We start from the raw sequence: 288,358 nt of genomic DNA, 5'->3' as shown, positions 1-288,358 counted from the left end.
GAAGAAAGGGAAAAATGAAGAGCGGGGGGGAGAAATTGGAGGGGGAGATGAACCATGAGAGACTATGGACTCTGGAAACAAACTGAGGGTTTTGTGGGGGGGAGGGGGGATCAGTTAGCCCAGTGATGGGTATTAAGGAGGGCACGTATTGCATGGAGCACTGGGTGTTATACACAAACAATGAATCATGGAACACTACATCAAAAACTAATGATGTATTATGATGTACTATATGGTGACTAACATAATAAAAAATAAATAAAACATAAAATCCAAAAGATTTTTTAAAGCATCTTTAAAACATCCAGAGAGAAAAAAGACAACCTACAAAGAAGGAATTAAACTGAAAGGAGATTTTTTTTTAAATTTTTTTATTGTTGTGTTCATCACCATACATTCCATCATTAGTTTTGGATGTAGTGTTCCATGATTCATTGTTTGTGCATAACACCCAGTGCTCCACGCAGAATGTGCCCTCTTTAATACCCATCACCAGACTAACCCATCCCCCCACCCTCCTCCCCGCTAGAACCCTCAGTTTGTTTTTCAGAGTCCATCGTCTCTCATGGTTTGTCTCCCCCTCCGATTCCCCCCCCCTTCATTCTTCCCTTCCTGCTATCTTCTTTTTTTTTTTTTAACATATATTGCATTATTTGTTTCAGAGGTACAGATCTGTGATTCAACAGTCTTGCACAATTCACAGCACTCGCCATAGCACATACCCTCCCCAATGTCTATCACCCAGCCACCCCCTCCCTCCCACCCCCCCACCACTCCAGCAACCCTCAGTTTGTTTCCTGAGATTAAGAATTCCTCATATCAGGGAGGTCATATGATACATGTCTTTCTCTGATTGACTTATTTCACTCAGTATAACACCCTCCAGTTCCATCCATGTCATTGCAAATGGCAAGATCTCATTCCTTTTGATGGCTGCATAATATTCCATTGTGTATATATACCACTTCTTCTTTATCCATTCATCTGTTGATGGACATCTTGGCTCTTTCCACAGTTTGGCTATTGTGGACATTGCTGCTATAAACATCGGGGTGCACGTACCCCTTCAGATCCCTACATTTGTATCTTTGTGGTAAATACCCAGTAGTGCAATTGCTAGATCGTATGGTAGCTCTATTTTCAACTGTTTGAGGAACCTCCATACTGTTTTCCAGAATGGTTGCACCAACTTGCATTCCCACCAACAGTGTAGGAGGGTTCCCCTTTCTCTGCATCCCCGCCAACATCTGTCGTTTCCTGACTTGTTAATTTTAGCCATTCTGACGGGTGTGAGGTGGTATCTCATTGAGGTTTTGATTTGGATTTCCCTGATGCCGAGCGATGTTGAGCACTTTTTCATGTGCCTGTTGGCCATTTGGATGTCTTCTTTGGAAAAATGTCTGTTCATGTCTTCTGCCCATTTCTTGATTGGATTATTTGTTCTTTGGGTGTTGAGTTGGATAAGTTCTTTATAGATTTTTGGATACTAGCCCTTTATCTGATATGTCATTTGCAAATATTTTCTCCCATTCTGTTGGTTGTCTTTTGGTTTTCTGGACTGTTTCTTTTGCTATGCAAAAACTTTTTATCTTGATGAGATCCCAATAGTTCATTTTTGCCCTTGCTTCCCTTGCCTTTGGCAATGTTTCTAGGAAGAAGTTGCTGCGGCTGAGGTCGAAGAGGTTGCTGCCTGTGTTCTCCTTTAGGATTTTGATGGACTCCTGTCTCACGTTTAGGTCTTTCAACCATTTGGAGTCTATTTCTGTGTGTGCTGTAAGGAAATGGTCCAGTTTCATTCTTCTGCATGTGGCTGTCCAATTTTCCCAACACCATTTGTTGAAGAGACTGTCTTTTTTTCCATTGGACATTCTTTCCTGCTTTGTCAAAGATGAGTTGACCATAGAGTGGAGGGTCCATTTCTGGGCTTTCTATTCTGTTCCATTGATCTATGTGTCTGTTGTGCCAGTACCATACTGTCTTGATGATGACAGCTTTGTAATAGAGCTGGAAGTCTGGAATTGGGATGCCGCCAGCTTTGCTTTTCTTTTTCAACATTCCTCTGGCTATTCAGGGTCTCTTCTGGTTCCATACAAATTTTAGGATTATTTGTTCCATTTCTTTGAAAAAAGTGGGTGGTATTTTGATGGGGATTGCATTGAATGTGTAGATTGCTCTAGGTAGCATTGACATCTTCACAATGTTTGTTCTTCCAATCCATGAGCATGGAACGTTTTTCCATTTCTTTGTGTCTTCATCAATTTTGAAAGCAGATGTTTTAAGAGGCAATGGTGGAAGCCAGAAGACAGTAAATTAATGAGTGAAATCCCAGAATAGTAAGCCCCTTTATAAAGAGAATTTGGATTGAGTATTGATGGATGACTACTCACCAATTAATCATTAATGATTGGCTGCCTTCTCTCTAGCCCCCATTTTCAAACAAGGTGGGATAAACTTTTATCTTCTGAGTGGACGAGATAGAGGATGCGGAAGGATAAAGAAAGAGGCTGTAAAGGCCTATGAGAAAAAATACGCATGTTATGTCAGGACACAAAGAAGTGGAGGGTGAGTCCTTCATTGCCAGTATTCTTCTAGTCCATTCTCCTTTAATTAGACTGACTAAATGGTCCCCAGCTATATAGGAGATTACTATAAATTACTATAAGTGCTGTCACTACCCTGGAAGTCCTAACCAGTGAGACAGGATCCAGAATTGGCACCACTGGTGTTTATTTTGAACCAGACAGCCACCTCCAAGTAGTGCGGAACCACAATCAGGATGAGCAAAGATTTAGGGGCACATGGGTGGCTCAGTTGGTTAAGCATCTGTCTTCCACTCAGGTCATGATCCCAGAGTCCTGGAATCCAGCCCAGCATAGGACTTCCTGCTCAGCAGGGAGCCTGCTTCTCCCTCTCCCTCTGCCTGCCGCTCTCCCTGCTTGTGCTCGCTCTCTCTATCTCTCAAATAAATAAATAAATAAATAAATAAATAAATAAAATCTTAAGAAAAAAGATTAAAAAAAAAAAGGATGAGCAAAGATTTTAATTATAGAGTCAGACCACTAAAACTTCTAGCCAACCAGCTAGATGGACTCAGGTGACTCATTTCTTTAATTTCCACAATAAGCCCACTCTTCTTTTTACACAAAGAAATTTTCATCTTCATTAATCATATTCTGAGGGGATTTTACTGTATCTTCAAAGTGATAAAAAAGATTTTCAGTCTAGAACTGTGCACTCACTACTACTACACTGCAAGAGTGAGGGTGAAATCAAGACATTTTCAGATAAATAACACCTAAGAGATTCACTGCCCACATACACATACTAAAGGAACTCCTAAAAGATGTGCTTCAGGAAGATAGAAAATCATACCAGAAGAACACTTTGAGATGCCAGAAGAATCATAAGCATATAAAATGGTAAACATGTATGTAGGTCTAAATAAAAAATGTCTCTAAAATTCCTACTAATACTGCCTAATTTGTGAAGTTTTTTTTTTTTTTAAAGGAAGACTAAACATTGCATTCTCATCAAACTGGGAGGGGAAAGGAACTTCTTCACCTTGATAAAGAGCATCTCAAAACAATCTATATCTAACCTCATATTTAATGATAAAAAACCAAATGCTTTCCCCCTAATATGAGGAATAAGACAAGAATTTCCATTCTTACCACTCATTCATAATCATATTGGAGAACTGAAGTTCCCATCCTGTGCAATAAGGTAAACTAATCAACCAGTCTCAGAAAGGGGAAAATAAAACTGTCTTTATTCACAGATGACATGATTATCTATTTGAAAAACTCCAAATAAACTACCCCCAAAAAGTTCATGGAAATATTTAGAGATTTTAGCAAAGTTGTAAGATATACACAAACTAATTGTAGTTCTAAATACTAACAATGAAGAGTTGGAAATTGAATTTTGAAATGCAGTACTTATTTACAATAGCACCGAAAGAACATGAAATACTTAAGTATAAATCTACCAAAAATGTGCAAAATCTATATGCTGGAAACTGCAAAACACTGGTGAAAGATACCAGAGAAGACCAAATAAATATAAAGATATTCCAAATTCATTGATTAGGAGACTCAATTTTAGGAAAATATCAATTCTCTCCAATCAACACCCCAGCAGGATTTTTATAGAAATTAACAAACTGATTATAAAATTTATATGAAATGACAAAGAAACCACACTAGCCAAAACAGTTTTGAGAAAGAACAGCAATGTTGGAGGAGTCACAATACCTGATATTAAGACCACAGTGATCATGACAATGTAGTACTGAAAAAAAAGTAGACATATAGATCAATGGAAAAGGAAAGAGAGCCCAAAAGTAGACCCATACATTTTAATAAAAGCACAAAGGCACTCAATGGAGAAATGATAGTTCTAAAAAAAATATTCCTGGAATAGTTATAAATCCATTTAAAAAAGTTAACTTTGATTCCTACTTCACACCATATAAGAACCAATCTGAATGTGACTTCTAAATTTCAACCAATAGTTACCATATAACATGACAATCTAGATAATTTAACCAAGACAAATGAAAACATGTCAAACACAAAAGACTATATACTATATGATTCCATTAATATTAAATTCTGGAAGAGGCAAACCATAGTGACTGAAAGCAAATCAATGGTTGCCTGGAATTGGAGTTGGGAAGAAGGCATTGACTGGAATGGGCCACAAGGTACTTTTAATTGTTGGAAATGTTCTATAATCTTAACTGTGGTGGTGGATACATGGCTATAGATAATGCTAAAACTCACTAAACTACACAATTAAAATTGGTGAATTTTATTTTGTGTAAGCTATTTCTCAATAAAACTATGGGAAAAAAAGACGGTTAAGATATTCCTAAAAATTCCTCCAATATGGTTTGACTTGTTGGAATCACTTTTCAACTAAGAGTCATCAATGTCCATCCTTCTCCATATAGTATTATCTCCATATAATATCATCAAATGTGGGTTATGCAGCATTTTTTAAGAGTGCTCCATTACTTTGTCCAGAATTTTCTTCCATGCCTCTGACACCCATTCTACAAGTTTTAATGTGAATTATAATTATAAGCAAACCGTTTTCTATTTCTGATGCTTGTCTGACTTTAACTGCAAGATGCCTTCTGACCTCAGATACATTAAACGTGAGAAAAGGAGGACATTTTGGAATTGAAATGTGGGCGAGGCAAACAAAGTTTAAGTCCTGGTGAAACAAAACTTTTATTATTATGTAATAATCTATCTCCAATAATGCTTTTTGGTCCATTTTATCTAATATTAGTATAACTAACTTGGCTATTTTTTGATTAGTCATTTTCCTGGTTTATCTCTTCCTCTTCATTTTTACTTCTGGAGCTCAGCCCACCTTTGACAATTCAAGGGCTCTAGGGAGCCAAAGTTGGTGTTCTGCAGAGTCCAGGATGCTGGATGGGAGGGAGGCATATACCCCACAGAACAGTAGCAGTACCCTTAAAATAAGACATGTTATAAATACAGGAGAGACACCCCCTGGGCACACCGAGGAATACTTGAAGGACATTGCAGAAGTGGATATTATCTTCTGTAAGCAGGTGCAGCCAAAGGCAGAGACATCTGATTACTAATGAAGGAATGACTCCTATATCTGACCCCAACAAACCTAACTCAAGATACAAATATGCCAAGTATATAAATGTGTTTAAAGCCAGGAAAAAGGGATGCCCGAGTGGCTCAGTTGTTAAGCTCCTGCCTTCTGCTTGGTTCATGATCCCAAGGTCCTGGGATCGAGTCCCGCATCGGGCTCCCTGCTCAGCGGGAGGCCTGCTTCTCCCTCTCTCACTCCCCCTGCTTGTGTTCCCTCTCTCACTGTGTCTCTCTCTGTCAAATAAATAAATAAAATCTTTTAAAAAAATAAAGCCAGGAAAGACTCCACTAAAACAAAAACAAAAACAAAACCCAACAACAACAACAAAAGATTCCACTAAAATGTTCATGGAAATTGAATATCTTAAAAAAAAAAAAAACTGTATTTTCTAATTCACTACAAAGAACACATATTACTTTTACAATATTTAGAATTCTAAAAGTAAAATGAAACAAATATGAGGTTACTTATCTAAAATGCCATGGAAAAATTGAGCAATAGGCAGACTGAGAAAAGGCCTCTGGATTTGGCAAGTGAGAAGCTACTGGCCTCAGGAAGGATATTTATAGTAAAGTGGAAGAATTAGAAACCATGTTAGAAGGGAATGAGTGGAAGGCAATTACTGTCAACAGTATGTTGGAGGAATCTGGTGCCAAAGGATGGTTGTATACTTCTCTTGAATCAGTCCATATTCAAAAACCCAAAGATTAGGCCTGACCAACTGAATTGATTCATCCTGCTTTCTACATATATGCCACTTTAAATTTGTACCACATCATCTCTTTCTGTTAGATTTTTTCCCCACTTTTTATTAGATTTTATTTTAAATAAGTAATTTTAATCACCATTTCAATCGTGGTCAAAGACTTCTTTTAATAATTATTTGATTCCTTTTCTATTAAGATGAATTTTAAAGACGCTGTTATTCATGATTTTTAAGTCATAGATTATATCTTTCAAAAGTGTCTTCTATTAATTTAGAGCACTGATGTGATTTTATGTTTTTCCCAGTAGTGCTATAGAGATATCAGGAATTGAGCAATAACTGTTAGTTTCATTTTTTGCATAAAAAATATCCAGAGCTAAACATTATTTTTGGCATCCTTGGGACGTGACTGTTCATTTTTCAACAGATTTTCTTTAAGGTAAATAACCAAAATGAAAAACAACAGCATAAACATTAATTTCATTAAAACAAACTTATATATTCTGAGTCCTTCTCAACAAACAATAAAATTTTATTGCAAACAATAAAATAAATCAAATATACAATAAGATATATAAAGTAGTTCTAAGTAGATAAAAAGAAAACAAGGTCAGTCTAGTCAGGAGAAAAAAACCAGCTTAGTCTTAATTTATTTCTTCTTGGTTATAAGTTTAGTAGAAAGACTTTAAATGTGCTTTCCAGCTTCAGTTGTCAAAGAACTTTGTAACATAAATTCAAATAGGGAAAGTTTTCACTTTTTCTTCACCATAGAAAAAGCTACTATTATTAAAATATGTATTATCTCTTCAATATTTTCTGATAAATATAGATGCCTAAGTAAAAGCTGTTTGTTGAAATGATTTCCTTTAAAATTATTACCAGAAAAAATATTTTTTTAATTTAAGCTTTAAGAAACAGACTAATGCCATACAATAATATACTGCTGAACAGTCAACTTCTTGTAAGAGTCATGCTTAACACATAAAATGAATAGTCAAAAAAAATTCTTTCCCTCTCACTAGGGTCCCTAAACATATTATATAATCTATTCTGGGAGAGAGATATCATTTCTGAATGTTCTTCCTCAACAGACTGACAACTGGCAGCAAGCAACAAGACACATTCACACCCCTTACTCTTTGTTATGTATTTCTCAGCAGCTGTTCCTTAACCTTCAAATATTGTGTAATTAAGGTCAGATTAAGTCAGACAAGAGTGTGTTAAATCCATAACCTTTCCTGAGCAAAAGCAGAGCATCAGCTGTAATTAATCAAAATCTTCTTTATCTCAATATGTATGTGCAATAATTATTAGATCTTGTTGCAAAGCTGCACCATACTTTGATCCGTTGTCCCTCACGTAACAGAGATCTCCTCAAGTCCTGCCCTGATAAAACCAATCTTCTGGTGTTTTTCAATAATACTTGCTACCTACTAAGTGATTAAAAGGGTCAGCTTTAAGTCAAGTCATCGATGGCACACATCGTCTCTCACCATGTCACTTTTAAATAGGATGTACTTTGTGATAAACTTTTCAAACAAACAGTGCTTTTGATTTCTTCTACTTTGAATGGAACTTGAAAATTCACAACTAGTCTTCCATAATTCAATTCTGCAGATATTTGAAAAAAAATTAGAAATGTTTAGATAGTCAATGTAGCCACCACATCTGCTTTGAAATACTGTTTCACTGTAATGAAAATGTATAAAACATAGCATTTTGCTATGGAAACATTGTGAAAACAGGAATTTAAAGGGTGTTGTGAGGGGCACCTGGGTGGCTCAGTTGTTAAGCGTCTGCCTTTGGCTCAGGTCATGATCCCAGGGTCCTGCATCGGGCTCCCTGCTCAGCGGGAAGCCTGCTTCTCCCTCTCCCACTCCCCCTGCTTGTGTTCCTTCTCTGCTGTCTCTCTTTCTGTCAAATAAATAAATAAAATCTTTTTAAAAATAAAATAAAATAAAGCGTGTTGTGAATTCTGGATCTTTATACAATAAAGTTCATCACTTTGAGTGTGACCTGAATAAATATTTGCAGTTGATTCAACAGTATGGAGCTAATAAATATATAGGGATACATATAAATCTTATGGGGATGGGTAGGGGGAAGCTAATGGGAATTTAATTAAATGTATGCATGAAGCAAACACAACTTGGAGATTGTGTCTAAGATATCATTAATGTTAGCTAGAACAGAATGCCAATCTACTTAAAGTATTTTTAAAGTTCAGATGAAATGATACTACAGAATCATATAATTTTAGAGCAGTGCATAACCTGGCACAGGCCCCTCATTTTACATTAAATTGATTTAATAAGGAAATCAATTTCTAGAGAGATTTAAAAATTCACTCAAGGTTACGTGGTTCATTAACAGTAGATTTGGGATTAAAGCTAGGCTTTATGACCCAACCCCATGCTTTTTTTTTTTACTACAAAAATTTTTTAATTAGAGTAGTATTTTAATTTTGTAACCAGGATAATCATTTATTTTCTCTAATGTACTTCACAATCAAAATTTAACCCTTAGAAATGCTAAAAATACAAAGCTTAAGGGGAAAAAAAGCCTATTCTGATGTTATGTATATAGCCAAATATAAAAAGTGTACAGATAAAATACCTGCTATTTCAGGGGTGAAAACCAGGCTGGATAGGAAAATCCATTACATATAAAGCTGTATGTCAGCAGTTCATAAAATGTTTTTAAAATGATGTTGGAGGAAATGAGACTGAAAAATTGCGGAAGTTAAGACAACAATATGATCGAATTTGTGATTAAGGAAAGGCTAAAGCATATAATCGACACTGTAGGAATTCCAGAAGGGAATACTGGAATTCCTGAGAAATAAGACAAACTTCCTGGGGAAGGAGAGATTTGGTCTGGTCCATAAGGGACCTGTAACATTTAGCAAGCACTGAGAAACAAGAGAATCATGTGGATGTGGAGTGAAGGGAAGAAGAGACTGGTGTGTCCAGAATGGAGGTCTATGGTGGGGTAAGCATATAAGTGCAATATAAATGGGCAATGAGGTGCAAATAATAATCAGAAAACACTGAGGGCTCTGGAACTGGGAACAGTATGACAATTTAAAAAAAAAATTTTAAGGAAAATTCACCTAACAGCAGTGAATAAAATGAATAGGAGGAGAGAAACTGTGTGCAGGGGTCCTAGCTAATAAACTATTTTGGTAATCCAGACATTTAAAGTGTTTGAAAGAAAGAAAATTATATTTTGAAAGACAATATGGTATTGTGCAAAGAACATCCTCTTTAGACTCAGACAGATCTGAGCTTTCCTGGATCTGCCACCTAATAGCCATGCAACCTTTGGTAAATAACTCACCTACCCTGAGCCTCAATTTCTTTATTTGTAAAATGGAAAAACCCGTATCATCGTGTTGTTATGACAATCAATAGGTAGTAGATATGATTATTTTTAAATACTCTATGATTCATAGTTTTGTACATTTAGTTAGGTCTTCCCTCTCTGAGGCCTCATAACCATAGTGGTTAAAATGGGCTATCTTATAGGGTAGTAAATTCTTCATCACTTATAAGCATTCACACAGAGGTCAAGTGAAGCCAGACATCAGGAATATTATAGAAAAGATTGTGGCATTTGTTGATATATTTATCATGGACTGTTTGTGTCCTTCCAGAATTCATATATTGAAACTGTACCCCTCAATGTGTTGGTATTTAGGAGGTAAACTCTTTGGGAGGTAACTAGGATTACATGAAGTCCTGAGAATGGAGCCCTCATGAATGGGATTAGGGCCCTTAAAAGAGCCCTGGGATGGAGTCCCGCACTGCGCCCCCTGCCAGCGGAGAACCTGCTTCTCCCTCTCCCTCTGTCCCACACCCCACTCCCACTTGTCTGCAAGCTCTCACTCTCTCTCAAACGAATAAATAACATTTTTAAAAACATTTCCGGTTTCATAAAATCATTTTAAATGTCACAAAGTTTGGATTAATAATATCCTACACGTGAAAGAGAGAACTGCTATGTTATTTGGCATCATGTATTTCTTTAATTCAAAATGTTTTTTTTTTTTCAGCTAAAGTACCAAGTGGAGATATATAAAATGCTTCCTTTTGCTTTCTCTAAGTCCTAGTATGTTACTTTTTGACAAGCCACTTTAGACACTATTGTTTTTTGTTTTTTGTTTTGGGGATCTTGGCACATATTTATTTATTTATTTATATTTTTTTTCTTAAATTTTTTTTATTGTAATGTTCATCACCATACATTCCATCATCAGTTTGGGATGTAGGGTTCCATGATTCATTGTTTGTGTATAACACCCAGTGTTCCATGCAGAACGTGCCCTCTTTAATACCCATCACCAGGCTAACCCATCCCCCACCGCCTCCCCTCTAGAACCCTCAGTTTTTTTTCTCAAGTCCGTCGTCTCTCATGGTTCGTCTCCCCCTCCGCTTGTTATCCTCCTTAGTACTTGAGACAAGTAGGAGAGGGTGTATTCTAAGTACATAAAGAAGCTCTTGGTCTGAATGTATCCCTATTAAGAGAGCATAAAGCTATTCTAACATGAACAAGATTGAAAAGAAGCAACTTCAATACTTTGGGGAATGAACTTCATTCCCAAGAAGTTAACATGTACGGGTTTAAAAAGAATCTGACAGGAGTGAGTTGGAAAATGTTGAATGATTGGGTATTAAAGGCATACCCAGATGTTGATTGCTGCATTTCTATTTCAAGTTTTGCCATGTGTCTTCCATTAATATAAACTTTTAAAAATAATTTACTCTTCCTTTGGCAAAGCAGTGGCTGATGGCACTTCTATTCTTGTTTATTATTCCTGTTTTTAGTATTATTACCATATGACACTTTATATCAGGTTACCAGAAAGCAGTAAACATATTTGTTGTCACATCAGAAAAATATTACTTCAAAATTAAATCTTCTTATAATTATTTTTTGGGTTGAAATGTTCAACAGTGCCGGTGTGCTATCATAACTCCATTACCTCATTTGAGACAATTATTCAGCAGGTCTTTCTCTGTCCTTTACTGGAGACAATAAACTGCAACCTGGCATAAATTTCAAAGTTAATTTGCACTGATGATGTCCTGTTTATTGCTATTATATGAATGTATTTCTCTAAGAAAGGTGTACAAAAGCTCAATAAGACTTACTCATGAATTGTGGCCTATGGCCACAAATTATTTTCATCTTTTTATCAAAGAGAGGGAAAAAATTCATCATATCCTAAGTGTCTGGGGTTTGGAAGCCTATGAAGGGAAAACTGACTAATGATCTTCTCAAATAGTGACCCTCCACAAAACTATGGAAATGTTTTATAGTTTCTATTCTTCCATCATACCCACTCCACTGCCATACATGCTATACTTATAATTTTTTTTTATTCAAGAATAATTAACATGCAGTGTTATATTAGTTTTGGGTGTACAATATAATGATTCAACAATTCCATACATTTCTCCTGTGTCCCATTCTTGCCTGGTCTTGGCCTCAGCTAGCTATCAGTTAATTAACTATCTTTTAAACTATTACCCTTTCCACAGGTATTTGCACTGTATTTAGGGACATTTTAAGGACCAATACAAGTTCAAGGCCTAATGAAATGAATAAAAATTATGACATTTCTGGGACCAGGATTGATGTGTCCCCTAGCAGAAATAAACTTTAATCATTAAAGATCACTAGACTAAAGGTCAGACTCATCCAGTTTTAAGGCTATTCCAGGCTAAGTGAATAGAATTTTAAATTGGTTGGGTGAATGGAATGAGAACCCTCCAGGCACCTATAGACCCACTATGTGGCTGCCTTCTTCTCTGACCCCTGCCATTAATGACTGCTCAACAGGATAGCTTCTGCCTCAGTTCCTAGTTTTAATTGTCATTCCCACTGCTGGGTCTGGAACATTTCCAAGGACCCCAATCTCCTTGCTTGTCTCCATAACCTTCCTAAGCTTACTAAGCTTAACAGTTATAAATTACACACACACACACACACACACACACACACACACACACACACACACACAGTTGACCATTGAGCAATGTGGGGGTTAGAGGCGCCAATCTCCCACAAAGTTGAAAATCTATGTATAACTTTTGACTCCCCCAAAACTTAACTACTAATGCCCTACTATTGACTGGAAGTCTTATTAATAACATAAACAGTCAATTAACGCACATTTTGTATGCTATATGTACTATATAATGTATTCTTACAATAAAGTAAGCTAGAGAAAAGAACATTTTATTAAATCATAAGGAAAAAACATTTACAGTACTGTACTGTAGTTATCAATACCATAAGTTTACATTGTCTGTTTATAAAATTACTTTTATTCGTTTCTTTCAGTACCTACATTGATATTGTCTTATTTGATATTAAACACTGTTGATGTTACATATGTTACTAGCACTAGACTTGAATATTAAAAAAGATAATATCAAAAAAAGGAATTTGTATTTATTTACAGGGATAACGAAGAAGCAGCAGTATGACTGCTTCATGGTAGCCTAACCTATACACTAATGAATAAATTGTTATAAAATTTTTATGGCATACAAGTATTACAGTCACATTCATAATAGGGTATTAGAAACATTGCTACATTTTTTTAAAAAAACCACTTACCTGTGATGATTGGCTGGTAACGCAGTTTCTCCAACTATGAGAGAGAGGCATAGTATATGGTAATGTAAACTTTTGAAAGTAAAGTTATAAAACAGTAGGAAAACTAACACATTGTTAATTTTATATTAACTATCACTCATCTTATACCTATATGAGGATGGGCTGTCCACTTCCATATTGGTCTCACATGCAATGTTCTACGTGATGAATACTTGGGCAACGGGGTAATGGTGACACAACAACATCTCACACAGTTCTTGTCCTATAGTTATTAGGTTTTCATATGAAGACACATATAGAACAGAAAAGTTTATTGACTGTACAGCATAATGATTATTACTATTCATTAAGTGGAAGTGAATCATCATAAAGGTCTTCACCCTCATCATCTTCACGGTGAGTGGGCTAAGGAGGAGGAAGAAGAGTAAGGGTTGGTCTTGCTGTCTCAGGGGTGGCAGAGGGGAAAGAAGTGGAGGAGGTGGGAGGGGACACACTCACTGTGACTTTATAGAAATACATCATAATTTCTGTCTGACTTTTTTTTCATTTCTCTAAAATATTTCTATATGGTACCAATTCTTCTTCCACCATTTGCTTTAGTTTCAGTGCCTGTATCATAGAAGGGTCCGTGTTGTAGAAGAAGTCAAAGCAGTCTTGTATAATCTGAACCCTTCTGCCAGGTTCTCTAATGTCAGTTTGTTTTCTGACACCACTTCTCCTACATCTTCCTCATCATCTGGCACTGGCTTGGAAGCACTTGTCTCCATCAAGTTGTCTTCTGTTAATTCCTCTGGTGTGGTGTCTATTAGCTCTTGAATTTCTCCAAGGTTTGTATCTTGAAACCCATCAAAACCCACACCTTCCCCCCCATATCCACAATCTCCATAATTTCCTTGATTGGCTCTGTTGTAAATCCCGTGAAGTCATGTACCATATCTGGACAGTTTCTACAACAGGGATTTGTTGTTTAAGGCTTGATGATTTTCACAGCTTTTCTATAAATGATGGCATTTTTCAATGGTGTGATCCTTGAGGCTTTCATAATATTCTATCAGTCTCTTCCATGACGTTGACAACCCTTTCTATAGAGGACCATATGTAATACCCTTAAACGACCTTATGACCCCCTAATTTAAAGACTGAATTAGAGATATTGTGTTTGGGGGCAAGTAGACCATTTGATGCCTTCAGTGTTGAACTCTTGAGGTTCGCAGGGGGCCAGGGGCATTGTCCACTATCAAAAGAACTTTAAAAGGGTGTCCCTTACTGGTAAGGTACTTCCTGACTTCAGGGACAAAGCATTGATGTACCAATCAAGAAAAAGTATTCTCACTGTCTAGGCCCTCTTGTTATACAACCAAAAGACTCGCAGCTGGTGTTTATCCTTTCCCTTCAAGATTTGGGGTTAGCAGCTTTATAGATGAGGGTAGTCCTGATCATAAAACTGACTGCATTTGCACAAAATAGTAGAGTTATCCTATCCCTTCCTGCCATAAATCTCAGTGCTCACTTCTCTTCTTTACTAATAAATGTCTTTCGTGGCACTTTTTTCTAGGATAGGGCACTTTTGTCTGCATTAAAAATCTGTTCAGGAAGATATCCTTTCTTCTCAATTATTTTCTTAATGGTATCTGTGAACTCGTCTTCTGCCTCTTGGCTGGCAGAAGTTGCTCCTCCTGTTATCTTGACATTTTTAAAATTGAACCTCTTTCTAGAATTATCAAACCATCTTTTGCTGGCATTAAATTCTCCAGATTTAAATCTTTCACCTTCCTTTTGCTTCAAGTTGTCACATAATGATTTTGTTTTTTCCTGAATCATATTAGAGTCCATAGGTATGCCTTTCTTACGCCAATGTTGCATCTTCAATACGAGATTAAAAAGTATTTTGCAAAAATTGCAAGGTTTTTGCACCTGCTGGTGTAGCTTCAGTGATGGTTTCATCTATTTCCTTTTCTTTCTTTACAATGTCCTTAACGCTGGATTAATTTATCTTGAAATGGTGAGCAACCACAGCTGCAGACCTCAATCTATGGTACATATCAAGGAGCACAAATTTTTCTTGTAATGTCATGACTTTTCTCTGCTTCTTAGGAGGACTTCCAGCACCACTAGTGGCACATTGTCTGGGTCCCATGGTATTATTTAAGGTTTATGGTATTGCACTAAACACAATGAAAAATATGTGGGAACCACAGGAGATCATTTTTTGCTGTGATATGCAATTTACTGGAGAGATGAACTGCTCATGCAGAGATGATTAGCATCACATGGCATTTTAAGCAAATACTCTCAACACCTGAGCTCACTGCAATAGGAACAGGAGGTGGCTATGAAATTATTACAGTAGTACAGTATGTACTAGTTAATTTTATGCAGTTATGATTTAATACCACATCTTGTTTGTCAACTATAAATGGTGCCATGTGCACTCTGTAAATGTATGCACAAATTCTGATAAACTTTAACTTCTTATAATAGATTTGTGTATATTTTATGGTAGTAAATGATAAAATGAACTAGCATCTACATATATTTGATGCATTCATGACAGGCCTAACTTTTTCTTAATTTTTTCAATATTTCTAAACCTATGTGGTTTGTCTGAAAGTTTTCAACTTGTCACAAATCTCTAAACATTTTTCCAATATATTGATTGAAAATAATCCATGTAAAACTACACCCATGCATTCAAACCCATGTTGTTCAAGGGCCAACTGTATAGATACATAGAGAGATAGATAGAACAGTTGATAAGAAAAACAGAATATTCTGTACCGATAAGCCATTTTATATGTACACACACACACACACACACACAGTACAGTATTGTAAATGTATTTTCACTTCCTTATGATTTTCTTAATAACATTTTCTTTTCTCTAGCTTACTTTATTGTAAAATACAATATATAATACATATAATATACAAAATATGTTTTAATGACTACTCGTGTTAGTAAGGCAACCAGTCAATAGTAGGCTATTAGTAGTTAAGTTTGCGGCGGGGGGGAGTCAGAAGTTACATGCAGATTTTAGACTGTGTGGGGAGTTGACATCCCTAGTCCCCATGTTGTTCAAGAGTCAACTGTATATGTGTATACATCTCTATTTCTATCTATTTATGTAGTATCCCACAGTGCTATAAGATGCATAATATATCTTATTAATGCAGAATTTTTGAAAAGTAGTTAGCCTATGCACCAGATCTTGTACAACACACAGGAATATAAAGATAAATAAATTAGGGTCCTGAGCTCAAATTCTTATAGTCAGTTGAAAAAGAAATATACACCTAAGTAACTTCATTATAAGTATTGTAAACAAATTTGACACAAGTTCCTATGAAAGCCCAGAGGAGAGACACCTAATCAACTCTTATGTAGCTAACTAACTCTCACCCTGAAGGAGAGGAAAGCAAGAGAGGCGTTCTGTGAGGAGCTAATGTCTTAACTATTCTTAACTGATGAACAGATGTTCTTTTGGTAAAAAAGAGAAGAAAGGAGTTCAAATTCTGGTATGGCTGAGTAATCTATTGGACTAACACTTCTGCAGATAACAATAAACTCTGAATACAATAAATAAAATCACCTGTAGGAACTGGATGTTGACCAACACCAGAAAATTTACGGAAAAAAAATTATACTTGAGTATAGGGAGTGGCATAGAGTGAGCTTTCCATTATTATAGCTTTTAGCATAAGAGCAAGCTGCAGTTGGCACAGCACAAAGTGGCTAAAACTCTGATAGAAAACCCACAGTCTTTCTGGTCTAAAGAACCAGACAACAGTTTGGAACAACTTGAAAGAGCATCAGAGAAGAGCGCAAAATTCTGTGTATAAATTATACCCAAAGCTCTAGCTGACCAGTGATTTGCACATGCATGGGAAGATTTCAAGCAACTCAGCTAATAATGGTTGTGAAATCTGAGGTGTTTCTCAAGAGACAAAGTTTTCAGCTTGAGTCTGACCAACTTAATTTCATTCTAAAGCAACTCTTTGGGGGGAATATAATAATATCCAGAATCTCTACAACATTAGTATTAACATTGTTCAAGGTACAAACCAGAATTACTTGACATATGCAGAAACAGGAACATGTGACCTATTCTCAAAATAAAAGCCATCAATGGTAACTGACCTTGAGATGACCCAAATGTAGGAATTAGCAAACAAGGAATTTAAAGTTGCTATCCTAACTATTGTCACTGAAATTTTGAAAGATTCATTAGATGGGCTGAATAGCAAAATAAAGATGACAAAGGAACATCAGTGAACTTGAAGATTAATCATTAGAAATGATTCAACATGAACAATTTAGAGAAAAATATTAAAAATATAAACAGAGATTCAAGGGCCCTGTAGGATAATATCAGTCATTCTAATATATGTGATATATAAGTTATTGAAGTCACAGAAGAAGAGGAGATTTAGAATGGGACCAGTGTTGGCATCTGGATCGTGTGAGGTTCCCTGGTGGTCCGGGCCATCTGCAAGGTAGAGGCAGTACGTGCATGTCGTAGGTAACTAGTAGGAAGATAGGCACTGCCAGCCACCCGCAGTCTGTCCCATGTCTGGCAAGATGTGTCCTAACTTGAGTGCTAGCCATGGTGACAAGAAAACATGTGGGGAATAAATAGACATCACGAAAAAGAAAAAAAAAGAATGGGACGGAAGAAATATGTAAAGAAGTAATGGTTAAAAATTCCCTAAATTTGATGAAAGAAGTAAATTTACAGCTTCAAGAAGCTCAGTGAACACAAGGCAGTATAAATATAAAGAAAATAATTCCTAAACATTAGTCAAAGAAAATTAACACAATGGATGTCACCAAAATGTGACACAGGTTATTCCTGACTTCCCCCCTCACAAAAAGAGCAACTAACAACTACTCAAGGACAAGACATCACTGAGAGAATCCTAGAACACAGGATGAGGCTGAAGCACCCCATTGTACAGACTGCCCTAGGAGAGTAAGAGAAGTACCAATACACTGACCACATGCCCCTCCCCCAGGCCAGTGCAGCACCATGCAGAGAGGTCTCCCCTGACCCTCTGGTTCCTCCAGTGGGAAAAGAGAACCCAGGAGAGACAAACAGTGTCCCAACATTGCAGGAGCCCCTACTCTAATCCCACTCCATGTGGACTGCAGGAGAATTTGTGGGGGTAGCCAAACGGAATCTGTTTGTGACAGAGAAGAAGGGAGGGGCTTGCAATAGCTAGCGTACTGATCCTGCCAGACTGAGTTCATACCTGCAGTGGCCAAGTAGTAATTCCAATCAGTACCCTTGTTAACCTGCAAAACCAATTTGGGGGTGTACTCTGACCAGGGAACTCAGTGGAGTGCAGATCTTGATTTAAATCCTCAGATGAGGTATTTTGCTGGTTTTAGAGCCCCCTTTGGTGACATACAGGCAAGATACAGAGTCACAGCCCCACCCACCGTGCAGAGTACTTTCTAGCCCCATCTAAGCAGAAGGGCTAGTGACAATTCATGGAAACTGTCTAGCCCAATAGCACTTAAGCCAAGAATTGGGTAGGAAAAGCTGATTACCCCTAGGACAGAGCCAGCCAGGCATGGAAAGTTCAAATGCTGGGCACAGGCAGAGGCATTAATTCATAACCAATGTTCAGGGTGGCTGACCAGGAAATAAAGTACACACTCTGGCCTGATTTAGACCCCAAACAATGAGTTATACAGGCCCTGGGTCCTGGGCCCTGGCCTGCTGTCATGCCAGGGTGGGAAAGCTAATTCATATCCCCACCTATCACTTAATAGAGTACACAGCCCTAATCATCTACTTGGCCTGACCGGATTATTCAGACAACAGCAGAACCCATATTACAGACACACTTGGGCAGGGAACCAACACAGCAGTTTTATACAACAGTTCTTACCAGTGGCACAGCCCCCCATCCCTGTTCTCAGAGCTCAAATAGTTGCCTCACCCAAAATTAGACCATAAAAATTATACCATAATATCAGACAACCTACCCAAACACATTACCAGCAGCTATACCCAGAAGCCCAAACTGAGCTGACTGGTGAAGAACTGTTTCTGCCAAAGCAAACCTGTAAAGTCTGGAAGAGCAACCCCATTTTTTAAAAGCACAGATGCCAAAATAAGGAATCAAGGATCATGAAAAATCAAGTAAATAGGAAAACACCAAAGGAAACTATTAAAGCTCCATATACTGACCTAAAGAAATGGAAATATATCAACTATCAGGCAAATAATTCAGAATCATCCTCTAAAGGATGTTTAGTGAAATACAAGAAAACAAACAACTAAACAAAGTTAGAAAAACAATGCATAAACAAAATAGGCAGTTTGACAAAGAAATAGCAACTATCAAACATAAAAACAACAACAAACCAAAATTCTAAATTTGAAAAATGAAACAAATGAATTGAGGAATTCACTGGAGGTACAAAGGTAGACTGGGCCATGCAAAGAAAGAATCAGCAACATAGAGGATGGGAAATTGGAAACTATCCAGAGCAGAAAAGGAAGGAAGGAAAGAAGGAAAGAAGGAAGGAAGGAAGGAAGGAAGGAAGGAAGGAAGGAAGGAAGGAAGGAAGGAAGGAAGGATGGAAGAAGAAGAAGAAGAAGAAGAAGAAGAAGAAGAAGAAGAAGGAGAAGAAGGAGAAGAAGGAGAAGAAGAAGGAGAAGAAGGAGAAGAAGGAGAAGAAGAAGAAAAGAAAGAAAGGAAAGAAAGAAAGAAAGAAAGAAAGAAAGAAAGAAAGAAAGAAAGAAAGAAAGAAAGAGAAAGAAAGAAAGAAAGAAAGAAAGAAAGAAAGAAAGAAAGAAAGAAAGAAAGAAAGAAAGAAAGAAAGAAAAGGAAAGAAAAAGAAAAAGAATGATGAAAGCTTATAGGAATTATGAGGCACAATGAAAAGAAACAGTATTCACATTATGGGAATTCCAGAAAGGGAAGAGAAAGAGAAAGGGACAGAAGGTATATTTACAGCAATAATGGCTGAGAACTTACCAAATCTAGGGAAAGAGACATCCAGATCCATGAAGCCCAAAAAAATCCCAAATAGGTTGAACCCCAGTAGGACTACACCAAGACACTTTAAAATTAAAATATAAAAAGTAAAAGACAAAGAAAAAAAATTTAAGAGCAGGGAGAGAAGAAAGAGAAGTCACATTCAAGGGAACCCCCATAAGATTATTGGCACATTTCTCAATAGAAATTTTTCAGACCAGAAGAGAATCAGATGACATATTCAAAATATTGAAAGACAATAACTGTTGGGACACCTGGGTGGCTCAGATGGCTAAGCGCCTGCCTTTGGCTCAAGTCATGATCTCAGTGTCCTGGGATTGAGTCCCACATTGGACTCCCTGCTCAGTGGGGAGCCTGCTTCTCCCTCTCCCTCTGCCTGCTGCTCCCCCTGCTTGTGCTCTCTCTCTCTCTCTCCCTATCTCTCTGACAAATAAATCAAATCTTAAAAAAAAAAGAAAGAAAATAACTGTCAACCAAGAATTCTATATCCAGAGAAACTTTCCTTCAGAAACAAAGGAGGGATTAGACTTTCCCAAACAAACAAAAGCTGATGATGTACATTACCACCAAACCTGCCATATAAGAAACACTAAAGGGAGTTCTTTGAGTAAGTAAAAGAATGCTAATTAACATTATAAAAACACAAAAAGGTAGCAAAATTCTCACTGGTAATGATAAATATATAGTCATAATTAGATTTTGCAATATGGTAAGAGTGGTGCATAATTTATTTACAACTCTAGTTTAAAATTTTTCTAAGTTAATGTAGTAAAAACACCCACAATAAATAAATAATCTGTTATTTACACAATATAAAAAAATGTAAATTTTGGGACACCTGGAGGGCTCAGTTGGTTAAGTATCCAACTCTTGGTTTTGGCTCAGGTCATGATCTCATGGGTTGCGGGATCAAACCCCACATCAGGCTCCATGCTCAGTGGGGAGTCTGCTTGAAGATTCTCTCCCTCTGCCCCTCCCCCCACTTGCATACTCTCTCTCTCAAATAAATAAGTAAATCTTTTAAAAAATATGTAAATTGTAACAACAATAACCTAAAATGAGAGGGGTAGAAGTAAAAGTGTACAGTTTACAAATACTATTGAAGTTAAATTTGTATTAGTTGAAAATAGGGTGTTAAAAGTTTAAGATATTTTATGGAAGCCTCACAGTAACCACAATGAAAATCATAGTAATTATATAAAAGAACATGAAAAAGAAGTCAAAGCATACCCATACTGAATGACATCAAAACACATGAAAAGACAGCAGGATAAGAAAAAAGAACAATTAATCTATAAAATAACCAGAAGACAATTAACAAAATGCCATTAGAAATCAACAGTTATTTTAAACATAAACAGATTGAATTATCCAATTGAAAGACACAGAACAGTTGAATGGATTAAAAAAAAAAAACAATATCCAAAATATGCAGCCTGTAAGAGGCTTATTGTAGCCTTAGAAACACACATAGACTAAGAGTGAAGGGATGGAAAAAGACAATAAATGGTAGCCAAGAAAAGAAGAAGAAGGAGAAGGAAAGAGGGAGGAAGAGAGGGAGGAGGAGGAAGAGGAGCGGAAGGAGAACGGGGTGGGGGGGGCAGGAAGGAAGAGGAAGAGAAGAGGAAGAAGAGAAGAAACAAAAAATGGCAGAGGTAGCTATACTTATATCAGACAAAATAGACTTTAAACTAAAATGGTAAAGATACAAAGAAGGTCATTATATAATGATTAAAGGGTCAATACATCAAGAAGGCGTAACAATTGTAAATATGTATGTGCCCAACATTTGAATATCTAAATATATAAAGCAAAAACTAACAGAACAAAAAGAGAAATAAACAGTAATACAATAATAGTTGGGGTCTTCAAAGAACAAATAATCCAATCAAGAAATGGGTAGAAGACATGAACAGACATTTCTGCAAAGAAGACATGGAAATGGCCAACAGACACATGAAAAAGTGCTCAACATCACTTGGCATCAGGGAAGTACAAATCAAAACCTCAATGAGATACCACCTCACACTAGTCAGAATGGCTAAAATTAACAAGTCAGGAAACGACAGATGTTGGTGAGGATGTGGAGAAAGGGAAACCCTCCTACACTGTTGGTGGGTATGCAAGCTGGTGTAGCTACTCTGGAAAACAGTATGGAGGTTCCTCAAAAAGTTGAAAATAGAGCTACCCTACAACCCAGCAATTGCACTACTGGGTATTTACCCCAAAGATACAAATGTAGTGATCCAAAGGGGCACACGCACCCCAATGTTTAGAGCAACAATGTCCACAATAGCCAAACTATGGAAAGAGCCTAGATGTCCATCAACAGATGAATGGATAAAGAAGATGTGGTATATATATATACAATGGAATATTATGCAGCCATCAAAAAAATGAAATCTTCCATCTGCAACGATGTGGATGGAACTAGAGGGTATTAGGCTAAGCGAAATAAGTCAATCAGAGAAAGACAAGTATCATATGATTTCACTGATATGAGGAATTTGAGAAGCAACAGAGGATCATAGGGGAAAGGAGGGAAAAATGAAATAAGACGAAACCAGAGAGGGAGACAAACCATAAAAGACTCTTAATCTCAGGAAACAAACTGAGGGTTGCTGGAGTAGAGGGGCATAGGAGGGTGGCTGGGTGATAGACACTGGGGAGAGTGTGTACTATGGTGAGTGCTGTGAATTGTGTAAGACTGATGAATCACAGACCAGAGCCCTGAAACAGATAATACATGATATGTTAACAAAAAAAAAAAATAGTTGGGGTCTTAAACACCCCACTCTCAACAGCAGATAGATCATCCAGACACAGAAACAATAAGAAAATACTATAGACCAAATTGACCTAAGAGACATACAGTTTGTACAGCACAATACACATTCATCTCAGGCACGGATGGAATGTTTCCTAGGATAGACCATCTGTTAGGTCACATAACAAGCTTTAGCAAATTGAAGATGACTGAAATCATCCAAGTATCTTCTCTGACAACAGTGGCATAAAACTAGAAATCAGTAATGAGGAAAACTAGAAAATTCACAAAAACATGGAAATTAAAAAACTCTCTTTTAAAAAAAAGATTTTATTTATTTATTTGAAACACAGAGAGAGAGCACAAGTGCAGGGGGTGGGGAGTGGTGGGCAGAGGGAGAAGCAGACTCCCTGCTGAATAGGGAGCCTGACATGGGGCTCAATCCCAGGACACTTGGATCATGACCTGAGCCAAAGGCAGATGTTTAACTGACTGAGCCACCCAGCTGCGTCTTAACACTCTCTTGAACAACCAATAGATGAAAGAAGAAATCAAGGGCAAAATAAATTTTCTTGAGACAAAGGACAATTGAAACACAACAAACCAGAACTTGTGGGATACAGCAAAAGTAGTTCCATGAGGGAATTTTATAGCAATAAACATCTACATTAAGAAGGAAAGAAAATACCAAACAACCTAATTCTATGCCTTAAGGAACTAGAAAAAGAAGAACAAACTGAGCCCAAAGTTAGTAGAGGAAATAATATAATAAAGAATAATAAAGACTCCACCCCAAAACTGCTAGAACTCATACAGGAATTCAGTCAAGTAGCAGGATATAAAATCAATGCACAGAAATCAGTGGCATTCCTATACACCAACAACAAGACAGAAGAGAGACAAATCAAGGAGTCGATCCCATTTACAATTGCACCCAAAACCATAAGATACCTAGGAATAAATTTAACCAAAGAGGCAAAGGATCTGTACTCAGAAAACTATAAAATACTCATGAAAGAAATTGAAGAAGACACAAAGAAATGGAAAAACGTTCCATGCTCATGGATTGGAAGAACCAACATTGTGAAGATGTCAATGCTACCTAGAGCAATCTACACATTCAATGCAATCCCCATCAAAATACCATCCACTTTTTTCAAATAAATGGAACAAATAATCCTAAAATTTGTATGGAACCAGAAGAGACCCAGAATAGCCAGAGGAATATTGAAAAAGAAAAGCAAAGCTGGCGGCATCCCAATTCCGGACTTCCAGCTCTATTACAAAGCTGTCATCATCAAGACAGTATGGTACTGGCACAAAAACAGACACATAGATCAATGGAACAGAATCGAGAGCCCAGAAATGGACCCTCAACTCTATGGTCAACTTATCTTTGACAAAGCAGGAAAGAATGTCCAATGGAAAAAAGACAGTCTCTTCAACAAATGGTGTTGGGAAAATTGGACAGCCACATGCAGAAGAAGGAAACTGGACCATTTCCTTACACCACACACAAAAATAGACTCCAAATGGTTGAAAGACCTAAACGTGAGACAGGAGTCCATCCAAATCCTAAAGGAGAACACAGGTAGCAACCTCTTCGACCTCAGCCACAGCAACTTCTTCCTAGAAACATCACCAAAGGCACAGGAAGCCAGCGCAAAAATGAACTATTGGGATTTCATCAAGATAAAAAGCTTTTGCATAGCAAAAGAAACAGTCCACAAAACCAAAAGACAACCGACAGAATGGGAGAAAATATTTGCAAATGACATATCAGATAAAGGGCTAGTATCCAAAATCTATAAAGAACTTATCCAACTCAACACCCAAAGAACAAATAATCCAATCAAGAAATGGGCAGAAGACATGAACAGACATTTTTCCAAAGAAGACATCCAAATGGCCAACAGGCACATGAAAAAGTGCTCAACATCGCTCGGCATCAGGGAAATCCAAATCAAAACCTCAATGAGATACCACCTCACACCCGTCAGAATGGCTAAAATTAACAAGTCAGGGAACGACAGACGTTGGCGGGGATGTGGAGAAAGGGGAACCCTCCTACACTGTTGGTGGGAATGCAAGCTGGTGCAAACCCTCGGGAAAACAGTATGGAGGTTCCTCAAACAGTTGAAATTAGAGCTACCGTTCGATCCATCAATTGCACTACTGGGTATTTACCCCAAAGATACAAATGTAGGGACCCGAAGGGGTACGTGCACCCCAATGTTTATAGCAGCAATGTCCACCATAGCCAAACTGTGGAAAGAGCCAAGATGTCCATCAACAGATGAATGGATAAAGAAGAAGTGGTATATATACACAATGGAATATTATACAGCCATCAAAAGGAATGAGATCTTGCCATTTGCAACGACGTGGATGGAACTGGAGGGTGTTATGCTGAGTGAAATAAGTCAATCAGAGAAAGACATGTATCATATGACCTCACTGATATGAGGAATTCTTAATCTCAGGAACAAACTGAGGGTTGCTGGAGTGGTGGGGGGTGGGAGGGATGGGGTGGCTGGGTGATAGACATTGGGGAAGATATGTGCTATGGTGAGCGCTGTGAATTGTGAAAGACTGTTGAATCACAGATCTGTACTTCTGAAACAAATAACGCAACATATTTTAAGAAAAAAGAAAAAGAAGAAGATAGCAGGAGAGGAAGAATGAAGGGGAGTAAATCAGAGGGGGAGACGAACCAGGAGAGATGATGGACTCTGAAAAACAAACTGAGGGTTCTAGAGGGGAGGAGGGTGGGGGGATGGGTTAGCCTGGTGATGGGTATTAAAGCCATGCACATTCTGCATGGAGCACTGGGTGTTATGAACAAACAATGAATCATGGAACACTACACCAAAACAAATTATGTAATATATGGTGATTAACATAACAATAAAAAATAAAAAAAAACCCATAGGAAAAAAAAAAGAATAAACCAAAAATAAATGAAGTAGAGAACAGAAAAACAACAGGAAACATTAAACCAAACTAGGAATTGGTTCTTTAAAAAGATAAATAAAATTGACCAACCCTTATATAAACTAACCAAGGAAAAAAGGGAACCAAATTAGTAAAATTGTAAATGAAAAAGGAGACTTTACAACTGATACCACAGTAATACAAAGGATCATAAGAGGTTACTATAAAGAACTACATACCAACAAACCAGATAACCTAGAAAAAAATGGAAAGATTATTTGAAACATACAACTTACCAAGATTGAACCAGGAAGAAATTTTAAAAAATGAAAAGACCAATTAATAGTAAAAATATTAAATCAGTAATCAAAATATCAGAACAAAGAAAAGCTGAGGATCAGATGGCTTCACTGGTGAATTTACCAAACACTTGAAAAAGAACTAACACCAATCCTTCTCAAACTCTTTGAAAAAATCAAAAAGAACACTTCCAAACTCATTTTAGGAGGCCAGCATTGGCTTGATACCAAAACCAGAAAAGGACACTACTAGAAAAGAAAACTACAAGCCAATATACCTCATGAATATAGATGTAAAACTTCTCAATAAAATACTAGCAAACTGAATTCAGCAGCACATGATCAAGAGAAATTTATCCCTGGGATATAAGGATGGTTCGGCATATGCAAATCAATCAATGTGATACATCACATAAAGAAAACAAAAGAATCACATGACCACCTTGATAGATGCAGAAAAAGCATTTGACAAAATTCAACATCTGTTCATGTATAAAAACTCAACAAATCAGGCACAGAGGAACATATCTCAACATAATGAAGGCCATCTATGACCCCTTGGCCCACAGCTAACATCATACTCACTGGTGAGAGGATGAAAGCTTTTACTCTACAAACAGGAACCCACTCTCACCACTCCTATTCAACACAGTGATATAAATCCTAGCCAGAGCAATAAGGCAAGAAAATAAATAAAAGGCATCAGAATTGGAAAGGTAAAATTATCTCTATTTGCACATGATATGATTTTATATTTAGAAAATCCTAGACTCCACCAAAAACCTGTTAGATCTAATCAATGAGTTAAGTAAAGTGAATTCAGTAGGATATTAACATTCAAAAATCATTAATGATTCTATACATTAACAGTTTTTGGAAAAAGAAATAATCAATTCCATTTACTATGATATCATCAAAAACAATAAAATACTCAGGAATAAATTGAATTGAGAAGATTAAAGATCTCTACTCAGGAAACTATAAGGCATGGATGAAAGAAATCAAAGAAGACACAAATAAATGAAAAAAAATATTGTGTGTTCAAGTATTAGAAGTAATATTGTTAAAATGTAAATACTACCAAAATCTATCTACAAATTGAATTCAATCCCTATCAAGATTCTAATGGCATTTTTTACAGACATGGGAAAAACACTTCTAAAATTTATATGAAACCACAAAAAGACCCTGAATAACCCAATAAATCTTGAGAAAGAAGAGCAAAGTAGGAGGCATCACATTTCCTGATTTCAAATTTGATAGCTATAGTATAAAACTGTGGTTATTGAAACAGTATGATACAAGTATAAAAACAGACATATAGACAAATGGAACAGAATCAAGAGACCAGTGATAAATCCAAGCATATACAGTCAACTAATAGTTGACAAGGGAGCCAAGAATACTCGAAGTAGAAAAGACAGTTTTTTCAATAAATGGTGCTAGAGTAATTAGATATTCATATATTAAAGAAAGAAACTGGACCCATATCTTAAACCACTCACAAAAATTAACTCAAAGTGGATTAAAGACTTAAAACTTGAAATCATGAAACTCCTGGAAGAAAACATAAGAATAAAGCTCTTTGACATAGGTCTTAGTAATGATTATTTTGACATGACACCTAAAGCATGAGCAACAAAATCTCTTGAAAAGAGCTGGAGGGGAGGTGGATGGGAGATGGGCTAAATGGGTGATAGACATTAAGGAGGGCACTTGTTGGAATGAGCACTGGGGGTTATATGTACGTGATGAATCACTAAATTCTACTCCTGAAACCAATACTACACTATATATCAACTAACTTGAATTTAAGTTTAAAAAAAAAAAAACTCTCTAGTTCCATCCATGTCATTGCCAATGGCAGGATTTCATTCTTTTGTATAGCTGAGTAATATTGTATATATATATATTATTACCAGGAGACATATTTAGAAAGATGTTGCTATGGCCAATGTCAGAGAAATTATTGCCTGTGCTCTCTTCTAGGATTTCCATGGTTTCATTTAGGTCCTTAATCCACTCTGAGTTTATTTTTGTGTATGGTGTGAGAAAGTGGTCCAGTTTCATTTTGCATTTACCTGTCCAGTTTTTCCAGCACCATTTGTTGAAGGCACTGTCATATATATATATATACACACCATATCTTCTTTATCCATTCATCGGTCGATGGACACTTGGGTTGTTTCCATAATTTGGCTAATGTAGATATTGTACATAAACCTGCTGTAGACATCAGGGTGGTTGTATCCCTTTGAATTAGCACTTTTGTATTCTTTGGGTAAATACCTAGTAATGCAATTGCTGGATTACAGGATAGTTCTATTTTTATCCTTTGGAGGAAACTCCATAGTGTTTTTCAGAGTGCCTGTACTTGTTTGCATTCCCACCAACACTGCAAGAGGGTTCCCCTTTTTCCACATCCTCTCCAACACCTGTTGTTTACTATGTTGTCAATTTTAGCCATTCTGACAGGTGTGAGGTGGTATCTCACTGTAGTTTTGATTTGCATTTCCCTGATGATGAGTGATGTTGAACATCTTTTCATGTGTCTGTTGGCCATCTGTATGTCTTCTTTGGAGAAATATCTGCACATGTCTTCTGCCCATTTATAGATTGTTTTTTTGTGTGTTGAGTTTTATAAGTTCTTTATATATTTTGGACACTAGCCCTTTATCCAATATGTCATTTGCAAGTGTGTCCTCCCATTCCATAGGCTGCCTTTTAGTTTTGTTGATTGTTCCCCTCACTGTGCAGAAGCTTTTTATTTTGATGAAGTCCCAATAGTTTATTTTTGTTATTGTTTCCCTTACCTCAGGAGACATATTTAGAAAGATGTTGCTATGGCCAATGTCAGAGAAATTATTGCCTGTGCTCTCTTCTAGGATTTCCATGGTTTCAGGTCTCACATTTAGGTCCTTAATCCACTCTGAGTTTATTTTTGTGTATGGTGTGAGAAAGTGGTCCAGTTTCATTTTGCATTTAGCTGTCCAGTTTTTCCAGCACCATTTGTTGAAGACACTGTCTTTTTCCCATTGTATATTCTTTCCTCCTTTGTTGAAGATTAAATGACCATATAATTGAGGGTTTATTTCTGGGCTCTCTATTCTGTTCCATTGATTTGTATGTCTATGTTTGTGCCAGTACCATACTGTTTTGATTTACTACAGCTTGTTAGAATATGTTGAAATCTGGGGTTGTGATACCTCCAGTTCTGTTCTTTTTCAAGATTGCTTTGGCTATTCATGGTCTTTTGTGATTCCATACAAATTTTAGGATTATATGTTCTAATTCTGTGAAAAATGCTGTTGCTATATTGATGGAAATTACATTAAATCTGTTGATTGCTTTGGGTACTATGGACATTTTAGCAATATTTATCCTTCCAACCCATGAACATGGAATATTTTTCCATTTGTTTGTGTCATCTTTTCTTTCATCAATATTTTATAGTTTTCAGAGTACAGTGCTTTCACCTCTTTGGTTAAGTTTATTCCTGGGTACCTTATTGTTTTGGGCACAATTGTAAATGGGACTGTCTTCTTAATATCTGTTTCTGCTACTTCATTATTAGTGTATAGAAATGCAACAGATGTCTGTATATTCATTTTGTATACTGCCACATTACTGAATTCATTTATCAGTTCCAGTAGTGTTTTGGTGGAGTTTTTAGGGTTTTCTACATATAGTATCTTGTCATCTGCAAATACTGCAAGTTTTACTTCTTCCTTACCAGTTTGGATGCCTTTTCTTTTTCTTGTGTGATTGCTGTGGCTAGAATTTCCAGTACAATGTTAAATAAAAGTGATAAGAGTGGACATCCTTGTCTTGTTCCTGACCTTAGGGGAAAAGCTCTCGGTTTTTTACCACCAAGCATGATGTTTGCCGTGTGTTTTTCATATAAGGCCTTTATTATATTGAGGCATGTTCCCTCTAAACCTACTTTGTTGAGGGTTTTTATCATGAATGGATGTTGTGCTTTGTCAAATGCTTTTTATGCATCTATTGAAAGGATTTTGTGGTTTTTATCCTTTCTCTTATTGATGTGATGTATCACGTTGATTGAGTTGCAAATATTGAACCACACTTGTACTCCCAGAATAAATCTCATTTGATTATGGTGAATGATTTTTTAAATGTATTGTTGTATTCAGTTTGCTAGTATTTTGGTGAGGATTTTTCTATGTACGTTCATCAGTGATATTGGTATATAATTCTCTTTTTTGTAATGTCTTTATCTGGATTTGGTATCAGAGTAATGCTGGCCTCATAGAATGGAATTGGAAGCTTGCCTTACTCTTTCCTTATTTTTCAGAATAGTTTGGGAAGAACAGATATTAACTCTTCTTTAAATGTTTAAATGCTTTAAATGTTTAAAAGCTGTAGGTAGAATTCACCTGTGAAGACCTCTGGTCCTGTTTGTTGGGAGTTGTTGTTATTGTTGTTGTTTTTTCCTGATTAAATTTCATTGCTGGAAATCGGTCTGCTCAAATTTTCTATTTCTTCCTGATTCCATTTTGGGAGGTTATATGGTTTTAGAAATTTATCCATTTCTTCAGGTTGTCCAGCTTGTTGGCATATAATTTTTCATAATGATCTTTTATAATCCTTTGTATTTCGGTTGTTTCAGTTGTTATTTCAGCTCTTCCTTTTCTGATTTTATTTGAGTCCTCTTTCCCCTTTTTTGGATGAGTCTGACTACAGGCTTATGGATTTTGTTGATCTTTTCAAAAAACCATCTCCTAGTTTTACTGAACTGAGCCATTGGTTTTTTATTTTCTATTTTGTTATTTCTGCTCTAATTTTTATTATTTCCTTCCTTCTGTTGATTTTTGATTTTGTTTGTTTTCTAGCTCTTTTAAGTGTAAGATTAGCTTATATATTTGAGATTTTTCTTGCTTCCTGAGGTATTCTGTATTGCTATAAACTTCCCTCTTAGAACCACTTTTGCTGCATCCCAAAGATTTTGGATCATTGTGTTTTCACTTTCATTTGTCTCTGTGTATTTTTTTTATTTCCTCTTTGATTTCTTGTTTGACCCATTTCTTGTTTGATCCATTCTTAGTAGCATGTTGTTTAACCTCCATGTGTTTGTGCTCTTTTCAGATTTTTTTCTTGTAGTTGATTTCTAGTTCATAGCACTGTGGTTGGAAAAGATGCATGCATGACTTCACTCTTTGTGAATTTGTTGAGACTTGTTTTGTAGCCTAATATGTAATCTATTCTGGAGAATGTTCCATGTGCCCTTGAAAAGAATGTGTATTCTGGTGACTTAGGATGGAATGTTCTGAATATACCTGTTAGATCCATCTGGTCCAATGTGTCATTCAAAGCCACTATTTCCTTCTTGATTTTCAGTTTGGATGATGTATCCATTGATGTAAGTGGGGTGTTAAAGTCCTCTACTATTACTGTATTACTATCAATTACTTCTCTGTGCTTGTTAAAAACTGCTTTATGTATAAAGGTGCACCCCTGTTTGATGCATAAGTATTTACAATTGCTATATCTTCTTGTTGGGTTATCCCCTTTATGATTATATAGTACCTTTCTTTGTCTCCTGTTACAGTCTTTGTTTTAAAGTCTATTTTATTGGATATAAATATTGCTACCCTGGCTTTCTTTTCACTTCCATTTGCATCATAAATGCTTTTCCATCCCTTCACTTTCAATATGCAGGTGTCTTTAGTTCCAAAATGAGTCTCTAGGCAGCATATAGATGGAATTTGCTTTCTTATCTATTCTGTCACCCTATGTCTTTGGATTGGAGCATTTAGTCCATTTACATTCAAAGTAATTATTTATTCGTATGTACTTATTGCCTTTTTGTTTCTTGTTTTGTCGTGGTCTTCATAGTTACTCCCTATTCCTTTCTTCTCTTGCTCTTTTCTCTCATGGTTTGCTGGCTTTCTTTAATGATATACCTGCATTCCTTTCTCTTTATTTTTGGGAAATATATTACCAGTTTTTGATTTGTGGTTACCATTAGGTTTGTATATAATATTTTCTGCATACAGCAGTCTATAGTTGGTGATTGTTTAAATTTGAACTCATTCTTCACTCCTCTCCCTTCCATGTTTTAGGTATATGGTGTCGTACTTTACATCCTTTTATTTTGTGAATCCCTTGATTGACTTGTATAAATACAGTTACTTTTTCTGCTTTTGTGCTTCCTACCTTTCTTACTCCAACTTATGATCTTATCTTGCAGTTCGGAATCCCCTTTAACATTTCTTGTAGGCTTGGTTTAGTGGTCATGAATTCCTTTAACTTTGTTTGTCGGAGAAACTCTATTTCTCCTTCTATTCTGAATGATAGCCTTGCTGGATAGAGTGTTGGTTGCAGATTTTTTCCTTTCACCACTTTGAATATATCATGCCACTGTCTTCTGTCCTGCAAAGATTCTGCTGAAAAATCCGCTGATTGCCTTATGGGGTTTCCCTTGTATCTGTTTTCTCCTCTTGCTGTTCTTCAAATTCTCTCTTTGTTACTGCTTTTTGCCATTTTATTTTATTTTTATTATTTATTTATTTTTGTTTTGTTTTGTTTTGGTGTAGAATTCCTGGGTTGATTTTTTGGGGGGAGCTCTCTGGGCCTCCTTAATCTGGGTTTCTGTTTCCTTCTCCAGATTTGGGAAGTTTTCAGCTATTATTTCTTCAAATACATTTTCTGCCCCCCTTTCTCTCTCCTCTCCTTCTTGGATCCCTATAATATAGATGTTATTGTACCTACTAGTATAGCTAAATTCACTAAGTCTATTTCCATTTTTTACTATTTTTCTTCTCTCTCCTTCTCAGCTTGATTGTTTTCCATTACTCTGTCCTTTAGGTCACTGATCCATTCTTCTGTTTCCTCTAATCTACTATTTATTCCCTCTAGTGTATTTTTAATTTCAATTATTGAGTTTTTCATCTCATTGCTTCTTTTTTATGTTTTCTATCTTTTTGTTAGGAGTCTCACAGAGGCCCTCCACTTTTCTCAAGTCCAGTGAGTATCTTTATGACCATTGCTTTAAATTCTTTTTCAGGTATATTATTTATCTCTCTTTCATTTAGCTCTTGCTGTGATTTTTGTCCTGTTCTTTCATTTGGGACATATTCCTCTGTCTTTCGTTTTGCCTCTCTGTGTCTGTTTCTATGTGTTAGGAAAGTCAGCTATGTATGTCTCTTGCTCTTGACAGTAGTGGTATGTAGTAGTTTGAGGTAGTAGTAATATGAAGAAGAGGTCCTAAAGAGCGTGCCATGCAAGGTCCACTGTTTACCAGAACCTGGCACTTCAGGTGTGTCTCCTATGTGTGTTATGTGCACCCTTCTGTTGTTGTTGAGCTGCTTCTGCCTTCAGTCCAGTCATCTGCAATGACTCTCTTTGTCTATTGTGGGCAGGGTTTGGTCCCTGTGTTGTTACTGGGCCAGTCCTGGGCTGCCTTGGGCTTGAGGTGAGTCATATCAGGCATTTACCTGAAATGCAGTAGCCCCAAATGGCAGGACTCTTTCCCTTTGTTTTCCCCTGGGAAGTTTTGTTGGTGAGCAGGGCCTGGAGTCAGACCAGATATCTGCCCCCAGCTCGCTGCTGGTGCTGCAGACTGGTGTATGTGGTTATCTTCTCCTGTCTCCAAGGCAGGAGTGATTTTTGAGTGTTGCTGTCTCCTGCTGGGGCTGTTTGCACACTGCCAGACTTCTGGCTCCTCTTTCAATGGGCTCCGACCAAGGGCTTATTGGACAAGGCAGGTCTGCAGGAGAATGTGGGAGTGGGGCATTCGGTGTTAGCAATGTTTTTGCAGGTTGGTTGTGGGAGGGGACCTGGACCTGCTTTAGAAAATTTGCCACAGGCCTGGTGAGGGTGTGTCCACAGGAGGACATGCAGGTGGGGCATTGGGTGCCAGCAAGGCCCATGCAGGTCCACTTCAGGAGGGGAATGGCAGTGGCCCAAAATTCCTGCCCAAGTGGTCTGGATTGGAAGAAGCAGATCCACAGTGGCATGCAGGGGTGGGGTACACGATTAGCAAGTTACGTGGAGAATGCTGTGCTGCACTGGTTCCCGTCGGTGTCCATGTATCTAGGCTGAGGGTAGGGGAAGGAAATGATGTGCACTAACCCTCTTGCTCTTGGAGAAGTTTCCCAGGGATCCCTGTTCCTTCAGCATATGCTCTGAGATTAGTAAACAAATCTCTCTCCTGTATACCCCTGGAATTTTTCAAACTGTAGCTTCTATGCTCTATCTCCCTGGCATGTTTGTTGTGCTGTCTCTTTAAGGGCAAGGACTCCCTTGTCTTCCAGGCTCTCCTAGAGCAGAGTCTGCTGATTTTTAAAGTTCTAGGTGTTAAGCCTCACTGATAAGAACTCACGAAATTATGCCCCTCTGGTTTTCATGGGGGTTCCTCACACCTGAGGTACTTTGCATCAGGGTCTGGTCTGGTCATCTGCATCTACTGCATCCCTCTCTCCCATGGATAGTCCCATGGGTCCGTTTAGCTCCCCATCACATCTCTGTCTTCCCTACTCAAAATGGCCTCTTCTCTACAGTCAGCTGTGGAGAGCCTGTTCCGCCCGTCTTCTATTCATTTTCTGAGTTATTTACACTGGTGTGGGTGTCATCTAGTTGTATCCATGGGATGAGGTGAGCGGAGGATCTTCCTATTCCACCATCTTCCCTGAAAGTCCCTGGAACAACAACTTTAAAGTGCTGAAAAGAAAAACCATTTGCTCAGAATCCTTTTCCAGCAATGTCAATAATGAAGTGAAACAAAGACATTTTCAAATAAAAGAAAACCATGCAAAGTTGTCAACAGGAGACCTGTGCAATTTTATCATCAGGAGGCCTGAACTACAAAAAATACTATAGTTCTTCACACGAAGTGAAATGACACCAGATGGATCTTCAAGAAGGAATAAAGAGAATCAGAAGTGGTAAATATGGAGTAAATAATAATAAACTATTATTTTTCTCTCTCTAACAGCTTTTTATAAAAGAAGGTAAGGTACATTGCAGGCAAAGGAAACAACATAAATAAAGGCATGAAAATGGGAAGCAACATGGTGTATTAAGGAATTACAAGCAACTTATTACTTGTAATGTTAAGTGTGATGGGAAGACTGGAGGTCATGCCTGTCGTGCGAAGGATCCTGTTCTTAATTGTTATGGGAAAGTTTTCAAACCAGAAAATGACATAGTAAGATCTGTATTTTAGGTAGATCACTCAGGCTACAGGGGAAAGAACAAATTTGAAGGGACAAAACTGGAGACAGAAAACTCAAGCCATTTCTGTGACCCAAGAGAGCTACTGAAGAAAGAGCATTTAAGAGAAACTGATCTAGAGAAGTAAGTACAGAAGTTTGAGGAACATAGTTGAAAATATTTTGGAAGTAAAATCTTCTATGAATTGGAGATTGTGAATAAAGTAGAAAAATATCACTTGTAGCATTAAAAAAGATTGAGGGAGTTCTCCCTCAATATAGAAAAATTTACTACCTAATTTTCTGGTAACATTGTATTGGGCACTAATCCATGTTTCCTGTCTCATTCATAGCACTTAAGGCTCAAACCTCTTATTCATTATCTTTATTTTTTTTATTTTAATTCCAGCATAGTTAACATACAGTACTATATTAATTTCAGGTGTACAATATAGTGCATCAACAATTCCATATATTACTCAGTGCTCATCAAGATAAGTGTACTCTTAATCCCCTTCACCTATTTTACCCATCCCACCACCCACTTTCACTCTGGTAATGCAAATCAAAACCACGATGAGATATCAAACCTCCTATTTAATACTAGGTGAATAATATCCCTCATCCTCTTGGCAACAGCTATTTTGATGAGGCTACCTGGTAGAAAGAGGGACTGAACAGTCAATGCATAAACCTAACAAAGTCGGATAATACAGGCAGCACCAAAGGATGAAGTGAGTCAGTAAGATTTTCTCTCTCAGAGAGAGAGTACAAAGAAATCCCAAAGACTAGGTCATTTAACAGTGGAAGCCAAGGCTGAAACTTCATGTCAAAGAGAGAAAGACAAGTCCAAGAACTGAAAAAGAAATATGGAAAGAAGCAGACAGAAACACACACACCCCATGAGAAAGTGACATTAGTTCCAGAAAGAAACAAAAAGAATATGCTGATATGCCAGAGATACCTTGGTTTCCTTGTCTGGTATATAATAGGGATTTAAAAAACATTTCTGTTGTTGTTGTTGGCTGGAAGAATAAATAAATGAACAAGCAAATTAACAAATGAATGTGGCTGATTTTCCAGTGCCATTTTCTGTAAAGAATTTCTTGCATCCTTATTTTCTAGGTCCTCAGAAATCTCTATCCCCATCCTCCCCATTGTCCCATTTCTATTCCTTTATTATACTCATCTCCATTGTGTCACATTTCACAAAGTCCTTTGATCATCTGTATTCTTTTCAGATTAAAAAGTTGAACAGAAATGACTACCAATTTTGTTGCAAATTTTTTTCCACATCTCTAGTCTCTAGTCAGAAATTCTCTGTATGTACCCTTACCAGTGACAGGTACATTTTTGGACAATAGAAATCAAACAGCCTCTATACATACTAACATCATCAGACCTTAAGGATTTATACAGGTTTGATTACTCAAATTCTGTATGCTACACATTTCTGGAATCACTCTTTTCCTGCTGAAAAACATTTGTGTTCTCTGCCTTTGAAGTCTTCTTTGGTTGGCTCCCTGGGCTGCTTCATACCTTTCCTAGACCAGGTGTTCTGTTTTGATCACAGCCCAGGTGGAGTGAGGAATGATGACAGTAGCTGATCATCATTGAAAGTATTCCTGAACTCCAGATCTGAAATTTTGCCACACTCATTTCAGAATAACACAGCAAAGGGACTGAGCCTGTAGTAGAGACCTCTAGCACAGAGACCACAAACTACAATAGAAAAGTATTCCCCTTTTGCACTCTTTTTTTTTTAAGATTTTATTTATTTATTTGAGAGAGAGAATGAGAGATAGAGAGCACGAGAGGGAAGAGGGTCAGAGGGAGAAGCAGACTCCCTGATGAGCAGGGAGCCCAATGCGGGACTCGATCCCGGGACTCCAGGATCATGACCTGAGCCGAAGGCAGTCGCTTAACCAACTGAGCCACCCAGGCACCCTCCCCTTTTGCACTCTTAAGGTTGAATGGAGGAATAAAAAAAAAAAAAAGTTTTCTTTAAAAAATTTTTTAAAAAACAAGGGAGATGTTTTCTCATTTCTCCTGCTTAGAATTGCATAATGCTACACATTCTACATGGAGGAGGAAATTAGATAAATGAAGAAGGGAACAGAGGTGATTAGCTCCTCACTGGAAACAAATATTTAAGGATGGAAGAACATAGAACAAATTTGTCAGTTCCTTAAATAACTAATGAAATAATTATAGCTAATTGTGTCTGAATTATCTAGCTAAGACATAAGGTCAAATCCTTTATTTCTAAAATTTTCTTCCTTCTTTTCAATTTTATCTAAGGTGTAGCATCTGAATTCATATCCCTCTTTAACAAGTATGACCTCCCCCACCACACATCTAGCAATGTTGAACATACCCTAAACAAATTACATAATTAGCATTTGCTTAAGAGCATGAGAATGGAAGTAAATATAGCCACAGACTAAACACTCATCTGAAGAAATTCTACTACATTCTAGGTTTTCTAATTTGTTAACATGGCATTTTTCATAGTATCAACTTATAATTCTTTGTGTTTCCTTGGTGTCAGTTGTTACTTCTCTTTTGTTTTTTATTTTATTTGAGTACTTTCCTTTCTTGATGAGTCTGGCTAAGAGTTTATCAATTTTGTTTATCTTTTCAAAGAACCAGATTTTGGTTTAGTTGATATTTTCTATTTTTTAAAATTCTTTATGTCATATATTTCTGCTCTGATCTTTATTATTTCCTTTCTCCTACTCACACTGGATTTTGTTAGTTCTTTTTCTAGTTTCTTTAGGCGTAAGGTTAGATTGCATATTAGAGCTTTTTCTTATTTCTTGAGGTAGGTCTATATCACTATATATTTCCTCTTAGAACTGCTTTCACTGTGTCCCAAAGATTTTCTACCATTGTGTTTTCATTTTCATTTGTCTTCGTGTATTTTTAAATTTCTTCTTTGATTTCTTCATTGACCCATTGATTGTTTAGTAGCATGTTCAACATAGCCTCCAGTACTATGTTGAACAACAGTGGTGAGAGTGGACATCCTGTTGTGTTCTTGACCTTAGGGGAAAAGCTTTCAGTTATTCCCTGTTGAGGCTGATATTTGCTGTGGGTCTTTTGTATATGGCTTTTACGATATTGAGTTATGTTTCCTCTCTCCCTACACTGCAGAGTTTTTACCAAGAAAAGATGCTGTATTTTCTCAAATTTTTTTCTGCATCTATTGAGAGATCATATGGTTCTTGTCCTTCTTTTTATTAATGTGGTGTGTCACATTGATTGATTTGCAGATGCTGAACCACCCTGCAGCCCAGGAATAAATCCCACTTGGTAATGGTGAATAATCCTTTTAATGTACTGTTGGATCCTATTAGCTAGTATCTTGTTGAGAATTTTCACATCCATGTTCATCAGGGATATTGGTCTGTAATTCTCTTTTTTAGTGGGGTCTTTGTCTGGTTTGGGGGTCAAGGTAATGCTGTCCTCACAAAATGCGTTTGGAAGTTTTCCTTCCGTCTCTATTTTGTGGAACAGTTTCAGAAGAATAGGTATTAATTCTTCTTTAAATGTTTGATAGAATTCCCCTGGGAAGCTACCTGAACTGGAGTCTTGGTTGTTGGGAGATTTTTGATTACTGATTCAATTTTTTTGCTTGTTATGGGTTCAAGTTTTCTATTTCTTCCTGTTTCAGTTTTGGTAGTTTATATGTTTCTAGGAATTTATCCATTTCTTCCAAATTTATAAGGAACTTATCAAAAACTGAACACCCAAAAAACCAGAAACTCCAGCCAAGAAATAGGCAGAAGACCTGAATAGACAATTTTCCAAAGAAGACATACAAATGGCTAACAGACACATGAAAAAATGCTCAACATCACTCCACATCAGGGAATTACAAATCAAAGCCACAATGAGATACCACCTCACACCAGTCATAATGACTAAAATTAACAACTCAGGAAACAACAGATGATGGCAAGGATGTGGAGAAAGGGGAATCCTTTTACACTGTTGGTGGGCGTGCAAACTGGTGCAGCCACTCGGGAAAAGAGTATTCTCAAAGAAAACAGGTTTCTCAAAAAGCTAAAAACACAACTACCTTATGACTGAGCAATTGCACTACTAGGTATTTATCCAAAAGATACAAACATAGTGGTTTAAAGCAGTACATTCACCCCAAAGTTTATAGCAGCAATGTCCATAATAGCCAAACTATGGAAAGAGCCCAGATGTCCACTGACAGATGAATGGATAAAGAAGATGTGGTGTGTATATATATATATATATATATATATATATATATATATATATATATACAGTATTACTCAGCCATTAAAAAGAATGAAATTTTGCCATTTGCAGCAATGTGGGTGGAACTAGAGGGTATAATGCTAAGTACCATATAATTTCATTCATATATGGAATTTATGAAACAAAACAGATGAACATAGGGGAACGGAAGGAAAAATAAAATAAGATAAAAACAAAGAGGGAAGCAAACTGTAAAAACAAACTGAGGGTTGCTGGAGGGGAGGTGGGTGGGGAGATAGGTAATTGGGTGATGGGTATTAAGGAGGGCACTTGATGTAATGAGCACTGGGTCTTATATGCAACTGACGAATCACTAAATTCTACCCCTGAAACTAATAATACAGTATATGATAACTACATTGAATTTAAATTAAAAATTTTTAGAAAGAGAAATTTTAAAAATACCATTTATAATTGTACCAAAAAAAAAACAACAACAAAAAAACCTAGGAATAAACTTAACCAAGGAAATGAAAGACCTGTACTCTGAAAACTATGAAACACTGATGAAAGAAATTGAAGACAACACAAACAAGTGGAAAGATATTGTGTGCTCATGGTTTGGAAGAATCAATATTGTTAAGTATCCATACTGCCCAAAATAATCTACAGATTCAATGAAATCTCTATCAAAATACCAACAGTGTTTTTCATAGAATAGAAAAAATAATCCTAAATTTTTTACAGAAACATAAAAGACCCCAAAGAGCCAAAGCAATCTTGAGAAAGAAAAACAAAGCTGTAATAATCAAAACAGTGTGGTACGGGCACAAATATAGACACATAAGTTGATGGAAAAGAATGGACAGCCCAGAACTAAACCCATGATTATATGGTCAATTAATCTATGACAAAGGAAGCAAGAATATACAATGGGGGAAAGACAGTCTCTTCAATAAATGGTGATGGGAAAATTGGACAGTTCCACGAGAAAGAATGAAACTGGAGCACTTTCTCACACAATACCCAAAAATAAACTCAAGATGGATTAAAGGCCTAAATGTAAGATCTGAAACTATAAAAATCCTAGAAGAGAACATAGGCAGTAATTTCTTTGACATCAACTCTTGCAACATTTTTCTAGATATATCCCCTAAGGCAAGGGGGGAAAAAGCAAGAATAAACTATTGGCATTACCCCAAAATAAAAAGAGTAGGTGCCCAGCTCTTGATTTAGGCTTAGGTCATGATCTCAGTGTTGTGGGATCAAGCCCCATGTAGGGCTCTGAGCTGGGCATGGAACCTGCTTGAGATCCTCTCTCTCTCTCTCTCTCTCTCTCTCTCTCTCTCTCTCTCCCCCCCCGCCCCTCCCCCTTCCTCCTACTCTCAAAAAAAAAAAAGAAAGAAAGAAAGAAAAGAAAAGAAAAAACAACCCTCAATGGTAATAAAATCAACTGTTTTTCTCCCTAAGTCCCTAACTGGAATCTCATTTCCCCTAGTTCCTAATGCCCAGTAATTTTTGTCCCTAACAGACCATTTGCAAGAGTGGGAGTACCTCACAAACTCTCCATGACACAACAGGTGCCAGCCCAAACTATCTTAATCCCTCCATCATTTTTAAAATTAAATTCTTTTATTTTAAGACAATTAGATCATATGCAGTTGTAAGAAATCATACAGAGTGTACAGTTTACCCAATTTCCCAATGGCAGTATCTTGCAAAACTATAATACAAAATCACAACCAGGATATTGACAATCATACAGTCAAGATAGAGAATATTTTCATCACCACAAGGATCCTTCATGTTAACCTTTTACAGACACACCCACTTTCCTAGCACCCCCAGTCCCTCCTAAACCCCTGGCAACAACTAATCTCTTCTTTATTTCTATGATTTTGTCATTCTAAGAATGTTATATAAATGGAATAATAGGATATGTAAACTTTGGAGATTGGCACTTTTTTTCATTCATAATTCTCAGGAGATTCATCCAGGTTTTTGTATGTATCAACAGTTTGTTTCTATTTATACTGAGTAGTATTCCTGGTATGGATGTATCACCATTTCTTTAACCAATTCACTGATAGAATGATATCAAGGTTGTTTTCAGCTGGGGACTATTACCAGAAAAAGCTGCCATAAACATTCATATTAGGTTTTTATGTGAACATAAACTTCATTCCTCTGGGATAAATGTTGTGTTGAGTGACAGTTACATGTTTGGTTATTAAGAAAGTGTCAGACTGTTTTTCATTGACTGTATTACTTACATTGCCACCAGCAATGTATGACTGATCCAGATTCTCCAACATTGTCATCAACATTTGATGTTGTCACTAGTTTAATTTTAGCCATTCTAATAGCTTCATAGTGATATCTCATTATGGTATTAATTTACATTTCCCTAATGGCTAATGATGTTGAACATCTTTTCATGTGTTTATTTGCCATCTGTATATGATCTTTGGTGAAATGTCTCTTCAAGTCTTGCCTATTTTATAATTGGCTGTTTGATCTTTTTTTTCTGTTGAGGTTTAGGAATTCATTACATAGTCCAGACACTAGATATATCAAATATGTGGTTTGCAAATATTTTCTACCTCTCTGTAGCTTGTAACAGGGCCTTTCCAGGAGCAAAAGTTTTTAATTTTGATGAAGTCCAGTTAATTTTTCCTTTTAGATCATGTTTCTGCTGTCAAATCTAAAAGTCCTAGATCCTGAAGACTTTTCTATGTTTTCTTCTAAAAGTTTTATACTTTTACATTTAAATTCATGATCTATTTTGTAAAAAATTTTATTCATTTATTTTAGAGAGAGAGAGAAAGTATGAGTGGGAGGGAAAGGGGCTGAGCAGGAGCTTGACATGGGGCTCCATCCCAGGACTCTGAGATCATGACCTGAGCCAAAGTCAGACACTTAACTGACTGGGCCACCAGGTGCCCCAAAGTTCATGATCCATTTTAAATTAATTTTTGTATATGATGTGAAGCTTAGGTCAAGGTTCATTTTTTTAAACCTATGGATGTCCAGTTGCTCCAACACCATTTGTTAAAAAAGATATCTTTCCCCCATTAAATTGCTTTTACACTTTTGTAAAAAATCAGTTGGACATAGTTTTGTGTTTTTTTTTTTTTCTGGGTCCTCTGTTGTGCTTCAGTGATTTATATGTCTATCCCACTAGACCACACAGTTGGATTGTAATAGCTATATAATGTCTTGAAACCAAGCAGAATGATTCCTTCCATTCTGTTCTTCTAAAAATTGTTTTAGCTATTTAGTTCTTTTGCTTTTCCATGAAAATTTTTAGAATAATATAACCTATATCTACAAAAACTATTGCCGGGATTGTGATAGGAATTGTGTTTAACCTGTATGCAATTTGGGAAAAATTGATTATTTTTACTATATTGACTCTCCCAAACCATAAATAAATTATGTCTTTATACTTATTTAGATCTTCTTTGATGTCTTTCCTCAGTTTTGTGTAGTTGCAGCATACAAATTCTATACAATATGGTTAAATTTATAACTAAGCATATTTTTATAGATTGTAAATGATATTGTATTTTTATTTTGGAGCTCACCTGTACATTGCTAGTATACAGAGATACAATTTCCTTTGTCTTTTTATCTTATATTGTAAGATCTTGATAATCTCACTTACCAGTTCTAGATTTTTTTTGTGTGTGGAATCCTTAGGACTTTCTATATAGGCAAATATCTTATCTGCATATTGGGACAGTTTTATTTCTTCTTTTAAGGTTTCCATGCTTTGTATTTCCTTTTCTTACCTTATTGAACTGTCTAGAACTTCTATTACTATGCTGAATAAGATCCTTGAGAGTGGACATTCTCAACTTGTTCCTGATCTCAGGGGTGAAACATTCAATCTTCTACCATCAAGCCATAGAGTATTTGTAATACTATTAATCAACTTGAGAAAGTTCTACTCTTCTTATTTTTCTGAGAGCTTCATCATGAATGTGTGTTAAATTCTGTCAAATGTTTTTTCTGTATCAGTGTTATTATGATCATGTGTTTTTTTTTTCTTCTTTAGCCTGTTAATATGGTAGATTACATTGACTGATTTTCAAATCTCGAACTAGTTTCGCATCTCTGGAATAATTCCACTTGTTCACATTGTATCATTCCTTTAATATATTGCTGAGTTCTATTTGCTAATATTTTAAGATTTTGCATCTATATTCATGAGGGACTTTGGTCTGTAATTTTCTTTTTTTGTACTGTCTTTGTCTGCTTTTGGTGTCAGGGTAATACTGGCTTCAAAAAATGAACTGGAAAGCATTGCCTCCTCTTCTATTTTCGGAAAGACATCCAGTAGAATTGGTATTAATTCTTCTTTAAACATTTGTTAGATTTCTCTAATAAAACCATCTTGTCCTGGGAAACTTCTTTGGAGGTTTTAAAATTATAAATTCATTTTCTTTAATAGTTATAGGAGTATTCAAAACATTAATTTAGTTTGGTTTTTGGGGGGAAGAAGTCCATTTCACCAAAGTAGTCAAATTTTCCTGTATAGAGTTGTTCATATTGTTCCCTTATTATCTTGATATCTGCAGGATCTGTAGTGATCTCCCCTCTTTCATTTCTGATAATGGTAATTTGTCTCTTTCCCTCCTTTTTTCTTTTCAGTCTTCCTTGAGGTTTCTCAATTTTATTGATATTTTTCAAAGAATTAGCTTTTATTTTATTGATTTTTTTCTATTGTTTTTCTGTGTTCATTGATTTATGCTCTTATCTTTATTATTTCCTCCCTCTGCTTGCTTTGGTTTTAATTTGCTCTTCCTTTTCTAGGTTCTTGAGGTAGGAGATTAGATAACTATTTGAGAATTCTCCTCTCTTTATAATATATGCATTCAGTTGCTATAAAGTTCCCTCTCAGCCCTGCTTTATTTGCATCCTATATACTTTGACAAGTTATATATTCATTTTTTAAGATTTTAATTATTATTTGACAGACAGAAAGACAGAAAGAGTACAAGCAGAGGGAGTCACATGTAGAGGGAGAGGGAGAAGCAGGCTTCCCGCTGAGCAGGGAACCCAACGCAGGGCTGGATCCCAGGACCCTGAGATCATGACCTGAGCCAAAGAAGGATGCTTAACCAACTAAACCACCCAGGCGTCCCTATATGTTCATTTTTATTCAGTTTAGTGCATTTTTTCCCCTCTTTTACCCATGTATTGGTTTAATTTCCAAGTGTACGGGTATTTTCCTGTAATCTTTTTCTGTTATTGATTTCTGTTTGATTTCACTGTGGTGAAACACTCTGTATGATTTCATTTTTTTGAGTTTCATTTTGTGGTTCAAGTTATGATCAATCTTGGTGAATAATCCATGCACACTTGAAAACAATGTGTATTCCATTGTTGGATGGAGTGTTCTAAACATGTCTGTTAGATGCTATTTGTTGATGGTATTTTTGAGTTCTTCCATATCTTTGCTGATTTTCTGTCATTTTATCAATTGTTGATAAAGGGGTGCTTATTATTTAATAAATCCAACTACAATTGTAGATTTGTCTATTTCTCCTTTCTATCAGTTTTTGCTTCACATGTTTTGTAGCTCTGTTGCTTTGTGCATACACATTTGGGATTGGTATATCTTCCTGGTAGATTGACCCTTTTGCCAACATGCCTATATCATTATATTTGAAGTGAGTTTCTTGTAAACATCTTTTTAATGCAGTCTACTAATATCTGTTATTTTCTTATTTTTTTAAATTTAATTTTATCATGTTATGTTAGTCACCATACAATACATCATTAGTTTTTGATGTAGTGATCCATGATTCATTGTTTTCGTATAACACCCGGTGCTCCATGCCCTCCTTAATACCCATCACGGGGCTAGCCCATCCCCCATCCCCCTCCCCTCTAAAACCCTCAATTTGTTTCTTGGAGTCCATAGTCTCTCATGGTTCATCTCCCCCTCCGATCCCTCCCCCTTCATTGTTCCCTTCCTTCTCCTAATGTCCTCCATGCTATTCCTTATGTTCTACAAATAAGTGAAACCATATGATAATTGACTTTCTCTGCTTGACTTATTTCACTTAGCATCATCTCCTCCAGTTCCATCCATGTTGATGCAAAAGTTGGGTATTCATCCTTTCTGATGGCTGAGTAATATTCCATTGTATATATGGACCACATCTTCTTTATCTGTTCATTTATTGAAGGGCATCTTGGCTCTTTCCACAGTTTGACTATTGTGGACATTGCTGCTATGAACATTGGGGTGCACATGGCCCTTCTTTTCCTTACATCTGTGTCTTTGGGGTAAATACCCAGTAGTGCAATTGCTGGATCATAGGGTAGTTCTGTTTTTAATTTTCTGAGGCATCTCCACACTGTTTTCCAAAGTGGCTGTATCAACTTGCATTCCCACCAACAGTGTAAGAGGGTTCCCCTTTCTCCACAACCTCTCCAACATTTGTTGTTTCTTTCCCTGTCAATTTTTGCCATTCTAACTGGTGTAAGGTGGTATCTCAATGCGGTTTTGATTTGAAAGATCTGTCTTTTAACTGACATATTTATATTATTTTCATTTACTCTCATAAAAAATGTATTGTTAGTTGGAATTCCATTTTGATGATTCTATAGTGATTTTGAGTATATCCCCTTAGCACTTTTTTAGTGGTTGCTCTAGGTATTACATTAAATATACATAATCACACTTTAGTGGTATCATCATTTACCAGTTTAAGTAAAGTACAGAAACTTGGCTATCTTTACATCCCTCTCCACTCTCCTGTTTAGAATATAATTGTCTTTTTTAAAGATTTATTTATTTATTTGAGAGAGAGGGAGAGCAGGGGGAGCACTAGAGGGAGAGGGAGAAGGAGAGAGAATCCCAAGATACTCCCTGCTGAGCATGGAGCCCAACCAGGGCTCCATCTCATGACCCTGAGATCATGACCTGAGCTGAAATCAAGAGCCGGATGCTTAACCATCTGAGCCACCCAGGCACCCCTAAAATCTCCTTTCAAAGTCAACATTTTTGTTCTTAGGATTACCTTTTTATATACTTTATGATTGTTTTCCTCCTTTGCATATTCTTATCCACTCATGACCTTTCACAGACACCTTTTTCTTCAATTCTTAAAAAAATATGATTATTAATATTGTTATTTTGCCGCTCGTATTATCAGACTGTGGCCAGTGGGAATATTTAAGAGACTCCAGATTTTTGTTTTTGGCACATAAAATTAATCAGGAAATCTTGGAGGAAAGGAAACATCAGAAAGAGTCTGAACCCACTTATTAAAAAGAAAGTTTTCCAACTGGCTAGTCATTGCTTAAAATAAGAAAAAGATGTTCCAGGTTTGTGTGGGAGTGGTGGGGGTGCTAATAAATGACTGATACAGGAGTCTAAAGGTCTGGCCCCCTGGCCTCAAATTGAGAAAACTCTCAGTATAATTTGTACCCCAGAAGGCTCACTTTCGTTCAGGCAAAAGTCAGATTTAACCTGAGATCACATCACTGCACAGTCTTTCCCCTTCCCTATCCTGCTTCCTTCCATCTCTTTTAGGCTTTTCCTGAAGAGCACTCCTTCATTAATCACCTGCACCTGAATTTCTGTCTCAGATTCTGCTTCTAAAAAACACCACCCATGACACATTGGTATTAGAAATGGGCTAGGAAGCAGTCTATAAGGATGGTATTCAGTATTTGGGCCACCTGCTGCCAGTGAGGACCTCACTGCTGCTGGCAAGCGGAGTGTGGATAGCTCTTATTATGCTGAAGCAGTAAAATCATCACGGCTTTTCAATTGTGGCTAACTGGGATGGGATCTGAAAGGGGATTCATTGACTTGTACAGTTTCTGGCATTTGAGAAGTATGGGGGAAGTAGTAATTAAAAAGATTGTGGAAATGCATAGCTGTTGCTGAACAACATCAGAACTTTAAAGTGAAAAAAAATGATAGGCTAAAGATGATCACTCATCAATTTAAAGCAAAGTGTGAATACTAAAGACCATACTAGGCATTTAAAGAAGTCCTCATTAGCTTAGGACCTAATCTTAAGAGTAGCAGAATTTTTAAAAATATTGCATTTTCAATCCTAGAAAATTTCCTGTGCCAAAGTCAGGGCCCTGAGATGGAAGGAATGAGACCCTGAGACCTAGGTTAAGGATTCTGGGTGGATCCAGATCAGAACTTTGAACCCCTGGTATGTCTAAACTCTTTGAGCCTGCAGAAATGTCCCACTCACTCTTGTCAGAAGATGAGTGCTGCTTTGCTTGAATAATATGCAGATGTTTCAAACATGCAGGTGGCTTACAAGACAATGCTTGCCCTTCTCAGGATCTGCCCACCTGGCAACCAGACCAATAACTAAAGTCAAATCTCAGCATAACTGGGGATTGTCAGGTCTGCCAAGGCAACAGAGAGGTGAGCTACAATGAGCACCTTAATAACATGCAGCAGCAAGAATCAGGATTGTTTGCAAGGAAGTTGGTCCTAAAGATGCTGAATCAAGGGGAGCAAAATATAAAGCAGAATAAGGCAAAGTTTGTTGATATAGAAACACTCTTCCATGACATTTGGTTTAACACTCTGGCAAAGATCTTGACATCCAGTTCTTATAAGTTGCTGGCATGGCTCTTAGAAGCTTGGAAAAAGCAGTGGCCTGTGTTAAATGAAGTGGAAAAAATTCAACAGCTAATTATGTTCCTTTATGGCCCTGAGGACATTCCATTTACCAAGATAATAAGAAATGCATTGGTGAGGGTGGCCAGCGGCAGTAGGGAGAAGCCCTATTAGAAGGGGCTGACAGTAAAAGAATCTGTAACAGAATAGGCTCTTTAATAGCAATGATATGATCTTGGAATAGTAGAGGCCAGGTAGAAGTACTTAACTGTCAGAAGCAAGGTAGGCGTAATTCTCTTGGGCAGTGAGGATAGAAAGGCAGCCAGAAGAGTCTGACCCATGGTGATCTATGGAGATGATTAACAGAACATGTGTCCAGGAGTAAGACAGATAGGGATTCAACAAGGGTGTTGCTTAATATATACAACAATCAATGATATATATCACTGGATGAGCAAAAGATTGAGGTCACCTGCCCCAGTGGGACGATATAATCCTTTGTCTAATTTCCAGACCTGAGGCAATTGTCAGACTTAGAACACATCATTTAAAAGAGAGGCCAGGTCCCTTGAGGAAGAAGACCGTAATATGATAGCGAATGTATGCAATAGTGATTTCCCCAGTCCTTCCCCAAAAAGACTTTCCTTGGGTAATTATAAACTGAGGAAAAGGACAGCATAGGAGTTTTTGAGGGATGTTGGATGCAAGGTCTGAATGAACACAGAGTTGAATACGCAATGACCCAAAGTGTTATCATGACACTTCTGTTAAAATAAGGAAGGAGATTAGGTAATAAGTGGAGTCTTGACCCAATTCCATCTCACAGTGAGTCTATTAGTTCCAAAATTAAAAGTAAGTATAGAATGACCTAATGGTCATTTCTCTGGTACCTAAACACATAACTGGAATGGATATACTCAGCAATTGGCTCTGCCAATTGACAGTTCTACTCTCACATTGGTTTCCTGACCCATGAAAAAAGACCCATTATAATAGAAAAGGCCAAATGGAAACCTTGGGAACTGCCTTTCCTACCCTTGAAAGATTGTAAAATCAAAAACAACACTGCTTCAAGGAGGAATGGCAGCAATTATTAACATCTTCAAAGACGAATTATACAAACTTGGCGGTATCCATCACAATCCTATGTAATTGTCCAGTCTGGCCTCTAAACCACAAAGTGGATAATATCTCAAACTTAACTAGTAGTAACCCTCCATTGTAGCTACTGTGATGGATGTGATATCTTTGTTAGCAGATTAACACAGCCCCTGATAAGAAGTATGAAGCTATTAATGTGGCAAATGTTGTTTTCAATATCTAACAGGCAGGAAGAGCATAAGCAGTTTGCCTTCACACTGGAAAGACAACAGTACATTAATAGTCTTGCCCCAGAGCTAAGTTAACTCTCCTACACTCTGTTATTACATAGTGGAAAATACCTGGACTATCTGGACATTCCACAGATTATACTGTTCTATGACATTAGCAATATCAAGTTAGCTACACTTAATGACTAAGAAATGGGCAAGTACTACAAACACCTTGATAAGACACATGCACATCCAACTACAAGAGACAAATCCTATGAAAATTCAAGCCTATCCATGCCAGTAAAGTTTTTAGGGATCCAGTGGTCTGGGGTTTGCTGAGACATGCCATCCAAATTAAATATTGATGTCTATCTCAGGTATGGGTTTAATTTCTCTGCCCAAAGTGCCTCGGCCACTACCATTATATAAGAGTTCACTTTCTCAGACCAAGCGAGCTATTTTACAAATGAGATGTGGAGGCAGACCCATGACCATAGGATTCCCTGTTGTTGCTTTTTTTAATCACATGCTGTACCACCCAAACCCTGCAGGCCTGATGGGTGGAACAGACTTTTGAAAGCACAGCATCATGTGAGGATAGGGGATTATCCTTCAGGATGAGCTTGACACCCTGAATCAATGACCATTTTATGGTGATATTTTTCAAACAGGAGAATCCAAGGTTATGGAAGTAGGAGTAGCTTTTCTCAGTAGCACTCCAAGTGCTTCCTGTCACTGCAACTACATGCTCTGCAGGCCTAGAGTTTCCAGTGTGCATAAAAGGATATGCTTCCAGAAAGGGACAGAGTAATAAGAATCTCATTAAACTTTAAGATACCACCTGGTCATTTCAGATTCCTTTTGCCAAGAGGCTAGCAGACAAGAAAAAGACTCCCCATATTAGCTGGGTAATTGGCTTGGATGAGGTAGAACTAACTGTTACACAATGCAGGAAAGGAAGACTATTTAGCTGATCCACTGGAATGTCTCTTGATAACTTGCCTAACCAATTTTGAGGGCAAAAGGACAAATGCAACATTCATAGCCTAAAACAGACATGGCAGCCAGAGGCTCAGATCCCTCAAGGATGAGAGTCTGGATAGCCCCACCACATAAGCCACCACACCCAACAGAAGGGCTAGCTGAACGTCAAGGGGATACAGAATGTGTGCAAGAGGAGCTAAATGATGAAAGTCAGGTTGAAATGTAATGTCAGGATTTGGAATTTTTCCCACTAACCTTCTTATAAATTTCTCCAGGAAAAAAAGAGTAAACAGAATCTAGATGAGGTGAGGTTATGTTTCTTAGAGTGTTTCTGAGACTACTCCCTATTAAACCTCCTGCATACAAATCTTTATCTCTGTATGTTTCCCAGGAATCTTCACCTAAGAAAATATCACACCCACTGAACAAGTTGAGATCACGGGGGTATGATGCATAATTTGGTACTGCTGTAAACCAACAAGTAACAAGTACTCTAAGGAAAAAAGAAAGTGCTTCAACTATATAACTGCATCTGGGAAGCCATGATGGCTCTGGGCTGGAAGTACTCAGCTAAAATCCAAATCAATATTCATAAACATAACACAATGGGTCCTAAGTTGTGATAGTGGTGTTAAATGACATACATAAAACTGAATCTCTGTAACCTGTGTGGATGTATCTTGTGATATAATCAGATATCTTGTGTATAATAAGATACATTACAGTATTTTGAATTCAAACTGACCTGTATTAAGTAATATTTCTGAACTGCAAAGCAAGCATGAATCATTGGCACTTGAATACACAACACTTTTTCCCACACTGTTTATATCTCGTAAGCATTATCATAATAAACATATAGTCAAGCGGCAACTGGACCAAAAATAAATTCATTGTTCAATGAAACTGAAATAAAGCATTTCCCTTAAGAGTGGCAAAAACCTGGAACCAATCTAAATGTCCAACCAGGGAATTAATTAAATAAATTATGGTATAGTATATCATCATTAGTGATGACATGAGTAGATTTATACTTATTGACATAGAGAGATGTGATATATGGTATTACTAAGTGTCAAAGCAGTCTGCAAATTAATATCACAGAGTGACATTTTTATGATAATTTATATTCAGGTAAATATACATACAGGAAAAATTCCAAATGGAAGTACATCAAAATGTTAATCATTAATAATTATAATTTTCATTATTTTGTTTATTATCCCAGATGCTGTCGGTGTCTAATGCAGTACTCCAGCCAATTTCTTCTAATGGCTTCCTCTGTGCCTGAAAGCTTTTTATTCCAGACCCGCAGAAAACAGTTTGCTTGTAAGCAGGCTAAAAATGCTGAGGTAGTACCTCATCCCTGAGGTAGCATAATTTTGAGGCATTTATTTTGCAGTGTTTTCCGGGGGTTCTCCATGAAATTTCTCTCTAGTTTCCTACTGTGATAGCTGGCTTAAAACACACCCTTCCTTGGCCAGATTCTCTTCCTTGTATTACTTCCCCGTTACCCTAAGATAGTCTGCATTTCCCAAATAATCTGCTTGCATTCAAATCCTTTTCTGTTTCTGGGCACACTCAAACTGTGATATTTGTAATTTTCAAATAGTTCTATTTAAAACTGATTACTTATGTAATAAGTTAATAAAAGCTTAAAAAACATTTAACATCAGATTTTTTTTGTTTTTTTTGTTTTGTTTTTTTTAAATACTGTATTTATTTATTTTAGAGAGAGAAACCGAGTGGGGAGAGTGGCAGAGTTGGGGGCGGGGTAGGGAGAGAACCCTAAACAGACTCCATGCTGAATGTGGAGCCAACCCAGGGCTTGGGGCTCCATCTCACAACCCTGAGATCATGATCTTAAGGATAGGACGCTTAACCGACTGAGCCACCCAGGTGCCCCAACATCAGATGTTTTATAAATCAGATGTCTAATAACATAATCAGAAGAAAAGATAAGAGTTCATTCTGTGTTCTTCAATAAAGATATTTGTCTTTAAGTTTTTGTTTTAATGCTGTGATTGGGGAGCATGGAAACTACTTTGAAATATCAAAAGGGCTAATAAGTAAAAGAAAAAATTCATGTATTCATCACAACACCAAAGAAGCCATAGAAAAAGAGGCTAGTGGGTGGAAGTCACAAGGAGAAGGATTTCTTTCAAAAAGAACTTTCTAGGGGCGCCTGGGTGGCTCAGTTGTTAAGTGTCTGCCTTCAGCTCAGGTCATGATCCCGGAGTCCTGGGATTGAGTCCCACGTCGGGCTCCCGGCTCGGCAGGAAGCCTGCTTCTCCCTCTCCCACACCTCCTGCTTGTGTTCTCTCTCTCGCTGTGTCTCTCTCTGTCAAATAAATAAAATCTTAAAAAAAAAAAGAACTTTCTAGCAGTTCAAGTTACCCAAAATTGGAATAAATGTTCTCTGGGAAAAGAGCATTTTATCAGTGACAAGTGACATTGCATAAGCAAAGGCTGGATGACCCCTTGGCTTCAAGGATTTTTTTTTAATATTTTATTTATTTATTTGACACAGGGAGAGAAAGCACAAGCAGGGGAAGTGGCAGACAGAGGGAGAAGCAGGCTTCCCGCTGAGCAGGGAGCCCGATGCGGGGCTCGATCCCAGGACCCTGGGATCATGACCTGAGCTGAAGGCAGCTGCTTAACTGACTGAGCCACCCAGGGGCCCCTGGCTTCAAGGATTTTTAACACCCCTTTTAACTTGGAGAGTCTCTATTTTTTTAATCTAATTCATTAAATTATGTGGCTATCAGGGAACCATTTATAGTTTCTCAGTAATGATACCTGGTGTGTTGGATTATTTGGGACTCTATGTTCATTCCTAGACCTTCAGATATGAGTGAAGGGATCATGGTGGCACCTCGTACCAATGGGCAGTGCACACTCACAAAACACAGAGGTGGAGAAAGTTTAGGGTTCTAGATAAATCACTAAATTTGGGTCCAAAAAATGTTGATTTAAAAACTGCCCTTATTCACTGGGGAGGGTATGTGCTATGGTGAGCACTGTGAATTGTGTAAGAGTGTTGAATCACAGACCTGTACCTCTGAAACAAATAATACATTATATGTTAAAAGAAAAAAAGAAGAAGAAGATAGCAGGAAGGGAAAAATGAAGGGGGGAAATCGGAGGGGAAGACGAACCATGAGAGACTGTGGACTCTGAGAAACAAACTGAGGGTTCTAGAGGGGAGAGGGTGGAGGGATGGGTTAGCCTGGTGATGGGTATTAAAGAGGGCACGTACTGCATGGAGCACTGGGTGTTATACGCAAACAATGAATCATGGAACACTACATCAAAAACTAATGATGTAATGTATGGTGATTAACATAACATAATAAAAAAACAAAAGCTGCCATTATTAACACTGGCTGTAGTCAGACCATGAAATGGTCTTGTTTTATATATTTTTCCAACATTTGAAATATCTTACATGTAAGCCAGAGATATCAATAGTGGTCAGTTTGGTGAAATAGGAAAATACATTATGCATCCTTAAAACAAAAGGAAATACAGTTCTTCCGTGACCTATATTTTGAGAGAGTGCTGACATGGGAAGAAAGCCAATGTGTAATACTGTTGGATCCCCCAATTTTGCTAGTGAGCAACTTCCTAGTATGGTTAAAGGAGATTAGAAAATACAGAATCAGGGGCGCCTGGGTGGCTCAGGTCATGATTCCAGGGTCCTGGGATCGAGCCCTGCATCGGGCTCCCTGCTCGGCGGGAAGCCTGCTTCTCCCTCCTCCACTCCCCCTGCGTGTGTTCCCTCTCTCGCTGTCTGTCAAATAAATAAATAAAATCTTAAAAAAAAAAAAAAGAAAATACAGAATCACAGAAGTGGGAAAATCCATAAGAAGAGAGAGGTAGGATAGCTAAAAGCAATGCGGGTGTTTCGCTAAAAACTTTGGAATCCCGTCTTCTGTCCCATCATCCCCATAAGTCACGTCAAACCTTTTAGATCACATACCTCATGTGTTTTGGTTTGGAATTTACTCTACTAATGTGGCAATGAGACTTCTGGGTCATAAGACCCAAAACAGTTCTGTCTTCACCACCAACTAGCTTTGAGCATTAACCGTGAGAATGTACAATCTTTCTGAGTCTTAATTTCTCCATGTGTAACATGAAGAAGCAGACTACAGGATTTTAAGTTTCCTTTCAGGATTAGCATTTTGTTAGAAGGAGAGATCACATACTCTTCTACCAAAGAACCAAAGACCTTATAAAATAAACTGTTTTACCTAGTGTATTTCCAAAATGACTTAAGCCAGTATGATTATTCCTGATTTTAGGCTCTACTGCAACCTTCTGATGGTTAGAGGTTGGTGGGGGTTATCAGTCTCTTCCTCTACAATTTATCATGTGGTTTTAATATTGCAATTAAGTTCTAGGTCAAATTCTGCCACACTTACACGTTTTTATTAGCAAGCAGCAGTAAAAATATTCACACAACCTGAGTTGTAAGCTTTCTAAAGCCCCAGCTTTCTGTCCTTTTAAGCACTTGAGCAAGTAACTTGCATGAAAGATTTGCTCAAGGCAAATGCAACATGACTGAGCTAATCTAGTCAAAGCCAAGCCACAAAATCCTTAAGTGGCTTGTATACAGAACGAATTGGAATTCTAAGCCTAGAGTACCATTCCAAGAGGTGGAAACTAATGGGTTCACCAGGTTTATATATCCTGTCCCTGTAACTGCGGAAGGGCTAGTACGGTATTCCTAGCCAATCCATATGTCTTGAATTCTACTTATTTTACCAATGAAAAATCATCTCTAACATGCCTATGCTAACAAACCCTCTGCGCTGATTAAAGATATTAGGAATGCCGCCTGTGAAATGAGTTTGCTTTGTTTGTTTGGTATTTGTTTTTTGTGTACACTATTGATGTGCATCTACCCAACTCAATGTTAATTAGCTTGCCTGGGGTGTAAATTAAAATTAAAAATCATACTGTCCATAATGAACTATTCTAAGGTAAATTATAGATGTGTAACACTATAATGTGAGGACTACTGGGAAGGACTACTCTCCTAAAACCCCTGAAGCTGCACCATTCATTATTTTTGTTAGATAGTACTCTGACATTCTTCATGTGCTCCTTCTCTCCACCCTCTCTTTATCATCCCTCATCCCATTTTTCTTTACCATTCTTATTTACTGTCCTCTTATCTTCTTCACATCCTCCTCTCTTTATCATGTGGTATTCTTTTGTAATAGGATTATGTACTGGACTAAGATATTAATAGTTTAGTGTAAATTATGGTAATATTATTTTGGCCCCTTTGTTTATGTCTTACACATATCTGGCAAAACCTTGACTCTTGATTAATTAAATCATCTCCCTTCTTCATTCATACACCTGAGCTTCTGAACCTTGCTAGAGAAAATCATAGAATTATGTGCTTTGAAGTCACAAAAAATGCCTACGGTCCAACTCCAGCTAGGTTTCAAGTTGTCTAGAAGCATTTCTGTATGTACTACAATGTCTATTTAAGGCCCAGGAGAATAAGGAATCCTAAGATAATATCAAGTGTATCATTGCAATGATGAGCCAGAGATGGAGTTCTGGCCAGGCAAAAGGGCAAAGCTCTCCCTCTCATCTACTCCTTCCATACTAAAGCATTCCTAAGCTTTATCTATGCAGTTGCAATGGCTTTTTTGTTTCCATACTTACCCCCAAATGTCTATTCTCCGTATAGTAACCACAGTCATCTTTTAACAATACACATCAGACCCGATGATTCCTCTACTTAGGCTCAATGGCTTCTAGCCATACTTAAACTAAAACCACTTCGTATTAACGCCTATCAGACTCCACACGATCTGGATGTTCCCCACTCCTCTCTGCCCACACTGGTGTTCCTGCCAATTTTCAAGCCTAAAGCATGCGCCCACTGCTTTTGCACCTGCTGCACCCTTCCTTAGAGTTTGACATGGTTCACTTCCACACATCTTTCAGCACTTTGTTCATACGTCACTTTCCTTACTTCCATACCTGTCCTCCTATGCCCTTAGTGCAAACATCGAGAAATATCAGTACTAGGAGGCTCTGTAAGGGAATTCTTGATGCTTCAAGTTACATGTTCCATCTGACTATTCCATGTTCTGTTCCTACTGTGTCATTTGGGCCTACAAACAGGTCAGCGTATGGAAAGACAAATATATCTTTGTATCCATCAGAAAGATAGAAACTTGTTAAAGCAACAATTTAGGGTGGCAAGAAGGGAACTGGAGGGGAGGCTGTTTATCTGGTTTTACCTACAAAGTCCTGGATTCCTTTATTTTTAAATCTCTTATATATTTTAAAATCTACATACAGTATAATTCATTCTTTGTGATGTACTCTTCTATGAATTTTGCTATGCTTAGAGTTACATATCCACCTGCTATGCCTAGAGTTCACATCCACCCCAACAATCAAGATATAAAGCAGTTCTATCATTCCCCAAATTATGTATGACTGCTTAGTAGTCAACCTCTTCTCCCATCCTCCCCCAGCCCCTGCAATCACTTAGCTGTTTTCTATCCCTATATACTAGGGATATACTAGGGATCCCTATCCCTAGTTTTTAGGCTCTGAGAATTCTGAGTTTAACCATTATTCAAAGTCCAGCTAGTCCTGATGATCTGCAGGCAGTATTCAAATCCGTACTTGCTATCAAAATTATTGGTTGAGCATGACTGAAAGAGTGTTAACTATGGATATACTTAATAAATTATATACAAGCTTTTGTGGAAATGTGATATAGATTCTCAGGGCAATACCTTAGCTGGGGTGGTTAGAGGAATCATTTCTGTCCTCATCTGGCTTAGCCCAGATTCCTCCTCTCCTATTTTGTCAGGATTCTGCCATTCCCTTCATCATATCTGGTTTTGTCCCTCATACAGTTACTTCTTCATGTAATGTTCTTAATACTGGTTACAGTATTTTTCTCCTTGAATTTACAAATGCCCAAACTTTCTTTTAAGCAGAGAATCATTGTCACTGAATTGCTGAAGGTGACTCTCTGATGATGTCTACCAATATTTTCTTCAGTTCCCTGCCTCTCTCTCTGTTTTTAAAGATTTTATTTATTTATTTGACAGAGAGAGAGAGAGAAAGCACAAGCAGGGGGAGTGGCAGGCAGAAGCAGAGGCAGATGCAGACTCCCGGCAGAGCAGGGGGAGCCTGGTGTGGGACTCAATCCCAGGACGCCAGGATTATGACCTGAGCCGAAGGCAGTCACTTAACCAATTGAGCCACCCAGGTGCCCCAGCTCCAACTCTCTTTCCATCTGAGTCCTGCACTGAGTCTATGCTCCCTGGCTCAAGCAGTAGTTGCTTCTTGAGTGCTCTGTGCTCTGCTGTCAGCTCTCTGGTTTGCCCTATGTTTGTTTTGGATAGTTTAAGTGCTAATGTCCAATGTAGAGCCTAGTTACTGCAGCCCTGGTGTATTCTTGTTTGACCATTTCATACCCACTAATCATTCACATCCATTGAGATCTCTGGCCCATGAATTACATAGTAGAACTGAATTTCCCAGGAATAGGAAATAAGAAATAGGAACAACAACAAAAATTCACAGGTTAGTTCCTATGCCTGCTGCACCTGTAGCATCAACACCAGGGGTTAACATATCAGGCAGGCTAATGGCAAAGTAGCTTCAATAACCACTGATGAGTCACAAAGTCACAAATCTTTGTCCTGCGTATATTAGAAGGACTACACTGGGTTCTAGCTCTATGGAGCCTATATTCACCTTGGAGCCTTCTTTACTTTCTAGTTCCAGCCATTCCTCGCAAGATCCTTGAAGGAGATATATGCCCCATCAAGAGCAGTGGAAAACCAAGCAGCACTTCAGTTTCAGACTAGTGGCGCCAGATGGCCTGGTTTGCCAGGACAGTTCTGGGAGTCCAGGAGGTTACTGATAGCACTTTTTTTCCTCTCAAAGTATACCAATTTTGATTATAAATTACATGAGCACCTTAATTATATACAGCATACATGCACAACATATAACTCCCCTCTTCCCCAACAGGAGGGAATATGGAGCCATTAAAAATTAGACAGACAAAGAGAAGAGAACAGGGTCAAAGAAAGAACCAAAATCATTCTTAGTATTGACAAGTAAAATTGGCGGACAGAATTTTGTAATACTTCTCAGAGCGGAAGCAACACACCCATAATGGTAGTTCTTAAGAGGAAGTTTGAGTTTTTACAAATATGGAGAGTAATGAGAAATATGAAGGCCCCTGGAACTAGAGAGTGACATCACAAAAAAAGAATGTGGTCATGCAGGAAGGAGATGCAAGAAGCTCTGCAGACTGGACCTTAACCAACATGGCTGAAGGAGGCCCTGAAAGATTATATCAGAAGTAATTATATGGCATGGTCCTTATCTTGGGTTCATTGATAGACTTTGGGGTCTATGTTACTTCTGTGAACTATAACTAAAATTTCTTGTATATATAACATTTTCTGGAAGGCCTACCAATAATGTTCATCAGGTTCTCAAAAAGGTCCAAAAAGTTAACCATTGCTTTATGGTGTTTTCAGTTCTGCTATGTATTTTAAAATATATTAAAAGGAAGCTGGTTCTCATTCCAGTGTTATAGTAGTAGTCATTTTCAACACATTTCCCACAGTTTCATAAAATCCTGAGTTAACTAGCCTTCACTGGGCTAGGTGGGCCTGACCTGGGTTTTATAATAATGATTCCAATATCCAGACTGGAAGAAAGAAACAGATAAACAGCATTGTTAACAAAATCCTCTCTTAAAATAGCTTCTTTCTTTCTTTCTTTTTCTTTTTTTTAAGGGGGCAGGGCAGAGGGAGAGAGAGAATCCCAAGCAGGCTCCACACCCAGCATAGAGCTCGACATGGGGCTTGACCCCACAACCCTGAGATAATTAGCTGAGCTGAAATCAAGAGTCAGATACTTAACCGACTGAGCCACCCAGGCACCCCTAGCTTACTTCTGTCTAGGCATGCTGCACATTACAGAAGCCCTTGGGAATTTTACCCTTCTTAGGATAACATAGAGACAGTTTTGCAAGTTAAATACCAATTCAGATAAAGATGAGAGAGCTATGTCATGAAAATAGACTGGTTCTGCAATGCCATTTGAGGACACTTTCGTTCCTTTTGACTTTTAGTTTAGTTTATTCCTTCTTGGTATTGTATTTATGAGCCAGCTGAGCTAGGGTGTGAGTGGTTTATACAGTTCTTACTTGTAATAAAATACTGAATGGTAGGCAGCTCTACTTCTGCTACAGTAAACCGTACCCTTGTTCCTACCATTAAGTATCTGGATGCCCTTGTGGAAATAATGTAACTTCTCTGGGCCTGAGGCTCCTTATCTCCAGACCTGATGAGACCATTGGTTTTCATTAGAAGCTATCAGAGGTTTCTTCCAGCTGTGTGATTGTATGGCTTTGTATTTCTAGGAAGGCATCTATGTTTACCATTCCCAAGTTTATACAACAAAGTCCTGGGGAGGAGAGGCACTTTATGTTCATTCAAGACAATATCTAAGGCAAAAAGTGTATAAAAGATAAAACATTGATTGAGCAGCTGGGGAGAAGGCCTCTCAGGAAAGCCATGCTTCACTAGTTTCCCTATGCCATGAAAAGACTGATTGGCCAAATTCTAGGAGTCTTTTAGGACCACCTGCCATAGTGCTCATCATATGATGATATGATGCAGTAAGGTCACACACACACACACACACACACGCGTGCGCAGCATGAATTCTCTCTTTTTATACTTACAAAGCTTGTCTTAGTTGGCTCTTCTGTATCATCTTTCCCCCCATGCAGAAACAAATGAAAAACTAAGCCAGTTTCCATTTCTCAGTGGCAGGAGTCCTGGCTTTCTTGCCCTCTCCCCTCTCCTTGGCACAGAAGTTCTTCTTGCAGAATTCCTGTCCTTCTGGCCTGCTTTCTGAAACATGAGAAGGTTCTGGTGTTCAGAAGTGGGTCCCATCACCTACTGAGAGTACCAGAACATGGTATGTGGCAGGAAGAGGAGCATGTGAGTTTGGAGGGTTATAGTATTATATCAGGCAACCCTACCCTAGTTATACACAACATGTTATAGACGACATTCCCCTGGATCAAAAGTATCACTTCCTGGTTACAGTCAGAATTGAAAATGGGTCCCCCGGGGAACCTGGGTGGCTTAGTTGGTTAAGCAACAGCCTTCAGCTCAGGTCATGATCCTGGAGTCCTAGGATCGAGTCCCGCATCGGGCTCCTTGCTCAGTGGGGAGTCTGCTTCTCCCTCTGACCCTCCCCCCTCTCATGCTCTCTCACTGTCTCTCTCTTAATAAATAAAATCTTAAAAAAAGAAAAATAAAAAGAAAATGAGTTCCCCAATCAGACAAAATTATAAGGCTTTCATATCATCCTCAATCTTAGCCAAGCACTGACCACTTGTAAGCATTATTATTTAATCATATGCAAGTTGTTTACATTCTGACAGTTGTGATGGATCTGAAGAATATTACCCCCTTTACTCATACCTCTAATATCATCTTAGATGATGTTTCTGGAGGTTCAAAATCCAGTATATTTCACTCTAGAAATAAATCTCAGGTATTTCACTCCAGAAAAGCAATTTTTGGTATGTGCCATGCCATACAACATCCAGATCCAAATTAAACCACTGTTCCTCCTTCACATCTATAACCTTTGTCTTCATGAGTTAGTATAGAATTCTTCTTTCTACTGACTTTGGCTGGACTGTAGCAGTTTTCTGTTCTTACACAAACTAGTGATTATTTAAATACTTGGATATGTTGCTTGCAATCTGAATTCTTATTGCTAAGAACCAAGAGCTTTGTTATCTGCCCTTATCTTTCTTCTATAACACACACACACACACACACACACACACACACACACACACACACTGATGTTAACTATAAGGGAAAAAAAAGAGAGTGCACATTCTTCTAAAGTGCACAGGAAACATTCTCAAGGAAAGATTGTATGTTAGGCCATAAAACAAACCTTAAATTTAAGAGGATTGGAATCATACAAAGTGTGTTCTCCAACAACAATGGAATAAAATTAGAAATCAGTAGCAGAAGGAAATTTGGAAAATATAAAACTTGTATATTTGTACACAATCTTGTACATAGAAAATGCTAAGGAATTCACACAATGTGCTATTAGAACTAAGAAAAGAATTCAGCAAATTTGCAGACCACAAGATCAACATAGAAAAATCAATTATATTTCTATATACTAGCAATGAACAATCTGAAATGGAAATTAAGAAAATAATTCCATTTACAATAGCATTAAAAGGGATTTAATACTTAGGAATAAATTTAACAAAAGAGCAAGACTTGTACAATGGAAATTATAAAGCATTATTGAAAGAAATTAAATAAAATCTAAATAAATGGAGAGACATCTCACATTAATGAATTGGAAGACTTAACATTATCAAAATGGCAATACTCTTCCCCAGAGTGATCTACAGATTCAACACAGTCACTATCAAAATCCCAGCTAGTTTTTTTTTAAAGATTTTATTTATTTATTCGAGAGAGAGAGAATGAGAGATAGAGAGCATGAGAGGGAAGAGGGTCAGAGGGAGAAGCAGACTCCCTGCTGAGCAGGGAGCCCGATGTAGGACTCGATCCCGGGACTCCAGGATCATGACCCAAGCTGAAGGCAGTCACTCAACCAACTGAGCCACCCAGGCGCCCCAGCTAGTTTTTTTTACAGAAATTGACAAGCTGAGCTTAAAATTCATATGGAAATACAAGGAATCCCGAGTAGCCAAAATAATCTTGAAAAAAAGCACAAAGTTGAAGGATTCACACTTTCCATTTTCAGAACTTATTACACAGCTACACAAGTGAAGACAATGTATTTGTGGTATAAAGACAGGCACACAGATCAATGATATAGAATTAAGGTCCAGAAAAAAAAAACCACACATCTATTTATGGTCAATTGATTTTCAACAAGGGTCCAAATAATTCAATGGGAAAGGATCATCATTTTAAGAAATGATGCTGGGACGAATGGATATCCATGTTCAACAGAATAAAGTTAGACCCCTCCCTCACAAATATATAAAAATTAATTCAAAATGGATCATAGACCTAAATGTAAGAACTAAAACTATAAAACTATTAGGAAAAAAGCATAGAAGTAAATCTTCATGACCTTGGATTAGGCAATGGTTTCTCAGATATGATACCAAAAGCACAAGCAAGAAAAGAACAAATAGATAAACTTGACATCAAAATGAAAAACTTTTGTGCTTCAAATAACACCATCAAGAAAGTGGGAAGACAACCTAAAGAATGGGAGAAAGTATTTACAAATATGTGACTTACAAATCACATATCTGATAAAGGCCTAGTATCCAAAAATATATAAAGAACATTTACAACTCAACAACAAAAAGACAAATAACACAATTAAGGAATTGGCAAAGGACTTGAATGGAAATTTCTCCGAAAAAGACAAATAAATGGTCAACAAGCACAACAAGCACATGTTGATGTTTAACATCATTCGTCATCAGCAGAGGCAAATCAAGACCACAAGATACCATTTCACACTCACTAGGAAGGCTATAATAAAAAAGATGGACAATAACAACTATTGGCAAGGATATGAGGAAATTGGAAGGTTCATACCATGCTGGTAAATTATAAAATGGTGTAGCCACTTTAGAAAACAGTTTGGCAATTCCTCAAAAGTTAAATATAGTTACTATACCAATCAGTATTTTCATTCCTAGATATACACTGAAGAGAAGTGAAAACTTATGTCCACAGAAAAATCTGTACACAAATGTTCAGTGTAGCAGTAATCATAATAGCTAAAAAGTGGAAGCAACCCAATTGTCCATTAACTAATGAATCCATATACAAATGTGATCTATCCACACAATGGAATATTACTATGCTATAAAAAGAAATGAATTACTGATACACACAACACAGATGAACATTAGAAATATCAGGCTAAGTTAAAGAAGCCAGACACAAAAGGCTATATATTACTCCATTTACATGAAATGTCCAGAATAGGCAAATTCATATAAACAGAAAATGGAGGAGTGGTTTCCAGGGAAGGGAGAATGGTAAGTGTATGCTAATGAGTATGAGGTTTCTTTTTGGGGTGATGAAATATGCTAAAATTAGATCATGGTGATGATCGTACAACTCTAGGAATATACTAAACCGTACCAAATTTTACACTTTAGAAGGGTAAATTTGCGGTGGCAGCTGGTGCGCTCTCCACATGCAAAGCAATGTTGGTGAGTTTGTGGACCTATACCTGCAGCAGAAATGCTCGGCCAGCTACTGCAACATTGGTGCCAGGGACCACGTGTCCATTCAGATGAAGGTGGCGTGGTTGACAAGGTGACAGACAGGTTCAACAGCCAGTTTAAAACCTAAGCTATCTGTGGGGCCATTACCAGGATGGGTGAATCAGACAACTCCATCCTCCTACTAGCCAAGGCCAATAACATCATTTCAAAGAACTTCTGACTGGAGAGGATCACGGATGTGGAATATTTGTCATAAATAAATAGCAAAAACCCAAATAAATAAAATAAAATGAAATGAAAAGTGTGAATTTTATGGCATGTGACATATCTCAATAAAGCTGTTATTTTTCAAATGTCTGGCACAAAGTAGGCATTTAATAAATATTGGTTGGTTTCATTCCCATAAGCCTAAATTCAGATAACAGAGCTGAGGCTATTTCCTGCCCAGGGTTTAACAAGTTTTACCTCCTCTTGCAGCATCAGGTAGGAGTGCCCAAGGGCTGCCAGTGCAGGAAATTGGAAACAGTGATCCAGGTTGTTGGGTTGGGGGGAAGAGCTGGTAAAGAATGGGGCATTCAAAATTAGGGAATAGATGCAGATTCTCTCACCAGAGGCCATTCCAGGCAATAAACTTGGGGGAAGGATAAAGAATAAAAACTGAGACAAGAGACCAGTGGCTTGTGATCTGGAGACAACTTAATTCAATGAACAGCTTCTTATATTCCCCTCTCTAAGTTTCATTTGGCTGCTAGCTTGATTTCTCATAGAGCAAGGACAGGGGGATGTGAGGGCGATCTGGCTGCGACATCTGTCACCCCATTGATCGCCAGGGTTGATTCGGCTGATCTGGCTGGCTAGGCGGGTGTCTCCTTCCTCCCTCACCGCTCCATGTGCGTCCCTCCCGAAGCTGCGCGCTCGGTCGAAGAGGACGACCTTCCCCGATAGAGGAGAGGACCGTTCTTCGGTCAAGGGTATACGAGTAGCTGCGCTCCCCTGCTAGAACCTCCAAACAAGCTCTCATAGAGCAAGGACAGGGATCCCACCGCTTATTCCCAAGCTGATCTAGTCATTTTCCTGCCAGGAAACTATATCTTTTCCAGCTTCATTGAGGTGTAATTGACATATAACTATTCCTTTTAGGTGTACAACATAAAGATTTGATATATGTATATATTGTGAAATGATCACCACAGTTAAATTTAGTTAACATGTATCAACTCACATAGTTACAACCTTTTTTCTTGTGATGAGAAATTTTAAGATCTGCTCTCTTGGAAACTTTTAAAGTACAATATCATATTGTTAGATAGTCACCAAGATGTACATTACATCCCCAGAACTTATTTATCTTATATTTTAGATAAATAATTATATTACTAAGCATAGCAATGAACAACAACAAAGGAGAGTTGAATTTCTAAAATATTTGGTTCCCTACCCTGGGTATGAGTGAAAAAGACTTTGGTAATTCATTGTGTTGTATTAGCAGTAGGTAAACCAGATGCAACTGGACTGCTTAAGTTTTCATTCAATGCAGTCTTTTATGCAGATAAAGAATACTATGTATTCATTAATTTAATCAGTACCATTGAACAAATCCTTGTGGGAATAGAACTAAAATGCATTCAGAACTGATTGTTTACTAAGCACTGTCACAAATGTGATCCATAAAGATAAAACCTAAGAAAGAGCCTTTGAGGCTTAAGACTGGACAACAGTGGCCTTTGAAGAGCAGTTTCATTAGAGAGGTGAACTAGAATTGGAAGGATTACAGTGAGTGGGCAGTGAAAAAGTGAAAGTAATGGGTGTGGGCTCCTTTTCCAAGTCTAGCAGCAAAAGAAAGAATAGATGACATAGCTTGAGGAAGAGGCAGGGTAAAAAAAATTATAGTACCTTATTTTTCTGATGATTTAATATGGGCCCCATGTAGATAGCTTGGAAGAACAGAGAAGCACAACAAAAAAAATAAAATGGTTTATGATCTTTAAATAAAAATAAACTACAAATCTACATTTTCTGCCTAAATTCATATAATAGAAAACAGCATACTAAATTATTTAAAAGCTAGTATACAGTTTAGATTTCTAACTTAACAAAGTACATTTCTATTAAGGGAAGAAGGAAAGGACAAAAAGTGACTTTTCTTTTATGGCAGATGTTGAGTTTGAAGGAAAAATAGGGAAATGACGGAAGCCACTTGGTACTGCTTAGAGATTATTTTCCTTGTTGAGAGCAATAAACTTTTGTTAACAGAAGTAGATCTCACCACAAGAAAAAAAGTTTGTAACTATGGTGGTGATAGATGTTAACTAGACTTACTGCGGTGATCATTTTGCAATGTATACATATATTGGATCATTATGTTGTATACCGGAAACTAGCACAATGTTACGTCAATTATGTCTCAATTTAAAAAATAAATTAAAAAAATGTATGGGAGCAGACCAAAAAAAAAATTCCATTTCCATGTAATAATCAAAATTATGGACTTCAAGGGTGCCTGGGTGGTGCGGTCGGTTAAGCCACCAGCTTTTGGTTTCAGCTCAGATCGTGATCTCAGGGTCGAGAGATCCAGCCCAGGTTGGGGATGGGAATCCGTGCTCAGCTGGGAGTCTGCTTAAGACTTTCTCTCCCTCTCCCTCTGCCCCTCCCCGCCATGCTCCCTCTCTCTCTCTAAATAAATAAATAAAATATTTTTAAAAAAATTATGGACTTCATTTATATTTTAGGCTTCTTTCTCCTCCCCACATCTGGCTCAGATCTGCAGCACCCAGGGCAGCCTGCAGTCAGGGAAGGCAGAAGTCAGGGAAGAGAGTATGAATCGCTTCTCTTCCCTTCCGTTACCCTTCTGCGGCTCCTCCCACCATTTTAGAGCTCGCCAAAACTGGACAGCAGAGAGGAAGGAGAGGAAAGCGGGTAGAAAAATTCTTACTTAACTGATGCTGGATGCTACGGGCTCCTTTTAGACTTGGCAGATGTGTAAACCTGGTTTTTCCTCTCCTAGAAGGTGTTGGGGTGATTTTGCAAACCCTGTCACCAGCACTACCACTACTGCTACTGGGTATCGCAAACTCTAGTCCAGCTAGTCTTTTGTGATTTCTTCCATACCCCGAGGTATCCACTTTTGGCCTTCTGCTTCTGAGGCTTCCCCTCGGACGGGAACTAAGACCCCGCCAGGATGACTTTCTCCCAACGTTATCCACCTAGATCTGGTCCTTGGGAAACATCACAGCTCTTGGCACTGTGACACACTCTAAAAGGGCAGCTACTTCCCAAACGACAACCATTGACCACTTCCTCTAAGTTCTCATCCCTTAGATTTTTCAGGGATAATTCTGACACCAGCCTTCTGGGTCCCCCAAACTGCAGGAGACACATACTACACTCTTTAAGTGGTTTCCTAACTTCCTCTCTCTTGCCTTCAGCTGAAGGGGAAGCTCCCCTACCCTCACACTCTTCCCACCACCTATGGGATCAGCACACCTACAAATTTATACAAAATTATATGTGCATATAGTTAAATTTTTAAATAAAAAAATAAATAAGACAAAAGCAGTTAAAGAGCCAAGCATAGTGCCAGGAAGATAGTAAGCATGAATGAATGTTAGCTTTTATAGCTAAATATTAGCTTCTCTGAACGGTCATCTATATGATTGTTAAGAAATGGAAAAAAGATAGAGTCATCTTTTAAAGACCTGGCTAGCTACATGCCAGGAAACCAATTCCCTTTGTTAAAATATAGTTAGAGGCATGCCTGGGTGGCTCAGTCAGTTAAGCATTTGCCTTTGGTCATGATCTCAGGGTCCTGGGATCGAGCCCCGCATCGGGCTCCCTGCTCAGTGGGGAGCCTGCTTCTCCCTCTGCCTCTGCCCCTCCCTCTGCTTGTGCTCTCTCTCAAATAAATAAAATCTTTAAAAAATAAAATAAAATATAGTTAGAAATATTAAGGACTATGCCTTGTGACATATTTTTACAACAAAGATGGTATGACATAGTTAAGTGAGATCAATACACTTACAGAAGCAAAGAAAGTTTTACCAAAACATGACACTATGAAAGAAAAACTAGACATACGTGGCACAGCACGTTGAAAATGGTTAGGATTAGGGGTGCCAGTTTAGCTCAGTCAGTTAGGCGTCTGTCTGCCTTCGGCTCAGGTCATGATCCCAGGGTCCCAGAATCGAGGCTTGGATCTGGCTCCCTGCTCGGTGGGGAGTCTGCTTCTCCCTCTGACCCTCCCCTTTGCTCATGCTCTCTCTCTCTTTCTCAAATGAATAAATAAAAAAAAATCTTAAAAAAAAAAAGAAAAGAAAATGGTTAGAATTAAAAAAAAAAAAAAAAAACCCAGGGTGCTACAGTGAACAGAGCAATTTTGGTGCCTTTTCTATAAACAAGGTGGAATATAAATGAAATAAATTACAATAGCTCTAATTGTGCCTTGCAGATCACACAATCAACATGGCAGAGGTAATTTGATGAGGCATTAAAATGGCCGAAGTGATAAGATTGCCATGTTCTTGTTATTTGAGGCATCCAGACCGAACTAGAGATGTTCGCACACTCTGTATTCATGCCTTCATTAAAAAAAATATGCACCTATTTCGTATAAAGTATTTTCTTTACAGCCTGTGATGGATATAAACAACTATGACACAGTAATTGGCCTTGAGGCATGTACAGTCTAGTTGGAGAAGATAAACAAAGCAAGCTGTATTTCAATTTAGAAATTTTGTGGAAAACTAAGCTAGCTAAGTAAAGTGTTAGGTACTTATCATTAGAAGAAACATTTGCTGTTACTGTCAAATTCTATATATTTTCAAATTCAAAGTGTCAATTTTCAAGTTTGTGGCTGTTGGGTAGTAGATAAAAGATGCATATGGTAAAAAAATATTCTAATGATGTTTTTAAATATCATATTCATATGCATTTCTTACATACCACGGAACAAGAAATGTCCTCATTTCCTTCCTTCCTTCCTTCCTTCCTTCATTCCTTCCTTTCCTTCTTTCTTTTAAAGATTTATTTATTTGAGGGGGGGGCAGAGGGAGAGGGAGGGAGAATCCCAAGCAGACTCTGCACTCAGCGCTGAGCCTGATGTAGGTCTCAATCTCACAATCCCAAGACATGACCCCTAGATCACAACCCAAGCTGAAACCAAGAGTTGGACACTTAACTGACTGCACAACCCAAGCATTCCAGAATGCCCTAATTTTCAAAAACACTAGTTTTTACTTCACTAGCCTATTATTGCATTTCCTTCGTTTTACTTCAATCCCTATGGCTTGCAATCCGCAGAACTTGATAGGTATATTTCAGGCCAGCATAACACTTGGCCAGATGTCATTCTCTGTTCTCTTTATAGAATTTCTGCAGTGTTTCCTCTAAATGTTTTTTTCTATAATATAATCTATCTTCCTTTTTTTGTTTCCCCCATTTCTTTTTTTTTTTAACTCTAATCACATAACCCAATAGAGATCTAAAAGTCCTTATTTCAGCATCTTCTAATCTGCTACTGAATTCTTCCCAGACCCGTGATTTAACATCTGTGTTCAATATTCTAATCTACCAAAGAAAACTGGAGCTCAGCTTTATTTGCTTCTTTCAACCTGGGGGGAAAAAAGGCAGAATAATTGAACTCATCAGCTTCCTGATTTGAGATCTTTATAATATAGCTTCATTATTTTGACATGAATTCCCTAGACATTGGGCTCACCCATAGCCAAATTTAAGGGCAAAAGCATCCAAAAGACAAATATAAATTACTTTTGGATTACTCAACCTCTGCTTCTCCTGATACAGACAACTGAGTTGACATTATATTTTACACAGTGAAAAGGGATACCTCTGGCTAGCAATTAGCCTTTTATATGACTTCGTGATATTGTATCCAAAGAGATAGAATACAGATTTGTTAATAACCCTTTTAAATGTTATATTTAAAATAACTTTAAAATTGGGTCATAATGAGTGATTCTTGAAAAATCCCCAGCTAATTTTAATGCCTTAGCTTTAAATAATGCTGAAACACAATGGCTTCATCTTGGAAAATTTGACAACCAAATTGATACTAATTAAAGCAATGTGTGCAATTTTCCTAGGGCTCTAAAACAAAATGGAATTTGAAACAGTAACAAACTAGAATGACTGTCAGAAAATTAGATAATTAAAAGATTTTAAAAGAAGCACACATGTAATACAGTAGAGAATAGGTAGTTCTACAAGGTATAAGATGGAATGCAATTTATGTGATTCTTTTAAAAAGATAATACCTGAATGCATTTAGCAGGGCTGACCCTTGGATAACCTTAACCCTGAGGTAGAACTGGGGCCTGAATCCAGGATGGGACAGGAAGAAAATCAGAGCCAGTCATAGAGTTGGGTCATGGGGCAGCAAGCTAGTGTTCAAATGACAAATTCACCACTGACCCAACTGGCATTGAAATTTGGTCCATTCCAGTGGGTAAGGGTATAGAAAATAGAAAAAAATGAAGTCAGGGAGGCAGTGATTTTGGAATTTCAGGAGCAGAAATCTAACAAAGCCTTGGGTTTATGGAGCACAGGATTCAGCTCTCAAGAATAGGCTGTTAGGATCCCATCCACATGGATTTGGTTCAGTGTTCCTGTTTCAAAGGGGATCTTGAATTCTGAAGAGCTAACTGAGGCAGAAATCCAGTCAGATGGTCTGGAATAACACAGAGGGATGAGGAGAGGCTGTGGTTTTGGGGCATATGAGAAGCCAGGGTTCTCCCCAGGCACACAAAACCCAGGTTCGAAACAGTAAGACTAATCCCACACTCGCATGGCTCTGGTCTGAATCTGATAAAATATTGCCTCTTAGGTACTAAGATAAAAGCAATCAATGGTTGCAAGGTAGTTAGGAAGGTGGTGAGGCTACATGTTGGATTGAGAATACCAATGCCTTAAAAGAACAGGACAAGCAAAAGTAAAAACCAGTAAGAACCCAGTTCTCAAGAAGTTATTTGTGATATAGAAAGAATAGAATACTCAAAAAGGAATGCTTTGTACTTAGATAGATTCAAAAGAAGGTTCTGCTTAACTGTTATATCCAGTTATGACACAAGAGTGGTTCCTGCTTCAGGGTACTTGGTAGTTAATTTTTTAAACCCAAAATGTTATGAAAGCTAATAGTAATAGATATATTTACTGAGCACCTCTGTTGGGCCAAGCATTCTATAATGCTCTCAACAACCTACAACCTACAAGGTAGTTAGACTATTATCACTATTTTACACACAGGGAAACTAAGAGTTAAAGAAGTACAGTAAATGGTCCCCAGCCACTCAGCTTATAACATGCTGAACTGGGTCTGGTTCCAGTAAAACAGTTGAAAAGAAATAGACTTATATTTTGGAATAAAATATATACTGTTTATTGCCAGGTAACTTAAGCAAAAAAAAAAATGGATATATAGTTAAGCTTACTTTAGTATACATGTACATATATAGCAAAATAAAAATAAAATACAAGCTTTACTACTGTGATACTCTAATGCTAACTGGTCCTTTCTCATTCAGATATTAGGGAAATGTGTATAATGTCTATTCTTCTCAATCTCTGTCTTGGTTTTCTTAGTGCCTGCCTTTTTACTCCCCCAGATACATTACCCCAGTTTCTTTGCTAATCCTAAGTGAAATGGAACTTGTGTTTAAAATCTGCTGGTACGGGGCACCTGGGTGGCTCAGTTGTTAAGCATCTGCCTTTGGCTCAGGTCATGATCCCATAGTCCTGCGATCTATCCCACATTGGGCTCCCTGCTTGGCAGGAAGCCTGCTTCCCCCTCTCCCACTCCCCCATCTTGTGTTCCCTCTCTTGCTGTGTCTCTTTCTGTCAAATAAATAAATAAAATAAAATAAAATAAAATCTGTTGGTATTTAAATTCCAACTTACATTTCCTTCAAGACTTTGGGTGATACTAAAACATTACTATGGAGTCTCCTCCCAGCTACTCTCTATCAACTGATATCAACTAATACCTGATGACAGAAAAGCTAAGGAATAAGGTAATATTGTTAGCAAGGATAATAAAAATTTTAACAAAAATTACCAAAAACTCTAAAAATTATAAAGAAGATGCTATGGATGCCATGTTACATCTATTCACAAAGATTTGTTTCATTATAAAGGAACATTTATAATTAACATCTAGTATTGATTAGAAAATCAATTTCCAGGGATAAAAATAGTATAGTTGTAGTATGTAAATATGTGCATCACATAAAGAAGGCTGCAATACTAAGATTTCACTGATTTCCAAGCAAAATAATATCAGATGTGTCAAATAAAGGCATACATTGAGTATCTGAGGGGAGAATGAAGGTCAAGTTTAGGGATAGGAGGGGAATGTCTCCCTGATGCAGGGAGGGGAAGAAAAGAAAAACAGCAGCATTCACAATAATTGGAATGGAGAAGCAGACTTTCATCAAGGCAGGGCAGATTTGAGGTCCTAGAAAATGCTGGTGACAATTAAATATCTTCTTTTTGTCAGTCCACCCTACCAGATCCCATCTCTCACATCTCCAATCAAATGTACTAATGGAATGTGTTCCACATACATGACCTTAATGATGGCTCCAGAGGTGGAGATGAGACCCAAGCCAGATGTGAGAGTTTAGCCAACCATACAGTCAGAAGAAGCAGTGTCCACACAAGTCTTCCCTCACTTACAATGTCAACTACAAATTGGGGGGGTTTCCCAAAACACCCTCAGTTTTGATACTTTGCTAGGACTCAGAATGCACTAAAACCTGCTGTATCCACAGAGTTATGGGCTATTAAAGGGGCTAAAACCAGCCAAGAGAAAAGATGCATAGAGCAGAGTCCGGGAGGGGTCTGAGCTTCTTGTCCCCTCAACATGGAGTCATGGAGAGTGTTAACTTCTTCTAGCCACAACATGTGAAGATATGTATGGCCAGCAAAGGAAGCTTGCCCCAATCTTTGGTGTTTAGAGTTTTTTTGGGACCCCATCACATACCACCTGTGTGGCTGACCTTTAGTCCCCAGCTCCACTTGGAGGTTAGGCTGATATCTTTATTCTCCAGGCCCTCTGGAGGTAAAACTGATACCAAGTGGCCCCAAACCCCCATAATAAATCACATTTTTAGACTGATACTGCATGGGTCAAAGCCCCCAGGCAAAGATACATCTACCAGCAGGACATTCCAGGGGACTAGAAATCACCTCCTGGTAGTTTGGGGGCAAAGGCAGACCTCTCTTTGGGTAAGGTTAATTCTTGACTACCTATCAGGCAAATCAAAATTCTTTCCCAGGAATTTTCATTTTGGAAATAGAAGAGAAGGAACTGTCTTAGGATCCTCAGCAGCAGAGCTTGAGACAAGATTCTCATGTAAGTGATTTGCTGAAGGACTGTTCTTAGGAGAAAACAATCAGGATGTGAGTGAAGCACAATAGTACAGGGGAAGATACTAAGCAGAAGAAATAGTTTCAGCTGAAGTCTAGTCATAGCCAACTTCCACCAGAAACTCTTGAGCGTGATTGATCGTACCTCAAAATTGACATACCTTGAGAAGGTGTTTTTGTACCCTCATATCAGTCAGCCATTGGCTGTAGGCCACCAAAGTGGTGGGGCATTATTTCACAGGCATTTCCAGATGATGCAGCAACTAGTGGCCCAAGACTGTTCTCCAAAATTGGATGCAGCTGCACTAGCACCAGCTCAAAGGTAGATGCACTGACCTGGAAAAGGGGGTAGGATGGGTGGGCCATCAGTAACATTTATTACAGTCCACACCTTCCACTGCTCAGATCAGCTTGTCTGTCACAGTGAGTTCACTACACCCAGTCACAGTTTCTCTAGGATTCTGGTTGATCACAATTTCTGGGGAAAGTTACAAAAGGAGGATCAATGGAACAGATTTCTGCCCCCAGCTGCTATATGTGATCACAAGTCCAGATACTCATGATGTCCCTCCTCTACTGCTTCATTCTTAATTATTCTCCCCATTGACAAGCATTTCCACTGGTCTAAGTTTGCATGGTAGAATAACCCAGACACCCAGTGGGATTAGCACTAGGGCCCTTCTCAAGCTGTGGTTGCTATTTTTGCCTATTTATAGTTAGAATCAGGGTGAGAATACCAAGAGATGCCACAGTGCATCACCTGAATTTCTTCCTGTTCCTTTATGTATCAACAGCTCTACCTCCTCAAATGATGAAAGTCAGTTACCCCTGCCAGTGTAGTCATTACTTTCTTTGCTTACCAGCTGCTGTAGAGGGACAAGAAGTGCAAAGTGACCAGAATGCAGCTATAGCTTTAAGTTTAGAGGTACTCTATGTTGCTTAGTGCAAAGACCCCACTACTATGGAAATTTAGACCTCTCAACCCACAGATCTCAAAGCTGCAAGGAAAAGAAGACAAATCCTCCAAGTGGGTCAGTGGGAGTGATGTTGAGTGGGGATACTACTATTTCTATACCTTAGTTTCTGAACCTATGTATTCTAACTACTGGGGACATAGCACCATATAATACTCATCACTTTAAGATGTATACACCATTCCGAATAATAATGCCCTTTTCTCACATAACAGTCATCTCTAAGCTACCACCTCAGCAGAAGCTTTGAAAAGCCATTCCAATCGATAATGACACAAACAAATGGAAAGATATTCCATGGTCGTAGGTTGGAAGAATTAATATTATTAAAATGTCCATATTATCCAAAGTAATCTACAGATTCAATGAAATCCCTATCAAAACATCAACAGCATTCTTCACAGAACTAGGACAAATAATCCTAAAAGTTGTATAGAACCACAAAAGACAAAGAAATAGACAAATAGCCAAAGAAATCTTGAGAATGAACAACAAAGCTAGAGGTATCACAATTCCAGATTTCAAGATATGCTACAAAGCTATAGTAATCAAAACAGTATTAACACATAAACCAATGGAACAGAATAGAGAGCTCAGAAATAAACTCACAATTATATAATCAATTAATCTATGACAAAGGAGACAAGAATATACCGTAGGGAAAAGAAAGTCTCTTCAATAAATGGTGCTGGGAAAACTGAACAATTACATGCAAAAGAATGAAACTGGACCACTTCCTAACACCATACATAAAAACAAACTCAAAATGGATTAAGACCTATCTCAGTGTGAGACCTGAAACCATAAAAATCCTAGAAGAGAACACAGGTGGTAATTTCTCTGACATGGCTGTAGTAATACTTTTCTAGATATGTCCCCTAAGGCAAGGAAAACAAAGGCAAAAATAAACTATTAGAACTCCATCCAAATAAAAAGCTTTTGCACAGCAAAGAAAACCACCAATAAAACAAAAATTCAATCTGCTGAATGGAAGAAGATATTTGCAAATGAAATATCCAATAAGGGGTTAATATCCAAAATATATAAAGAACTCATACAACTCCACACCAAAAACCCCCCAAACAATCCAGTTAAAAAATAGGCAGAGGACCTGAATGGAGATTTTTCCAAAGAAGACATACAGATAGCCAAAAGACACATGAAAAAATTCTCAGCATTACTAATCATCAGGGAAATGAAATCAAAACCCCAATGAGATATCATCTTACACCTTTCAGAATAGCTAAAATCTAAAACACAAGAAATAACAAGTGTTGGTGAGGATGTGGAGAAAAAGGAACCCTCATACAATGTGGGTGGGAATGTAAATTGAAACAGCCACTGTAGAAAACAGTATGAAGGTTCCTCAAAAATTAAAAATACAAACACTATATAATCCAGTAATTCCACTGTTGGGAATCGCCAAAGAAAATGAAAACACTAATTAAAAAAGATATATGCACCCTATGTTGACTGCAGCATTATTTACAATAGCCAAGATATGGAAGCAACCTAAGTGTGTCCACTGATAGATGAATGGATAAGGAAAATGTGAGATATATATGTCTTACATGGAATATTATACAGCCATAAAAAGGTTGAGACAACATGGATGGACCTAGAAGGTGTTATGCTTAGTGAAATAAGTCAGACTGAGAAAGGTAAATACCATATTATTTCACTCACATGTGAAATCTAAAAAAAATTAATAAACAAAAAGCAGAGTTGGACCTATAAATACAGAGGACAAACTGACAGTTGCTAGAGGGGAGGGAGATGAGGTGATGGACAAAATGGGTGAGGGGGAGTGGGAGATACAAGCTTCCAGTTATGGAATGACTAAGTCACAGGGATAAAAGGTATAAAAATATAGTTAATGGTACTGTAATAGCATTGTATGGCAACAGATGGTAGCTATACTTGTAGTGAACATAGCATAATGTATAAACTTGTCAAATCACTATGTTGTACACCTAAAACTAATGCAACATTGTGTGTTAACTATCCCCAAAAACAAACAAACAAACCCCCCAGCCATTCCACCATATTATCAGGCTGATAGCTCCTGGGTTGTGCTATATGTGGTAGAACGAGTGGATTCCATAGTCACATGCATGTTGCCTCATCTCCTTTGCCATAAGGTGGATCCTTTGTTCTAAGGAGATATTATGTGGGATCTCCCATCAGTAAATCAAATAGTCTGTGAAACCTCAAAGAGTAGAGTTAGAGCAGACCCTGTGAAGAAGAAAAACACACCCATACCCAGAAGCACCACAGTACAAATGAATCTTTGCTCTTTCAAAGGTGGACATTATCTCATATAAGCAAGGAAACCAAAAGGTCTTCTCAATGGAGTATAAATGCTCCTCTCAACTATCCCAAGCAAAAACGAGCATTTTGGCCCTTTAGTTCCATACCGTATCCTATGGTCATGGCCAAGGTCAACAGTATCCCTCTTCTCCTGCTCAGATTGCAACATCTCTGACCCAGAAGATCTTTCACATAAGTATTTAAGAAAAGTATCCTAATCTACACCACAATCTATATAAATGAAGAATTCTAAATTTATCTAAAGCCTCTAGGTACATTAAGACCAGTTCCTCATTTATCAGAGGCTTCTATTCTCTTTCCACTTTAAAGTTAATTTTACCTCTAGATGCTATTTGCTGGATAAAATGGAAGGAAAATAGGAGTTACAATCCTGCCTTCTTTAGTAAGCACTGCTTATCTTGCCTAAAACAGCTAAAGGGTGCCTTTTCAATTATTTTAATCCAATAATCTAAACATCTTAAAAGAAAGTAGAATACACCTGAAAATAATGTAACATTGTGTGTCAACTTCACTTCAATTAAAAAAAGAAGTAGAGGGGGCACTTGTCTTATTTTTTGCATTTCTTATCCATTGGAATTCCAACCTTCCAGTTTCAAAGATTCATGCCACATTGTGCTGTTTGTCTTTTAATCATGTGCCATTCCGTCTGTTTTTTAAAGATCATTTCAAAATCTGAGTTTATCACAAAGTTCCTTATATAGCTAATTTTATTTCCTTATGTGCCAGTTACCTCATTTTCCCAATGAAATAATTAATGATTGAATAGTGATAATTTCATATTTGTAAGAAACTCATATTTTAAACCATATTCCTCTACAGATATTCTAGCCTTAGTACCATAATTCATTTTTCTGTATTTAAAGTAAAATAAATTTCTGACTTGGACAATCCCATTTTTCAGGTCCAAAGCCAAAGGGACAGAAAGGACATAGTCTCCTCTTCAGAGATTCCAATCTCAGATTATCTTCAGCTCTTTGTTAGTAAAATTTAAATTCATAGTTATATTTCCCATTACTGCATTATCTACCTTATCAGAGAAGAATTGTTCCTCAGGGTTGGCATGTATCTTTAGAAATCTTTCTCTTCACTAGATTCAACAAAAAAAAATCCAAACTCAAGTTATTTTAACCACTATCATTAATTTGATTTTGTTGTTGTCTTTACACTTTTTACATCATTTCCCCCCCAGAAATCTTGTCCTCTTTAAAATTGCATAATATTTTCTGAAAAATAGATTCTTTGTTCCAGGAGTTTGCAACACTCTCTAATCAAAGAGACAAAATAAAATTCCAACCTGATCTACAAGCTTTGGAAGTTCAGAGGTGGGACAAACTGGAAAGAGAAATGGCTTTGTAATTAAATCATGGATAAGTTGCAACCTATCCATGAATGAGATGGAATGAGGAAATGGATTTCAAGAAAACAAGAAGAACTGGAAAAACTCAAGATGTACTCAGAGGACAAGTGAACTAGTTTATCTGGAGGGTTTGGAGAATGAGATGTGAGACTTAAATCTGGAATGTAAATGTGGAGGATTTACATGCCAAGCTAAGAATTAGTATCCTAAGAATTAAGATATTATCTTAAGCAGAAGTTCTAGATGGGGCTTAGGAAGTGAATTGATGTTATCAAAATTTTATTTTAGGAAGATGTGTGATGGCATTAAATAGAACTGTTGGAGGACTAATACCAGTAATTTTGAAGTAATTCAAGCATAAAAGAATAAACCCTCATATTGATGGTAGCAAAAATGGAAATAATGGGTACATGGGAAACCCATTTCAAAACATGGGGCTTATTTAGCTGTTCCTAAACAATTAAAGAGAGAATTACCATATGACCCAGCAATTCCCCACTAGGTATATTCTCAAAAAAATTGAAAACGGGTATTCATACAAAAATTTGTACATGCATGTTCATAGTAGCATTATTCCTAATAACTGAAAATCTAATCAACTCTTCAAATAATGAAAGAAGAAATAAAATGTGGTATATTCATATGATGGAATATTATTTGGCAAATAAAAGGAATGAAGAAATGATATATGCTACAACATGGATAAACCTTGTAGGCGTTATAAAATAAGCCATACACAAAACTACCAATATTGTATGATTCCATTTATTTGAAATATCCAGAATAGGCAAATCCATAGAGATAAAAAGCAAATTAATGGTTTCCACGACTAGGGAAAGGAGATGATGGGGACTGACTAATGAGTACAGGGTTTCTTTTCATGATGATGGAAATGTTCTGGAGCTAGATAGTGATAATGGCTACATACCAATGTGAATGTCACTGAATTGTATATTTTAAATGGTTAAAATGGTAAATTTTATGTTACATGTATTTTACCACACACAAAACACACACAAAAAACAACAAAAGACAAAAAACAAAAAACACAGGTCTTGCTAATTGATTGGAAATGTTAGAGAGAAGGGGTAAGCCATGATATTATCATTTAAAGTATGGTTGATTAGGATACTGATGTCACCATTAATTGAAATAAGAAAATTAATTAGGGAGCTTATTTAGGAAGAAACTATGTGGCAGTCACATCCTTTTATGGCAGGGAGGTTATGGGGTCAACATTAGGTTTTCTTCCTTTTTTTTTTAAGGTATCATTGACTCAGGTGTACAACTTAGTGATTTGACAAGTTTATACATTATGCTATGTTCACCAGAAGTAGAGCTACCTCTGTCCCATTTTATTGCAATTACAATATGATTGACTATATTCCTTATGTTCTGCTTTTTATTCCTGTGACTTATTCATTCCTAACTGGAGGGCTGGATCTCCCTCTCCCCTTCACCCATTTTATCCATCCCTCACTCCCTCCCCTCCGTCAACCATCAGTTAGTTCTCTGTATTTATAGTTCTGATTCCAATTTTTGTTTGTTTATTCACTTTTTAAGATTCCATTATGAGTGGAATCATATGGTATTTGTCTTTCTCCATCTAACTTATTTCCCTTAGCATAATACCCTCTAGGTCATTCATGTTGTCTCAAATGGCACCATCTCATCCTTTTTATGGCTGTGTAATATTTCATTGTGTATATACCATATTTTCCTTATCCACTTGTCTGTTGATGGACACTTAGGTTACTTCCATGTCTTAGCTGTTGTAAATAATGTTGCAATAAATACAGGGGTGCATATATCTTTTCGAATTAGTGTTTTCATTTTTTTCTGGGTAAATACCCAATAGTGGAATTATTGGATCATATAGTATTTCTATTTTTAATTTTTGAGGAACAACCATACTATTTTCCACAGTGGCTATTTGAGTTTACATTCCCACCAACAGTGCATGAGGGTTCCTTTTTCTCTACATTCTCACCAACAATTGTTATTTCTAACATTAGGTTAGAGTGACTCATTAGCAGGGTGGTATAAAGTCCCTGCCATTTGGGTCCAACGCAGGGAAAACTCTGATGGGCCAAGCTTCTCCACGGGTTCCATCAAAGCTGTCATTTGGGCCTGCATCACAGCTCAACTTCTCCATCTGCCAAACCCTTGCTTCTTTCTCCTTTCTTCCACAGTATTGATCCCAACAGCATTTCCTAATAAGCATCCTGAACCCTAAACTCCAATCCACTGTACTTCCTAGAAAATCCAACCTGCAAGAATTGGTGCCAGAAGTGGTCTGAGAAAACAGGCAAGATGGGGATTTAGAGCTAGTTCATTCACTACCTGCTTGGCAAAGAGGATGCCATCACTGATGGTAAATGAAGCAACAACAGCGTCTGGCTACAGGGAGCTATGCAATTGTTCAAATTTCCACTAGTAGTGAGATGGAATGGCATAGTAGTGGAAAGTTATACTCTAGCTGGTTTGATGTATCAGACATTTGAAAAATATGGATACAGTGGTAATTACAAGGACAATGGAATTCCGTAGCTAATGCCAAACTGGATTGATGCTCTAGAAAAAGGTAAAAGGCTGAGAGCAATTAATAGGCAATTGAAAGTCAAGTGGAAAACCAGGGGGCCCCTTAGCAACATATAAAGTGGCTATCTGTAGCAAGAAGGCAGAAAAAACTTAGGATCAGGCCCAGAACTTAATTGTCAGGATAGGTACTTTCCAAAAAAGTTCAACTTTCAAACAAGACAGCTCTGCTATAGTTAAGTTCTAGACTCTGTTTGAGAAAAAATTGGGCCTTAACTCTTGGAGTGGGGACATTTGGGTTGATATCCCTGGAAATCTTGAACTCTTAGATTTCCCTGAGTTATGAGCCTGTGTAAGTAGCCCAGACCTCCCTATTCAGAGCTACCACTTCCTCTTGCTTGAAGAAAATGCAGATTTCTACTCCCTGCAAGACAATATGCGCCCATCTCAGAATCTGTGAGGTAGGTAGTTGGGGAAAGATTTTGATGAGGGTCATAACAAAACCCAGCTCGGGACATGTTGGGACATGAAAGAGGACAGAAGGGAGATCAGGACCCAGATGGTATGCGCTGGAAAGAGCTGGAAGTATGCCTGAGGCTGTATTCTTGAGTACTTGATCAAGGGGATTAGAACAAAAGATTGGAAAAAGTGTTTTTTATTAAGCCCTGCGATACAGGATTTAACAAGGATCCCAAAAGAGGGGGTATCTGTGAACTCTCTGTGATCTCTGTGAACTCACCAACTGGGTAACACCTAACAGCATGGAAAAAATGATGGCCCACAATAAGGCAGGCCAAAATGCCAGAATTCCTGTGACAGATGGAAAAGGAAATTGAAAGGCACAAGGAAATGAACATGCTGGAGTAGAAATACTGTATCACAAAAATATCTCCATAAATGATTATGTTCCATGCAAAGACGGACGTGAAGGATACCCAATTTAGCAAGACAATCAGTAAAAAATTCAGTGTTAGTTCTCTTTTGTATGCTAGGTTTGACGACAAAAGAGATGGTTACAGTACCAGGCTCACTTAGGGTAACAGTGATGATAAGACCCCAAAAAGATAGAGACCACATGGTAGCACTTAATTAGATGCTAGGTAGATGCAATTATTGTAATGAGTGGCAAGTTCAGACTGGTAGCCAAGAGAACTGATCCACAGAGAGTTATGGAGATGGTTAGTAGAAAACTGCACACTGAGGTCTAAAACAGATGGACAAAATTAATTGTATTACTCAACTTGTACCCTTAGAAGAAATCAAGGATGGCTAAATAGGAGGCTGAGGGTAATTTTTCCAGTAAAACTTCATGATCTTCTAATCAAGTTTCAGAATTGAATACTTTATTTGGGGGGGGGGTGCAGTCCAGAGGATGCCAGTTTCTCAGAAGGAAGAGCTAGCTGCACAACAGCAGAACAAATCTGCTGGTAAAATCATTCCCCAGTAGGACCTATGGCCATTTATGCAGATACATACATACTGGGAAAGGGGGACTGTTGGATATCGCTTTAAGATGAATACAGTATCCTGAAGAATAGTGTCTCTTTCTCACATGGGAATTATGTCCAAAAACAGCAGAGGTGCCAGCTGAGGGTGAGAGACATCTAGAGAAGCTGCAATTACAGAAGCTGTAGTTCATCTCATTAACATTCCTCTTCCAAGTTTTCCCCAGTAGGGTAGGCCAACCAGAATCCTAGAGGAACTTCTCTCTGAACATATTTTAAGAAGTAGATTTGAGCAATGCAGAGTGGAGAGTGGTGGCCATGAAACTGTGCTATCCAGAGCCTCATTCAAAGAAGGGCTTGCTAAATACAAAGCATTCTGATATTAAGTAACAATAAAGGACACTCAAACTGCTCAAATTGCTTTTCCCTAGCCTTTGGTTCCTCCCCTGATTACAAGAAGGATAGTATAGAGGTAACTGTCTCAGTTGGCTCTGCCTCAGCAGAAATATTAGTGGTACAGTTACAAATCTGCCAAATTTGAGGTGATGGCGGAATACCCAGCACAAAATTTTCAGGAAGCATTTGCATGGAGCTTGAGAAAAATGTCAGAACTAGATAAAGATGAAGTAATTTGAACATCAGTCATAAGCTTGGCTAAGATAAACCAGTTATTTCTCTTTCTGCATTTCAACTTACTTTCTGATACTGACTTACCCTCTGACTCTGTTCCACCGGACTGACAGGAAAATTGTCCTCAGCCATTCTGGGGTGTGCTCTTCTCCTTGAGTTGTACTGTAATTTTAGGGTCAAATACAGTGCCAGGGCAAGGAGAACTTATATAGTTACCACTAGGAGTCCACTGTCCTATCTCCATGGTCCCTCCAATTTCAGAAGCTCTCTGCTGCTTTTGTGTCAATTTAGTGCCTGGGATCATTTTTAGACTGCCCATGTTCCATCTCCCTGGATGGTCCCAGAGCCATTTCTCTCTATCTACTTTCTTTCTCTCTACTATCCACCTGGTGGCACTACTTGAAAGCAGTACCCCTGTGTCTAAACTCTGGACCCCATGAGTCTCCTTTTCATCTACTATCCTCAATCCAAGAGAATATCATTTTAGTCTGAGGTAGACCTTTGTTCTTTCATGTTTCTTCTTTTTTTTTTTAAGATTTTATTTATTTATTTGACAGAGAGACACAACAAGAGAGGGAACACAAGCACCGACTGAGCCACCTAGGCGCCCCTCATGTTTCTTCTGAGACATGCCATTTATGCCTGGAATTTTTATTCTCCCTTTCCTCTAACTTCCCCTTTTAGTTTTTCTAAAGTCTTACACTTCTGGAATGCAAAAGCCAAGGAGACTTGTGGGTTATTTCTGCTTTCCATTCTGCTGCATACCTCCTTGGAGGCAATAATCAGAGTTAACATGCTTGAATGGGAGGTAAGGAGAGGAGAAATACAGAGATGAAAAACTCCATAGATTCACATCTCAAACTTGCTTCCAGCCACACAGATTTGATCATGAGCTAAGTAAAGGTGAAGCCACAAAAATTAATGAGATATTTTTATTACATCAAAATCCATTGGTCTACCTTACACGCGCGCGTGTGCACACACACACACACACACACACACACACATATTCTTCCCCCCTCTTAGGAATCTAATAAGTTCATTCAAGAGTGACAGATGTTTAGTGCTGGATTTTTTCGGCAGGTTACATAGAGTGGAACCAAATACTATATGAATATTCAGTTGTAATTTTTCTTTTAATTTTTGAGTAGCCAATAAAATTGCATGGTTTCTTTTTTTATTTGAATATAGTTGACACATGATGTTACATTAGTTTCAGGTATTCAACAAGTTTACATATCATGCTATGCTCACCACAAGTATAGCTACCATCTGTCACCACACAAAGCCTTTCCAATACCATTGATTATATTCTCTATACTGTACCTTTTATTCCCTTTATTCCTTTTATTCGTTCCATAACTGGAAGCCTGTATCTCTCACTCCCCTTTACCCATTTTGTTCATTGTCCCACCTCTTTCCTCTCTGGCAACCATCAGTTTGTTCTCTGTATTTATAGGTCTGATTCTGCTTTTTATTTATTTATTCATTTGCTTTGGTTTTTAGGGAAATCATACAGTATTTGTTTTTCTCTCACTTATTTCATTTAGTATAATACCTTCTAGGTCCATCCATATTGTTGTAAATGACAAGATCTCTTCCTTTTTTAATGGCTAAGTAAATTGGTACAGGCCTTGTGGAAAACAGTATGGAGGTTCCTCAAAAAATTAAAAATGAAACACCATATGATCCAATAATTCTGCTATTGGGTATTTACCTAAAGAAAACAAAAACACTAATTCAAAAATATATATGCATCCCTATGTTGATTTCCGCATTATTTACAATAGCCAAGATATGGAAGAAACCTAAGTGTCCATCAATAGATGCATGGATAAAGAAGATGTGGTATGTACCTACAATGGAATATTATCTTGCACTTTAAATCACATTTTTTTTTAAAAAAGATTTTATTTATTTATTTGACAGAGAGAGACACAGCGAGAGAGGGAACACAAGCAGGGGGAGTGGGAGAGGGAGAAGCAGGCTTCCCGTGGAGCAGGGAGCCCAATGCAGGGCTCAATCCCAGAACCCTGGGATCATGACCTGAGCCGAAGGCAGATGCCTAACAACAGAGCCACCCAGGGGCCCCTAAATCACACTTCTGCCATTAAACTTGTCAAACTGTTTCAGACTATGATGAATTCATTTTCGTCTGAAGTCATAGAAAATAGTTATCACTATTTTCATTTTTGGGGGATAATAATCATGACTTATCTTCCTCTTCAAATAACTTGAGGTTTCTGCCCATATCTTTTTTTAATTGCAAAACTAATATGTGTTCACTATAAAGAATTTGCTTGGGGACTTAAATTTTGTGGCATGGCAGGTAAGTATTTGAACTAATGCTCTTACTAAAAACACCAAAAATGCTGAATAAAATGCATATTTTAAAGTTAAAAGCACTGAAGAACTGACAAGATCAAAAGGAACTGCCAGGCCAAATCCAAAGGAAAGCTGAAACCCAGAGGGAGAAGTCACAACACCAAAGCCACTTTTGGCCTGAGGGTTTTTGTTACTCCTGAAAAACTTGAATTTGGTTTTGGTGAACTTGTAGCATAGTGGGGACAGATGTCAAACCCCAAGTGGGAGGCAGGGACACTCATCAGAATGGCTAAAATCAACAACACAAGAAACAACAGGTGTTGGTGAGGATGTAGAGAAAGGGGAACCCTCTTGCACTGTTGGGAATGCAAACTGGTACAGCCACTCTGGAAACAGTATGGAGTTTCCTCAAAAAGTTAAAAATAGAACTATCCTACAATCCAGCAATCACATTACTAGGTATTTACCCAAAGAATACAAAAATACTAATTTGAAGGGATATATGCACCCTTATGTTTACAGTAGTATTATCTACAATAGCCAAATTACGGAAACGGCCCAAATGTCCAGCAGCTGATGAATGGATAAAGATGTGGTATATATATACAATGCAGTGTCACTCAGCCATAAAAAAAAAAATGAAATCTTGCTATTTGCAACAATGTGGATGGAGCTAGAGAGTATTATAGTAAGTGAAATAGTCAGAGAAAAACAAATACTATGTGAGTTCATTCATATGTGGAATTTACAAAACAAACGATCATAGGGGTAGAAAAGAGAGAGGCAAATCAGGAAACAGACTCTTAACTATAGAGAACAAACTGATGGTTACCAGAGGGGAGGTGGGTGGAGGGATGGGTGAAATAGTTGATGGGGATTAAAGAGTGCACTTGTAGTGATGAGCACTGGGTGTTGTAAGTGTTGAATTACTAAACTGTACACTTGAAACTAATATTACACTGTGTTAACTAGAATTAAATAAAAACTTAAAAAGAAAAGAAAACATAAATCTGTGCTAATTCCCACTTCCAGTGGATGACAAAGAACACTGCTTTGGTGCTGAAAAGAAAAAAAAGAAGGGATTAAACCTTCCATGAGAATTTGTGACGACCCAGTGTATCCTCCCATAGATGTATAGCCTGGATTTTTATCACCTGGTGGTCCAGAAAACCTCAAGCCATGAACTTGTTTTGAGATGGTCCTGGATTAGATCCTGGCAGAAGAAACACAAATACTCCCTGAAGAAGGTACTGTGGTGGACTGAATAATGCCCCCTTCTCTCAAAACAAAAGGTGTTCATGTTCTAATCCCTAGCACCTGGGAATATGTTTACTTGGCAAAAAGGACATTGCAGATATGATTAAATTAAGAATCTTGAGGTAGATTAGCCTGGATTATCCAGGTGAGCCCAATGTAATCACAAGGATTCTTACAGAAGGAGTCAGGTGGGTCAGAGTCAGAACTAAGAGATACGATAATGGAAGCAGAGGTTGAAGTAAGGCAAAGGGCTATGAGCCAAAGAATGTAAGTAGCCTGTAGTAGCTAAAAAAGGCAAGGAAGCAGATTCTTCCCTAGAGTGTCCAGAAGGAATAAAGCCCTGTTAACACCTTGATTTTAGATTTCAGAACTGTAAGAGAATGATATGTGTTGTCTTACACCATCAAGTTTGTGGTTTTTTTGTTTTTTGTTTTTTTTAGATTTTATTTTATTTATTTGACAGAGAGAGACACAGCAAGAGAGGGAACACAAGCAGGGGGAGTGGGAAAGGGAGAAGCAGGCCTCCTACGGAGCAGGGAGCCCAATGCGGGGCTCAATCCCAGAACCCTGGGATCATGACCTGAGCCAAAGGCAGACACCTAATGACTGAGCCACCCAGGCGCCCCAAGTTTGTGGTTATTTATTATAGCAGCAATAGGAAATTTATACAGGTACCTTCATTATAAGTCTTAAAGAATCCCCACCAATAATTTTCAAGAACAAAATGAGGTACACACAGTCAAAATACCTAGCACAGAAAAATGCAAGATACAACGAATAAAAACTAGCAGAAACAACAGAATAAACAGATGCACAAAGTATTCAGGTATAAGAATTATCAGACATAAATTTAAAAACCATCTCTATGTACTATGTTTGAAGACATGAAAGATAACTTGAAATTTTCTGTAAATAATAGATATAAAACAGACCAAAATGACCAATTAGAAACTTCTAGAAAGAAAAAGTAAACTACATAACAACCACAGTTAAAAATGTAATGGATGTGTTTATCATCAGATTATAGCCAATTGAAGAAAGAATAAATGAACCAAAAAATAAGTTAGAAGACATACAGCATGTAACACAGAAAGACTTAAAACTATGAAAGGAACATTAAAAACATTGGGATAGAGTGACAAGGTCTAATACACATTTATCAGAATTCCAGAAGGAAAGGAAAGAGAGTATGAATGCAGGCAATTTTTAAAAGATCATGGCTAGGGGCGGAGCAAGATGGCGGAGGAGTAGGAGACCTAGATTTCGTCTGGTCTCAGGAATTCAGCTGAATAGGGATCAAAACCATTCTGAACACCTACGAACTCAACAGGAGATCGAACAGGAGAGTAGGAACAACTCTCTGAACAGAGAAGCGACCACTTACTGGAAGGTAGGGCGTGCGGAGAAGTGAATCCGAGGCGATATTCGGGACGATAGACGGCGGGGAGGGGGCCTCCGTCGGCCCCTGCTGGCAAGTGATAGAGCCGCGGAGCACAAAATCGGACCTTTTAGAAGTTGGCTCGGCGGAGGGACGTCGCTGCAGTGGCTAAGCGGGGGGTGGAATCCTCCCAGGACAGTGTGGTCTCAGGACCCTTGGGGTCACAGAGAGACCAGGGGTGCCTGAGTGCGCCAGAGCTCCCAGGTATCAGAGCGGGGAAGCCGGCTGCAGAGACGGAGCAGAGTCGCGGGCTCTCAGCTCGGGGTTGCCATAAACTGTGATCTGCAGCCCAGTCGGGGCACGGCTCCTCCAGCAGGGACCCAACAAGCAGCAGATCCGGGGAGACTCCCCTTCCTTCCCGGGGAGGAGCGGTGCGGGAACGCACTGCAGGGATCTGCTGGGTTTGGAGACTCCACACGGGGTCAGGTGCCAGAGATAGAAACGCTCGATCACAGGCCGGGTGAGCACAGAGTGCGGCCGGAGACCAGGGACACGGAAGTGACTGCTTTTCTCTGGGGGCGCACTGAGGAGCGGGGCCCCGAGTTCTCAGCTCCACCGGGTGGAGATTGGGAGGCCACCATTTCTGCCCTGGTCCTCCAAAGCTGTACCAAGAGCTTGCAGGGAACAAAAGCTCCTAAGAGCAAACCGGAGCAGCTTCCTTAGCCCAGACCGACAAGGGCGGGGCAATTCTGCCTCCCGCAAAGACATTTGGAAACCACAGCAACAGGCCCCTCCCCCAGAAGATCAGCAAAAACAGCCAGCAAGCCAAGACCAAGTTGATCGATCAAGGAGAATGGGAGAACTCCAGCGCTAGGGGAATACTGTACATAGATTCATGGCTTTTTTTTTTTTTTTTACCATGAATCATTATTTCATCAAAGTTAATTTTTGTTGACTATTTTTTTTTTATTTTTCTTTTTCCCCTTTTCAACCAACATCTTATCAATCCCCTTTAAAAAAAAAAAACATTTTTTATTTTTCATTTTTAGAGTCATATTTTATCCCTTCATAGTAGTTACCCTTATTTTTGGCATATATATATAAGTTGATCTCTCTTTAAAATTTTGAGGTACAGTTTCTTCTAACAGATCAAAATATACCCTAAATCACTAGTGTATGGCTTTGTTCTAGTCTCCTGCCTGATCACATTCTCTCCCTTTTTCTTTCTTTTTTTTTCTTAAATCTTCTTTCCTTTTTCAAACAACTTATCTTACCAAGTCCTTTTATAAAATCTTTTATAATTTTCATCTTTACAGTCATCTTCCATCCCTTCATTGTATCAACCCTTATTTTGTACATATATGTCTTTCTTCCTTTAAAATTTTAGGAGGCACTTTTTTCTAACAGACCAAAATACGCCCAAAATCTAGTGTGTGGCACTGATCTATGCACTAGCCTGATCATATTTGATCATATTCTGCCTTTTTTGTATTGTTTGGTTTTTGTTTTTATCTTTTTTTTTCTTTTTCTCTTTCTTTTTTCTTTCTTTCCCTTTCTTTTCCCCTGGTTTCGGGTCTTTTCTGATTTGTATACAGTATATTTGCTGGGGACGTTGTAAACCTGTTAGCATTTTGTTCTCTCATTCATCTATTCTCCTCTGGACAGAATGACAAGACGAAAGAAATCACCTCAGCAAAAAGAACAAGAGGTAGTACCGTCAGCCAGGGACCTACTCAATACGGACATTAGTACGATGTCAGACCTAGAGTTCAGAATCATGACTTTAAAGATACTAGCTGGGCTTGAAAAAAGCGTGGAAGTTATTAGAGAAACCCTTTCTGGAGAAACAAAAGAACTAAAATCTAACCAAATCGAAATCAAAAAGGCTATTGATGAGGTGCAATCAAAAATGGGGGCACTAACTGCTAGGATAAATGAGGCAGAAGAGAGAATCAGCGATATAGAAGACCAAATGATGGAAAATAAAGAGGCTGAGAAAAAGAGAGAGAAACAACTACAGGATCACGAGGGCAGAATTCGAGAGATAAGTGATACGATAAGACGAAACAACATTAGAATAATTGGGATCCCAGAAGAAGAAGAGAGAGAGAGGGGCAGAAGGTATATTGGAGCAAATAATAGCAGAGAACTTCCCTAATGTGAGGAAGGAAACAGGCATTAAAATCCAGGAGGCACAGAGAACCCCTCTCAAAATCAATAATAATAGGTCAACACCCCGACATCTAATAGTAAAACTTACGAGTCTCAGAGACAAAGAGAAAATCCTGAAAGCAGCTCGGGAGAAGAGATATGTAACCTACAATGGTAGAAACATTAGACTGGCAACAGACCTATCCACAGAGACCTGGCAGGCCAGAAAGGACTGGCAAGATATCCTCAGAGCACAAAACGAGAAAAATATGCAGCCAAGAATACTATATCCAGCTAGGCTATCATTGAAAATAGGAGAGATAAAAAGCTTCCAGAACAAACAAAAACTAAAGGAATTTGCAAACACGAAACCAGCCCTCCAAGAAATATTGAGAGGGGTCCTCTAAGCAAAGAGAGAACCTAAAAGCAGCAAAGAGCAGAAACGAACACAGACAACAGACAGTTAACAGTCACCTTACAGGTAATACAATGGCACTAAATTCATACCTTTCAATAGTTACCCTGAATGTAAATGGGCTAAATGCCCCAATCAAAAGACACAGGCTATCAGATTGGATTAAAAAACAAGACCCATCAATATGCTGTCTGCAAGAGACTCATTTTAGAACCAAAGACACCCCCAGATTGAAAGTGAGGGGGTGGAAAACCATTTACCATGCTAATGGACACCAAAAGAAAGCTGGGGTGGCAATCCTTATATCAGACAAACTAGATTTTAAAACAAAGACTGTAATAAGAGATGAGGAAGGACACTATATCCTACTTAAAGGGTCTATCCAACAAGAAGATCTAACAATTGTAAATATCTATGCCCCGAACATGGGAGCAGCCAATTATATAAGGCAATTAATAACAAAAGCAAAGAAACACATTGACAACAATACAATAATAGTGGGGGACTTTAACACCCCCCTGACTGAAATGGACAGATCATCTAAGCAAAAGATCAACAAGGAAATAAAGACTTTAAATGACACACTGGACCAAATGGACTTCACAGACATATTCAGAACATTCCATCCCAAAGCAACGGAATACACATTCTTCTCTAGTGCCCATGGAACATTCTCCAGAATTGATCACATCCTAGGTCACAAATCAGGTCTCAATCGGTACCAAAAGATTGGGATCATTCCCTGCATATTTTCAGACCACAATGCTTTGAAACTAGAACTCAACCACAAGAGGAAAGTCGGAAAGAACTCAAATACATGGAGGCTAAAGAGCATCCTACTAAAGAATGAATGGGTCAACCAAGAAATTAAAGAAGAATTAAAAAAATTCATGGAAACCAATGAAAATGAAAACACAACTGTTCAAAATCTTTGGGATACAGCAAAGGCAGTCCTGAGAGGAAAGTATATAGCAATACAAGCCTTTCTCAAGAAACAAGAAAGGTCTGAAATACACAACCTAACCCTACACCTAAAGGAGCTGGAGAAAGAACAGCAAATAAAGCCTAAACCTAGTAGGAGAAGAGAAATCATTAAGATCAGAGCAGAAATCAATGAACTAGAAACCAAAAGAACAGTAGAACAGATCCACGAAACTAGGAGCTGGTTCTTTGAAAGAATTAACAAGATTGATAAACCCCTGGCCAGACTGATCAAAAAGAAAAGAGAAATGACCCAAATCAACAAAATCATGAATGAAAGAGGAGAGATCACAACCAACACCAAAGAAATACAAACAACTATAAGAACATATTATGAGCAACTCTATGCCAGCAAATTAGATAACCTGGAAGAAATGGGTGCATTCCTAGAGATGTATCAACTACCAAAATTGAACCAGGAAGAAATAGAAAACCTGAACAGACCTATAACCACTAAGGAAATTGAAACAGTCATCAAAAATCTCCCAAGAAACAAAAGCCCAGGGCCAGATGGCTTCCCAGGGGAATTCTATCAGACATTTCAAGAAGAATTAATACCTATTCTCCTGAAACTGTTCCAAAAAATAGAAATGGAAGGGAAACTTCCAAACTCATTTTATGAGGCCAGCATTATCTTGATCCCAAAACCAGACAAAGACCCCATCAAAAAAGAGAATTACAGACCAATATCCTTGATGAACATGGATGCAAAAATTCTCACCAAAATACTAGCCAATAGGATCCAACAGTACATTAAAAGGATTATTCACCATGACCAAGTGGGATTTATTCCTGGGCTGCAAGGCTGGTTCAACATCCGCAAATCAATCAACGTGATACAATACATTAACAAAAGAAAGAACAAGAATCATATGATCCTCTCAATAGATGCAGAAAAAGCATTTGACAAAGTACAACATCCTTTCTTGATCAAAACTCTTCAGAGTATAGGGATAGAGGGTACATACCTCAATATCATAAAAGCCATCTATGAAAAACCTACAGCGAATATCATTCTCAATGGGGAAAGGCTGAGAGCTTTTCCCCTAAGGTCAGGAACGCGGCAGGGATGTCCACTCTCACCACTGCTATTCAACATAGTATTAGAAGTCCTAGCCACAGCAATCAGACAACAAAAAGAAATCCAAGGCATCCAAATCAGCAAAGAGGAAGTCAAACTCTCACTCTTTGCAGATGATATGATACTGTATGTGGAAAACCCAAAAGACTCCACCCCAAAACTGCTAGAACTCATACAGGAATTCAGTCAGGTAGCAGGATATAAAATCAATGCACAGAAATCAGTGGCATTCCTATACACCAACAACAAGACAGAAGAGAGACAAATCAAGGAGTCGATCCCATTTACAATTGCACCCAAAACCATTAGATACCTAGGAATAAATCTAACCAAAGAGGCAAAGGATCTGTACTCAGAAAACTATAAAATACTCATGAAAGAAATTGAAGAAGACACAAAGAAATGGAAAAACGTTCCATGCTCATGGATTGGGAGAATCAACATTGTGAAGATGTCAATGCTACCTAGAGCAATCTACACATTCAATGCAATCCCCATCAAAATACCATCCACTTTTTTCAAAGAAATGGAACAAATAATCCTAAAATTTGTATGGAACCAGAAGAGACCCCGAATAGCCAGAGGAATACTGAAAAAGAAAAGCAAAGCTGGCGGCATCCCAATTCCGGACTTCCAGCTCTATTACAAAGCTGTCATCATCAAGACAGTATGGTACTGGCACAAAAACAGACACATAGATCAATGGAACAGAATCGAGAGCCCAGAAATGGACCCTCAACTCTATGGTCAACTTATTTTTGACAGAGCAGGAAAGAATGTCCAATGGCAAAAAGACAGTCTCTTCAACAAATGGTGTTGGGAAAATTGGACAGCCACATGCAGAAGAATGAAACTGGACCATTTCCTTACACCACACACAAAAATAGACTCCAAATGGTTGAAAGACCTAAACGTGAGACAGGAGTCCATCCAAATCCTAAAGGAGAACACAGGTAGCAACCTTTTCGACCTTAGCCGCAGCAACTTCTTCCTAGAAACATCGCCAAAGGCATGGGAAGCCAGGGCAAAAATGAACTATTGGGATTTCATCAAGATAAAAAGCTTTTGCACAGCAAAAGAAACAGTCCACAAAACCAAAAGACAACCGACGGAATGGGAGAAAATATTTGCAAATGACATATCAGATAAAGGGCTAGTATCCAAAATCTATAAAGAACTTATCAAACTCAACACCCAAAGAACAAATAATCCAATCAAGAAATGGGCAGAAGACATGAACAGACATTTCTCCAAAGAAGACATCCAAATGGCCAACAGGCACATGAAAAAGTGCTCAACATCGCTCGGCATCAGGGAAATCCAAATCAAAACCTCAATGAGATACCACCTCACACCCGTCAGAATGGCTAAAATTAACAAGTCAGGGAACAACAGATGTTGGCGGGGATGTGGAGAAAGGGGAACCCTCCTACACTGTTGGTGGGAATGCAAGCTGGTGCAACCACTCTGGAAAACAGTATGGAGGTTCCTCAAACAGTTGAAATTAGAGCTACCATACGATCCAGCAATTGCACTACTGGGTATTTACCACAAAGATACAAATGTAGGGACCCGAAGGGGTACGTGTACCCCAATGTTTATAGCAGCAATGTCCACCATAGCCAAACTGTGGAAAGAGCCAAGATGCCCATCGACAGATGAATGGATAAAGAAGAAGTGGTATATATACACAATGGAATATTATGCAGCCATCAAAAGGAATGAGATCTTGCCATTTGCAACGACGTGGATGGAACTGGAGGGTGTTATGCTGAGTGAAATAAGTCAATCAGAGAAAGACATGTATCACATGACCTCACTGATATGAGGAATTCTTAATCTCAGGAAACAAACTGAGTGTTACTGGAGTGGTTGGGGGTGGGAGGGATGGGGTGGCTGGGTGATAGACATTGGGGAGGGTATGTGCTACGGTGAGCGCTGTGAATTGTGCAAGACTGTTGAATCACAGATCTGTACTTCTGAAACAAATAATGCAACATATGTTAAGAAAAAAGAAAAAGAAGAAAATAACAGGAGAGGAAGAAAAGGGGAGTATGTCAGAGGGGGAGACGAACCATGAAAGATGATGGACTCTGAAAAACAAACTGAGGGTTCTAGAGGGGAGGGGGGGAGGGGGATGGGTTAGCCTGGTGATGGGTATTGAGGAGGGCACGTTCTGCATGGAGCACTGGGTGTTATGAACAAACAATGAATCATGGAACACTGCATCAAAAACTAATGATGTAATATATGGTGATTAACATAACAATAAAAAAATTAAAAAAAAAAAAGATCATGGCTAAGAACTTTCCAGAACTGATGAAAGACAATAATCACGATTCAAATACAGAAAGAGAAATAAAAAGAAATCACGATTAGGTACTTCATGGTGAAATGCAGAATACCAATGACAGTCTTTTTTTTTCTTTTTAATTTTATTATGTTATGTTAGTCACCATACAATACGCCATTAGTTTTTGATGTGGTGATCCACGATCCAATGACAGTCTTTAAGGAAGCCAGATGTAAAAGATCACCTTCAAAAGAGTAACTTTTGTAATCATGACTTATTTTTCAATAGTTCAATGAAAGCCAGAAGACAATAGAATATCTTGAACTGTTCTTAATTAAGTAATAAAGAATTGAAGAATTAATTGTCAACCTAGAATTCCATGTATTAAGAGAAGACATTTTTGAGACTGACATACTTCAGGTCATACTTCAGGCAAGAGGAAAGTAATCTCAAATGGAAGGTCTGAGACAAAGAAGGAATAAAGAACATACATGGGTAAAACTAAATGAACAAGGACTTAATAAAAGAGAGACAACATCTTGTGAGAGAAAAGAAAATTATAACATGGAATTTTAATATTCAAAGCATACAAACAGAGATGGGAAAATAAAGTTAATGTATTCCAAGAAACTGGAGGAGAGTAAAGGTATTGATTACATTTTGATGTTAGGTATGAATTTTAAAGATTCTAGTGTCACCATTAAAAGAAGAGAAGTCTGATGTGTAATTTCCATTCTAGAAAAGGCATAATATGAAAAGATTAAGCAGTTCAAAAGAAGTCAAGAAAGGAGAGAAAAAGAAACAGAAAAGGTGAGACAAGTAGAAATCACAGGATGAGATGATAGATTTAGAAGCAAATATATCAGGAATTGACATAGATTCAAGCTGGGTAAAATACACAAGATAACTATATGATGTTTACAAGAAACACATCTAAAACATTAAGATTTAAATAAAAGCGTGGGAAAAGAGATATGATTGCAAATACTAAACTCCTCCTAAAAAGCTAGCGTAGCTGTTGCCATATTAATATCAAACAAATAAACCCAAATACAGAAAGCATTACTAGATTTAAAGGTAATTTCATAATGAAAAGGTGTAGTTGGACAGGAAGATATAAGTATTTTAAATTTGTATAATCCTAATAATATAGTCTCAAAATGTTTAAATCAAATTTTTTCCAAATTCACATACTGAGACATTTCTAATGCACCTCTCAACAATTTATAAAATAAGCAGACAAAAATAAATATAAATCTATATGACTGGAATAAAATTAATAAAATTGATCTAAAGAATTACTATAAAATACTTTGTATGAAGCACACATGAAACATTATAAAATATTGGGCTGTAAAAAAATTGGGCTATAGAGCAAGTCTCAATGACTCTAACGTGATTGAAATTATATAAAGTTTTTTTAGTTAATAGATTTCTTTTAGCAGTTTTAGGTTTACAGAAAACTGAGGTAGAAAGTACAGAGACTTCCCATATAATCCCTCAATCTTCTCTCTCCCCACCTGGTTTCTGTTATTATTAACATTTAAAAAAATTTTTTTAGTTAACACATCCATCACTTCACACAGTTGCCTTTCGGTGTGTGTATGTGTGTGTGGTGAGAACATTTAAGATCTACCCTCTTAGCGACTTCCAAAATACAACACAGAATTTTGTGTGTGTGTGTTTGTGTGTGTGTGTGTATGTGTTTATAACAACACAGCATTTTGAACTGTAGTCATCATGCTGTATATTAGATCCACAAAACTTATTCATCTTATAACTTAAAGTCTGTTTTGACTAACATTTCCCCTTTCTCCCCATCTCTCAGCCCCTGGTAACCACCAATCCACTCTGTTTCTGTGAGTTCACATTTTTAGATTCCACATCTAAGTGACAACATACAGCATTTGTCATTCTCTGATTTATTTCACTTAACATAATGCCCATGTTGTTGCAAATGGCAGGATTTCCTACTTTTTTATGGCTGAATAATAATAATATATAAATATATATCCATCTATATCTGTTTGTCATTTATCATATATTCTTTATCCATTTATCCATTGATACACACTTAGGTTGTTTCCATGTTTTGGCTATTGTGAGTAATGCTCCGCTGAACATGGGAGTGAAAATATCTGTAAGACAGTGATTTCATTTCCTTGGGATATACACCCAAAAGCTAGATTGCTAAATTTTATGGTGCTTCTATTTTTAATTTTTTGAGGAATCTCCATATTATTTTCCATAATGGCTGTACCAATTTACATTCCCACCAACAGTGCAAAAATTTCCCTTTCTTCCACATCTTTGCCCACACTTCTTTTTGTTTTTGTTTTTGTTTTTATTTATTTATTTTTATTTTTATTGTTATGTTAATCACCACACATTACATCATTAGTTCTTGATGTAGTGTTCCATGATTCATTGTTTGTGCATAACACCCAGTGCTCCACGCAGAATGTGCCCTCTTTAATACCCATCACCGGGCTAACCCATCCCCCCACCCTCCTCCCCTCTAGAACCCTCCGTTTGTTTCTCAGAGTCCATAGTCTCTCATGGTTCATCTCCCCCTCCAACTTACTCCCCTTCATTCTTCCCCTCCTGCTATCCTCTTCTTTCTCTTTTTTCTTAACATATATTGCTTTATTTGTTTCAGAGGTACAGATCTGTGATTCAACAGTCTTGCACAATTCACAGCGCTCATCATAGCACATATCCTCCCCAATGTCTATCACCCAGCCACCCCATCCCTCCACTCCCCATCACTCCAGCAACACTCAGTTTGTTTCCTGAGATTAAGAATTCCTCATATCAGTGAGGTCATATGACACATGTCTTTCTCTGATTGACTTATTTCACTCAGCATAACACCCTCCACTTCCATCCATGTCGTTGCAAATGGCAAGATCTCATTCCTTTTGATTTTGCCCACACTTCTTATCGCCTTTTTCATAGTAGTCATACTAAAAGGTGTGAAGGCATATCTTATTGTAGTTTTGATTTACGTTTCCCTATTGACTACTGATGTTGAGAACCTTTTAATGTACCTATTGTTCATTTGTGTGTCTATTCAGGTCCTTTGGTCATTTTTAAATTTGATTAATTAGATTTTTACTATTCAGTTATATGGGTTCCTTATATATTTTGGAGATATATATATATATATATATATATATATATATATATATGTATATGTTTGCAAATATTTTCTCCTATTCTGTAGGTTGCCTTTCCTTTTCATTGTTTCTTTTGCTGTGCAGATGATTTTTAGTTTTATGTAATCCTACTTGTTTTTTATTTTGTTGCCTATGTTTTGGTGTCATATCCAAAAAATCATTGCCAAGATCAATGTCAAGGATTTTTTCCTCTATATTTTCTTTTTTTAATTAAAAAAATTTTTTTTAATTTCATTTAGTTTTTTCTTCCATGTTTTTATTTAAATTCCAGTCAGTTAACATACAGTGTGATATTAATTTCAGGTGTAGGATTTAGTGATTCATCACTTACAATGCCCAGTGCTCATTATAACATGTGTGCTCCTTAATACTCATTACCCATTTAACCCATCTGCCTGCCCACCTCCCCTCCAGCAACTCTCAGTGTGTTCTCTATAGTTAAGAGTCTGTTTTATGGTTTGCCTCTCTCTTTTTTTTCTCCCTATGTTCATCTGTTATGTTTCTTAAATGCCATATATGAGTGATCTCGTATGGTTTTTGTCTTTCTCTAACAGACTAATTTTGCTTAGCATAATACCCTCTACCTCCACCCATGTCTTTGCAAATGGCAAGATTTCATTCTTTTTTAATTAAAAAAAAAAACACTCAGCTTTACTGAGGTATAAGTGACATATAAAATTGTGATATTCCATATTCATCATAGTGATTTTTTAATTTAAATTCAATTAATTAACATAAAGTGTATTATTAGTTTCGGAGGTAGAGCTCAGTGATTCATCAGTCTTATATAATACCCGGTGTTCATTACATCATGTGCCCTCCTTAATGTCCATCACTCATTTCCCCCACCCCCATACCACCTCCCCTCCAGCAACCTACAGTTTGTTTCCTAAGATTAAGAGTCTCTTCTGGTTTGTCTCCCTCTCTGATTCCATCTTGTTTTATTTTCCCCTCCCTTCCCCTATGATTCTCTGTTTTGTTTCTTAAATTCCACATATGAGTGAGATCATACGATAATTGTCTTTCTCTGATTGATTTATTTTGCTTTGCATAATACCCTCTAGTTCCATCCATGATGCTGCAAATGGCAAGATTTCATTCTTTTGGATGGCTGAGTACTATTCCATTGTGTATATATGCTACATCTTCTTTGTCCATTCATCAATTGATGGACATTTGGGCTGTTTCCATAATTTGGCTATTGTTGATAATGCTGCTATAAATATCGGGATGCATGTATCCCTTTGAATCAGTATTTTTGTATCCTCTGGATAAACACCTAGTAGTGCAATTGCTGGATCCTAGGGTAGTTCTATTTTTAACTTTCTGAGAAACCTCCATACTGTTTTCCAGAGTGACTGCACCAGTTTGCATTCCCACCAACAGTATAAGAAGGTTCCCCTTTCTCCATATCCTTGACAACATCTTTTGTTTCCTGTGTTGTTTATTTTAGCCATTCTGACAGGTGTGAGTTGATAAATCATGGTAGTTTTGATTTGTATTTCCCTGATGCAGAGTGATGTTGAGCATCTTTTATTGTATCTGTTGGCCATTTGGCATGTCTTCTTTGGAAAAATGTCTATTCATGTCTTTTGCCCATTTTTGAAACGAATTACTTGGTTTTTGGGTGTTGACTTTTATAAGTTTTTAATATATTTTAGACACTAACCCTTTATCAGATATGTCATTTGCAAATATCTTCTCCCATTCCGAAGTTTGCCTTTTAACTTAGTTGATTGTTTCCTTCCCTGTGCAGAAGATTTTTACCTTAATGAAGTCCCAATAGTTTATTTTTGCTTTTGTTTACCTTGCCTCAAGAGATGTATCTAATAAGAAGTTGCTATGGCCGATGTGAAAGAGGTTACTGCCTGTGTTCTCCTCTACGATTTTTATGGTTGCCTGCCTCACATTTAGGTCTCTCATCCATTTTGAATTTATCTTTGTGTATGGTGTAAGAGTGGTCCAGTTTCATTCTTTTGCATATTGCTGTCCAGTTTTCCGAACACCCTTTGTTGAAGAGACTGTCTTTTTTCCATTGGATATTCTTTCCTGCTTTGTTCAAGATTAATTGACCATATAGTTGTGGGTCCATTTCTGGGTTTTCTATTCTGTTCCATTGATCTGTGTCTCTTTTTGTGCCAGTACCGTACTGTCTTGATCACTATAGCTTTGTAACATATCTTGAGGTCTGGAATTGTGATGCCTCCAGCTTTGCTTTTCTTTTCCAAGATAGCTTGGGCTATTCAGGGACTTTTGTGGTTCCATACAAATTTTAAAATTGTTGGAGTGCCTCGGTGGCTCAGTCAGTTAAGTGTCTGCCTTCAGCTCAGGTCATGATCCCAGGGTCCTGGGATTGAGCCCCACATCAGGCTCCCTGCTCAGCAGGGGAGTCTCTTTTCCCACTCCCTCTCCCTCTGCCCCTGCTCCTGTGCTCTCTCTCTCACCCTCACTCTCTCAAATAAATACATATTTTTTTAAAATATTAGGATTGTTTGTTCTAGCTCTGTGAAAAATGCTGGCATTATTTTTGCTAGGGATTGCATTAAATGTATAGATTGCTTTGAGTAAGTATAGACATTTTAACAATATTTGTTCTTCCCATCTAGGAGCATGGAATGCTTTTTCCATTTCCTTATGACATCTTCAATTTCTTTCATAAGGGTCCTATAGTTTTCAGCATACAGATCTTTTACCTATTTGGTTAGGTTTATTTCTAGGTATCTCATGGTTTTTTGTGTAATTGTAAATGGGATCAATTCCTTGATTTCTCTTTCCGCTGCTTCACTGTTGGTGTATAAGAATGCAACAGATTTCTGTATGCTGATTTTATATCCTGCAACTTTGCTGAATTCATGTATTAGTTCTAGAAATTTTTTTGGTGTAGTCTTTTGAGTTTTCTACATAGAGTATCATGTTGTCTGCAAAGAGTGAAAGTTTGACTTCTTCCTTGCTGACTTGGATACCTTTTATACATTTTGTTGTCTGACTGCTGAGGCTAGGACTTCCAGTACTATGTTAAATAAGTGGTGACAGCGGACATGCCTGTCTTGTTCCTGACCATACAGGAAAAGCTCTCAGTTGTTCCCATTGGGAGTGATATCAGCTGTGGGTTTTTTGTATATGGCCTTATGATGTTGAGGTGTGCTCCCTCTATCCCTACATTGTTGAGGGTTTTTATCAAGAATGGATGCTGTACTTTGTCGCTTGCTTTTTCTGGATCCATCGAGAGAATCATATGGTTCTTATCCTTTATTTTATTAATGTGGTATATCACATTAATTGATTTGTGAATATCAAACCACCCTTGCAGCCCAGGAATAAATCCCACTTGATCATGGTGAATGATTTTCTTTTAATATACCACTGGATTAAATTTGCTAGTATCTCTTTGAGAATTTTTGCATCAATGTTCATCAGGGATATTGGATTATAGTTCTCTTTTTTAGAAAGAGAACTTTTCTGGTTTTGGAATCAAGGTAATGCTGCCCCCATAGAAAGAGTTCGGAAGTTTTCTTTCCATTTCTATTTTTTTTTTTTTTTGAAAAGTTTCAGAAGAACAGATAATAACTCTTCTTTAAATGTTTGGTAGAATTCCTGTATGAAGCCATCTGACCTTGGACTTTTGTTTGTTGGGAGGCTTTTTGTTTTTAAGTTTTATTTACTTGAGAGAGTGAGCGTGCGAGCAGGGGTGGGGAAGGGCAGAAGAAGAGGGGAAGCAGACTTCCTGCTGAGCATGGAGGCCGACATAGGGCTCGATCTCCTGACCAGGAGATCATGATCTGAGCTGAAACCAAAGGTCAGATGCTTAACCAACTGAACCACCCAGGTGCCCTGTTGGGAGACTTTTGATTACTGATTCAATTTCTTTGCTCTTTATCAGTCTGTTCACGTGTTCTATTTTTTCCCTGATTCAGTTTTGGTAATTTATGTTTCTAGGAATTTATCCATTTCTTCCAGATTGCCCAATTTGTTGGCATATAATTTTTCATATATTCTCTTATAATTGTTTGTATTTCTGTGGTGTTAGTTGTGATCTCTCCTCTCATTTGTGATTTATTTACTTGGGTCCTTTCTCATTTTTGAAAAGTCTGGTTATGGGTTTATCAATTTTATTAATTTTTTCAAAGAACCAGCTCCTGGTTTCACTGATCAGTTCTACTATTTTTTGTTTGCTTGTTTCTGTACCATTTATTTCTGCTCTACTCTGTATTATTTCCCTTCTGCTGGCTTTAGCTTTCATTTGTTGTTCTTTTTCTAGCTCCTTTAGGTGTAAGGTTAAGTTGTGCATTTGAGATTTTTCTTGCTTCTTGAGGTAGACCTGTATTGCTAAACATACTTCTCTCTTAGGACTGCTTTTGATGCATCCCAGAGGTTTTCGACTGTCATGTTTTTATTTTATTTCCATGTATTTTTTATTTATTCTTTAATTTTCTGGTTGACCCATTCATTCTTTAGTAGGATGTTCCTTAACATCCATGTATTTTTTATCTTTCCAAGTTTTTTCTTGTAGTTGACTTCAAGTTTCATAGCATTGTGTTTAGAAAATATGCATGGTATGATCTCAATCTTTTTGTATTTGTTGAGGCCTGATTTGTGACCCAGTATGTGATCTATTCTGGAGAATGTCCCATGTGCACTTGAAAAGAATGTGTATTCTGTTATTTTAGGATGGAGTGCTCTGAATATGTCTGTTAAGTCCATCTGGTCCAGTGTTTCATTCAAAGCCATTGTTTCCTTGTTGATTTTCTGCTTAGATGATCTGTTCATTGCTCTAAGTGGGGTGTTAATGTTCCCTAGTATTACTGTATTATTATCATGAGTTCATTTATATTTGTTATTAATTGATTTATATATTTGGCTTTTCCCAAGTTGGGGTCATAAATATTTATAATTTTAGGTCTTCTTGTTGGATAGACCCCTTTATAATGATATAGTGCCCTTCTTCATCTCTTATTACAATCTTTGGTTTAAAATCTAGTTTGTCTGATGTAAGTATGGCTACTCTGGCTTTGTTTTGACTTCCATTTGCATGATAAATGTTTCTCCATCCCCTCACTTTCAATCTGTAGGCGTCTTTGGTCTAAAATGAATCTCTTGTAGGTAGCATATAGATGGGCTTTTTAAAATTATTATTACTCATTCTTACACCTATGTCTTTTGATTGAAGCATTTAGTCCATTTTCATTCAGAATAATTATTGATGGATATGAATTTAATGCCACTTTATTACCTGTTTTGTCATTGTTTCTGGAGATTTTCTCTGTTTCTAATCTTTGTCACTTTTCATCTTTCTTTCCTACTCATTGAGTCTCCTTAATATTTCTTGCAGGGCTGGTTTAATGGTCATGAACCTCTAGTTTTTGTGTGTCTGGGAAACTCCTTATCTCTCCTTTTATTCTGAGTGATAGCCTTGCTAGATAGAGTATTCCTGGCTGTGGATTTTTCCTATTCACCATGTTGAATATATCATGCTTCTTTCTTTGGGCCTGCCAAGTTTCTGTGATTTACTGCTAACCTTACTTGTTTTCCCTTGTAAGTTAGAGACTTCTTTTGTCTTGCTGCTTTTAGGATTTTTTCTTTATCTCTGTATTTTGTAAATTTAACTACAATATTTCTTGGTGTTGGCCTGCTTTTGTTGATATTGATGGGAGTTCTCTGTGCCTCCTGGATTTGGCAGTGTCTTTCCTTCTCCACATTAGGGAGGTTCTCAGCTATAATGTCCTCAAATAAACCTTCTAACCTTTGTTTTCTCTCTTCTTCTTCTGGGACTCGTATGATATGAGTGTTATTATGTTTCATGGAGTCACTGAGTTGCCTAAGTCTACTTTCATGATGCAAGATTTTTCTTTCCCTTTTTTGATCAGCTTACTTATTTTCCATAATTCTATCTTCTATATCACTTATTCATTCTTTTGCTTCTTCCATCCTTGTGGCCATTACATCCAGTCAATTTTGAATCTCAGTTATTGCATTTTTCATTTCAGCTAGACTGGTTTTAAGCTCTTATCTCTGTGGTAAGGGACTCACAGTGTCTTCTATGTTTTCCTCAAGCTGAGCTAGTATCCTTATGATTGTTGCTTTAAATTCTGGATCAGGCATCCTCCTTATATCTGTTTTGATTAGATCCCTGGCCATGACCTTCTATTTTTCTTTCTTTTGGGATGAATTCCTCTGTCTTGGCATTTTGTCTAGGTCTCTGTCTTCGTCTCTGTGTTAGAAAAGCCTGTTATGTTTCCTGTTCTTGAGAGTAATGGCTCTATGAAGAGGTCATACAATATCCACAGCCTGGTGCTTCAGGAATTGTCTCTGGTGTGTGCTGCATTTATTATGGCTGCTCTGTCCCTCAGGTTGGTCCTCTGCAGTTTCTCCTTGCCTGCAGTGGGGAGTGTTTGGACCTTGGCCAGAGTGTGGTGAATTTTAACTAGGTGTTAATATGGTGCATGTAGGAGTTTGTGCTGGTCTTCTGAGGGAGGGGTCTGTTGCACTGGTTCTTAGGCACACTTGCCCAAGAAAAGCATTACCAGCAGAGCAGAGGGGGGTGGGGGAGGGGGCTCGGTGCAAGCAATTTAGGCAGCCAGTGTTGGCACGTTGCTAGTTACTGAAGTTAGTTTATGCTGAGGAGTAGGGGAGGGAAATTGTATAAGCCAGCTCCTTTGTCAGGAGAGGGAGAGGGGAGTTCATGCTTGCTGCTGTCAGGGAACTGCTCCCATAAGAGCTAACAGATTTCCCTCATGTGTCCCAGGTGTTCCTCAGATTGCTACTTACACACTGTGTCTGGGTTGCTTACCTCCCTGGAGAAATCAGTGCACCTTTGGCTCTATCTCAGCCAGGTAGGCTGACTTTTAAAGCTCCAAACTTTAGGGACCTGGTGTGGTAGGGACTTGGGGGAAGGTCTTGCTGCACTGGGATTGATTCTGGTTTGACCCAGAGGGGCAGTTGCACTAGAGCTCAGGAGTGTGGAATTTGGAGCAAAGCACACTAAGCAGCAAGGATCTGCATTAGCCACCCTCAGCAGGTGTCTCTGTGCCTATGATGAGGGGTGGGGGAGAGTAATGTCACCCGCAGTTTCCTTTGTCCCTGGAGAGGCCATGCCACCTCTCTCAGATGTGCTCCAAGAAGGGGGGACCATCTTCCCCAGTGCATTCCAGGAGATCCTCAGATCATGCTGTTTGCCCCCCCAGGTTACCTGCCTGCCTTCTCTTCAGAAGCAATGCAGTGTCCTCATGGCTCTATACCAGCCACACAACAGACCTCTAAAACTCGTCTTTGAGCCCTGCTGATTGAAAAAACTCATGAAAATCAGCCCCTCTCATTTTCCCAGTCAGTGGCTTTGGGGAAGTGTTTTCCTTGTGCAATTCCCTGTGTGCTCTTCTGTCACCTCTCTCTGCTACCTGGGCTCTCCTCTGCAGCACCTGTGATACATTTCTCCCCCATACCACATCTCCACACCTCTGTCTGTGGTCTCTCTCCCTCTAGTTGTGTAGTTTTTCTAAGTCCTCAGATCAATTTGTTGGGTATTCAGAATGATTTAATATTTATCTAGCTGTGCTTGAGGGATGAGGCAAGCCTAGGGTTCTCCTATTACTCTCCATCTTAGCTCCTCAAGCTCCCCTATATTTTCTTCAAAGAGTTTTATGGTTTCAGGTCTTATACTTAAGTCTTTAATCCATTTTGAATTAATTTTTGTGAGTGGTGTGCAATCAAGGTCCAATTTCATTCATTTGCATGTGCATTTCCAGTTTTCCAACATTATTTATTGAAAAGATTATCCATTCCCCATTGAACATTCTTGACTCTTTCATCAAATAGTTGACTATATATGCATGATTTATTTCTGAGCTCTTGATTCTGTTCCTTAGTCTATGTGTCTATTTTTATGCCAGTGCTATATTGTTTTAATTACTATAGCTTTGTAATATAGTTTGAAATCAGGAAGTTGATGCCTCCAAGTTTGTGCTTTCTCAAGATTGATTTGGTTATTAGAATCTTTTGTGATTCCGTATGTATTTTAGAATTTTTTTCTATTACTATGGAAAAAATGCCATTGGAATTTTGAAAGAGATTTTTGATAGGGATTGCATTGAATCTGTAGATTGCTCTGGGTAATATGCACATTTTAACATAATTTTTCTAATCCATGAACACTGAACATCTTTCCATTTATATATGTCTCCTTCAATTTTTTATCTATGTCTCATAACTTTCAGTGTACAGACTCTTGGTTAAATTTATTTAATCTTTCTTTGTTAAATGCATTACTAAGTATTTTATTGTTTTTGATGTGATTATAAGTGAGATTGTTGTCTTTATTTCTTTTTCAGTTAATTGTTAGTGTATAGTAACACAACTGATGTTTGGATGTTGATTTTGTATATGCAATTTTCCTGAATTTATTGATTAAATCTGTTTTTTGGTTGCATCTTTAGGGTTTTCTATATGTAAGATCATCCAATCTGAAAACAGAGACAATTTTACTTAATTCCTTTCTGACTTGGATGCCTTTTATTTCTTTTTCTTAATCGCTCTTGCTGGACCTTCGGTACTATGTTGAATAGGAGTGGTGATGGTATTCTTGTCTTATTCTCAATCTTTGAGGAAAAGTTTTTAAATTCTCACCACTGAGTATGATGTGGACTTGTCATAATGGCCTTTATTATGTTGAGGTGTATTCCTTCCATACATAATTTGTTATGAGTTTTTATCATAAAAGGATGTTGAATTCTATCAATACTTTTTCTGCATCTATTGAGGTGATCATGATTTTTATCCTTCATTTTACTGATGTGATGTATCACATTTATTGATTTGTATATGTTGAACCATATTTGCATCCCGGGATAAATCCCACTTGATCATGGTGTATGATCTTTCCAATGTGTAGATGAATTCATTTTGCTAGTATTTTATTGAGAATTTTTGCATCTATATTCATCAGAGATATTGGCCTATAATGTTCTTTTTTTGTAGTGACTTTACCTGGCTTTGGTGTCAGCATAATGCTGGCCTTGTAAAATGAGTGTGGGAATGTTCATTCCTCTTCAATATTTTAGAAGAGTGAGAAGGATTGGCATAAATTCTTCTTTAAGTGTTTGGTAAAACTCACCAGTGAAGCAATCTGGTCCTGGGCTTTTCTTTGTTGAGAGGCTTTTGATTATTGATTCAGTCTCCTTAGTCATTATTGATCTGTTCAGATTTTCTATTTCTTCATGATTCAGTCTTGTATGTCACTAGGAATTTATCCATTTTTTTTCTTGGTTGTCTAATTTGTTGGCTTTTCCTTGTTTGTAGTAATCTCTTATGAGCCTTTGTACAGCAGTTCTCCCCTTATCCGCAGTCTCACTTTCCCTGGTTTCAGGTTCCCCCAGTCAACTGTGGTCTGGAAGCAGATGATCCACCTCCTGACGTATCATAAGAAGATCAATAGTAGCCTACTGTTACATTACAATGCCTACATCTTTCATCTCACTTCATTTCACCATGTAGGTATTTTATCATCTCATATCGTCACAAGAAGGGGAAGTACAGTACAATAAGATATACTAAGAGAAAAAAAAGAGACTACATTCCCATAACTTTTATTACAATATATTGTTACAGTTTTTCTACTTTATTATTAGTTATTGTTAATCTCTGACTATGCCTAATTTGCACATTTAAACTTATCATAGGTTTATATGTATAGGAAAAAAACATAGCATATATAGGTTCAATTGAATGTCACTATCAATTTAAGTCTTGGTATTTTACCAAATTTATAACATTGCTATCAAATTAATTGTGATTTTCCCCCCTCCAGGTTTATGTTTGTCTTTTAATTGTAATTGTGGTTTTGCTTTGGGGAGGGATAGAAATCTTAAATATTCACATAATTAAATATTACTATTTTTTCCATTGCTTTTCAGTTGTCTCCTTCCAAAAGTTTGATAAATATTCACTGCTTTTTTTTCCTGTTTTGATTTGTTTTTATATATTTAACTCAAACCGTCTGGGATTTATTTTGATGTTTGATGTGAGGCGAGAATCTACATGATTTTTTTTTCCAAACTGCTGAACTATTGCTCCAGATTGAATAACTCCTTATTTGTCCATTGATTAGTGATATATCCTTTGTATTGACTTCATATTATATTCAAATTTATTTCTGGGATATTTTTTGCCACCGACAGTGTCTTCTTTCCCTACTCTTTAAAGGTGTTTATAATTGTATGTTATAATATGCTTTAATACTCTATGACTTATTTACATAACATACCACAGAAAAAGTTTCCTAATGTTGAATCTGGATTGCTTTTCTGGGATAAAATTCCTTTGGTTCTGGTAGATTAAAACACATATTATTGCCTTCTCTTTCTCACACTTTTGTTTAGCTTTTTTTGTAAATAAAGTTAGTAATATCTTTTTTATGACTTTAGAAAAGTCTCTCAGAATAAAAGAACATCAACATTTAGAAAGTAGGTAGTCTCTACTTATGCCAGAAATGCTTTATATTATAAATTAACAACAACTGATATTCTGATAGATAAAAACAGCATCCTGTGAATTTGATTAGCAGGACCCATATAATCTCATTTTCCCTAGGTAAATCAAATCCCTCAACCCGTAGTTCTTCGGAGTGGGTCCTGTATTGGGGCAGAAATATTAAGTAATAGCCATGAGAACTGACTGGAAGAAGTCAGCACACCAATTCTCACTAAAAGTTCCTAGGTCAAAGGCCTTATTTTCAAAGTGCAAAAACATTACAAAATAGATACCAGAGATTTATTTTGCTTTTAAGTTATTTCGATTATCTGAGGGTTTGAACCTATATGTCAACCTACTAACCAAGAGCTTTTTGGGGATTTTCTTTTCATTTGCCTTAAAAGGGTTCTATTTTTCCCATTCCATTTTGTGAGACACGTCTTTTAAGGCATATCAAGAATTAGTAGCCCTTATATTCAGAAATAACAGCACTTCTATAATGCTGAAGGCAATATGCCAGTAACTTTAATGTCATTCACTCTCTTCAATACAAGGTTTCTATCACACACAGTAACTTTCTTACCAATTATTGAAAAAAAATCGCTACACTACTTCTGAACTCATTAAGTCCCTCTGAAGCTATAAAGGCCAACTTTGCTTTAACTTCTGGTTCACTTAATGATACCCCAATACAAATCTTAGGTTGAAATTACCTAAGCAGATCTATGCCAGGCATTAGTTATTCATCTGGCTTTATAATAACACTGTTTTTTAGAATTAATGCTCACTTTTAGGCATAAAACCTGGGTTGAGAATTTAAATGATTCAGCCAGGGACTGCAAAATGTGGAAATCATTCCCAGCTACACTGATTCAATTATGCTCCTCTTCAGATGACCTTCTTCAGGATGTCAATTCTCTGAAATTAAAGGTATCCTAATTCAGTTATGTTATTTTGTACCTTTCTTGTGGATGTGGTTTTATTTTCTTGCCAATCTGTTTGAAAATGGCCAGAATAGGCATAACCTTGCCTTTAATGATAGCAACCACATTCATACATACATTATATAACTTGGCTCATATAATTTATTTCTTATGCAATAGAAATTACAACATAATTGCCCTTCCAAAATTTACCTTTGGGTAGGGTGTTCAGAAAATAGAAGGAGTGCTATTTCTCTGGAAAAATTATTCCTAAATAAGAATATATATTTTTTTCGGACTTTCCAAGATGGCAGAGGAGTGGGAGACCTTAGTTTTGTCTGGTCCCAGGAATTCAGCTAGATAGCTATCAAATCATTCTGAACACCTGGGTACTCAGAGATCTAAGAAAAGAATTTCTGGAATTCTACAGCTAGAAGAGCGACCACTCTCTGCAAGGTAGGAGGTGCGGAGAAGTGAATCTGAGGCAATATATTGGAAGATAAACCGTGGGGGGGTGCGGTGGAGCCTCTGTCAGCCGGCTATCAGAAAGTGATATAGCAGTGGAGGGCAAAATTGGAACTTTTAGAAGTCTGCTCTGATGAGGGATGTCCCTGCCTGAAAGGCACTCAGATGGCAGAGCCATCTGAGCCCAGGATTCCAGATGGGTGGAATCCTAGGTGGGACAGTGTGGTCTCAGGATCCCCGGGGTCACAGAAAGAACAGGGGTGCAGCATAGTTCCCAGGCATTGGAGCAGGAAAGCCAGCTGTAATCAGGGAGCCCAGGAGTGGGATCTCAGCTTGCAGTTGCTATTAACCATGAACCCTGGCACGGTCCGGTAACTGTTCTCTGAGCAGGGACCCAGCAAGTGGCAGAACCACAGCAAGAACCTCCTTCCTCCGGGAGGAGCAGAACCAGTGTGTGCAGGAATCTGCAAGGTTTGGAGACTTGAAGCTGGGTTGCGTGCCTGAGATAGAAACGCTTGGTCACAGGCTGGGTGAGCATGGAGTGTGGATGGAGACCAGGGAGACAGGAGGCATTGACTGCTCTTCTCTGAGAGCACACTGAGGAGTGGGGCTCTGAGCTTTTGGCTCCAGGGCTGGAGATTGGGAGGCTGGGAGGCCACCATTTTCATTCTCATCCTCCAAAGCTGTGCAGAAAGTCTTCAAGGAATCCAAAAGCCATGTAGAGCAATCCAGAGCTCTGGATTAATTAGCCTGGCCCCCTGGCAAAGGTGGTGCAATTCCACCCAGGGCAAAGACACCTGAGAATCAGTGGAACAGGCCCCTCCCCCAGAAGATCAGCAAGAATATCCAGCTAAGATCAAGTTTACCAATTATAGAGAACTGCAAAACTCCAGCACTAGGGGAAAATAGTATACAGAATTCATGGGTTGATTTTTTTCCCCCCACAACTCTTTAGTCTTTCAGTTTTAATTTTTTTCCTCTTTCTTTTTTCAATTAATTTCTTATTTTATCAACTCTTTTTTAAAAATCTTTTTTAATTTTCATTTTTACAGTTACATTCTATACATTCATTGTATTTAATGTTACTTTTCTGTTTTTCTTTCTTTACAATTTTGGGATGCAGTTTATTCAAAAAAACAGACGAAAATATGTCAGGATATAGTGTATTGCTCTGTTCTCTTCACCTGTCTGTTTATATTCTTTCTCTTTTTTTGTCTCATAATTTTCATTTTTACAGTTACATTCTATCCTTCCATTGTATTTAATTTTATTTCTGTACATATATAAGTTTTCCTTTCTTTACAATTTTGGGATCTAGTTTTTTCACAAACAGACCAAAATACATACAGCATGCAGTGTATTGATCTGTTCTGTTCACCTGTTTGATTATATTCTCTCGCTTTTAAAAATTTTGTTTTCCGTTTTGGGTCTTTTCTGATTTGTTTAGTGTATATATCTCTGGGGTCATTGTTGCCACTTTAGTATTTTGTTTTCTCATTCATCTATTCTCTGGATAGAATGAGAAGATGGAAAAACTCACCTCAAAAAAAGAGAGCAAGAGGCAGTACTGACTGCCAGGGGCCTAATCGGTATGTACCTAAGTAAGATGTTGGAACTAGAGTTCAGAATAACGGTTATAAGATACTAACTTGGCTTGAAAAAAAACATAGAAGAGACTAGAGAATCCCTTACTGAAGAAATAAAAGAACTAAAATCTAATCAAATCGAAATAAAAAAGGCTATTAATGAGATGCAATAAAAAATAGAGGCTCTAACTGCTAGGATAAATGAGGCAGAAGAGAGAATTAACGACATAGAAAACTAAATGAAGGAGAATAAAGAAGCTGAGAAAAAGAGATAAACAACTACTGGATCACAAGGGGAGAATCTGAGAGATAAGTGATACCATAAAGTGAAATAATATTAGAATAATTGGGATCCCAGAAGGGGCGGGGGGGGGGGCAGAAGGAATATTGGAGCAAATTATAGTGAAGAACTTCCCTAGTCTGGAGAAGGAAATAGGCATCAAAATCCAGGAGGCACAGAAAACCCCTCTCAAAATCAATAAACATAGGTCAAAAACCTAGACATAAAATAGTGAAGCTTGCAAATCTCAGAGACAAAGAGAAAATCAGGAAAGCAGCGCAGGACAAGAGGTTTGTAACCTACAAGGGTAAAAACATTAGACTGGCAGCAGACCTATCCACCGAGACCTGGCAGGCCAGAAAGGACAGGCATGATATATTCAGGGTACTAAATTAGAAAAATATGCAGCCAAGAATACTTTATCTAGCAAGGCTGTCATTCAAAATAGAAGGAGAGATAAAAAGCTTCCAGGACAAACAGAAACTAAAAGAATTTGTGATCACTCAATCAGCCCTGCAAGAAATATTAAAGCAGATCCTTTAAGCAAAGAGAGACCCCAAAAGTAACATAGACCAGAAAGGAACAGAGACAATATACAGAGACAGTGACTTTACTGGTAATACAGTAGCACTAAATTCATATTTCAATAGTTACTCTGAATGTAAATGGGCTAAATGCCCCAATCAAAAGACACAGGGTATCAGATTGGATAAAAAACCAAGACCCATTGATATGCTGTCTGCAAGAAACTCATTTTAGATCCAAAGACACCACCAGATTGAAAGTGAGGGGGTGGAAAACCATTTGTCATGCTAATGGACATCAAAAGAAAACTGGGGTAGCAATCCTTATATCAGACAAATTCGATTTTAAACCAAAGACTGTAATAAGAGATGAGGAAGGACACTATATCATAATTAAAGGGTCCATCCAACAAGATCTAAAAACTGGAAATACTTATGCCCCTAACATGGGAGCAGCCAATTATATAAACCAATTAATAACAAAACTAAAGAAACATGTTGATAATAATACAATAATAGTAGGGACTTTAACACCCCACTCACTGCAATGGACAGATCATCTAAGCAGAAGATCAACAAGGAAACAAGGGGGGCGCCTGGGTGGCTCAGTCATTAAGCAGCTGCCTTCGGCTCGGGTCATGATCCCAGGGTCCTGGGATCGAGCCCCACATCGGGCTCCCTGCTCTGCGGGAGGCCTGCTCTCCCTCTCCCACTCCCACTGCTTGTGTTCCTGCTCTCGCTTTGTCTCTCTCTGTCAAATAAATAAATAAAATCTTTAAAAAACAACAACAAGGAAACAAGGGCTTTGAATGACACAGTGGACCAGATGGACTTCACAGATACATTCAGAGCATTCCTTCTTAAGACAACAGAATACACATTCTTCTCAAGGGCACATGGAACATTCTGCAGAATAGATCACATACTGGGTCACAAATCAGGTCTCAACCGGTACCAAAAGATTGGGATCATTCCCTGAATATTTTCAGACCACAATGTTTTGAAACATGAACTCAAATCACAGGAGGAAAGTTGGAAAAAATTCAAATACATAGAGGCTAAAGAGCATCCTACTAAAGAATGAATGCATCAACCAGGAAATTAGAGAAGAATTTAAAAGAATTCATGGAAACAAATGAAAATGAAAACACAACTGTTCAAAACCTTTGGGATGCAGCAAAGGCAGTCCTAAGAGGGAAGTATATAGCACTACAAGCCTTTCTCAAGAAACAAGAAAGGTCTCAAATACACAAGCTAACCTTACACCTAACCTTATACCTAAGGGAGCTGGAGAAAGAACAGCAAATAAAGCCTAAACACAGCAGGAGAATAGAATTAATATAAAAGATTAGAGCAGAAATCAATGAAATAGAAACCAAAAGAACAGTAGAACAGATCAATGAAACTAGGAGCTGGTTCTTTGAAAGAATTAATAAGATGGATAAATCCCTGGCCAGGTTTATCAAAAAGAAGAGATAAAGGACCCAAATAATAAAATTATGAATGAAAGAGGAGAGATCACAACCAACACTGCAACACTGAAGAAATACAAACAGTTATAAGAACATATTATGAGCAACTATATGCCAACAAATTGGGCAATCTGGAAGAAATGAATGTATTCCTAGAGATGTATGAACTACCAAAACTGAAACAGGAAGAAATAGAAAACCTGAACTGACCCATAACCAGCAAGGAAAATGAAGCAGTAATAAAAAAATCTCCCAACAAACAAGAGTCCAGGGCTGGATAACATCCCAGGAGAATTCTATCAAACATTTAAAGAAGAATTAATACCTATTTTTCTGAAGCTCTTTCAAAAAATAGAAATGGAAGGAAAACTTTCAAACTCTTTCTATGAGGCCAGCATTACCTTGATCCCCAAACCAGACAAAGACCCCACCAAAAAGGAGAATTCCAGACCAATATCCCTGATGAACATGGATGTAAAAATTCTCACCAAGAAACTAGCCAATAAGATCTAACATACATTAAAAGGATTATTCATCATGACCAAGTGGAATTTATTCCTGGGCTGCAAGTGTGGTTCAACATCTGCAAATCAATCAATGTGATACCCTACATTAATAAAAGGACAAGAACCATATGATCCTCTCAATAGATGCAGAGAAAGCATTTGATGAAGTACAGCATCCTTTCTTGATTAAAACTCTTCAGAGTGTAGGGATTGAGGGAGCATAACTCAATGTTATAAAAGCCATACACAAAAAGCCCACAGAGAATATCATTCTCAATGGGAAAAAACTGAGAGCTTTTCCCCTAAGGTCAAGAACACGACAGGGATGTCCACTCTCACCACTGTTGTTCAACATAGTACTAGAAGTCCTAGCCTCAGCAATCAGACAACAAAAAGAACGGCATCTGAGTTGGCAAATAAGAAGTCAAACTCTCACTCTTTACAGATGTCATGATACTTTATATGGAAAACGCAAAATATTCTACCCCAAAATTGTTAGAACACATACAGGAATTCAGCAATGTGGTGGGTTATAAAATCAATGCACAGAAATCACTTGTATTTTTATACATTAACAATGAGACCGAAGAAAGAGAAATTAAGGAGTCGATCCCATGTACAGTTGCACCCAAAACCATAAGATTCCTAGGAATAAACCTAACCAAAGAGGCAGAGGATCTGTACTCAGAAAACTATAAAACACTCATGAAAGAAATTGAGGAAGACACAAAGAAATGGAAAAATGTTCCATTCTCATGGATTGGAAGAAGAAATATTGTTAAAATGTCTATGCTACCTAGAGCAATCTATATATTCAATGCAATCCCTATCAAAATACCATCGATATTTTTCACAGAACTGGAACAAATAATCCTAAAATTTGTATGGAACCAGAAAAGACCACAAATACCCAAAGGAATGTTGAAAAAGAAAACCAAAGCTGGTGGCATTACAATTTTGGACTTCAAGTTCTATCACAAAGGTGTAATCATCAAGACAGTATAGTACGTGCACAAAAACAGAAACATAAGTCAATGGAACAGAATAGAGAATCCAGAAATGGGCCCTCAACTCTATGGTCAACTAATTTTTGACAAAGCAGGAAAGAATATCCAATGAAAAAAAGACAGCCACATGTAGAAGAATGTAACTGGACCGTTTTTCTTACACCACACACAAAAATAGACTCAAAATGGATGAAAGACCTAAATGTGAGACAGGAATCCCATCAAAATCCTAGAGAGGAATGCAGGCAGTAACCTCTGTGACCTCGGCTACAGCAACTTCTTGCTAGACATGTCTCCAGAGGCAAGGGAAACAAAAGCAAAAATGAACTATTGGGACTTCATCAAGATAAAAAGCTTTTGCACAGCAAAGGAAACAGTCGACAAAACCAAAAGACAACCGACAGAATGCGAGAAGATATTTGTAAATGACATATCAGATAAAGGGGTAGTAACCAAAATCTAGAAAGAACTTAATCAAACTCAACACCCAGAGAACAAATAATCCAATCAGGAAATGGGTGGAAGACATGAACAGACATTTCTCCAAAGAAGACATACAAATGGCCAAAAGACACATGAAAAAATGTTCAACATCACTCTGCATTAGGGAAATACAAATCAAAACCACAATGAGATACCACCTCACACCAGTCAGAATGGTTAAAATTAACAAGTCACGAAATGACAGATGTTGACGGGGATGCAGAGAAAGGGGAACCCTCTTACACTGTTGGTGGGAATGCAAGCTGGTGCAGCCACTCTGGAAAACAGTATGGAGGTTCCTCAAAAAGTTGAAAATAGAGCTACCCTATGACCCATCAATTGTACTACTGGGTATTTACCCCAAAGATATAAACGCAGTGATCTGTAGGGGCACCTGCACCCCAATGTTTATAGCAGTAATGTCCACAGTAGCCAAACTATGGAAAGAACCCAGATGTCCACTGTCAGATGAATGGATAAAGAAGATGTGGTACACACACACACACACACACACACACACACAATGGAATATTACTCAGCCATCAAAAAAATGAAATCTTGCCATTTGCAATGACATGGATGGAACTAGAGGGTATTATGCTAAGCAAAATAAGTCAATCAGAGAAAGACAATTATATGATTTTACTCATAAGTGGAATTTGAGAAACAAAACAGAGAATCATAAGGGAAGGGAGAGAAAAATAAAAGAACATGAAATCAGAGAAGGAGACAAACCATAAGAGACTCTTAATCTTAGGAAACAAAGTAAGGGTTGCTGGAGGGGCGGGAGCTGGGGGGATGGGGTAACTGAGTGATGGACATTAAGGAGGGCACATGATGTAATGAACATGAGTATTATATAAGACTGATGAATCACTGAATAAGATAATAAAAATTTAAAAATCCAACTATCAACAATAGGAATAGGATGGAATTTCCTCCAGTAAATGGCATTTTTTTAAATAATTTTTTTAATTTTTATTTTTTATTGTTATGTTAATCACCATATATTACATCATTAGTTTTTGATGAAGTGTTGTAAATGGCATTTTTTAACGATTTTGTTCATTTATTTGAGAGAGCAAGAGAGAGAGCAAGAGCAGGGTAAAGGGCAAAGGGAGAAGCAGACTCCTTGCTGAGCAGGGAGCCCAATGCGGGGCTCGATCCTGGGACCCTGGGATCATGACCTGAGCCAAATGCAGACGCTTAACTGACTGAGCCACCCAGGTGCCCCCCAGTAAATGGCATCTCAAAAATAGCTAATATCATACATTATAATGAGAGACAGTGTTTCCCTTTAAGTTCAGAGACAAGGCAAGGGTGTCTTCTCTAAGCAGTTCTTTTGTTGGATTACAGATCTACATGTAAAATCTAAAGCTTTGAAACTTCCAGGAAAAAAATCATTGGAGAATATCTTCACAATAAGTAAGCTAAAATTTCATAAAGAGAAAAGTGAAAACACTAAGAATTTTAAGATAAATTATAATTTGAACTTTTGCAAAAGTAAAACATTGCTCAGGAAGACCTACTATTAAGAAAATAAACAGCGAAGCCATAGTGAAAGAAAACATTCACAAACATACATTTAAGAACGGACTTGTCTGCTCCCCAATAATAAGATAAAAATGAGAAACAAATTTGAACTGACATTTCAGAAAGAAGATGTATAAATGTCCAGTAAGCATAAAATTTCATGCTCAACATCATTAGTCATCGGGGAAATGCAAAGTTTTAAAAATCACATCTACCCACATAACTAAAATGAAAAATATCGGTGACACCAAATGTTGGAGATGATACAGAGCAAAAGTGGAAAAATATGACCCAAGGGTTAAATCCATTTGTTGCCTTTTTTTTTATAATGTTCTATTAGAACACAGCCATGCCCATTTATGTATGTATTTTCTGTGCATGCTTCCACACTGCAATAGCAGAAGCGAGTAATTACAACAGAGACTGTATGGCCCACAAAGCTAGGATATTTACTTGATATCCCTTATAGAAAAACATTGCTGACCGATGACAATACTATCAGAACCCTCATAATAATCTCGTTGTTTGGCAGATAAAATGTTACAAACGATTTGGAAAACTAGTTTATAATTTCTTAAAAAGCTATCTACCCTACAACTCAGCAATGTACCACCTAGCATTTATTCAAGATGGAAACATATATCCACATCAAGCTTTGTGCAAGAATGATCGTTAAAATGTTATTTTAGCCAAAACTTACTTTTAAACTTAATTTTCGCCAAAACTATAAAAAGTCCGGGTATCCATCAATAGGAGATTGGAAAAATACTGTGGTATATTCATACAATAGAACACTTCTCAGCAATATAAAAGAACAAACTACCGAAATACATAGCCATCTCAAAAACCTAATGCGGTGTGAAAAAAGACACAAAATATAATGCATATTTATATGAATTCTAGAAAAAGCACATTCACATATGGTGATAGAATTCACTGTTTGCTTTGATATGGGGACGCATTACCTTGCAAAGGGCACAGGGTAACTCTTTGGAGTGATGGAAATACTGTGTCTTGTTAGTAGTGAAGATTACACAGGTCTAAGCATTTGTGGAAATGGTTTAAATTCCATGTTTAAAATTGAAAAAAAAGAACATATACATTTTTCAAGGCTTACATGATATGAGAGTTTAACAAAAAGTCAATAATATCTTCTATTTCTCTAATCCAAAGGCACTTCCAACAAGGCAGCTGAAGTTGTTAATAAGGATCATAGGGGAAAAAATGTCTCAAAATTATCTCTCAATCTTTATAGTCATACTACATCTGCTCTTTTGTATATAAACTTAATATTTCTGAGAAGTTTGCTTTGCATTAATAAAATTCTGTTAAGAAAGATGTTCTGATGTTTAGAAATAAGGCAAAAGCATGACTACATACCATTTTTATGTCACTTGAAAGCATTAATGGCTCTAATGATTTAACTAAATGAGGGGATTTTACTTTTGTTTGAATTACTATTTACTCTTGATTAGGGACTATATTCTGTAAAACTAGGCTTTAACTTTAGATTTCTCTCTGGAATTAAGGTAACTCTGATGGTTAAGTGTCCCTTACCCCTGTAGGACATTAACTAGTTTGTATCTGTTAGCAAATTCATTTCAGCTTTCCTTTCACTGGATAACTATCTATTAGGTACTTTGAATTCTCCCATGAGCCAGCTTTACCTCTTCATGGTTCTCTCAATAATGAGTTAAGAAATCCTTGACATATGCTCACTATAATATTTGTATAAAATCAAGTCTTAATTTTTAAACAATTGTACTTTGACAATTCTCACGTTTAACACATAGTTCACTTTCAAGACCAAAGGCCCTTAGATGTTCTTCTTCCCTTAGCTCTTCTCAACAAAATAAGAAGGCAGGTGGCTTCAAATATGGTGAAACATGAGAAAACTATTAAACCCCTGAAGCATATTTCCAAATGCAAACATCAATTAAAGCATTTTTTAAAATTCCTGTCATTGGTAAGCATGTGTGCAACTTTTTTTCCCCTTAAATATATATATTTACACACACACACATACACAAACTTATGGGTAGAATTTAATAGTTTGCATCAGGCCAATGTTCCAAATGCAACAATTAGGGGAAAAAATGGATAAATGACAAGATTTTTGAAGACATGAGAGTGATATGGATGCTGAAAGGACTTGATAATATTCCAGAATTGGGAAAAATATTTGTAATAAGCTTATGCTGGCAAGCAATTTCTTCTTTGGGGGAACTGGCTAATTCTGGGTTTGGATTAAAGATTGGACTCGGTGCCAGTACAGGGACTAACATGGGTGAAAGAAAAACCAGTTGATCTTTTGGTGGTCGTGGAGGTTGGCACGACAGGTTGGAAATTTGAGGAGCCCAAACAAATACTAATCAAAAGAAATATGGATCACATGGTAATTCTATTTTTAATTTTTAAGGACTGTCCATGACTGTTTTCTACAATGGCTGCACTAGCTTGCATTGCCACCAACAGTGCACAAGGGTTCCTTTTGCTCCACATCCTCATCAACACTTGTTATTTCTTATGTTTTTAATTTTAGTCACTCTGACAGGTGTGACGTGATATCTCACCGTGGTTTTGATTTGCATTTCCCCAGTGATGAGTGATGTTGAGCATCTTTTCATGTGCCTGTTGGCCATCTGTACATCTTCTTTGGAAAAATGTCTATTCATGTCTTCCAATCACTTTTTTTTTCTTCTTTTTAATTTTTTATTGTTATGTTAATCACCATATATTACATCATTAGTTTTTGATGCAGTGTTCCATGATTCATTGTTTGTTCATAACACCCAGTACTCCATGCAGAACGTGCCCTCCTCAATACCCATCACCAGGCTAACCCATCCCCCTACCCCCCTCCCCTCTAGAACCCTTTTAATTAGATTTGGTTTTTTTGGTGTTGAGTTGTATAAGTTCTTTATATATTTTGGATATTAACCCCTTATTGGATATTTCATTTGCAAATACCTTCTCCCATTGTAGATTGTCTTTTTGTTTTGTTGATGGTTTCTTTTGCTGTGCTTTTTATTTTGGTGCAGCATTATTTACAATAGCCAAGATATGCAAGCAACCCAAGTGTACATCCATAGGTGAATGGATAAAGAAGATGTACACACACACACACACACACACACACACACACACACACACACTGGAATATTACTGAGACATAAAAAAGAAAGAAATCTTACCATTTGTAACAACATGGATGGATCTAGAGGGTATAATGCTAAGTTAAATAAGTCCATTAGAGAAGGACAAATAACATGATTTCACTCATATGTGGAATTTAAGAAACAAAACAAACAAAGAAAAAAGAGATGGACAAGAAAAACAGACTTTTCAATAGAGAGGACAAACTGGAAGTTGCTAGAGGAGAGGTTGGTGAGGGAATAGGTGAAGTAAGTGAAGGAAATTAAGAGTACACTTGTGATAAGCCCTGAGTGGCATATAGAATTGTTGAATCATTATATTGTACACCTGAAACTCATATAACACTGTATGTTAATTATATTTGAATTTTTTAAAAATAAATAACATTTCTAAAAAAGAATGTTGGAGTGGCAATTTTAATATCAGAAAATTGGACTTCAGAACAGGAATATTTCCTGGGAAAAGGGGAAAAATTATATAGTGACAAAGGCCTCAGTTCACCAAGAATATGCAAAAATGATAAATGTACATGTACAAAAGAATCTTCAGAATACAGGAAGCAAAATCTGATAGAATTGAAAAAATACAGACATCCAAAATTGTGGTTGGCAATTTCAATATTTTCCTCTGTAATCTATAAAAACATTAGACCAAAAATTAATAAAAAGTTAGAAGACTTGAATGTTATCAACCAATTTGACCTAATTAATATTCATAGAACACTCCATCCACCATAGCAGATTAGTCATCCTTTTCAAGAAAATATGAAACATCTGCCCAGAGAAATGATATTCTGGGCCACAAAACAAACAAAACACACTTAAAATATTTAAAATAATACAAAATGTGTTTTCTCATCATAACAGAATAAAAGTACAAAAAAAGATTTTGGAAAACATCTTCTATTTGGAAATTGATAAAAACTCTTGTAAATAACCAATGGGTTGAGGAAGATATTGCAAGAAAATCAGAAAACATTTGCAATTGAATGAAAGTGAAAATACAATATATCAAAACCTTTGGGATGCAGATAAAGCTGTCCTTACAGGGGAAATTTTTAACAATGCTTATATTAGAAAATAAGAAAGATCTCAAATCAATGACCTAAGCTTTTAAGAAAGTAGAAAATTTACATGGAAAGGCATAGGAGCTAGTACAACAAAAACATAATTGTAAAGAACAAAGTTGGAGGACTCTTCCTACATGGTTTCAAGATTTACTGTAAATAATCAAGTAGTCAAGATCGTATAATATTGGTGAAAGGATAAACACATAAATCAATGAAGCCAAGCAGTATAAAAATAGACCCTCACATATGTAACCAATTGATTTTCAACAAAATTGCAAAGGCAATTCAATAAGGAATCAATCATCTTTTCCACAAATAGGGTGGAAAAGTTGGATCTCCATTTGATAAACAAGACAAGACAAAACAAAACTTCAATCCATGACACAGACCATACACAAAAAACTAAGTCAAATGACTTATAGATATATGGAAAATCTAAAACTATAAAACTATTACAGTAAAATGTGGGATAAAGTCTTTCCGTCCTTAGATCATGCAAATGTCTCATAGATTTCTCAGTCAATATTTCAAGAACCATAAAAGAAAAAATTGATGTATTTTCCCATCAAAATTAAAAATGTCAGCTCTCCCAAAGACCATGATAATAAAATGAAAAGATAAATGACAAACTAGGAGAAAAATATTTGAAAAACACATATCAGCTAAAGGTCTCATGTCCTAAATGTATAAAGAATTCTTAAAACTCAATAAGAAGAAAACAATCAACCCAGGAAAAAAACTTAGTGAAAGATTTGAGCAGATACTTTATCAAAACAGACATGGAAAGCACATCAAAAGATATTCTACATCAGCAATCCTTAAGAAAATGTGAATTAAAACCACAATGAAATTCCATTACACATCTATTGGAATGGCAAACAAAAAACTTGACAATACCAAAGGCTAATGAAGATGTGAAATCATTCAGTAATACATTATTGGTGGTAATCAAAAAATAGGATGACTACTTTGGAAATGAGTGTTCAGTTTCTTACTTATCACTTTAAATATATACTTATAACTTGGCACAGTAATCTGATTCCTAGGTATTTACCAAGTAAAAAGGAAAACATGTTCACACAAAAAACCTGCACATGAATGTTCATGGTAACATTATTCATAGTCACCAGAAATTGGTAACAACAAGTCAAATACATTATTCATAACAGCTTAAAAGTAGAAACAACCTGGGCACCTGGGTGGTTCACACAGTTAGGCGTCTGCCTTCGGCTTGGGTCGTAGTCCCAGGGTCCTGGGATTGAGCACCATGTCGGGCTCCCTGCTTGGCAGGGAGGCTGTTTCTTCTCCTTCTGCTCTCCTGCTCCTGCTCTCCCTCTCTATCTTAAATAGATAAATAGAATCTTAAAAAAAAAAGTAGAAACAACTCAAATAACTTCCACCTGGTAAATGGATAAACAAACTGGTATGTTCATGCAATGAAATACTACATTGCAATAAAAAAGAACAAATGACTTATACAACAACATAAATGAATCGGAAATGCATAATGCTAAACAACAGAAGCCAAACTCAAAATAACATATACTATATGATTCCACTTATATGACCTACTATAAAAGGCAAAACTAGAGGGATAGAAAAGAAGCCAGTGGTTGCCAGAGTGTGGGGGTAAAGGAAAGTGGTGGCTGCAAAGAAGCACAAGCAAATTTGGAGGGATGGAATTGCAATGTAATTTGATTGTGATGGTGGTTTCACAACTTGGTGCATTTGTCAAAACTCATAAGACTATATAGTAAAAATTATGAATTTTACTATATGGAAATTACTCCTCAATAAGCCTGAATTTGAGAAAAGCTGATAAAGGAATATAAAATAGTGACATAATCAAAAAAAAATAGAAAAGAAGGAAAAGAGAAAGGATAGGAAAAATATATAAGCAAGATGGTAAACTTAAAGTTATTTATATGAGTAATTACATGAAGTGCAAATGGACTAAACACTCCCAAATCAAAGGCAAAGATTTTCAGACTGGATTTAAAAAAACAACTCAAGTATATGTTGTTATGTTTTAAATATAAGTACACAGATTGAAAGCAAAAGAATGGAAATGATAGAGCATGCAAACAGTAACCTAAAAAAAAAGTTGTGTGGTTATATTACTATCAAAGTTACCTTTAAGGCAAGAAGAGTACCACTGATAAAGGGAGGCATTTCCTAAAGATAAAAGGGGCAATTCAACAGGAAGACACAACAACCCTAAATTTTTATGTCTGTTTTAACACAGCTTCAAACAATGTACATAAACATTAATAGAAGAGTAGAGGAGAAGTAGAACCCTAATCATAGTTTAATATACCTACTTCTGGTGTATTAGACCCCATAGAATGACTAGATAACAAAAATCATAATTATATAGAAATCTGAACAAAATTATTAACAAACTTGATCTATTTTATATATATAAAAATGTATTATTAAATATACATTCAATATATATTTATATATATCACTACACCGAGCAACTGCAGAAAGCACATTCTAGTAGAGATGAAATATTTACCAAAATACACTATCTGCTATGCATAAAAGAAGTCTGAACAAACTTCAAAAGATTAAAATCATATAGACGACTTCTTGGACCATGGTGAAATGAAGCTAGAAATCAATTAATAGGTAACTAAAAAATCTGAAAATATTTGGAAATTAAGCAATGCCCTTCTAAATAACCCAGTAGTCAAGAAAGCACTATGACAATTAGATAATAAAAATTCAGCACATTAAAATTCATGGAATATGGCAAAAGCAGGTGTGCTATTTATTATTTTTTGCCTCTCAGCTCCAAATTCCACCTATCTGCCAGCTTTGTGTAAACAGGTTTGGGGCCTTTAAATATTTTTCCGTGCTGGCTGGAACTTTGTCATTAGAGGGCACTGGAAATACATTGCAGGGGGAAACCATTTTTTCTTCCTCATCCTGGTATACTTGCTGGGCAAGCTTCTCCAGGACACATTACTTTCCCCTTCTGCAGTTCATAGTGGCCAGTAGCTTCCCTTGACCTCCCTTGGGCAGCTTTGTAGCAAAGTGCTGGCTGTGAAGTTTCCCTGGGACTTCAGAGGGTGGATTTCCAGCACACTTTACCAATATGGTACCATAAGAACTTCTCAGCCATTCTGTGAGCCACAGCAGCCTTCCACAGCAAGGTCTGGATCTGAGGCCCTGAGGGGGCCTCTTTCTTGGGTGTGCGATCTCAGCTCCAGGGGCAGTAGCTGTAGAATCTTCTTTACTTTTTGCTGACCAACCCATCATTACTCCAATCCACTGGTAGGGTTAATAATTATTTATGTTACACTTTTTCAAATTACTGTGTGTTTTATCTCTCCTGATTGGACCTACTGATTCACAGTGCTTACCATAAAAATTACTTTAAATACATATATTAGAAAAGAAAAAGATCAATTTCTAAGTTACCATCTTAAGAAATAGAAAAAGAATAGAAAATAGAAGGAAACGAATAAAAATGAAGACAAAAATTGATAAAATAGAAAGCTGACATAAAATGGAGAAAAATCAACAAAGTGAAAAGCCTTTTCCTTTTAAGAATATCAATAAATTTGATAAATTCTTTGCAAGATCATTATGAACAGTTTTATACAAATAAATGTGACGACCTAAATAAAATGGAGGATTTCCTTTAAAGATTTATTTGTTTATTTTAAAGAGTGTGAGCAGGGGGAGGGACGGTGGGAGAGGGGGAGAATCCTCAAGCAGACTCCCCATTGAGCAGAGCCACATGCAGGGCTTGACCTCAGGATCCTGAGATCATGATCTGAGCTGAAATCAAGAGTCAGAGGCTTAACTGACTGAGCCACCCAGGCACCCAGAAATGCTTCTTTTATATTTTTATCTCATCATTGGCAATGGAGCCACTAGAACTGGAATGTTCATATATTCCAATGAGAGTATAAATTGTTACAACCACTGTGAATCACTGGGGTCTACTAAAGCCTCCCTTATCACCTGGCAGTTCCAACACTTAGTATTTAAAAGAAAATGCATGAATATGTCACACAAAAGGCATGTACAAGACTATCATAGCAGTTTTCTTCATAATTGTCCTAAACTGGAAATAACTCAAATGTCTATCAACAGTAGAATGAATAAATTGTGGTGGAATAGAATAATACAAGCAGTTAAAAAGAACTGATAACATGGATGAGTATAACAGACATAATACTAAACAAAACAAAACAAAACAAAAAATCCAGGCACAAAACTGGAACAAACTGTACAATTCTATTTCTATGAATTTCAGACAGACAAAATAATCTATGGAGGAACACAATGGAGGAGCACAATGGGGCATTCTGGGGACCAATATTCTACATCTTGATCTAGATAGTGGTTACATGAGTAATACATATGTAAAAATCCATTGGGCTATATACTTAACAATTTGTGCACTTTAGTTTCAGTGTGTGAAAACTCAAATTTTTCAAATCACAGAAATTTCATGAATATATTTTTACTGAGAGATTCAAACAACACTGAAAGACATAGAGTAAAATGTTAATCCTACCTTCATTTCTTGCTCCCCCATTCCTGCTCCCCCATTCCTGCTAAAGAAAATAATCAAGTGAGCTTACTTCCAAATCAATTTCTATGCATTTATATGCATAAATATATGCCAATGTATACTGACATTAAAAAATACATTCATGCTTCACAATAATTCTATAATTTTATTTTTACCCTAAAAATACATCTCAAGCTCTTTCTATGTCTCATGCAGATCAGCCTTATTTTTTATTTTTATTTTTTAATTTTTTTTAAAGATTTTATTTATTTATTTGACAGAGAGAGACACAGCGAGAGAGGGAACACAAGCAGGGGGAGTGGGAAAGGGAGAAGCAGGTTTCCCGCGGAGCAGGAAGATTTTATTTATATATTTATATATATGTGGGGCTCGATCCCAGGACCCTGGGATCAAGACCTGAGCCGAAGGCAGACGCTTAACGACTGAGCCACCCAGGCGCCCCAGCCTTATTTTTTTAAAAGGCACACAATGTTCGTAGTATCAAGGCAACATAATTAATTCTCTAACTTTCCAACTAGTGGAAATTGAGATTATTCCTATTTTTTCACTATTCAAAACCATGCTGCATCAAACATCCTTAAGTTTTCCTTGTGCACACAAACAAGTATTTTGTGGTACACTATGAACAATTAATTTATTTTGGCTAAAACGGTAGAAACAAAATTGCTGAGCAAAAGTTTTGGTAAATTCTACCAAATTGCTTTCTCAGAAAGCCTTACAAATTAGATTCTAAGTGTACATAAAAATACCTGATTCCTCACATCTTTATAAACACTAAACATTATCAACCTTTTGTTAAGTTTTTATTTAAATTCTAGTTAGTTAACATACAGCATAGTATTAATTTCAGGTGTACATAAATATTATCAATCTTTTAAAATTCTGCCAGTTCTAAGGATAAAAGAAAAAAGGCAATTCACTGTTACTTTAAATCATATGTCTTAAGTCAGACAAAGAAAATATCAAATGATCTCACTTGCATGTCAAACCTAAGAAACAAAACAAACAAAAAGCAAAAACAGAACCATAAATACAGAGAGAATTGATGGTTGCCAGAGGGGGCGGGGGAGGGAGGATGGGCAAAATGGGTGAAGGGGACGGGGAGATACAGGTCTTCAGTTATGAAATGAATAAGGCATGGGGATGAAAGGTACAGCAACAGGGAATATAATCAATGGTATGGTAATAACATTGTATGGTGACAGGTGGTAGTTACACTTGTGGTGAGCAGAGCATAAGGTATAGAGTTGTTGAATCACTATGTTGTACACCTGAAACTAATGTAACATGTGTGTCAACTATACTTCAATTAAAAAAATTATATTTCTATTCATTATTTATATTTCTTCCTACTGAAGTGATTATTTATATCCTTCGTACATGTTTCTATTAGGTTGTTTATATTTTTATTGATTTTTTGGTATTTAGTACATATCATAAAATGTACTCAAAAACATGTTGAAAGTATTGTCTCCTGGCTTGTCACCTTCAACTGTTCTTTTTCTTATCACATAGCATTGACAAGGACTCTCAAAATAGCATGGAAGAACTTTAGTGGGAAAATCTCTAATATTTTATGATTAGGCATGATGTTTGTATATGCAGATATCTTTCATTAAAATAGAGAAGTTTTCCTACTTCTGGTTTACTAAAGTGGTTTTCTTTTTAATAAAAAATAGATGTCAAATTGTATCAAATGCTTTTTGGCATCTCTGAAAATAATTATATCACTTTTTCTTTGAGTATAATGATTTGCATTAATATAGTCTGAATTTTGAATCAGCTTTGACTACCTTGGATAAATCCTACTTAGTTATGATTTTTCTACATTTCTACATAAATGTATTCATTTAAAAAACATATTTCTGGATTCATTTTGCTAATACTTAGGATTTCTGTATTTGTGTTCATAAATGACTATATGCTTTCTTTGTGTAGTTTTAATATGCAGGCCACATCAGCCCCAGTGTAAATGAATTAAAAAACTTTCTATTTTTCCCAAACTTTTGGTTAATTAATACAGCATAGGGGTTATTTGTTCTACACTTATAGAACTATCTGTGTTTGGTGATTTTTTATAAGAGAGTTTTTTCAATGTTTTTGCTGTTTGTTATTTGTTCTTTTAAGGTATGAATCTCCTCTTGGATCAATTTTGGTTTTATATTTTCTAGAAATTATTTTCATCTAGATTTTTCTAATTTATTATCTTTTTTTAAGGTTTTATTTATTTGAGAGAGCGAGCATGAGAGGGGGGTGAGGGACAGAGGGAGAAGCAGACTCCCTGCTGAGCAGAGAGCACAGGGGCTTGATGCCAGGACTCCAGGATCATCATCTGAGCTGAAGGCAGCCACTTAACTGACTCAGCCACCCAGGCACCCTCTAATTTATTATCTTAAGTTCAGTATTTATCTCAGATTTTTTAGAATGTATTCCATACCCATAGTTATGCTCCTCATTTCTTTTGTTGATAATCCTCTCTTATTTACCTTGAGATATTCTAGATTTTTGACATTTTTGGTTCTTTTCAAAAAATCATATTATTATTTATTCATATTTACTTCACTATGCATTTCATTAATTTCTGTTTTTTTCTTTAGTAATACTTTCCTTATATAGTTTAATTTTTCTCCCACTAGCCTCTTGAGCTGTATGCAAGACTTCTATTCAATCTTTTCTTATTTTCTAATGTACGCATTCAAGGCCATATCTTTTCTCTGAATATATATAGATTTTGAATTGTATTGGTCTTATTATCCTTCTTGTGGTAGTGGTTAATATACCGGCTCCAGACCACAGTATCTAGGTTCCAATCCCAACTCTGTCGTGTATGGACTCTGTGCCCTTGAGCAGGTTATTTAACAGAGCTTTGTGTTTCAGTTCCTCATCTGTGAAATGGAATCAACCTCTCAGGATTATTGTGATAATAAAATGAGACAATCCATGTAGATCATGTGACACAATGCTGGTTGTATAGATATGTTTAATAAATCTTAGGCATTGCTATTTCTAAACAATTGATAACTTCCTTTTAAATTCTTTTTTATTGAAGTTATTTAAAGTTACTTGACGGAGTGACTTTTAATTTCCAAGTTTATAAAACTGTACCTCTTTATTAATTCCAAATTTTATTGCAGTGTGATCAAAGAATGTGATCTGAATGATTTCTTATCTGGGAATTTATTAACATTGCCTTTGTATTTTATCAGCTAGTTAATGTTGCATGTGTGTTTGAAGAGTTTGTGCATTCACCATTTATTGTGTACAAAGCCCTTTAAAGTTATTCAATCAAGCTTCTTTATTGTGTTATTCAAATACTTTCTATCTTTTTTCCTACTTTATCTGTCAATTTCTGAGATATGTGTGGAAGTCTTTCAAAATGGCTATGCATTTTCATTCCTACTTGTATTTCTACCAAGTTTTACTTTATAAGCTACAAGCATAACTTTTGATTTTATATTGGTAGGATCATTAAAGTTCATTATTAATAAAGCTTCTTATGGAATTGTTTCTTTCATCAATATGTATGTTCTTTATCTCGTTAAATTCTCTTTGCATTAATTTTTTTATCTAACACTGTGAACCACACTTATCTATTTTTTAATACTTGCCTGATATATCTTTGCATGTGCTTTTATTTTCAGCCTTCTTTTTAGATGTAGTTCTTTCAAATAGCTTATAGCTAGATGTGTTGTTTTACCAATTTGAGATTCTATGTCTTTATTGAAGAAATTGATTCCATTTGTCATGTAAAATGACATCCACTGTCATATGATTATTGATGGCTTGACTTTTTTCCTGCCATCTGGTTGTACCTGTGCATATATTTTTTTATCATGCTTTTAGAACTTCCCTTGTATCTCTTCATCATGCCATGTCTTTATGTTGTAATCATCTAGAATAGGGTTTGGCCTGCAGGCCAAATCTGTCCTGCTGCCTGTTTTGTAAATAAAGTTTTATTGGAATACAAGCATGACCATTCAATTACATATTCTCTGTGGCTGCTTTCAGTCTACTGTAGAGTTGAGTAGTTGTAACAGAGACTGAATGAACCACAAGCAGAGAATATTTACTCTCTGGTATTTTACAGAAAAAGTTTGCCAACATCTAATCTAGATTTTAACTTTATGTTACTGATTTTTAAACATATACCATATTTAGATAACAAGTTAAATAAATTCTTTTCTCTCCACTCTTTCTTGAACATATTCATCTTTCTTGGATTCCTTATTTATTTTGTTAAAGTTCATACTATAGTCATGCTTTCAAGGAGAGTCTGTGATACATAACTGCTAAGGTTTTTTATTTCAAAAATCCTGTTTTTATTTTTTTAAAGATTTTATTCATTTATTTGACAGAGAGAGACACAGCAAGAGAGGGAACACAAGCAGGGAGAGTGGGAGAGAGGGGAAGCAGGCTTCCCGCCGAGCAGGAAGCCTGAAGTGGGGCTGGATTACAGGACCCTGGGACCATGACCTGAGCTGAAGGCAGAGGCTTAATGACTGAGCCATCCAGGCACCCCCTCAAAAATCTTGTTTTTAAAGTCTAAGATCACCGTTTGCTTCATTTTTATGGATGTAATAACATCCTCAATCTCTTTGAGGATAACTGTTACATTTGTAATAAATTGTAACTATACATTTTCCTTATAATTTTATTTTTCTTAAAATTCTAAGATAACATTTATATAAGATAAATTTATACTTATCTTTTTATTTTATTTTTTAGCTCTCTTTCCTCAGGTATTATTTCAGAATTTACTGTTTTGCACCTCTACAAATGCAGATTACTCTTGTACTTTGTTAATGAGAATCCCTGTTAGCAGGCTATTTCTGTGTAATGTAGATTGACTTTGGTGATTACAGGGAAAGGGAAAGACATATTGCTGGGCAGGATATTTTCAGAGTGAGGAGTCTCCCTCTCCCTCCTGGGATCCATTCTCCTATTCTGTTCTTTGGCTCCCATGACCCCACAGGCTCCCTGCTTTAATATGTGGACCAATATAAGCAGGAAAAGGGAAGGGGATCAACAGTCTAGCTGCTCCACATGCAGTGTCTCAATCCTTCTAGTCACTACCTTAGCACCCCCAATTCACTGAATCTGCTCTCTCTGAGCTTGGAGCTTCCGTGAAATTGCTTTCATCTCCTTAGCTGCCTTAACCTTAGGAGTATTTGAGGTTCAGTTGCTCTAGTATGTTCATCCAAGGTCTGACACCATCATCTCCTAAAAATTTCTGATACATTGATGACACTTTTTATCCCCCATCCTGTTACCAATTATTTCCCTCTCCCTTCCCCAACTCCCATCTCTCAATCTTTTCTGTCATTTCATAAGATTTGGTAAAGATTAAGTTTCCTTCAGTCTGACATCTTGATTTAATCTTCATATATAGGATTCTTTAATTAACTCTTTCAAAGCACCATTAAATACAATTTACTTCTGGGTAGTAACTTAAGATCTTATCATTTTTATCTCAAAACATTTTAAAAGATACTCAGAGAGTATCTTTGACACAGAAAGGAAACTGAAGCCCTACTTCAACAACATCTTTGAGGGTATTCATAATGATAAAATGACTTTCACCAGCTATAGTGGAAAGGGGTATTTAGTCTTACGTCACTTGTCTTTAAAAATTGGTTGGATAGTGGGCGCCTGGGTGGCTCAGTTGGTTAAGCGACTGCCTTCGGCTCAGGTCATGATCCTGGAGTCCCGGGATCGAGTCCCACATCGGGCTCCCTGCTCAGCAGGGAGTCTGCTTCTCCCTCTGACCCTCCCCCCTCTCATGTGCTCTCTCTCTCTCATTCTCGCTCTCTCAAATAAATAAAATCTTTAAAAAAAAAATTGGTTGGATAGTCTACTTATTTAAAAAGTGTTCTTTCATAGGGAAGGGAGATACTGGTGGCAGAAGAGCTGTAATCATTTAGCCATTTTTTCCAGCTAATAACAAATTTGACATATTAGGCAGCAGCAATCAGTGACATTTATAGTCAGAAAAATTTGGCTATCAAGCTCATCCTGTTTTGGAACTCTACCATACGCAATCCCTTGACTGCTGAGTAGCCTGTTCCGAATACCTCACAAATTAACTTTAACAGTTTTAATGCTGATTTAAGGGAACTCTTCCTAGAGTAGCTAGAAAGCATAGACTCTGACCCCCCCCACCCCGCCACACACATTACCTGGTTTTTGAAGTCCCTGAAAATAAGAGTAGTTGGTCTCATTTGGCTTTCTTTCGGGACCTTAAAAGGGATGAATATATGTTTGAAATTCCTATGAATACTCTGAGATTTCCTAACCGATTATTAACACCCTCCTCTCCTTCTCCTTTTTCAGTCCTGGAGTTGTAATTTGCTGGAGTTTGCCATCAGACACCTCTGTACATTCCCAGAGCTTTCTGAGATAGCATTTGATGAATTTTCCAATTTTCTTTGCTTGTTGTGGGTAAAAATTTTTTCCTTGACATGACTGGTGCCTATCTCACTATTTGCTGTGCCCTGATTTCAGCCTGGAAGGTTGTGAATGTTCTTTCATGCTCTGATCAAGTTATCTCCTGCAGCAGCTGCCTCAGGGGCAGGATGGGTTTTGCTAACCACAACCTGTACTTTCTCAGATTTTAAAGTGGTGGTACATGGTCACCAGGCTGCTGGAACTTTTGGCTTTCAGGGTTCCTATCATTGTTGGGGCCCTTGCCCTCTACCATCACTTCTTGTCTTTCCTTCTCCTTGCCAACCTCCCCAGGAAGAGGGAAATAAGGGAAATTCACACTCATTTGGCTCTTACTGTGTGCTCACTGTCTGTATTATGCTAGGTATTTTCACAAATATTTTCCATCAAACCCTCAGGTATAACTGCACAAGGGAGCTGTCCTTATCCCTTTTACCAATTAGGAAACTGAGGCTCAGAGAGGTAAGGAACTTGCTGACGACTACAAAAGCAGTAGGTCTGGAATGGGGATCCTAGACTCTAAGCTCCAAAGCCCAGAAGATCTCCCAGAGAAGAAGCCTCAAGCCTGGCTCACCCAAGAGCATGTATCTGAATTCAGATGAGAAACTGGAAGCTGAAAGGAGAACACAACTCTTCTCCTTAAAAGGTCAGAGCTGGCCAAAGTACCTTTAAAACTGGAGAATTGGGGGCGCCTGGGTGGCTCAGTTGGTTAAGTATCCGATTCTTGATTTTAGCTCAGGTTATGATCTCAGGGTTGTGAGATTGAGCCCTGCGTCAGGCTCCGCACTGGGCATGGAGTCTGCTTAAGACTCTCTCTCCCTCTCTCTTTTTCCTTCCCCATCCCTCTCTGTCTCCTTTTCTAAAAAACAAAAACAAAAACAAACAAGCAAAAAAAACCTGGAGAATTGTAGGACCAGATGTCAGACTGAACAGACAAAATTGGCTGGTTTGGAAATTTTTGTAGAGTCACGGAGACATAAATTTTAAGTAAGGATTAATTAAGTTCTCAGTTCCTGCACTATTATGGATAAGCCAATCAGTTCTCTTATTGGCCCATTCTGCTTTTTTCTTCTCCTTGGCCTAAATAAAAGGAGCTCTCTCTAATTCAATAACTCAATTCAATAAACATATATTGTTTGGCTACTTTATGGTAGGGACTATGGTGAATATACAGAGAAGAATGAAAACATACTTCCTGACTTCATACAGTTCACGGTACTGAGAGCCAGGTTTGGGGAGGGCAGACACAAGCAATTGACAAGTAAACCTACGATTAACATATAATGTGATCATATCTCTGACCTAAGGCTATGCTAGGTACTATAGGGCTACAGAGAAAAGAGCTAACTTTTGGGGTGGGCTGAGGAATGGATAAGGGAAGACTTCCAAGAGGATGCAATTCTTGACATATGATTGAGCCCTTCAGATGATCAGGACCACACTGTATGTATAAAACTGTTTTGGAGAAAGAGAGATTCACACCAAAGTAAGGGGGGACCTTTTCCTGGGGGTCTGAGAAAATAAATCAGTTGCTAGCACTATCTTGGAACCTAAAAGAACTTTTAGTTCCCTAGCTGTCTTTAAGTTTCTATGAGGTCACTTGTATGTGTGTTCCTAGGTTTCTGGGTGGTTATTCTGGATTTCTCCAAGGCTGGACAATAATCTGTTCTTCCTCATTTGTGTCTTCTTACCCTGGAGCTTGATGAGGAAATCTACTCAGTTCCTCTCAACCCCGAGGCCTATTGCTCCTACCATTACTAAGCAACTATCTTATCTTCTGGAAGACTTTTCAGCCTGTCTACTCACAATTTCGGCTTACTTACTGCCTCTGCTGGTTGCTGTGGTCTAATGGTTTTTGAGGTCTGCCTTCTCATGTGTGCCTTTTAGCTACTGTTTTTATTGCCACTGCCTAACCCTCTATCATTTTCGTATTCTCCAAGAAAGGAACCAGTTTGTTAATAATTACTAACCTCTTTCTTGGGCAAAGCTCTCATATTCGGTTAACTCATAGGTCACTGTCTAGCCAGGGGATTGGTTGCCCTCCTGTTGGAGCCGAGCCCTGTTCCAACCAGGGGCCCAGGGTTACAAGTGACAAAGACGGAGCCTACAACAATAGAGCCATTTATAAGGCAGCCAAGGATATGGAAGACAACCTAAAGCTAGGCTAGCTGAGGAGAATGACGCTACAGATACACTAGAGCCACTGTAAATGGAAAAGCAAAAAACATACTAACATCAACCATAATAGTCCCTTGGCTAACTTCAGGTAACAGTAAGGGAGGGGAAGGGAATAAGTATTTACAAGAAAGAACACAGAAAATAAGTACATCCAAGGAAAGGAGACAAGTTGGCCTACTTGACAGGAAATGATCTTTCCTGAGGTCCTTAAGAAGAATGTCCAAAAGACTTCTTTTTCTCCTCAAATACACGAGGTGGGAAGTGACGTCACAAAGATGGCAAGAGAGATTGTTCCTGACTTTTGCTCCCCCTCCAGGAATAACAAGAATAGTACACCACTGAGAAAATCCCAGAACAAAGGATGAGACTGAAGCACCCTCCTGTACCTCAGAGACCAAGACAGATTGCATTAGAAGGCTAAGAGAAGTACCTCCACACTGACCACATGCCCCTCCCAGAGGCCAGTGCAGTACCATGCAGAGAGGTCTCCCCTCTGGTTCCTTTAATGAGGAAGGAGAACCCAGGGGGGACAACTACTGCCCCCAGTACTGTGGGTAACTTTTCAGGAGCCCTTACTCTGATCTCACCTCATGGGAACTGCAGAACAATCTGCAGGGAATAAACACTGGGAATCCAACTGTGATAGAGAAGGGGAAAATGTCCAGCAACAACCAGCACAGGGATCTTGGCCGACCAAATTCATACATACATTTCCAAGTAGTAATCTCAGTGAGTGACTCTGCTTATCTGCAGAACCAAGTCAGAGGCACACTCTGACCAGGGAACTCAGCAGGGTGCAGATCTGCCTGATTTGGATCCTCAAAAGAAGTTTTTTCAATGCTAAGCCCAATTTGCCCACACCCAGACAAGGTGGTGAGTCACAACTCCACCCACTGTAGAGAGTGCCTTTCAGCCCCATCTGACCAGAGGGGCTGGCAACAACTCCTGGAACTGTGTGGCCCAGCAGCACTCAAGCCAAGGGGCAGGTAAGCACAGCTGATCATCCACAGAGCAAAGCCAACACCCAGCGTGGAGAGTTCTGGTGCTGTGAAGAGATAGGGGGATCAATTCATAGCCAAGGCTGAGGGGAGCTCCCAGCCCCTCCCAAATGGAGAGACTTTGGGAAATTGAGCAGCCCCTCCCCCTCTAGCCCAGGCAAGGATCTGAATCACAGCATCACCTGCTATGATGAGTGTCTTTTGGCGTCATCTGACCAGAAGGGCTGGCAAAAACAACTGGAAGCTATGTGGCCCAATAGCACTTGTGCTGAGAGGCGGGTGAGCAGAGCTGATAGTTTACATAACAAACAGTGGCCCTGCTCAGTCAGGGAACTTGGGGTGCCGGTTGGCTTAAGGTAAGACAACAAAGAGCTTTACTGGCATTAGAGCTGCTTCTCCTGCTATGCCCAGGCAGGGAATCTAATTCATAGCCCTGCTCATCACTGAATATAGCCTTCGGCCTGTCTGAGCAGGGAACCTAAACAGAGTACATGGAATGTTGCATAGCCCATTCAACAACCTTACACATAGTAGCACCAGAATAGAAAGCACAACCATGGCTTCCCAATATGTAGAGCAAAAGCAGTGGCCTCACCCAACCAGGGAATTCAGTGAACACTTTGGCCTGATTTGGGTCCCCAAACAATGAGCTGTACGAACCCTGAGTTCTATCCTGCTGTCCTGACAGAGCAAGGAAGGTAATTCATAACTCTATCTATTACTGAATATAGCACCCAGTCCTGACCATTTAGTAAGCCTGACTGGAAAGTCCAGGCAAATGCAGAGCTCATCCTACAGGCTTACTTGGATAGGGAATCAAGCCAGTAGTCCTATCTAACAGTTCTCAACCAGTGATGCACCCCCTCATCCCTGTCCTCGGAGTTAGAATAGTTGCCTTGCCCCCAAATAGACCATAATAGCAGACCCCACCTGTCAAAGGATATTACCAGCAGACACACCTAGACACCCAAACTGAACTGACTGGTGAAGAACTATCTCTGCCAAAGCAAACCTGTAAAGTCTGGAAGAGGAGTAGGATTACTCAAATGCACAGATGCCAATATAAGGAATCAAGGATTATGAAAAGTCAGGTAAATATGACACCACCAAAGGAAACTAATAAAGCTCCATAACTGACCCTAAAGAAATGGAGATCCATGCACTGTCACACAAAAAATTCAGAATAATTCTCTTAGGGAAGTTTAGTGACCTCCAAGAAAACAGAGACAGACAAATGAAATTAGGAAAACAATGTATGAACAAAATGAGAAGTTTGACAAGGAAACAGCAACCATCATCAAAAAAATAAAGAGAAATCCTAGAGTTAAAAAATACAATAACTGAACTGAAGAACTCAGTAAAGAGTTTCAAAAGTAAACTCGACCATGTAGAAGAAAGAATAAATGATTTGGAAGTAATAAAACACTGTAAATTACCCAGTTAAGGGAGGGGAAAAAAAAAAAAAGAATGAAAGATAGTGAAGATAGCCAATGGGCATTACAGGGCACAATAAAAAGAATATTTGCATTATGGGAATTCCAGAAGGAAAAGAAAAAGAAAAAAGGGACAGAAAGCATATTTAAAGCAATGATTTAAATGATTCAAAATGATTCAAAACTTCCCAAACCTGGGGAGAGAAATGGATATCCAGATCCATTAAGCCCAAAACCCCAAATTGGTTGAACCTGAATAGGGCTACACTGAGACACATTAAAATTAAATTGTCAAAAGTCAAAGACAAAGAAAGACTTTAGGAACAGTAAAGGAAAAGAGAAGTTACATAGAAGAGGATTCCATAAGTCTTTGAGTGGATTTTTCAACAGAAACTTTTCAGGCCAGGAGAGACCAGGATGATGACATATTCAAAATAGTGAAAAGACACCCCGGTCAACCAAGATTCTATACCCAGCAAAGTGGTCTTTCAGACACGAAGGAAGGATAAAGACTTTCCCAAACAAATGAAAATTGAGGGAGTTCATTGCCACCAGACTTGTCTTATAAGAAATGCTAAATGGGAGTTCTTTGAGCGGGGGCAAAAGAACACTAACATCATACTAATACTAAAAAACATCAAAACAAACATAATAAGACAGCAGGATAAGAAACAAGGAACAACAGATCTACAAAACAACCAGAAAACAACAAAATGGCAATAGTAAGTCCTTACCTATCAACAATTACTTTAAACATAAATGAACTAAATTCTAAAATTTAAATAGAGAATGGCTGATGGATTAAAAAAACAAGATCCAAAAATACACTGTCTACAAGAGACTCACCAGAGCCTTACAGACACACATAAACAGAAAGAAGTGATGGAAAAAGACTGTTCAAGCAAATGGTAATTAAAAAAAAAGCAGGGTAGCTATACTTATATCAGACCAAATAGAGTTTAAACTAAAACAGTAAAAAGAGACAAAGAAGGTCAATACATCAAGAATGTATAACAGTTATAAATATTTATGTGCCTAACATTGGAGGATTTAAATACATAAAGCAAAAACTAACCGAGCTAAAAAAAAAAAGTAAAACAGTATATACATATATATACATATATGTATATACTGTTTTATATATATAAATATTTATAAATAATATATATAAAGATATAAATATTTAAATATAATATATATTTATATATAAATATATAAATAAATATATTTTATATATACATATATAAAATAATTGGGGCCTTTACCATCCCACTCTCAACAATGGTTAGATCATACAGACAGAGAATCAATAAGGAAATAGCAGATTTGAACAACACTATAGACCAAATGGACCTAACGGATATATATAGAACATTCTAACAGCAGCAGAATTTGCATGCTTCTCAAACACATAGGAACATCTTAGAATGGACCATATGTTAGGTCACAAAACAAGTTTTAGCAAATTCAACAAGATTAAAACTACCACATATCTTCTCTGATCACGATGGCACAAAACTAGAAATCAATAACAAAAGAAAAACTGGAAAATTCACCAACATGTGGAAATTAAACACCATTCTTCTGAAGAACCAATGAATCAAAAAAGAAATTAAAGGGGAAATTTAAAAATTTCCATTAACCCACCTAAAAAATCAATGAGTGCAGGGCATCTGGCTGGCTCAGTAGTAGAGCATAGGATTCTTGATCTCGGGTTGTGAGTTCAAGACCCACCTTGGGTGCAGAGATTACTTAAAAATAAAATCTTAAAAAAAATAAAAATAAAAATTTTCTTGAAACAAGCAAAAATGGAAACACAACATACGAGAACCTATGGGATGCAGCAAAAGGAGTCCTACAAGAGAAGTTCATAGCAATTCATGTCTACATTAAGAAGCAAGAAAGATCCCACATAACCAACCTAACTCAATGCCTCAAGGAACTAGAAAAAGAAGAACAAACTGAGCCCAAAGTTAGTAGAAGAAAGGAACTAGTAAAGATTTGAGCAGAAATGAATACAATGGAGAAAAGAAAAACAACAGAAAAGATTAAAGCAAACTAAGACTTGGTTCTTTGAAAAGATAAACAAAACTGACAAACCCTTAAATTAACCAAGGAAAAAAGAGAAAGGACCCAAATCAACAAAATTATAAATGAAAAAGGAAACATTACAACTGACATCATAGGAATTCAAAGACTCCTAAGAGGCTATTATGAACAACTATATGCCAACAAACAAAATAACCTAGAAGATATGGAAATATTATTAACTTACCAAGACTGAATCAAGAAGAAATAGAAAATGTAAGCAGACCAAGAGTAAGGAGATTGAATCAGTAGTCAAAAACTTCTCAATGAGGAAAAGCCCAGGACTAGATGGCTTCACTGAACTTTACCAAACATTTAAAGAATTAATACCAATCCTTCTCAAATTCTTCCAAAAAGTCAAAATGGAGGGAATACTCCCAAATTCATTTTACAAGGCCAGCATTATTCTGATACTCAAACCAGAAAAGGACACTACCAGAAAAGAAAACTATAGGCTAATATCCCCCCATGAATACAGATACAAAAATTCTCAATAAAATACTAGCAAATGGAATTCAGCAACACAGCAAAAGGACCATTCACCATGATCAAAAGAGATTTATCCCCGGGAGGCAAGGATGGTTCAACATACACAAATCAACCAATGTGATACTCACATTAACAGAATGAATCATATGATCATGTCAATAGATACCAAAAAAGCATTTGACAAATTCAACATTCATTCATGATAAAAACTCAGGCACAGAAGGAACATATCTTAACATAATGAAGGATGTATATATGACAAGCCCATAGCTAACATCATACTCAGTGGAGAAATGATGAAAACTTTTCCTCTAAAATCAGGAACAATCAGGGTGCCCACTCTCAGCATCACATTCAACATAGTACTAGATGTCCTAGCTAGAGCTATGAGGCAAGAAATAGAAATAAAAGGTATCAGAATTGGAAAAGAAGTAAAATTATCTCTATTTGCAGATGACATGATTTCTTATAGATAAAATCCTAAACACTCATCCTAAAAACTGTTAGATCTAACCAATGAATTCAGTCAAGTTACAGGATATAAGTTCAACCTTCAAAAATCAGTAATGGGGCCCCTGGGTGTCTCAGTAAGTTAAGCGTCTGACTCTTGATTTTAGCTCAGGTCATGATCTCAGGTTTTGAGATGGAGCCCTGTATTGGGCTCTGTGCTCAGCGGGGAGTCTATTTGAGATTCTCTCTCCCTCTCCCTCTGCCCTCTCCCCTACTCCCTTTCTCTCTCTCTCAAATAAATAAATAAATCTTTAAAAACAAAACAAAAAACAGTAACATTTCTATACACTAACAATAAATCTTCGGAAAAAGAAATAAATGATCCCATTTACAATAGCATCAAAAAAAATAATATACTTAGAAATAAATTTAAGAGGTGAAAGATCTCTACTCAAAAACTACAAGGCATTGATGAAAGAAATCAAAGAAGACACTAAATGGAAAGGTATCCCATATTCAAAGATTGGAAAAAGTAATATTGGTAAAATGTCAAGACTAACAAAAACCATCTATAGGTTGAATGCGATCCCTATCAAAATTCCAATGGCATTTTTGGCAGAAGTGGGAAAAATACTTCTAAAATTTATATGGAACCACAAAAGACTCTGAATATCTAATAAATCCTGAGAAAGAAGAACAAAACAGGAGACATCACACTTATTTATTTATTTATTTATTTATTTATCAGAGAGAGTAAGAGAGAGAGCACAAGCAGGAGGAGTGGCAGGCAGAAGGAGAAGCAGGCTCCCTGCTGAGCAAGAAGCCCGATGTGGGACTTGATCCCAGGACCCTGGGATCATGACCTGAGCCAAAGGCAGATGCTTAACTGACTGTGCCACCTAAGCGTCCCTGACATGACACTTCCTGGTTTCAAGCTATTTTATAAAGCGATAGTCATCAAAAAAGTATGATATTGGCATGAAAACAGATTTATAAATCAATGGAACAGAATCAAGAACTCAGTAATAAACCCAACATATACAGTCAACTAGTAGTTGACAAGGGAGCCAAGAAGAAAAGACAGTCTTTTCAATAAATGGTACTAGGATAATTAGATACACACATGTAAAAGAATGAAACTGAATCCATATCTTAAACCACTCACTAAAATTAACTCAAAATGGATTAAAAACTTAAGTGTAAGACCAGAAACCATGAAACTCCTGGAAGAAAACATAGGAATAAAGCTCCTTGACATGGGTCTTCATAATGATTTTTGGATATGACACCTAAAGCACAAGCAACAAAATAAAAAATAAACAAGTGATAGTACATCAAACTAAAAGGCTTCTGGACAGCAAAAAAACAAACAAAAACAAAAAAAAATCAACAAAGTGAAATGACAACCTACATAATGGGAAAAAATATTTGCTGTGTCTCTGATAAGACTTTAATATCCAAAATATAAAAAACTCCTACAACTCAATAGCAAACAAACAAAAACAATTAAAAATGGGTAAAGGACCTGAAGAGATATTTCTCCCAAAAGAGTTATGAAAAGATTAACAGATATATGAAAAGATGTTCAACATCAGTAACGATTAGGGAAATGTAAATTAAAACTACAATGAGGTATCACCTCACGCCTGTTAGAATGGCCATCGCCAAAAAGACAAGCGATACCAAATGCTAGCATGAATGTGGAGAAAGGGGAACTCTTAGTGCACTGTTGGTGGGATTGTGAACTGGTAGAGCCACTATTAAAAACAGTATATAGGATTCTCAAAAAATGTAACATGTAACTACCATATGATCCAAAATTCTACTTCTGGGAATGTACCCCCCAAGGGAAATAAAAACAGTAATTTGAAAGCTATCTGCATCTCCACGTTCATAGCAGCATTATTTATAATAGCCAAGGCATGGAAACACCCTAACTGTCCAATGATGGAAGAATGAATAAAGAAGTTGTGATAAATATATATGTAATGCATATATTCCACTGGAATATATGATATTATGATCTACATGGAATATATATACCATGAGATATATAATATTCAACCATCAAAAAACAAGGAAATCTTACCATTTGCAACAATATGGCTGGATAACTTTGAAGGCATTAACCTAATTGAAACAAGTCAGAAAGAGAAAGACAAATATTCTATTTTCTCACTTAAAGGTGGATCTAAAAAACAAAACTCATAGAAAAAGAGATCAGACTTGTTACCAGAGACAGAGGGTGGGGGAGGGGAAACTGGGGGAAGGTAGTCAAAAGGCACAAACTTCCAGTTATGAGATAAGTACTAGTGTGTAATGTATAACATGATAACATGATGACTATGGCTAACACTGCTATATAAGGAAAGTTAAGAGAGCAAATGCTATGAGTTCTCATCACCAGCAGAACATTTTTTTTCCTTTTTCCTTTTCTTTTTATTGTATCTATATGAGAAAATGGATGTTAGCTGACCTATTGTGGTAATCACTTCACAATCTGTGCAAATCAAACCATGATGCTGGATACCTTAAACTGATACAGTGATATATCTCAATTTTTTCCTCAATAAAACTGGACAACAGTACAAAACATAAAGACCGTAGTGAGTATGATGGTTAGTTTTATGTTCAACTTGGCTAGGCTCATGTCAATTAATCTAGATGCTGCTGTAAAGGTATTCTGTAGATGTGGTTAACATCTACAATCAATTGATGTTAGGTCAAGAAGATTTTCATTAATAATCTGGGTGGGCTCCATCCAGCCAGGTCAAAGGCCTTATCAGCAAAACTGAGGTTGTCCTGAGGAAGAAGAAATCCCAACTGTGGACTGCAGTGTCCATTCTTGTCCAAGAGCTTCTGGCCTGCTGGCCTGCCTTACAGATTTTGCACTTAGACCCACAATTAGGTAAGCCAAGTCTTTTAAATTATATATTATAATAAAATAATTACAAAAAATGTTATGACACACAGTCATAACAGATATTACAGTAAGTTATACACACATATGTATATACATCCATCTATCTACATATATAGATATAGACATTGATAGAAAGATAGATAGATAGATAGATGATAGATAGATAGATAATAGATCTCCTACTGATTGTAGGAGATAGAACCTGATAGAACCCTACCTTCCCAGTATGGAAGCACAGACTTGGAATTTGGTACCCCATATGTTTACCATCAGCTGTTGACTCCAATTAGGCCAGTCTCCTGTCTCTGCATATCCATGTTCATTTTCCTACTTCTGTTCACAGTGCTTTTCCCTTCTGACGTGTCTCCACTCCTTCTCCCACCTGATCACCTCCATTCCTTTCCTTACAACTCCAGCTCTCTCCCAAGCCCTCCATGCAGCTGCCTACTACTTAGCTCCTTTGGCTCTTTTCTTTCTCTACCCTGTTTTGTATTTAGGATCCACCACTAGTGGGTATAAATTTGCAAGTGTAAATCTGGGTGTGCAAGAAATACCAGGTTTATTTTACTTAAATAAAATTAAATTCACCTCAGACATAAGTGACCCAGCCTCAATTCTGCTGGAGTAGAAGGAAACCTAATCTTAGTTATTACTGGACCTTTCCTCCTTTCCTCCTTAGGAGTACCCTAGAGCCTGAAAGACTTATGTTGAGCCTAAAATATGGGGGGGAAAGGACTTTGTTTTTTCCTCATTGTTCAGGGATATATGGCCCCTAGAAGCCAAGTAACAGCTTGGCTCAGGAAACAAAAGCAGCAGGGGGATTCGGCCACACTAGGGTCATCGTGAATCCATCTGAGGTTTGGATATCTCTTGTGGTGCTTCTAGGAAGCAAGACTGGTATTCCCACTACTGGAGCCCTGACCTTTGACTCCTCTGGGAGTTTGGGGAAATTCTTTCTTTCTCTACAATTCCATCTATCCATAACCCCTCCTTCCTTCTTTCCTTTGCTTCCCAGATGTTCTACTCCTTTAACGCCCCTCCAGCAAAATCTCCTCAAGGAGCAAGGAACCTGGAAGGCAGATTGCGAGGCACAATTCCAGGGATAACACTGACACTTCATTCTAAGGTTTTGTGGCCCAGGAGGCTTCATTTTCAATGTGAGTGGTGCCCCCAGATGTCTAAGAGAGGGCTCCTGTCAGACGGAAACACAACACTTTCTTGAAGCCTGTTTGGAATGGAGGGAAGGGGAAAATATAAGAACATAAACCAAATTAATAACCCAATAAGTTATCCTGTTACACACCTTTATTTATTTTTGTCCCCTGTATTTTTACTGCACTTTTAAAAATATGTGTGGGCTGATAGTTCTAGTCTTAAATTATGAACTTTTTGAAGATTCAAACAATATTTTATTTACCATGTTATTTTTAAATCTTTCTGAGGTCCCAGCATAATAATAATAAAAGTACTAAAATGTGCCTTGAAATGAATTGAGGGATGAGAGAGTTGGTGGATTACTGATTAGGCTTCACCAGTTCAGACTGCACTGGTGTTGACCTTCTCATTGTAGGGCTGGCTCTAGTGTCCTTTCATTGTCATTTTTAGGATTAGTTAAATATACTTTTTCTTTACCTGCTTCTGTTCACAGCTGCTGCTAGGCTGAATTTCCAAGATATCAAATTTCTACTTAGGACCTTTCTAGCCCTAAGCAAAAGTAAACACTTCCTTTAACATTCAGGCAGATGATATTAACTTGAACCTTTTTTTAATATAAAGAGAATTGCAGGTCACAATATAAACATGTGTATGGTAACAACAGTGGAAAGTTTCTATGTGAAATCAAAGCAGTACCTGGCATTCATTTTCATAATACCTTTCACTTGAAGAGCCAAGTACAGTTTGAGAACTTTATCCCATTAATCCTTAGAGATAACCTGAAAGAATGGCTTATATAGATAGGGTCACAGAACCAGGTAGCGACAGTGTTAACATCCTGCTACCTTGCCCAGTATTTGAATAGTTTGGCTACTTTGCCTTAACAAACCATTGTTTTAATGACATAATGGAATATTTGTGCTGTAACAGAAGAATTCCTGTTTTTGGAGGTGGAAAGCCTTCCTTTCTTATTCCCATAAATAATAACATGTGGGTGATTACATACTCTACTTTCAACTCCTAGGAGGAAAAGTTTGCAATGGAAGAGGCAGTGGCAGTAATGACCAAGGGAAGAGAGGATGAGGGAATACTTTGTTGTTTTTAAGAGAATAGGGTCGAATGTTATCTTTTCCATATTTGTAAACCATCCTAATTTGTGGAAGTGAAATGTGTATGTGAGGCACTTCACCAATATTTACTATTGATGAAACCTATTTTAGGCCTCATCCTTTGTCAGAATAATCATAACTAATAACACAGACCAACATCTTGTAAAAGTGGGTTTGTGTCTCCCTCTCCTTCCTTTCCCTCCTCTATACACTCCATTAAGGATCTGAGCACCGAGCTAACACTGGGCTATGCATTATTCACTCATCCCATGTGCTCTTTCATGTCTTTGCACCAGTGCTTACGCCAAAATCCTCCTCTCTCAGTGCTCTGCCTATTGAACTTGTATTCATCCAATGAGACCCAATTCAAATGCTAGCCAAGATGCCTTCTCTAAACGGCTGTTTTACCCTTAACAGGACCAATACCTCCCTCCACGATGTCTCCGTAACATTGGTAGACACGATTCTATTTTAGAACTCATCATCTTGTACAATTAATATATGTTAATATGTCTCTCTGCTCCAAAGAATGTGAACTATTTCAATTTGGGACCAGGTTCCTTTTTTTTTTTTTAAGATTTTATTTATTAATTTGACAGAGAGAGCAAGACAGCAAGAGAGGGAACACAAGCAGGGGTAATGGGAGAGGGAGAAGCAGGCTTCTCACCGAGCAAAGAGCCTGATGCAGGACTCGACCCCAGGACCCTGGGATCATGACCTGAGCCGAAGGCAGACACTTAACTGACTGAGACACCCAGGTGTCCCAGGACCAGGTTATTATATTGTATGTATGTATTTATATTTTTGGGGCTGATACTATTGTATATCAGGCAGGATAAATATATGATAAATGTATATGCTACAGTCTGGACAGTACAAAAAGTTTACAGTTTCATAAAAGAGACAAGGTTTACAGACATAGAAGAACATGATGGTATAATGTATTGGGTTAAGAAAATTAAGGCTAAGTACCTCCTGCAGTCAACAAATATTTACTCAATACCTAGGAGTAAAGAATTGTATCCCAGGACTACCAGGATAAATAAAACACAGTCACTACCTTTGAGGTGCTCACAATCCACCTTGTAGATTGTTTTCCTCTGCATACTGCACTTCCGTGGTTTAGATATAACTTTACATGTTGCTCCTCATAACCACCCTGTAAAGTAGGTCACTATTTTCATTTTTATAGAGATGGACACAGAGGGTTTGAATTCCCAGGTCTTTTGACTCAATGACCAGAGTCTTTCTACCCCACTACATCAATGTTTCTTGGAATTTTCCACTGGAGTACACTTTCACAGGGAGTATAGATTTAGACTCCTCAGGGTTGGGAAATATAAGCTCAAAATCTAGTGTTATCTTAAAAATTCATGCTTACTCTAATGTTTTCTATTCTCACTGAGTCAAACTGAAGGTCTAAGAAAATGAGCCACATTGATTGTGGGCGCTTCGGAGACCTTAGTATACAGGGTTGACCACAGGGGAAGACACACAATTTCAGAAGCACATGGCTACACTGTTACTTTTACTCAGGGTGCCTGGGTTTGGTGTGAGTCCCTACTCAAGATTTTGGGTAACTTTATCAGGTTTCTTTTAGGTTTCTAGTGGCATTATTTTATTTGTAGCCCTTTCTGAAGACTGCAATAAAACACACTCTACTCCCAGATTTTAAGGGAGCAGTGGGGGCTAATCCTTTCCTCCCTGCAAAGATGTCTCATTCTGGCAATTAGGTCTCTTCCGCCTGATACTATCCACCACCCCTTTCATTGCTGGTTAAACCCAAGAGGCCCAGATGTCTCCTCCAGCTTCCTGTTGGTCCCTGAAGGCCCCAAAGTCTCAACAATGCCCTCTAGACAGCACGCCCTTCCACCCCCACCGCAGGGCAGCTCAGGGCTGCAGCTCTGCTGAGCCCTCTAGTGGCAGCTAGGGTAACATGGCTCGTTCATGGAACGGATAAAAAAGCTCTCAAAAGTTGCACTCGGGAAGCCAGCCTGTGTGACACCGGGTAGCGTACTTTAAAAGAAAGTCTTGTTTCTCAGCTTCCTTTCCCTAAGGCCTTTGACAGGTCTCAGAAACATTATCTTTCTCGAATGAAATCTCCTACCCCCTAGGATCTCCCCCTGCCAGGGTGTGGCAAGGTGGAGCCATCATTCTTTCTTGACCAAGTCAAAAATTAGAATCTGGGGGACTTGGCAACTTTCCCGAATGCTTTTTTTTTTTTTTTACTTCCTCCATCTTCTCCATGGATATAGAGTTTACATATACATTCAAGATTTTTCAGTATTACATCATTTTCAGCATGGGTTGCAGATTGTGGAATTAAGACTTCCAGGATCAAACTCCTGGCTCCCTCACTAATTGGATAGCTTTAAGAATGTTATTTAACCTCTCTAAGCTTCTGTTTCATCCGTATAATAGGAGAATAATAGCACCTACAGTAGATATATAGTTTGGGAAGGAATAACTATGATATATATGGAAAGTGCTAGATCTGGCATGCTGAATGTGCTCAACAAACATCAACTATTTTTATTCTTCTTCAAAGCTTCTGTCTAGTACACACCATGTCTATCAATTAGGTACAGAAAAATACTCTTTACATAGGACACAAAGGTACATATGCAAAATGAATTCATAAACAACCTATATTTTCCTAAAGTGGTTAAGAGTGACCTTAGGTAATCTGTATTAAACAATCAGTGCAAAGGGTATCAGGATGCAAAGGGATGGAAGCAGCCTGAAATCCTCATGGAGGAGCTGTGTTTTGTACCCAGGTGTCCTTCCTCCCTCCCATTTCACCACACCCCACCATCTGCATCTGCGAGTGTTCAGGGTGAATCTGGGAGCCAGGCCTGAGTGCACAGTGGTGCAAAAACAAGAGAGTTCCAGGGCAAGGCAGGGCAGAGAGCACTCCGAAGCCAGGAAGCCCAAGCCAATCAGATTCCCCACCCAGGACTCTAAAAGGTGGCAGAGCCTCCAAGGCCCAAAGTCCAAGCACAGCAGGAAAGTGGCCAGAGAACCTGATAGGTAGAAACCTGATAGAAACTGTCAGAAAAGTTAAAGCTGAAGAGCTCACAACACCCACAGGCCCAGAGAAAGGTCAGTGTGAGTTGAGCAGCTGTTCCATCTGGTGCCAGAGGCCTTAGCTGTTGTCTTCTACAGCCAGGCCGTTCGGGCCGCCCTGATCAGCCCCACCTAGAAAAGCCAATTCTTCTGCTCTTAAAGGGGACTTGCTTGTTCCTAGCAGAGTCTTAGTCCTAGTGGCCAAAAGTGTCTCTTAAGTATGAATGGGCAGAAGGGCGCAGAGAGTGCGTCCAAGGGTTCAACTGGCTCCAAAGGAGGTGCTTATGGCTGGAGCTTGAGACTCCATGTTGTTAGAACTGCATGTGTTTCTCTCAGAGGCAGGCAGGGACCTTGGCTGCCAGGGACCCTGACAAGCCGCGACTTGAGCTGTGCCTTAGAGCCTGGGTTGGCTTGAGAGCGGTATAGAGGAGGGAGGGAGGGCATTCCTGGAAAGGGGGTGGGGTGGGGAGCTGAGGGGAACAGCATGAGCAAAGGCACGAAGGAAGAATGAATCTGCTGCGCGTTGAGAATGGCATGGAGACTTCACTGATTGGAGCCGGGAGTTCTTGCAGGGGGATGGAGGCAGCTATGATTGGATAACTAAAGTGGGGCCAGATTTGGAGGGCTTTGAATGCCCGACTGAGAAGCACTCAACCCAGCTCCTGACTTGCGATTTCCGTTCAAGACTGAATTACCCAAAGGGTGGTTAATTCCAAAGGGTGTTCTTCTTTGGGGGCTTCTGAAAAGTCAGCTTATCCTCTTACCTGCTTCAGTTCTCTTCACTTACCCAGGGAGAAAGCAATCCTCACTTGTCGAGGGGAGGGAGGGAAATGTTGATTAATTTTACTTTTCCTGATTTGAAGATGCCAGAAAAAAAAACCCCAAAATCCCATTTCCACGCCAAATATTTGGTTTCTCCTCCTCCTCCTCACGCAAGTTCTCTTTCTCTCGCCAGCACCTCCCCCACGTTTTCCTGCTCTCCTCCACCAGCTTGGCCAGTCCCCTCCTCGGCCCCGGCGGCGCGCGTTCCGGGCCGAGCTGGCCCGCGCCCGTCCTGCGCACCCGTGCGCCCCCCTCCCGGCCCCCTGCGTCCGCGCCCGTAACCCGCACACGCTGGCCCACGCCCCCCCCCTCCACGGCCGAGCGGTAGGTGTTTTGCCGTCTGCGCCGGGCCGCAGTGCGGCTGCGCGCACTAGGCTGCCTCCCGGGCTGGCAGGGCAGCGGCGGCCGCGGTGGCGGCGGGGCCGGGAGCGAGCGGCGGCGGCGGCGGCGGCGGCGGCGTGGGGAGTGGCGTGGAGCCGAGCTTGGGGCTGCAGCAGTGCGGGCCCCCGGAGTAGAAAGCCCCGGGGGGCAAGAAAGGAAGGCCAGGCCGCGGAGTTCCTGAGCAGCCGTTCTTGGATTTGGGGGAACCTTGCCCCCCCCACCTCGCCTTCAGACGTCCCCTCCTCATCCCCCCCAGCCCCGGCCGCTGACGGGAGGAGGCGGCGGCGGCGGCGGGGGGCTGAGGGGCGCCGCCATGCCTCTCCCGCGGTGAAGCGTCCCTGCCGTGAGGAGCCGCTCGGTCTCCCCGGTGATGTCCCCCAGGCGGCAGGCGAAAGCGACTCACTCGAGCCCTGGGGTAAAGGCCTAGCTTATTCAGCTTCCTTCCTCCTCCTCCTCTTCCCTTCCCCCCTCCTCCTCCTCTCCCCCTTCGTCCTCCCCTCCCCGTCTCTTCCCTCACCCTTCCCCGCGCCCCCATCTTCCCTCCCTCCCTCCCACCCCTCCAGCAGCGATGGCAGAGGAACAACAACAGCCGCCACCACAGCAGCCTGATGCCCATCAGCAGCTTCCCTCCAGCGTCCCCAACTCGGGGGTGGCTCTGCCAGCCCTTGTGCCTGGGCTGCCAGGGACAGAGGCCAGCGCGCTGCAACACAAGATCAAGAACTCCATCTGGTAAGAGGATCCTCCATCGCTGGGGTAAAAAAGCCCAGGCACATTTCTGCTGCAAAGGGGGTGGGGGGTGGGGGGCGGCGGGCGGAGGAGGAGGCTGATGCATTCATTGAATGTGGGTATCCAGAGTCGGGTGCATATTTATAGGACCTCTGGAGGTGTGTGGACTTTGCATCAGCCTCTGGTCTCCATAGCCAAAAAATGCCTTTACCCCCTCCTCAATTGTGAGTGTAGATAAGTTATATGTGTTTTTCACTTACGTGTAAGAGGAATATGGGTCGAAATTAAGTCATATTGCATGATGGTGGCATGAATTTGGGACTGAGGAATGTGAAATGTGTTTACTCCTTTTTGCAAGCATACAGGGAGGAAGAAGTGTATTGTGAATTTTCACCAGACATTGTGCGTAAGAATATTAACATGCAGCACAAAACCTAATGTGTCTCTTCCTTTCCGTTGATTTAGCTGCTATTTCTGGGTGTTTTTGCCTTCTTTATTCTGAGATTAAATTTCCTTTCCAGGGAGTTTATTTGCATGATTTTGAAGAAAGGGCTTTTTTGGTATAAGGTATTTTAAGGTGGTGGTTTACACTGTAAAGTGATTTTTTAATTTAAAAACGTTTTAATTTAAAATGTCTTGTTATTTCGTGTCTTTTTAGAAATCATAGATGAGATACCCTTTGCTATTTCTGTACTTTCTTGTATGAGAATTTTCAGCATTAGGTTAAACTCTGAAAGACTGGTGGCAGTCTTTTAATAATTAAATACACTGGGTTAAGTCTGTCTTCTGTTAGAGCCATTGTAAATATTCTTTGAACATGAACTTGCATTATTTCTGTAGGACTTTTCATTAACTGACATTTTGTAAAATGTAGTGCTATTTTAAAAATGGAAAGCAATATTTGGAATTTGGTCTAAGAGATTGCTTTTAATAGAAATTTTAAAATAGAATTGAATGTGGTGTAGAACAAGCTCTGATTTTACAAATGAAATCTTGCATGTCCATCATTGAATATGACTATTAAAATATCAAAACTCCTTACTTTCATTGCAATTTAAAAATAAATGCATCATAAAAACAACTGGCATTGCAGTACAGTATTTAGATTAGACATTTAAAAAGTGACAATTTTTAAATACAAAATTAAGGTTTGTTATATAGTAATTTTTTTTATTTCTTGGCATACATCCATATTGTCATGATGCTAATATGAAGTAGGTCAGTGCAGGCTTTAATAGTTTCTTACTACACAGTAATTGGCAGTTGAGTATCTTGCTTTCAGTTTTAATTTTAAGATGTTTAAATATTTTAAAGGAGATTTTTTTTTTGGCTTCGATAATCAATAGTCATGTTTTGGCAACTTGAATAGGTCAGATAAGTAAGATTGTCTTCTATGTGTGTGTATGAAACAGAGAAAGAGAGAAGCCTTTATTCTTTGATGGATATCCTCACCCCCTTTTAAAAGCTGTTATTTAAAGGGAGAGATGGTTAATCTTCTGCTTACCATCAAGGTTTCCAGAAATCAGTGGGGTTCCCCCTCCTCCATTAACTTGATGTAACTTAGTGTCTCTGAACCCATCATTGAATTGCATTAAACCCCTTGGTTTTTACATTTAAGGTAAGGGACACCCAAATTAAAGGACTAAGTCTTTTAAGAAAGGCACATTTTTAAAAGTTGAATTAGTAATGTATATTTTAATTTATTATGAGAACAATAGGGGAAAGGAAACTCCACTTTATATTTTTAATACAGGAGTAAGTTTTATAGCCAACTGAACGATAATGATAGTGTAGTGCTCTTTTTGGTAAATCATGTGATTTAATTATTCTTTCATTGATAATTTATATTTACACATTCATTACAGCTTAACTGCACTGACTCTAATGTGAGGAAAAACTTACCCTGAAGAAGAGTGCACTTTATTTTTTGCTACTTGCTCAGAAAAAATAACAGCAACAAACACCTTACTCCCCACATATATAATTTTATATCTTTATTTTAAAATTGTAATGGCACACTTACTAGCATTTAATTTTCAAGTGTAGAAATCCTATTTGCAAAAATGATTTCTTCATATTGTGTTTAGAACTTTGGAATAAACGACATTAGTGGATAATAAACAACATTAATGGGTATAATTAATATATAGTCTCATATCCCCTGCTCTACAAGACTGGATTTATATTATTCATCAAGTGACTATATAAAATAAACACACTAAAAAATGAAAGCTCCTTCACCACCTCCTTTGAACTAGTGTGTATATGCTAAATTAAAATCATTTTTAATAGATAAGATTACAGTTTTTTAGGTATCTCATTTCACATTTTGTGAGGGAACAGTATCTTTTTATCATTTATTTTATAACTTGATGCTCTGAGAGATCAATTTTGTACTCCTTTCTGCATCAACCTTTGGTATCATTACTAATGAGGATTTAAAATTATGTTAATCCAAAATGTGGCATTTAAAAATTATCAAAAGGGTTTTGCATTTAGGTTGATCATAGTTTCTAAATTATTAAACTTGCAGATTACAAACAAGTCTGTACTTGTCTTCCTATTCAACAAATATAGCATGTGAGGCAGGTCTTTAGCTGGACAATGAGATATTTATTATTTCAGTTGATAATTAATTTATTCTGTTTATTAAACTAAAATGCTGTTTGATAAAAGTATGTCCATTGTAATTTCAAGCATTAAATGAGACTTTGGAAAAAAAAGATGAAGTGTTCAAAGTTGAAATCATTGGTATCTAATGAGACCAGAAACTATATTTCATAAGAATTGGAAATATAATTTATAATTTTTAAGGTAGTTCTAGAAAATAAAGATACTGCCAACTTGATAGTGTTGTAATATTTGTGTAATATATTTATGAATATCATCAACCTAAATCCAAGTTAACAAGCCTGCACTATTCTTGACCTTCCTCACTCCCATTCCAGAGACAAGGTCCAAATCACTTAGTACTTTGAAAGGAGATTTATTTGCAGAGATGTATTTTAATCCTGAATATGCTGTGAAAATGTTGTTTATCTTTTCCAAACAGTAGAATTTTAATACAAACTTTTCATTAAAAAAAGAAAGCTAGCAACCTAAAACAGCCAAAACTAACCTCACTGCAAACTTCTTGAACTTACATTGCACCCCTGTTTGGTTACTTAAAAAAAGAATGCCAAAGCAAGTTTTTCTTTCCTCTTATCTCCCGCAGTGTCTTCATTGTTTAAAAGAGAAAAAAGAAAATTTGTATTTAGTTTACATATATGTATGTATATACTAAGTGTTTTCTTTTCCATTTTAAAGCAGTTTTACTTGAAACCCTGATAGGATAAAATTGCTATGGAAAAAAATAGGATAGAAAAAATTACATTTGATATCTCTTCCGTATGTTGGTGATTAGTTATAAGAATAATCATGCTTTCATGGGTGGGAGTGATTAACATATTTGCCATTAGGCTGTAACATAAACAACAAACCTTTACCTAGAAATTGAAAGAAATCTTGATGTTTTATTGTAGAAAATGTTCTAATACTGTATTTACTCAACAAATGAATTCAGGGATTCTTAAAAGATTTAGTTATCAATTGTTATTTATATAAGCTTTTATTTGTAAGTAAGACTGTATAAGCCATTTCTTAAATAGTCCTGTAAGATGTGTCACTGTTCTACCCACTTTTTGGAAACAGATAAATTAAATGACAGGAAAACTAGGATTCCTCTCATTCATTATCAGACCCTGGAAGCTGTGCATGCCGTGGCCAGAGTTCCTTGTCTTTATTCAGTCCTGTAAGTCATACAGACTTCTGAGTCTCATACATTTTAGGCTTAAAATTATAAATAAACTGGAATTATGTATGTGGACCATTTGGATGTTTTCTAAATTCTAATTTAAACCCAATTTTACTTTCTTACGTATTAGTTACAGTGAGCAAAGTATGATGATCCAAAAGGTTTACATGGTGTTACCATATTAGACCTGATTCTGTCCCATATACTAGAACTCAGCAGTTCCATTTTGTCCTTGGTTCTGGGTCAGGGCATTTATTAGCTCTGTCTGAGAAATAGTTGTTGTTCCTTCTCCTGCAGTGGGAAACATTTACTGTAAAGCTTATAACTTCAGAGTTTACTTTAACCATAAGTCCCTGATCTGCATTTTGCTTTAAAATGAGAAACTGACTAGTACATTAGCTGGCTTTCATTATTTTTGATTAGTTGGTTGAACATGCTGCTTACCCTGAGTTTAGCCTGTCTTCCATACCAAGCACACCAAGGGTGCTTTTGTTTGTCTATATTGAGGCCAGCTGTGATGGTTGCATCCCAACACCGAGTGTTTGTGATTACAGAAAGAAGGCAGTTCCTTGCTTTCCTCTATGATTTGAAACTAATTGTCTTCCCTCTTGACCAGGAAGGCAAGTTAAGCAATTTGAAGCCCCTGGATTTTCTGGCCTATTGTTTAGCTCTTAGGTAATGGATGTGTGTGTGTATAAATAATTTACCAATTTGCTCTCCCCACTGGGAGGTGTCTTGACTGTTATGTGCAAAACTGATTTGGTTTCTATCTCACTATTAGTTTTTGGTATTATTGGGGGAAATGAGCTTCACAGTGGTGGAAAAGACAGAAGTGTTTTATCTGTTACAAAAGAACGCTTTGAGTAAAAACTTGTGTCACATCACTTTTTATATTAGAAAAACAATGTTGCACACTAAAATTGTACAAATGAAAATAATTAAAATGAACATTGCCATTTACTCAAATTTGAACACTAAGCAAGAACAGTGTGTAAGTACTTAACCTGAGTACCTGCTATATACAAAGTACTATGCTAGAGACTGGCATTTGAGGAATGCCCATTCATTCACTTGTAATGTTAACCTTGTAATATTAACCCAAGCAAAAAAGTGCAATAAAACTCTTTTATTCAGTTAGGGAACCAGGGAAAGCAGTGACAAGTGCCAAAGTGTTAATTGTGAGAAAAGTAGACCCTCGTTTCCTTGTCTGTAAAATGAAAAGTTTATACTAGATGACCTTGCAAGTTCCTTTAGCTTTACTTTCTGTGACTCTGTTACTAAATTAATATTGACAGCAATAATAAAACATACCATAAGCACAGTGAAAGACTAACAGAATTAACTAATCACAGGCAATCAACAGAACATTTTCAATGGACGAATTGTTAGGATTTGTCAGTGTTTCCTTGGGTGTTAGCCCAGGAGGACTCTCTGAAGGTGTTATTCACTTCTTGTTACCTTGTGCAAGAGTTCTGTTATGTGAGATTCAGTCTGCAAATATTTATTGAGCATGTATTACATTTAAAGTGTTCTAAAAGCCGTTGTTGATTATGCAAAAATATGTAAGTCTATGCAGCAATCCTTGTTGGGGAGCTTACCAGTTGAGAGATTGCACTAGGGGGACTATTGTGTGCTTTTTTTGTTTTGTTTTGCTTCTAAAAAGGTTCTCCATACTTATAAGCACCTCACATAGGAACTTTTTCCTATTATAATAATGTTAATATTTTAAGGCAGTAGTGAATGTTATATTGTCAATTTGGTTATGTAAATAAGAAAGGTGTATTTTCTTTTCAGAATAATTTAGTGCAGGGTTGAACCTTACAACTTTTCCTCTTTATCTAGGGTATACTTTTTAATGTGTAATTGTGACAGTTCTTTATACCTGTTAAAGAACAAGACAGTAAGATGGTTATTTCATATCTCTGACCAAACTAGACCAGTCTTACCCAGTGCCTCTTTTTCTACCAGTCTCTGTGTATTTAGCTGCTTTCTCTTGTGCTTTATTGAAGGTTCTAAGAGTTCAGGTTAAGATGAGCAGCATGACCAAAAGGAGGAAGGATCTTCCTGTCCTGGGCAGGGTAATAAATAAGGAACAATAAGCTTTGAGGCCTTAATGCACTTGATTGCTGACTATGAGATTAAGATAGTTAACACTTAACCAATACGAATAGAAACTTTAAAACATGATTTAATTTTTTTTCCTTGAGACTTTTAAGTGTTTTCTGTTTATGGACTATAATATCTCCTATTTATAAGAGGAAATAGAAAACAACTAGGTTTGGTTAATTATGCATATCATTATCAGACATCTATTACAATAGCTCCTATATATATTATGAAAAGTTGTGTGGGAGGTGAGGTTTTATATTCCTTATATCTAAGAACAAACTGAAAACATAAAGATATTCCTTACTATTTGAGTCTGTTTGGTTTCTGAATTCAGAGAGTGAGAGGTCAGAATAACATTCCAATCTGTTATGTCTTGGAATTTTGGAAGGCAGGAGTCCATATGGTGTGAAATACCATCTCCAAATAGCCTTATCTAAAAAAAAATAAATAAAAAATAAATTTACCTGAACCCTTTCATAGTCTGAGTTTAGATAGCAAGGATTCAGATAGCATACACTCATTCCAACACAGGATTAACAAATTGATGTGAATTTACATGCTAAATCTGATTGATTAGTGATACCTACCAAGGACATGGGGATAGAAGTGAACTATTGGCATCTTGGGGGTATGAGTCCCTAGGGCTATGGTGTTGCAATTTATGAGGCCTCATTTTAAGATACGAACCAAGCATTGAGAGCACTTGGGTTTGTGTTTTTCTTTATGTACTTGTATTTTTTTTTTATTTTTCTGTGGCTTTCCTACTTTGATCACCTTGTACTGCCAAGTAGCTACAAAATGAGAACAAGGGGATTACTGCATTAAGTGGCGACTGCAGTTTACACTAACCCATTTTCTTTGCTTTTATTACCTTGTTTCTCTGCTTATGCCTGTGCTGGTCTCTCTACCTGCTACTTTAAAAACCTTTCTTTTTTCCCTGCTGATACAAGGGTTTAACTTTAAGATTCAATTCATGTGCTACTGTTTCCATGAAATTTTTCTCAACTCTCGAAGAACAATGATCTGAGTTGTGTAAATTAACTTTTTTCAGTGATTTAGGCTGGTTTTCCTGAGATGAGCCCATTTTACTTAATTTGTACTGAATTTAAATGAAACATTCTCATTTTTTAATATGTGAAGTTCGTAGGAATTCAGAAACAGAATATACCTGAAACAAAACAGTCACTGCATAATAAGTAATTTACAATATGACAGTAAAATATTTTATTTATGTGGGGTAGCCAAGTACTTGCCATTGTTTTTGCAGTAGGTATGAAATTTTAAAAATTTAATTGGATAAGAGTGTCACTTTAGTGACATCTTGCTTGAAGTAAAGTTGGTGCTTCTGAGAGCCTGGGAAAATGTATTTGAACAGATGCTTCAGTTAATTTAAGTGAATCACTTCGCTAATTTGATTGCAGTTATTAGATCTTTTAATTGTATATGTACATAAGCAATCTGCGATCTAAAATGTAACTTTCAGATTGTTACATGCATGGTCCCTTTTCCCGAAGCAGGAGATCTTAACAAGCAGTATTTGGCCAAATTCTGTACATACAAGTTTCAAAGTAGTGAGAAGATTAAGAACTAATCCTGAATTTACAGAATCAAGTGGTCAAGGAAAACTGAATTCCATATGCCTTTATTTTAATGTCTACTATATACAGGCATAGGAGATTTAAAAAGTAATAAACACTACTCTGCATTTAAAACATTCACCTCTTGTGTAGTAGTTGCATGCATCATCAGTAGAATTTAACAAAAGATTTTGTTAAATGCAGTGATCGTATGGTATAATCGATGGTATTAAAAAACAGAGTTAGATGAGAGGGATTCAGTAGGATAAAATATTCTTACTGGCAAAATTCAGGACGGTGACCTTAACAAAAATCAAGGGAAGGGCTATTGATCCAAGTACACTTAATGGTATGCTTACTGGGAAATCTTTATTCCCACTAGCAGGAATTAGAGTCACAGTTGTTGATGAGAGGAAGCCTTGCCAGTAATGAGAATAATTAGGGGAAGATGGCTTAGGTCAAAATTTGCTTGATTGGGGAGTGGGGTTTCCACCAATCACAATTCTCTCATCGCAATGCAAAGGTAGAAGAAAGAATATAAAGTAATAACAGGGAAGAAGAGGTTGGGCATGTTGAGAACTGGGGCAGAGGAACAGGAACTGCTCTGTTGGTTTTAGAAGAAGGCTCTGTACCCTGAGTTGACTCTGAATAATGGCCACGTCAGGAAGAGGATTAGAATACTACGGTGTGTGGGGTTCCTCATATACCTCACTTAGCCCATATTTTGGCTCCTGTGTCTTAGCATCGATACGTGTGTGCTTTCTCATTATAGGAGGAAGTTTGTTTTCCCCTTTGGATTCATCCCTTTCCGTATAGTTAGGGAATTTGTTCTAATATATACCCTTTCTGTCAGCATCATCAAACTCTTCTTTTCCACAGGCTGCTTTTCCTGTGACTTTATACAGGCTTATGACTTCCTTAAAGCAGCAGCAAACAACCTTGGAGAAAAGTTTTTGCAGTAAAACAAAGACTTGATCTTTCAGTGACCTAAAGAGCTCATTCATAGTCTAAGAAAAAAAGTCATTAGGTAAGTGAATGAAGAATGTAAATACTCATTTTATAAGAATAATAATATAAACAGTTAACAATGCAAAAATCCTTATTCAATAATAAAAAATAAAGCAGAAAAGTACTATTTTTTTTTGACCACTAAAAAGATTTAAGAAACATGGTAACCATTGCTAGCTAATCTCACTCCTGGTTTTACTATTTTGCTTACCTGTTTCCCTCCCCTCCAGTCCCTCATTTATTATCCTGTTGTGTGATATGTAAGCCCACTCATATATATGGTGGAATAAGTGAACACACATTTTAAAAGCATTAACTGGTTTTGCACTTACGTGGTGGAACAAATGTATGCTCCCCCCCTTTTTATTATATTCTCAAAATTTTCTTGAATGAGCAGGCATTATTTTGAGTTTAGAAAAATCCAAACAAGTAAAATAATGTTTTGTCTACCCTGCTGTTCTTCCTTTTAGCTGCCATCTGTCCATCAGCTCACCACCCCCACTCTGCTAGATCTCTCTGCACTTGTCCTTTCTGACTTTTGCAGTCTGGCTTCCTGTTCTTCTTGCCAATTCAGTGGCCTTTTTTCAGTCTTTATCTCTCATTATGTCTTCAACTCTTCTTGTTACCATCATTCCTTTGCAGTTTGGGAATTCTCATTCATTCCTTTTTGAGAGCTGCCTTTGTCAGCTACTCTGCCAGGCATTGGGGATTCCATGGGCAAAGATGCAGGGTCCTTGTTTTCATGGATCTTATTTCTGATGAACATTTTATTTTTCCTGTAGATGTACTTTATTTTTGAATTTCCAGACACTTATTTCTCAGCCATCCTTTTTTTTTTTTCCTCTGTTCACTTCTTTGCCAAAGTTAGAAATAGGTGGGCTGACCAGACAACTCTGATCACATCTACTGATTCATTCGCTAGAGTACAGGTAGCTACCCCTGTCACTGTACACCTGGCATTTTCACGGTAATCCTTCTGTGCCATAGTGCCTTGCTACCTCAGTTGGCTTTCATGTCTAGCTAATCTACTTCTTTGGGTAGTAGATAGCACCTGTTCCTTCATTCCATAAGGCTAGCAATATTGGTTTCATATTGGATTTTTCTTTTTTAATCCCTGTGCCCAATATTTTAACAGGTTGCCAAGTTTGCAGTGTCACTTATGTTTCTCCCTGTCTTCTACTCCCTATGTTTCCACTGCCAGGACCATAGTTCAGTGCTTTACCGTCTCATTCCTGGGTTATTATAGTGGCACCATAGTTGCTCTCTGTCCCTGGCCTTTCCCCTTACTGAACTATGCTGTGATTGCTGCCAAAATAAGTCTTCAAAAACATCCTTTTCCATGTAGTCTCCTTCAGATAACCTATAATAATTTCACCTCACCCACCATATCATTATCTATAGATTTCTGTTAGGTTTCAAAGGCCTGTATAATCTAGCCCCATACAGTCGGTCCAACCCGATTTCTTTCTGTTCACCCGTGTTGAAGTCCCATCAGGCAAGCACTTCAGTGTCTGCCTTATATTTTGTGGTCCTCCTTTTATTCCTGCTTTATATTTTTTCTGGAATCTCTACTCGCCTGTGTCCAAATCCTACTTAATCATGTTCTAACCATTTTTGAAGTCATAGTTCAAATCATTGTACTATAAAACATTCTTTTGCTACTCTAGTCCACATTGGCCTTTTTTTGACCTCAAACTGTATAGTGATGTCTTACAGTTAAGCACTTAATCACTTTAATTTTTGTCCTATGCCGTTCTAATAAACAGTAAGTTCTTTGAAGCTAGGGGCAACACCTTTTTCATCTTTCTGTTTCTCATCTAGCAGTAAGTACTGGTGAATACTATTTCTCCTGCATTCTTAGAGACACTTGATTTTTTCTACATATTAATGTTTCTGTATTTGACATATTTGATGTGGTAATTTTCTCCCCAAATAAGTTATTAAACTCATGCTGCATTTTACAGAATGGAGGACTTAAAGCAACTGATTTTTTTTTTTTTAAAATTGCATAGGTGAAACTGAAGTAATCACTTATTTAGAGTTTCAGTACTACTATTTTGCTTACCTAATTAAATGTTTTTTACTATGTATGTAGAATAAAAAATAATTTATGTCCCAAGTGAGAGACACTGTGTCCCTCGTCTTAAAAATACTGAGCAAATGACTGCTACGTAGTTTAGTAACCTTTTATGAATGAGTATACAGTGGTATTTAGTTAGGGTTTGTGGGCTAATCTGCATTCCAATCTAGTTCCCAAGAGATAAAGTTGGAATTTTGAAGAACCCTTTAACATTGACCTGGAGATAGCTTCTTTAAAGTTTGGTTCTGGTGGAGGGTTTGACCTACTTATTTTAGGAGCCAAGACCCAAGGCTAAGGTAACTTGTTGAGTCATGGCCAAAAGCCTGAAGACGGCAAAGGAAACCTGTGAGTTAGGGTAAATAACTAACTGAGGGAGGGAGGTGGATTGATGGAGAAAGTAACAAGGGAATGAATAAAATAGGAAAACAATTCTGAAGGCCCAAAGTGTTTCAGATTCATAAAATAGGTGACGGAGTGTTGGACCTTTCTATTTATCTGACATAGAGACTTTCTGTTTGTTTGTTTTTAGTCTGATATTCTTTCTTTCAGAGAGGTACAACAACTAGTTTTTAAAAGACACTTCAGCTTTAGAATTGTATTTATATGATGCTATTTGGTTTGTTAGGGCATGGTTCTCTATATTAGCATCATATTAGTATCACCTTGGAACTTGTTAGAAATGTAAATTTTGAGGCTCCAACTCTGATTTACTGTAATAGAAACTCTGGGGCTGTATCCAGCAAGTCTTTGTTTTGCTAGCCCTTCAGGTGATTCTAACACTGAAGTTTGAGATTCCCTTGCTTAGAGAATATATCTTCTACTAAACAATAGTAAGCCGCAGTCCTCTGTGGCAAAATTTTAGTATTCTGAACCCTTGAGTACCCCAGGTAGAGTTAATAACTCCTTTATTTTAAATTTTATAGTATTTGAATGTAATTGTTATAGCATAATTTACACTGTGTTGCAAAAGATTTTCACTAAACTGAATTCTTTAATCTCAGCAATTGTATATTAAATGAATTGATGGATGAATTGATAAATAAAAGTTAAAGATAATGCATAGTCATCATTGTACTCAGCCCTGGTCAACAATTAAAAGACAAACAGACAGACACACATGCACACAAAATACCAAGAGATCACATAATGCAAGAAAGTATGGGATGTATAACCCAGAACCAGAGAGCTTCTACTTTGAAGGGCCAGATGGTAAATACTTTTGGCTTTGTAGGACATAGGGTCTCTGTTGCAATTGCTTTACTCTGCCACTGTTATCAAGAAAGTAGTCACAGACTATATATATATATATATATATATGTATATATATATATATATATATATATGTATATACACACACACACACACACCAAATGAATGAATGGCTGGATTTGTTCCATTACTGGCAGGATTTGGCTCTTGGGCAGCAGTTTGTGGACCCCTATATCCCAAACTACTTGAAGAATACAATAATGGTTCTCAGTTCTCCCTTAGGTAACCCCAGGATTATGTGTAAAGCTTATTAGAATGCAAACAAGTAAGAGTTATATTCCAGGGATAGTCTTACCTTAGTGCCTATGATGATAATAAAGTATATTGACTTATCGTTTCTGGTGTGACACATAAAGAGCTTGGAAGTCCTCACTTCTGTCATCCCAACAAGAAAAAAAGCGAACAAACAGAATCAACAATTCTTCTTAGATGTGTCAAGAGAATTGAGGTCTCAGGGCAGACTGCTGCCTAGAAAACTGGAGATAGGCAGATACAGAGAATCAAAGCATAGGGGTGGCAGAAGTCTAGGAGTAGAAGCCCCACAGATGAAGCCGCTCTAGGTAGGAGCACTTTAAGCTTAATTAATAAGCTTGAGAGAGTTGAAAACCAAGGAGGCTGAGTCTTGGGGGTGGGGGTGTCCCCTCACTTTCTTGAGTCTTACCTCCAGAAGCCCTACCAGGTTCTCCCTGCGAGGATCAGAGAAAAATCTTTTACTGCCTGCATAGTGAGGGAGGATTTCAGGGGCTGGGGAGTTTGCAGGTAGGGCCAAGGAGGGAGGAGGAGAAAAGTAATCATTTTGAAATCTACCCAGAGCTTTCTGTTCTCTTTAATAAAGCCTGTTTCAAGGGAAAGTATTTTACTTGAGCCTAACCAACAGAGGCTCTGCCAAAGCCTACTTGACCTGGGGGAAGGGAAATACCCCATATAGGCTCACTAAAAGACCGAGACCTAATCATAGGACAATAGAATGCCTCTCTCCAACTTTACCACCGTGTCAGTAGGGCTTCTAAAACAAGTGTAAGCCTCACACCTTATTTAAAGAGTCTCTAGGAGTTCCCAAGGAGAACATGGGAGAGAAAAACAAGGACATTAGAGAAAGTTGTAGTCTTAGATACCACAGCTACAGCAAACAATAAACAGCCTAACTCCTAGTCGATAAACATAAAACTCACACTAAAGGCCTGTCTACCTCCATTCCTTTTACCCAACATTATATCTGGCTTTCAACAAAATATTACAAGGCATGCTTACAGACAAAAAAACCCACAATCTGAAGAGGTAAACGAAGCATAAGAACCAGACTCAGATGTGACATAGATTTTGGAATTATCATACTCTGGATTTAAAATTACGATTAATATGCTAAGGGCTCTAATGGAAAAAGTAGACATCATGTAAGAATGGATGGGTAGTGTAAGCAGAGAGATGGAAGCTTTAAGAAATAATCCAAAGGAAGTGCTAGAAATCAAAAACACTATAACAGAAATGAAGATTGCCTTTGTTGGGTGCATTAGTAGACTGGCCATGACTGAGGAAAGAATCAGTGAGCATGAAAATAAATCAATAGTAACTTCCACAACTAAAATGCAAAGAGAAAAAAAGTGAAAAAGATGGAACAGAGTATCCAAGAACTGTGGAACAGTTAGAAAAGTTGTAACATATGCATAACTGGGATGTCAGAAGGGGAAGAGAGAAAGGAACCAGAAGTACTTGAAGTATAATAGGTGAGAATTTTCCAAAATTAAAGACCCCAAACTACAGATCCAGGAAGCTCAGAGATACCAAGAAGGATAAATAACAACAAAAAGATCTACCCCTATGTATACTATCAAATTAAAGACAAAGATAAAATCTTGAAAGAAGCCACTGGGAAATAACCACCTTACCTGTTGAGGAACAAGGATAAGAATTGTATCAGACTTCTCTTCAGAAACCAAGCAAGGGAGGAGAGAGTAACGTTATTTAGAGTTGAAAGAAGAAAACCACCAACGTAGAATTCTGTATCTAGCGAAATTATCCTTCAGAAGTGAAGGAGAAATAAAAACTTTCTCAGACAAACAAAAATTGAGGGAATTTGTAACTAGTAGACCTGCTTTGCAAGAGATGTTACAAGTTCTGGAAAAGAGAGAAAATGATGTAGGTCAGAAAGTTAAATCTACATAAAGAAAGGAGTGAAAAGGAATAAATGAAGATAAAGTCTTTTATTTTTCTTATATTTAGTTGATCTAACAGATAATAGTTTGTTCAAAATGTATTTGGTGATATTGCTTATGGGTAAGTGAAATTAATGACAGTGAAGTTACAAGGTACAGAAGGGAGGCATTGGGAATACTCTTAAAAAGTACTTAGAGTAACTGAAGTGCTATAGTGTTGTTTTGAAAGTGGACTTGGATTAGTCATAAAAGTATATTGCAAACCAGATGGTAACCACTAAAAAGATTTTAAAAGGAAGTATAACTGTTATGCTAAAAGAGTAGAGAAAATAGAATCATATAAGATCAAATAAAACCAGAGAAAGCTGAAATAGAGAAGACAAAAAAAAAAAAAAAAATAGAAAACAAAGAGGGCGCCTGGGTGGCTCAGTCGTTAAGTGTCTGCCTTCAGCTCAGGTCACCATCCCAGGGTCCTGGAATCGAGCCCCGTGTCGGCTCCCTGCTCGATGGGAAGCCTGCTTCTCCCTCTCCCACTGCTTGTGTTCCTGCTCTCACTGTGTCTCTGTCAAATAAATAAATAAGATCTTTAAAAAAAAAACAAAAGTAATGAATAGTAAATAGTTAAAATAGGGTACATATTAATCCAGCTATACCAATAATCACTTCAGGTGTGCATGTTCAAAATACACCAATTGAAAGAGACTGTTAAAATAGATTAGAAAACCAAAACAGCTGCCTTTCCGCTCTATCCGTGGAGGGATCCAAACAGTGTTGTTCTGGGTTTCCCCTCATAACTTCAAGGGAAACTTTCAAGATGTCCAGAGGCTTTGATAACCTACAAATGAAGGAGGAAGATGTCCTCAAATTCCTTGCAGCAGGAACCCACTTAGGTGGCACCAACCTTGATGTCCAAATGGAACAGTACATCTACAAAAGGAAAAATGATGGCATCTACATTATAAATCTGAAAAGAACCTGGGAGAAGCTTCTGCAAGCTCATGCCATTGTTGCCATTGAAAACCCAGCTGATGTCCATGTCCTATCATCTGGGAATACTGGCCAGTTAGCTGTGCTGAAGTTTGCTGCTTCTGCTGGAGACACTTGTGCTGCTGTCCACTTCACTTCTGGAACCTTCACTAACCAGATCCTGGCAGCCTTCTGTGAGCTGAGACTTCTGGTGGTTACTGATCCCAGGGCTGACCACCAGCCTCTCATAGAGGTGTCTTATGTTAACCGTCCTACCATTGCTCTGTGTGGCACAGATTCTCCTCGGTGCTACATGGACATCGCCATCCCTTGCACAACAACAAGGGAGCTCACTCAGTGGGTCTGATGTGGTGGATGCTGGCCCCAGAAGTTTTGCAGATGTGTGGCACTGTTTCCCATGAGCACTCATGGAAGGTTGTGCCTGATCTCTACTTCTACGGATCAGATCCTGAAGAGATTGAAGAGGAAGAGCAGGCCACTGCTGAAAAGGCTGTAACCAAGAGGAATTTCAGGGTAAATGGACTGCTCCAGGTCCTGAGTTCACTGCGACTAAACCTGAAGTCACAGACTGGTCTTAAAGGCGTGCAGGTGCCCTCTTCTGCCTCTTCAGCAGTTCCCTACCCAAAACTGGAACACTTGGCTACCACTGAAAACAGGGTGGCCACTTCTTCTCAGGCCACTGAATGTGTAGGAACAACCACTGAGTGGTCTTAAGCTGCTCTTCTACAGAGAGAAAGAAAATGGAAATAAGGTTGATGGAAAATAAACTGTTTGTAAAGGTTGGGGGGGAAAAAAACCAAGACAGTGTAAAGGTTGGGGGGAAAAAAAACCAAGACAGCTATATGTTGTCTACAAGTATACCATTTACACTTTGGTACTTTATTATTTAGTAACCAATTATTTGTAACATGCTTCACCAATATGTTGTAACACTGAATTTGAGAACCTAAAAGTTGCAAGTAAATGATGAGATACTTAAATTATAAAGAGCTTGGGGAAATGGCCATGTTTTTGTGGGGTTTTTTAAGTTTTTATTTTAAATCTAGCTGGTTAACATACAGTGTAATATTAGTTTCAGGTGTAAGATATAGTGTTTGAACACTTCCATACATCACCCAGTGCTCATCACAACAAGTGCACTCTTTGATCTCCATCACCTGTCTCACCCTTCCCCTATCCACCTCCCCTCTGGTAACCATCAATTTGTTCTCAGTAATTAAGAGTCCTTTTCTTGGCTTGTGTCTCTTTTTTTCCCTTTGCTTCTTTGTTTTGTTTCTTAAATTCCAACTATAGGTGGAATCATATGCTATTTGTCGATTTCACTTAGCATAATACACTCTAGCTTCATCCCTGTCATTGCAAATGTCAAGATTTCATTCCTTTTTATGGCTGAATAATACTCCATTGTATATATTCCACATCTTCTTTACCTCTTCATGAATTGATGGACACTTGGGTTGCTTCCATATCTTGGCTATTGTAGATAATGCTGCTGTAAACAGGGGTACATGTGTGCCTTTGAATGACTGTTTTTGTATCCTTGGGTAAATACCCATTAGTGCGACTACTGGATTGTAGGGTAGTTTTATTTTAACTTTTTGAGGAACCTCCACAGTGGCTGCACCAGTTTGCGTTCCACCAACAGGGCACAAGGGTTCCTTTTTCTCCACATCCTCAAAAATGGCCATGTTTTCTGTCCAGTTTTGTGTATAAACTAATTTCCTCTGTTTAGAATTATTTTTATGAGAAATTATTGAGCATTTCTTATGTACATTTTGATTTTTTAAGCAGTTTTAATGAGGTAATTTACATACCATTACATTTACCTGCTTTAAGCGTACAATTCAGTGGTTTTTAATATATTTTTGAAGTTGTGCATTCATTACCATGATTTAATTTTAGAAAGTTTTGATTTTTTTTTAAAAGCAGTTGAAAAGTGAATTATATTGACTGGATTGATTAGAAGTGGAAAGGTTATTTATCCAATCATAATTCTGAAGTTTCAAAGGCAGTAGGAGCGGTTAAAGTAGTGTTTTTATTTTACATGTTACTGAGATTTAACAATAGAATGTGGATTTGTAGAATTTCAAAAGATGAAGTTGTAAGTGCTCAATTCTTTTTCCTTTATCCTCTGTGGGCCAGTCTTTCATTACTTTAGATATGTTAAGCTTTCTTCTATTTAGATGTTTACTGCTAAAAAAAAAAATGAATTGTCTCAATATTGCCTTAAGCTTTACTATAACTGGTCAAATACTTGAGTCTTAGTATGGCACACATTATTTTCTGACATTTCAACTTTATGTATTTGTAGTTATAGAGCATAACTTGTCAGCTGTTACTTTTTTCTGTAACATATTTTGAACCAATGAGATACTTTACTTTCCTAAATTAATTTTCTGTAAGATGGTTAGGAAATTTCTCTGCCAAGCATAAAACTTAGAGTAACTTTTGTTTTCAAAAAAACATATATTTAACAGTTTTAAAGTAAAAAATAATCAGAATCACAAAGAGGCAGCCCACTGTAGTCATTAATAATGCATTCTGAAATTAGTTGCCTGGGTTTGCTACCCAGGTCACATAACTTTTAGAAGTTGTTTCCTTTATCAGTAAAATGGAAATAGTAATAGTGCTTACCTTGTAATGTTGTGGTGAAGATTAAATGAGATAACTCATATAAAATACTTAGTGTAGAATCTGGCACATGGTAAGAACTTGATAAACGTTGGCTGTTATTTTCTAACCACAATAAATTCAAAGAACTTTTTCACTTTAACACACCATCTGTTAACTATGATTACTTCTTTATTCTTATTACTGTATTACTGTACTGTGCAGAGACCATAATGATATTTGAGGCAAGAGTTATCCAGGCAGAGAGGGAACAGCAGAGGCAAAGCTGAGAAGCCTGCAGCGAAGAGGCCGCCGAGTGGCCAGAGTGCAGTCGTGAGGTCAGAAGTAAAGGAGGCGCAGATTCGTATAGGGCCTTGCAGGTCTAGTAAGCACTAAAACTTAGGTTCTTATTTTGGGTGAGGTGGGAGCCATTAGAAGCCTCTGAGCAGAGGAGTGACAGGACCTTACTGATGTTTTAAAAGGCTCACTGGGTTGCTGTGTGGTGAAGAGACTATATAGGGGCAAGGGCTGAAAACAGGGAGATTAGTCTGTGCTGGGTCGCTGACATTTTACACTGGGATGGGGTGTGTGTGTGTGTGCGTGCGTTGTGTGCGTGCGCACGCATGTAAAAGATGAAGTATTTTAAATATTGGTAAGTGGTGGTCCCGGGGTGTTGCGGTTAGCTACGAGTGATTTCATTTTCTTTATACTTTTCTCTGTTTTCCAAAAGATTTTAAAGAGTACTTTTGTAATCATAAATGTAACAGTTACCATTTTAAGTAGAGCTATGATAAATAAAAAAATTATGTAACATATTAGGCTCTTTGATTAGAGGGACATACTTGTATATTAAGTACAGTATCATAGGTGCTGTTACTAAAATTTGAAAGATTTGCCATCAAAGAGATTAAATGTTCATAATATGTCTATTGGAATGTAATGAAACACCAGGAATTTGGAATAAATGACCTAAAAGTCTCCTGAATCTTTACCATAGTTAGGTAAACTTAGTCACTCTCCCCCTAGGTTCTAATTCTTGTTACTGTACATTACAATTTTAATAAAATAATTGTATAAATTTATAGTCTCCTTTGTTGGAATATCAGCACCACAAAGATAGGAATTGTGTATCTCTCACTTAGAGATATTTCCCTAGTGCAGAATGAATGTATGCATGAATGCATGAGCTAACTCAGTAACTACCAAACTTCTTTTAGATGTCAGTTGCAGGTCTGGTGCAGTTTTTCCTACTATTCTTCCTCCCATGTAACACTGTCTACTCCCTCCTGTAGTGTTTAAGTTATAAGTTACTTAGTAAGTTTTAAATAAAAATAGCAAACTTTAGTATTTTTTTAAAGATTTTTATTTATTTATTTGACAGAGAGAACGTGTGCACAACCAGGGGGAGCAGCAGGGAGAGGGAGAAGCAGGCTCCCCGCTGCGCAAGGAGCCTCATGCAGGGCTCCATCCCAGGACTCTGGGATCATGACCTGAGCCAAAGGCAGACGCTCAACTGACTAAGCCACTCAGGCGCCCCCAAACTTTATTATAATTTTTACAAGTAAAAATCTTATCTCTATACACCATTTTCAACAGTATAAAAAGATAGCTTTATTATAAATTTTGTGTTTACAGATGACCTTTTTGAATGTGTAATTTGTTAAAGTAGACAGCATTACCAAAGAGAAATATCAGGATTTAAATTAGTATGTATAACCTCAAATTGTTGGGTTCTTTTTAGCTTGAAGTATGAAACATTTTTCTGAAAGTACCCTAAATCCTTTTCTCCCAGTGTGGTGGGTTTTACTGGTGTATGTTGTATACTTATTTATTGAAAAGAAGTGTTCAGTGCGCTTACTAGAGATTTGTTAAAATTCTTTATAATTTTTCATTGGTGGCATAGGGGAGGAGAAAAACAGCTTTGTGGTGTCGCTGCCATACTTCTTTATTTTTAACCTCTGGAAATTATGACATACCATATTAGTATAGCCTGACTTCTTGTTGAAAATAAAGCATGGGGAAGGTCTGTAATATTGACAACCTGTGCATTTAGCTGTGATTGTTAAGGCTTAATTTTGGGTGATGTGATTTCTTTCTTGAAGGCTACTTCCAGAGAATTCAATATTAACTTAATGCTTACTTTATTTTATTTTATTTTATTTATTTATTTGCGAGAGAGAGCCCAAGGAGGGGGAGCTGCAAAGGGAGAGGGAGAAGCAGGCTCCCCGCTGAGCAGGGAGCCCAATGTTGGACTCGATCCCAGGACCCTGGGATCATGACCTGAGCCGAAGGCAGACGCTTAACCAACTGAGCCACCCAGGCGCCCCTAAATACTTAACGTGTTTATGTCCATCTCAGTTCTTTAGAAAATCTCTCTGAGCACTTTTGTTTTCTTGGAGAGTTCTTATTCACTAGTTCTTGCTCCTAGGGGATTTTTGAAGTTTTTAAAAAACAAAACCCAGAGAACTCCAAAAAGTTTCTCCTACATAAAAACGGATATGAAGAACCTCCAGACGGAAAGAAAGCTCCCTTGTGTTCTTTGGTTGGTGGCTTACCACTTCTACTCCCATCCCCGTGTTGGGTGCCACTTTTCTTCAGGGCCACAGTTTTGTTTTTACGCTCTTCATTTCTGGAGGGACATACAGTATATGCAAAACTATTTATGTATTTAACATTATATATATTATATATATGTTATCACAATGAGGAAAACTTTGAATACCTTGAATACTAGTGCATATATTATATCAGGGTCCTACTTTTGTTGTATTAAATGGCACATCTTAACAAAGTCTGTAAGTATTTATAGTTTTCTATTACATTCTTATTCTGTCTTTGCTTCTAGCCCATTTAAGTCCCAGTTTTCTCAGTTCCTTTCATCAACCTTTGTCTTTTTTTCTCCAGTTCTGCCTCTGAAGTAGGCATGTAGCATCAGTTTGTGATCCTAAAGCTATTCCTTGCTTTCTGTCCTTCCCTAGGTGACTTCCCTCTGGATAACTAATGCTGGATGCCTACACCTGTACTTCCTCTTAATCTTTATAGTTAATCACCACTTTCTTACCTCTTCTTCGAGTCATTACTCTAGGTAGACTCTCTGCATTAGTCTGTTACATCTACTTCTATAAACTTGTATTCAATGTGGATCATCTAGTTTAAAACAAGACATAAGTAAATTGTGAAGAGAAGTATTTCCTCACAGCGCTCAGGTTAATAGAGTACAAGGTGTTTATAGCAGATAATTCACAATCTCCTGGTTTTGTCTCCCTGAATTTTTTCTCCAACACTTTTTTTCTGTTGTTTTCTCTTGTTCTTATCCTTTCCACCTTTTACCTTCTTCTCTGTCTCCCATCTTCCTCTCCCCAATACAAAAGAAAAAAATTTACCTGTGTAGTTAAAATTTTATCTCTGCTTTTCTTACATTTGAAATCTTAGAAGTTGTCAGCTCTATACTTATCAGGTTATTTGAAAGCCTAATGAGGTTGTTTAAGAAAAGATGTAATGAGCCTTTGCTATGAAAAAGATTACGTAAAAATCATTTAATAACATACTGTAGGGAAGGTGTGAGTCAGCAGTCAAGTTTAACAGAAGGAAAGGGTTGTGCTAGGCTGATTGCTTGCTTGCTTTGGTCTCCAGATATAATTCCAACCAGTTCAAGACGGAGAGGAATGAAGCTAAAAGGACACTTTGGGATTCCTAACTCCTGAAGTGAGATGTAAAATGTAACAAATACTCTAAAGTTTCAACGTATTTGGATAGAAGTACAAACTTATATCTTGCTTTATGTAAATAATAGAATAAGTTCTCCATCGTTGTTTAAAATCATGTTTTTGTTTTTTTTAAGTAAGTTGGAATGCGTATTCCAGCATTGACAGTGCAGTATGAACAACTTAGATGTTGCTTAGAAAACTCTTCTCCTGGCTGAAGACAATGAACTGTGAAGGACTATAATAAAAATTCAGCCAGACAAGTCAGTTTTATAGGAAATTGTTTTGGGATATCAGTGCTACATTGTGTTACTTGATTATATAGCTGAGATTACATGTGTTTTATCTTTGTGATGACTTAAAGAAATGAATGGGCTTTGGAGTGATTGTGGGAGATTAAAAACAAAACAAAACTTTATATTTTGGACATGTGCATTTTGGCTGTTTTGGATTATAGCTCATCCCTTGATTTCCAAATACAGAAGTGTGAACATTCGGTAATCTTTAATGATGAACTCTTGTTTGTTACTGTCTTTCATGTTCTTTTTTTTTTAAGATTTTATTTTATTTATTTGTCAGAGAGTGAACACGTGCATGTACAAGCAGGGGGAGCGGCAGGCAGAGGGAGAAGCAGGCTCCCGACTGAGCAGAGAGCCTGATGTGGGGCTTGATCCCAGGACCCTGGGATCATGACAGCAGCTGAAGGCAGTTGCATAACCGACTAAGCCCACCAGGCATCCCCATGTTCTTTTTTAAAACTTAGAATCATAATCAAGTTGTATTTTAATTTTATATGTATATTAATGTATATGTTATTTATATATAATACATTTAATATATTAATACATGTCTATTAATTTTAATTTTACAAATATATGATACAAGGGTCATCACAAACCAGCAGGAGGATTATTTAAGAAATGGTATTAGTGCAATTGCTTAGCTGTTTGGAGGACAGAAGGAATAAATTTAGAGCCTCACCTCAATAGCAGGTCATCAGAACAATTGGGATGATTTTAAAAAAGAGAACTAGAACAAACTAGAAATGAACTTATGATGGAGTGGAATATTTTTTTCTGCTAGAAGTAGTAGAAAACATCTCAAAACAAAAAGTTTTTACTACTTAAAATGAAAAACAAACACTTTAGTCCAAATTAAAAGACAAATCAGAACAGAATAAAGTTTTTATGATTATGCTGCCATTAAAAATTTTTAAAGAGAGCTTGTCATTACATGAATACTTTTGATAGAATATGAGAGAAAAAAAAATCACAGTATAGTCACACAATTCCACACAGCCAGACACACACACACATATACACAACTCTAATTATAGAAAAAGAGAATGGAATAAAAACACACCAAAATCTTGCCTTTCCATAATGTTGGGATTGGTAATATGGGTGATTTTCAAAAATTTTATGTGGTTTTCTGAAATAAGCAACTTGCTTTTAAAAATATTTCTTTTAAAATTGCTTACAGAGTAAGTCTAAACACTTCCTAATTCACTTCTAGCTGGACTTCCCAGCTTATCTTCTCTGCCCTCCTTTCTCATACACAGTTCCTCTCCCATGGACTAGCACAGTGCTGTTTACAAAATTTTACAAAAACTATGATGTGAATGCCTTCAACTTGTTCCATTTTACTACGTGGCCCACTACATTTTATTTGTATTAGGTCCAGCTGTATCACATATTTAGGTTATTTACCCGTTCATGAAGGATATCCTTGCTTTGCACCCATTGTCTGATAAGTATTTTGGAGTATTTGATATTCTCTTAAAGGTCTGCTGTATAGCCTTCCATCTCTTTTCCTTGGCTTTGGCTTTACCCTTTAGCAGAAATGCTATTTATTTATTCAGAGACAGATTTTAAGACCATAATTAGGTCACCCCAGTTTACCATGTTCTCTCCACTGTTTTTCACCCCATTTTATCTTGTACTCCCAGTATAGCATTTATCATAGTCGTATTTTCTACTGTGTGTCTCTCCCAGTAGATGTTGAGCCCCTGATGGGCAGCAGCTATGTCTTATTCATCTTTGTATCTCCCACAGTGCTATGTTAGCAAATATTTATAGTCTTATGTTGATTTTAAATAATGATTTGATTAACTAGTAGAAAGATGTTTTAGTCCATTTTTACCCATATGCATATCTTATTTGATGTATAATCTTAATGCGCCATCTTCTTAAAAGGAAGATTTATTTTTTACATCGTAAAAGACAAAGATATTCATTATAGAAAATGTAAAAAAACAAAATAACTTATTTCCACCATCTGTATGAAACATGTTTCTTTTCTTTTTTCCTGTAATTTTTTGTTTTTGCCTCACTTAAATCATAGTGTATAGTTTCATTTTCCTTAATATTCATTATAATTATTCATTTATTCAACTAATATTAAGTACCTAATATTAGGCAAGTATTCTTTTAGAACTCTGGGGTTGTAGCAGTAAACAAATTAGTTAAGATCTGTTTTCATAAAGCCTGTGTATTGGAGGGAGACATAATATGCAATAAATTAAAAATGAATATACTATGTGACATAATGGTAAATTCTCAGAAGAAAAGCAAAGCAGGAAAAGAGGGAGTTAGTTGTATATCAGGAAGAGGATTACAGTTTTAAGTAGGTTGCTCAGGGAACCTTTACCAAGGTAATATTTGAATAAAGACCTGAATTATAGAGTGAGTCATGTGGATGTTTGAAGACAAAGCCTTCATTTATAATGGTGGGACCAAATTTGTTCAACAATAAGAGAATGCTTATTACTATTTTTAAATTACTATCAATATTTTATTATATAGCCATAAAAAGAGTCTGATGTCAGTTAATGTATAATGACTTGGGAAAATGCCCACCATGCAGTGTTAAATGGAAAAGGCAAAATAAAAAACTAGTTTCACCCTAATTTTAAAAAGATCTTATACACATATATATATGTACAAACATATGAATGTAAGTAGGAGAAAATGCACCAGAATTTAGTAGAAGTTCTTTGTTGGATATGGTCTTGGTTTTTTTTTTTTCCATTTTTATATTTCTCAAATTTTTTTGATGAGTATATGTTAAAATAATCTTAAAAAGTACTTAAAAATTAATTTTGATACATCTTAACTTCCAGGCCATGCCATAATGGAGTAATGGATATTGAACTTATCCTCTCTCCATAATCAACCATAAAACTGAATAAAACACATATAGCAATTGAGGTTTTCTGAGCATTAGATAGCAAAGCACAGGGCAGTGATCCTTGAGAGAAGGAAAACCCAAGAGATAAGCTCACGCTGGCTTTCCAAATTGCAGCTCAGGAGGAGAGCCCAGAGACCAGAGCTTTAATGCAGTGGAGAAAACAGTGATTGGAGTGCATGGCTGCCGAAGCATCTGGAATTTGTGAGGCTGGGTACTGTTAAGGAGGGAACTGTTTAGAGAAGGAGCTTCAGAAATCTCCACAGGGTCCTTGGATTCTTCAGCTGAGTACTGAACTCCACATATGCATGGCAGCTCTCTTTTCAGAGAACAACTAACTACTGGGGCCTGTAAATCCTTGAGATTCTAGAGGTCACACAATTTTGGCCAAATTGGAAGGAGCTAGTTGAGCTCCTTGGGCATCAGTTGAGACCCCAGAAAGTCTTACACTTTAGAACTAAGGTTACTCTATCCATAGAGTAGGAGCTATTTTAGACACATTCTAACAGTCTAAAACCAACCCTCAAAAGTATCAGGTTGAGCTGTCCATGAATTAACTTCATGCCAGAACACACTTTGAAGGAACTCCAAACATTCAACATAGTATCAACAATTTCCAGGTATATAAAAAATTACTAGACATATGAAGAAGTGGGAAAATGCAACTCATCTCAAGGAAAAAAACAATAGGAACAGAGTCAAAGGACAAAGATGTGGACAGAGTTGGCCTATATTTTAAATTGTTTCTGGTAAATAGGTTTAAGTATTTAAAGGAAAAGATGGGCATGATCCATGCCCAGATAGGGAAACTAAATAGAAATGGAAATCTAGGAGAGTTTGGGTTAAGCGTCCGACTCTTGGTTTCAGTTCAGGTCTTGATCTTAGGGTTGTGGGGACAAGCCCAGGGCTCTGTGCTCAGTGGGGAGTCTGCTTGAGATTCTCTCTTTCTCTCTGCCCCCCCACCCCCACTCACTTTCACTCTCGTTCTCTCAAATAAATACATCTTTAAAAAAAATGGAAATAAAATAAAAATCAGGTGGAAAATCTAGAACAGAAAAATTCAATACCTGAAATGAAAAATTCACAGGATACGTTTAATGGCAAATGGGAAACTGCCGGAAGAAAACTTCAGTAAACTGAACCCAGACAGAAAAAAAAAAAAAGAACAAGCCTCAGAGATACCTGCCAATATTGAATGGTAGAACATATGTATAAATTGAGTCTGGGAAAGAGAAGAGGGATTGTAGCAAGAAAATATTTAAAGATATGATAGATGAAAGATTTCCAAATTTGATTAAAATTTGGGCAATAAATTTCACAGACCTGTGGAGGTCCACAAACTCCAAGCACAATAAACAAAACCATACTAACACATCAAGTCAAATTGCTGAAAACCAAACATAAAGAGAACATTTTATAAGCAGCTAGAGGGGGGAAAAAGACACATTGTATCGTGCATAAGGGAACAGTAATAGGAATGAACACTTATTTTTCATTAGAAATAATAGAGACTAGAAGACAGTGAAGTATCTTTTTTTCAATGCTGAAAGAAAAAAGCTATCAACCTGAAATTATAAATTCATCAAAAATATCTCTCAGCAATGGAGGCAAAATAAATACTTTTTTTTTTAAGATTTTATTTATTTGACAGAGAGACAGCGAGAGCAGGAACACGGGGAATGGGAGAGGGAGAAGCAGGCCTCCCGCCGAGCAGGGAACCTGATGCAGGGAGCCCAACGTGGGGCTTGACCCCAGGACCCCGGGATCATGACCCGAGCCGAAGGCAGACGCTTAATGACTGAGCCACCTAGGCACCCCAATAAATACATTTTTATTTGAGCAAAAGCTAAGGGAACCTCTCACCATCAGACTCTACTACAAATAATACTGAAGTAAGTTCCTCAGACTAAAAGAAGCAGGCTAGTTGGAAACTCAGCTCTAAATAAAGGAATGAGGAGAGCCAGAATTGGTCTTCATATAGGTAAATATAAATGACATTTTTTTCTTATTTTTTATAAAAACAATGTAAAAAGTTGCCTCTGAAAAAATGTTAATGTATTGTGGGTTTATAATATGTACAAGTAAAAAATATGGCACAATAACACAGGATAGTAAGAAGGTAGATCGAATTGCATTGTTGCAAGATGAAAAGATATGATATTAACTGAAAGTAGACAGTTACAGATTAAGGATCTCTATTGCAAATCCCTAAAGCAATCACTAAACAAAATGGTATGGCTAAAAAGCCAATAGAAACAATAAAGTGGAATACTAAAAAATACCAGATGAAGCAAATCCAGCCATATTAATATTTACCTTAAATGTAAATGGACTGAACACTACAAGTTACAAATCAGAGATTTTTCAGACTGGATAAAAATGCAAGATTTTTAAGACATAGTACACAAATACTGATCATAAAAAAGCTGGAGTACTTTTAATAGTATCAGGCAAAGTAGTCTTCAAGACAAAGGGTATTACCAGTGATAAAGGGAAACATTTCATGATAATAAAAGAGCCAGTTCATCAAAAAGACATAAAATCCCAAATATGTATTTGTACCATATATTGGAGCTTCAATATACAAGACACAAGAGCTGATTAAAGGAAGAAATAAAAGCAAATATTGTAGGCCTGCCAGTTAGTAGCTGTGGAATTACTGTATTTTAGCTTTTTATAATAAACTTCAGAAAGGGTACATTTTGCTCACTAATTTTTTTTAATCTGAACTGAATTCTTTCACTCATTTACATTTGTTTATTCACTGTTTTGATGTACATTAATTCTCTTAATTGTACAGTTCTTTCTGTTATCTGGTATTGGTAAATAGGACATAAGCTTATAGTAAAACAAATCTATATTTAAATGTTGAGTCCTCTTCTGGATTTGTATTTCTTTGTACCTCATTTTATAAGCAGTGTATATGAAGTACTATGTATTGGCACTCAGTACACAACAGCATTATTATCTGGAAGAGATTCAGTATTTTGTTTTAGTATTTTTTTGCTGTGTTTTGGATGGAGGTGATTGGAGCCTTCTTGTTGCTCACTGCACATGCTGTTAAAGTTGGGTCTCTACTTCCTTCTCCATTAAAGAATAACTGTACTTTGTCATCCTCACCTCTAGAGGCCGAGATGCTATAGGTCCATAAACCAGGCTTACTGTTTTTTTCCAGTCTCTCAGGTTATCAGCCTAGCAATGTATTGCCTCATCTCTGGCTTTCCAAATGGGCTAAGAAATGAATAATGTGGAATAGTCAATAGTCAGTGAATCATTGAAGGATTCCTTAGGACTCCTCTCTTAAAGGAAAGATAGGATTAAGTCTCAGTCATAACTGTACAAGGGAGGAAGGCAGGAGAAACAAGGAATATTGGATCTCTTAATATGTGAATAATTGAATGTAAGGGTTAAACTCTTATGCTGTTGCTTATATGTAATAAATATCTGTGCTGTCTCACTACTGGAGAAATAATAAAAATGAAAGAAAACTGACAAGTTGGTTTGGTTGAGTAAAAGAATATTGATTACTATCCTTTACATGAGATATTTAGCATTTGTGCTTGAATACATTGCCATAAAAAACAGATTTACATATCATTAAATTTGTGTTAAAGTTATAAATCAAATCTTACATATCATGGAGTTCACTTAATGTGTAGTCAGACAACTAGTGCTCAAGTTACATGGACATTGACTTAAAATGCTTAGTGGAAAAGATAAAGCATTTGCTTTGGAATAAATAGTCCATGCATTCACTTATGACATCAAGAGGAAGCAATCACACAAATCCCAGATTACGTGAGATTCTTAAGTCAACTGTACTGGACTCCAAAAAGGGGATATCATAGGGGGAAAAAAGGTGGAAGGACTGTTCTAGACAAAAGCCACTTAGAATGCATGAGCCTGTCAGGACATCTGGGTGGCTCAGTCAGTTCAGCATCTACCTTTGGCTCAGGTCATGATCCCTGGATCCTGGGATTGAGTCCCACTTTGGGCTCCTTACTCCCTCTGTCTGCCACTCCCCCTGCTTGTGCTCTCTCTCTCTGACAAATAAATGAATAAAATCTTAAAAAAAAAATGCACGAACTTGGAATGATCTGCTTCTGAGGTAAAAGCTGTATTAGACATTCTTGTGAAAATTAGGGAAAATGTGAATGTGGACTGTGCTATATTGTGAAATTGTTAATTTTCTTAGGTGACATAATGGAATTGTGGTTGTTTAGATTTTGCCTTTTCATGGGAAATGCATGTCTCAAACTATTTAGGGATCAAATGTCTACAACTTACTTGGCACAGCAGAATACACGTCATAGTATATGCGTGTGTGTGTATACTTTATGCTATATAAAGAGAAAATAAATTGGCAAATGTTGAATCTAGGTTAAGTGTGTACAGTTCTCTTTAAATTTTCTTTGCTTTAAAAACTGTTTTAATAATAAAAAGTTGGAGAATATTTGCATGCATTTGGCAATTTTTAGAATACCTTCAGGAGCTCCTGGCAGGCTCAGTTGGTAGAGCGTATGACTCATGATCTTGGGGCCGTAAGTTTGAGCCCCACTTTGGGTGTAGAGATTACTAAAAATAAAATCTTTAAAAATAAGTAAATAAATAACCTTCAAAAAAGAAATCATGATGAAAATTAGAAAATGCTGAGAAATTGGATGCTAATGAAAAGATTTACTGTCAGAATTTATAGATGCAACAAATTGGCACTTGACAGAGAAATTTGTAGATTTACTGGTTTGCACTAGGAAAAAAGAAAAATAAAAAATTAATGAGCTAATAAGCTTTCAATTTAAGATGAAAAATTAAGAGTTAAAGAAAATAGAAGGAAGTAATAAAGGAAAAGAATAGAAAACTGAGATATGATAGGATCACCAACATCTAAGTTGGTTTCTTTGAAAAAACTTGTTAAATGGTCAAGACTCAGGAATGACAGATCAAGAAAAAAGTAGATGTAAATAATATTAGGAATGAAAAATGAGACATAACTGTGAAGCAGCAGAGATGAAAACAAGGGAATTTGTAAGCAACCTTGATGTCCGTATATTATAAAAATGGAATGCAATGGATAAATGCCAAGAGAACTTTAAATTACTTCAATAATAGAAAACCTGATTGCCCTTTAAGCACTAAGGAAGTTTAATGGGTTCTTTAAAAACTACCTGCAAATAAAATACCAAGTCCCAATAATTTTATAAGTGAAATCTACCCCAATATTCAAGGAAAATCTCATACAAATTTACAAATTAGAAAAAGAGGGACTACTCTACTATCTTTATAAAATATTTTTTAGCTCTTCATACTCTTCCCTCCAAGAGGTGGAAGCCTAATTCCCTCATCTTGAGGGTGGGCTGGACCTAATGATGCAATTCTAACAGCAGTAACAAAAAAATGAAGGGTGGGACTTAAGCAAATAGTTCATAAAAGGCACTGCAGCTTCTTCCTCACTCTTTCTGTTGGTTTACTTGTTCTTGGAGAAACCAGTTACTTATCATGAGAACACTCAAGCCTATGGAGATACTTATGTGGTGAGACACTGAGGCCTCCTCCCAACAGCATGTGAGTGGGCCATCTTGGAAGTGGATTCTGCAGCCCCTGCTGACATCCTGACTGAAACCTAATGAGAAACCCTGAGAACCCACCCGGCTAAACCACTCCCAAGTTCCTGACACACAGAAGCGTTTAGATAATAAATGTTCGTTGGTTTGAACCACTACAGTTTTGGGGCAGTTTATTACACAGCAATAACTAATATACATTCTTGCTCATTTTATGAGGCCAGTATAATCTTGGCACCTAAACAGAGAGAATATAAAAATGACCTTTAATTTTACTATCCCACTCAAGCATAGGAACAGAAAGTCCACAACAAAAATAGAAAATCGAAGCCAAAGATGTATAAAAAAGAATACATCTTAGCCAGCTTAAATGTATTAGAGTGCAAAGTTAGTCCTTTAGAAAATCTGTTCATATAATGAATCACTTTAACAGATGAAGGAAGACAAGTTATTGGATTATCTGAACTGATGTAGGAAAAGAATTTAATTTAATAATAACATTCAAGGGGCGCCTGGGTGGCTCAGTTAAGTGTCTGCCTTTGGCTTGGGTCATGATCCCAGGGTCCTGGGATCGAGCCCCATTGGGCTCCCTGCTCGGCGGGAAGCCTGCTTCTCCCTCTCCCACTCCCCTTGCTTGTGTTCCCTCTCTCACTGTCAAATAAATAAATAAAATCTTAAAAAAAAAAAATTCAATTATCTGTTTGTGACAAAACTCCTAGCAAGCTAAGAATAGAACTTCCTTAATTGATACACAGTGTCTACAGAGAAACCACAGAAAACATACTGGATCTTTAGTAAAAAAGATCTAAAACACCCCCCCTTTTTAATTTAAATTCAGTTAATTAACATATAATGTATTACTTGTTTCAGGGTACAGGTCTGTAATTCATCAGTCTTATATAATACCCAGTGCTCATTACAACACATACCCTCCCCAGTGTCCATCACCAATTATCCCATTCACCCCCCCTCCACTCTAGCAACCCTCACTTTGTTTCCTAAAATTAAGAGTCTTACATGGTTTGTCTCCCTCTCTGGGTTCATCTTGTTTCATTTTTTCCTCTTCCCTATGATCTGCTGCCTTGTTTCTTAAATTACACATATGAGTGAAATCATATGATAATTGTCTTTTTCTGATTGACCTATTCACTTAGCATAATACCCTCTAGTTCCATCCATGTCATTGCAAATGGCAAGATTTCATTTTTCTGATGGCTAAGTAATATTCCAGTGTGTGTGTGTCACATCTTCTCTATCCATTCATCTGTCAATGGGCATCTGGGCTCTTTCTATAGTTTGGCTGTTGTGGACATTGCTGCTATAAACATTGGGGTGCAGGTGCCCCTACGGATCACTACATTTGTATCTTTGGGGTAAATACCCAGTAGTACAATTGCTGGGTCGTAGGGTAGCTCTATTTTCAACTTTTTGAGGAACCTCCATACTGTTTTCCAGAGTGGCTGCACCAGCTTGCATTCCCACCAACAGTGTAGGAGGGTTCTTTCTCTGCATCCTCGTCAACATCTGTCATTTCGTGACTTGTTAATTTTAGCCATTCTGACTGATGTGAGGTGGTATCTCATTGTGGTTTTGATTTGTATTTCCCTGATGCAGAGTGATGTTGAACATTTTTTCATGTGTCTGTTGGCCATTTGGATGTCTTTGGAGAAATGTCTGTTCGTGTCTTCCGGCCATTTCTTGATTGGATTATTTGTTCTTTGGGTGTGGAGTTTGATAAGTTCTTTCTGGATTTTGGTTAGTAGCCCTTTATCTGATATGTCATTTGCAAATATCTTCTCCCGTTGTTTTTTGGTTTTGTTGACTATTTCCTTTGCTGTGCAAAAGCTTTTTATCTTGATGAAGTCCCAATGGTTCATTTTTGCCTTTGTTTCCCTTGCCTCTGGAGACATGTCTAGCAAGAAGTTGCTGCGGCTGAGGTCGAAGAGGTTGCTGCCTGTGTTCATCTCAAGGATTTTGATGGGATTCCTGTCTCACATTTAGGTCTTTCATCCATTTTGAGTCTATTTTTGTGTATGGTGTAAGAAAAATGGTCCAGTTTCATTCTTTTGCATGTGGCTGTCCAATTTTCCCAACACCATGTGTTGAAGAGACTGTCTTTTTTCTATTGGACATCTTTCCTCCTTTGTTGAACATTAGTTGACCATAGAGTTGAGGGTCCATTTCTGGGTTCTCTATCCTGTTCCCTTGATCTGTGTGTCTGTTTTTGTACCAGTACCATACTGTCTTGATGATTACAGCTTTGTAATAGAGCCTGAAGTCCAGAATTGTGATGCCACCAGCTTTCGTTTTCTTTTTCAACATTCCTTTGGGTATTTGGGGTCTTTTCTGGTTCCATACAAATTTTAGGATTATTTGTTCCATTTCTTTGAAAAAAATTGATGGTATTTGATAGGGATTGCATTGAATGTATAGGTTGCTCTAGGTAGGATAGACATTTTAACAATATTTGTTCTTCCAATCCATGAGTATGGAATATTTTTCCATTTCTTTGTGTCTTCCTCAATTTCTTTCATGAGTGTTTTATAGTTTTCTGAGTACAAATCCTTTTCCTCTTTGGTTAGGTTTATTCCTAGGTATCTTATGGTATTAGGTGCAGTTATAAATAGGATCGACTCCCTAATTTTCTTCTGTCTCATTGTTGGTGTATAGAAATACAACTAATTTCTGTGCATTGATTTTATATCCTGCCACTTTCCTGAATTCCTGTATGAGTTCTAGCAATTTTGGGGTGGAGTCTTTGGGTTTTCCACATAGAATATCATGTCATCTGCAAAGAGTGAGTTTGACTTCTTTGTGGATTCGGGTGCCTTTTATTTCTTTTAATTGTCTGATTGCTGAGGCTAGGACTTCTAGTACTATATGAACAGCAGTGGTGATAGTGGACATCCCTGCCATGTTCCTGACCTTAGGGGAAAGGCTCTCAGTTTTTCCCCATTGAGAATGATATTCGCTGTGTGTTTTTCATAGATGGCTTTTATGATATGGAGGTGTGTACCCTCTATCCCTACACTGTGAAGAGTTTTTATCAAGAAAGGATACTGTACTTTCTCAAATGCTTTTTCTGCATCTCTTGAGAGGATCATATAGTTCTTGTCCTTTCTTTTATTTGTATAGTTTAGCACTCTTTTGAAAATTAGAAACAGTGTATGGGTGCTTATTATCACTCTTACCCATATTATACAGAGTCTTAGCACATTCAGAAATAAAAGGAAGGAATAATTAGAAGAAACAAAATTATCTTAGGTTAACCTATGTGGAAGACTCAATCTACATAAAAATTGAAATTATTAATAGTCTAGCAAAAGTCATTTGCATTTGTATATACAATAAAATTTTTACATAAAAATATATAATTTAAAAACATACAGTAACAAATAAATAGGTTCTTGTAAATCTAAGTTGAAATTTTAGAAGATTATAAAACCTTATTGAAAGATTTTTAAATAATTTAGACCTAAATAAATGGAAAAATGTACGACTACCATTAAAATTTTTTCATGTCTTACCAAGGAAGTCTACAGATTCAGTGCAATTTTAACCAAAACAGTGTTTTCCATAAAACCACATAATCAGATCTTAAGCTTTTTATAGATAGAAAATGGGCTCTAATAGTCAAGATGCTCCTGAAGGACAGAGTTAAGCACTTGCAATCTCAAATACCAAGACTAATTATGACTACAGTATTTATGGCATAGAGTTCCAATTTCTCCATATCCTTGTCAACACTTGTTACTTTGTTTTTTTAATTCATCCTGTTGGTGATGAGGTGGTATCTCATTTTTTAACCTATGAACATTCAGTTGCTCTAGCACTATTTGTTGAAAATCTGTCCTCCATTGAGTTGCTTTTGTATCTTTGTCAAAAGTCAGTTGAACATACTTGAATGTGTCTGTTTCTAGGTGCTCTGTTGTGTTCCATTGTTCCTGTGTCTGTTACTGGCAATATGATGGTAACATTAGCTTCATAGAATGAATTGGGAAGTTTTTCCTCTTCTATTTTCTGGAAAAGATTTTGTAGAATTGGTGTTCTTAAGTGTTTGCTAGAATTCTCTAGCATTTCTGAGAATTTATATTTAATTCTAAAGTTTAGTTTGTCTTGTGTCAGCATAATGAAAGTGAAAGCATAAGTCACACACTAAGAGAAGATAGTTGCGACACAGCTGAAAGATTAGTATTCGAAATATATAAAGAAGTCTTACAGATTGCAGAGAAGCAAACAGAAATTTGAGTAAAAACTATAATCAGGCATTTCGTTAAAAGGATACCTTTAAGAAAAAAACACTAAAACGTGCTCAGACTTGTTAGTTTTCAGAGAAAGGCAAATCATGACAACCATTTCATACCCACCAGACTTGGCAAAAATTAAATGTCTCCTCCTGCCTATTGGACAGATCTTTTCTATATAGGATTATAGAGTCAAAGACCACTTAAATAATAATAAAAAGTAAAGATGGGCCATATATGTTATGTTTTAAATACCTTGTAGATTTGGGGCAGAATTAATAATAAAGACTTGTAAAAAAATGAAAAACAAAAAACTCTCTACCTTGAGTGTTCCCTTCATTTTGTGTTTTCTCTCCTTTGATCCTGTAGGGGAGCATGTAATCCAGATTAGGGATTTGGAGAAATCACAGTATTTTTTGGAGTGTGTTCTTTGTTTTGCCTGTGACACCTTCCACAAGTCATAGAGAAAATCCCCTCCTTAGGGGAAATAACTCTCTTTTTGCTTTTATTGTCTTAATTGGCACCCTTATATGTATTTTAGATCCCTTTGGTTCTAGATAATGTGGTTATTTTAGATGTTTCTGTATACATTAGTTATTCTGGTTGCTTGGTTACTTCTTTAAACTTTGTGAACAGCAAATGTCTAGTTTTAACTGCAGCAGCTTTAGAATCAATTGGGTGAGTTTTTGACTCTCCCATTTGATTACATAAATTTTGTTTTTTGGTCTGTAGGAAAATAAGACCAAAATGAGGTTTTTTTTTGGGTAGGATTTTAATTAAATTATTCTTGTATTTCACGGCCAATATTACTTGAATGAAGGAATGAGGGGTGAGTATAATAGCTCTACAGATAGAATAATATAGATCATTGCCTTTTTTACTTGACCAAATAAAAAATGGTTTTCCTGATAATTTAGTCCTCAGAGCTTCCATTAGAATATTGTCAGGAACTAGACCCTCAGAGCCAGCTTAGACCTTACCAGTAGCCTGGGTACCATTGATTCTCCTCGGGCTTGTGGGAGGAGTGTTACCTGTGCTTCTAGATCATCATTTTCCCATTTGGGATACTTGTTCCTCACAATCCATGAAAATAAAGTTTCTTCACCAAATTAGTTGGGAGATGCTGTTATTCCAGCCCTCTTTTTAAACCCCTCTCAAATGGACACTACTAATTGGCATATTAAGATCCTTGAACAGTCAGGTATATGGGGATGGAGGAATGTAGAGTATGTTTAATATTGTTTAATTCAGCAATTCCTAAGTTGACTTGCATATTGGCCACTTTTTCCACGGGGTACCTATTCATATTGGGAGGAACAGTCCTCACAAAATACAACCCTAGAATATTGCTAATATGTCACTAGCATATAGTCACCTTGCAGTTCTCTGTTCCGGATGGTTATAAGGCTGGCTTCTAACATTTTTGTACTCCTTTTATATTTGACACTTGGACACCTGTCTTCTGCCTGTGTTGTGTTACTGATTGTAAAATATAAATGCTTTATCATCTGTGGCTGTGATTCTTGGTTTTAAGGGCAATTGGGTATTGAATCAATCACTTCCTTTTTTGGAAGACAGATACTGGAATACTGATTACTGCTCTAATAAAATCTAGAAAGGAATTATTCTGCATGTATCATGATTGAAGGCAGTCTAAGAAATTTGCATTTTTATACATACTTTTTAATGAGAAAGTCCCATAATTAAAGAGTAACAACCTGTTTTGTCTCTGCATCCTCACCTCTGAAGGAGTCATCAAATTTTTCTTACATTCCTTTAAATATAGCCCATGAGATGTACTGTGCCATAGACCTACGCTGCCCAGTACGGTAGCCACTAGCTACGTGTGGCTGTTGAGCACTTGAAATGGGGCTAAATCATACTGAAATGTGTTAAGTATTAATTACATACTGGATTGCAAAGACTTAATATGAAAAAATGATCTAAAATATTTCAGTTATTTTTATATTGATTATATATTGAAGTAGGTAATATTGTGAAGTGGTAATATTTTGATGTATTAATAAAATATTTTATTAAAATTAATTTCATCATTTTTTTTACTACTTAATGTGACTACTAGATAATTTAAGATTACTTATGTGGCCTGTATTATATTTCTTTTGGACAGACATATTCCCCATGAGCTGACAGGTGTCAGAGACTGAAACTCATTATTTAAGTTTTTATAAAGCTTTCTGGCCCAGGAAAGAATTTGTTTTTGTTTTGGAAACTTTTGGCCTAAAATCTCATGATCCTTCATTTCATAAGTCTCTTTGAAGTATCCTAAGAGATCACTACCAGACCTACTACATGGAATTGTGCTTTAGGCACATAGAGAAAGGTGAAAAATCTAAATCTTTCTAACTATATCATTAATAATTTATCTTGCCTATTTCCATTGATAACTATTCTACCTTTAAAATGTATCCATCTTGGTATCTTCCTCTCTAAACCATTGTTTGAAAATTGAGTTTTCTTTGATCTCCTTAGATAGCCTTCTGCTTTATATATTGGAGCAACATTTTTAGATCAGGCTCTCCACTTTGGGTTCTTTCAGTGCTTTTGGGGGGAGAATTTTAGTAACAACTATCAAATTAGTTTTCATGTTTTTTGCCTTTTCATGATGACAAAAAGTTCTGTGATTCTTGGGGTTAAATGGAGGACAAGGACATTGAACATGGTGGTTACATTTTTTGGAACAGATATTGGGATACTGAACCCTTTGCTACCCTAATAAAATCTGGAAAAGAGTTATAAATTGTGTCTCAAGAGTGAAGGCAGTATGTGCAAGAGTCATTTCAACTACAGTTTTAAGAAATATTCTTGTAGCAGTTTATATAAGACATTAATATAATTTCTGATCTGCGTATTGAGCATCATTGCCTGAGTCTGCCATCTTAGAAGAAATCTCATTTTAACTTTGGTCTTCTACAGCCATTCCCACTTTGGTTTCCTTGTTTTAGGATCTCAGTTAAGAATCTAATAAGTATCTGATAATAATAGATTGGCTTAATGCTTTTCAGTTTAAAAAGACTTACAAGGGCACCTGGGTGGCTCAGTCAGTTAAGCATCTGACTCTTGGTTTTGGCTCAGGTCGTGATCTCAGGGTCATGGGATTGAGACCCACATTGGGCTCCGCACTGGGCATGGAGCCTGCTTAAGATTCTCTGTCTCCCTCTCCCTCTGCCCCTCCCCAAACCCCCAAGCTTGCGCTCTGTCTCTAAAAAAAATAATAAAATAAAAAGACTTACACACACGTCACCTATTGGTGACATCTAAGATACATCCAAAGAAAATGAGGGCACTTAAGTTTATCCCCACGTGTTTTTCATTTTAATGATCTGCCTTGTTTCTGACCTAGCTTTCTCATAATGTAACATAAGAAGATACTAAACTGCATGGCTGTATCAGTCTTTTTGAAGCTATGCAGTAGGGGAAGAAGAGTGATTCTCACTGGTTATCCACATGATTCTGTCCTGCCTCGTGTTTTAGTTTGTTTTTTAAAGCTTTATGTGTTTATTATACAAATTCAAACAAGAACAGAAAGTGTAAAAAGCATTTTGAAACTTTGAAAAGAAAGTAAAACCTCTTCAAAATTTCCTCTTCCAAGGAAAACAGAGCCATCCTTATAGGTGGGTCTCAGTGCCTCATGTTTCATTTCATTATTTTCATGGGCATTGTTATGTGGTGTATAGACCAAGTAAATTTGCCTGTATTTGGAACCAGAGGCTGTCTCTACAGATCAGCACTAGAGGGCATTGAAGCCCAGCAAAAAGTGTATGTCTTGGGAGCTAGCCAAAAACCTTCATCCGGCTCACGTAACTGGCAATACTTCATGTTTTTTGGAGAAGGAAGTTCCAAAATGATGAGACTGGGACACAGTTGTTCTTCTTCATTAAAATCCCAGTGTAGAATAGAGGTGTGATTATCTGGTATAATAAGAGCATTTTTACTAGATAATGTGGCCAAATAAAAATCAGTGTGTAACTTTGCACAAGTCATTTAACCTTTTGATTCTCCATTTTCTTACTGTAAATGAAAAGGTTAGACTAGATTTACTTTCATTTAATACTTACTAAGAATTTGTTACCTGGGGTGCCTGGGTGGCTCAGTTGGTTAAGCGTCTGCCTTCAGCTGAGGTCATGATTCTGGAGTCCCAGGATCAAATCCACGTTGGGCTCCCTGCTCGTGGGGAAGTCTGCTTCTCTCTCTGTCCCTCATTCCCCTCTCATACTCTCTCTCAAATAAATAAATAAAATCTTAAAAAAAAAATCTGTTACCTGTGCATTACTGCAGTATGACTTTTATATAGATCATCTTGTTTAATCTTCACAAAAAAACTTTAGAGGAGGTGTCCTATACTTCAAGAAAAAAAGAGTTCATCTAAGTAAAGGGCATATAGCTAGTAGTGGCAGAATTGGAATTCTTTCTTTCATAAACCATGTTTTTTTTCCTGCTACATATACCGAGGTGTTTCTTACTGGATAAATTTATTTGAATGGTTTCTTTTAAAAGGTTGTATTACATGAACAAATGCTTTACTATCATTTGACTACTTTGAACTTTTATTATAAATCTGAAAAGCTGTGCATTGAAAAAAAAGGGCAAGTACACAGATTGATGAGACTAAAGAAAATCATGCAATTTGTTCAGTACCCTGCCTCCCCAAAGTACAGATTTTTGAGTCCTTTTAGAGCAAATTTTAATAGTAAAATTCAGCATTTGGGATAACCAACAATCAGTAATAAAAGATGTCTGTATGTGGAGAATAGTGAAACAAGGAAAATAACTTTACTAAAATGAATCATCGTATAAACTTTCAAATACTAGTAACATACTCTGTATCACTGAATGGCTGTTTAGGAAACATTGTAAATAACTCAGTAGGCACTGGATATAGTGGATGAATCTGTGATTCTTAGTTTTCTGTGTATTTTATAGAGTATAAGTCCTGCCTAGTTTGAATCAACATCAGAAGATTTTTAGGTCTTTTTTTTTAAAGATTTTATTTATTTATCTGACAGAGAGAGAGACAGCAAGAAAGGGAATACAAGCAGGAGGAGTGGGAGAGGGAGAAGCAGGCCTCCCGCTGAACAGGGGGCCCGATGCAGGGGCTTGATCCCAGGACCCTGGGATCATGACCTGAGCCAAAGGCAGACGCTTAACCAGTGAGCCACGCACGCGCCCCAGAAGATTTTTAGGTCTTAAACTAGTCTCTGAGTTGTAGGACCTGCGTGGTTGATGATGTGCTTTTCTTTTGGAAAGGAGCTGCTAAGCACTCTCCTTTTTAAAACTTTTTATTTTGAAAAATTTCAGTTGTATACAGACAGAGAAAATACAGTGAACCCTCATGTCCTTATTGTATAGCTTCAACAACTAGTCTCATAGCTAAATGTGTGTGTTGTGTAAAATCTCCATTGGTTATTTTGAAGAGAATCCTGGACATCATATCATCTGCAAATAAATACAACTGTGTGATTAAGCCACCAAGAAAAGTTAATAGTAATTCCATAATATCTGCAAGCATACAGTTTCTCTCATTTTCATGTCTCGTTTTTTTCCTTTGTAATTTGTTTTGATCGGTATCCTAATTTTGCTATTGGTTGATTGTCTCTTAATCTACAGGTTTTCTTTTAAAATTTTTCTTGTAGTTTATTTTTTTCTGTTGAAGAAACTATCATTTGTCCTCTGGAGTTTCCCATGGTCTGGGTTTTGCTGATTTCATTCTCATGCTGCTTTTTAGCATATTTCTCATCTCTACTCTCCTGTGTGTTGGTAGGTAGATGTAAATATGGTTCCATAGACATGGTTTAATATTTTGGCAAGAATACTTCATAGGTGGTTTTGTGTACATTCATCAAGAGGCTCAGCCTTACCCTTTCACTCTTATGGAATGTATTTCCTCAGCTATACTGTGCTAGATATCATAGTCTTGCCCTAGGGAGCTATTTTTCTGTTGAGGGTCACCGAAGCAGAAGTCATTGTAGGTCCCATTGTTCTTTCTCCTTATTTCCATTGTGCCCTCCCCTACGCCTCCATTTGACCTTAAGGTTAGGCATTACTGGGAAGAGACTGACATATACCTGTTGTATGTTCCTGGATTATGTAGTTAAGGATACAGAAGTCAAATAACTATTCTGAGTAATAGTAAATGCAGCGTATCTTTTAAACATTTTTTTCGATCTCTCTGGGGTTTCTTGTGTGTGTACAGCTATCTGACCTTTAGGAAAAGTTTACCTAGAGTTGCTGTATCAAGTGTATGGTATATCTTCGCCCTTTATACCTAGGCTTTCATTAAAATTCTACAAAGACTTAACATAATAATCAAGTGATAGTTATAAAGCATCATAGTTTTCTGGATTTTAAATGAATTCAGCACCAGCAAGGCCATATTCTTATCCTGGGAGACAGAAAGCAGAGTGGTTACTGAGTTACATGATCAATATCTTTGCCTCCAGCATTCTGGAGTTCTGGAAAGCCCATTTTCCTGCAGCCCACCCCCTGAGTCTGTTTTTAATACCCTTTGTCTTGTATGGTTCTGATACTTAAGTTTGCACCAAGAACCATGATCTGAATACTCATTCCCACACTGCTATCCCTGCCTCGCCTTTCTTTCTCTCCCTTCTCTTCCCTCCATCCGTCATTTTATTGAGCACGCATTGCCTAATGTGTACCAGGAGAAGTGCTAGACTTAGGAAACACATAAACAAGACACCAGCCTTCTCTACAAGGGTGAACCACTGGGCCTTTAGTTATCTGTATGAAAAACATGCATATATCACACACAGAATCCAAGGAAACTCAAACACCAAATGTGAGAAGCAAACATTTATGAGAAAATAAATCTCTCCCTCTTTTCTTTTTTTTAAGTAGGCTCTGCTCCGAACATGGAGTCCAACACTGGAGTTGAACTCAACGACCCTGAGATCGAGACCTGAGCTAAGAGTCAGATGCTTAACCGACTGAGCCATCCAGGCACCCTGAAAATAAATCTCTTTGTGACCTCATGATAAGGAAAATTTTTTAAAAACAAGACACCAAAAGCACTTTCATGAAGGAAAATACTAATAAATTTGAATACATTAAAATAAAAGCTTTCTGTAAACAACACCACAAAAAGAAAAACAAGTGCAGATGGGGAGAAAATATTTGTAATTCAAATAATTGGCAGAGGATTAGTATCAGAGTATAAAGAGGACTCATTATAAGAATAATAATAGTAAACAACAAAGTAAAAAAATGGGTAAAGGATATGAGTAGGCAGTACATATAAGAAGCCTTCGTTGGTTAATAAACATGGTAAGGATGTTAAACTCAGTTAATAGAGTAATGCATATTAAAACTGCAATAATTTCACACACATTACATTGGCAAAAGTCTGTCATTACCAGATTTTGGGTAGGGTAAAGAAATTATTCTCATACACAGCTGATAGAGTATACTTTGAAGGGCAATTTAGCAATAATTAGAAAGTTGAAGAGCAACATACCAGAATTCCCCTGCAAGATTTGTGTCTGTATGTTTGTGTATGTGTCTGAGAGAAAGTGTTGCAATGTGCATAGCAAGATCTGTATGCCAAATGTTTGTTGCAACATTGTGTGTTACAGTATAGAGCTAGAAACACCATAGGTGTCTTTCAGTGGAAGAATGTATAAAGAAAAAGTAGTATGTTCAGACAATGGGATACTATGTGTATTTTCTAGGGCTGCTGTAACAAACTACCACAAGAGTAGGTGACTTAAACAACAGGAATTTATTTTCTCACAGTTCTGGAGGCCAGAAGTCCCAAGATCAAGGTGTTACCAGGGTTGATTCCTTCTGAGGGGTATGAGGGAAGGATCTTCCAGGTTGCTTTCCTTGGCTTGCAGACGGCCTTCGTATGTCTCTTCACATCATCTTCTTTCCTTGTATGTCTCTGTGTCTGCATTTTCCCATTTTATTAGCACAGCTTTCGTATTGGATTAGAGCCTACCCGCATGACTGATTTTAACTTGATTGCCTCTATAAGACCCTGTCCCCAAATAAGTTCACATTGTGAGGTACTGAGGATTGGTACATAATTCAACCCATAACACTAGTAACAGTTAAAATGGATAAACTAGAATGAATAAAAATAGACACACTAAAGCCTAGTAGGTAAAAGGGGGGAGAAAAGGTAGAATAATACATGCATCATAACTCCATGTTGATAAACAAAACTGCTTCATGTTGTTTAGTGACATACATTAGTTTCCCCCCCTCCTTATCCAACAGGGACCCGAGTGGATGCCTGAAACCATGGATAGTACCTATGTTTTTTCTTATACATACAGTCATGCATACCTATGATAAAATTTAACATATAAATTAGGTACAATGAGAGATTAACAACAAACTAATAAAATAGAACAATTATAACAATATACTAAAACAGAAGTTTAGGTGAATACGCTCTCTCTAAACATCTGACTGTACTCACCCTTCTTGTGGTGATGTGAGGGTGATAAAATGCATATATGATGAGATGAAGTGCAGCGAATGATGCAGAGCTAGGCTATGGGTGATCTTCTGACTATACATTATACATCAGAAAGAAGATCACCTGCTTCTGGACCATGATTGACTTTGGGTAACTGAAACCGTGGGAAGTGAAACCACAGGTAAGGGGGAACTACTCTACTGAATATTTGTGGTAAAAATATAAGCATTCATAAGAATGGTAACCAACAAGTTCTAGATAGTGGTCACCACCAGCAAAGGAATGGTGAAGTGAAATTGGAGAAGAGCCCAGAGGTGCTTCAGTTTTATCCATGAAGTTTTCTTCCTTAAGGGAAAAAAGATAGAAAAATAGTCAGATTAGTTCAAAGTCACTGGCAGGAACATGTGTGTTACAGTATTCTTTATAACTTTACTGTATACTTATAACTTGGTAATCTCAAAAAATAATAGACAAAATACTAACTCAGTCACTGCAATAATGTCACTAAGAAGTGGAAAACAATAATACCAATAATTAAATAGTAGGCAAAAGTTATCTGGTAACTCTAATTCTTCTAGTTGAAAGTAGTTTTGGGGTTCCTGGGTGGCTCAGTTGGTTAACTATCCGACTCTTGATTTCTGCTCAGGTCATGATATCAGGGTCCTGGGATTGACACATCAGGCTCTGTGCTCAGCAGGAAGTCTGCTTCAGGATTCTCTCTCCCCCTGACTCTCCCCCACTTGCTTGTGCGCGTGTGTGCACTCTCTCTCTCTAAAATAAATCTTTAAAAAAACAAATTAGTTTTAATTTTCTGAACAAGAAAATGAGTTTTTTGATAAAATTAGCAAATGGTTAAAATATTTTGTTTTTCAAAAAGTTCACTTTTCATACCTAACAAAGTTTGAACTTTTGAAATAACTCGTTTGTAGAGCATTGTATTGAGTATATTGGGGAACTTCTTATATGTGAGTCAGCAACTTTGTTCTCTACACTCGAGTAGTAGCTCTCAACTAGGGACATGTGATAATACGTGGAGCAGTTTTGGTTGTCAGAATGTCTACTGACATTTAGTGGGCAGCATCCAGGAATACCCTAACATTCTATAAAGCACAGGACAAACTGTACAGTAAAGAAAGATGCCTGTAAAAACCAGTGTCCCATTGAGAAGTGTTGGTCTACAAGCTAAATTACTTTTAAAGCAGATCCCCAAAGGTTCATAAGATCAGGCAAGAACTCTGAACAATGACTATTTTTAAAGCATTTTGGGGAGGAGTCATAATGGTGTCTGTATGATTTCTGAAGGCTACTGTATCAGACCTCAGCCAACCAGAAAAGATGACAACAGCAGCTAGACCAACTTCTGAATCCGTGAGAGGTGGGAGAGGAAAAAGAGAAGGTTATTTGAGCCACCTCTTAAAGCAATATTCAAGTAGAGACCTTCTCACACAAAGATAAAATATAGATGAACTATTCAGGAGGCTGACGAAGAATTTTGGAATCACGATTTCAGGACAGAGCTGGAAAGGAGAGAGCTACAGCAAGAGATAAAAAGAAATCACCCAGCAGGAGAACATACAACATCTTCTTCAGTGTCAAAGAAGCCTTGGTTAAACCAGATTCCTCCTGCCAACCTTGATGCAGATGAGCCTCTAAACAGAGGAAGAAGATGGAAAGTTTGAAGAGGAGAGTAAATGATGATACTGCAGCTCTTCTTGAGGGAACTAGAAAAACTTTAAAAATTGCTGAAGAGCAGGCCTGGAAGGAACAAGAGCAGAAAGCTGAAGAAGAAAGAATAAGTATAGAAAACGTTGAATGGAAACCCTCTCCTTAATCTCACTGGCCCATTCCAGCCTTAGGCCACTTTCAAAGTTAAAAGATGGAACACTACATCAAAAATTAATTAATTAATTAATTTAAAAAAGAAAACATGGGATAAAGGAGATGTCTGGGTGGCTCAGTTGGTTAAGCCTCCGACTCTTGGTTTCAGCTCATGTCATGATCTCAGGGATGTGAGATCGAGCTCCCTGTCGGGCTACGCGCTCAGCGTAGAATCAGCTTGAGATCTCTCCTTCTCACTCTGCCCCTCCTCTTGCTCACACACACACACTCTCTCTCTCAAATAAAATCTTAAAAAAAAAAAAAAGATGATTATGTTGTTTTCAAGAACTGTGCAAAAAGGTATAGATCAGAAGAAAGACAAAAGATTTGTAAATGATACACTTTGATCTGAATTTCACAAAATGTTCATTGGGCAATAAAATAGTACAGTTTTATGTGCTTAATTAAAGACTGTAAAGTGGGGGTGCCTGGGAAGCCCAGTTGGTTGGGCCTTCGACTCTTGATTTCAGCTTGGATCATGAACTCGGGGTCATAGGATTTATCCCTGTGTAGGGCTCTGAGCTCAGTGTGAAGTCTGCTGGACATTCTCTCTCTCCCTCTGCTCCTTCTGCCCACTCACGCTCTATAAATACATACCTACATACCTACCTATATACATACATAAAATCTTAAAGACTGTAAAATGTAAATGATTCAAAACAAAAGCATTTTGGTGTATAAATATAAACGTAATTGGTACTTTGTTGATTAGGTAGTGTAGTATCAAAATGAATTTTTCTCAGTTTTATGATCATAGGTTGTTTTTTTATTAAGGTAAAATTTACATAACAAAATTAACCACTTAAAGTTCACAATTGAATGACATTTAATACATTTATAATGTGTAACCATCACCTCTGTCTAGTTCTAAAATATTTCATCATCCCACAGTGAAGCCCCATATGCTTTAAGCAGTCACTCCCCAATTTCCTGTCCCCTCAGCTCCTGGCAGCCACCAGTCAGCTTTCTAGTTGCATGCAGGTACTCTGGATGTTTCAGATACATGAAATTATACAAAACATGACCTTTTATGTCTGCCTTCTCTAAACAGATTTTTACTGGTTTTGGTATGGATCATTTTTTGTGTGTGACTGAATGATATTCCATTATATGGATGTACCACATTTTGTTGATTCATCCATTGATGGACATTTGGGTTGTTTCCACCTTTTGATTCTTAAGGATAGTGCATCTGTGAATATTTATGTGCACATTTTTGTTTCTGTTTTCATTTCTTTATATAACTAGGAATAGAATTTCTGGGTCATGTGATAATTCTGTTTTTTGAGGAAACACCAAACTGTTTTCTGCAGCAGCGACACCATCTTACATTCCTTTTTTTGTTGTTAGTAGCAGACAGCGGTTCCAGTTTCTCCACATCCTCACCAACAGATACCAGTTATTTTTAAGAAGACATAGTAAGAGGGCGCCTGGGTGGCTCAGTCCATTAAGTGTCTGCCTTTGGCTCAGGTCATGATCCCAGGGTCCTGGGATGGAGTCCCACATCAGGCTCCCTGCTCAGCAGGGAGTCTGCTTCTGCCTCTGCTGCTCCCCCCTGCTCATTCTTTCTCTCTAAAATAAATAAAATATTTTTTAAAAAAAGTCATATAAATATTTCTGGGTGATGGGATTAAGGGTAGTTTGCTTTTTATATATATATATATTTTATCTTTCAACTTTTATAGAATTAACCACTACTACTATAGTTATTTTTAGAAACGTAAAATTTTGGGGGTGCCTGGGTGGCTCAGTCAGTTAAGCGTCTGCCTTCGGCTCAGGTCATGATCCCATGGGATCAAGCCCCACGTTGGGCTCCCTGCTCAGCGGGAAGCCTGCTTCTCCCTCTCCCACTCCCCCTGCTTGTGTTCCCTCTCTCGCTGTCTCTCTCTGTCAAATAAATAAATAAAATCTTTACAAAAAAATAAGAACATAAATTTTTAAAAATTTTGTTCTCATTTGAGCAAACTACAAGTAAATGCTTCATATTCATTATAGAAAAGTATAAGGTAAAAATATCTTTTACTTTGATGGACTGTAAGCTAAGTCATAATCCACAAAAGGGATCTGAAGTCAGTATACTTTTAACAGAATTAATTATTTTATAGGAAGAGGAAGCTAAGAGTTTGACTTGTCCTGGCAAGTCTAGATAGAATGTAAGAGCTTCTTACAGTTGATATATTACACTGTACCTCTCCTACTTGAGATTTTTCATGGGTGAAGTCTAATATCTGGTATTCATAGATCACAATTTCTGCAACACAGGAATTTTGAATCAAGTATATAGGAATTGTGAGTCACTCTGAATTCAGACTTGGAGACTCTAAATAAATGTAGAAATAGTATTGAACTTTTGGTTGGAGGCCAAACCTGTTATTGGAGAGATGAGTGGGAGTATCTTAGAATGATATCAGTATGATATCAATGATATCAATGATATCAGTTTATAAACAATTTGTGGAAACTGGAAAAACAGAGTTTCTGAAATATTTGTAGCAAGCAGTCTCTATTCTTTGAAGTATACTGTTACTTACAATGTATTATTTCTATGTATGTTTGGCCCATGACTACTAATTTATTTATTGTATCATATTGAACTCTGAAGAAAGGGGAATATTACATGGTTATTTTTGTGAAGTGTTTTCTGTGAGGTAAAGTAGGCTTAGACTGTTTTGTTTGTTTGTTTTTTTAATACTTCCTAAAATTACTGTCTCTTTTGTGTAACCCCACTAGGTAAGAAAGTTTTCCCCAGCTTCACTCTGTAATTCAATTTAGGGAAAACAAAATATGCTTTCTCAAACTGTATCTCTCTTCATTAAATTAGTATAAACTCTCCTTGCTGCTGTGTTTCCCTCTTTTCCCTACTCCATAGGTCCAGGATTAAGATTTTTACTTCTTAACATTGTGTTGATCTGACTTGACATGCAAAGCCTGAACTGAAAGAAATGGAAGATGAATGATTAGCGTGTTCCATAGCCTTAGTAGTTAAAATACCACAGCAAAATTATGATACTGATATATTGTTATTTTTGTCTAATACCAAATGCCAGATTGATACTATTTAATTAAAATGTTTATAAAACAATTTTATTAAAAACCTGTGAGACCAGAAGTTCAATGGATTTGAAATATAATAAATTATCAACAATTTAGAAAATGTCAAAAAAAATGGGAAAATACTCACATTAAACATATTATTTGAACATAAGTTATTTGCAGATAAAATTAATAAAAGTTTTATTCAAAAATAAAAATGAAAAATATTTAAACAATGAAATGTTAAGTAAAATACTATCTTCTTTTAAAATGCTCAAATGTGCATCAGTGGTTCATTGTTAGAGTGGTGAATGTATTTTTTTTAAAGGCTTTATTTATTTATTTGATAGAGTGTACAAGTAGGGGGAGCAGCAGAGGGAGAGGGAGAAGCAGGGTCCCCACTGAGCAGGGAGCCCGATGCAGGCTTGATCCCAGGACCCTGGGATCATGACCTGAGCTGAAGGCAGATGCTTAACCGACTGAGCCAGCCAGGCGCCCCAGTGAATGTATTTTTATGTATATTTTCCTGCTGCTGAAAAATTTTCTTAAACTTAAGTAGTCAGAGTAATGTTGAAAAAAGTAATTATAAGTTAATTCCAAATATATCCATAGATAATGCCATTTCTTGTTTGATTTAGTTCATGATTTATTTTAATTTAAATTTTTATATATTTAATTTTTTAATTTTTGATCAAAGTCTTAGAGGCTTACAGTTTAATGAGTTCGGAAAGGTGTTAACAGGGGCGCCTGGGTGGCTCAGTTGTTAAGTGTCTGCCTTTGGCTCAGGTCATGATCCCAGGGTCCTGGGATCGAGCCCCACATCGGGCTCTCTGCTCAGCGGGAACCCTGTTTCTCCCTCTTCCACTTCCCCTGCTTATGTTCCCTCTCACTGTGTCTCTCTCTGTCAAATAAATAAATAAAATCTTAAAAAAAAATGTGTTAACAAGATTTGCTAAAAGGTTCACCAACCACTAACTCATTGCCTCAGAGAGAAAGCCAAGAGGAGTAAGTACCTCCTATCTCTTCTTTTATTTTTATCTCCTAAAGATATTGCTCTGTTATCTGAGTATATTTAAGAGTGAGGCACAAAAAGCTAGGAAGCTCTTTGCAGGTGGTTGGGACTTCTGCTTTCTGATTCAGTAGGTGTGGGGTGGGGCCCACATGTCTGCATTTGTCCCAGATGATGCTAGTCCAAGAATTCTATTTTAAGAACCATTTCACTAGGGAATGCTCTTGAGAGTCACATCTGTGGAAAGAATGTAAGAAAGCAGAGGGAAGGTTAAGGTGCAGTGCTAGCGAGTTCTGAAGTTGGAATGACCCATCAGAGTTGTCCCAAGTTGTAACAAAGAACTGGGCCTTTCTTTATACCTTCATGTTGATCAGTCTCTGTGGCTTTTCCCTGGAAGGAGATAGGACCTTGGGAGTGAAGTTTTCTTCAGCATTGGCTATCCCCAGAGTGGGCTGACAACTGAAGTCTTCCTGCTGGAAGCACTACTAGCAGCTGAAGGACAAAGTTCTTCTTTCCTGAAAAGGGGAAATGGGGCAGTATATTAGAGTTTATACGTGCTTCTTCCAAGTCAACCCCAATCCTCATCCCAAGATGTACACTTTTTCTAATTTTTCTTTTGCCATAGATGAATTTTGTCTATGCTAGAACTTCATATAAATGGAACTGTATAGAGTGAACTTTTCTGGGTGGTGTCTTTGGCTCACTATAATACCTACTAGATTCATCCATGTGTTTTTATGTATGCTAAGATTTTTTTTAATTGTTGAGTCCTGTGAATATATCCATTCTTATACTGACTTCCATTTGGATTGTTTTCATTTTGGGGCTATTATGACTAAAGATTCTATGAACATTTTTATTCAAGCCTGTTTTTTGGATACACAGTTTCATTTCTTTTAAATAAATACCTAGGAGTAGAATTGCCGCAATAAAAGATAGCTTTATATTTAACTAAATTTTTCCGAAGTAGTTTTACCTTTCATATTTCCAACAGAAATGTATGACAGTTGCAGTTGCTCCAAACTTGGTGTATTCTGTTTTTAATTTTAGCCATCCTAGTGAGTATATAATTGTATATCATAATTTTGATTTGCATTATTTCCTTGATGATTAATGATGTTGAATATCTTTTCATTTGCTTCTTGGACATTTGTATATTCCTTTTTTGTGTGAACTATTTCCAATTGTTTGCTTACTTATTAATTGACTTTACTATTGACTTGTAGGAATTTATTACATATTCTGAGCCATAAGTCTTTTGTTAGGTATATGTTTTGCAAATATTGTTTTTGTTTGGTGGCTTGTTTATTTTAATTGATGTCTTTTGATGAATACAGTTGATTTTCATTTTGGTAGAATCTAATTTATTTTTTTCTTTAATGGTTATTGCATCCCAAGACATCTTTGTATATTTTCAGGTCATAATAGTCTGTGATTTTTTGTAGGCATTATAGTTTATAAATTTTTATAGTTAATTTTAAGATCCAACTCAAAATTAGCTGTAGGATGAGTTATGTTCATTTGTTTATAGATATATCCAGTTATTCCATCAGCCTTTGTCAAAAGGATTTTCTTTTATCACTTGAATTGCTTTAGTACTTCTGTGCATATAATGTTAACTTTACTCCACTTGCCCTCAAAATTTGCTTTTCATCTTTGTGTTTTCATCTCTTTGACTGTGATGTGCCCATGTGTGGTTTTCTTTGTAATAATCCTGCTTGGAATTTAATGAGCTTAGATATGTAAGTTCGTGTTTTTCACACAGTTTGGGGAAATTTTTGGTCATTTATCAGATATTTTTCTGTCTCGTCTCTCCTCTCCAACTGTACATAGTTAGACCACTTGATGTTGTACTACAGATCTCTGAAGCTCTGCTTACTATGTTCAAAATCTTTTTCTTTCTCCTTTAGATTCAATAAGATGTATTGATTTATTTTCCAGTTTAGTGACCCTTTTTCTGCTGTATCTGATCTCCTGTTAAGGTAATCCAATGAATTTTCATTTTAGACATTGTACTTTTTAGTTTTAGAATTTCCATTTGGTTCTTTTTCATAACTACCATTTCTCAGCTGAGGTTCTCCTCTGCCATGTATACATTTCTTATGACCATATTTTCCTTTAAATACTTGGACGTATTTATAATACTTAGAAATCTTTGTCTACTAATTCTGACATATGGATCATTCAGAATTTGGTTTCTGTAAGCTGCTTTTTTATCTTGACTTTTATCTTTTTCCTGTTTCTTCTTTCTGGTAAATTTTGCTTGTGTAAGGGGCATTGTGGGTGATATGTTGTTGTAGGCTTTGGATTCAGTTATTTTTCTCTGAGTGTTGTGGGGTTTTTTGTTTTTTGGGTTTTTTTGTCCTGGTAGACTGTAACATGTCTGGATTCAAACTCCAACATTATTACTCATGTAAAAGGCAGCAGCAAGGAGACTCAACTCAGATCTTTCCACTTTTTCCAACTGCTCCTTTTTTCTGGAGGCCTTGGAGTCTTTCCCAGAGGAAGGTTATCCAAACATTTGGGCACAATTTATAAAGAAATTTTGTGGCACCTTCCTTTCTGGGATTTCATCTTTCATGTTACAGTGGCTCTGGCAATCCCAGACTTTGTCCTCTGCCTCCTCAGCTGGTAAGACAGCACATTTCTGCCTTATTCTTCAGTGATCATTGTTGCATGGGTGGATAAGTGCCCCCGGACAATAGCCTTATAACTACAAATCCTACCCAGTGCAGTTCCCTTCTTTTAAGGATGCTTCCCTCTAGTTGCTGCCTGCTTTTGGTCACTCTAATTTTGATGCCTGTTTTTATATTTTATCCACAATGTGTCATTATTATATGTGGGAAGTTACTTTGTCATTATCTGAAGCAGGACATCAGGATATTGAAGCATTATTTTATTTTAATCGAGTCAATAAAAACATTGAATATTCAGGAATATTGTAGGAAATTATAAAATGCCCACTAAATGGAATATTACATCATATTAAAACTTTGAAACAAAAATTGGAAACAGAACAGGATGTCTGCTATCAATGCAATTCTTCATCCTTAGACTAGAGATTTTAGCCAAAGTAATTAGATAAGAAAGGAGGAGAAAAAGGCATAAAGACAGAAAAGGAAGAAAAATATTTTCATTAATTGTAAGTGAAATTGTTACCTACAAAAGAATCTATATACTATTAGAACTAATAAGTTCAGGAAGGTTGCTGGATATAAGGTCAACATAGAAAACTAATAGTTTTTGTGAATATCAGCATGTACATTAGCAAGAGCCGATTAGAAAACATAATTTTAAAAAGATAGAGAAAATTATAAGACATTTTTAAAGACAGACAAAAATAAATCAAATTATGAGTCAACTCCCCCACTTCAATCTATAACATCAGTACAGCTCAGTATAAATCTTAACAATAATTTTGTGAAATTGGAAAAACCAAAAAACTCACCTAGATTATTTAAGGCCTAAGAATTATCAAGACTATTCTGAAAATGGTCAAGGAAGGTCATGTAATCAAATAACTAGACCTAATTTTTAAAGCACTGGTAAATTTAGAGTGGTGGCTCAGAGATAGACACATAGATTAATAACAAAACAGAAAAAAAGCCAAAAATAGAGTCAAGCATACATGAAAACTTGGCATAATAAAATAGGGAGCAATTGGCCTACCAGAAAGAAAATATGTATCACACCATACCATACATAAGAATAAATTCTAATTCAAATAAAGATCAAACTTGAAAAAGCTAACTTGAATGAAAAATATGTCCTTAAAACTTTAGCTAGATAGGATGTCTTAAGATAAAAAACATAGATCATGAAGGAAAAAAATAAATTTGACTAAATCAAAAAGTTAAGCTTTAGTAAGATATCATTAAAATATATAATTAACAGAGTTAAGTATATGTAACAGGATTCGTGTCCATAGTGTATAAAGAACTGCTACAACTTAATAAGAAATAATCAGCTCCACTTAAAAATGGGCAAAGAATACGAACCAGCAGTTTACAGAGGAGAAAATCCATATGGCCAGTAAACAGGTGAAAAGTAATGTTAGCAATTGGGAAAAATAAATTTAAGAAATTTATATCCATTAAGATAGTGTTTAATATGTGTATTATATATCATGTATAAATGGCAAATATTTGTACAAAGTAATAGGAAAATAGAAGCTATCATATAGCTGATGGAAGTGTAAATGGATATAAACTGCTTGGGAGAAGTACTTGGTAATATATTATGGAATTGAAAAGATACATCCATGAGCCCCTGAAAATTAACTTTTCAATTTATAACTGAGAGATTTTCACATGTGTATACCAGGAGACATGTACAAAGTTTATTGCAGCATTGTTTGTAAGAAAAACTGGGAAGTATAAAATTGGCTTTTAGTAAAGAAATGGATGAATAATAAAAAAAGGAAATAGATGAATAAATTTGATATATTCACCCAATGGAACACTTTTCAGCAGTTAAAATGAACAAACCTCATCAAAGTGTAGATCTCAAAAATTATGTTGAATGAAAAAAGACAATTGCAGAATATATATAATGTACAGGCATTTATATAAACATTTAAAAGCTTCTTGGAACAGCGGTATATGTTACTTATAGACTTGTACATCTAATACAAGTATTGAAATATCAACTGGGAGGCTTACACATCAAATTAATGATAGTTATCTTTGGGAAGGTAGTGAGATATGGTATGAGACTGGACAGAAGAACGAAGGGGACTTAAACTTAATCTATATCCTTCTATAATGCCTGTGTTAAGTATGAAGTAAAAATAAAAGGCTAGATCAAGTGATTGCCAAAGTTCATATCTAGCTTAGAAGCACATTTTACTTTTTTAGTTTATTCTTTCAAAGGCTGTCTTTTACACATACTTTTTAGATTTACCAAGTTATTTGTGATAAGACATAGTCATCTTCAGATATTCCACAGCAAGTTTCTGATAGGAAAGGAGTATATTGGAGCTATGGTTTAAAAAATAGTGACATTTTCAATTTCATATTAGTTTCTCTAAAAACCCTTTTTTAAGTGGTCCCAGTTTTTCCAAAGAGTTTTCTTCATATGGGGGGCTGAATGTGTTTTTGTCATTTATTCGTTTAACAGATTTTATTGAACACCTAACATGTGCCAGTTGATAATAACAGCAGTGAGCAAAACAGACAGAGCCTGCTTTCATGGAGTTTAAATTCTAGTCAAGGAAGATAGCCAGTAAACAAATAAATTAATAAAAATATAAAATGGGCACCTGGGTGGCTCAGTCAGTTAAATGTCTGCCTTTGGCTCAGGTCATGATCCCAGCGTCCTGGGATCAAGTTCCGCATCAGGCTCCCTGCTCAACAGGGAGTCTGCTTCTCCTTCTGCCCCCCCCCCACCATTCTCTCTCTCACTCACTCTCCTAAATAAATAAAATCTCTAAAAAATATATAAAATGACTGATGGCAAGTGCAATAATGAAAAGCGAAGCTGAGCAAGAAGGATAGAGTGATGCAGAATATTTTATATGGGAAAGTCAGGGAAGAACTATCTGTAAAAGATAACATCTAGCAAAGACATTAAGAAAATGAACAGATAAGTTATATGGGAGAAGAGTCTTAGAGGCTGACAGAAGAAGCCAGTACAAAGGCCTTGCTCCTGCCTTGAGAGCTAGCACCGAGGCTAGTGTGGCAGGAGCTGAATGAATGGGGAACAGAGAAATAATAAGAGATGAGATTGGAAAGATAGACAGCAGAAGGCTGGGTTATGCAGGGCTTTGTTGGCCATGGTCAAGACTGGAGCAAAGGACTAATGTGGTTTGGACGAAGAATCACTCTGGCCACTTTGTTGAGAATAGCCCACAGAGTTGGTTGGGGAGGAGGGGGTTCTTAAGGATAGAAATAGGGAGACCAGTTAGGTTACTGTGTAACACTTTAGACAGGAAATGGTGGGGGTTTAGAAGAAGGTGGTGAATAGTGGTTGGATTCTTGATGCATTACTTTTTAGGAGCAATTCTTTTTTTTTTTTTTTTAATTTTATTATGGTATGTTAGTCACCATACAATACATCATTTAGGAGCAATTCTTAATCAATACAAAACTCTCTTATCTCAGGGAAACTGTGGGAGTTATTAAGAAGAGAAAACAATAGCACACTTTAGCTGCTAATGAGTTATAAGCTATACAAACGATCCCAAAAGATTTAAAAACCTCTAAAAAGTCTTCCGTGGGATTGTGGGAAGGGGATTTCATTTCCTCTTAAGTGGAGGTATCATTTACTTTTCTTACTCTTTTTAGTCATTCTGATCTTTACAGTTGAACTTAATTCAGTTATACCTTTGTTCTTTAAAAAGTGAAATTTGAAATCTAATTACAAATGAAAAGTTTTGAGGTTATTGATTATATTAATAGTCAATACAAATGAGTTTTAAATCTTGATTTTTACTTTATAGATTAACTGTATAGGTATATACAGAGGCAAATAATCAATTTTTTTAATTTATTTGTCTCTAGAACATTTTATGAAAGATAATTGGGTTTGTAGCATCTTTTAAGATATAAACTATTTGTGAACTTACACATGATTTCGTTGCATTTATACTTTAATGTGTTATAACAAAATCCAGATGATGGTTAAATTATTTTATACTGACTTCATTTGTATTATATATCAATAGTTCACTTATTCAGTAATTCACTTATTTAGTAAATTGATATATAGTGGCTTTTTGGGGTTATTTCTAAATGTATTCTCCCCTTCCAGTATATTACCATATCAGTTAATCTTTATTATTCCTTTTATGTCTAGGGATTCTTTTCCCTAGCCTGTGTGGGTGTGTATGCACACATATACGTATGTGAGAGAGAGGGAGGGAGAAGAGAAGAGAATCTACTTTATAGCAAGTCTTTAGAACCACAGATAATATTATACCAGTATGGCTTTTAAATGCTAAACAAATCATTTTCCAGAGTGGCAGGCATACAGTAAAAATTATAATTCATTATAAACTCTGTGTCCTATTTCTTTGTATAGTAATACATATCTGCATTTTTATGTATCTTTAAAAACTTCATTGTTTATTCAAAACATCTGTTAAAATGATACAGTGTAACAATAGGTTGACTGTAGCAGTGAACTCAGATATTCTGATCATGCTTTAGGACTAAATTTAGTACAGTGAATGGGAAATAGATGTTTGTTTTGCTTTGTGAAAAATGCAGTTTTAGGGTATGATCCTAATCTTAAAAAGGGATTTTACTATTTCAAATATTTAATAAATTTATCATATTTATTAACCTAACTTTCTTTTTCTTTTAGCAAAACTGTACAATCTAAAGTGGACTGCATTTTGGTAAGTAAAATAACTAATCTTAAAGTTCTTTTGTATAATAAGGCTTTTACCACTATATAAAATATATTATTCTTGAGTAAATATTTATTTTAAATATCTCAATTTTAGAGAATAAAATTTGATATTTGAATTACAACCCTAGGGGTGAACTAGCTATAAGCTATCTAGATACTTTCCTATATCTCATCAATAATGAAATCACAGTCTGAGGTTATTGCATGTTTTTGAAACTTACTGGCATTTTCTAAAGATCACTTACGCATTTAATAAAGTTGTTTATTTTTCTCTTCTGATAACTCTGTAAGAATTTGTTTAAAGGAAAGATTTAAGATGTTTGATGGGTTAGTTTTGTCGATAGCATATTTTTCATATTTAGGTTGCTAGAATTTAGGAATTAAAGCCACAAAAATAGTCTAATTTATGTTGTACTTAATAGAACTCTTAAAAATGTATTTAAATGAGCTTTTTAAAATGCTTCATGGATTAGTTTTTGTTGATATATTTTTCATGTTTGGTTTGCGGGCCTTCAAGAGTTAAAACCACAATAATATTTTAAATTTAGATTTTATTTGTAGTTCCTTAGCTCTTCTCTTGAACATGTGGGGGTAGAAGCATGAGGCTACTGGGGCTACTGGAATAGTAGTGATTTCTTTCATGAGATCTCTACTAATGGAATATTCCCTAGGCTCTAGAACATTTAGTGACTGCACTGTTAGATTCCCCAAAGTGTTCTTAGAGTTAGTCCTCTCTCTAGTAGTTTGTGACATCAGAACTTTCTTATTATTCAGGTTTGGGTCTTCCTTATAGGTTAACTTTTTTGTGGGGGAGGGAAGATCTTTAGTGTCTGGTGCTGAAATAGTATGTAATATGTTATTAGCTTATGAAATTATTGCTATGTTATGATATTATTAGCTTCTAGGTATGTGAATAATTAAGAGTAGTTTATAGGAGAAGTGTTAATTGATCAGTTGTCCTGTGCTTTTCTAACCTAATAGTTCAGAATAAGGATCTTGTGGGGATGTTTTTACCTTTTTCTTTCACTTACCCTTCCTTCTTCTTCTTCTTTTTTTTTTTTTTTTTTTTATTGGTCTCACAGTCTTGTTACCTTCCTTTTACAAAGAAATATGCTGTTTCATTTACTTCAGAAAAATAATTACTGAACACCTTCTGTCTGCCAATGCTAGGTATAGGGATACAGAATAAAAAGGACATACTCTCTTGCCTTCAAGAAATTCAGTGTGTTGTTAAAATATATTCAAGAGTGCTGTTAAGACCTAGGAAGGTAGTAATTGGGGATGAAGGGGTGATTTTGACCCCAATCCCCAGATGATTTCCTAGATGTCCCAATTCTCAAGAGTCTCATTGTTTATCACTCAGTAGTTACTGCATATTGCTTTCTATTCAATACCTGACATAGTGTTGGAGGATTATTCATCTTTTGAGGCAGAAGACTAGTATAATTTTTTTAAGATAGGATATTTATTAAATATTAAATAAGAAAAAGGCTTTTAAATCTTTCAAGTTCAGAATTGCTTATATTTTAGCATAAGGTCTAAAGTTATGTATATTTGATGAATAAGATAGTAAGATTTCTATCCTTGTGAACTTTACGATTTATTAAGTAAGGTACATATACATGAATAGTCAAATAAATGAGCATTATAACTTTAGGTAGTGATAAATGCTATTATAAAATTTTTGAAAGGTAAAGCAGACAAGTGATGGTGGGTAGGGTAGGGCAGGCAAGTGATGCTGGTGGGTAGGTTGGGTGATTAGCAAAATCCCCTTTGAGAAAGTGGCATTCGAAGGGAGACTTGAATAATAAGAACCCAGCCTTGTGTGATGATTTGCTTGTGACATGTATTGGGCAGAGGGAAGAGTAAGTACAAAGATTCAGAAACAGGAATGAGTTGGGGATATTTATAGAATACAAAGAATGCAGTGTCCTGGAACTTACAGAAGAAGGAGAGAATGATATGAGAAAAGTTCAGGTAGGGAGAAATTTTTGTAAGGTTTATTTAGCCATGGCAAATAGTATGGATTTCCTTCTAAGCGTATGGAGAGCCAATTAAAAGGTTTTAAGAATAGTGTGATCCAGTTGTTTTTAAACATCCTGGTTGTTGTTGGGAAATGGGCTGGTCTCGGGGGGTGAGTGTAAGCAGGAAAACCATTTAGGGTATGCAGAAGTCCAAATGAAAATTCAAGGCTCTTGCTTACATGATGGCAGTGGAAGATGGAAAAAAGTAGATGGATTCAAGGCTTATTTTGGATATAAAGCGAATAAGCCCTGCTTGCTGATGCATTGAATATGCAGGGAGAAACAAAAAGGAATCAAAGATAATTCCTTTTTGGTCTAAAAGATTTCCTTTAGTATGTATTTCTTATGAAACAGGTTTGCTTGTAATGAATTCTCTTGGTCTTTATCTGTGAATGTCTTTATTTGCCTTCAGTTTTGAAGGGTAGTTTTGCTGGAAATAGAACTTTTGATCAAGAGATTTTTTTCTTTCATCTCTGAGTATGTCATTCTGCTGCCCTTAGCCTTCACTGTTTCTGATTTGTCACGTTTTCATGTGTATGATGAGTTGTTTTCCTCTAGTTGATATCAAGATTTGTTGAAATTCATTCACTTGCTTGTTTGCTCACCCACTTACTCTTGCTTTCCACACTTTGACTCTTACATGTGTCGGTACGGATCACTTTGTGTTTATCCTACTTGGGATTTGCTGAGCTCTCGTGTGTAGATGATTCTGATTGGGGAAGTTGTTAGCCATTATTTCTTCAAATATTTTTCTATCCCTTGGATTCCCCTCTCCTTCCAAAGCTTCCATTACATATATGTTGAAAAAGTGATTGTTGCCCCTCCAGTCTCTGAAGCTTTGTTTGTTTTTTCTCTGATCATCTTTCCCTGTGTTCTAGTTTCTTGGTCTTTATTACGATTCTCTATATTTGATTCATTGTCATCGTGTTTTCCCATGTATGTGAACACAGCAGCCTCACCCTGGCAGTACCACTGTCCACACCAGGTGGATAGGTCATAGGAGAGCCCCCGGCAAGACTGACACGGACTTTCAACAGTTAATACCTAAAGTTCAGTTTTTAATGACCAAACATTTCTTAACATGCCATTTGCCATTAGTTTCCAAAGCCCTAAAATAGTTCTTTTTGGCCATTTTATACCATTATATAGTTATTTCAATGGGAGGATTTGCTGACCTATTCATTTCAACTTTTCTGGATACCTCAACCTTCTCAAAAAGATTTTATCATATGTTTTCTTGTAAGAATTTTATGATTTTAGCTTTTTCTATTAGGTCTGTTAGCCATTTTGATTTAAATTTGTGTTTTGTCTGAGGTGAACTGCAGTGTTTCTCTTTTACCATTTGATTGGATAATCCAATTGTCCTCACCCTTTACTGAAAAGCCTACCCTTTCCCAATCGTAATGTGTGTGTCTTTTCCTGTACACTTTTTTCCCATCAATTGCTGTATCTCTTCTATGACATCACACACTGTCTTGTTTATGGTAGCTTTGTAGAAAGTCTTGATACCAGGTCATATAGTGGTTCAAATTAATTTTAGCATTTCCATACAGATTTTAGAATAAATCTGTCAATTTCTATAAAAAAAAACACAAGTCTACTGGGATTTTTTTATTGGGATTACAGTGATTTATAGATCAATTTGGGGTTGGTTGACATCTTAATGACAGATCTTTTAATCCATGAGCATGGTATATCTCCATATGAGTTGGGTCTTTCATAATTTTTCTCAACAGTGTTTTGTAGTTTTCCGTGTATAGGTTTTATATATATATATATTTTGCTTAAATTAGTCCTAAATATTTTAACACTTTGGCTGCTATCATGAATGGCATTTTAAAATATTTGTTATACAATGTTTTATTGCTAATACTTGTATTGACCTTGCAGTCTGTAAACATTAAATTTACATATTATATCTAGAAGCTTGTATGTAGAGTCCTTTGGATTTTCTACTTGATACTGAATCAAAGTGTTCATAATAAAGGAAAGTTTGATTCCATTTCATTTCAAACGTCTGTTTATTTATTTTACTCACCTTATTGCACTGCTAGGACCTCCAGGACAATGTTGAATAGAAATGGTGGGAGTGGATTCCCTTTCCTTGTTCCCAATCTTAGAGAAAAACCATTCATTCATTCACTTTATAATGTGATGTTAACATGACCTTTTTCATGGATGCTCTTTTCAAACTGAGAATGTTCCCTTCTGTTCCTATTTTCCTAAGAGGTTTTTGTTAAATACATGTATTTTATCAAATGATTTTTCTGCACTCATCAAAATAGTCACGTGATACTTCTTTATTCTATTAACATGATGAATTACACTGATTTTCCCAAGTGAAAACAATCCTTGCATTTCTGTGATAAATTCTACATGATGCTTTATACTCTATGTGTTGCATGATACTTTTATATATTGCTACATTGGATTTGCTATTTGTTAAAGACTATTGTCTGTTAATTAGGGCTTTCGATGTGCCTTTTTTCTTGTAAAACCTTTTTCTGTTTTTTGGTATCTGGGTAATGTTGATTTTATATAATGAGTTTGGAAATGCTTTTCTCTTTTTTCTGAAGGAATTTATTTAAAATTAATATTATTTCTTTAAGTGTTTCATAGATTTTACAAGTAAAACTGGGAAAGGTTTTAGTTACAAACTTAGTTTCTTTCATTATTACAGGGCTATTCTGTTTCTTCTTGATACAGTTTTAGTATTTTAGTCTTTGAAGGAATTTGTTCATTTTCTACTATATTACTGAATATAGTAGGGTTGGTGTACATTGCTCCCTTATTCTCCTTTATGGTCTCTAGAATCTGTAGCAGTTATCTCTGATTCTTGATAAGGGCCCTTTGTATCTTCTTTTTACTTGATCAGTTTAGCTAGAGGTTTAGTCATTTTTTATCTTTTCATATGAATTGAGTTTTGGCTTCATTGATATTTCTCTCTTGTTTATCAGTTTTCCATTTTGTTTCTCTTCTAGTTAGTATTATTTCTTTCTCTCTGCTTACCTTGGTTTTAATTTATTCTTATTTTTTTAGCTCCTTAATATGGAAACTTAAACTTTTTTTTTCTTTCCTATGTAAACATTTTTAATGCTATAAATTGTCCTCTACACACTGGTTTAGCTGCATTCCATAAATTTTTATGTAGTGTTTTCACTATCATTCAATTAATTTTTTTTCTATTTTCCATTCTGATTTATTCTTGTACCCATGGAACACTTAGATATATCTTGATCAATTTCCAAGTAGTTGAGTATTTATCAAAACTTGTTTATTGTGGGGGCGCCTGGTGGCTCAGTTGGTTAAGCATCTGCGTTCGGCTCAGGTCATGATCTCAGGGGATTGAGCCCCACATCAGCCTCCCTGCTCAGCGGGGAATCTGCTTCTGTCTCTCCCACTTCCCTAATACATTCCTTTTTTTTTTTCCTTCCTTTGACTTCTTGTAAGATTATTTATTAGTGGTTTTCAGCAGTGCTGTTAAAATAGGCTTAGTGTGATTTTCTTTGTTTCTGTCCTGCTTGTGGTTCATTGAGCTCCTCAAACCTGTGAGTTTATATTTTTCACCAATTTTCAAAAAAAATTCCTAGCCATTTAAATATTCTTCTTCATTGACATCCTGCGGCTCAAAGTAGGTCACTGAGGTTATGCTTAGTTATTTTTTTCTCTTTTTACCTCATTTTGGGTAGGTTATGCTTCTTTATTATCACATTTCCTAATATTTTCCATTGATTGTATCTAATCTGCTGTAAATCCCATTGAGTGAATTATCTGTTTTAGAGCCTGAATTTTTCAGGTCACCCAAATTCCACTTGGGTGTTTTGTTTTGTTTTGTTGTCCATTTCTCTGATTAAATCCTTGGGCGTATTTATAATACTTGTTTTAAAGTCTTTGTTTGCTAATTATATTATCTCTAGGTTTGTTCTGTTTACTGATTTTTTTCATTGTTGCAATTATGGGTCATGTTTTTCTGCTTCTTTGCATATCTAGTTATTTTTAATTTAGTATTTACTTATTCATTTCTTTGTTTATAGTGTCTGGATTTTGTTCTCTTCCTTTAAAGTGTATTACAACTTTTTTTGGCCAGCAGCTAAATTACTTATAAGATAGTTTGATCCTTTGTTGTGTTTAAGCTTTGCTGGGACAAGTCTAGAATGTCATTTACTTTAGAATTTAGCTTTTATACTAAAATATGACTTCTCTAATGTCTATACTGCATTCCTTGGGTATTCACTGAGATCGCTCAATTTTGTCTGATTAGAATTTGAACATGTCACAGCCAGGTATAGTTCCTTGGTAGTTCTTTGCCCAGCCTCATGGAGTTTTTCTGTACTTATACAGTTTAATATTCAGCAGTAGATTCCAAGTCTACATAATGATTTGTGTAGATTTTAAAGATATTTCATGTCTTCCTTTTGGTACTTTGCCTTTTCAAACACTGGTCTCTGTGGGGGGCGTCTGTTCCCTTGCCTGTACTAGCTTTTAATGGCTGTATCTTCAAAGCCAGCAATGGCTGCTCAAGTCTGTCTTCCACTGTGTTACTCTGACACATCTCTTTTTTTGTATTCAAAGCTCCCTCAGCCTGCCTCTTATCTGGACACTTGTGATTACATTGGGCCTACTGGATAATCCAGGATAATCTCTCCATCTCAAGGACCTTAATCACATCTGCAAAGTCCCTTTTGCCATGGAAGGTAGCATATTTACAGGTTCCAGGGATTAGAGGGTTAGGACTTGAACATCTTGGAGGACGATTATTCTTTCTACCATACTGTCTTAGAGGGTAGGGTGTACTCACTCATCCATCTTAAAAACCTGGTAGTCATTCTTGACTTCATTCTTTTCCTCAGCTACCTCATATCTAGTCAGTCACCAAGTCCTATCAATTTTGCCCTTTAATTGCTTCATTTTTGTCCATCCCTACTGCTACTGCATTAATTCAGATCACCATACTTGTTGGAAATACTACAGCTATTCCTTCGCTTCTAGACCCTCCACTTTCATTCCATTCTCCATAGCACCATTATATAATCAGCTTCATAAAGGAGCTCCTGGGTGGCTCAGATGGTTAAGTGTCTGCCTTCAGCTCAGGTCATGATTTCTGGGTCATGGGATTGAGCCCTGCGTTGGGCTCCCTGCTCAGCCGGGAGTCTGCTTCTCCCTCTCCCTCTGCCTCTCCCCACTTCTTGTGCATACTCTTGCTCTCACTCTTTCTCTCTCTTAAAATAATAAATAAAATCTTTTTTGTTTTAAAAATCAGCTTTAATAAAATGTGCATCTGTTTATTTTACACCCTTGCTTAAAACCTCTCACTGGCTCCCCATTATTCTATCTTATGGTATGGGAGACCTTTCATACTCAGGCCTTACTCTTGTTTAATCTTATGATTCTTCATTCCACCCACAGGCTATCATTAAGCTGTAGTGAATAGTTCTGAAATAAGAGAAGAGAATATATTCTCTCTAGCGCTGTCCATTAAAACATGGCTAGTCGAACACTTAAAATGTGGCTAATGTGACTGAGGAACTGGACCTTTATTCTATTTTAATTAGTTTCAAGTTAAATAGCCACATGTGGCCAGTGGCAACCAGTTTGCACAGTGCAGGTCTGGAGCAGTGGTTCTCAACCAGAGGCATTTCTGCCCCCTATGGGATATTTGACAATATCTGGAGACATTTTTGATTTTCACACACAGGGTGTGTGATCAGCATCAAGTAGGTAGAAGACAAGGCTGTTTAAACATACTACAAAATACAGGGCATTACCTAATAACAGTCTTACTATCCCAAAATTGTCAGTAGTGTTGAAGTTGAGAAACACTGGTCTAGCTAGATGATCTCCTCTTTTTTTGTTTTTTCTTTTTCTTCCTATTGGCTATACCTACTTATATTTTAAGATTCATCTTAGATATCACCCCCTCTGGAACGGCGTCTTTGATTTCTCAGGTCTGAGTTTGATACATCTTCTGTCCCATATTAACCTGTGCTTAATTACCTTTCTTGGTATTATGTAGTCACATCTATGATCATTATAATAAGCATTTTTTATTTGTTCTTAGTCTCTTCAGTATAAGAACCTATTCATTGGAATATGATTCAAAGGTACATGAGGTTGATCAGTATATATATATTTGTTAAGTGTGTGAGTATGAACTAATCAATTATTAAACATTGAGATTTAAAATATAAAGAAGTATTGCCACCTTCCATTTAGGCCTTTTAGAGACCTTATACTTGCTTAATAATTTGAATTTATTTTTTGGAATTACTTCACAATCTGGCAGTAAGAACAGAAACTTGTTTCATTCCTTGAGAGGAAAAGAACATTTCTTTCTTTTTTTTAAACTTTTTATTTAAATTCAGTTTAGTGAACATATACTGTATTATTAGTTTCAGGGGTAGAATTTAGTTGATTCATCAGTTACATACAACACCCAGCGCTCATTACCTCAAGTGCCCTCCTTAATGCCCATCACCCAGTTACCCCATTCCCCCCACCTACCTCCCCTCCAGCAAACCCTCAGTCTGTTTCCTTTTTATTTATTTATTTATTTATTTTTATTATGTTCAGTTAGCCACTGTATAGTACATCATTAGTTTTTAATATAGTGTTGAGCTTTTTTTTTTTTTTTCTGGCATCCTCCCCTTTTCCCTTGTTCTACTCTGCTTACGTATCCTTCTTCCTTCCATCCTCTCCTGTTACGAGATAACCAGCCTGAACCACCACCACTCTAATGCACAGAGTACAGATGGGGAACTGAAAACCTTACTGCATAGGTGTGGGAAGGTTTTAAGCAAGTAAAGTGGAACCAAGAGGCCAGAAACTAAGGAAACTGATTAGCAGTATAGCAGAATGGCTCAGAGCTGAGGCTATAGAATGAAATAGACCTGAGTTTGAATCCTTGCCCCAGCCAGTATTATCATTACTGTTTGATTTTGGACATTATTTACCTAATTCGCTTCTCTAAAGAAAGACATAATAATAGTACCTAACCCACTGAGTTGTTGTGAATATTAAGTGAGATAATTAATGTAAATACAGTGCCTGGCACATAGGAAGCACACATGGCAGCTTTAGTTGAATATGTGTAAATTGATAACGTAGTTGTAATTGACTCAAATCACCATAAATTTGTTTCTGGAAGTCTAAATATTAGTCAAAGACACATTTTATGTTCATCATCACAGAACATACCATTTAAGAATGAATGCTCCCCATATGGGACCACTGAGAGGAGAGTATTGAATCCCTGAAATACAGTGAATAGAGGATGGAAAAGGTTGGGAATCTCGGCTAAAACCATCCGAGAAGCCAGAAGGTGCATATTGTAGAACAGATGCCGATATCGATACTTCATACTCCCTCCTCCCCAGGGCCTTTGTAGATGCTGTTTCCTCCACCAGCTGTGCCTTTCTCAAAATTTTTACTTGGATCACTCCTATTCTTTCTTTTGGACTCAGCTCAGAAACTTTTCAGAAAGTTTTGTTTATCTAGAGCAGTGCATTCAGATAACAGATAACAGAAGATAACAGAAAACCGAACTATGGGTGTCTTACAGAAATAAGAGTTTGTGTTAGGTGTTCTAGAGTGGTGCAGTAACTCAACAATGCCACTGGAGTCCTGGGCTCTTTCTGTTTTGCCGTTATTGACGTTTGTCCGCTCACATCATTGATGGCTACTGCACTTACGTGCTTTTGTCCAAATGGTGAGGCAGGAAGAAGGGAGGAAGAGCAAAAGGGCTTTCTTCTGGAGAAGTTCTGTCTTTATTTTAGGATACTTGCTTCCATTCTGAAAACCCACTTCAGGACCTTCAGTCTCCAGAGTGATGTCACTTGGGACTCCGAGCTGTAAGAGAAACTAGAACATGGAGGGGCTTTTTGTTTCGTATCCTCTATACCAGAGAAAGACAAAGAAGAATGTACACGCATACATAGATACAAGTTCAACCAATCTGCCTTACCTTCTCAGTTAAGGGCCCCTGCTTTCATGCACCCTGTAAAATGCTCTGTGTTCCTATTAAAGCTCTTACCACATAGTATGCTAATCACCAGATTAATTTGTTTTCTTCTCCAAAAATAAGCTTTTGGAAGTAAAGACTGTTTTGTGGTCTCTATATCCTCAGTGTGTAGCATGGTGTCTAGTATGTGGAATATACTCAGTAAACACTTGCTGAATGATTACTCACAAACAGTAATTATAAAAAAGAATGTATAATATGTATATAATATCCCCACACAGAGCGTTTCTTTGTATTTGTTGTTGTTGTTCTTAGTATTGAGTATTTATTACCATATGCCAGACAAGTGCTTTACATGTTTTATCGTTCAGCCTTCTTAATTTGCCTATGAGATTAATCTGTTTTCATCTTCATTTTCCAGAAAAAGAAACAGGCTCAGACAAGTTAAGTAATTTACCCAAGGTCATAAAACTTGATAATTGGTAGAATTAGGCTTTTAATCTAGGTAGTCTGACTCCGGAGCCCAGGCATTTAAACACTGTGGTACACTATATCATTTTTTAAAGTATATGAAATATGAGTTTATATGTGAATTTTTTGAAATTCTGTTTCTTATTATAATCAAGAAAATGTTTCTGAAAATGATTTTCCAACTTTAAAATAAATCTGAAATGAAGAAATTAAAAGCTGACTTCATTATCTTACTGAATTTTAGTAGTCAATAATTCTAAATGCAATTTATTTTTTGCATGCAGTTTGTTTGAATGCCCTTTAAAGAACTCAAAACATGCTCACTAAAACAAAATAGCTAAAATGATTCTAATTATTTAAATCAATTACAGTTGTGAAAACCGTGCCGCTATGAAATATAGAAGTGAAAAATATAAAATTGTATCTGTGCTATTTTTAAAGCCCAGCATTTTGCCTGTTTATCAGGAAAGACAAATGAAAATATTTATAGTGGTATAATTGTGAATAAAGCTTTTTGTTAATATTTTAATGCTTTTGCAGTGAAAATAGTTGATTTTTACTTTAATAATAAAATATCTTAAACTAAAATTTTCATTAGTTATAACACTTTAGATCTACAATGTCATTATACATTTGTAAAGCTGATCCAATTATATTTTTTATAACCAATTTTACAGTTGAGGCAAAATCTAACCTTGATATACCCAATACCAGAGGATTAGCTAGACCCCAGCAGAATTCGAAAGCTACTCAGTCCATATTGCTTAGTCGCCTTAAGTTAAATGGGACTACCTGACAGCTGTAGGAAATCCTAAAATGTTAGAGAAATAACCATGAGCGTTTGGTGTAGAAAAGGCCTGCTTTGGTTATCGGCTCAGGTCGTGATCTCAGGGTCCTGAGATCCACCCACATTGGACTTCATGCTCAGTGGGAGGTCTGCTTCAGGATTCTCTCTCCCCCTCTGCCCCACCTCCCCACCCCCTGCTTGCCCTTGACCTTGTAGATCAGAGGAACTACTCTAGAGACCCACAGGCTAGATCTGTTCCACAGAGGTGTTTTGTTTGGCCCACACTGACATTTTTAAAATTTCAGATTGGTTGCCATATTTTAAAATTGGGAGAGTTCACAGAAAAAATTGTGTGTTTGGTTTCTCTTCAAAACTCAGGACCCTAAGTCCTTACTTCCACATGACAACTTCCACAGTTGGCTGGGCCTACGTAGCCCCTATCCCTTTCAAACATGACGTATGCTCTTCAATCTTCTCAAGCCCCACCAGGCTTTTAGCTCCTCAACATAGATGTTTCTTCCCTGTAGTTTACTTTAATCATTTGCATTACCTGCCTGGCATTTGGGTTTGTGACCTCTGTGTTAGATTCTTTTGGGGCAAGGTTCTTCTGAGAGTCATTCTTTACAGGGTTGAGGGAACCATAATAGTATATATGAGGACAGATAATGAGAAGACAGCCTCTCTTTACTGTCAGGTTTTGCCCTGGCTGGCCATTACAACAACTAGTCAATAGAAAAGCAAAAGTAGGGTAGAACAAAGAATTATGATAGCTCTTTTGAGAGTCTTTCCCATTGTCTGGTCATCGTGTGAAACATCTTATTTCCCAGTGAAACCTTCCCTGACCACTCTCGTTTAAATTGTATCCCCTCCCTGGTGCCTGGGTGGCTCAGTCAGTTAAGCGACTGCCTTCGGCTCAGGTCATGATCCTGGAGTCCCGGGATCGAGTCCTGCGTCGGGCTCCCCGCTCAGTGGGGAGTCTGCTTCTCCCTCTGACCCTCTTCCCTCTCATGCTCTCTGTCTTTCATTCTCTCTCTCTCAAATAAATAAATAAAATCTTTAAAAAAATAAATAAATAAATAAATTGTATCCCCTCCCAACACTTTTTCTTCATAGCATTTATCATAACCATATAACGTATGTTTTACTTTCAAATTTTGTTGATTGTCTCTCTCCTAGTATTAAAATTTAAGGTCATGCCTAAAGCATGGTAGACAGTGCTGGATGAAAGAATGAATGTTCTCATTTAATTTTTAAACTTTTCAAGTCTGTCCCATGGTTAATGTCTTAGGTTAGAAGCCAGTTATTTCAGTGTGCCTACAGATGCAGTGATTGGACAGGAACTAAAGGATCCGTGAAATGTTAAGAGTATGGTGTGTCTGCTTCCTGAGAACCAGACTAAATGAAGTTAGAGTGGGACTTTCTAAGATAGATGATATACTCCCAGACATAATTTTGAGTAACTCACTCAAGGAATAATTTTTAAAGAAGAGGCACTTGTCCTCTCCTGCCCTCCAGAGATATATAGTATAATATGTCATTGAGGGGGCATGTATGAAATGTATACAATTGGGAGACTTCCTCCTCTCCCTCTTTTACGGGAGAAAGCATGCTTTCTCACCTCAGATCCTTGCTGTAATGAATACTAAATGATGACCAAGGTCAATTTACTAATCCAGTCTTCATTAAAACTAAAAGTTTTGTTTGCAGTATCTAATTAAAATACATTGTAGCTTGAAAGGAGCTCATTGTTAGAATAGAAGATAGGGTTTATCTTGTGATGTGGCCCTAGGGTTACTGTTAGTAAGCAAAGACCTATTTCAAAATCTGATTTTTTCCTTTGGTCAGTTGGTGAAGAAGTGGGTAACTTTCAAAAGAAAGAGCATTTTTGTGTAGAATTTACTACAGCAGGGAGGAAGACTTGACAAAAGGGCCAGATTTAAATAGCTGGTTCTGTTTTTTCAGTATCATAAAGAAAAAATCTATGGGGCCAGGCCATTTAGAGGATATTGAACCTTTTATTCTTTTTTTTTTTTTTTGCATTAATCTTGAGTTATTTCATACTCTCTTTGTATGGGAGGACAGTACAGTCATAATGTTTTGTTTTGTTGTTTTGTTTTTTTCCCTCCTGTTAGGGATTCAAGTGGACTAAATTGCCAGTAAGGCGCAAATTATGAGTTCTAGTAACTCTTCTCTTTTATAATTATCAAGAATGCCCTAACCATTGTCAGCTAGCTTTCAAATTCATTTTATTTTCAAAAAGAAAAATAGGAAGGAGTAATGGCAATCTCTTACTACTACCTGAAAGAAGCTCAATATTCATTAATATCTTGGTATTCATAAGAATGGCATAATACACAAAAGTGTGGTCTGGTAGAAAACAAATGAATTCTTACAGTATTATGGTTTTTCTGTCTTTTTATTTTAAGTCATGGGCAAAAGGAAAGGTTACTAGGAATGGAGAAAGCAACTATAGAACTGAAGGTTCCTCTCTCTGGCCTACACCTCTACTGAGGCTGTAGCTTTGTAATCTTGAAGAATCAATTAGAAATCCATTTTTCGGGGGAATGTAATAATAGCATCTCTCTCAGAGACCATCCTTTCTTCCTGTGCTGAAAAAAGTAAAAACACAGTGACTAGAAAGACCTAAACCTTCTCCTTGTTAGTGCTCCCACCCCATCCCCAACTACTAGTAGAATCCTAGAGTCTTTTTGTAAGGGATACAGAAATGTGGATAATAACCTTTGCCTCACCTAAGTGATCCAAAGAAGTATTACATGATCATCTAATGGTGGTCACTCTTTATAGAATTTAACTATGGGTAGTGGTGTTCTCCCTAGAGATGGCTCTCCTGAATTCTGTTTCTTCCTTTTTTTTTTTTTTAAGATTTTTTTTATTTATTCATTTGTCAGAGACAGAAAGAGAGCACAAGCAGAGGGAGAAGCAGGCTCCCCGCTGAGCAAGGAGCCTGATGTGGGGCCTGATCCCAGGACCCCGGGATCATGACCTGAGCCGAAGGCAGACACTTAACCGACTTAGCCACCCAGGTGTCCCCTGAATTCTGTTTCAAAGTGATTCACATCTATCACCTTATGTACCCTCTGCCTATTTGAACCTTTGTACCTGCTATGTGAATATTTTAACAATATACCCTTGTCTCAGCACTTTGTTTGGTCTTTAGTCTTCTGGGCACTTATGTAGGCATTATACTTGATACCATGTTATTCATTATTTCAGTTTCAGAGATGCGGCTTCCTTCTTTATTATTAAGTCTTTAAAAAAAAAAAAAACAGTATATTTTAAAGCATGTTCTTTAAAATGACCACTGTTAGATACAATTAGATGTTTAGATGTCCATGGCAATCTCTTTAGCTTTCTTCTTTCATAACTTAATCTAGTTCTAATTTTATGTGCAGAACTTTCCTAATATATTACACACACTCTACTGAGAAATACCTTACTTACCTACCCTAGAGTGTGATTTTTCCAGTGCTTACACTGCAGCCCTTCAAGGCTTCTTGATGTCAGAGGTTCTCTAGGCTTGATTGTAGTTGAGGCAAGCTGAAAGGGGTTTTGGTTTGTTACTTTGTTTTCAGATGGTCATGGATTCTTTAGATCACCCAGCAGAATTAGAAGGAAGTAAGTTTGGGTTTCACTAAAGTTTGCTTGTCAGCCTTGGTTTACTTTTTTTAAAGCTGTCCCTTAGTAATTGATGTCTTTCAAATGGACTCAGATCACATTCGTAATCCAGAGCAGAATATTTTATTTATTTATTTATTTATTTATTTATTTATTTATTTATTTATTTATTTATTTATGTTAGTCACCATACAGAACATCATTAGTTTTTGATGACTCATTTTTTTGCGTATAACACCCAGTGCTCCATGCAATATGTGCCCTCTTTATTTTTATTTATTTATTTATTCATTTATTTATTTATTTGTTTTTTAAGATTTTATTTATTTGACTTTGACAGAGAAAGACACAGCAAGAGAGGGAACATAAGCAGGGGGAGTGGGGGAGGGAGAAGCAGCCTCCTGGCTGAGCAGGGAGCCTGATGCGGGGCTCGATCCCAGGACCCTGGGATCATGACCTGAGCTGAAAGCAGATGCTTAACGACTGAGCGACCCAGGCACCCCCAATATGTGCCCTCTTTAAAACCCATCACTGGGCTAACCCATTCCCCACCCCCTCCCCTCTAAAACCCTCAGTTTGTTTCCTGGAGTCCATAGTCTCTCATGGTTCATCTCTCCCTCCGATTTCCTCCCCCTTCATTGTTCCCTTCCTTCTCCTAATGTCCTCCATGCTCTTCCTTATGTTCCACAAGTAAGTGAAACCGTATGATAATTGACTTTCTCTGCTTGACTTATTTCACTTAGCATAATCTCCTCCAGTTCTGTCCATGTTTATGCAAAGTTGGGTATTCATCCTTTCTGATGGCTGAGTAACATTCCATTGTATATATGGACCACATCTTCTTTATCCATTTGTCTGTTGAAGGGGGCATCTCGGCTCTTTCCACAGTTAGGCTACTGTGGACATTGCTCAGAGCAGAATATGTTAAACAGAATTAAACCATTTTCATTTTATATCTAATTCAGTAGGTTTACAAATAGAGTAAATTCTCACAATAACACAAATACAATAAAAATTACTCTCCCCATTTGATTTATATTTTCTAGAGAATGGAAAAACAACTTCCTCTTAACATTGTTTATAGCAGGTGGCTCAAAAGAAAATCACACCCCACCCCCACGCCCACCATAGTTCTATCATAGCAAGTTAGGCAAGTGAAAATTAAGAATTCTAAGCAACAAGCATTGAAAACTAGAGTCCTCATGCCTTGACCTTTTTCTCTATCTTCCTTATTCAATCCTGTGGGAGGACAGCTTTCACAACTGCTGGGGCCTGAGAGAATATAATATCAGGTATGTTGATTGTTTCCATAAATTAAAAAAAGGCTATAGAATAAGGTTCTACTTTCCCCCTTTTAGTCCTTCTGTCAATGATGCTGGTGAAAAAAGAGGCCTTTTAGTACTGTGCTCCTGAATCAGTGTCACCTGAGGAGAAAAAAATTAGATTTTTTTTATGTTTTGTTTTTTGCTTTGTTTCTGTAGTTTATAAAATCAAACGCAAATTCCAGCACGACTGTCTTCTCAGTGTATGTATTTTCCCTCTATACATGGTTAACGGAAGAAACAGTCAAACTGGAGAATGTAGGTTTCTAGATTTTAAGCTGACTGTTCTGCATACAAATTTAAGTTAAAACTTTTTATAAAAGACCCTTTTCTGATACCCCTTTGAAAAGTAAAGTTTGAAGAACTAATGATGGATGTGATAGCCTGGTTGGTCATCTTCCACCAGAACTCAGTCATTGTCAACCTAGCTAGTTCTTTGAAGGGTATTTATACATCTCAATAGAAGAGTTTCTGCTTTTTCTGGAAATAAAAATAATGATCCTCAGATGTCAATTCACCATCATGGATTTGCATGAAAGCTTCACAGTTGAGCCTTCAATTTGTTATGGTCTTAGTAAACATCAGCCCTTTCCCAGTTTTGTGACCTTATTTAAAAACAAAACAAAAAATAAAAACCTCAGTAACACCTGAGAGGGAAGTCTCATAAGAGGAAACATATCACTATAGCGAAACTGATTTCAAACAGGAGAAATTCCTTTCTATTGACATTTGGGAAATTATAGCATAAACCCGATTCAAGATGGTCCCTAAAAATAGGAGCGGATCTCTCCATTCAGGCTATCTTATAACTATATTCCATGGCAGTAAATACTGGGAATATATTTCCTTATCATCTGCTTGGAGGGCTTCAAGTCCTGGTAATCAGACATTTGAAATTCTCCCTGATCCTCAGCAATCCATCCATTTATATTGATAGTTCAGAGGCAGAAATGCTAAAAATAAAGTCAGGTTTTTTTTTGTTTTTTAAAGATTTTATTTATTTGACAGAGAGAGACACAGCAAGAGAGGGAACACAAGCAGGGGGAGTGGGAGAGGGAGAAGCAGACTCCCCACTGAGCAGGGAGCCCAATGTGGGGCTGGATCCCAGGATCCCGGAATCATGACCTGAGCCAAAGGCAGACGCTTAACGACTGAGCCACCCAGGCACCCCGAAACTCAGTTTTTGAAATATAGAATATTGTTTCACGTATTTTTTATGATAGAAGACAGGTGGAAAGTTACATATTTCATTCCAAATCCAACTTAGGAAAGCTTTTGTTTCTGACCTATTCTGCTTAAATTGATTTCTTTCTCTAATAGCACAGTTGTTGTCAGAAGTAATTTCTAACTTCTATTTCATCTTGATGGCTTAGGAGGAAATAGTATCCACCTTTTTCTGTATTCACCCTGTGGAAAGTCACTGTTGGTGGGACACTGCTTCAATAACTTAGGGGCAAGTGTGATGCTCACACATGAAACCTAGGAGCCTTGTTCTTATGGTATACCTCCCAAGTTAGTGGAGGTCACAAGGCTAAAATATTTCCTACAAGACATCTTGCTTTTTCAAATAAAAGATTATGTACTTGTTGATAGAATTTGAACCATAAACTCTTCTACAAAAATCTTTTAAGCAATTACATTTCAGAATAATATTTATATAATAATAATATCTATCATAGATATATTTTATAAATTGCTTTTAATCCTCACAAAAATTTTATGAGCATTTTATCACTCTTTTACAGATTACTCAGCTTGAACAGCTTGCTAATATCACAAAGCTAATGAGTGCAAATCTGGAATTTGGCTCTAAGCCTTCTAATTCTATATTCTACATGTCACTACTACTATATCTTACTGCTTTAGATAGATTAGATTTGAAGGGTCAGTCTATCAAGCACAAGTAACAGCTGTTTCATTCATTTTTAATATATAATATAGGTCATATATTCATACTAGTTATCAACAGGTATTTGCCTGTTAAACTCAGATTTATAAAAGTTCTATCAAAGCTGCTTTATTACTATGTTAATCAATTATTGGGTAATATTTTTATATGAAGAATCTCTGACACAAGTTCAAGAAGGATCAGTGAATTATACGTTTTGTTATATATTACTCTCGAGGATGAATTGTTGATTTTTTTTCTAAATTAAATTATAACTTAGAGAAAGGTGTTTTTAAATACTAAAAGTAAAAATGGCATTCTTTTTAACCTGTAAGTAAACAAGAATCCCATAATAGATGTGGAATGAAAAATTAGAAGGGAACTGGTGAATTACTTAATATATTGGACAATTAGCTAACCTTGTGGGAAAATTTTAATCAGAGCCCTGCTTTATAGAAAAATTAATTCCAGGGGAATTAAACACCTAAATATGAAAAACAAAACTTTAAAAAGAAAACAGGGGGTACCTTTATGACACATTGGGATAGGGAAGGATTTCAACACAAGACACAGAAAACGCAGATTAAAAATGAAAAGGTTGATATATTTGACTTCCTGGAAATTAAAAACATCTCTGCATCAAAGACTCCAAAAACAAAATGAAAAGATGAGCTACAACTAGGAGAATGTAATAGCAGCATGTATAGCCAATGGAGAATTAGTATATAGACTACATGATAAATACCCTCATTTTTAAATGTGTGGTTTCTTGAACAGTGTGGTTCTTTAGTTGAGATTCTCTGACTAGCAATATCAGCATCGGTGGGAACGAACGTATTAGAAATCAGGATTCCCTGGCCCCCACTCAAGACCGTACTGATTCAGAAACTCTGGAGGTTGGGTTTTGCAGTCTTTAACAGACTCTCCAGGTGATTCTGATGCATGCTAAAATTTGATAGCCATTGTATTAGAGTAAACTCAAATGATAAATATTCAATCTTATCTTCAACCAGAAAACGTAAGACTGTGAAATATTTTTTCATACCCATAAGAGTAGCTAACATTGGGCGCCTGGGTGGCTCAGTTGGTTAAGCGACTGCCTTCGGCTCAGGTCATGATCCTGGAGTCCCGGGATCCAGTCCCCGCATCGGTCTCCCTGCTTGGCAGGGAGTCTGCTTCTCCCTCTGACCCGCTTCCCTCTCGTGCTCTCTATCTCTCATTCTCTCTCTCTCAAATAAATAAATAAAATCTTTAAAAAAACAAAAAAGAGTAGCTAACGTTTAAGTTTTAACGAGGATGTAGAAAAATTGTAGCTTTGCTGTTGGAAATACAAATTAGCATAACTGTGGTTTCAGGGAGTAATTTGGAAATACCCAGTAGAGTTGAAGATGTGCATCCTTGATGACCAAGTATTTCTACTTTTAAGTATTTACCGTAAAAAAAACTCTTGCACAGAGATACAGCAGTCAAAAATAAAGGATTTTTGTTGTAGCACTATTTGAAATAATGAAACTTTATGATAAACTGTCTATCAGTAAGGAATGAATAAGCTGGTTTTAATCCATGCAGCTATTGTACAGTCTGTTTAAAGTCAGCGAATTTGCAAATACGGCTAAAAGTTAGCATCTTTTAAAAATGAATAGTGGTGCATGTGTACCTACTTCCTGTACTTTGTTTGAAATGCTTCATAATTTTAAATTTAAAAAAATTAAATGGGATATTAAAAGGATCCCCACCTGGCTCTGTCTTATCTTTCAGGATTCTGTTTCAAAAGATTGAGTTTGGGGCACCTGGGTGACTCAGTGGTTGAGTGGCTGGCTCTTGATTTCAGCTCAGGTCATGATCTCAGGGTCCTGGGATCAAGCCCCACATTGGACTGCATGTGCTCAGTGGGGAGTTTGCTTGAGGAGTCTCACTCTCCCTCCCTCTCCTCTTCCCCCCACTCCTGCTTGCACGCACACTCTCTCTCTCTCAAATAAGTAACTAAATCTTAAAAAAATAAAATGGTGATTGAATTTGGGCAAACTAGAATCTTCAGTCTAGTTGAGGGGGGAAGGTATAACTAGACACTGAAAATCATTTTTTGAACACTAAATGCAAAAAACCCTCCAGGAAATGCAAGTTAATTGAGTATAAATTCTTGAGTAATTGCCGTGGCCCAAAGTAGAGGGACATATAGGCATATTATAGTATCATGTGTCCAAAATTATATTAGAGTTGAATTAGAGTAGGCTTTGGGGGGGTTTTATTATTTGTTTTTCATTTTGTTTTGTTTTGCTTTTTAGCAGGGGGAGTGCAGAGGGAGAGAGAAAATCTTAAGCTGACTCCATGCCCAGTGCAGAGCCCTACACAGGGCTTGATCTCACAACTCTGAGATCATGACATGAGCTGTGAAATCAAGAGTAGGATATTTATCCAACTAAGCCATCCAGGTGCCCGAAGTAGGGTTTTTTTGGTTTGTTTCGTTTGTTTCTAGAAGTAAAAGTTAAGTGGAAGAGAATATGAAGGCTGTATATTCTAACCTTTTTTTTTTTTAGCTCATATTCCATTTTGATAAATAATACTCGTGGTTAATTTAATTTGAAATTTCACAGTAAGTTAAATACTATTCTAAAAATGATTGAATAAAAGATTTTGTGATTGCAGAGAGGAATCCTTTTCCCCTCACATTTTTATCTACATATGGACAAGGGATCTTCAGTTCTCTCAGAAGTGCTAGAGGGAAAAGTCTAGCTTTCTGTATTAATCAGGATGGGCTAGACTGTGTTGCCATAACAAAGCAAGCCTGAAATACCAGTGGCATAACCACACATATTTACTTTCATTCATATTATATGTACAGCGCAGATCATTGGAGGCCCTTGCTCCACATAGTCCCTTGGGAACTCCCATTTAGACACTGGTATGTTATAGTTTCACCAGTGAGATACATAACTCCCAAGGTGCACAAAGGGAGAAAGAAAATGGAGCATTGATTCTTAATTATGTTAACTGAGAAATGAAATATATCATTTGTGCTCCATTCATGGTCCTATACTAGCTGCAAAGGAAACAGAAATGTAGGTGAGCAAATGGAATATTGACGAGTGCTGTCTCTGTTCTGTGTTCTCTTTACCACTTTACTTGCACCTCATAGAAGGCATTAGATAGCTCCATGCTACTAGTTCATGGTGTAAATGAATATTCTTTATCAGCCAAAACTTCAGAAGGGAAGGGGATTTTCAGTGGTAGGACTCGAATACCAGACTCTACCTTGAGCCTCCAAAAGTAACTTGATTTTGCTTATCTTACATTACACCTTTTTTCCCCCCTCTGAATCACATGCTAATCAAACTGAATGCTGAATCTGATTGTTTGCTACAGGCTTTTCTGTTCAGGATGTGAAAGATCAAAGCACTAACTAGGTCACATGCAAAATTAAGTTAAAGTGGTTTCTTGGAAAGTTTTTTGACATCTAAATCAAACTTTAGTCTAAAGATTTCCTTTTGTGTGTCTTCTTACAAAGAGCGAAATGTGTGAGAGAAAAGTCCTCATAAGTTTTCAGAAGAGATCTTTGGGCACCTCGGTGGCTCAGTCAGTTAAGCGTCCGACTCTTGATTTCTGCTCAGGTCATGATCTCAGGTTTGTGGGATCAAGCCCTATGTCGGGCTCTACGCTGGGTGTGGAACCTGCTTGAGATTCTCTCCCTCCTGCCCCTTCTCTCTTCCTCTCTAAAAAAAAAGAGAGAACGAGATCTCAATCATAATAGTAGGAAATTATCACCTTAGTTCATTCAACTCACTAGGTAATATTTGAGGTTTCCCCTCAACTTGAAATCAGTTTCAATACCTTTGCTTTGAGAACTTAACTTCTTATGTGGGTTTTTTTGTAACATAATCTACTTTGGATTTAATATCGTTAGTCATTGTTGAGATTAGGTAGGTCATGTTAATAATATTCAATAGAAAGTATTTTAGGAACTAAAGATACATTAAAGTGGGGAAAGGTTGGAGGTAGGGAAACCAACTAGTGTTGTACTTTTTAGTGATTACGAATCTAAGTTCCTTAAGGGCAAGGACTATTGTGTTGTTCGTTTGTGTATTTCCAGTCTTTGCAGGTTCATTGTGAGTTTGTAATTATTGCAAATCATTTGTGGCAGGAAATAAAATTAATAAATAAATAAGTGAGTAAATGAATTATCCTTTACTGTTAAAAGAAAGACAGCTAAATACCTAGACTTATATAGTGGCAAGGAAAACAAAGGGCCTGGAAGAATACGGGGGACTTAAGAGGGCTAAGTAAAGTGGAGTGTATGATGAGGAACAAAATTAAGCATATTCTAAAACTGAATACTGGGGAACTAGAGAAAAGAAGGTTTTAAGTAACAGTTGGGGAAAAAAATGTCTATGTGTGTTTTTTTTTTTTCCTTAGAGAGGAGAGTTATCCAAGATATTGCTGATAAATCTAATAGGTATTAGAGTGAAAACTAATTGGAAAAAGACTGCATAGACAGTGAAATGAAAAAAAGAAAGTAGATTTGGGAGTTATTTACATGTAATTGATAGATTAAATCACTTTATGGATGAATTCTAGGATTAAATTGTTTTATAGATGAATTTTGGTGAGAGTAAGAATAGGCTAAGTTATATTGTTTTAAACTTTTTTTAAAATTGGATCTGTTTAAGCTGTGTTTTATTACATAAGAATAAATTCTGCTACCAGGAATGCCAATAATTTGTCCACATTTTCAGTTGCAATGGAGTTTTGCTTGAATTAGGCTGCCAGAATTTCACTGTGATGTTTTCACTGTAACAGGGTTTGTGGCACATTTAAAGCTACTTTGTGGCAAACAGAGCTGGGAAAGAAAGCTATATACAGTCCTCTGTGTAGCAGAAATTATTTTAAAGGATAGGTTTAGAGAGAAAAGGATGTAGTTGCAGAATAGCTATAGAGAATCTGACAAGTAGGTCCTCTAAATAGCAGCCACTGCTGCAACTCTACAAATAATTACATCTGCATTGTGTGGAAAGGGTTGTTGGTAGTACTTCAATATTTTTAAACTTCATTTCTATCTGCATGTGACAATAGCATCATCAGTCATGTGTTCTAGGTTTTTGAGAATTAGAAAAGGGTCATAGAAGTCATCGTATCCATTTTACAGTTGTAAGGAAAATTTGCCAGAGAACCAAAGCTTCATAGCCAGTTAAATTGTTAGGCTAAGACTAACTAATGAATATTCTTTTGACTTCTAGTCTAGTACTTTTCCTATAATCCTGTGCAGTCTTCCTTCTTTAAATGTGATTAAAACTGAGAAATTTTTGTCTAAGCATTGATTTTATTTATATCTAGAATATAAGAATTAAGAGGAAAGTACCATTTTTTTTCTCTTAGTAACTTCTTATGTGAAATAAATTTATCAAACAACTTAACTATCATTTTATTGATGAGGAAAAAAGCCTAAATTTTTTCTTTGGCAGGTGATTCATTCCATCTGGTTTAAATTTGGACAGTCAATATTTTTTAACTATTATTTTTTATTGAAGCATAGTTGACACACAATGTTGCATTAGTTTCAAGTGTGTAACAGTGATTCATCAAGTTTCTGTACATTATGCTGTGCTCACAAGTGTAGCTACCATTTGTCACCATACAATGGTATTATAATGCCATTGACTATATTCTCTCTTGCCGTACCTTTCTCCCTATGACTTATTCATTCCATAACTGGAAGCCTGTATCTTCCACTCCCCTTCACCCATTTTGCCCATCTCCCATCTCCTCCCTTCTAGCAGCCACCAGTTTGTTCTCTGTATTTATGGGTCTGTTTCTGCTCTTTTTGTTTGTTTCATTTTTTAGATTCCACATATGAGTGAGATCACATGGTTTTGTCTTTCTCTGACTGACTTATTTCACTTAGTTTAATACCCTCTAGGTCCATTGATGTCCTTGCAAATGGCAAGATCTCATTCTTTTTTATAGCTGAGTAATATTCCATTGTATATCTATACCACATCTTTTTTATCCATTCATCTATCACTGGACACTTAGGTTGCTTCCATATCTTGGCTCTTATAAATAATGCTGCAATAACCATAGGGATGCATGTATCTTTTTGAATTTATGGTTTCATTTTCTTTGGGTAAATACTCAGTAGTGGAATTACTAGATCATATGGTATTTCTGTTTTTAATTTTTTGAGAAACCTCCATAGTGTATTCCACAGTGGCTGCACCAATTTACATTCCTACCAACAGTACACAGGTGTTCGTAAATTTTTTTGAGGGATAAACAAGTGTTTTAAAAATGATGTTTTCCTTTTCATCTTTTGTAACCAGAAAGAAGTTGAGAATTTTACAGACCTAGAGAAACTCTACCTCTACCTTCAGCTGCCTTCTGGTCTCAGCAATGGAGAGAAAAGGTATATCTCTTCTTGCTTTTGCCTTAATTACAGTGTTAATAGGACATCCCTAAGGTGTGTGTGGGGTGTGTGTCATGGTTGTTATTGTTGTGTGCTATTCCTAAAATCATCAGAAAACAGAATGGCAAAACAGTAGATCTTTTAGTCTTTGATCATATTTGGTTAAGTGTTTACTTATAGTTTTTGCTGATTCATTTATGCTTCTGGGTAAATGCTATGAAATGCAATTTGGGTTATGTTTTTTAAACAGATCAGTATATTTTTGCAGTGTGAGGGATTGTGAAAATTAGACAGAAAAGCAAAAAATAGATACGTATTGTAAGCAATGAAGTTACAGTTTTTTTAGTTACTGCTAGGTGAATAGATGACAATATAAAAAAGAAAAAGTTAAATTGCATATATGGAACATGAATTTATTATAAATGTAAGATACTTTAAGTGCGTTTGGGAATATTGCTGTATTTTCATTACTAAAAATATTTAATAGTTTCATGTGGAATATAGAGAAGTTCTTAGCTCATGTATTCTATTAAAGTTTCATTATCCTTCTTAGTATTTCTCAAAGTTCATTTCATTCATGTAAGTTACACTTAAAATTCTGTTACTTTAAAATTGTGTATGAAAAGAAATAGCATGAAAATTCTGTTGCTTTTACCTCTTCTCCCTCAAACCAAATTTTATAACCATTTTAAGCATTTATTTGTCCTAGAAACTCGCTCACTATCTTCCTTGGAATTAAAGTATTATTATAGTTAGTTGAGATGAATATCGGAATCAGTAGAGGATCTTCCCTCATGTTATCTTGGGTGTCCATTTTATGGGTTTAGTTTATAAATGATGCTGCCATATAGTAAAAACTGAGGATGTTTAGTAGAAGTGTTGGCATGGGGAGGGGAGCCAGTTACAGGAAGGACCGTAGGAGGAGATTTGTCCTCTCATGATCTCCCAGATGTGAATTGCATTCTGGAGCATGGAGTGCTTAATAAGATTTCAGGGTAGTTACCTGAAAACATGCTAAGCAAATAGAAAATATTTTTTCCACAACTTAAAAGTTTGATGATTTGGTAAGTTTAGGCAAATGAACAGGCAAGTGAGTGAACAAATATCCACTTCGAGGTCATTTTCACCAAAACAAATACCTTATGTTGTCGGTGCTCCATCACCTGTGCCACTGTAGAACCCATCGGGAGGGATGGAACAGGGTAGTAACTTCAGTCAGTCACTAGCTATAGAAAATGGCTCACAACCACAGGTGGACAATTTGCATATAGATAACTGGGCATCTATTATATGGCTTGAGTTTGATTTGGTCATTTATAGTGTGTTTACATGCAGTTCTTTAATGGAACTTACAGGCCTGGCTCAAAAATTATCAATTAATTGTTGTCTGGTTCAGCTAAAACACGTTTTTGTTTTACAATTAGTGATCAGAATGCCGTGTCATCTAGTCGGGCACAGCAAATGCATGCCTTTTCCTGGATTCGAAATACCCTAGAAGAACATCCTGAGACTTCATTGCCCAAACAGGAAGTCTATGATGAGTACAAGTAAGTATCATGTGCATACATTAGGCATGCTGATGTGTTAAAGAGCTTAAGTACTATACTTGACTGTAGTGATTTGTTTTATCATTGGTGAATATCATGCTCATATATGGGATTTTGACTTAGAGATTTCTAAGGTTCTTTCCATCTCTAAGCTTCTCTGCTAGCATGTATCATAAAGGACAGAATTATTGAGTAAAAGGATTCTCTAGAGTTCTTCTGGATGATAGGAGGGATGTTTGAGGGTAGAATGATAATGGTATAGGATTGCTGAATGAAAGGGTTCCTATAGAGTTCTTAAGGATGAAAGTAAGGGTGTGTCTGGGGTTAGAAGAACAGTGGAAGGCAATAAATAAGTCAGTGTGAAAGGGAAAACTAAAACATGTTTTTTATTTAGACTTCTTAAAGGCCTTTTTCATATGTCCAAAACTTTTCTAATGCTTCTCTATACCAACCAAAAAAAAAAAAAGCTAAGTTTCTAGAGTATTGTGAATTACTTATTCATGAATGTGGGAGTTCAGTGGCTTATACATATTCAAATAATGTCATTTGTACAGATAATTTATTTAAATACAGGAAACATAAATATAGAGACTAATGGGCCTTTCTGGATAAAGAAAATTTAATAGTTGCTAAGTCTAGATTTATTTAACATTTTTATAATTGATGTGGAAGATGGAATTTATTCTGACAGAGTAAATAAAACCAAAATTTTCAGAGTATTTAAATGTCAAACCAACAAGCATTCGTGTGTTGTACTTACACAATTTGAAAGAAAAGTGTCAAATAACTGCTTTGTTAACCAGTGTAAAATGAGGCAAAGGGACACTACACTTACTGCGATTTTAGTACCTAGAAAGAAAACTTCTACCTTCATTCAAAATTGTGATTCCCTCACCTTAAGGAACATAATGGAGCTGGAGAAAGTCTAGAGAAAAATGTCTGAAATGATCAAGGGAACAAAGTTAAACTGAAGAGCTTTAGATTTTTTTCTCTTTCAGAAAATTAAAGCTAAGAGTGCATGTGACCCAAGTCTATAAAGTTCATTCTCTTAATTTATAACAATCTGTTGAATGCCAGACCCTGTCTTAAGTTCTGAGGATATAATGAATAAGACACAGCCCCTCCCATTCATGAAAAATATGTATGTATTTATAGTAAGTATTAATTTTTCACTAAACTTAACTAATTAAAACAGATAACCCTGTAAAACTACAAAGAAGCAAATATTAATAATTGAAAGGGTGTTAATATCAGTAAACATGTGATATGTTGAAGAAACTCTGGATTGAGTATCAACAGACTGGTTCTGTCATTAAATCTGTGACCTAGACAGGTGTTTTAACCATTCTTTTTGTTAGATGCATTATCTATAAAGTGAGGCAGTTGAAGAAGTATGAGGTTTCTTAATAGCTTTAAAATTCTAAAAGTTGTTTCAAGTAGGAAATGTTGAGGAACCAGTTATCCAGAGATGCCTTGCTAGTTTCCCAAAAGGCAAATTGGACAAAATAGTAGATGACATTTTCATAATTAATTAATAAGACTCAAGATATTCATATATTTTTTGAAATGACCTCTTTCTGCTGTAGAACCATTTCCTGTGTTGTCATTAGGGACAGCACCCTAACTTTGTGGAAGTGTCCTTATGTTCTGACCCAGGAAAGCAGTCCTTATATTCCGAAAGGTTTCCTGCCTGTGACAAAAAATTGTTATATTTTTCTATTAAATCATTTTCTGAGATTTCCATAAGCTCTCATCATTCTTCTCATTATGAAAAGTTACAGGTTTTTCCTAAACAAAAAGAGAGATAAAGCACTCCATCATTTTGTGGGAGCAGTGGGAGCTTCAATTTTGAGTAATTGATTTGTAGTTGTAGTGGAGAGCAGCACAGATAAAAGGAAGGGACACTGACTACAGCTGAACGGAAGTAGTAGGTAAGGGAAATTTTGTATCATAACGTGACTAAGAAAGAAATATCCATTCTGTTCATGGAATGTGAAAGAATTGTGCTAATGATTATGCCTCTCTATATAGTCAGTATAGTACTATACCTCAGTCTGGGTATCTTAGTTCAAAAACCGTTTCACTAAGAATATACTTGATTTTCTGTTATATTCCCTACCGGGTTTCCGCATAGTAGACACAAATTTAATATTAAGAGTGATTAGAATGGTCTCTGATCCCTGACATTGATAATAAAATTTCAGTGTTTTAAGACTTAAGTCTTTTAGTGCACTCCTGTCCCCATTATATAGATGAAAACATTGAAACCCAGGGAAGTTAGGTGACTCTCCTAGTGTCACAAAACTAGTTAGGGGCCAGTATAGGGCTAGAACTCAGATTCCATGAGTTCTTTGCCAAAGGCAAATTTGTTAAATTTGAGTGATAGCATACTGCGTGGGTAGAAAAGGTTGGTCAAGTAGTTAGAAGTAAAGTTAGCTATGACTTCCACTTAGGCTGAATAAATAAGCTGCTCAAAATACAACTTAGTATACATACAATTAGTATACATGCGTATAAATAATACAACTGGGATAAGAGACCCACAGTAACATGTATTAGCATGACATGGGCTAAGAAAAAAGTATGTTTGTGTGTCCACATCATCATAGCATGTGGGAGCTCCAAATTCAAATTTTTCTTTCATTTGAGTATGCATTACCTAAAACCATAATTTGCCATGTGGGTTCAAATAACTTGAGAGGTGAAAAATGTAGGAGGACTATAGACAGGCAAGAAGTAGATCAAAGTATCAGGAAATAGCTAGTTAAAAGTTTTTTAATTATTTTGTGTTATCTAAAGAAAGCAAAATGTAGTATAACTACATTTTTTTTAAGTACAAGAGTTTTAAATCACAGAAGAGACTTCAATTAGACACAAAATAACATTCTTCTCCATAAAGATTTTTAGAGAAATTTTGTTCTTTCCTAATGGCCTTTTAGACTAGTCATCTTCCTATTTGGAGTACCTTAATGAGGTTTCCTGCGTAAAAACTTAACATAGAATGACGAGTCTGAAATTGATTCTATTTTAAATACTCACTGAAAAAATGTTGTTAATATGAAATATACCTTTATTTTAAGCTATTCTATTGCATTTAGACCCTTGTATAATTTATTGCAATGATGTTCAGATGTATTTTTTGTGAAATTAATCCCTTTCACAGTCATTAAAATCAAAATCCCTTTGAGAGGAAAAAATGAAGATATAATCTAAGACACCATTGACTGACTTAACACTCTTTTCATACTAAATTAAGATACTAATAGGAACAGAAAGCTTTAAGGGGCTTTCAGCATGCAAAATGTTTAATTTACAAATGATCCTGAACTTTTGTATTTGTTGAAACTTGAATTCTGATAATCTCATGTTTATGAAAATGATCAATAATGTGTTTATATTATTTTTGGATTACAAACGTAATTTGTATTCATCATTACAGTTTTGGGAAAGAGTTATAAACATATTTAAAAAAAAAAAAACTAGTACCAGTAAATCTTACTACCTAAAAATAACCACTTTGGTTTATTTCTTTTTATTTTTATCTAATGCCTTCTTTTTTTGTGTATGTTCTTGTTATTGTTTAACCAAATTTGGCCCCACTGTTTACACAATTCTTGAAGGGGGAACAGTGGCAAATAACACTGCAGCGAACATTCTTGATGATATAATTTAGTGTATATTATCAAAATTGAGATTGCGGGTTTATGGACCTTTATATATTAAGGATATTAACTATTAAAATGTAAATATTTTTTAAGATTACTGTGTATTGTTTTAATCTCTTTATAAGTAGTCTGATTTAGCCACTTTCTTTACAGCTTGTAGCACTGCTATTATGCTTAGAAATAACTTCGCCATGCCACTAGCAGCTCAATACCTGTGTATTTTTCCTAGATTTTTTTAAAGATATTTCTTATTTCACTCTTCATATATAATCCTTTAGTCTTGGTGAAAATGCCATTAGATAAGGCACTAACTTCAGTTTTTTTCTGAATATTACTAACTAATTATCCCAGCCTCATTTATTGAATAATTTTTTTTCTCTTAACACACTAATCTGAAATATAACTTTTAACTTATTACTAAAGCCCTTTTAGACTCAGTTTTTTTCCTTGATGTTTTCTGTCCTTATTCCAGTACCATACCATTTTTAATATTTTAACTATTAACTATTTAAAAAACTGGTAGGACCAGACTCCCCTTACTATGCTATCCCTCTTTTTAAAAAATTTCCTTGGTTTTATTTTCAGACCAGTTAATGTTTTTCATTTGAAGTTTGGGATCACTTTTCTAACTTTAAAAAAGGAAACCTCAAAGGAATTTTGATTCAAAATGCATTAAATGTGAAATCTTCTATTAGAAAAATTAATTTCAGAGCTAGAAGTATGTTTCTTAATTTATGTCTTTCTCATGCCCTTCAGTGAAGTTTCAGTTTTTTCCCTTCAATTAAGTCCACTTGTTTTTCTTTTTTTCCTTGGTAATTTTTTTTTTTGTTATTTATGTTAAAAATATTTTTTCTATTGCTTTACTACTGATTTGTTTAGGTTTATAGGCTATCTATAGACTTTTGTTCTATTTATGTTGTATTTTATATATACTGAATTTTTCAGTTGTTACTTTTGACTCGAGTAAAATTTATTCTATATATCTTCCTCACTCTATTTTATTACATTTAATAGATTTTCCTTCTGATTTTAAATAATAACAATGATAGGCATCATTTCCTCTTATAGTTTTTTGATGTTAAGGATGTTTCATTTATAGTTGATCAAGACCTTATTTGCTATTTTATGAGAAATGGATATTGAAATTTATCAAACGCTTTTGGGCATTTATTGAGATTATTATGAACTGCTTTTTTCTTTTACCTATTGATGTGATATATAAAGATATTACCTAACATATAAACCCTTCTTTTAGTTCTAGAATGAATGTTCTCTTCATATCAAGATGTGTAATCTTTTAGTGTACGGTTGATCTCTGTTTTCAAGTATATTATTTAGGATCTTTGCATCTATATTTATGAGTGAATATTTTGGTCTGTAATTTTCTTTTTTTGTGCTATCTTTGTCAGGTTTTGATATCAGGGTTAGGCCAGCTTCGTAAATGAATTGGAACTCTTTCCCTAAATTTCTGTGCTCTGGAACAGTTTATATAGCATGGGACTTATTTGTTGTTGAAAGTTTTAAAGAACTCAACCATAAAACCATCTAGGCCTGGAGCCTTTGTTGGAGGTAATTCTTTGACAATTTTTTGTGGTTTTTTTCTGGTTAGGTTTTTACTTCATCAAATTTAGTAATTTGTTTTTCCTTGAATTCATTCAGATTTTCAAATGTATCAGCATAGCATTACATATATTATTCTCTCCTAAATTGAGTTATCTTCTATATCTCTTATATCTATTTTCATATTTCTGGTTTTATACATTTGAATTTTCCTCTTTTTTTTCAAATTATACTTAGCTGTAGTTTATTTCTATTGGTTTTCTTTTAGAAAAAAAAATGAAGCTAAGATTGATATATCAGGGTGTTTGGTTTTTGGTGGGTTTTTTTGTTTTGTTTTGTTTTGTTTTTTGTCTCTTTTCTTACTTATTAGGTGCCTTTCTTTTCCTTCTCCTGATTTTCTTGGGATTTTTTTCTTACTCTGTAAATGGAATTCTTTGTTTTCATTCTTTTCCTATTTAAGATAAGAACATTTATATCTGAGTTTGTCTCTGATTATGGTTTTGGCTGTATCCCTTAGATACGGATATGATTTATTAAAATTATCCTTATGTTCTAATAGTTTGATATTATAGCTCTAATTTCTTCTTTGACCCAAAATAGAAGTTTGTTGTTTTTTTTAACTTTTCATGTGCTTGAGAGAGTTCTTTCATTTTCTTTTGTTTTGCACTTGATTAATTTGTAGTTTCATTATATTGTGATCAGAGAATGAAGCTCAACTTCTGAATTTTATAGATCTCTGGGCTGTTTGACACAAGATAAAAGGTTCATGATTTTTATCTTTGTTATAGTTTTTGCCTGTTGTCAACAAAAAAATGATCCTGTGTCATATTGAGTGTATCTTGTGTTAAATTCTCCTTTGATATGAATATTTTTGACCCATTCTGGATATCTGTCTAATACGTATATTTGCCCATCTTTTTTTTTTTTTAAACGATTTGTGTCATTTTGTGTAGGCTGTTTTACATTATGTTTCTAAAGTTGTAAATCTAAAGTTGTTCCTGGTCTTGAAATCTGACCAAAGAAGAAGCTGGTGGAATGAACCAATCTAGAAAGTCTGGTGTTGCTAGAAACACTTAGCAGCCTGGATAGTAGCAACTGCAGCTACTGCTGTTCTTTCCTGTTGCCTGGGAAAGAAACATAGGCATTAATCTTAAATGGATTTCTTACTAAATAATATATGGCCTGTTTTAGCAGTCCTCTAGGTAGAATCACAGACTTTCGGATTTGTAAACTTCACAACTTTGGCTGCAGTGTTTTCTGGTTCACACATGTTCTCTCCAAATCCCTCTAAGAAACTCTCCTTAATATTTTAAGGAATATGATTGCATTAAATTTTTTATATAGCCATTTTGTATATAAACATTAATTTTATATGTATGATACTTTAGTGCTTACCAGCTAAGTGTGTGATTCCTGTTCTATTAACTAATGTAAGTGAAACTTTTAGGACAACCTTGAAGGCAGAAATAGATTCTAGGAACACTTGTTTTAAGAGTGTTAAGATAGGGGTACCCCCCTGGCTCAGTCAAGGTCAAGTATCTGCCTTCAGCTCAGGTCACGATCCCAGACTCCTTGCTCAGCGGGAAGCCTGCTTCTCCTTCTGCCTGTCTCTCCCTCTGCTTGTGCTCTCTCCCTCTCTCTCTGACAAATAAATAAATAAAATCTTTAAAAAAAAGTGTTAAGATAGTGAATACTTCATAAGTTAAATGGTATATAAATGTTTTACACCTGTCTAAAATCTAGGTTAAACCTAAGCATATATGCATGATTTATAAATTTATTAAGTATATATTAATGTTATAGCATCTGTATAAAATAAGTGGAAGCAAATATCATCCATTCCTCCCTTTAAGGGTGACTCAAAGAAATGAAATAACTAGGCAAATCTGAACCCAGGTTTTGTTAGTTCAAGGCTGGGCTCTTTTTGCACTAATCCGTATTACCTCTAGCAGCTTAGTTCAGATGCTCTTTTTTTTTTTTTTTTTATTCAATTGGAAGGTCTCATATGATATCCTTTAAATTATCTTTTTTTAAAATTTTATTATGTTATGTTCATCACCATACATTACATCATAGTTTTTGTAGTGTTCCATGATTCATTGTTTGCGTGTAACACCCAGTGCTCCATTCAGTACGTGCCCTCTTTAATACCCATCACCAGGCTAACCCATCCTCACATCCCCCTCCCCTCTAGAACCTTCAGTTTGTTTCTCAGAGTCCATAGTCTCTCATGGTTCATCTCCTCCTCCGATTTCCCCCCTTCATTTTTCTCTTCCTACTATCTTCTTTTTTTTTTTAACATACAATGTATTATTTGTTTCACAGGTACAGGTTTGTGATTCATCAGTCTTACACAATTCACAGCGCTCACCATAGCACATACCCTCCCCAGTGTCTATCACCCAGCCACCCCTTGCTTCCCACCCCCCACCACCCCATCAACCCTCAGTTTGTTTCCTGAGATTAAGAATTCCTCAGATGCTATTCTTTTTAAAATTAAAATTTTTGGAGTAGCATTTGCCATGCCTTAATCATATTTTAGATATTTTTAACTGATTAGAAATAAACTAAAGCATAAAAGTGATCAATTTCAACATTACTTTTTGTTTATATTTGACAGTTAAATATGGATATTAAATACGTCTTAAGATATAAATTGGTTTAAGATTTCTGCCATTGAAATTTATTCTAACAGTGTCTGAATTGTTACCCTAAATAGTTTGTCTAGTGTTTAAATTATTACTTTTCAGATAAGATTCTTTTTTTCACACTTGCTTGGTGTGGCCTAGTTCATAGAAGTTTTTATCCCAGTTTCTTTTTTCTCTGTGTTTCTGTGACTTGACTCCAAAGGAGATAATTAAATCATCTCTTTTTCCTCACATTCTCTATGTTTCTGGCCAATTGTACTTTCACAGATTCCTCATTTACTGTTTTAACTTCTCAACTCTTTAGTAATAGAAAAAGCATAGATTAAATAATAGAAGAGTGGCAGAATAGAGCTACAATGGTGATATTATATCAGAAGGAACTTTTTCTCTTATATGACACAGTTGTAGAAAGGTTGACTGACTTTTTCCAAATCGCACTCACTGTACTAAGTACATTGTAATTATAACTGGAAGTACAAACCAAGTCTAACCAAGTCTCCTAATTGAAAATCAGAGTCTTTTCCACTACCCCCGCCCATAAAAACTGTATGCCTATGAGCCCAGTCGTTATATATTTTGAATCTTTAGTTATGTTTGTTACTACTCTTATTACCTTAACTTTTTTATCTAGTCCCTAGCATGATTTGTGGCAATTGGTAGGTATTTAGTACTTTTCTTTTAACTAAGGCAATTAAGACTTCAGCATTACTACTCACAAGGACAAAGAGATCATGGAAGAAATTAGTAGTGCTTTATTGCAATCAACAAATTAAAATAAATTATTTTAAAGTAAATTTATTTGAGTGCATTAGTTTACCAAGCATCATGATACATAGTCCGTACTCTCAAATAGGAGAAACAGATCACTAAATAAACTGGACAGAGAGTTTCCAGATCAACCTGATGGAGTGAGGGCCAGCATCACACAAGAGGTGGCATGTGTAAAATCGTAAAAACTAAGTTTACCAAGCAGACTAGGGATTCAGAAGGGCATTCTAAGTGGAAGGTGTAATACTAAATGCATGGTGGCTTATAGTCAGAGTTCAAGAGAAGATATCAGAGACCAGGCCAAGAAAATTAGACTTATTTCCATGTGTGGGTCTTGGAGAGTTATTGAAAATTTAAACAATAGAACAATATCTCAGAAAGTAACAATATCTTAGAAAGTGATAAGGATAGGGAGAAAACTGGTATTTTGGGGTTAGGCAGAAGAACATGAGCCCTCCAAATATGGGAAAGAATTTAAAACAGAAATAAGAAAGCATGTTACAGTCTGAGAAAAGAGATTATTTTGAGGAGTTCACTCCAGTCTTCAGTGCCTCAGACAGCTCACGTAAAAGGAAGACAAGAGAAAGATCCGTGTTATATGTCAGTTAATAGGCCACTGGGATCTATTGTCAGAGCAGCCTACATATTGTATTGAGGAATGAAACCTGATTGCAATGCTCTGAAAGGTAAATAGGTGTGAGTGCAGACAGGTTTTTTTAAGGGATGGAGAACAAAAAAGTAGAAGTTGAGGGGGAGGGAGTAAGAACAGATTTTTTTTTTTTAGCCTTATCCGATAAGGATTAAATTCATTTGTATATAACAACATCCAATGAACAGTAGTTCCAACAAGAGGAAAGAATTCAGTTTTCCTTTCAGCAGCTCTGTTGATATTAGCAGGGAACCCAGGCTCCTTCTGAATCCCCACACTACTACCTAGAAGCCTTAGCCTGGTTTTACTTGTTGCCATCTAAAATGAGCTACCGTGGAGGTACTAATCTAAAAAAAAAATAAAATAAAATGAGCTACTGTTGCTGATAGGAAAAGTAAGTGACTTAAAATTCAGGTGCATTAAGGAAGAAAGGGAGAAAAAGGTTGAAAATCACTGATTTAGGATACTTATATAAAGTTAATCATCCTGTCATATTCTATTTTTCAATTTAAATTGCCATTTAAATATAATGTTTGTTTCCTCTTTCCAAATACACAAGGTCCTTTTTTTAAACCTTACATTAAGCCTTGCTTATAATAAAACCACAATATTTTGTTATTTTTTTAAATTTGTGGTAAAATACATAAAATTTGCCATCTTAACCATTTTTAAGTGTGTAGTTCAGTAGTGTTAGGTACATTCACATTGTTGTGTTAACACACCATCCCTCATCCACAGAACTCTTTTCTTTGTGCAAAACTGAAACTCTGTACCCATTCTCATTTCCCTCTGCCCTAGGAAACCACCATGCTATCCAACTCTATCTCATGAATTTGACTACTTTAGCAACCTCATAAAAGTGGAACCATGCAGTATTTGCCCTTCTGTGACTAGCTTATCAATGTTCTCAAGCAAGGTTCATTCATTATAGCATGTGTCAGAATATTCCATTGTATGTATATGCCACATTTTGTTTATCCATTCTGCCATTCATGGATACTTAAGTTGCTTCCTTTTGGCTATTATGAACAATGCTGCTATGCACGGGGGTGTGCAAATAAATTTTCATGATATGCTTTCAGTTATTTGGGGCATATGCCCAAAAATTAAATTGATGGATCATATGGTAATTCTCTTTTTAATTTTTTGAGGAATCACCATACTGTTTTTCATAATGGCTACACCATTTTATATCTTCACCAGCAGTGCACAAGATTCTTCACATCCTCATCAGCACTTGTTATTTTGTAGGTTTTTGATAGTGACCATTTTGATGGGTGTGAGGTAGTATCTCATTCTGGTTTGATTTGTATTTCCTGATTGGTTAGTGGTATTGAGTATATTTTGTGCTTATTGGCCATTTGTACATATTTGGAGAAATGTATTCAAGCTTGCTGCCCATTTTTTAATTAGGTTGTTTGTTTTTAATGTCATTGAGTTGTAGGTGTTCTTTTTATGTCCTGGATATTAACACCTTATAAGATATTCAAATTAATTTGTTATTAATTCTATAATAATATACAAATTTATGCTCAGTATAACAAACTGAAACAGTCTAAAAGTATAGCATCAAATAAAAATCATTCTTTATTCTCTCCTTCATCCCACTACCGTCCTGATATTATAATATTCCCAATAGCTTTATTTTTCCATGTTTCTTTTTTTTTTAAGATTTGTTTATTTACTTAGAGAGTGTACGTGCTTGTGCTTGTGAGTGGGGGGAGGAGCAGAGGGAGAAAATCCTCAAGCAAACTCCCGCCAAGCACAGAGCCCCCTGTGGGGCTTGATCCCACAACATGACCTGAGCTGAAACCAAGAGCCTGATGCGATGGAGCCATCCAGGTGCCCTTTCTATATTTCTGTGTATAGACGTTATGTTAATTATTCCTAAATTTTATTTTTTTTTAATTCAAATTAAACCATACCATACATATAGGTCTGACTTTTATGACTAAGCAGTATGTCCCAGGTAGCTTTTCTTGTCCATATATAGAGAGCTATTTCACTTTTTTTTTCTTTTACTACTGCACAGTATTCCATAATATAAATGTTCTGTGGCGTGTGTGTTTTTCAAGCTCTTTATTTACAAATATTTTTCTACGATTAAAATAATACTGTACTCAAGAACCTTGAATTGTATATCTTTGTACTTTTATAAAAGTAACACTGAAGTATGGACTACTTAGAAGTGAAATTGTTGAATCAAAAGCTATAGTTTTATCAGTTTTTTTTTTGAGAGAGAGAGCATGCTTTGTGTGCACACTGCTTGGGGGAAGGGTGGAGAGGGAGAAAGAAAATCTTAAGCAGGCTCCATGTCCAGCATGGAGCCCATCTCCAGGCTCAATATGATGACCCTGAGATCATGATCTGAGCTGAAATCAAGAGTCAGATGCTCAACCGACTGAGCCACCCATGTGCCCCTATAGTTTTATCAATTTTAATTTAATTTTTGAATAATTACTATATTCATGTGATTGTAAGTCAGAAGACGTATAGGGAAGAAATTGCATCTCACCTTTGCCTTTCAGCCACCCATTTTCTTTCCCCATAGGCGACAATTCCAATTAGTTTCTTTTGTATCATTCCCAGCAATATTTTGTAATAGTATACAAGTAAGCACTATTAGATACTTTTGTTTCCCATTTTTTTACAAAAATGGTGGCATACTATCTACCTGGTTTTGTGCTTTGTGTTTGCTTACCCAGCAACATATCCTGAGATCTTTCCATAACAGTGCATGAATTATTATGTTAACATAGAATTATACCGAAATAATTATAATTATATAGTCATAATTATTAATCATGAATGGCTGCATCTGATTCTGTCCTATGAATTATTATGCATTTAGACCACAACTGATGAACATCTAGGTTGTTTCTAGCCTTTTGGTAATACTAACAATGCTGTTATGAATAAACATGGTATATCAGTGAGATAAATTTGAATATGTGAAATTACTAAGGATTTATGCATTTTTAATTTGGATAAAAGTTACACAATGCATAGAGATGTGAAATTTTTTGTTTTTATTTATTTTTTATTTTATTTATATTTTTATATATTATCCTGTATTAGCTCTGCTTCTTCTGAGTTTTTTTTTTTTTTTGTAAGTTTGGGTTTTTTTAAATCTTCATGTTGGAGATTTTCTTCAATGTGTCTGGTGGTCTTTTTGTTATCTGTTCGTATTTTTAAATGACAGGTTAAGTTCCATGTATAGCCAGAGCTTATCTGCTGTTGGGCTTGACTTTTAGGTGAGCAAGCTTTATATTGAGAGATTTCTAGATGTCTCTGTGTTCTCCAGGAATCATTCAGTTCTTCAGAAGGATTCCTCTAAACTTCTATTTGGGGAACACACACTGGCTGCTGGTAGCAGTTCTGGGCCCTGGACCTTAGATAGGAAAGGGGGAAATGGACTCTTCTGTTGGTAGACTTTTAACACATCTGCACACTCTGTATTCCCTCTTCCCCTTCCCACAACTACCCCAACTGGCTTTAGATTTCCACCTCACTTTTGCAGTCTCTGACTTCCACCCACTCCTTTAAAATTTCTCCGAAGTATTAAGTTATCTGCCTGAGGAATTGATTTCTGGCTGCAGTTTCTCTGTGCCTTGAGGAATTAGGACGGAGGGGCTATTGTCTCCTTATATTAACTTTTCTTTCTTTCTCTTTTTTTTTTTAAGCATGTGATCTCTCCATCACATTTAGACAGAATCCTTCTTTATTTATTTTGGCATTTGGCAGTGCAACACAGCATATGATTATGTAACTATCTCAAGTTTTCTTGTCTTTCAGACTTGTCTTGCAGACTGATCTTAACTCCCCATAGTAACCTAGCACCTAGTAGACAACTTGAACAGTTTCAGTGAATATCCTTACAGCCTAAGTCAGAGTAACTTTTAGATCTCTGAGGCAGTTCTGTTAACAGACATGGGCCCTACAGTAAAGTTCTCTTCCTCACCTCTTATTTGTTCTGTAGCTCACCGCATTCTGTCTTCACGAAACTTTTATAGGCAGAGATCATTAAGTTTTTTAATAATTCAAGTTAGTGAATTTGATGAGATAATATAGTAAAAGCATTTTAAATGTATGCTTAAGAATCTTAAGTTAACTTTATTAGTTGCATGTTTGTATGCATTTCTCCCACAACTCATGGAAAGAAATTATTATCAACGAGTGAAGAAAACAAAATCCCTGCATATCTTTGGAAACATATTCCTAATTTACTTTACCTCTGGCACCCCTCCCTCAAACACTATTGAATTTCCAAATACTTGGTTAAAAAATGAGTTAGGATGGGTGCGCCTGAGTGGGTCAGTCATTAAGCGTCTGCCTTCAGCTCAGGTCATGATACCAGGACCCTGGGATCGAGCCCTACATTGGGCTCCCTGCTCCACGGGAAGCCTGCTTCTCCCTGTCTCACTCCCCCTGCTTGTATTCCCTCTCTCGCTGTCTCTCTCTCTCTCTCTCTCTTTGTCAAATAAATAAATAAATAAAAATCTTAAAAAAAAAAAATGAGTTAGGATGTGGTGCCTGGGTGGCTCAGTCAGTTAAGCATCTGACTCTTGGTCTCAGCTCAAGTCATGATCTCAGAGTCATGAGATTGAGCCCCGCATGGGCTCCACGTTCAGCGTGGAGTCTGCTCAAGATCCTCTCTCTCTCTCCTTCCTCCTTTGCCTCTCCTCCTGCTCTCTCTCTCTAAAATAAATAAAAATAAAGATTGAGTTAGGTGTATTGGTTTAAAATTTGTTGACTAAAATTAAATGAGTTTATAACAAGTTCTTAGTTCTTCCCTGAGTATACTGTTTCATCTAGTAGCCAGACTGGAGATGACCAGGGGATACCTATTAATGCACCTATACTCTGCAGAGTTCATAGAAATTCTGCAAAGGAGAGAAATTATGTAGATAAAATTGTCACTTTAATGTAGTTGATTTCAACCTTAGCTAAAAATTGGAATTACCTGGGGAGCTTTGAAAACAAGTCCGTTTCCCACCCCCTCACTCCAGATATTCTGATTTAATTTTTGTGGGATGCAGCTGGGCATTGGGAGTTTTAAAAGCTCACCAAGTGTTTTACCATGAAACCAAGGTTGACACCTGTTTCTTCAGAGCCTTGGTTCCCAACTGAAGGTGGTTTTGCCCCCCAGGGGATATTTAGCAATGTCTGGAGACATTTTTGGTTGTCACAATTGGGGTTTATTGCATGCATCTATTACAGGGTGGGGAACAAGTGCTGCTTAACATCCCACAAAGCACAGGACAATTCCTCACAACCAAAACTATCCAGCCCCAAATGTCAGTAGTGTTGCTTTTTAGAAACCTGCTTCATACAATGCTGTAGCTAATTACCATTTTATTGGAGCTCTTACTGTATCTATGAATTTGATTGTTCAAGCCAGATATTCTGTATTCTCTAGTGACTCTAGTCTGGCCTCTTGGAGAGAGTGTGTGTGTGTGTGTGTGTGTGTGTGTGTGTGTGTGTGTGTGTGTGTGTGTGTAAGATATAAATATACATATTGATAATAGCAGTATCATGGATATTTTAAGTCTCTTTAAAACCTTGAATGTCCTTAGTTTTTCCTTGGTATTTATTAATTGTGTGACTGATAGACTAGCATTAAAAAAGCACTTAATGTGCTAATACATTAGATGCTCTTATAAAGCCAGTTAACTAAATGAGCCGTGTAATTGTAACATAATGGTAATAATCAAGAATCTTCATATTTATTTCATTGCATGTTACATGGCTTCTTTTTATCAAATAGCTGTTTTGATGGTTGGAAATGAACTATTTTGAAAAAATCATTATTCAAAATTTAATTAATGTATTCAATTATGTATGAATTTTTATTTATTGCTGCCTAACTTCAAAAAATTTGGTAAGAAGGGGCGTTTGGGGTGGCTCATTCAGTTAAGCTGCTGACTCTTGATTTCAGCTCAGGTCATAATCTCAGAGTCCTGGTATATGTGAGGCCTGCGCTCAGCAGGGAGTCTGCTTGAGGATTTTCTCTCTCCCTCTCACCAAAAGAAAATTTGGTGAGAAGGAATGCTAATGGTAAATTAAATTCTAACAGCTTAAGAAAAATGCCCTCTATTATTTTTGCCTGTCTAATTAAGCTCTACGATGATACATGTGGATAAGAGGAAGAAAGACGCTGACCAAGATCAAACTCATTTAACTGGGTAGCTCTAACTTGGGCTATTCCTGACTTGGAGTTTCTCTTCCCTGCCCGCACTATTTCTACATGCCTAGTAAGTTTTTGCAGTTAAGATAAAAGTAGTCTAAGAAATTACATAGGCGCTGTTTCAACATTTTTATTTTACTCTTTTAGATTTGCTGTTATATTTAGGTTATATTATTATGTTTAGATTGAAGGGTAAAGGGTACTCGCAACTTTTCAAAAGTCTTTAACAAGATGGTGCGCTTGGATTTATTTTTATTTATTTATTTATTCATCCATTTATATATTTATTTATACTGGATCACTTTACTAAGTGATAGGGAAATTAAAATGAGGATAAAAAAATACATGTTTAAAGGAGAAGTACATACAGCAAGGTAGTCCTCCATGGGCCATGGAAAAGGAGAGGCAGATTAGACTGAGCTCTATTAAGTCAAGAATGCCAACAGGGAATTAACTATAGAAACAAAAGTCTTAAGCCATTTTGGTAGGCAAAAAAAAAAAAAAAAAAATCACATAAGCTGTTTTAATTAGGAAAATTTACTGTGGGCAAATATGAATGTATATTTAAGAAAATAAGCTGTATTACAGGATAGAAAGTTTTCAGCTACCATTTATATTCTGGGAAGAGTAGCCCAGTGTTGTGCCATGGCAAAAAGATCTACTGTAGTGGATACAATCAGAAAAACACAAAACTAGCAAACTAACATTTCACCATCTTATCAAACCATATTGCTGCCAGGTAACGCAGCCTGAACTTTGCCAAGTAGACTCTGCAAGACCTTAACACATTCCTAGTTTGGGGAATATCATTACTCTTTTAGATGTCTTCACTCTCTGTTCATTACTATCATCATCTATTTTGAAGAATAGCTTTGTTTTCAAGGCAGTTTCTCCAACACCCTACTATAAAAAATTTCAAACATAAGAGAAAAGTTGGAAGAATAGTATAAGAATATCCAGATACTCACCTAAACTTAAGCTTTTTTCCTATAACATATGAAACTAAGTTGTGGATATGATATGTCTAAGGATAAGAACAATTACTTATAACCATAATATTTTTATCATATCTAAGAAAATTAATGGTTCTACATTCCATCTATTCTCTGGTTTGGAGCTATTTTTAACATAGAAAAACATTTTTGTCATTTTTGGAGACTGCATTATGTCTTAATGATTTGAGAACAGTGAAACCTTACTGAGATGCAAATGTGATTTGCTAGCTCATATCCCAACAAATGAGTCACTTCCACTTCTATCTTAAAGCATATGATGCAGATTTATGTAGCAGCAAAAAATCTCAATTTACTGCATGTCATAGATTAAGAAAATTATTCACAGATGGATGAAATTATAAATTTTTGTTCAGCTTTTTAGATTTTATCTTTTGAGATATAAATCACATATTATAAAATACACTGTTTTAAAATTGCACAATTCAGTGGTTTTTAGTATATTTACAAAGTCGTGCATCAGTCACCAGTAATGCCAGAATATTTTCGTTACTTCCCTAAATTCCATATCCATTAGCAGTCATTCTCCATTCTTCCTTCCTCCCAGGACCTAGCAACAACTTACTACTTAATGGCTGTATGAATTTTCCTGTTCTGACATTTCGTATAAATGGGACTGTACATTATATGGCCTTTCCTATCTGGCTTCTTTCACTTAACAAAATGTTTTCACAGTTTATCTATGTTATATTATATATCAGTACTTCATGCCTTTATAGCCAGATAATATTCCATTGTGTGACTATACCACATTTTCTTTATCCATTCATCAGTTGATGAACATTTGTGTTGTTTCCACTTTTTGGTATTATAAATAATGCTGCTCTGAAGTTTTTCTGCTTACAAAGTCTCTAGGGTTTTGTATGGGCATGTGTTTTCATTTCTCATGGGCATATGTTTAGGAGTTGAATTGCTGAATCAAATGGTAACTCTCTGTTTTAAGTTTTTGAGGAATTACCAAACTGTTTTCGAAAAATGGCAGCACCATTTTACATTGCCACCAACAACATATGAGGGTTGCATTTCTCCACATTCTTGCACACACTTGTCCATAGTGTTTTTATGATAGCCATTCTAATGCATGTGATGTAATAACTCATGGTTTTGATTTGTATTTTCCTGGTGACTGATGATGATGAGCATCTTTTCATGTGCTTATTGGGCATTTCTATACTTTCTGTGGGGAAAATATTCATTCTCTTTCTGTGGAGAAATAATCATTTCTCTGAGAAATACTCTTACCATTTTTAATTGTTTTTTTATTGTTATGTTTTCTCTATATATTCTGGATACTAGATGCTTATTAGATATATTATGATTTGCAAGTATTTCTCCCATCTGTGGGTTGTCTTCATTTTTTTGATAGTATCCTCAAATGAAGAAGTTTTTAATTTTTATTAAATCCAATTTATTTTTTCTTTGGTTACTTGTGCTTTTAGGTATCAAAGGTCATGCAGATGTGTACTGTTTCCTTCTAAGAGTTTTAATAGTTTTAGCTCATACTTTTGGGTCTTTGCATTTTGAGTTAATTTTTGTACACAGTGTTACATAGGTACCCAAATTCATTCTATTGCCCAGGGATACCCAATTGTCCCAGCATCATTTGTCAGAAAGACTATTTCTTCCCCATTGAATGGTCTTGGCACCCTTGTGAAAAATCAGTTGACTGTAGATGTAGGACTTCTAGACTCTGAATTCTGTTCCATTGTTCTATATATCTTTCTTTATGCTACTCTTACACTGTCTTAATTAATTGAACTTTGTAGTAAGTTTTGAAATTAGGAAGTGTGAATCTTCCAAATTCATTCTATTTACAGATTATTTTGACTCCTCTAGGTCCTTTGAATTTCCATGTGAATTTTAGCATCAGCTTGTCAATGTCTCTAAGGACAGAAGTTGGAATTTTCATTAAGTTGGCATTGCAGCTGTAGATCAATTCAGAAGTATTGCCATCTTAACAGTGTTACTTTTTTAATCCTTCAACATGGGATATATATCCATTTACTTAAGTCTTTAATTTTTTTCAAGGATGTTTTATAGTTTTTATGTATACACCTTACACTTCTTTTATTAAGTTTATTCCTAAGGTGTTTTTTTTTTTATGATATTGTGAATGGAGTTACTTTTTAAATTTCATTTTTGATTGTTGCTAGTGTATAGGAATAAGAGTAATTTTTATATATTGATCTAATATCCTTCAGTTTTGCTGAACTAGTTACCTCTGTGATAATTTTCTAGTACATTCCTTAGGATTTTCTGTATATAATATTGTGTCATCTGAGAATAGAGATAGCTTTACCTCATTCTTATCTGGTTTTTATTCCATTTTCTTGCCTAATTGCCCTGGCTAGAATCTCTAATACAGTGTTGAATAGAAATGGTGAGAGTAGACATCTTTCTCTTCTGCCCAGTTTGAAGAGGGAAGATTTTAGTGTTCCACCATTAAGTATGATGTTAGCAGTGGGTTTTCCAGTAGATGATCTTTATCAAGTTGAGGAACTTACATTCTGTTACCACATTGTTGGATGTTGAAGTTTGTCAGATGCTTTTTCTGCACCTGTTGAGGTGATCATATCAGATTTTTTTCCTTATGCAGTTAATACAGTATATTACATTATTGATTTAATTTTTGTATGTTGAACCCATCTTGTATTCCTAGGATAAATCACACTTGGTCATGGTGTATAGTCTTCTAAATATGATGATAGATTCAGTTTGCTAGTATTTTGTCAAGGATTTTTGTATCTGTATTCATAAGGGATCTAGGTCTTTATTTTTATTTCTTGTGATGTCTTTGCCTGATTTTGGAATCAGGGTAATGTTGGCCTTACAGAATGAATGACTTTGGAAATATTCCATCTTCTATTTTTATGAAAGAATTTATGAAGGATTGGTATTAATCTTTAACTGTTTGGTAGAATTCAACAGTGCGAGACCATCTAGGCCTGGGCTTTTATTTGTGGGTACTTTTTAAATTACTAATTCAATCTCTTTTTGTAGGTCAGATTGCCTTATTTCTTTTTGAGTCCGTTTTGGTAATTTGTGTCTTTCTAGGAATTTATTTTGTGTAGGTTATCCTATCTGTTGGCATACAGTTTTTCATAGTATTCTCTTATAGTACCTTTTATTTCTATAAGTTTACCTATGAGATTAGTAGTAATATTCCTCTTTCATTCCTGATTTTAGTTATTTGAGTCTTCTTTTTTCTTACTCTTGGTCAGTTTAGCTAAAGGCTTATTAATTAGATGTGTTGATCTTTTTAAAGACTCAACTTTGGGGTTTGTTAATTTTTTTTCTGTTGGTTTTCTATTCCCTATTTCATTTATTTCCACTCTAATCCTTATAATGCCCTCTTTCTGCCTGCATTAGGTTTGGCTTCCTCTTTCTTTTCTAATTTCTTAACATGGAAGATTAGGTTATTCATCTGAGAACTTTTTAAAAATGTATGCATATGCAGCTATAAATTTCCCTCTAAGCACTACTTTCACTGTTCTATAAGTTTTGGTATGTTGTGCTTTCATTTCTCTTAATCTTGAAGTATTTTCTAATTTTTTTTGTGATTTCTTCTTTGACCCATTTATAATTTCTACATATTTGTGAATTTCCCATTCCTTTAGTTATTGCTTTCTAATGCCATTCCATTATAGTTGGAGAAAATACATTGTATGATTTTATTCCTTTTTAACATGTTGAGACTCATCTTATAGCCTAATACTCTGTCCTGGAGAATATTTCATGTGCACTTGAGAAGAAGGTATATTTTACTATCACTGGGTGGTGGAGTGTTCCATGAGTATCTGTTAGGTCGTTGGTATATACTGTTATTTATGTCTTCTCTTTCCTTGTTTATCCTCTTCTTAGTTCTCTCCATTATTGAAAGTGGGGTACTAAAATCTATAATTATTATTGTTGAATTATCTACTTCTCCCTTCAGTTTTGGCCATTTTGTTTTATGTGTTTTGGAGCTCTGTACTTAGGTGCCTGATAGGTTATGACTGTTATATCTTCTTGATAGATTGACCCTCTCATCATGAAATAATGCATTCTTTGTGTCTAGTAACAATTTTTGTTCTAAAGGCATTTTCTCAGATAATAGTATAGGCACTCTTGTTCTCCTTCGGTTACTTTTGGCATGCTGTATCTTTTTCTGTCCTTTTACTTTGACCTATTTGTTTCTTTGAATTTAAAATATATATGTAATATGTAGATGACATATAGTCTTTTATTCTAAATCCATTCTGCCTCTCCCTACTTTTAATTGAAGAGTTTAATACATTTACATTTAATGTGATTACTGATAAAATAGGATTCACATTTGCCATTTTTGCTATTTTCTGTATGTTTTATATCTATTTTTGTTCCTCAAGTCCCCCATTACTGACTGTATTAAATGGGTTTTTTATAGTGAACCATTTTAATTCCCTTGTTTCTTTTAATATATATATATAATAAATTATTTTCTTCTGTGGTTATCCTGGAGATTGCAGTTAACACCTCAATTTATAAAAAGCTAGTTTGGATTAATACCAGTTTAATTCCAAAAGTATGTAAAATCTTTTGCCTAATATATATCTGTTCTCTCCCATACCCCTATTCATCTTATGCGTTATGCACCTGTCAACACAGATTTGTATTTGGTGCTTTATGCAATTGTCTTTTAGATCAGGAGAAAAAAGGAGTTACAAGCAAAAAATACATTTAGACTGAATTTTATATTTACTATGTAGTTACCTTTACTGGTGCTCTTTATTTCTTCATGTGAATTCAAGTTACTGTTTGGTGTCCTTTCATTTAAGCCTGAATGACTCCCTTTAGTATTTCCTGTAGAACCAATCTGCTAGTGATGAATTCTCTGATGTTTTTGTCTGGCCATTGAGGTCCCTACTCAGTTAGCTTAGTGGTCAGCTATTGATTGGACAGAGATTTCTTTAAACACCTTAAAGCAATAAATCTCCCAGTCTTTGCCAAAGGGCTCTGTGTGTGTGTGTTGGGGTACTCCATAAACAGTCATGCAATTGACAGCCCTTCTTTAGCCTCCACTTCCCGCTTTTGTGGAGCCTCAAGTTTAGCCAGAGGTGAGAGCTTAGGACCTTCTAGGGTCTTGAGATGCACACAGCCCTTTGCATGTGCATTGCCTTCTAGAGTCCCAGGAATAAGACGGAGCTTTTCAGAGCTTCTGTGGAAATCTAACTTACCAGTTTTTCCTTTTAAGTTTTTTGGTTAGTCTGCCCAACTATTATCCACTATCTCAGGCAGCCACAAAGTTAAGACATTTGCCTGCAATTTTTATTTTATTTTATTTTTTTAGAGAGAGGAGAGGGGAGGGGCAGAGGGAGAGAGAGAATCTTAAGCGGGCTCTGTGCCCAGCGCAGAGTGCAACTCAGGGCTCGATCTCATAACCTTGAGATTGTGACCTGAGCTGAAATCAAGAGTCAGACGCTTAAGAGACTGAACTACCCAGGCACCCCTGCCTACAGTTTCGTGGGGTTTTTTTGTTTTTTTTTTTAACAGTTTCCCCTCTGTACCCTTCCATCCACTCAGGGGAGAAAGTTTTTTGCAGTAGGCAAGTTCTGAGACAGGTCAGATATAGCCAAAGATGGGGTCTTACACAGAATCTACCAGAGGAGATAAGTAATGACAGTTCTTTGGGATGTGACTTTGAAAGAGCTCCAGCTGTGTTATGTTTATTCTGACCACCAGGCTGGACTGGGGACTATTGGACTGTTACTTTTCAAGGCTACCACTAGATCATGAGGGAATCAGATTAGGGCAAGTTAAAGTGATACAAAGCTGTTCTTACTGAAAATCAGCCAGTTTTCTTGGATAAAGGCTTTCCAGTTTACTGCAAGCCTTGGGTTAATTTCCAAGGCTCTGAAAAGTTGATATTGACCAGCTTTGCCAGTTTTTCCACTGTTTTATGGAGAAGTGGATTTCAGTGGTCCTTACTGTGCAACTTTTACTGATGTCACCAAAACTATAAAGTTGAAATCCATGAATGTTAAAGGACCAGAAATGTTATGTGCAGTTCTAACCTCCACACTTCATTGAAAAGTTAACTGAAATGAACCAGCAAATGGAATAACCATTTTACCATAAGAAATAAAAACTGTTCACCTGGAAGACAAAAACCTCTATAAAGACTTTCTTAAAAGGCTGTAAAAAATGTAAACTATAAAAAGGACTTCTTCCAAATTGTATTTGATATTTCCCTTTGCTACAGAATAAAGTCCGAAGCCTTTATTTTTCAGAGGAAGGCAAAATTATACAGTAGAGAAAGATTAGACTTTGAAACTAGCCACATTTGAGTTTGAGTCCTAATTTAGACATATGCTGGGGTTTGGAGTTGTAGGCAAGTCCTAAAGGTTACTTTAGTGTCAGTTTACTTCCTATCCCTCTGTAAAATACCATACTATTTTTGTTAAGGTTTAAAATGATATGTGCAAAATGTTTATCACAGTGCTTGGAACATAGTAAGCCCTCAGTATGTGGGAGCAATTATTATTATTCAGACTCATCCACAATCCAACATTTTGGCCTTAGCTGATATAAATCTTATTTTGTATAAACCTGACAAAAGTAACTGCTTTCCTGGCTTTATTTATTTTTCAATATTATATGAATGAAAGTATACACGAATTTGGTATCTATGTTCTTTCTTACTCAACATGTTTTGTAAGTTTCATGCATTTTGTTTTGTGTGGGTTTGACTCATTCTGATAGCTGTTCACTCTTCCATTTATGAATATATGTTCTTTGTTCATTCTATATTGTCTGAACATGGGGGGCTTTTTTTTTTCCCAATTTGGGTTTTCATATGCATTTCTTTGATAACTAAAGTTGAGGGCCTTTTTTATATGTGTCTTTGGCCAATTGGTTCTATGCTCTTTTTGAGAATGTATTTAAATCTTTGTCCATTTTTCTCTCCTATGTAAACATTAAAGGCAAGTTAAATATATCTCATTTTCTGCTGACATAGTTTCTAGAAGAATGCCATGCTGTACATGTTATATCTATATGTGTGTATTGATTTGAGATTTTATGCAGCAAATCTAATTGGAAACTGATGAGTATTCTTAAGAAGGAGCCTTGGAGGGGGCGCCTGGGTGGATTAGTTGGTTAAGCATATGCCTTTAGTTCAGGTCATGATCTCAGGACCCTATGATCCAGCCTCACATCGGGCTCCCTGGAGGCGGCCTGCTTCTCCCTCTGCTCATGCTTGTGCTCTCTCCCCCACCCCCAGATAAATAAATAAAATCTTTAAAAAAAAAAAGAGCCTTGGGGTACCTGGGCTATTCAGTCAGTTAAGCAGCCATCTCTTGATTTCCACTCAGGTCATGATCCCAGGGTTGTGAGATCCAGCCCTGTGTGGGGCTCCGCACTCAGGAGGGAGTCTACTTGAGATTCTTTCCCTCTGCCCTTCCCTCCACTCACATGTGAGCTCTCTCTTTCTCAAATAAATAAATCTTTTAAAAAAAGGAGCGTTTTCAAGATTTTGCAGTGCCACCATTCAGTACATATTAAATACCCATTATATAAAGCTGCTTGGCTTATCAGTGGTATAAAGAACCACTCACTAATTAACTACCCTTGCAAATCATCTTTACGTCTCTGTTCATTAGTTGCCTCATCTACAAAATGGTATGATTATACAAAATGATATTGGAGCTTATTGGTTTGTTTGTTTTTAATGTAGACAACCTTGTTCCTGTCTGAATTTATCCTCTTACTAACATTTCAGAAATGTTTGAAACTATTGAAGAACTATTAGTATAGTGTAGTAAAATTGGATTTGGTTGGAAATTGAGAGAAAAGAGATGGTTAATCAGGAATTCATTGAGCCAAGGCCTGGTGCTTCAATGTTTTTGTTTGTTCTTAAACTATAGGCAGTTACTATCTATATTCATAAAATCTGAACATTTTATATTAGATTAATTTAAAATAAAGAACTGAAGCAATTCAAAAATAAAAGTAAGGGTACCAAAAAAGTTAGCATTACATAGAGTGTGATCAGTACAGTCCAAATTGACCAAAAGGATAGTTGGTTTAAATGGCTCTCACAGGCAGTAGTGAGAAATCAAGCCTTTCTTAAGAAGTAATAAAAGAAATACTAACTTTTTTTAAAGATTTTATTTATTTGAGAGAGAGAGAGAAAGGATGAGCTGGGGGGTGTGGCAGAGGAAGAGGAAGAAGCCAACTCTTCACTGAGCAGGGAGACCCATGTGGGGCTTGATCCCAGGACCCTGAGATCATGACCTGAGCTGAAAGCAGATGCTTAACCGACTGAAACACCCAGGCGCCCCAAATATTAACTTTTTTATAATGATTAAATAGTTACAGACACAAATTCCTTTTTTTCTTGGGATTACTACCTAAAATCATGTGTAATAATTGGGGTGCCTGGGTTGCTCAATTGGTTGAGTGTCTGGCTCTGTTGATTTATCTCAGGTCGTGATCTCTGGGTCATGAGATCAGATTGGGCTCTGAACTCAGTAGGGAGTCTGCTCAAGATTCCCTCTCCCTCTGCCCCTCCCCCTGTGCACGCACGCTCTCTCTCTTTTTCTTTAAAATAAATAAATAAATCTTAAAAAAATTAAAATCATGGCTAATAAAAAGATACAAATGTAGTGATCTGAAGGAGCACATGCACCCCAGTGTTTATAGCAGCAATGTCCACAATAGCCGAACTCTGGAAAGAGCCAAGATGTCCATTAACAGATGAATGGATAAAGAAGATGTGGTGTGTGTATATGTGTATATATATATATATATACACACACACACACACACACACACACACACACACACACACACACACAATGGAATATTATGCAGCCATCAAAAAAATGAAATCTTGCCATTTGCAATGATGTGGATGAAACTAGAGGGTATTATGCTAAGCAAAATAAGTCAATCAGAGAAAGATGTATCATATGATCTCACTGATACGAGGAATTTGAGAAACAAGACAGAGGATCATAGGGGAGGGGAGGGAAAAATGAAACAAGACGAAACCAGAGGGGGCAACAAACCATAAGAGACTCTTAATCTCAGGAAACAAACTGAGGGCTGCTGGAGTGGAGGGGGGTGGGAAGGATGGGGTGGCTGGGTGATGGACACTGGGGAGGCTTTGTGCTATGGTGAGCGCTGTGAATTGTATAAGATTGATGAATCACAGACCTGTACTCCTGAAACAAATAATACATTATGTTAATGAAAAAATTTGGTTTAAAAAAAACATGGGTAATAATTCCTTGAAAAGGGAAAGGCAAGTTGGAAGGAAACACCTGGTTAATAAGGCCATACATGATATTTACTTACATGTATATTATAATTTAACTCTTTTAAAATTAATTTTGTTGACTTCAAACAAAGTAATCTTTCAGATATATTGTTTCTGTATTAGTTGCTTACCACAAAAATAAGATTACCTGAATTTCAAAAGTGATATTTTATCTTAGTCTAAGCTTGGCTTAATAGTATTACTAACAACTCTAAATTTCTTTCTAAGGTTTAGGCTAAAAGACACTATAACTAACCTAACAAACTTACACTGTGATTTTCCATCTATGCTGACCTCTGAGACACCAAACCATCACATACATTACGCTGTGTACTTCTCAAGTGTTCTGTAAGTGTTCCCTCCAAATACCAGAGCCCGGTGGACTTTATGCATCAGACTTAGCTGTGTAATATTATTCTCCCCAGAATATGAAACAATAAGAAAAATCAAATCTGTTTATGATCAAGGTTATGAACTTTTTTTTTTTTAAAGATTTTATTTATTTGACAGAGAGATAGCGAGAGAGGGAACACAAGCAGGGGGAGTGGGAGAGGGACAAGCAGGCTTCCCACAGAGCAGGAAGCCCGATGTGGGGCTCGATCCCAGGACCCTGAGATCATGACCTGAGCTGAAGGCAGACACTTAACGACTGGGCCAGCCAGGCGCCCCACAAGGTTATGTACTTTCAAAGAGTTTTCTCTCAAGAATCTCAAGAGCTCATTGTACCTTAAAAATATTAGAGAATTTCAACAACTGTTCCACTTTTCAAAGGCTCAAGCTAATTAGATGTTTGACCATATTACTTTTACCTCATTTGTTTTCCAGATTACCTAGAAAATGTATTGTTTGATTAATACTTTTAAGGGAATATAATTCTGCCATGTCTTTGAGACCTCTCTAAATTCCCATACTATTTGTTAACATCTGTAATACATGAGTGTTAAGCCTCACCAAAATAACAGTGTGGATCTTGTGCAGAAAAAAGGCTTTTAGTAGAAAATTAATAATTTTTTCCTTTTTTAATTTAAAGATTTATTTTATTTATTTTGGAGGGGGGAGGGGCAGAGGGAGAGGGAGAAAGAACCCCAAGCAGACTCTGTGCTGATCCTACAACCCCGAGATCACAAAGCCAAAACAAAGAGGTGCTTAACTGACTATACCACTCAGGCACCCCTAAAATTAATAATTTTTATCTATTTATTTATTTATTTATTTTAGATTTTATTTATTTATTTGACAGAGAGAGCACACGTGCACAGAAGCAGGAGAAGTGGCAGGCAGAGGGAGAGGGAGAAGCAGGCTTCCCACTGAGCAGGGAGCCCAATGCGGGGCTCAATCTCAGGACCCTGGGATGACCTGAGCCAAAGGTAGACGCTTAATGATTGAGCCACCCAGGCGCCCCTAATAATTTTTAATAAATTCTTTAGGGGCATCTGGCTGGCTCAGTAGAGCATGCGACTCTTGATCTTGGGGTTGTGAGTTTGAGCCCCATGTTAGGTGTAGAGAGTACTTTAAAAAGAAGTTAAAAAAATTCTTCTCTTTGTAAATGTTGGAAAAAAATTTAATGATATAATTTTGGTTGCCTTCCAAGCATTCAGTTTGCTTATAGTCCCTAATTAGCAATAGTTTCTCATCTGTAAGATGAGTGGGTTAGGCTTGGTAACTAAATTCTTTTCAGATTCACTTCTGTGTGAAGTTCCTCATCTCTAAAATGTGTATAATAAAAATACCTGAGGAGAAGCCTTCATGATAGTGATGTAGGAAGGTCCTAAACTCACCTCCTTCCATGGACACACTTAAGTCTACAGCTACATATGGAAAATATTCTTCTTAAAAAACTAAAGATTGGCTGAGGGATGATTACACATACACATCAGGCAAGTGTGAAGAAAACCACATTGAAATGGGTAGGAGAGTCTAGGACACAGTCTGCCCATAAACCCCACTCTCAGTCTGGCAACCCCTAATTAGAAGGGAATTCAAAACCCAGAGCTCCTCCATGAGGAGCAAAGGGGTTGAACCCCACATTGGGCACCCCAGCTTTTAAGACTCAAAACTTAAACCTGAGAGATAAGCTCCCAAAACATCTAAATTTGAAAACCAACGGGGCTCATGTCTCAAGATCCACAAGACTAGGAATTTGAGACAAAGCTTTTAAAGACACGTTTGGACTCACCCACACACAGCCTGGGTTCAGAGGCAGCAGACTGCTTAAAGTAAAGGAGGCTTACCTGCTTTTATTAGAGTATCAGCCTAAGGGACAGGCATCTAATTTAACATACACATCTAAGATCCTGCTGGAACAGTATATAGGGACAAAGACTAGTAGACACCATCTTTGCCACCCTCTCTTTGCTGTGCTCCAGAGCACCTGTATTTCCTAGATGAGAACTTCTATACACATTCAGTATTCTGATTTTTGTACCTGCTGTTCATGGGATACCTCTTGATCAGCTGCCTCTGGAGTCCAGGAAGCTGCATTCCTGGTCCCAGGGGACTGTAATAATCAATGTCACCCAAAAAGGAGCTTATACCCTTTTCTGGTGCCCTGACTTTTACAGCTGTTGCCAGGGAACACCTCCACATCATCTGGATCTGGTAGCCAGTGGGGTCTAACATTCATGCGTCCCAAAGGACTGTCACCAATGGAAAAAGAATTCTTAAACAACTGTTAGCCCCAGGGCATAGCAAGAGGGTAGGTTTTTCTGAGGAGATCTATTAGCTAATTATGGCTGCGGCCTATGGAGCAGGCTTCTAATTAAATATGCATCTAAGGGTTAACTGTAATCCTTTTCAGTGATCTGAGGGCAAGCACTATCTGCACTTTCCCTCTGTTGTGTTCCAGAGTACCAGTGTCTCCCAAAGGAAATTTTTACACATGTCTGACACCTTGGTTTTATGTCTGGTGCCTCAGTTTTTGGATCTGCCACCCAGGGGATACCCCTTGATCACTTGGCTCTGATGGCCAGGGGTCTTGAATTCTTGGGTCTCACAGAACTGTGCCAAATGGAGAGACAGTTCTTAGAAGGCTTCCACTTCCAAGGCACTACACAGACAGCACACTGGGGCACACTTCCCAGTCTTTCTATGTAGGAGGCCTCTTTGCTTGTCCTGGAACTTTGATCTGAGGTGCAGATTCAGGTTTGACATACATCTAATGGTCTATGGAACTGGTCTCGAAGAATGGAGGCTGTGGACGCCACAGTCTCCCTCTGTCTTGCTGCAGCTCACTAGTATCTTTCAGAAGAGGGGTTGCAGACTCATCAGCAGCCCTAATTTTTGCAATTGTCACCCAAAGGACACCTCCAGATTGCTGGCTCTGTTGGCCATTGGGGCTACACTTGTAGTCTCACAGGACTATGTATGTTTGCATACTTTTAAAAACTGCTACCTAATGATCTGGCTTCTCATTAGTTGATTCTAGCTGTTGAAATCCTCCTTTTCGGGACACTGACAGGTCTTGGCATCTACTTAACTATCCGGAGCTATTAAAAATATAACAGACTACTTGGACAAGCACAAAAGTTTGGGATAGCCAAGAGGTAGGGCAGGGTTGAACAACAAGGTTCACCTACATGAGACCACTCCTTCAAGACAGCGGGGAGGTGACTGTTTTATCTAATGCATAGAAACCGACACAGAGTAGAGCAAAATGAAAAAGAGGAATATGTTCCAAATGGAAGAATAAGATAAAACCTCAGAAAAAGAAAAACTTTTTCAGACATAAGTAATTTACCTGACAAAGAATTCAAGTAATGATCATAAAGATGCTCACTGAACTTGGGGGAATAATGGATGAACATTGTGAGAACTTCATCAAGGAGATGGGAAACATAAGAAAGTATCAAGTAGAAGTCACAGAACTGAATACCGTAACCAAACTGAGAAATACACTAGAGGGGTTCAACAACAGACTAAATGAAGCAGAAGAAAAGATCAGTGAGCTTGAAGATAAGGCAATAGAACTTACCCAATCAGAGCAGCAAATACAAAAAAGAATGAGACAGTGATATCTTAAGGGACTTATTAGACAAAATCAGGAGACTAATATTCACATTATTAAGAGTCACAGAAGAAAAGAGCTAGAGAAAGGGGCAAATTTCTTATTTGAAGAAATAATGGCTGAAAACCTCCCTAACATGAGGAGGAAACAGATACCCAGATCCTGGAAACCCAGAGACTTAAAATTAAGATGAACTCATAGACCCACACCAAGATACATTATAATTAAAATGTTTAAAGACAAGGAGAGAATTTTTAAAGCAGCAAAAGAAAAGCAACTTGTTACATAAAAAGGAACTCCTCCCCCCCCCCCCATAGGACTCATCAAATTCGTCAGCAGAAAATTTGCAGGCCAGAAGTCAGTGGCAGGATATATTCAATGTGCTAAAAGAAAAACATTTCCAATCAAAAACACTCTACTGGCAAAGTTATCATTGAGATGTGAAGGAGAGATAAAGAGATTTCCAGAGAAACAAAAGCTAAAGGAGTTCATTACCACTAAATCATGTTAAAGGGACTTCTTTAAGTGGAAAAGAAAAGACATTAACTAATAACAACAAAACATATGAAAGAGTAAATCTCACTGGAAAGGCAAATATATACTAAAGGTAGTGGAATAATCATAAAGTTAGTGTGAAGTGTAGAAGACAAAAGTAAAAATAACTATGATTACAATAATCAAGGGATACAGATGATAGAAAGATATAACATAAAACATGGAAGGGGAAGAGTAAAGATGTTGAGCTTTAAAATGTGATCAAACAAGTTGTTATGAACTTAAAATAGACTACTGTAGAGATAAGTTGTTATATGTAAGCCTTCTGGTAACCACAAAGCAAAAACCTATAGTAAATACTCATGATAAAGAGAAAGCAGTATAAACATACTTCTAAAGAAAGCCATCAAACCACAAAGAGAGTGAGGGAAGAAGAAAAGAACAGAGAGAAACTACAAAAACAGCCAGAAAAACAATTAACAAGATGGCAGTAAGTACATACCTATCAAAAATTTATTCCAGGCATGCAGGGATGGTTTAGTATCTGCAAATCAATCAACTTGTGATATGCCACATTAATAAATTGAGGGATAAAAATCATGATTGACTCATTAAATGCAGTATAAGCATTTGATAGAATTCAATATCCATTCATGATAAAAACCCTCAACAAAGTGGGTATAGAGGGAACATGCTTCATATATGGCCTTTATTATTAAAGGCCATATATGACAAGCCCACAGCTAACATCATTGTGTAAGATCAGGAACAAGACATGTATGTCCATTCTTGGTACTTTATTCAACATAGTATTGGAAGTCCTAGCCAGAGCAATTAGGCAAGAAAAAGAAATTAAAAGCATCCAGTTTGAAAAATAAGTAAAACAGTTTGCAGATGATGTGATATTTTATATCAAAAACCCTAAAGACTCCATCAGTGAGCTGTTAGAACTAATAAACGAATTCACTAATGTTGCAGGATATAAAATCAATATACAAAAATCTGTTGTGTTTCTGTACACTAATAATGAACTATCAGAACTTAAGAAAACCGTCTTAATTATGATTCTATTGGAAAGAATAAATACCTAGGAATAAATTTAGACAAGGAGGTGAAAGACCTGTATACTGTAAACTACAAAACATTAAGGAAAAAATTGAAGACACAAACAAATGGAAAGATATTCCATGCTCATGGATAGGAACAAATAATATTGTTAAAATGTCTCTACTACCCAGAATAATCTACATATTTGATGCAGTCCCTGTGAAATCCCTATGAAATTTCTAATGGCATTTTTCACAGAAATAGAACAAATAGTCCTAAAATTTGTATGGAACCACAAAAGACCCCAAGAAGAACAAAGCTGAAGGCATCACACTCCCTGATTTCAAACTCTGTTAAAAGTCTAGTAATTAAAACAGCATAGTATTGGCATAAAAACAGACACATGGATCACTGGAACAGAGTAGAGAGCTCAGAAATAAACCCGTGCATATGTGGTCAGTTATTTATGACAAAGGAAGCCAAGAATATACAATGGGTTAAGGACAGTCTCTTCAATAAATAGTGTTGGGAAAACAGGATAGCCACATGACCAAGAATGAAACTGGACTACTGTCTTAGACCATACACGAAAACCAACTCAAAATTAGAGACTTGAACATAAGACCTGAAACCATGAAATTCCTAGGAGAAAACATAGGCAGTAAAGCTCGACATAAGTCTCAACAATGATTTTTTTTTAATCTGACACCAAAAGTAAAAGCAATGAAAGGAGAAATAAACGAGACTATGTCAAACTAAAATGCTTCTGCACAGCGGAGGAAGCTTAACAAAACAAAAGGGCAACCTACCGAATGTGAGAAAATATTTGCAAATCATGTATCTTACAAGGGGAAAATATCCAAAATATATAAAGAACTCCTACAACTTAGTAGCAAAAAGCAAACTGATTTTTAAAAATGAGCAGAAGATCTAAACAGACATTTTTCCCAAGAAGACATACAGATGGCCAACAGATACATGAAAAGTTGCTCAATCATTAATCATCAGGGAAATGCAGATCAAAACCAAAATGAGGTATATCACCTCACACCTGTTAGAATGGCTGTTATCAAAAGAACAAGAAACAAGTGTTGGTGAGGTAATGGGAAAAAAAGGGAATGTAAATTGGTGCAGGCAGTCTCTATCGAAAAAAATATGGAGATTCCTCAAAACATTAAAAGTAGAACTACCATATGATGCACTTCTGGGTACTTGTCCAAAAATGAAAACACTAATGCAAAAAGATAAATACATCCCCATGTTCCTCACATTATTTACAAGAGCCAAGATACAGAAACAACCTAAGTGTCCATTGATGGATGAATGGATGAAGAAATTCTGGTGCACACACATACACAAATATTATTCACCAAAGAAACAAGTGAAATCTTGCCAATTCAGATAATGTATGATGCCCTTGCAGGCATTATGCTAAGTGAAGTAAGACAGAAAGATAAACACTATATGATCTCTCATATGTGGAACCTAAAAAAATAAAAAAATAAATAGTCCATAGATACAGAGAACTGACTGGTGGTTGCAAAAGGCAAGGGTTGGGGGGATGGGAGAAATGGGTGAAGGGTATCCAAAGTATGGATCTTGAAATCATGCATGAAGACAATAGTATGCCATGAATTGTAGCAATCCATGGCTGACACTATGCCATTTCAAATTTTTGCTACCCATTATAAGTGTATGTTCTTATAAATAAAAGGAGTTATACTTTATAACATTTTATACACATGTAATGCTATCTTCCTTGATTTTCTACCTGGTAGTATAGGGTGACCTTTTTGCATCACACTTTTTATAGGTAGTAATGTGCTATTGCAGTGAAACAGTTCAAGTGCATTTTAGAGACTATTGTATCACCATCCTCATCAATCGACATTTATTGAATTCCAGCACTATAAATAATGCATATATATTTTACATGTAGTGAAATATGTGTGCATATAAAGTATGCTATGGCCATTTTTTTTTTTTTTTACATCTATAAGAAAACAGGAGCTCCTATTTAATGGTTTTGAGATTCAGAGGAGTATAAAAACAACTCTGCACAATAAAAAAAAAATAACCTGCCTCAAGGTCATTGGGAGAATTAAATAATGTAATGCATACAGAGCACTCAAAAATGTCCAGGTATGGTTCGGTAACCTAAGGCTGTATTTTTGCCCCTAATCTTCTATGACTTTTGTTTATATTTTTGTAACTTTAAGTAATTGTTTAACTTTTATAGTTAATTTGTAAATGGCATGAATAAACATTAAAGATTGACTTGCTACCAAAGATTTTGAGTGATGTGTTGATGATCATGTTGAAAGTTAGGATTAATTTCAAAGTCTTGAAAGTGTACTATAAAAAAAAATGAGATAAAAAAAGATCTCATTTTAAGAATGGCATTAGAATGTTGGTTATCCTATGAACGTACCATTGTTCCTTCCCATTTTTTTTAAATTTTTTTATTGTTATGTTAATCACCATATATTACATCATTTGTTTTTGATGTAGTGTTCCATGATTCATTGTTTGTTCATAACACCCAGTGCTCCATGCAGAATGTGCCCTCTTTAATACCCATCACCAGGCTAACCCATCCCCCTACCCTCCTCCCCTCTAGAACTCTCAGTTTGTTTTTCAGAGTCCATCATCTCTCATGGTTCGTCTCCCCCTCTGACTTACTCCCCTTCATTCTTCCTCTCCTGCTATCTTCTTCTTTTTCTTTTTTCTTAACATATGTTGCGTTATTTGTTTCAGAAGTACAGATCTGTGATTCAACAGTCTTGCACAATTCACAGTGCTCACCGTAGCACATACCCTCCCCAGTGTCTATCACCCAGCCACCCCATCCCTCCCACCCCCAACCACTCCAGTAACACTCAGTTTGTTCCTGAGATTAAGAATTCCTCATATCAGTGAGGTAATATGATACATGTCTTTCTCTGATTGACTTATTTCACTCAGCATAACACCCTCCAGTTCTATCCACGTTGTTGCAAATGGCAAGATCTCATTCCTTTTGATGGCTGCATAATATTCCATTGTGTGTATATACCACATCTTCTTTATCCATTCGTCTGTCGATGGACATGTTGGCTCTTTCCACAGTTTGGCTGTTGTGGACATTGCTGCTATAAACATTGGGGTGCACGTACCCCTTCGGGTCCCTACATTTGTATCTTTGGGGTAAATACCCAGTAGTGCAATTGCTGGGTCGAATGGTAGCTCTAATTTCAACTGTTTGAGGAACCTCCATACTGTTTTCCAGAGTGGTTGCACCAGCTTGCATTCCCACCAACAGTGTAGGAGGGTTCCCCTTTCTCCACATCCCCGCCAACGTCTGTCGTTCCCTGACTTGTTAATTTTAGCCATTCTGACTGGTGTGAGGTGGTATCTCATGGAGGTTTTGATTTGGATTTCCCTGATGCCGAGCGATGTTGAGCACTTTTTCATGTGCCTGTTGGCCATTTGGATGTCTTCTTTGGAAAAATGTCTGTTCATGTCTTCTGCCCATTTCTTGATTGGATTATTTGTTCTTTGGGTGTTGAGTTTGATAAGTTCTTTATAGATTTTGGATACTAGCCCTTTATCTGATATGTCATTTGCAAATATTTTCTCCCATTCTGTCGGTTGTCTTTTGGTTTTGTGGACTGTTTCTTTTGTTGTGCAAAAGCTTTTTATCTTGATGAAATCCCAATAGTTCATTTTTGCCCTGGCTTCCTGTGCCTTTGGCGATGTTTCTAGGAAGAAGTTGCTGCGGCTGAGGTCGAAGAGGTTGCTACCTGTGTTCTCCTTTAGGATTTGGATGGACTCCTGTCTCACGTTTAGGTCTTTCAACCATTTGGAGTCTATTTTTGTGTGTGGTGTAAGAAAATGGTCCAGTTTCCTTCTTCTGCATGTGGCTGTCCAATTTTCCCAACACCATTTGTTAAAGAGACTGTCTTTTTTCCATTGGACATTCTTTCCTGATTTGTCAAAGATAAGTTGACCATAGAGTTGAGGGTCCATTTCTGGGCTCTCAATTCTGTTCCATTGATCTATGTGTCTGTTTTTGTGCCAGTACCATACTGTCTTGATGATGACAGCTTTGTAATAGAGCTGGAAGTCCGGAATTGTGATGCCGCCAGCTTTGCTTTTCTTTTTCAATATTCCTCTGGCTATTCGGGGTCTCTTCTGGTTCCATACAAATTTTAGGATTATTTGTTCCATTTCTTTGAAAAAAGTGGATGGTATTTTGATGGGGATTGCATTGAATGTGTAGATTGCTCTAGGTAGCATTGACATCTTCACAATGTTGGTTCTCCCAATCCATGAGCATGGAACGTTTTTCCATTTCTTTGTGTCTTCTTCAATTTCTTTCCTGAGTATTTTATAGTTTTCTGAGTACAGATCCTTTGCCTCTTTGGTTAAATTTATTGCTAGGTATCTTATGGTTTTGGGTGCAATTGTGAATGGGATCGACTCCTTGATTTGTCTCTCTTCTGTCTTGTTGGTGTATAGGAATGCCACTGATTTCTGTGCATTGATTTTATAGCCTGCTACTTGACTGAATTCCTGTATGAGTTCTAGCAGTTTTGGGGTGGCGTCTTTTGGGTTTTCCACATAGAGTATCATATCATCTGCAAAGAGTGAGAGTTTGACTTCCTCTTTGCCGATTTGGATGCCTTTGATTTCTTTTTGTTGTCTGATTGCTGTGGCTAGGACTTCTAATACTATGTTGAATAGCAGTGGTGAGAGTGGACATCCCTGCCGCCTTCCTGACCTTAGGGGAAAAGCTGAGCTTTTCCCCATTGAGAATGATATTCGCTGTAGGTTTTTCGTAGATGGCTTTTATGATATTGAGGTATGTACCCTCTATCCCTATACTCTGAAGAGTTTTGATCAAGAAAGGATGCTGTACTTTGTCAAATGCTTTTTCTGCATCTATTGAGAGGATCATATGATTCTTGTTCTTTCTTTTGTTAATGTATTGTATCACGTTGATTGATTTGCGGATGTTTAAATATAATCTGACACTGAGTTAAGTATTAACTGACACCATATCCTTTTTTTCTTTCAAGATTTTATTTAAATTCAAGTTCACATATAGTGGACTATGAATTTCAGATATAGAATTTAGTGACTCATCTGTTGCATATAACACCCAGTGCTTATTACATCACATGCCCTCCTTAATGTCCATCACCCATTTACCCTGCACCCCCCCCACCTCCCCTCCAGCAACCTTCAGTTTGTTTTCTACAGTTAAGAGTCTCTTGGGGAGCCTGGGTGGCTCAGTCGGTTAAGCATCTGCCTTTGGCTCAGGTCATGATCCCAGGGTCCTGGGATTGATCCCTGCGTCAGACTCCCTGCTCAGCGGAGAGCCTGCTTCTCTCTCTCCCTCTGCTGCTCCCCCCTTGCTTGTGTGCTTGCTATCTCTCTCTCTGTCAGATAAATAAATATCTTTTTTTTAAAAAAAAGAGTCTCTTTTGGTTTGTCTCCCTCTGTCTTTATCTTATTTTATTTTTCTTCCCTTCCCCTGTGTTCATCTGTTTTATTTCTTAAATTCCATATATGTGTGAAATCTTATGGTATTTGTCTTTCTCTGACTGACTTATTTCACTTAGCATATACACTCTATTTCCATCCACATCATTGCAAATGGCAAGATTTCATTCTTTTTGATGACTGAGTAATATTGTGTGTGTGTGTGTGTGTGTGTGTGTGTGTGTGTGTGTGTGTGTTACACCACATCTTTATCCGTTCATCAGTTGATGGACATTTGGGCTTTTCCCATGTTTTGGCTATTATGGATAGTGCTGCTATAAACATTGGGGTGCATGTGCCCTTCAAATCACTATTTTTATATCCTTTGGATAAATACCTAGTAGTGCAATTGCTGAATTGTAGTGTATTTTTATTTTTAACTTTGTGAGGAACCTCCATACAGTTTTCCAGAGTGGCTGTACCAGTTTGCATTCCCACCAACAGTATAAAGGGGTTCCCCTTTCTCCACATTTTCACCAACATCTGTTGTTTCCTGAGTTGTTAATTTTAGCCATTCTGACCATAACTGACACCATATATTGCTTGATCAACCTGCAGTTAAAGTTATGAACCAGGAAAACCAGATGTAAATAACCAAGATCTCCACATGACCTGGAATAATCTGTGGCTTGTTACATAGCACTGGTTTCAAAATTATGATAGGTAACCTAAAAATATTTCCTCAGATTAAAACAAAATCGTTGAATATCTATATCTTCCCAATGGAGAATGGGCTCTAATAATGAAATCCTTTTTCTTTGAAAATTAGAACCACTAAAAATTGAATAGACCATCTTACAATCTAGAGCCCTCCCTATCAGGGGAAGTGTTCACATTGATGAACTATACAACTTCTGAACTCATTGCCAGTTCTGAGAGTTCATAAAATTAAAGAAATTGAGGACCTGCTCCAGTATGGTTGCTTTTAATTTGGGACTCTCTTTATTTTCTCTTTGACATATAAGATGTCAAAGTATAGAATTTTGAATCATTAAGCAATTTTATTCTTAACATTGCTTACTATTTTTTTAGGAGGAGTAATTTGAGCTGTTTATATGTCTACAAGGTACTTTTTATACTTATCCACTAAAGAGTATATTGAAGATAAGGTAATTGTTAAAAAAAAAAAAAAAAAAAACCTTCCAAAAGAGGAATTCCTCTCTTTTACATGTCCTCCTTATTAAAAAAATAAAATAAAATAAGTAATCTTTACACCCAACATGGGGCTCAATCTCATGACCCCAAGATCAAGAGTCACATGCTCTACCAGTTGAACCCACCAGGCACCCCAGAATTCCTCTCTTTTAATGGAATAAGTAAGAATCAAAAAACATTTCACATTCTGAAGTCACACTCAGGATTTAGCAAGCAAATTCTGTAGTGATCATCTGGATACTTTACTTTGCCAGCCTTTCACAGATCCCTTTTGCCAAAGTAAAAAAATTTGGTACACTAATATAATGAAAAACCATGAAAACCTAAATCCCAGAGGGAGAATAGGATGGCTGTATTACCTTTCTCATTAGACTCATTGCCCTGCTTCTCTTTATTTGGTGTCTGGTTCTTTAGGCCCATATATATGCCATTGCTATCATAGGAGCTCAGTGGACATTGTTTTCCTTATTGCCTTATGTGTTTCTTTAAAGTTTCTTGTTTTAAGCATGACATAATATTATGTCAAAATTTAATGTGACTCTTAAATCTTGTTCTTAATGCTGACAGTACAGTGGTGAACCAGATAGTTATGATCACTGCCCTGGTTGTACATACAGCCTAATGGAGGAAGCAAACAACAAGGAAATTGGCTGTTACATAATAATTATAAGTCATGAGAAGAAAAAAAACAGAGTACACTGATAAATACGGTGAGGTGTCACAGGAGGGCGCTGCTTTAGATAGGGGAGTTGTTCGAGACACTTCTGAAATAACATTCCAGCTAGGACTTGAAGAATAAGAAAAGTAATTTTTCCAGGTAGAGGGAACGTGTGAAGTCCCTGAGGTGCAAAAGAACGTCATCTAATTTTCTTTCTGGGCTGATTTAAACCATAAAAATGACTGATTTAACTTGATACTGAAATGGTTATGATTTGATACAATTCATTTAAATTGTCAAAACTGGAAAATAGTCACCTCTTCACTTTGTACCTTCAAGCTTGACCCCTGAACCACTCAGAGTATTACATGTAGTCTCAAGTTAAATATGACATATTTAATCTAATATTTCCTGTCAGGGGAATTCTCAATGCATGTTAGCTCCTTTCCTTTCTCCCTCCTCTTCAACATTGCTGAGAATGTGTTTGCTGGGCAGCTCCTCTCTCCCCACACCTGCACCAGAGATATGTGGAATTTGGTGTGGATATAGGAAGGGCACAATCAAGAATAATACCATTGGCTCCAAAACCTGACCCTAGTGTCTCTGTTAAGGCTCCCCAAGGTCCCTACCTGCTCCTAAGTCTCACCCAATTTGACTTCTTAAATTCAGGTCACTTCAGGAATGTATTGCATAATATAAATGTATACTTATATATATTTATGTCACATAGATAATACAATATAAATATACATGTAAGTATATATAATGTTTTTTCCTACTAGCAAGGCTAGTATATTCAGCAGTCTACAGGAACTGAAGTCCCAGTTAATCATTATACCCTGTTCACAGGTCTTCAGTTGTTTTCCTTTGTTTCTTAAATCTCTTTTTGGCTCTCCACTGCATGACATTATCAAGAAGCTGCTCTGGTCAGTGCTGAAATAAGAGGTGAGGTGGGGAAATATGACTGGATTCCCATGGAATTCCTCTGATGTCCTCTTTGGTGTTCCTCAGGTAGTGGTTCTCTCACAGGCCTCGGTAGCCTTGGCCTGCTGCTGAACTGGTACAGGAGGGATTGGCTCTTTACCTATGACTGGATTCCAGTAGCAGTTAAGACTTGCCTTGTATCCCTGTTCCCACTTGAAGTTACTGTTTTACAAAGTATCTTTTCCTGGCAATAATAGAAGTGGTGGGGGTAAAGAAAGAACACTGGACCTTTGGAATCTCTCTCTGTGCCTTCATTTTTTTCCCTTATCAGTAAAATGAGAGTGTTGGTATAGATGATCCCTAAGGTCTCTTTTAGGCCTAATATATCATGTTTCTATTTTAAATTATATAGTTTTGTTTCTGCTGTCTGACTTACGTAATGTGTATGTTGGAAATTATCTCAGTATATGAATTTGATACTTTGTGGAAATGTAGAGCCCTACTGGTTGAGCCGGATATACTCATCTCAGAGTACAGGGTTGGATTATAATTGGAAAACTTTGTACTGGGGTATCTCTTACAGTGAGTTTTTTTGGATGCTGTTGAAAGCAATGGTACTGTATACCTTGAGGATGAAACAAGCTAACTAAGCCTGAGTTAGTCTCCAAAGAGTTATGATCAGTGAAATTTATGGTGAATGACTTGAAGATGTGGTTTTTAATTTTGTTAAAGTGGTCAAATTGTATTGAAATAGCACTGTCCTGTGTAACTCTGAGTTCTGTTGCTCTAAATTGGTCCCTCCTTCTTTTGCAGGAGCTATTGTGACAATCTTGGTTACCATCCATTAAGTGCTGCTGACTTTGGAAAGATCATGAAAAATGTCTTTCCAAACATGAAGGCACGTCGTCTGGGCACAAGAGGCAAATCTAAATATCCTTTACCAGAATGGTTTTTAGTACTCTCTTTAGTAATCACTTAGAACATCTGCTGTTGTAGTTCAACTAGCAACTATATTTAGAAGTAAATTTAAGTCAACAAATATAAACAACTCAAAGTTCTTAGAATAATTGCAAACATTATTTTCCTGGCTATATATCAAACTGCAAGAGAAATAACAAATAGTGGTTTTAGGATTATGATAGATTTCACCATATTCTGTCACTGTAATGTGTGTTCTTAATGGTCCAATCTCCTTTTCTTTAACAATAAGAATTAACTGAGATAGGTCACAGTGCAGCTATTGTAAATCATATCAGTAAAAATGGAGAAAGAGGTTAGCTGTCTTCTTCCCGTAATTTAGAAACATTGGGATCTCTTTGGCAAAATATACACCACTCAGGAAAAATTCCTGTGGAACTTGTCCTGGATGAATATATTCTCTTTAAAGTATTTTTTCAGCCAACCATTTAAAGCCTGTATTAAAATTAAAGCCAGAGCATAGGAAAGGTCCCTGTTGTGACAGAGACATACTTAGTAGCAAACAGAAGGAAATGAAAATGAAGAATTTATTAAAGTCCTTCTGATTCTTGGCAGAAGGCTGTAAAATAGAGGGTCTCTGTATTAGAAAAAGATTAATTCTCTTTACGTAGCCCTTGGCCTTTTTCAAAGCACAGAAACCCACTTCTGTGGAAATGAGAGGAAAGGGAAAGGAAGGGGACACTGCTTTTCCAAAACAGCTCCAGGTGATCTGCTCCCTTGTTGCATGACCCATCCTTGTTCTCTGAGTACAAGCAAAACTGTCTTGATGGGTCTTTGGCATGTTACAGGCGATAATCCTGTGTGTTTCAGTGGAAAAAGAACTGAAAAGGTTAAAGCCCTTGTGACACTCTAGAGTTGTTTTTGTCCCAGTGCCCTGAGCTAAAGTTTCCCTGTGCTGTGCCAGGTTTCCATCTGGATATTCCTTTCCTTCTGACCTGTTTGTTACTGATGGTTGGCATAGCCTATTAGGAACATTTATTCATAAAATCTGTAGCGATGAGAATAATTTGTTTTATTTAAGACAGTAACATTGTACAGAGACTATTCCAGTTTCAAAACAGTGGAAGTGTCCTGAATTTATAATATTGAGGTTTCTCTTACTGAAGAACTCTGAAAGTAGATATTATCTCGTGCTGATTTTATTCCTATTTCATATATGGTTACTTCTCAAATGGTGATTATATATAAGCAGTTCATTTAATTTAGAATGCTTTAGACCTTAACTGTTTATTACATATTGCTACAGTGGACTAAGGAAAAAAGCCTTTGTTCATATGCCAACACTGCCCAATCTTGATTTTCACAAAACTGGAGATGGGGTAAGAATTCTGCCTTTGCTTTTTAATAAGTAGAATTATACCTTAATACCAGCATTGAAATGCATACTGCATAGTCTCATTTGGATAAAACCAGGGACCAGGAACTATGCCTTTTACAAAATAAATGAGACAAAAAATTTAACAGTGGCTGAAAAATTTTAACATATCTGACTTACATCAACATGATTGATGAAATTAGATAGCATTTACATCAACATGATTGACAAAATTAAGAGGAACATAGGTCTAAACTGGTTTCTAAATATATCCATGATGTACATTGACTATATATATATATTGTCAACAGGAAAAATTAAGTTGTGGGGTAATATAGTATGGATGTCTTTTTTTTCCCTTTTTGATTTACTTAATATATCTAATACAAGTACAAAGGAGAGAAAATACAGCTAGTGGCATAGTTTGTTTTACTGATGTCAGAAAAGTGTTTTAGAAAGATTCATAAGATCCCTTAGCCTTCATATATATTTAACGACCATTTCAATGTTTCAGTCCCAGTGCTGCTGGTGGCTGTGTCCTGGCCGGTGGTGTAGGCATAGGCCTCACATTTGCACGGCTCTTCTATGCCTGCCAATAGGGCATTTTATACGACTTTGACCTGACAGATCTAGATTACATCTTCTAATTAAGAATACATGCCTTCAGTGTGCTTCAGTTTAATTTCTCTGAACTTTCTTTTATAAGTTAACTTTTCCTTTTTCCTTTGTTTAGTTGGAAGGAACTGAACCTTCTGGGCAGCTTCAAAATATTGATGAGGAAGTTATCTCTTCTGCTTGCCGTCTTGTGTGTGAATGGGCCCAGAAAGTGTTAAGCCAGCCATTCGACACGGTCTTGGAGTTAGCACGCTTCCTTGTAAAAAGTCATTATATAGGCACCAAGTCGATGGCAGCTCTAACGGTAATGGCAGCAGCACCACCAGGTACAAAATTGCCACTAACAAGCTAAAGCTGAAAGGGACAGAGGTGTTACTGCATTTTAGAGTTGGTAGCAAAAGAAGAGTTTCTCCAGAGAACTTTGTTGTCTTTTTAGTGTTTGTATGAGTTTACCCTCACTTCACTTAACTCTAAGCTCAAATGGGTTTGTTGAGCCAAGAAAAATAGTAATAATTATAGTCATTTCATTATAAAGCTGAAAGCTGTAGTTTTTCTATAGTATATTGCTCTGCTGAAACATGAAACTTTTATGATTTCCCAGTTGATATTAATTTTTCCATTGCTACTTTAAAATTTAAAGAATATATGTATGTGTACTTTTAAATATACATGTGTGTCTAAATTAACAAATATTAGATAAGATTAAATTTTTAAAATGACTTGCTAGCTTCCTGTTAGAAACTAATAAACAAAATGATCTTTGGATAATGTAAGAGGTATCGTGTCACAAAAAGCAAACTATATGAAGCATTATTATAAAATAGCAAGAGTGATTTTTTAAAAATATACATTCTAATGAATATTTTTGTTCAAGTAGGGATTTTTTTCATTTCATAGTTTTAGGAATTGACAGTATTGGAATAAACAACTCCCTCCTAAATTAGTAGCTGTGTAAAGTACCTGTTCTGTTGCAGCTTTTTAAATGTCTCATTTCAGTCACACCTTTTAATAACCTAAGGAACAATGAGTAAGTTTTGTTATTACTCTAGGAAATTATAATTTCTGTGAAAAATGTATTAATGTGAAACTTGTTTTCCAGAGATGATTCTTCTGATTATTAAATGTAAATAATTTAAAATCTATAATAGATTTCTCCCAGCCAGAATTGTAGTTTCTTAAATAACTTCACTTTTTTTAAAATCTTAATAATTTTAACAATTATTTTTCTTTCAGTTTATATTTATCAGACGCTTTACGTATTTGGTGGGGGGTGTATAATTGTTCTATCTTTTCATCTTATTGTCAATTGAGGACTCAGTTCAGCAAAATAATCTCTTACCAGAATTTTGTCATGATTTTCTTTGTCTAGATTATAAACTGTATGACTTAAAGCTGCTCACTTACACTTACACATGAACAGGAGAGCACTTGTGTAGCCTTATCTAGTTAGGTAGCCTGCATATGCTACCTCATTTCTTCCCCCAGCAGTCCTGTGAGACAGGTGATATTAATTCCCATTTTACAGATCAGAAAACAGGCTTGGGGAGGTTAAGTAATTTGTCCATGGCCAGATAAGCAGTGGGACCAGGATTTGAATTCCAGTTTGTTGGTCTCAAAAGCCCAGGTTAACTGCATTAAATCATGCTGTCTTCTTATCTTCGGGCAAAATGAGGTTTTAAAAGATAGGGGCCAAAAACAGAAGAAAAAAAAAAAGATATGGGCCCTTCAGCTTCCTGTGTTCTCTCTCACCCCTACTGACACCCAGATTAGTACTTGAACAAGCTGAGGAATTAGGAGGTATCATGGGAAAAGAAACCTCTCGATCTTATTTTCCTCATTGTTCACAAGGTCTGACTGAAAGAAGTGGTCAATGATGGGATGAATGAATTTTCAAAGCATAAGTGTAAAGAAAGGTGTGTTTTTTAAACAAAAATACTAAAAATTTCATATATAAACATGTTTCCTTTGTGAAAGTATTCAGTAGTTTAGCAATTATATCATTACTCAAAACATTTTTAGACTCTTAAAATTTTGTTCTCAACCACTGCTATATTTTTTTTAATAGCTTTGGTGATTAATCTTCATCCTTTGAAGGTGAATTTGGTTTTTTATAAATATAGTCTCCTTATTAAAAACAGGTTGTGTTACAAATGTCCTTTTGTAAGTCAGCTGCTTGGAAATCATTCCCTGTCCAGAAACCCTGGCAGGAGGGAGACAGCTGAGCTTTGAGCCATTGGCAGAGGCTTTCGGGTGCAGGTGCTGAGAAGCCAGAGCCCAGGCTGGGGGCCAAGAGGGAGCAGTACAGTTTGAGCTGGATTTGAAGAGAAAAAATGGTACTTAGGTGATCAAAAGGGAGTCAAAAGATGAGGGATTATTGAGTGAGTGTGTGCGAAAGAGTTTAAGTCACTTCTTTCTCTCTCCTGTCCCCCCTCCACAAGTTGTTGATGAAAAGCAGAAATTGGGCCAGGGAAAGGGTAGGTATACCCTTTAGAAGGATAGTGGGGTCCTCCCCTTTCGTCTCCACTGTTTTTACCAGCCACAGCTTATTTTCTAATGATTGTAATGCTACACCCTAAATGTGAAATGAGCTTTTTAAAAAATTAATTTTACTATATCATCAGTTCTTAACTTAAAATTTATCTTTTTGCTTAGTTTATCATTCCTTTTTTCTCAGTGTTGCTCTTACTAGTGCTTTGAAAAGTTTTCTCAGTGACACTGTTTCAAAATACCTTAACCTCAGTTTTATACAGCAGCTCTGCTTAATTACTCCTGTGTCATACTGGAATAAGTGTATAGTAGCAGTTAAAATAGTACCTCTTTTTGTGAATTGGTGGAATTAAACACTTGTTTTCCCTATAAACATTTTTTCTAAATATGAATGATTTCAGCAAATATTTATTGAATGCCCCTTGTGAGCTGAATATTTAAATCATGAAAATGCATGCATTTCTAATTAGAGAATTGGGGAAGGACATTTCTGACATCTGATAAGATGTGAAACATGCTCCTTTGGTATTTATTTATCTTAACTTCTGCATATTTATGACATAGCTACTACTCTTTTCAAAATCTTCATCTGTTACTGCTGATTTAACTGAAACGGTCACCTGAGTTGAATCATATTTTAAGTTGTCAAAACCATATTGACAACTGTTTTTAAACTGAAAGTCTAACACTTAGGCTTTATAAAGAGATTGTGAGTTAAAATTTGCTGGTTTTGGTTGCTTTGTCCAGTAGATGGCTACATAGCCAAAGAAATTGAGTTGTGACTGCCTTCTATAAAACAGAGTATTTATTTTAGCTTTCTTTTCTGTTTATTTTCAGGAATTAAAGGAATTACTCAGCCGTCTGCTTTTATACCTACAGCTGAGAGTAATTCTTTTCAGCCTCAAGTGAAGACTTTGCCTTCTCCTATTGATGCTAAACAGCAATTGCAACGGAAAATTCAGAAGAAGCAGCAAGAACAGAAACTACAGTCCCCTTTGCCAGGAGAATCCTCAGGCAAAAAAGCAGAAGGCACTACAACCAATGGAGTGACTACTCTTTCTAATGGAAATCCTGCAATCCTTTCTCCTCAGCCTATTGGTATCGTTGTGGCAGCTGTCCCTAGTCCCATTCCGGTAATAGCATTAAATAGTGTTAGACCCACTGGGATGCTGGGAGAGCATTTGTTTAATTAAAAGTGGCACACGAGAAGGAGGCAAGTATAGGTATAGATTCAGTTAGGGATTGATTTTGTGAGCACAGATGGATTCAGCTTCAGTCAGTCGCCTTTTAAAGATTTTACTTAATTATTTGAGAGAGAGTGCGCACGTGCGCACAAGCATGGGCGGGGAGGGGGGGCGAGAGAGAGAATCTCAAGCAGACTTCCCGCTCAGCGTGGAGCCTGACCCGAGGCTTGATCCCATGACCCTGAGATCATGACCTGAGCCAAAATCAAGAGTCCAACACCTAACTGACTGAGCCATCCAGGCTCCCTGTCAGTTGTTTTTTAGTCACAATATACAATGTTGATTACAAAGCAAGCTATAAAATGAACACAAGTGAAAATACAAAGATTTAAGACATGCACAGTACGCACACATAACCAGTCAGAGCTTTATGTAAGAGATGAATCATTTTCAGAATTGTTTCATCTCTAGCTAAGCCAAGATGATCAAGTGCGAATTTTTTGGGGTTTAAACTTTTCTTCTTTTTAACATTCAGGCAGCAAAGTTGTAACACATATTGATAACACTTTTTTTTTTTTTAAGGATTTTATTTATTTATTTGACAGAGAGAGATAGCAAGAGCAGGAACACAAGCAGGGGGAGTGGGAGACAGAGAAGCAGGCTTCCTGCCGAGCAGGGAGGCCAACGCAGGGCTCGATCCCAGGACCCTGGGATCAAAACCTGAGCCGAAGGCAGACGCTTAACCACTGAGCCACCCAGGTGCCCCTTGACAACACTTTAATATAGACTTGTTGCTGTGGCTTGCTGGACATAGGACCTTGGACAAGTCCCTTAGCTGTTCTGAATCTGTTTCCTTGTTAACAAACAGAGGTTATAAGTCTCCTTTTCTGTCTCATACAACTGAGGTTATGATGAAGGGGCTTTTAAAATGAGAGGGCATCATGCTAAAACAAAGTGGTATTTTATGTTATTATTGATGATATCATTAAGGAGATCTTTTATCTTTGTTTTTCTTATCATCATCATTATCATCATGTCATCAAAATGTGGCATACCTGGTAACCACGCTCATATGCTATTCACTATAGAGCAAACTTGGGGAAACAGTAGTTTTATCTGAGACCGTATCCACAGTGGTTTAATTATTAATGTCCAATGACATTATGACTGTCCCCCCCCATAGTGAGTCACTTTCTTGGCCCAGAGTAGATACCTTTATAGCTGCATGTTTTTTCAAGATTTTATCTTCTCTTCCTATAACCTCCTTAAAAATTATTATTTTGGCAAGTATTCATCACAATTGTGAAGTTTTTAGTCTTGCCAATTTGGAAAGTATCTGAATGTTTTTCTTACATATTGTATTTTATAACTATATTGCACTCTGTTGCAGTTTTTATAATATTTATGTGTCTGATTGTATACAACCTGATCTAACATATTTATAGGTAGATAGAACTCTTGTCTAACAGAGGAACTGGTTTTTTTTAGCATTACATTTATTAAATGCCTTAATGCTATACAGATATGTGAATTACTGTTTATATCCTAGACTTGTTAAATCTGACTTTTTTGTTTTCTACCTTTTAACAGGTCCAGAGGACCAGGCAGTTGGTAACTTCACCAAGTCCAATGAGTTCTTCTGACGGCAAGGTTCTTCCCCTCAACGTACAAGTGGTCACTCAGCACATGCAGTCTGTGAAACAGGCACCAAAGACTCCTCAGAACGTTCCAGCCAGTCCTGGTGGGGATCGTTCTGCCCGGCACCGCTACCCTCAGATCTTACCCAAACCAGCCAACACCAGTGCACTCACCATTCGCTCCCCAACTACTGTCCTCTTTACTAGCAGTCCTATCAAAACCGCTGTTGTACCCACTTCACACATGAGTTCTCTAAATGTGGTGAAAATGACAGCAATATCCCTCACGCCCAGCAACAGTAGTGCCCCTCTTAAACATTCTGCCTCAGTAAACAGTGCTACAGGAACAACAGAAGAATCAAGGACCATTCCACAGATAAAGAATGGTTCTGTTGTTTCACTTCAGTCTCCTGGATCCAGGACCAGCAGCACCGGGGGAGCATCTGCCGTGGAAGTCAAAATGGAACCTGAAACATCATCAGATGAGCATCCTGTACAGTGCCAAGATAATTCTGATGGGACTAAAGCTCCCAAAACAACACCTAGTGCCCTTTTGGGGCAGAAAAGTAATACGGATGGAGTAGTGCAAAAACCTTCAAATGAAGGTGTCACTGAATTAAAAGCAACCAAGGTCTGTGACCAGAGGACCAAATGTAAAAGCCGCTGTACTGAAACTCTGCCAGGCGCTTCAACAGGCAATAATCCAAGCACTGTCACCCTCTCAGTTGCCACTCAGAACTTAACTTTCACCAGCACCAGCTCACCAGCTAATGGTGACTCAATAAATAAAGACCCTAAATTATGCACTAAAAGTCCAAGAAAGCGACTGTCTTCTGCATTGCAAGAGTCCCAGGTGCCTCCCATAAAGAAACCAATTGTGGAACAGCTTTCTGCAGTTATCCTAGAAGGTCAGAAACCAGGCAGTGTTGAGAAGGACCAAAAGGTTCCACATTCAGGGAAAATAGAAAGTTCAACAGCCGGTGCTCAGATTCCTAGCAAGGTATCAATGAATGTCAATTCGCACATAGTGGCAAATCGACCCTTGAGTTCTTCTGCTCTCATTGCCGGTGATTCAGCTTCAGAACAGCAAACACCATCATCATCTCCAGATATAAAAGTAAAACTTGAAGGGAATGTCTTTCTTTTGGACAGTGATTCAAAACCAGATGGCAGCTTTAATTCAAATGAATGGCAGCAGGTCAGTAAGGATTCTGAGTTTATATCTGCCGGCTGTGAACAACAGCAAGATATCAGTGTTATGACAATTCCTGAGCACTCTGATATCAATGACTTAGAGAAATCTGTTTGGGAATTAGAAGGAATGCCACAGGACACATATACCCAGCAGCTGCATAGCCAGATACAAGAATCTTCTTTGAATCAAATACAAGCACAGTCTTCAGATCAGTTACCTCTACAGTCTGAACTGAAAGAGTTTGAGCCTTCTGTTTCCCAAGCAAATGAAAGCTACTTTCCTTTTGATGATGAGCTTACACAAGATAGTATTGTGGAAGAACTGGTGCTTATGGAGCAGCAAATATCAATGAACAATTCTCATTCTTACAGTAACTGTTTGGGAATGACCCTTCAGAGTCAGTCAGTAACTCCAGGAGCTCCATTGTCATCTCATGCCTCCAGTACCCACTTCTATCATCCAATCCACAGCAATGGCACTCCGATCCACACACCCACACCCACTCCTACCCCAACCCCAACCCCAACCCCAACCCCAACTCCAACATCAGAAATGATTGCTGGGTCTCAGAGTCTATCACGGGAGAGCCCTTGCTCCAGGCTAGCCCAGACCACGCCTGTGGATAGTGCTTTAGGAAGTAGCCGACACACACCCATTGGTACTCCACATTCTAACTGCAGTAGTAGTGTCCCTCCCAGCCCCGTTGAATGCAGGAATCCATTTGCGTTTACCCCAATAAGCTCCAGTATGGCGTATCATGATGCCAGCATTATCTCAAGTAGTCCTGTGAAACCGATGCAAAGACCCATGGCCACACACCCTGACAAAACCAAGCTTGAATGGATGAATAATGGGTATAGTGGGGTTAGTAATTCATCAGTTTCTGGCCATGGCATTCTCCCAAGCTATCAGGAACTAGTGGAAGACCGTTTCAGGAAACCTCATGCTTTTGCTGTGCCTGGACAGTCTTACCAGTCTCAATCCAGACATCATGACACTCATTTCGGTCGCTTGACTCCTGTCTCTCCTGTGCAGCATCAAGGTGCCACTGTAAATAACACCAACAAACAGGAGGGTTTTGCAGTCCCTGCCCCTCTTGATAATAAAGGGACTAATTCATCTGCCAGCAGCAACTTCAGATGCCGGAGTGTGAGCCCTGCTGTTCATCGCCAACGTAATCTTAGTGGAAGCACCCTCTACCCCGTATCTAATATCCCCCGATCTAATGTGACCCCCTTTGGAAGTCCAGTAACACCAGAGGCTCACGTTTTCACAAATGTTCACACAGATGCGTGTGCCAACAACATAGCTCAAAGAAGTCAATCAGTTCCATTGACGGTCATGATGCAGACAGCCTTCCCGAATGCTCTTCAGAAGCAAACAAACAGTAAAAAAATAACCAGTGTCTTGTTGAGTAAACTTGATTCTGACAATGATGACTCAGTGAGAGGTTTGGGCGTGAACAACCTGCCCTCCAATTACACAGCCCGGATGAATCTCACTCAGATTTTGGAGACTTCCACTGTTTTTCCTAGTGCCAATCCGCAGAATATGATCGATTCCAGCACTTCTGTTTATGAATTCCAAACACCACCTTACCTCACTAAAAGTCATAGCACCGATCAGATCAGCTTTTCTCCTGGAGATAATCAAGCACAATCAGAAATCGGAGAGCAACAATTAGATTTCAGTAGCACTGTTAAAGACCTTCTGAGTGGAGACAGCTTGCAAACCAACCAGCAGCTGGTAGGTCAGGTAGCGTCTGACCTCACTAATCCTGCGTCTGATTTCTCGAGTGACATCAGGCTGTCTTCTGAGCTCTCAGGCAGCATCAATGATTTGAACACTTTAGACCCAAACCTACTGTTTGATCCAGGTCGTCAGCAGGGACAAGATGATGAAGCTACACTGGAAGAATTAAAGAATGACCCATTATTTCAACAAATTTGCAGTGAATCCATGAGCTCTATGACTTCATCAGGTTTTGAGTGGATAGAAAGCAAGGACCATCCTACTGTTGAAATGTTGGGTTAAATAGTGTTTTATAATATGTAGCACACTGTATCTAAAGACATATGTATTGTATTTGTCTTAATGGAAGTGCCTCCCGCAGCAGAAACATTTAATATTAATTGTGACATTTTTAAAAGAGTTTGCTGCAGAAGTGGTTTCTTCTTCAGTAGGAAATGGTTAGACTTGCCTCAGTTCTTAACAAGTTTCTGAAGACAGTAGGCTGTAGAAGAGCAAGTATTAGGTTTTAAAATTTTGTAATGTTCCCCCATTTAATCACGTTGTTTGCTAGTAAACAATTGACTAACCAGCTTTTACAAGAGCAGTCATCTAGATCTTTATTTTGTATAAGTTCATTTTAATTCATCAGTTGATCTGCACAGAATGTAGAGGAAACCATTGATTTTAGGTATAGGCTATTTTTTGTTGTTGTTGGCATTATCTTTTAGGTATGAAATCATAGCTAAGGTAAACTGTAGACAAGAAGGTCTTCCTTGAAACAGGGATAATATTCAGGTTATTATCGGTATTTAGGCTTGAAGCATAGAGCTACTGTAGAATGAAAAAAATCTCTGTAGGACTTTCTGGGACTTCAGTACCATTTGCACCTGCATTTTGAAGGGCTTAAATAGGAGAAAATAATGGAAAATTAAATACTAATTTAAGGAAAGCAAAAGCTGCACTAAAATTTTTTTAAAGGAAAAAGTAGTAGCCATTTATATTTGTGACCTTCAATTAGTCTTATTTTAAAATTTGATTTTTAATACGGAGCCAGCACACACAGAGACATGCATGTACATGTGTGCACATGCACACACACACAAGTAAAATAACTCCAAATATTGTAATTTAATAGAATAAGTACAAGCGTGTTAGAAAAATACTTTGTTTTATTATTTGGTAGTTGAGATAGGGGAATTTAGAAGGAAAATAAAAGCATTTCCTTAGTTTCCTCACAACGGCTACATGCATATATTAAAATTCTATTTAAAATTTAATTTGAAGTTTTTAATTGTAATATTCCTAAGTCCTCAATTTAGTGACTGACTCCTTCACTCCTGAATATAGTAATATAAGTTGATCATGGGATCCCTTTGAAAAACAAATAAACTGGAGGGAGATGACAAAAAAAAACAAAAAACATTTCACCACCTGAGGTCTGAAGCCACAAATCTTTATGTCGCTGATAAAACAAAGGGGATATCAATAGTACTTGAAGAAGAGGAGCATTTTATTACATGCTTAATTTATTTATTGTGATAACCACAATTGCAAAAGAAGCACTCAGGATGTGTTTTAAAATGTTTCTCTGTATGGCTCCCATTTTGTTTTATGAATAATTATTTATGAATTTCTTGTTGACACAAATCTGCTCACTAGTTGACAGCTCCATCTGAGTGAATTTAGGATTACTTTCAAATAGATTTAAAAATTGCCATTAAGTTTTTAAAGCTGACCTTAAACCATCGCTGTGCTACCTTGAACCTGACTATAGCTAAGCTTTCCTTTCTTAATTAGTAAGCCAATCAGAAGACTGCAATCAATGAATATTTAACAAATGTGATGAAGGGTTTAATTTAATAAGGTTTAATTGTTCAATAAATTTGCAAGGTAGGGTATTAACATATTTTGATAAATAAACGGTGCTAGGGTTGGCTCAGAGGTTTATATATTGATATGTCTTAGTTATTGGCATTTGTGTGTGTTTGCTGTTACCCTTGTTAGATCTTTTTTCTTGATGCTAGTTATTTCTTCACTGTACATTGAGACACAGCACTACTGCACACCAAAGTATGCAATACCCAAAGGAAACTGTGTGATTTCTTTTAACAAATGATGGGAGCCTTTCTATATGAGATACTCTGAAAAGGAGATTTTGAGGCCATTCTAATCCCTTGTTTACATTATTAGCTTCCTACTAATATAAAAATAATGGAAATCTTTTTTTATAAAAATATAAAGACTGGAGGATTTTTAACCCTCTGTACAGTATTGCAGCAAACACTTTAAATTTGGTTGAATTCGTCCAGCAAACTTTCTGGGGTTCATATATTGCACTAAATTTGTTGAACCTGTGGTAGGCACATCTCTTAGGATAAATGCAACCAATACAGTCCACAGATTAAACTTTTTAAATGTGTTTCATTATGAAAAGACAAAATGTCATCAAAGTGACAGATAAAATTGTCTTATGTAGCAATGTGCATTGATCTCAATGAGATATTTCTATTTCTTATTCTCTTACATGAGAATATTACAGCAGGAAGAATTAAGTTTAGTTTGCTTCACCATGTTAATACATGATCACAAAATGTGCATGAGTGTTATTGACTTATCTTGTACAGTACTAGGTATTCCTGTAACCACTTTTTTTTTCCCCTTGGCTGTATTAAAACTGGTTCAGTGTTAACCAGGCAAGCATAGTTATTCACAAGTTATTACTTTTTTATGTTTACTAATTCTGCTTAGTTATTGTTGAATATGTTCTTTTCTCAAATTATTTTCATTGTTTTCGTGTTTAAAACATTTTTCATACTGTTTATCATGATAAGACTTCATGAAGTAAATAATTTTGCATATAATTGCAATAAGCACTGACTTTTGAACTGAAAAGAAGGAGAGTTTTTTTTTTTGTGCAGTGCATCTGAGGTTCATATAATAGTCTTGTACTATAATGTGCTTTACTACACCATAAATGACAAAAAACAAGCCCTGTTTCATGTTTTCATTTAGTGCAAAAAGTCAGATTTCCCCAGTGTTTTGTTGTCTGTTGTACCTGCTGAAACTACAGTAGTTGAATATTGCAGTAGCATTTCAGTTCTCTTTTTTTATTGAAAGTGCTCAAAAATTGTTTTTTAAATGTTTTCAAAAACAATTAAAAACATTTTATATTAAACTGACTGGGTCTTAAGGTGATTTGTGGGGTCTATCTTATATAGGCAGCGTGCCGTTTTCAAACAGACCTGATGCCATTCTTCCTTAGATCTCATGAAATTCATAGAAATGGATAAAAATCAGCACAAGGCTGAATAGTGCTGTTAATCTGCTCTCTGCTATTAATCCAGAAGGATACACAGATCTCATTTTATTCATCAGAACTCTGCTGTTCTCTTAGGATGTATTAGTGATGAGTGGGACACGGCATAGAGCTTTATCTTGTCCAAAAAAAACCCTTTGCTTTTGCTTATTCACATAATGTTTGCTTTCAAGTGCTAGTCTGTGTAGTACCTGGGTATGTATATTTTTGAAGCTTTGACTAGAGAAATGGTAGGAAAAAGTGGAGAATATTCTAAAGCACAGCTGTGCCCCAAAGCAACATAAGCATTTTGGTGAAGCAGAACCTGAGCTGTAGGTGTGGAATCAGAAATGAGCAGATAGAAATTTCAACTCCTGTAGAGTAATGACACCAGGGTCTGAGACGGAGTTTCCTCACTCCTGAGACTTAAGATGCAGCAACAACCAGTGAGTGCCGGGGACTGTAACTTCTGTTGTAACCAGGACCTGAGCCAAACAGTCTACTCACCTGTGTATACACATCTGTGTAGAACTGTGATAGCCCCTACTGTCACCACAGAACTGCAGCCCTGACTGGACAGGTGGAGGAAGCAATTACAGAAGGAAAGAAGAGAGTAGCGATTGAGCAGGAGAGAGATAAGCAGGAAGACGCCCACACAAAATGAGCCTGCAAACCAAAATTCTAAAGTACTTGAAGACTCAAGCGAAACTAATCCTCAGACCATCAGCACTTAAGATAAAAAGTAATGAACTACCTGGATGTTAACTTTAAAATAGACATGTTAGGATTCTCAGTGACAAAAATTTTAATAATCAACAGCAGGCAAAAATCCAGTGGATACAGTGAACCAATAAGAAAATCTGGGGGGAAGTACTGTGTAATATCTGAGATGCTTTGGACTGCACGTTACAGAAAACCTAACACTGGCTAAACCGTAAGGACATTTACTTTTAGCTTAATTTTGAGGACGGAATGTCAGGGTTTCATTCAGCGGCTCAGTGTTATAAAGAACTCTCTCTGTTTCTGTTGCATCATCATCTTCAGCTTTGCTTTTCTGTATCTATTGTGTCGTGGTCACAGGATGCCTGTCACAGCTCCAAGCTTTCTGTCTTCGTACATCCCAAACAAGGTGGTAAGGGCAGCTCCCCACCTTTTATCAAAGAGAAAATCCTTACCAGAATCTCCCATTAAGCACTCCCTCCTCACCCTCCAGCCCCTCTTTAGTCTCTTTGGATAAAACTAGGTCAAAGGTCCACCTAAAAGCCAATCAGTTTAGATTCTTGATTCATCCTTTATAGCTAGAGGAAGGGCCCATCTGTGGTCATCCACCTAAAATGAGTTCCGTAACCTCAGACAGATCCTAAGGCCTCAAGATCTTGTTCCCACCCTTGAGGGGCTCACAGTCTTGTGAGAAACTAATTACATGTACTTCTCAAAGTACATGTATATACTTTTCATAAATATATATGTCCCAATACAATATGCTATGTAAAGAAAAGAGGTGAGAATTCACACTCTGAGGAGCTAAGAACAGGACAAAAGAAGGTTCATAATAAGAACTACATTTAGAAAGAGATGTGAACTGGTGTAAACTCTTAACTGATATCCTGCCTTCCCTCTGAGTTAAAGAATCAGGTATTAGTATCATAAAGGCACATTGCCTAAACACCTGTTACCATGATAGAAAACAAAAATGTTTCTTTTGTTAAATATATGAAGCAGAGATTGATTATGATGTCCATTGCTATAAATGAATTTTTAAATAACTAGATGGGATCATTTTTCAATATTACATAATCTGAGATTTTTAAAAATATGTATATATGACCAGCCCTGGAGCTAAAGTCTGCATCCAAGGATGGAAAGGGAAAAACAAAAAGACTACAGTTTTTAAGATAGATTTTATTTCTAAGAAGTACTTAATTTTGGAGAGAAGGGAAAATTTTACAAATAAAATGTATCATGAGAATGGTATTACTACTATATATAGAATATTTCCTTGCAATAGACCTTCTATTAAGTATTTTTGCACATATTCTCATTTCCTCACCTCAGCATAATTCTGGAAGAATATCATTTTTCAAGTGAGAAAATTTTAGCTTGGGGATTAACTGGTAGGGATAACAGCTAATAACAGGAGAGCTAGGTTTATAACTTGATTCCAAAGCCTCGTTTTAACCATTATGCTATACTTAAGATATTTGTTCAAACTTTCATTTGGTGGCTTTTTTGAAATTTTTCTTCTGGTTTAAAATTTAGAATTAGGTTTGAATTTGTGGGGATTTTATTTCTCTTAAACCTCCAATCTTTCTATCTCTTACACTTCCTTTTCACTTTTGTTGCTTTGGGATTTTACCTGTATTTTGTAACTTTCCCCTAGCTTATTTAGTTCCTTTTCCTCCCTTCCCGGCATGGAAATACATGCCCTAAGGTATTGGAAGTCAAGGGAGAAAATAAGATTTACATACAAAATTGGGTTTTACACACAACTTTGCAGGTACCTTTCTTAGAGGTATACCTAATCATTTATTTTTAAACCACTTAACATTTCATCAGGAAATAAAAACTAGGCTGTTTGTTGAATGATAAAGCGTCTAAAATATGTCAGTCTGTGCCAGTTGCTAAAGAAGACACTTTGAGATTTTACAGTATAAAGAAGACGCAAATGAACAGGCTTGCAGGACTGTTGTTTGCCACTAATAGCATTCTCCT

The 288,358-nt window shown here is 36.8% G+C and overlaps 1 protein-coding gene and 2 pseudogenes across 3 annotated transcripts; all 3 read left to right on the top strand.

Moving 5' to 3' along the window:
* Positions 1-63,564: 63,564 nt before the first annotated feature.
* LOC114206338 (small ribosomal subunit protein eS21 pseudogene) lies at positions 63,565-63,818 on the top strand (annotated as a pseudogene).
* An 85,100-nt stretch (positions 63,819-148,918) lies between these two features.
* On the top strand, positions 148,919-285,526 carry RFX7 (regulatory factor X7). Of its 2 annotated transcripts, none has more exons than XM_088024806.1 (10): positions 148,919-149,276; positions 149,428-149,590; positions 205,555-205,588; positions 230,002-230,084; positions 231,509-231,631; positions 272,023-272,143; positions 273,426-273,506; positions 274,236-274,443; positions 277,442-277,737; positions 279,379-285,526. In XM_088024806.1, the coding sequence occupies exons 2-10, from the start codon at positions 149,430-149,432 to the stop codon at positions 282,652-282,654; spliced, it is 4,383 nt and encodes a 1,460-aa protein (XP_087880932.1). In that variant the 5' UTR covers positions 148,919-149,276; positions 149,428-149,429; the 3' UTR covers positions 282,655-285,526. The 2 variants fall into 2 exon arrangements, with proteins under 2 accessions (XP_087880932.1, XP_087880933.1); XM_088024807.1 differs by having other exon boundaries at positions 149,425-149,590.
* Positions 149,515-194,587, top strand: LOC114206294 (spliceosome-associated protein CWC15 homolog pseudogene; annotated as a pseudogene). The gene is made up of 4 exons (XR_015768621.1): positions 149,515-149,590; positions 157,946-158,093; positions 193,632-194,209; positions 194,473-194,587. The product of XR_015768621.1 is annotated as a spliceosome-associated protein CWC15 homolog pseudogene (transcript).
* Positions 285,527-288,358: the final 2,832 nt, after the last annotated feature.

The sequence above is a fragment of the Eumetopias jubatus genome, unplaced genomic scaffold, assembly GCF_037043125.1.
Source record: "Eumetopias jubatus isolate StellerSeaLion01/CBP00866 unplaced genomic scaffold, mEumJub1_p1.0 scaffold_7, whole genome shotgun sequence".
In the NCBI taxonomy this organism is placed as follows: domain Eukaryota; kingdom Metazoa; phylum Chordata; class Mammalia; order Carnivora; family Otariidae; genus Eumetopias; species Eumetopias jubatus.
This window is presented reverse-complemented; position numbering and strand designations above follow the sequence as displayed.

Coding starts and splice junctions, on each gene's coding strand:
- RFX7 (XM_088024806.1), top strand. CDS start 149,430: ATGGCAGAGGAACAACAACAGCCGCCACCACAGCAGCCTGATGCCCAT. Junction 205,589..230,001: donor CTAAAGTGGACTGCATTTTG/GTAAGTAAAATA, acceptor TTTTGTAACCAG/AAAGAAGTTGAGAATTTTAC. Junction 274,444..277,441: donor AATGGCAGCAGCACCACCAG/GTACAAAATTGC, acceptor GTTTATTTTCAG/GAATTAAAGGAATTACTCAG.